Genomic DNA, 237,955 nt, shown 5'->3' with positions numbered 1-237,955 from the left:
TCTGTGAACCAGCTATATACTACTCTGTAAGGACCTGGTCCTCACCAGTGATAGTAAATAGCCGACTCAGTGTGAGCTGGCTATTTCCTATCACCGGTAAGGACCTTTTTGCCCCCTAGTGGTCAGGTCCTGAACTGAAATAGTATATAGCCAGTTCACAGTGAGTTGGCTAAATACTATACTCCATAAGGACCTGGTCCTCCCCAGTGATAGGAGATAGCCGACTGTAGAGGAGCTGTCTGTTTCCCACCATTTGTAGGGACCTCTTCTTCTGCTTCGTTGATCTGGTTATTGAACTCTGTTAGGATTTAGTTGTTTCTCAATGACTTGGCTAAATCCCCTTGTCTATTAGGACTTGGTCATTAACTATGACCAGTAACACATCTACAGGGATACAGTGTTATAGTATACAAAAAAATTATATAGGTGACTATTGTAGAATAAGCCTCTTTTATGTTTATTTCTGAAAAATCTTTACAATAAAAAAAACTCTCATGTGACTTCTGAGCACTTGTATCTTCAGAAATGTCGTTCCTGTGATATTCATGGTAAAACGCTTTGCAGAAACATCTGGTCATGTGATCTCTGTACTTTCCTTGTATGGATTATACTTACCTGCTCAGTGGCACCTGCGTCGCTGCGGATTTCTGTATGGCCACTGCTACATCTCCATGTCGTTCGGATCAAAAGATCCAGTGACGGGGGAGCAGCCAATAGCAGGCCGCAACGGTGACCAGACCCAAGGGGGCTCGTTCCAGTCGTGGCCTGCTATTGCCTGCTCTCCCCGTTGCCAGATATTTTGATTCGAGTGACGGGGAGATGCAGAGGCGGCCATGCAGGGATCGGGAGCGACGCGGGTGCCCTGAGCACGTATAATCCATACAAGGGGCCCGAGATATTTTCGATATCAGATAACCCCTTTAACATTATTTGTTTAAAAAACAAATTAGAAATGTCCTATATTCTCAAAAGGACCTTTTCCATCTATGTTGTACTAGGGAGGAATCATACTGCTGAGGTCCTTTTCAAGGATAGGATTTAGCCGACTCGCATTGAAGTGACTATTTCCCGTACCCCAAAAGGACCTTTTCCATCTATGTTGTACTAGGGAGGAATCATACTGCTGAGGTCCTTTTCAAGGATAGGATTTAGGCTGAGTTCACACGAGCGTGACAGATTAGGTCCGGATGCGTTCAGGGTGCGTTCAGTTAAACTCGCACCATTTTGCAAGCAAGTTCAGTCAGTTTTGGCTGCAATTGCGTTTAGTTGTTCAGTTTTTTCCGCGCGGGTGCAATGCGTTTTGATGCGTTTTTCACACGCGTGATAAAAAACTGAAGGTTTACAAACAACATCTCCTAGCAACCATCAGTGAAAAACGCATTGCATCCGCACTTGCTTGCAGATGCAATGCGTTATTAACGCAGCCCCATTCACTTCTATGGGGCCAGGGCTGCGTGAAAAACGCAGAATATAGAACAAGCTGCGATTTTAAAGCATTGCAGAAGTGATGCATGAAAAAAAACGCTCATGTGCACAGCCCCATTGAAATGAATGGGTCAGGATTCAGTGCAGGTGCAATGCGTTCACCTACTGCATTGCACCCGCGCGGAAATCTCGCCCGTGTGAACGCAGCCTTAGCCGACTCGCATTGAAGTGACTATTTCCCGTACCCCAAAAGGACCTTTTCCCCTCTATTATGGAGGAATCATACTGCCGAGGTCCTTTTCAGGGATGGGATCCATCAAAGCAAAATGGGCGCGCCGAACGGTGAGGAGACGGAGCCTCTAGGTGCTGCAGCAACGCCCCAATAGCACCTAGAGGCTCATTTGCATATTTTTAAAGTTAGTTTTTTGGGCAAACGGCAGAATGTAGGCAGATAAAAGTTACACAGTTATGTACTGCCAACATTAGCATATCGCTGATGTCAGCCAGCTACATAACAAATTTTGTGATGATGGAAACCCTTTAACAAGGCTTCATCTTCCTCACTAAAGGGAAATCTACGCCGTATTGTTTGGGAATAAATAATTTCCTATCTGGCGTCTTCCATTCCCTTTTTATCATATCATGCATATTTTTAAGGACTGGGAAGACTCGTTTTTTCTTATGTTCATGTCCACTAAACATTTTGTCCTGGACGGACCTATGGACTTTCTCGTCTGAGAGGTCAATGGTCACCCTAATGGCTTTAATCAATTCTCTCAATTAAAATCTGTATCAGATCCAGAGGAATCAACAGAGTCCAAACTTCCTTGGTCTGAATCTGAGGAGCTAGAATACCACATTTTTTGTTCCCTACGTTTAGAGGTAGACGGACCCGGGCTGTTTGGAAAAAGCTGAGCGAATCTCCTCTCTAATTACATCCCTTAACTCTTCCCTGATATATGGAACCAAATCTTTGGCCATATTTGCAGTACATGTTTCTGGTAATTTTACCAAACACACTACACATTTCCTAATTTTAGGGGTGGATTTTGTTTTCTGCACACCATCCTTATCACTCTGCACGCATATAGGAGAGGCTTGACAGAAACACAAGAGGTTAGCATAAGTATACAGCATCCCCCAAGTGAAAATAACCCACAGCAGCAGGACTCATGGCGGACTCCATCTGGCCTGATCCCAATTCCAACAAACTGTCAGACCTCTGCCATGTTTGCCCCCCTTTTTATTTCTCCTCACCTGCAGACCTCAGATCAGAGGGCGACTTCCGCCTTGATCTACGTTAGTCACAGAACCAGAAGTACCGCTGGAACGCATGCGACTTCCTGTGACGTCATAGTCATGCACCGAAGATTCGGGATGCCATGAGGAGCGCTGAAAAGACAGGAGGAACTAAGTGTCTGGTTGGCACATGGACCTCCACCCCGGCGCGCAGAGGAGGTAAGGTGCAGGATCCCTTACGTACAGACTTCCAGCACCCCAAAGCCCAACTAGGGAATAGGTGCTGCCTGCATCCCTCATGTGCCTAGGCATAATGACAGTAAAATCGCCACCTCTACCTTCCGGCACAAAAGTGGACCCACAGCAAGTGCCGTGAGGATTAACCCGTCTACCACCTGGAGGGACAGGAAGACAGTGAGGAGCCGGAGGAGGGTCATTTATTCTTCCTGTCCCTACCTGGTTGGAGGCGGGTCATCTCTCATGGTATGCCGTCATGAAGGATGAAAGGGAAAATAGAACATGTCCTATTCTTGTCTGCAATTGCAGACAAGATTAGTCATTTTCTATTATAGTATGGGCGATGTACAGTCCGCAGATTGCGGAACACACATTGCTGTGTCCTGCGGATCCGTAAACCACTTACGAACATGTGAATGGACCCTTAGCCGACTCACACTGAAGTGACTATTTCCCATAGCCCAAAAGGACCTTTTCCCTTTATTATGGAGGATTCATACTGCTGAGGTCCTTTTCAGGGATAGGATTTAGCGACCCTGCCTGGCATACTGTGCAGGAGCGACAGTGTAAACGTCTCCTGTGTCTCTCCCAGTATTGATTTTGGTGGAATTTGGTTATTGATTTGTGTCTGCTGTTTCCATGTGTTTTTGTCTGTCCTGGCTCATTTGGTTTCCACTTTGTTTTGGCTGATCTGTCACTAGTCCGTTATTTTGACCCCACTGTACCTTCCCCGTATAGGGGAATTAAGGAGTGACTGTGGACTAGGAGAGATCGTGCAAACAGTTAGGACCATTGTTAGGGTAGGTGAGCATCAGAAGTGTCCTTTCTGTGACACATGATTGAAGCATTGTACAATGCAGGGAGTCCCCATTCTAGCAGTAGATGGTGCTCCCTAGTAGCAAAGGTCACCAAGGCTGTGTAATGTGTGTGTCTGCTACATCATACATAGGCCCTGATTTATCAGAACTTCACTCCAGAATTCTGGCATCAAAAAGTGCAAAATATGGCTTTTGTAACTTTTTTTTGCTATTAATTGCGCCAAATTTAGCATTTTTACACAACTCATGCCAGTTTTGCAATATGGATGGAAAAGTGGGTGTGGTTAGCTATGTTAATGATTATTACTCCAGATTTATCATTGAGATTTTTTAAAAGTCGCACTCTCAATCCAGGAGGGAAAAATAGGAAAACGGGAGGAGCTTCTCTAGAAGACGTGTTGGGTGTAAGAACGAGCCACGTTTATCAGACCGCCTGTGACGTGTGATGAATGCGGAATAAAGTTCTCCAACCCAGACTCAAGCAAAACGGACTTCAAATACTCTCCTCATGATCAATTCCCCCAGAGTGTGCCATCGGAGACACATGCAAACAGTTTACCAAAGTATATAGTTATTTAAAAAAAAGACAATTATTTGAAATGTTTACATATTTTATTCATCTAAAAACATTATTTAACCACAAATTATGGTTATCCCTATAAAAAAAATATGCAGGATTAAAAATGGTAAACTAAACAGCATTGTAGGGCACGTCACACTCTTTCAAACAGGCCTTTTTTTTTTTATCTGGTGAGATGCTCCCATATTGAGACACATGTCGCCCGTTCCATGCACTGGGGACCGGAATAACCAATGTAATCTCGCCCATGTCAGCGATTTGTAATCTTCTACAGAGGAGTTGCAATATTCTAACACTTCTGGTCCCCCATGTACCCCCAGACTACACCCACACTGTTACCAGCACCCCACTGGTCCCCCAAGTACCCCCAGACTACATCCACACTGTTACCAGCACCCCACTGGTCCCCCATGTACCCCCAGACTACACCCACACTGTTACCAGCACCCCACTGGTCCCCCATGTACCCCCAGACTACACCCACACTGTTACCAGCAGCCCACTGGTCCCCCATGTACCCCCAGACTACACCCACACTGGTCCCCCATGTACCCCCAGACTACACCCACACTGTTACCAGCACCCCACTGGTCCCCCATGTACCCCCAGACTACACCCACACTGTTACCAGCACCCCACTGGTCCCCCATGTACCCCCAGACTACACCCACACTGTTACCAGCAGCCCACTGGTCCCCCATGTACCCCCACACTGTTACAAGCACCCCACAAGCTTTACATATACCTTTTGTAAGGGACAAAAATAAAATAAAAATCTCAAGCATGCCACCATCCTCTGTGTCCCTCCAGCACACCGTGCCAGTGCTAAACCATGTTACCCCAGTGCACCCACAGAATCCTAACCAGTAGCATCAACACAGCTGCCCCCCCATACAGATATACCCCCCCTCAGCATCAACGCAGCTGCCCCCCATACAGATATACCCCCCCCTCAACGCAGCTGCCCCCCCATACAAGATATACCCCCCCTCAACGCAGCTGCCCCCCCATACAAGATATACCCCCCCTCAGCATCAACGCAGCTGCCCCCCCATACAAGATATACCCCCCTCAGCATCAACGCAGCTGCCCCCCATACAGATATACCCCCCCTCAGCATCAACGCAGCTGCCCCCCATACAGATATACCCCCCCCAGCATCAACGCAGCTGCCCCCCCATACAAGATATACCCCCCCCAGCATCAACGCAGCTGCCCCCCCATACAAGATATACCCCCCTCAGCATCAACGCAGCTGCCCCCCATACAGATATACCCCCCCTCAGCATCAACGCAGCTGCCCCCCCATACAGATATACCCCCCTCAGCATCAACGCAGCTGCCCCCCCATACAAGATATACCCCCCTCAGCATCAACGCAGCTGCCCCCCCATACAAGATATACCCCCCTCAGCATCAACGCAGCTGCCCCCCATACAAGATATACCCCCCTCAGCATCAACGCAGCTGCCCCCATACAGATATACCCCCCCTAAGCATCAACGCAGCTGCCCACCATACAGATATACCCCCCCTCAACGCAGCTGCCCCCCCATACAAGATATACCCCCCTCAGCATCAACGCAGCTGCCCCCCCATACAGATATACCCCCCTCAGCATCAATGCAGCTGCCCCCCCATACAGATATACCCCCCCCTCAGCATCAACGCAGCTGCCCCCCATACAGATATACCCCCCTCAGCATCAACGCAGCTGCCCCCCCATACAGATATACCCCCCCTCAACGCAGCTGCCCCCCCATACAAGATATACCCCCCCCTCAGCATCAACGCAGCTGCCCCCCCCATACAGATATACCCCCCTCAGCATCAATGCAGCTGCCCCCCATACAGCTATACCCCCCCTCAGCATCAACGCAGCTGTCCCCCCATACAAGATACCCCCCCCCCTCAGCATCAACGCAGCTGCCCCCCCCATACAGATATACCCCCCCCCCTCAGCATCAACGCAGCTGCCCCCCCATACAGATATACCCCCCTCAGCATCAACGCAGTTGTCCCCCCATACAGATATACCCCCCCCTCAGCATCAACGCAGTTGTCCCCCCATACAGATATACCCCCCTCAGCATCAACGCAGTTGTCCCCCCATACAGATATACCCCACCCCCTCAGCATCAACGCAGTTGTCCCCCTATACAGATATACCCCCCCCTCAGCATCAACGCAGTTGTCCCCCCATACAGATATACCCCCCCCTCAGCATCAACGCAGCTGCCCCCCCATACAGATATACCCCCCCCAGCATCAATGCAGCTGCCCCCCCCATACAGATATACCCCCCCAGCATCAACGCAGCTGCCCCCCCCCCATACAGATATACCCCCCCCCCTCAGCATCAACGCAGCTGTCCCCTCATACAAGATATACCCCCCTCCATACAATCCCTCACTGCACATCACCAACAGTTTCAATACAAAATCAGTTACTCCATCAGTAGGCTCCGCGGACTTCTACATCGCTGCAGGCGTTTTTTAGTTCACTCCCCCCACTGCTGACCTGAGCGAGCTCCATGATGCATGTAAAAAAGAGCGCGGCTCTCCTATTTCCGATGCACGTGATCTAGGAGAGCCACGTGATCTTGTGACGTCAGAAGGTCCTTCCCGAATATAGTATTTAGCCATTACCATTGGAGGAGGTGAGTTAATTTTTATTTTATTTTTTTAACCCTCATTGGCACTGCCCACTGCGCCACCAATGTTCATTATATTGAGGGGGGGGGGGGCGCACTGCGCCCCTAATGTTTTTTATATTGAGGGGGGCACACTGCACCACCAATGTTTATTATACTGGGGTGTTGGGGGGGTGCGCACTGCGCCACCAATGTTTATTATATTGAGGGGGGCGCACTACGCCACCAATGTTTATTATATTGGGGGCTCACACTGCGCCACCAATGTTTATCAAACTGGGGTGTGGGGGGGGGGGGGGCGCACTGCGCCACCAATGTTTATTATATTGACCTTCTACTATGCATTCTGTATTCAGAATGCTATTATTTTACCTTAGAACCATGTTATAAGGGAAAATAATACAGTGAATAGACTTTCATCCTAGCAACCATGAGTGAAAATCGCACCGCATCCGCACTTGCTTGCGATTTTCACGCAGCCCCATTCACTTCTATGGGGCCTGCGTTGCGTGAAAAACGCACAACATAGAACATGCTGCGATTTTCACGCAACGCACAAGTGATGTGTGAAAATCACCGCTCATGTGCACAGCCCCATAGAAGTGAATGGGTCCGGATTTAGTGCGGGTGCATTCCGGTATTCTGAATGCCAGATCCGGCACTGATACATTCCTATGGGAAAAAATGCTGGATCCGGCATTCAGGCAAATCTTCAGGTTTTTTTCGCCGGAGATATAACCGTAGCATGCTGCAGTTTTCTCTTTTGCCTGATCAGTCAAAATGACTGAACTGAAGACGTCCTGATGCATCCTGAACGGATTTCTCTCCATACAGAATGCATGGGGATATGCCTGATCAGTTCTTTTCCGGTTTAGAGCCCCTGTGACGGAACTCTATGCCGAAAAAGAAAACCGCTAGTGTGAAAGTACCCTAAGATATTAAGTTTAAATCCCCCCTTTCCCAATTTTACATATAAAATATATAAAGAATAAATAAACATATTACATAGCGCTGTCCAAACTATTAAATTATTAAAAAATATCTCCTATGCGGTGAGCATTCGCCATTTTTTAGTCACCTTGTCACCCCAAAAAATAGGATAGGACTGCTCTATTATGGGCCGAACATTTCATAATATGCAAAATGCACGCAGCTTTTTTTGGTGCTTTTTTTTTGCACGGTATTGAGTATCGCAATACTTTATGGTGACGAAAGCGAATCAAAATTTTGGTATCAAAACAACCCTATGCCGATCTGATCGGAGTAGCGTTGTCACGATACCAAAATTTTGATTCGGTTTCGATTTGGCGACTAAAAATTAGATTTGGCTCCTAAATTTTTCAGTTCAGGAGCCAATGGCTACCAGGTATTTTTTTTAGTCTGGAGCACTGAGCTCGCGTGCAGAAAAAGTGGTGCAGAGCTGGAAAATTGTTAAAAAAAGATCTAAATAAATGACCAAAAAAAAAAAGCGCACAGACCAAATCGCTTCTGTAAAAAAAGGATGGGGGGGGGCCGAAGCGTCGTTCCAGCCAATCGCAGCGCTGGCAGGGGATGCCAAACACTGGTGTCCCCTGCCTCACCTTGGAGGAGACCGGTGCTGACCAGTTCATCACTGTTAACCCCCCCCCCCCCCCCGGAGCTTCATTCTGCTTCCGGTGCTGCGACGTGCCGGTCTTCATTGACCAGCCAATTGCAGCGCTTGGAGCTTCATGAGGGTGATGCAGCACCATGCTGCCTTTATCCGGCATGGATAGCCATGGTGTCCCAACTCCCTTGCGATTCCCTCCCAGCACTTGGCGGACCTTGTGCCGTGCATGCACGTCGCTGGCCCTTAAGTCATGTCCAGCTGTGACGTACATGAACGGCCCGGGTCCTTAAAGGGAACCTGTCATCTGGATTTTGGGTATAGAGTTGAGGACATGGGTTGCTAGATGGCCGCTAGCACATCCGCAATACCCAGTCCCCATAGCTCTGTGTGCTTTTATTGTGTAAAAAAAACGATTTGATACATACGCAAATTAACATAAAAGAGTCATATCTTACTTGTGTGACCAGAGAAGAGTCATATTTTCAAGCTCTGACTCATCTCAGGTTAATTTGCATATGTATCAAATCGGGTTTTATACACAATAAAAGCACACAGAGCTATGGGGACGGTTGTGACTAAATACTATACTCCGTAAGGACCTGGTCCTTACCAGTGATAGTAAATAGCCGACTCAGTGTGAGCTGGCTATTTCCTATCACCGGGAAGGACCTTTTTGCCCCCTAGTGGTCAGGTCCTGAACTGAAATAGTATTTAGCCAGTTCATAGTGAGATGGCTAAATACTGTACTCCATAAGGACCTGGTCCTCATCAGTGATAGGAAATAGCCAGCTCCCACTGAGTCGGCTATTTACTATCACTGGTAAGGACCAGGTTTTCCCCCTAGTGGTCAGGTCCTGAACTGAAATAGTATTTAGCCAGTTCACAGTGAGTTGGCTAAATACTATACTTCGTAAGGACCTGGTCCCTGATCTGGTTATTGAACTGTGTTAGGATTTAGTTGATTTTTTTATGACTTGGTGAAATCCCCTTGTCTATTATGACCTGGCCATTAACTATGTCCAGTAACACATCTTCTACATGGATACAGTGTTATAGTATACAATGAAGTTATATAGGTGACTATAGTAGAATGAGCCTCTTTTATGTTTATTTTTATATTTGAAAAATCTTTAAAATAACCAATGTGACTTTGGAGTACTTGAATTGGTAGAAATGTCCGGTCTTATGATATTCATGGTAAAGCGCTTTCCAGAAACATCTGCCCATGCGATCTCTGTTGGCTATTTCCTATCACAGTTAAGGACTAGGCCCTTAAGGAGTATAGTATTTAGCCAACTCTCTGTGAACCAGCTATATACTACTCTGTAAGGACCTGGTCCTCACCAGTGATAGTAAATAGCCGACTCAGTGTGAGCTGGCTATTTCCTATCACCGGTAAGGACCTTTTTGCCCCCTAGTGGTCAGGTCCTGAACTGAAATAGTATATAGCCAGTTCACAGTGAGTTGGCTAAATACTATACTCCATAAGGACCTGGTCCTCCCCAGTGATAGGAGATAGCCGACTGTAGAGGAGCTGTCTGTTTCCCACCATTTGTAGGGACCTCTTCTTCTGCTTCGTTGATCTGGTTATTGAACTCTGTTAGGATTTAGTTGTTTCTCAATGACTTGGCTAAATCCCCTTGTCTATTAGGACTTGGTCATTAACTATGACCAGTAACACATCTACATGGATACAGTGTTATAGTATACAAAAAAATTATATAGGTGACTATTGTAGAATAAGCCTCTTTTATGTTTATTTCTATTTCTGAAAAATCTTTACAATAAAAAAAAACTCTCATGTGACTTCTGAGCACTTGTATCTTCAGAAATGTCGTTCCTGTGATATTCATGGTAAAACGCTTTGCAGAAACATCTGGTCATGTGATCTCTGTACTTTCCTTGTATGGATTATACTTACCTGCTCAGTGGCACCCGCGTCGCTGCGGATTTCTGTATGGCCACTGCTACATCTCCATGTCGTTCGGATCAAAAGATCCAGTGACGGGGGAGCAGCCAATAGCAGGCCGCAACGGTGACCAGACCCAAGGGGGCTCGTTCCAGTCGTGGCCTGCTATTGCCTGCTCTCCCCGTTGCCAGATATTTTGATTCGAGTGACGGGGAGATGCAGAGGCGGCCATGCAGGGATCGGGAGCGACGCGGGTGCCCTGAGCACGTATAATCCATACAAGGGGCCCGAGATATTTTCGATATCAGATAACCCCTTTAACATTATTTGTTTAAAAAACAAATTAGAAATGTCCTATATTCTCAAAAGGACCTTTTCCATCTATGTTGTACTAGGGAGGAATCATACTGCTGAGGTCCTTTTCAAGGATAGGATTTAGCCGACTCGCATTGAAGTGACTATTTCCCGTACCCCAAAAGGACCTTTTCCATCTATGTTGTACTAGGGAGGAATCATACTGCTGAGGTCCTTTTCAAGGATAGGATTTAGGCTGAGTTCACACGAGCGCGACCGATTAGGTCCGGATGCATTCAGTGTCAAGGAACCATGAACCAGACGTACAACAAGAGATAAGTGAAAAATAAGAAGGCTTTATTGAAAATCAAGCCGTAAGCAAAAGTCCAAACGGATGGCTAAACCGAAGCAGGGTCTTGCGTAGACAGAGGTCAGGAACCAGAAGGGTAGTCAGACGAAGCCAGGATCAGGAACCAACGGGGTAGTCAGACGAAGCCAGGATCAGGAACCAACGGGGTAGTCAGACGAAGCCAGGATCAGGAACCAACGGGGTAGTCAGACGAGGCCAGGATCAGGAACCAGACGCAGCAGCAGTCTTAGAAGCATGTGAACACAGGAGGACCAAGCAAGGAACTGAAGCCACAGACCTCCTATATATATGAGCTAGGCATCCAGCTCCTCCCAGTGGGAAGGAGAAGCCGCAGGGTGGGAGGCTACAAGAAACCCAGAAACCAAGATGGCCGCCAGCACATGTCAAACGAAGGAGAACAGTGAGAAGGTAAGACCATGACAGTACCTCCCCCTCAAGGGCCCCTCCTCCGCGGAGTAAGGAACGGTTTCTGAGGGAAGCGTGTGTGGAAGGCTCGGAGCAAAGCAGGAGCATGGACATCTGCGGAGGGAACCCAGGAACGCTCCTCTGGACCATAACCACGCCAATGGACCAAAAACTGCAACCGACCGCGGACCAGGCGCGAGTCCAGGATATTGCTCACCTCATATTCCTCACGATTGCCCACTTGGACCGGACGGGGCCGAGGAACCGAGGAAGTGAAACGATTACACACCAATGGCTTCAACAGGGAGACATGAAACACGTTGGAGATCCGCATGCTAGGAGGAAGCGCAAGGGCATAGGCTACCGGGTTTACCCTGCGAAGCACTCGGAAGGGACCAACAAAGCGAGGCGCCAGCTTGGGAGTGGGCACTCGAAGGTTGAGGTTGCGGGTGGACAACCATACACGGTCTCCGACCTGGTAGGAAGGATTGGCGCTCGTCTGCGATCAGCCTGGAGTCTCTGGCGCTGCGCAGAGACCTCAAGGGACCTCTGGATCTGTACCCAAGAAGCACGTAGGACGGAAAGGTGATCCTCCACAGCCGGAATATCCTGGGGAGAGAATACCTCCGGTAACACGGCAGGTTGGAACCCATAATTGGCCATGAAGGGAGACGTCCCAGAGGAAGAGTTCACTGCCGTGTTCCTGGCAAACTCAGCCCAAGGCAGGAGGTCAACCCAATTGTCTTGGTGATCGGAGACATAGCAACGAAGGAATTGCTCCAAGGCCTGATTGGATCGTTCTGCGGCCCCATTGAACTGAGGGTGGTAGGCCGAGGAGAAAGAGAGATGAATCCCCAACTGGGAGCAAAAGGCGCGCCAGAACCTGGACACAAACTGACTCCCCTGATCCGACACAATCTCCTTGGGCAAACCGTGCAACCGGAAGACCTCCCTGGCGAAAATCGTGGCCAACTCTTGTGCAGAGGGTAACTTCTTGAGAGGAACACAGTGGCACATTTTGGAAAACCGATCCACAATCATGAGAATGACCGTATGGCCTCGGGATGCAGGGAGGTCCACAATGAAATCCATCCCCAGGTGTGACCATGGGCGCTCCCCGGTGGCTATGGGTTGCAACAGGCCCAACGGAAGGTGCCGAGGGGACTTACTCTGGGCACAAACGGAGCATGCCGCTACATATGCGGCGATGTCGGAACGTAGAGAAGGCCACCAGAACAGACGTGAAACAGCCCAGGACAGCTGATTCTTTCCAGGATGCCTCGCGGCCTTGGAGTTATGGTAGGTTCGCAACTCCTCAGGCACAAAACACCTGCCGTTGGGTCTCCCAGAGGGAGCACCAGATTGAGCCGCCAAAATCTGCTCACCCAGGGGAGAGGTCAGGCTGGTGCGAATGGCGGCCAGGATCTGATTCGGAGGTATGACCGAAGTCGGAATCGACTCCTCCCCGGACAGCTCGGAGTACTGCCGTGATAAGGCATCCGCTCTGATGTTCTTGGAACCGGGTAGGTAGGAGACCACGTAATTAAAACGTGACAAGAACAGAGCCCATCTGGCCTGACGTGGTGTCAATCTCTTGGCCTCAGAAAGGTAGGTCAGATTCTTGTGGTCCGTCAGGATGAGAACCGGAACCACCGAACCCTCAAGCAAGTGCCTCCATTCTTTAAGGGCCTGCACGATGGCCAATAACTCCCTGTCACCAATCAGATAGTTGCACTCCGCGGAAGACAGTTTCCGGGAGTAAAACCCACAAGGAAGCAGAGGACCCTCTGGTGTTCTACGCTGAGACAGGAGGGCGCCTACTCCCGTCTCAGACGCGTCCACCTCGAGGACAAAGGGCAACCCAGGGTTGGGATGCGACAGAATCGGAGCCGACACAAAGGCGGACTTTAGAGCCTCAAACGCTCGGATGGCCTTGAGCGGCCAGACCTGGAAATTACTGCCCTTCCTGGTCAGATCCGTGAGCGGCTTGGCTAGCATAGAAAAGTCCCTGATGAACTTCCGATAATAATTGGCGAAGCCCAAAAAGCGCTGCAGGGCACGGAGACCACTGGGCTGGGGCCACTGTAAGACAGCCAAAACCTTCTCAGGATCCATGGAGAACCCCTCAGCGGAAATGATGTAACCTAAGAAGGTTACCTGGGATCGGTGAAATTCGCATTTCTCAAGCTTACCGAACAGCCTGTTCTCTCGTAACCGTTGCAACACTCGTCTGACATCCATAATGTGGGCCTCCATGGATTCAGAATATACCAAGATGTCATCCAAATAGACCACCACACACTGCTGCAACAGGTCACGGAAAACATTGTTGATGAATTCCTGGAAGACTGCGGGCGCATTGCACAACCCAAAGGGCATAACCAAGGATTCATAATGACCGGTCCTGGTGTTAAACGCAGTCTTCCACTCATCGCCCGCCTTGATCCTTACCAGGTTATATGCCGCCCTCAGGTCGAGTTTGGTAAAGACCGTGGCCCCTTTGAGGCGATCGAACAGCTCGGAAATCAAGGGTATCGGGTAAGCGTTCTTGATCGTGATGCGATTGAGACCCCTGTAATCGATGCAAGGCCTCAACTCACCGCCCTTCTTTTTCACAAAGAAAAATCCAGCCCCTGCCGGGGACGAGGATTTGCGAATGTGTCCGCGTGAAAGTGCCTCCCTCACGTACTCCTCCATGGCCTCATTCTCCGCTACCGACAGTGGATAGACTTTGCCACGAGGAGGAACGGCACCAGATTGTAACTCTATGGCACAATCGTATGGGCGGTGCGGAGGTAGGGCAACCGCGCGCACCTTATCGAATACATCCCGGTACTCTTCGTATTCAGGAGGCAACAGAGAGTCCGAGGAAGTACACAGCAACTTGACAGGCCCATGGATGCAACTAGCCCCACACTGCGGTGACCACGAGAGGATCTCGGCCGATCTCCAATCGAAAGTCGGATTATGCTTCTGGAGCCAGGGGTACCCCAAGACCACCGAGTAGTGTGGAGACGAAATCACCTGGAAACAGACCGACTCTCTGTGAACGGCACCAATGGCTATCCCCACTGGAAGGGTCTCATGAGTCACGTGTGGCGGCAGAAGGGGTCTGCCGTCTATCGCCTCAAGAGCCAGTGGGGAACCTCAAGGCTGCAGAGGAATGGAATTGGCGGCAGCGAACACACTATCAATGAACAAACCACCAGCACCAGAGTCCACCAACGCCTGGGTCGTCACCGAGCCCCCGACCCAGGAGAGGACAACAGTGATCAGTGGTTTGTCAACACGGGAAACCGGGGACGAGGAGACTCCACCCAAGATCTGCCCCCGACAGGATCTCAGGTGCGAGCGTTTCCCGGACGGTTCGGACATGCCAACCGAAAATGCCCACCGAGACCACAGTACATGCATCGGCCCTCGCGTCTCCGGAGTACCCTCTCCCCCTCGGACAGGCGAGCAAACCCCAGCTGCATGGGTTCACCCCCAGACAAGTCATCCCCAGGAGGCGTGGGAGGAGAGGGAGGCACGGGTGGGACAGCAAACGTAGGCGCCAATCTGTTAGAAGACCTCCGCAGGCTCTCCTTAAAGGAAGGTCTCTCCCTGAGTCTGGTGTCAATCAAAATCAGGAAAGAAATAAGAGACTCGAGCTCCACTGGTAGGTCCTTAGCTGCAACCTCATCCTTCAAGGCATCCGAGAGACCATGAGAGAAAGCAGCGACCAGAGCCTCATTATTCCAGCCCACCTCTGCTGCCAGGGTACGAAACTCAATGGCGTATTCAGCTACGGATCGTGAACCCTGTCTGATGGACATAAGGAGCTTCGCAGCAGAGGCAGCACGAGCCGGCACATCGAATACCTTCCGAAGAGAAGCAACAAAACCGGAAAACTCGGCAACCACCGGATTGTTGTTCTCCCATAAAGGGCTGGCCCAGGCCAAGGCCTTGTCCGAGAGCAGCGAGATCAAGAAGCCCACCTTTGATCTCTCAGTAGGAAAGGCATGTGGCAGCAACTCGAAATAAATGCCCATCTGGTTAAGGAAACCTCTGCACTGAGTTGGCTCTCCCCCAAAGCGCTGTGGAAGGGGGGCAGAACCGGTCATACCCCGAGACACCGCAGGCGCAGCAACAGGTGTCGGGGTAGACTCTGGCGCAACAACCGGAGCGGCAGTAGGAGCGGCCCCAGGAGCGACAACCGACCCATCGGCAACGGAAGCGAAATGAGCCGTGCGTTCAAGCAGGGTTTGCAACGCCACAGCGAACCGACCCAACAGGTGATCCTGCTGATCAAGTCTGGCAACCAGCGTAGGTAGCGAGGATGGCCCTGTACCGTCAGAATTCATGGCTTGGTCCTAATGTCAAGGAACCATGAACCAGACGTACAACAAGAGATAAGTGAAAAATAAGAAGGCTTTATTGAAAATCAAGCCGTAAGCAAAAAGTCCAAACGGATGGCTAAACCGAAGCAGGGTCTTGCGTAGATAGAGGTCAGGAACCAGAAGGGTAGTCAGACGAAGCCAGGATCAGGAACCAACGGGGTAGTCAGACGAAGCCAGGATCAGGAACCAACAGGGTAGTCAGACGAAGCCAGGATCAGGAACCAACGGGGTAGTCAGACGAGGCCAGGATCAGGAACCAGACGCAGCAGCAGTCTTAGAAGCATGTGAACACAGGTGGACCAAGCAAGGAACTGAAGCCACAGACCTCCTATATATATGAGCTAGGCATCCAGCTCCTCCCAGTGGGAAGGAGAAGCCGCAGGGTGGGAGGCTACAAGAAACCCAGAAACCAAGATGGCCGCCAGCACATGTCAAACGAAGGAGAACAGTGAGAAGGTAAGACCATGACAGTTCAGTTAAACTCGCACCATTTTGCAAGCAAGTTCAGTCAGTTTTGGCTGCAATTGCGTTTAGTTGTTCAGTTTTTTCCGCGCTGGTGCAATGCGTTTTGATGCGTTTTTCACGCGCGTGATAAAAAACTGAAGGTTTACAAACAACATCTCCTAGCAACCATCAGTGAAAAACGCATTGCATCCGCACTTGCTTGCAGATGCAATGCGTTATTAACGCAGCCCCATTCACTTCTATGGGGCCAGGGCTGCGTGAAAAACGCAGAATATAGAACAAGCTGCGATTTTAAAGCATTGCAGAAGTGATGCATGAAAAAAAATGCTCATGTGCACAGCCCCATTGAAATGAATGGGTCAGGATTCAGTGCAGGTGCAATGCGTTCACCTACTGCATTGCACCCGCGCGGAAATCTCGCCCGTGTGAACGCAGCCTTAGCCGACTCGCATTGAAGTGACTATTTCCCGTACCCCAAAAGGACCTTTTCCCCTCTATTATGGAGGAATCATACTGCCGAGGTCCTTTTCAGGGATGGGATCCATCAAAGCAAAATGGGCGCGCCGAACGGTGAGGAGACGGAGCCTCTAGGTGCTGCAGCAACGCCCCAATAGCACCTAGAGGCTCATTTGCATATTTTTAAAGTTAGTTTTTTGGGCAAACGGCAGAATGTAGGCAGATAAAAGTTACACAGTTATGTACTGCCGACATTAGCATATCGCTGATGTCAGCCAGCTACATAACAAATTTTGTGATGATGGAAACCCTTTAACAAGGCTTCATCTTCCTCACTAAAGGGAAAGCTACGCCGTATTGTTTGGGAATAAATAATTTCCTATCTGGCGTCTTCCATTCCCTTTTTATCATATCATGCATATTTTTAAGGACTGGGAAGACTGGTTTTTTCTTATGTTCAAGTCCACTAAACATTTTGTCCTGGACGGACCTATGGACTTTCTCGTCTGAGAGGTCAATGGTCACCCTAATGGCTTTAATCAATTCTCTCAATTAAAATCTGTATCAGATCCAGAGGAATCAACAGAGTCCAAACTTCCTTGGTCTGAATCTGAGGAGCTAGAATACCACATTTTTTGTTCCGTACGTTTAGAGGTAGACGGACCCGGGCTGTTTGGATAAAGCTGAGTGAATCTCCTCTCTAATTACATCCCTTAACTCTTCCCTGATATATGGAACCAAATCTTTGGCCATATTTGCAGTACATGTTTCTGGTAATTTTACCAAACACACTACACATTTCCTAATTTTAGGGGTGGATTTTGTTTTCTGCACACCATCCTTATCACTCTGCACGCATATAGGAGAGGCTTGACAGAAACACAAGAGGTTAGCATAAGTATACAGCATCCCCCAAGTGAAAATAACCCACAGCAGCAGGACTCATGGCGGACTCCATCTGGCCTGATCCCAATTCCAACAAACTGTCAGACCTCTGCCATGTTTGCCCCCCTTTTTATTTCTCCTCACCTGCAGACCTCAGATCAGAGGGCGACTTCCGCCTTGATCTACGTTAGTCACAGAACCAGAAGTACCGCTGGAACGCATGCGACTTCCTGTGACGTCATAGTCATGCACCGAAGATTCGGGATGCCATGAGGAGCGCTGAAAAGACAGGAGGAACTAAGTGTCTGGTTGGCACATGGACCTCCACCCCGGCGCGCAGAGGAGGTAAGGTGCAGGATCCCTTACGTACAGACTTCCAGCACCCCAAAGCCCAACTAGGGAACAGGTGCTGCCTGCATCCCTCATGTGCCTAGGCATAATGACAGTAAAATCGCCACCTCTACCTTCCGGCACAAAAGTGGACCCACAGCAAGTGCCGTGAGGATTAACCCGTCTACCACCTGGAGGGACAGGAAGACAGTGAGGAGCCGGAGGAGGGTCATTTATTCTTCCTGTCCCTACCTGGTTGGAGGCGGGTCATCTCTCATGGTATGCCGTCATGAAGGATGAAAGGGAAAATAGAACATGTCCTATCCTTGTCTGCAATTGCAGACAAGATTAGTCATTTTCTATTATAGTATGGGCGATGTACAGTCCGCAGATTGCGGAACACACATTGCTGTGTCCTGCGGATCCGTAAACCACTTACGAACATGTGAATGGACCCTTAGCCGACTCACACTGAAGTGACTATTTCCCATAGCCCAAAAGGACCTTTTCCCTTTATTATGGAGGATTCATACTGCTGAGGTCCTTTTCAGGGATAGGATTTAGCGACCCTGCCTGGCATACTGTGCAGGAGCGACAGTGTAAACGTCTCCTGTGTCTCTCCCAGTATTGATTTTGGTGGAATTTGGTTATTGATTTGTGTCTGCTGTTTCCATGTGTTTTTGTCTGTCCTGGCTCATTTGGTTTCCACTTTGTTTTGGCTGATCTGTCACTAGTCCGTTATTTTGACCCCACTGTACCTTCCCCGTATAGGGGAATTAAGGAGTGACTGTGGACTAGGAGAGATCGTGCAAACAGTTAGGACCATTGTTAGGGTAGGTGAGCATCAGAATTGTCCTTTCTGTGACACATGATTGAAGCATTGTACAATGCAGGGAGTCCCCATTCTAGCAGTAGATGGTGCTCCCTAGTAGCAAAGGTCACCAAGGCTGTGTAATGTGTGTGTCTGCTACATCATACATAGGCCCTCCAGAATTCTGGCATCAAAAAGTGCAAAATATGGCTTTTTTGCTATTAATTGCGCCAAATTTAGCATTTTTACACAACTCATGCCAGTTTTGCAATATGGATGTAAAAGTGGGTGTGGTTAGCTATGTTAATGATTATTACTCCAGATTTATCATTGAGATTTTTTAAAAGTCGCACTCTCAATCCAGGAGGGAAAAATAGGAAAACGGGAGGAGCTTCTCTAGAAGACGTGTTGGGTGTAAGAACGAGCCACGTTTATCAGACCGCCTGTGACGTGTGATGAATGCGGAATAAAGTTCTCCAACCCAGACTCAAGCAAAACGGACTTCAAATACTCTCCTCATGATCAATTCCCCCAGAGTGTGCCATCGGAGACACATGCAAACAGTTTACCAAAGTATATAGTTATTTTAAAAAAAGACAATTATTTGAAATGTTTACATATTTTATTCATCTAAAAACATTATTTAACCACAAATTATGGTTATCCCTATAAAAAAAATATGCAGGATTAAAAATGGTAAACTGAACAGCATTGTAGGGCACGTCACACTCTTTCAAACAGGCCTTTTTTTTTTTATCTGGTGAGATGCTCCCATATTGAGACACATGTCGCCCGTTCCATGCACTGGGGACCGGAATAACCAATGTAATCTCGCCCATGTCAGCGATTTGTAATCTTCTACAGAGGAGTTGCAATATTCTAACACTTCTGGTCCCCCATGTACCCCCAGACTACACCCACACTGTTACCAGCACCCCACTGGTCCCCCAAGTACCCCCAGACTACATCCACACTGTTACCAGCACCCCACTGGTCCCCCATGTACCCCCAGACTACACCCACACTGTTACCAGCACCCCACTGGTCCCCCATGTACCCCCAGACTACACCCACACTGTTACCAGCAGCCCACTGGTCCCCCATGTACCCCCAGACTACACCCACACTGGTCCCCCATGTACCCCCAGACTACACCCACACTGTTACCAGCACCCCACTGGTCCCCCATGTACCCCCAGACTACACCCACACTGTTACCAGCACCCCACTGGTCCCCCATGTACCCCCAGACTACACCCACACTGTTACCAGCAGCCCACTGGTCCCCCATGTACCCCCACACTGTTACAAGCACCCCACAAGCTTTACATATACCTTTTGTAAGGGACAAAAAAATAAATAAATAAAAAATCTCAAGCATGCCACCATCCTCTGTGTCCCTCCAGCACACCGTGCCAGTGCTAAACCATGTTACCCCAGTGCACCCACAGAATCCTAACCAGTAGTACACCATTATAAACATGCCTAAACTGTACTCCCCAAATCCTGACCTAGCCCACCTCTAACCCAGTTAAAGGGGTCCTCTCACTTCTGCACATAGCATTCATCATGTAGATCAGGCCTGCTCAACCTGAGGCCTACATCCTACAGCTTTCAGCCTACAGAAGGGCATGGTGGGAGTTGTAGTTTTACAACAGCTAAAGGGCCGCAGATTGAGCATCCCTGATGTAGATAAAGTTAATACAAGCCACCTTCTAATGTGCTATGATTCTCCACATTGCCTCCATTGCTGGCTAGATTCATTTTTCAGCGGAACAGAAATAAATAGCGGTGGTGTGTACAGGGGCCTAAGAGGTGAGCGTGCAGGAAACCGTTACTGGTCTAAATAACATGAGGTAATGATAGCGAAGTGAGAAAGTCCGGTCCAATATGGCGGATGCTCCCTGTACTTTACCACTTGGCTTTAATAGCCTGCATTCGCTACATGCATCTCACACACACATCAGCGTGTGTGAGGTGCGTGTGGTATTAGAAGCGTAGGGGGCAGTGTGAGCTGCGTGTGGGGCAGTGTGAGCTGCGTGTGGTATTAGAAGCGTAGGGGGCAGTGTGAGCTGCGTGTGGTATTAGAAGCGTGTGGGGCAGTGTGAGGTGTGTGGTATTAGAAGCGTGTGGGGCAGTGTGAGCTGCATGTGGTATTAGAAGCGTGTGGGGCAGTGTGAGGTGTGTGGTATTAGAAGCGTGTGGGGCAGTGTGAGGTGCGTGTGGTAATAGAAGCGTGTGGGGCAGTGTGAGCTGCGTGTGGTAATAGAAGCGTGTGGGGCAGTGTGAGCTGCGTGTGGTATTAGAAGCGTGTTGGGCAGTGTGAGCTGCGTGTGGTATTAGAAGCAAGTGGGGCAGTGTGAGCTGCGTGTGGGGCAGTGTGAGCTGCGTGTGGGGCAGTGTGAGGTGCGTGTGGGGCAGTGTGAGGTGTGTGTGGTATTAGAAGCGTGTGGGGCAGTGTGAGGTGCGTGTGGTAATAGAAGCGCGTGGGGCAGTGTGAGCTGCGTGTGGTAATAGAAGCGTGTGGGGCAGTGTGAGCTGCGTGTGGTAATAGAAGCGTGTGGGGCAGTGTGAGCTGCGTGTGGTATTAGAAGCGTAGGGGGCAGTGTGAGCTGCGTGTGGTAATAGAAGCGTGTGGGGCAGTGTGAGCTGCGTGTGGTAATAGAAGCGTGTGGGGCAGTGTGAGCTGTGTGTGGTAATAGAAGCAAGTGGGGCAGTGTGAGCTGCGTGTGGTAATAGAAGCGTGTGGGGCAGTGTGAGCTGCGTGTGGTAATAGAAGCGTGTGGGGCAGTGTGAGCTGCGTGTGGTATTAGAAGCGTGTGGGGCAGTGTGAGCTGCGTGTGGGGCAGTGTGAGGTGCGTGTGGTAATAGAAGCGTGTGGGGCAGTGTGAGCTGCGTGTGGTAATAGAAGCGTGTGGGGCAGTGTGAGCTGCGTGTGGTAATAGAAGCGTGTGGTAGGTAGGGGGGGGGGGGGGGGGGGTCTGCCCCCTACTGCCTGGCAGCATCTGATCTCTTACATGGGGCTATGATATGCACAATTAACCCCTCAGGTGTGGCACCTGAGGGGTTAATTGTGCTGATCACAGCCCCCTGTAAGAGGTCGGGTGCTGCCAGGCAGCAGGGGGCAGTCATGTACACAGTCCTTAGTATATTCTAACTTGAAGCATCCCCATCACCATGGGAACACCTCTGTGTTAGAATATACTGTCGGATCTGAGTTATCATGATCTAACTCAAATCCGATGTTAAATTCTAACATAGAGGCGTTCCCATGGTGACGGGGACGCTTCAAGTTAAAATATACCTTGTCTTTACAGTGAAAGTCAATGGGGGGCGGATCCGTTTGCAAATGCACCATATTGTGTCAACGTCAAACGGATCTGTCCCCATTGACTTGCATCGCAAGTCAGGACAGATCCGTTTGGGTCCGCACAGCCAGGCGGACACAAAAAACGACTTTTTCCTTCATGTCCGTGGATCCTCCAAAAATCAAGGAAGACCCACGGAAGAAAAAATGGACACGAATCACGGACCAACGGAACCCGTTTTTGCGGATCACAAAAAAAAAAAACGGTCGTGTGCATGAGGCCTAATACCGCCGGTAATTACCCGATGAGCAAGCAAAAGGCAGATTGTGCTAATTACAGTCTGCCGCTGGCAAATAACTGTACAGCATGGAGACAAGCGATGGTATAACGATGGCTGCATGTAAGAGCGGCGTCCTCCTCAGCAGCCGAGTCCTTCCTTAGCGCCTGGAAAATCTGCCTCTGTAATACAGACTTTACACACACTACCAACAACATACAATCCCACACACTGCTGTCCCCCTTCACATACAACCAGATACCCCCTCCCTCAGCATCCACGCAGCTGCCCCCCCATACAGATATACCCCCCCTCAGCATCAACGCAGCTGCCCCCCCATACAGATATACCCCCCCTCAGCATCAACGCAGCTGCCCCCCCATACAAGATACCCCCTCCCTCAGCATCCACGCAGCTGCCCCCCCATACAGATATACCCCCCTCAGCATCAACGCAGCTGCCCCCCCATACAAGATACCCCCTCCCTCAGCATCCACGCAGCTGCCCCCCCATACAAGATACCCCCTCCCTCAGCATCCACGCAGCTGCCCCCCCATACAAGATACACCCCCCCCTCAGCATCAACGCAGCTGCCCCCCCCCAAACAAGATATACCCCCCCTCAGCATCAACGCAGCTGCCCCCCCCATACAAGATACCCCCTCCCTCAGCATCCACGCAGCTGCCCCCCCATACAAGATACCCCCTCCCTCAGCATCCACGCAGCTGCCCCCCCATACAAGATACCCCCTCCCTCAGCATCCACGCAGCTGCCCCCATACAAGATATACCCCCCTAAGCATCAACGCAGCTGCCCCCCATACAAGATATACCCCCCTCAGCATCAACGCAGTTGCCCCCCCATACAAGATATACCCCCCCCAGCATCAACGCAGCTGCCCCCCATACAAGATATACCCCCCTCAGCATCAACGCAGCTGCCCCCCCATACAAGATATACCCCCCTCAGCATCAATGCAGCTGCCCCCATACAAGATATACCCCCCTCAGCATCAACGCAGCTGCCCCCCATACAAGATATACCCCCCTCAGCATCAACGCAGCTGCCCCATACAGATATACCCCCCCTAAGCATCAACGCAGCTGCCCCCCATACAGATATACCCCCCTCAATGCAGCTGCCCCCCCATACAAGATATACCCCCCTCAGCATCAACGCAACTGCCCCCCCATACAGATATACCCCCCTCAGCATCAATGCAGCTGCCCCCCCATACAGATATACCCCCCCCCTCAGCATCAACGCAGCTGCCCCCCATACAGATATACCCCCCTCAGCATCAACGCAGCTGCCCCCCCATACAGATATACCCCCCTCAACGCAGCTGCCCCCCCATACAAGATATACCCCCCCTCAGCATCAACGCAGCTGCCCCCCCATACAGATATACCCCCCTCAGCATCAATGCAGCTGCCCCCCATACAGCTATACCCCCCCTCAGCATCCACGCAGCTGCCCCCCCATACAGATATACCCCCCCTCAGCATCAACGCAGCTGCCCCCCCATACAGATATACCCCCCCTCAGCATCAACGCAGCTGCCCCCCCCCATACAAGATACCCCCTCCCTCAGCATCCACGCAGCTGCCCCCCCATACAGATATACCCCCCTCAGCATCAACGCAGCTGCCCCCCCCATACAAGATACCCCCTCCCTCAGCATCCACGCAGCTGCCCCCCCATACAAGATACCCCCTCCCTCAGCATCCACGCAGCTGCCCCCCCCATACAAGATACACCCCCCCTCAGCATCAACGCAGCTGCCCCCCCCAAACAAGATATACCCCCCCTCAGCATCAACGCAGCTGCCCCCCCCATACAAGATACCCCCTCCCTCAGCATCCACGCAGCTGCCCCCCCATACAAGATACCCCCTCCCTCAGCATCCACGCAGCTGCCCCCCCATACAAGATACCCCCTCCCTCAGCATCCACGCAGCTGCCCCCATACAAGATATACCCCCCCTAAGCATCAACGCAGCTGCCCCCCATACAAGATATACCCCCCTCAGCATCAACGCAGCTGCCCCCCCATACAAGATATACCCCCCCAGCATCAACGCAGCTGCCCCCCCATACAAGATATACCCCCCTCAGCATCAACGCAGCTGCCCCCCCATACAAGATATACCCCCCTCAGCATCAATGCAGCTGCCCCCATACAAGATATACCCCCCTCAGCATCAACGCAGCTGCCCCCCATACAAGATATACCCCCCTCAGCATCAACGCAGCTGCCCCCATACAGATATACCCCCCTAAGCATCAACGCAGCTGCCCCCCATACAGATATACCCCCCCTCAACGCAGCTGCCCCCCCATACAAGATATACCCCCCTCAGCATCAACGCAGCTGCCCCCCCATACAGATATACCCCCCTCAGCATCAATGCAGCTGCCCCCCCATACAGATATACCCCCCCCTCAGCATCAACGCAGCTGCCCCCCATACAGATATACCCCCCTCAGCATCAACGCAGCTGCCCCCCCATACAGATATACCCCCCCTCAACGCAGCTGCCCCCCCATACAAGATATACCCCCCCTCAGCATCAACGCAGCTGCCCCCCCATACAGATATACCCCCCTCAGCATCAATGCAGCTGCCCCCCATACAGCTATACCCCCCTCAGCATCAACGCAGCTGCCCCCCATACAAGATATACCCCCCCTCAGCATCAACGCAGCTGCCCCCCCATACAGATATACCCCCCTCAGCATCAACGCAGCTGCCCCCCATACAGATATACCCCCCCTCAACGCAGCTGCCCCCCCATACAAGATATACCCCCCCTCAACGCAGCTGCCCCCCCATACAAGATATACCCCCCCTCAGCATCAACGCAGCTGCCCCCCATACAAGATATACCCCCCTCAGCATCAATGCAGCTGCCCCCCCATACAGATATACCCCCCTCAGCATCAACGCAGCTGCCCCCCATACAGATATACCCCCCCTCAACGCAGCTTCCCCCCCATACAAGATATACCCCCCTCAGCATCAACGCAGCTGCCCCCCATACAAGATATACCCCCCCTCAGCATCATCGCAGCTGCCCCCCCATACAAGATATACCCCCCTCAGCATCAACGCAGCTGCCCCCCATACAGATATGCCCCCCTCAACGCAGCTGACCCCCCATACAAGATATACCCCGCCTCAGCGTCAACGCAGCTGACCCCCCATACAAGATATACCCCCCTCAGCATCAACGCAGCTGTCCCCCCCCATACAGATATACCCCCCCTCAGCATCAACGCAGCAGCCCCCCCATACAGATATACCCCCCTCAGCATCAACGCAGCTGCCCCCCCATACAGATATACCCCCCCTCAGCATCAACGCAGCTGCCCCCCATACAGATATACCCCCCCCTCAGCATCAACGCAGCTGCCCCCCCATACAAGATATACCCCCCAGCATCAACGCAGCTGCCCCCCCATACAAGATATACCCCCCTCAGCATCAACGCAGCTGCCCCCCATACAGATATACCCCCCTCAGCATCAACGCAGCTGCCCCCCCATACAGATATACCCCCCTCAGCATCAACGCAGCTGCCCCCCCATACAAGATATACCCCCCTCAGCATCAACGCAGCTGCCCCCCCATACAAGATATACCCCCCTCAGCATCAACGCAGCTGCCCCCCATACAAGATATACCCCCCTCAGCATCAACGCAGCTGCCCCCATACAGATATACCCCCCCTAAGCATCAACGCAGCTGCCCCCATACAGATATACCCCTCTCAACGCAGCTGCCCCCCCATACAAGATATACCCCCCCTCAGCATCAACGCAGCTGCCCCCCCATACAGATATACCCCCCTCAGCATCAATGCAGCTGCCCCCCCGTACAGATATACCCCCCCTCAGCATCAACGCAGCTGCCCCCCATACAGATATACCCCCCTCAGCATCAACGCAGCTGCCCCCCCATACAGATATACCCCCCCTCAACGCAGCTGCCCCCCCATACAAGATATACCCCCCCCCTCAGCATCAACGCAGCTGCCCCCCCATACAGATATACCCCCCTCAGCATCAATGCAGCTGCCCCCCATACAGCTATACCCCCCCTCAGCATCAACGCAGCTGTCCCCCCATACAAGATACCCCCCCCTCAGCATCAACGCAGCTGCCCCCCCCCCCATACAGATATAACCCCCCTCAGCATCAACGCAGCTGCCCCCCCATACAGATATACCCCCCCCTCAGCATCAACGCAGTTGTCCCCCCATACAGATATACCCCCCTCAGCATCAACGCAGTTGTCCCCCCATACAGATATACCCCCCCTCAGCATCAACGCAGTTGTCCCCCCATACAGATATACCCCACCCCCTCAGCATCAACGCAGTTGTCCCCCCATACAGATATACCCCCCCCCTCAGCATCAACGCAGTTGTCCCCCCATACAGATATACCCCCCCTCAGCATCAACGCAGCTGCCCCCCCATACAGATATACCCCCCCCAGCATCAACGCAGCTGCCCCCCCATACAGATATATCCCCCCCCAGCATCAACGCAGCTGCCCCCCCCCCATACAGATATACCCCCCCCCCCTCAGCATCAACGCAGCTGTCCCCTCATACAAGATATACCCCCCTCCATACAATCCCTCACTGCACATCACCAACAGTTTCAATACAAAATCAGTTACTCCATCAGTAGGCTCCGCGGACTTCTACATCGCTGCAGGCGTTTTTTAGTTCACTCCCCCCATTGCTGACCCGAGCGAGCTCCATGATGCATGTAAAAAAGAGCGCGGCTCTCCTATTTCCGATCCACGTGATCTAGGAGAGCCACGTGATGTTGTGACGTCAGAAGGTCCTTCCCGAATATAGTATTTAGCCATTACCATTGGAGGAGGTGAGTTAATTTTTATTTTATTTTTTTAACCCTCATTGGCACTGCCCACTGCGCCACCAATGTTCATTATATTGAGGGGGGGGGGGCGCACTGCGCCCCTAATGTTTATTATATTGAGGGGGGCACACTGCACCACCAATGTTTATTATACTGGGGTGTTGGGGGGGGGGTGCACACTGCGCCACCAATGTTTATTATACTGGGGTGTTGGGGGGGGTGCGCACTGCGCCACCAATGTTTATTATATTGAGGGGGGCGCACTACGCCACCAATGTTTATTATATTGGGGGCTCACACTGCGCCACCAATGTTTATCAAACTGGGGTGTGGGGGGGGGGGGGGCGCACTGCGCCACCAATGTTTATTATATTGACCTTCTACTATGCATTCTGTATTCAGAATGCTATTATTTTACCTTAGAACCATGTTATAAGGGAAAATAATACAGTGAATAGACTTTCATCCTAGCAACCATGAGTGAAAATCGCACCGCATCCGCACTTGCTTGCGATTTTCACGCAGCCCCATTCACTTCTATGGGGCCTGCGTTGCGTGAAAAACGCACAACATAGAACATGCTGCGATTTTCACGCAACGCACAAGTGATGTGTGAAAATCACCGCTCATGTGCACAGCCCCATAGAAGTGAATGGGTCCGGATTTAGTGCGCGTGCATTCCGGTATTCTGAATGCCAGATCCGGCACTGATACATTCCTATGGGAAAAAATGCTGGATCCGGCATTCAGGCAAATCTTCAGGTTTTTTTCGCCGGAGATATAACCGTAGCATGCTGCAGTTTTCTCTTTTGCCTGATCAGTCAAAATGACTGAACTGAAGACGTCCTGATGCATTCTGAACGGATTTCTCTCCATACAGAATGCATGGGGATATGCCTGATCAGTTATTTTCCGGTTTAGAGCCCCTGTGACGGAACTCTATGCCGAAAAAGAAAACCGCTAGTGTGAAAGTACCCTAAAATATTAAGTTTAAATCCCCCCTTTCCCAATTTTACATATAAAATATATAAAGAATAAATAAACATATTACATAGCGCTGTCCAAACTATTAAATTATTAAAAAAATATCTCCTATGCGGTGAGCATTTGCCATTTTTTAGTCACCTTGTCACCCCAAAAAATAGGATAGGACTGCTCTATTATGGGCCGAACATTTCATAATATGCAAAATGCACGCAGCTTTTTTTGGTGCTTTTTTTTTGCACGGTATTGAGTATCGCAATACTTTATGGTGACGAAAGCGAATCAAAATTTTGGTATCAAAACAACCCTATGCCGATCTGATCGGAGTAGCGTTGTCACGATACCAAAATTTTCGGTTTCGATTTGGCGACTAAAAATTAGATTTGGCTCCTAAATTTTTCAGTTCAGGAGCCAATGGCTACCAGGTATTTTTTTTAGTCTGGAGCACTGAGCTCGCGTGCAGAAAAAGTGGTGCAGAGCTGGAAAATTGTTAAAAAAAGATCTAAATAAATGACCAAAAAAAAAAAAGCGCACAGACCAAATCGCTTCTGTAAAAAAAGGATGGGGGGGGGGCCGAAGCGTCGTTCCAGCCAATCGCAGCACTGGCAGGGGATGCCAAACACTGGTGTCCCCTGCCTCACCTTGGAGGAGACCGGTGCTGACCAGTTCATCACTGTTAACCCCCCCCCACCCGAGCTTCATTCTGCTTCCGGTGCTGCGACGTGCCGGTCTTCATTGACCAGCCAATTGCAGCGCTTGGAGCTTCATGAGGGTGATGCAGCACCATGCTGCCTTTATCCGGCATGGATAGCCATGGTGTCCCAACTCCCTTGCGATTCCCTCCCAGCACTTGGCGGACCTTGTGCCGTGCATGCACGTCGCTGGCCCTTAAGTCATGTCCAGCTGTGACGTACATGAACGGCCCGGGTCCTTAACCCCTTAAGGACACAGGGCGTACAGGTACGCCCTTGTGCCCTGGTACTTAAGGACACAGGGCGTACATGTACGCCCTGTGCATTTTCGATCACTGCCGTGCGGCTGGCAGTGATCGGAACCCGGTGCCTGCTCAAATCATTGAGCAGGCACCTAGGCTAAATGCGCGGGCGGGTCCCGTGACCCCCCCATGTCGGCGATCGCGGCAAACCGCAGGTCAATTCAGACCTGCGGTTTGCTGCGATTTCTGCAGTTTCTGATCCCCGCGGTCCCTGACCGCAGGGATCAGAAACTTTAGGATTAAAAATTGTTTCCTGTATCCCTCCCCCTGCACCCCTGAGTTATTCGAGCACGGTGGGAGGTGCAGGGGTAGGGTTGCGGGCGGTGCGGGCGGTGCGGGAGGCGGGCGGTGCGGTAGGCGGGATCGCGATCCCCCGCCCGCCTCCCATTGCGTAATCGTTGGCGTCTAGTGGGTATACCAGGGTGCCAGCACATTGCTGGCACCCTGGTATAAACGGCTGACATCGGTGATGCGATGTCAGCCGTTTAACCCTTTCCATACAGCGGTCCGTACGGACCGCTGTATGGAAAAGGTTAACAGTAAGAGGGAGCTCCCTCCCTCTCCCATCGGGGGGCTGCTGTGCCTTTGCAGTCCCCCGAATGGAGAGGGAGAGAGCTCCCAGGCAGCCCCCCAAGCCCCGTCCTTACCCTTCCCCGTCTGCGCAGTTCTGGCCACTACTGACAGGCGTCCTGCTGTCCATGGTGCTGAACAGATCTGTGCTGAAAGGCATAGATCTGTTCAGACAAAGTGTAAAATACAGTATAGTACTATATATTGTACTGTACTGTATTATGTAGACATCAGACCCACTGGATCTTCAAGAACCAAGTGGGTCTGGGTCAAAAAAAAAGTGAAAAAAGTGAAAAATGAAGTAAAAATCAAAAAACACATTTATCACTGATTAAAAATGAAAAAAATAAAATTCCCTACACATGTTTGGTATCGCCGCGTCCGTAACGACCTGATCTATAAAACGGTAATGTTACTTTACCCGAACGGTGAACGCCATAAAAATAAAAAATTAAAAACTATGATGAAATTGGAATTTTGCCCACCTTACTTCCCAAAAAAGGTAATAAAAGTGATCAAAAAAGTCGCATCTATGCCAAAATTGTAACAATCAAACCGTTATCTCATCCCGCAAAAATCATACCCTACCCAAGATAATCGCCCAAAAACTGAAAAAGTTATGGCTCTTACACTATGGAAACACTAAAACATGATTTCTTTTGTTTCAAAAATGAAATCATTGTGTAAAACTTACATAAATAAAAAAAAGTATACATATTAGGTATCGCCACGTCCGTATTCACCGGCTCTATAAAAATATCACATGACCTAACCCCTCAGATGACCACCGTAAAAAAAAAAAAAAAAAAAACGGTGTAAAAAAAGCCATTTTTTGTCATCTTCCGTCACAAAAAGTGTAATAGCAAGCAATCAAAAAGTCATGTGCACCCCAAAATAGTTTCAATCAAACCGTCATCTCATCCCACAAAAAATGAGACCCTACTTAAGATAATCGCCCAAAAATTTAAAAAACTATGGCTCTTAGACTATGGAGACACTAAAACATTTTTTTTGTTTTAAAAATGAAATTATTGTGTAAAACGTACATAAATAAAAAAAAATTGTATACATATTGGGTATCACCACGTCCGTGACAACCTGCTCTATAAAATTACCACATGATCTAACCTGTCAGATGAATGGTGTAAATAACAAAAAAAAAAAAACGGTGCCAAAAAAGCAATTTCTTGTTACCTTGCCGCACAAAAAGTGTAATATAGAGCAACCAAAAATCATATGTACCCTAAACTTGTACCAACAAAACTGCCACCCTATCCCGTAGTTTCTAAAATGGGGTCACTTTTTTGGAGTTTCTACTCTAGGGGTGCATCAGGGGGGCTTCAAATGGGACATGGTGTCAAAAAAACCAGTCCAGCAAAATCTGCCTTCCAAAAACCGTATGGCATTCCTTTCCTTCTGCGCCCTGCCGTGTGCCCGTACAGCAGTTTACGACCACATATGGGGTGTTTCTGTAAACTACAGAATCAGGGCCAGAAATAATGAGTTTTGTTTGGCTGTTAACCCTTGCTTTGTAACTGGAAAAAAAATATTAAAATGGAAAATCTGCCCAAAAAGTGAAATTTTGAAATTGTATCTCTATTTTCTATTAAATCTTGTGCAACACCTAAAGGGTTAACAAAGTTTGTAAAATCAGTTTTGAATACCTTGAGGGGTGTAGTTTCTTAGATGGGGTCACTTTTATGGAGTTTCTACTCTAGGGGTGCATCAGGGGGCTTCAAATGGGACATGGTGTCAAAAAAACTGTCCAGCAAAACACATGCCTTCCAAAAACCAAACGGCGCACCTTTCACTCTACGCCCCGCTGTGTGGCCGTACAGTAGTTTACGGCCACATATGGCGTGTTTCTGTAAACGGCAGAGTCAGGGCAATAAAGATACAGTCTTGTTTGGCTGTTAACCCTTGCTTTGTTAGTGGAAAAAATGGGTTAAAATGGAAAATTAGGCAAAAAAATGAAATTCTCAAATTTCATCCCCATTTGCCAATAACTCTTGTGCAACACCTAAAGGGTTAACAAAGTTTGTAAAATCAGTTTTGAATACCTTGAGGGGTGTAGTTTCTTAGATGGGGTCACTTTTATGGAGTTTCTACTCTAGGGGTGCATCAGGGGGCTTCAAATGGGACATGGTGTCAAAAAACCAGTCCAGCAAAATCTGGCTTCCAAAAACCATACGGCGCACCTTTCACTCTACGCCCCGCTGTGTGGCCGTACAGTAGTTTACGGCCACATATGGGGTGTTTCTGTAAACGGCAGAGTCAGGGCAATAAAGATACAGTCTTGTTTGACTGTTAACCCTTGCTTTGTTAGTGGAAAAAATGGGTTAAAATGGAAAATTAGGCAATAAAATGAAATTCTCAAATTTCATCCCCATTTGCCAATAACTCTTGTGCAACACCTAAAGGGTTAACAAAGTTTGTAAAATCAGTTTTGAATACCTTGAGGGGTGTAGTTTATAGAATGGGGTCATTTTTGGGTGGTTTCTATTATGTAAGCCTCGCAAAGTGACTTCAGACCTGAACTCGTCCCTAAAAATTGGGTTTTTGTAAATTTCTGAAAAATTTCAAGATTTGCTTCTAAACTTCTAAGCCTTGTAACATCCCCAAAAAATAAAATATCATTCCCAAAATAATTCAAACATGAAGTAGACATATGGGGAATGTTAAGTCATCACAATTTTTGGGGGTATTACTATGTATTACAGAAGTAGAGAAACTGAAACTTTGAAATTTGCAAATTTTTCACAATTTTTGGTAAATTTGACTTTTTTTAATGCAAAAAAAAATATTTTTTTAACTTTATTTTACCAGTGTCATGAAGTACAATATGTGACGAAAAAACAATCTCAGAATGGCCTGGATAAGTCAAAGCGTTTTAAAGTTATCAGCACTTAAAGTGACACTGGTCAGATTTTCAAAAAATGGCCTGGTCCTAAGGTGTAAAAAGGCTGTGTCCCTAAGGCAGGGGTGTACAACCTTTTTTGGTCTGGGGGCCGCATTGTCACATCGCTGTATTTCAAGGGGCCGCAAATAAAAAAATGTTGATCGGCGCTTATCCCACACAAGCCAGTGCAAAGTGACTGGGGAGAAGTGATCGCTGCCACAGTCGTGCTGCAGATAATCAGACATCTTTCATCCTGATAAAATATGCAAATCAGCCGACAAATGAGCAATTCCTTGTTTATCGACTGATCAGCTGCACGATCACACCGGCCAGATATAAGATATGGGCGCTCCTATGAACACTTGTTCCCAGTAATTGTCCCAAATATCGTGCTGTAGCATAACCCCTGAAACTGAAGAGTTATACTTACTTGCTCCCCGCCTCTCTGGGTCTTCGAATTGCCTCCGCTGTTTACAACTGGCAGTGTATGGACATGGTCATACACCACTCCAGACAATGACTGGCTTAGGCGGTGATGTGGCCACAAGCAGCGTGTCACTGCTGAAGCCAGTCATTGACTGGAACCGTGCAAGTGACCATGGCCATGCACTGACAGGTGTAAACAGAGCAGGAACCGGAAGATGGAGCAGGTAATTATGAATTTTCTATTTCAGAGGCCATGCTCCAGGCCTCATTTTTACCAGAAAAGTGGCGACATTTCCTATTTATAAATCAGCGGTTTCCTTCACTGCAGAGGACGGAGCTAACTGGTTATTATCATCTCCTGCCAATCCAGTTATAGGTGTCCTGCAGTAACCAGTAAGCACATTACCTTGCTAGTGGGGAAGGCGCCTATTGGTTAACGCTTGAATGACCAGGCCCGAAAAGGCCTTAATGACCAGACACTTTTTTGTGATTTAGCGCGCGTGGTGGTTCAAATGGTTGTAACTATCTTATTTGTTGGACTACCAAGATAATTTTTGCAACAATTTTTATTTAGGGGAAACTGTACAAAACGTTTTTAAAAAGTATATATTTTTTCAAACTATGGCTCCTTATTCTTTAATCATGCAAACTGACACCAAAATAAATTATTATAATTAGATCTCTATTTTGTGTATTTTGCTATATAATATGAGACGTTTCACGTGAATGGGACGGTAATGATGACAGTTTTGATTGGTGTGGGTGTCTTTTCTTTTATGTATGATTTTTTTTTAACTTAATATATTTCTGCTACATAATATGTCCCCCAAGAGGTCATAAAAAGACCTTGGGGGACACTGTCACTTTTTTAAATTTTGCACTTTTTCATAAAAAGAGGGTGGTGGGACAGTGAACACTCTCTTTTATTAAGCACTTTTTCCTTTTTTTTTTTTTTTTTTTTACTTTCTTTAAAATATATTTTTACCACATAATTTGTCCCCAAGAGGTCACTGAAAGACCTTTGGGAGACAATAAGTGACTTTTTTTTGTACTATTTCCACTGTAACTGGATCATCCAAAGGAGCCCCAGTTAAAGGCAAACCAGCCTGCTGCGGAGGCTTTGTACCAGGGCAGCTCTCCTCTGTTCCCGAGACACCCAGAGATCACGTGATCGCTGGGTCTACACTGCAGAGTGCTCATAGAGGAGAAGGCAGAAGCGCTAATAAAGCGATTCTGTCTTCTCCTCGGCTTCCCCGCTCTCACTAATAGCTGGGGACCCTTTCTGATCCTGCTACAGTGCAGGAGCAAAACCTGTGATCCATCTGCTGTGCGGCGCTCTGTGCAGAAACACAGCTGATTGCAGGATCAGCTGTGTTTCTGCCCAGCAGGGCGGGGGCCGCAAACCATGGCTCTGGGGGCCGCAGGTTGTGCACCCCTGGTCTACAACATCTGGATTAGGCCTCATGCACACGACAGTATTTTTTCACGGTCTGCAAAAACGGGGTCCGTAGGTCCGTGATCCGTGACCGTTTTTTCGTACGTGGGTCTTCCTTGATTTTTGGAGGATCCACGGACATGAAAAAAAAAGTCGTTTTGGTGTCCGCCTGGCCGTGCGGAGCCAAACGGATCCGTCCTGAATTACAATGCAAGTCAATGGGGACGGATCCGTTTGACGTTGACACAATATGGTGCCATTTCAAACGGATCCGTCCCCATTGACTTTCAATGTAAAGTCGGGAGTTCTTTTATACCATCGGATTGGAGTTTGGAGCAGACCCCCCCCCCCTGTTTTTAACTCATTGGTGGCCAGTGCGGCCGCCCCCCCCCCTCCCTCCCCTGTAGTTAACTCATTGGTGTCCAGTGGGCCCCCCTCCCTCCCCTGTAATTAACTCATTGGTGTCCAGTGGGCCCCCCTCCCTCCCCTGTAGTTAACTCATTGGTGTCCAGTGGGCCCCCCTTCCTCCCCTGTAGTTAACTCATTGGTGTCCAGTGGGTCCCCCCTTCCTCCCCTGTAGTTAACTCATTGGTGTCCAGTGGGCCCCCCCCTCCCTCCCCTGTAGTTAACTCATTGGTGTCCAGTGGGCCCCCCTCCCTCCCCTGTAGTTAACTCATTGGTGTCCAGTGGGCCCCCCTCTCTCCCCTGTAGTTAACTCATTGGTGTCTAGTGGGCCCCCCTCCCTCCGCTGTAGATAACTCGTTGGTGGCCAGTGGGCCCTCTCCCCTCCCTCCCCCTCCTAATTAAAATCGCCCCCCCTATCAATGGTGGCAGTGGAGAGTACCAATCGGAGTCCCAGTGTAATTGCTGGGGCTCCGATCGGTAACCATGGCAACCGGGGCACTACTGCAGTCCCGGTTGCCATGGTTGCTTAGCAATTTGTAGAAGCTTCATACTTACCAGCGAGCTGCGATGTCTGTGACCGGCCGGGAGCTCCTCCTACTGGTAAGGCCCCATGCACACGGCCGTGAAACACGGCCGTGTGCATGGGGCCTAAGTGAAAGGTCTGTGCGGCGCATTGCCTATAGCACAGACCTGTCACTTACCAGTAGGAGGAGCTCCCGGCCGGTCACAGACATCGCTGCTCGCAGGTAAGTATGAAGCTTCTACAAATTGCTAAGTAACCATGGCAACCGGGACTGCAGTAGCGTCCTGGTTGCCATGGTTACCGATCGGAGCCCCAGCGATTACACTGGGACTCCGATCGGTACTCTCCACTGCCACCAATGAAAGGGGGGGGTGATTTTAATTAGGAGGGGGAGGGAGGGGAGAGGGCCCACTGGCCACCAATGAATTATCTACAGCGGAGGGAGGTGGGGCCCACTGGCCACCAATGAGTTAACTACAGGGGAGGGAGGGGGGTCCCACTGAACACCAATGAGTTAACTACAGGGGAGGGAGGGGGGTCCCACTGGACACCAATGAGTTAACTACAGGGGAGGGAGGGGGGGCCCACTGGACACCAATGAGTTAACTACAGGGGAGGGAGGGGGGCCCACTGGACACCAATGAGTTAACTCCAGGGGAGGGAGGGGGGGGGGGGGGCGGCTGCACTGGCCACCAATGAGTTAAAAACAGGGGGGGGGGGTCTGCTCCCTGCTGCCTGGCAGCACCTGCCAGGCAGCAGGGGGCAGTCATGTACACAGTTTTTCAGTATATTCTAACCTGAAGCGTCCCCATCACCATGGGAATGCCTCTGTGTTAGAATATACTGTCGGATCTGAGTTTTCACGAAGTGAAAACTCACCTCTGAAAAAGCTTTTATGCAGACGGATCTTCGGATCCGTCTGTATGAAAGTAACCTACGGCCACGGATCACGGACACGGATGCCAATCTTGTGTGCATCCGTGTTCTTTCACGGACCCATTGACTTGAATGGGTCCTTGAACCGTTGTCCGTCAAAAAAATAGGAAAAAACGGAAAAAGGCACTACGGCCACGGATGCACACAACGGTCGTGTGCATGAGGCCTAAGTCAGTGTGCAATTTAAGGTAGAAATACACAATCATTTTCTGGGGTTTTAAAAACACACTTTTTTGCCAAAAAACTGTATTTTCCTGATCTGCAAGTGTTAAATTCAAGTTTAATATATACAGCTTTCATATTCTGTTACCAAAAAAACACTTTTGGGCAATCTACAACATCTGGATTAGTCAGTGTGCAATTTAAGCTAGAAATACCCCCATCATTTTCTGGGGTTTTAAAGGGCTTCTGTCACCCCACTAAACAGTTTTTTTTTGTTTTTTTTTGTGTACTTATAATCCCTATACTGCGATTTAGCCATACATAATGTGATTAATCATTTTGGTTCAGTAGATTTAGCTAAAAACGTACTTTTATAATAAGTAAATTACCTGTCTACCAGCAAGTAGGGCGGCTACTTGCTTGTAGCAGCCGCATCCTCCTATCATAATGATGCCCCCTCTGCATGTTGATTGACAGGGCCAGCGAACGGGAACGTTTTCTGCTGGCCCTGCCTGTTTGCATTCAAAATCTGGCGCCTGCGCCGTGGCCGTACCAGTCTTCAATCGGCGCAGGCATACTGAGAGACGGACGCTCGCCTGGCCACTCCATCCTCAATGAGCCTGCATCGGGTGTAGATGTGACGTCATCGGCGCAGGCGCATTGAGGATGGAACGGCCGAGCGAGCGGCCGCCTCTCAGTGCGCCTGCGCCGATTGATGACAGATACGGCCGCGGCGCAGGCGCCAGATTTTTAATGCAAACAGGCAGGGCCAGCAGAGAACGATCCCGTAAATATGATCTGTTATATGGCTGGCCTGCTCCTCTGCTGGTTCTTTTTGTCGGTTGGATCCAGCAGAGGAGCAGGCTACACAGTGAGTACACCAACACTACATACTAGCCCCAGATCACCCCCCTGAACCCCAATTAACCCTTTGATCACCCCTGTCAATCACTAGTGAAAGGAAAAAAGTGATCAGTGTAAACTGATTTTTTTATTTTTTGTCGCAAGTTAGTGGAATATGAGACTTTGTAAGGAAAAAAGAGAAAAAAAAACATCATTTTCGTTAACTTGTGACAAAAAAAAAAAATTCGGGGAACTCGCAGTGCCCCTCACGGAATACCTTGGGGTGTCTTCTTTCCAAAATGGGGTCACTTGTGGCGTAGTTATACTGCCCTGGCAATTTAGGGGCCCAAATGTGTGAGAAGTACCTTACAATCAAAATGTGTAAAAAATGGCCTGCGAAACCCGAAAGGAATTTGGGCACCTTTGCGCATCTAGGCTGCAAAAAAGTGTCACACATGTGGTATCGCCGTACTCAGGAGAAGTTGGGGAATGTGTTTTGGGTTGTCATTTTACATATACCCATGCTGGGTGAGATAAATATCTTGGTCACATGCCAACTTTGTATAAAAAAATTGGAAAAGTTGTCTTTTCAAACTTCTTCTCACACATCTGGGCCCCTAGAATGCCAGGGCAGTATAACTACCCCACAAGTGACCCCATTTTGGAAAGAAGACACCCCAAGGTATTTTGTGATGGGCATAGTAAGTTCATGGAAGTTTTTATTTTTTGTCACAAGTTAGCGGAATATGAGACTTTGTAAGAAAAAGAAAAAGAAAAATCATCATTTTCCGCTAACTTGTGACAAAAAATAAAAAATTCTAGGAACTCGCCATGCCCCTCACGGAATACCTTGGGGTGTCTTCTTTCCAAAATGGGGTCACTTGTGGCGTAGTTATACTGCCCTGGCATTCTAGGGGCCCAAATGCGTGGTAAGTAGTTTGCAATCAAAATGTGTAAAAAATGGCCGGTTAAATCCTAAAGGTGCTCTTTGGAATGTGTGCCCCTTTGCCCACCTAGGCTGCAGAAAAGTGTCACACATCTGGTATCGCCGTACTCAGGAGAAGTTGGGGATCGTGTTTTGGGGTGTCATTTTACATATACCCATGCTGGGTGAGAGAAATATCTTGGCAAAAGACAACTTTTCCCATTTTTTTTATACAAAGTTGGCATTTGACCAATATATTTCTCTCACCCAGCATGGGTATATGTAAAATGACACCCCAAAACACATTCCCCAACTTCTCCTGAGTACGGTGATACCAGATGTGTAACACTTTTTTGCAGCCTAGGTGGGCAAAGGGGCACACATTCCAAAGTGCACCTTTCGGGTTTCGCAGGCCATTTTTTACACATTTTGATTGCAAGGTACTTCTCACACATTTGGGCCCCTAAATTGCCAGGGCAGTATAACTACGCCACAAGTGACCCCATTTTGGAAAGAAGACACCCCAAGGTATCCAATGAGGGGCCTGGCAAGTTCATAGAATTATTATTTTTTTGCATAAGTTAGCGGAAATTTATATTTTTTTTTTTTCACAAAGTCTCACTTTCCGCTAACTTAGGACAAAAATTAAAATCTTTCATGGACTCAATATGCCCCTCAGCAAATACCTTGGGGTGTCTTCTTTCCAAAATGGGGTCAGTTGTGGGGTGTTTTTACTGCCCTGGCATTTGAGGGTCTCCGCAATCATTACATGTATGGCCAGCATTAGGAGTTTCTGCTATTCTCCTTATATTGAGCATACAGGTAATGAGTTTTTTTTTCCGTTCAGCCTCTGGGCTGAAAGAAAAAAATGAACGGCACAGATTTCTTCATTCGCATCGATCAATGTGGATGTAAAAATCTCTGCCAAAAAAAAAAAATGGAGGGGAAAGGCGTCTGCCAGGACATAGGAGCTCCGCCCTACATCCATACCCACTTAGCTCGTATGCCCTGGCAAACCAGATTTCTTCATTCACATCAATCGATGTGGATGAATAAATCATTGCCTGGATTTTTATTTATTTTTTTATATATACAAAGTGTTTGCCAAAGCATAGGAACGCCGCCTCCTCCTCAGCTCGTGTGCCTTGGCAAACGTATCTGTTACTGCAGAATAGAAATCTCGTCTTGCAGCGCCGCATACACCGACTTGCGTGTAATCTGACAGCAGCGCAATGCTTCTGTCAGAATGCACATCAGTGCTGCAGCTAATCGATCGGTTGGTCCATCTGGAAGGTAAAAAAAAAAAAAAAAGAAAGAAAAAACCAGGCCGCAACGCAATAATTTTATTAACTTTGGAACAGAATATATAAACTTTAACTTTTTTAACTGAACATTAACCTTTTTGCTTACTGGTGTTTTTTTGTTTGTTTTTTTACCTTTATAGAACAAACCTCTCCTTCCCCATGGGTCAATGTGCAAAGCGCAAATCGCCCAAAGATGTGGCGAAGTGCGTTATGCACTTTGTCCCATGTGAAAGGAGACGTTTGCAGCAGCTATGTGAGTGAATGGGCCCTAATAGCCCTGTGTGCCTGTCCTGGTGAGATGATCCCTATGCTAATAGTGTACCTGTGAGTGGTACTTCTGGAAACACTCTCCAAAGCATAGGTCAGGGTGGTCAGGACAGAAATAGCGGGTGTCACGCCTTATTCCACTCCTGCTACAGACACGACATCTTTTTCGGGGTGACGGTTGGGTTGAGGTACCAGGAACGACATTTGGGAAATGTCGCTCGTGTAGACAGCTAACTACACTGGTGGATGGGGCCACGGAACCTCATGGGTACAGGAGGTTCTCGATGATCTCTTCCTGAAATTTGAGGAAGGATCCAGTTCTCCCAGCCTTACTGTAGAGAACAAAACTATTATACAGAGCCAATTGAATTAAATATACAGACACCTTCTTATACCAGCGTCTGGTTCTGCGGGAAACTAAATACGGAGACATCTGGTCATTGAAGTCCACCCCTCCCATGTGAAGGTTATAGTCGTGGACTGAGAGGGGCTTTTCAATGACACGGGTTGCTCGCTCAATTTGTATTGTCGTGTCTGCGTGAATGGAGGAGAGCATGTAAACGTCACGCTTGTCTCTCCATTTCACCGCGAGCAGTTCTTCTTTACACAGTGCGGCCCTCTGCCCCCTTGCAAGACGGGTGGTAACGAGCCGTTGGGGGAAGCCCGCGCGAGTAGTTCGCGCGGTACCACAGGCGCCAATCCGTTATAGAAACAAATGCCTAAAGAGGGCCACACTTGTGTAAAAATTGTCCACATAAAGATGGTACCCCTTGCCGAATAAGGGTGACACCAAGTCCCAAACTGTCTTCCCACTGCTCCCCAGGTAGTCAGGGCAACCGACCGGCTCCAGGGTCTGATCTTTTCCCTCATAGATCCGAAATTTGTGGGTATAGCCTGTGGCCCTTTCACAGAGCTTATACAATTTGACCCCATACCGGGCGCGCTTGCTTTGGATGTATTGTTTGAAGCCAAGGCGCCCGGTAAAATGTATCAGGGACTCGTCTACGCAGATGTTTTGCTCTGGGGTATACAAATCTGCAAATTTCAGGTTGAAATGGTCTATGAGGGGCCGAATTTTGTGGAGCCGGTCAAAAGCAGGGTGGCCTCTGGGACGGGAGGCGGTGTTGTCACTAAAGTGCAGGAAACGCAGGATGGCCTCAAAACGTGCCCTGGACATAGCAGCAGAGAACATGGGCATGTGATGAATCGGGTTCGTGGACCAATATGACCACAATTCATGCTTTTTTGTCAGGCCCATGTTGAGGAGGAGGCCCAGAAAAGTTTTAATTTCGGAAACTTGGACTGGTTTCCACCGGAAAGGCTGGGCATAAAAGCTTCCCGGGTTAGCGGTGATAAATTGTGTGGCATACCTGTTTGTTTCGGCCACAACTATGTCTAAGAGCTCCGCAGTCAAGAACAGCTAAAAAAATCCCAGGGCCGAACCGATCTGAGCTGTCTCAACCCGAACTCCAGACTGGGCAGTGAAAGGGAAAACTACAGGTGCGGCTGAAGTTGGGGACTGCCAATCAGGGTTTGCCAGCACCTCAGGGATTCTAGGGGCTCTACGGGCACGTCTTTGCGGTGGCTGTGACGGGGTCACTACTGCACGTGTCACCGTACCAGCTTCAACCCCCCTTCTGGTGCTCGCTACTTCACCAGGTTGTACGGCAGTGCTGGTACTAGGTCCAGGGAGGGCTGGGCTGCTGGTGTATGCCTCACCACGTAATCCGACAGCACCAGCCCCACTCTGCTGCTCTTGAAGCGGATCCTGCGCAACCTGTGGTCTAGCGTCATGGGGCCGGGTACGCCTGGTGGTATCAGGGACCTCAGCCTCCTCGTCCGAACTTTGGGTCAGAGAGCCACTGCTTTCTACAGGTTCGTATTCTGACCCACTGGATTCATCAGATGAGGGTTCCCACTCCTCATCCGACTGGGTCAGAAGCCTGTAGGCCTCTTCAGAGGAATACCCCCTGTTTGACATTTTGGGCAACTAAATTTAGGGGTATTCCCTGAGACTACCCAAGAAAAAAAAAGCAAGTCTGTCTTACAAAGGGGAGGCTAGCGAAGTACCGGAGGCCGCTGCGGTTGATAAAAAATATCAAAACAGATTTTTTTATCGCCGCAGTGCGTGTAAAGTGATTGTGCAGTGATCAAAAAATTTTTTGGGGGGGTCACTGCGGTGGGGCGGGCGTGGGTGAACGCACATGAGGGCGACCGATCAGGCCTGATCGGGCAAACACTGCGTTTTGGGTGGAGGGCGAACTAAAGTGACACTAATACAATTATAGATCTGACCGTGATCAGTTTTGATCACTTCCAGATACTATAAAAGTACAAATGCTGATTAGCGATACGCTAATCAGCGAATAACGGACTGCGGTGCGGTGGGCTGGGCGCTAACTGATCGCTAACTACCTTACCAAGGGGCCTAAACTATATCTAAAACCTAACGGTCAATACCAGTGAAAAAAAAAAGTGACAGTTTACACTGGGTGATCAAAAGTGACCAAGGGGTGATCAAAGGGTTAATTGGGGTTCAGGGGGGTGATCTGGGGCTAAAGTGTGCTGTTTGGTGTACTCACTGTGTAGCCTGCTCCTCTGCTGGATCCAACCGACGAAAAGAACCAGCAGAGTAGCAGGCAGCCATATAACAGATCTAGGGCTGCAGCTAACGATTATTTGAATAATCGATTAGTTGCCGATTAATTTCTACGATTAATCGATTAATCGGGAAAAACGACAAAATTACAAAACAGAGAGGTTTATATGATCTTACTTGAAAAATGATGCTCAAAGGCCATATTAAAACAAATTGTGGACGACACTATTATGGGGGATCTGTGGACGACACTATTATGGGGGATCTGTGGATGGCGTAGTTATGGAGAGGGGGATCTGTGGACGGCGTAGTTATGGAGAGGGGGATCTGTGGACGGCGCAGTTATGGAGAGGGGGATCTGTGGACGGCGTAGTTATGGAGAGGGGGATCTGTGGACGGCGTAGTTATGTAGAGGGAGATCTGTGGGTGGCGCTGTTATGGAGAGGGGGAACTGTGGGTGGCGCTGTTATGGAGAGGGGGATCTGTGGGTGGCGCTGTTATGGAGAGGGGGATATGTGCACTGTTATGGGCATAACAGTGCACAGATCCCTTTCCTCATAACAGTGCACAGATCCCCCTTCCCATAGCAGTGCTATACACAGACAACGAATCCAGTCGACAACGAATCCAGTTATCGAATATAATCGATTACATCGATTAATCGTTGCATTAATCGTTTACAAATATGATCTGTTATCTGGCTCTCTGATTGGATTTTTTGAAAATCATCAGCTTGCCAGCCGCGATCATTGGCTGGCAAGCTGATGACGAAATGGTCCTCTACGAAATGCCGGCCCGAACTGCACATTCGCGGGCCGCATAGCGCGTCATCTCGCGTCTCACGCGTATATGCGTCGTTGTGCGCAGCGCTGCCGCCTCCGGACCACACATCTGCGTTAGGCGGTCCGGAGGCGGTTAAAGGGGTTTCAGCTAGCGGGTTTGAAGTGGTTAAAAACACACTTTTTTGCCAAAAAAACAGTATTTTCCTGATCTGCAAGTGTTAAATTCAAGTTTAATATATACAGAGCTTATATTATTTCATTATTAAAACACCCTTTTTGGGGCAAAATACACAATATTTCAGGCCTTGCAGCATAAGCACGTTTGGATTTCCTGGGTTATATACTGCTGCCATATTGAGTTATTAAACAAACACCCGTTTGGGTAAAAAAACGTTTATTTGGCAGTCTTTGTTGCATATGTCATTGTGAGATACACCCTTAATACATTTGGATTAGATTCAGAGATTTGAAATACCGCCATTTGGTGCACCAATATTTAATTCAGGCCTACACTGGTTCAGGCCGTGTGAGATACACCCTCTACATACAGGGGGTTTGATTCAGGCATTTGAAATACAGCCATTTGAAATACAGCCATTTTGGGTAAAGAAATCTTTAATTCAGGCCTACACTGGTTCAGGCCATGTGAGATACACCCGCTACATACAGGGGTTTGATTCAGGTATTTGAAATGCAGCCATTTTGGGCAAAGAAATCTTTAATTCAGGCCTACACTGGTTCAGGCCGTGTGAGATACACCCTTTGCATACTGTCATTCTATTCTACTATTAATTAAACACCCATTTAGGGCAATATCCTAAATTCGAAAAATATGAGGAGAGCGTCAAATAAGGGACGTGGCCCAGGTCGTTGGTGCTGCTGGTGGAGCTCCTGTTGCAGGGAGATGATGTGGTCGATCTATGCCAGCTACACGCACAAGTGAAACCCCTTCCTCAGGTGCGAGTAGGCGACAAAACCTGCAGCGGTATTTGGTCGGGCCTAATGCTGCTCTACGAATGGTGAGGCCTGAACAATTGCAGGTGATAGTAGATTGGGTTACTGACAGTGGATCCAGTTCCTTCACATTGTCTCCCAGCCAGTCTTCTGCTGAAAGATCACAGTTGGCACCTGCAGCCGATGTCCATCAGTCTTTCACCTCACCCCCTTGCAAATCAGCCAAGCAGTCTGAGCCCCAAGTCATGCAGCAGTCTCTTCTGCTTTTTGAAGACTGTTAGCAGGGTTTCCCAGGGCCATCCACCTAGCCCTGCCCCAGAAGTGGAAGAGATTGAGTGCATCGATGCCAAACCACTTATCTTTCAAGATGAGTACATGGGAGGACCAACGCAGCACATCTCGGATGATGACGAAACACAGGTGCCAACTGCTGGGGCTTTCGAAAGTGTGCAGACCGACAATTAAGGCAGGGGTGAAGACTGGGTGGAAGATGATGTGGAGGACGATGAGGTCCTCTACCCCACATGGAATCAAGGTCATGTGAGTGACCTTTGTTGTTCGGAGGAAGAGACGGTGGTCGTACAGAGCCACCAGCACAGCAGAAGAGGGAGCAGGTGCAAAAGCGGGGTGGCCGTCCTCTAGACAGTACACCTGCTACTGCCCACCCCAGCAAAGGACCGAGCACACCAAAGCCAGCTCCAAGGAGTTCCCTGGCGTGGCAGTTCTTCAGACAATGTGCTGACGACAAGAAACGAGTGGTTTGCATGCTGTGCAATCAGACCCTGAAGCAAGGCATAAATGTTCTCAACCTGAGCACAATCTGCATGAACAGGCATTTAAGTGCAAAGCACGAGCTGCAGTGGAGTAGACACCTCAAAAACCAAGAAAGGTCTCTGGCTCCTCCTGCTTCCTCTTCTGCTGCAGTCTCGGCCTCTTTATCCACCTCTGACAGTGCCACCTGCCACCCCGCAAACAGAGGATCTGCCAGCAACACCAACACCTGGGTCACCAAGCATCTCCACAATGTTCCAAGGAAGCGTTCAGCTCTCCATCTCCCAAACGCTGAAGATGAAGAGGAAGTACCCCCCTACCCACCCGCGATCCCTAGCCCTGAATGCCAGCATTTCTAAATTACTGGCCTTTGAAATGCTGTCATTCCGTCTGGTGGAGACGGATAGTTTTGAAGGCCTTATGGCGGTGGTTGTCCCACAGCACGTCGTGCCCAGCTGCTACTACTTTTCAAGGAGAGCCATCCCTTCCCTGCACTACCAAGTAGGGGACAAAATCAGGTGTGTACTGCGCAACGCCATCTGTGGCAAGGTGCACCTGACTACGGATATGTGGACCAGTAAGCACGGTCAGGGCCGTTATATCTCCATAACAGCACACTGGGTAAATGCAGTGGCGGCTGGGCCTGAGGCGGATCGCAGTTTGGCACATGTCCTTCCACCACCGAGGATTGCAGGGCGCTTCAGTTTGCCTCCTGTTGCTTCCTCCTCCTACTCTGCTTCCTCATCCTCTACCAGCTCCTCATCTGGTCAGCGTAACACCTTCACCACCAACTTTAGCACAGCCAGGGGTAAACCACAGCAGGCAGTTTTAAAACTTATCTATTTGGGGGACAAACCCCACACCACGCAGGAGCTGTGGACGGGCCTTGAAAAATAGACCGGTGAGTGGTTTGTGCCAGTCAGCCTCAAGCCCGGCATGGTGGTGTGCGATAATGGGCAAAATCTCATAGCAGCTCTAGGACTAGCCGATTTGACGCACATCCCTTGCCTGGCGCATCTGCTGAATTTGGTGGTGCAGAGATTCCTTAAAAATTACCCAGATATGTCAGAGCTTCTGCATAAAGTGCGGGCCATCTGTGCTTGCTTTCGGCGTTCTCACCCTGCTGCTGCTCGCCTGTCAGCGCTGAAGCGTACCTTTGGCCTTCCCGCTCACCGCCTCATATGTGACGTGCCCACAAGGTAGAACTCCACCTTGCACATGCTGGTCAGACTGTGCGAGCAACAGCATGCGATAGTTGAGTTTCAGCTGCAGCACGCACAGGTGAGTCGCTTGGCGGAACAACACCACTTCACCACCAATAACTGGGCCTCCATGCAAAACCTGTGTTCCTTGTTGCACTGTTTCGAGTACTCCACCAACATGGCCAGTGCCGATAACACCGTTCTCAGCGTTACTATCCCACTTCTATCCCTCCTTGAAAAAATGCTCCTGGCGATGATGGAGTAGGATGTGGCACAGAAGGAGGAAGTGGGATCATTTCGTAGGGTTTCCAGCCAGTCATTCCCAAGTGGCTCCGAGGGTGGGTTCCTGCACCCACAAACCCAAGGTACATAATTGTCCAGCCAGGTGTCACCGCCAGATCTCTGAGAAGCTCTGACAGATGTTCTTCAGTACCTCTTGCTTTAGGTTCTTTTGTTTTGGTTTCATTTTGTCATCTTGTTTCCTTCTGTCAGCTGTCATCTAGTTGCACTGATTGCATCCCTTTATATCCCCTCCCATACTGCATCACTTTGCGGTTTATACAACTTCCTGGATTGTGCTCACTGCTAGATGCAACTGCTGGTTCCTCAGTTAAGTCTTTTCCTTTATTTGTGACCCTGACTCCCTCCGTATTAAGTGCAGGGAGCCGGTGATCGTGTCCCCTCATTATTGTAGGGTTTTCAGGTGTCACTCAGTCTAGGTACGAGGGCATGCAATTTTCTATCATTAAGAGCTTTGCATGGGCTGAGCAGTCAGGGAGAGCTCTAGGGCTTTTATAAGGCTCACCCATATGTTCCTTAGTTTGGGATCAAGTCAGTTGGATCTTTATTTGTGACTTCTAGTTTTCTGCAACACCATCCGTGACACCAGGGCACAGTTCTGGAGGATGAGGAGGTGGAGGATATGGAAGAGGAGGAACCATGTTCACAGCAGGGTGGCACCTAGACCAGCTCATGGCCATCACTGGTGCGTTGATGGGGGGGATACAGAGGACACAGACGATACACCTCCCACATAAAACAGCTTTTCATTGCCTGTGGGCAGCCTGGCACACATGAGCGATTACATGCTGCAGTGTCTCCGCAATGACTGCTGAGTTGCCCACGTTCTAACTTGTACTGATTACTGGACGGCCACGCTGCTGGATCCCCGTTAAAAGGACAACGTACCGTACTTAATTCCCTCACTGGAGCGTGATCGTAAGTTGTGCGAGTACAAGCGCACGCTGGTAGACGCTCTGCTGGTGGCATTTCCACCTGACAGCGGGGGCACAGTGGAAGCACGAGGCCAAGGCAGAGGACGAGGAAGAGGTCGCCAACGCAGCTGCGGTACCGCCAGCACCTCAGAAGGCAGAGTTAGTATGGCCAAAATGTGGAAAAGCTTAGTTAGCACGCCACAACAACCAGCACCACCAGCTGATATGGAACGTCTTAGCAGGAGGCAGCATTTCACCAACATGGTGGAGCAGTATGTGTGCACACGCCTACACGTACTGAATGACGGGTCTGCCCCCTTCATCTTCTGGGTCTCCAAATTGGGCACATGGCCTGAGCTTGCCCTTTACGCCTTGGAGGTGCCCTGCAGCCAGTGTATTGTCTGAACGTGTGTTTAGCATGACTGGAGGGGGTTATCACAGGTTATATTTCCCAATGTTTTGGGGAGGTCCATATGTCGTAGGGGGGTTGAGGAGGCAGTGGATGTGGCGGTGTAGGTGAAAGCGGCAGTGGAGGAAGTAGCCTACACTGCTGCTTTCACCTACACCGCCACATCCACTGCCTCCTCAACCCCCTACTACATATGGGCCTCGTCCTCCTAGGTCAAGATTATTATTATTTTTTAACCTATTTTAGGTTATTTAAAGTCATCTCCCTATCCACATTTGTTTGCAGAGCACTTGCCATGCTCTTAACCATATTTTAATGCCATTTGCAGCCCTCTAGCCCTTTCTATGACATTTTTACAGCCATTTTAGTGCTCAAAATTTCGGGGTCAAGTTCGGGTCCCGAACTCAAACTTTTTTCGGAAGTTCGGCCGAACCTGTCAAACCCGAACATCCAGGTGTCTGCTCAACTCTACTCATAACACATTGTGATACCACAGAAAAGCTTAGAGTGTCAAACTCAGCTCTGCTGAACATGGATAATTTTAACCTATTGCTCGCCAGTTGCTAGTCTTTGTAACCCTGTGAGAAGTCTTGATTCCAGTACCAGTCACTGTGTCTGTCTATTCATTTGTAGGAAAGCCTCAGCTGAAGTCCATTGACATTATAATCTGCGACATTAGTGACGTCCCCTCCCTCAATGACATGTGTAAGAAGGCCTCCGTTGTTCTCGACTGTGTGGGTCCAGTAAGTATCATACGGCTGTACGACGCCAGTCACTGCCACCATTGTCTTCTATCTGCTATCTCTCATGCCAAATCCTTTTCTGCTCTGATGACATGGTGCTACCAAAAGCTGAAAATATGATGCCGCCTGTAACGGACCGTTTCAGCAGACAAGGGGTTAAAATCCGTTTAGGCGATATGCCCCTTTCTGAGAGACAGGCACAGCTACTGCAGAACACCAACCTCCCGAACTGGATACAAAATAGCACTCCAAACTGGAACCTCGCAAATAGCTGTCAGCAGACGAACAGGAAAAGCATTCAGTCAGCTTACACTCCTGGCAATCAGTCTCCAACAGCATATAGGGAATCCCCCCAATAACGAGACAAGGCTCTGTGTTGAGGGTCAAGCAGTGCTCTGATGTGCTGGCACAACCAGCCTGGTTTTTATTACAGTTTTGCAAATACAGAACAGATACAAAACATCCCCACAATGCATCATGGTTTCCTCCTCTCTGCCTGGGAGACAACCGAGGGCAATCCAATTATCTCTTAGGACAAAGGGGAGATCACCAATACACACGTGGAGACAACAGGACAGACATCACCATTTAAACACACAATGTGACAATAGGACAATAGAAACACACCCACACAAAATCCTCCCCTCTGCCGATGATGATTATTTGAACACAAGGGCAACCCCCTTTTGAACCCCAAAACATGCAATAGCCCCATAACTAATATATCCTCGGAACCGGGGGATCTGGGTGAGCCACATGTCCAAAATTCACCCACATCCGTTCAGTAGTTTGGAAGATACAGTTACACTGAAAATATACAAGTTATACCGAAAATAGTCACTAATAAATGTGTCCCCTGTTTCGTAGTTTCAAACTACTGAATGATGTCTCTGTGCACCAAATACAGGCAAGATAGCACCGTGTTGAAAAGTCAGAACAGTGTCTGTGAGCTAAAATGGCCGCTATCTATTGTTCTCACCATGTGCTTCATCCAAGCAAGTAAGGCAAAGGACGCAATCCAGGGACAGAGGGCTCCGTCCCAAGTGCCTTAAGACCCAATAACTTAAGGGACCATAATCCCAGGGCAGGAGGCTGGTAAACAGCCCCCTCCAAAACACAGTGGCGAGGTTGGTTTCGCCACACCGCCTAAGGCTACTTTCACACTAGCGGCAGGGGACTCCGGCAGGCTGTTCCGGCTGCAGTGCACTGCAAAAGGCAGTACTTTAAGCCCGGCTGCCTCTCACCGTGCGGTGCTGCGCCGCCACTGGATTATAGTCAATGGGGACGGAGCAGCAATCCAGGCGCACAAGTGAACTAGCGGCAGGACGGATGCCTGCCGCTAATGTGAAAGTACCCTAAGTCTACTTTCACACTAGTGATTTTGCTGGATCCGGCAGGGTTCAGCAAAAACGCTTCCGTTACTGATCCGGTCGTATTATCTTTAATGGGGTTGTCGGGTACAGAGTTGAACCCGGAAATACCCTTATTTTCACCCAGGCAGCCCCCCTGAGGCTAGCATCGGAGCATCTCATGCTCCAATGCGCTCCCTTGCCCTGCGCGATTTAGCTCTTTTGTTTTCAATAACACACTGCCGGGCTAAAGCCCGCCCATCAGTCACCAGGCTTCCTGGCAGCCCCATGGAGAGCGTACATCACCGGATCTCCTAAAAAATGCCTTTGCTCTGTGAGATTTAGCGCAGGGCAAAGGAGAGCATCGGAGCATGAACTGCTCCGATGCTCAAGTCAGGGGGGCTGCCGGGGGGGGGGGGGGGGGAAATGGAGGTATGTCCGGGTTCAGCTCTGAACCCGGACATCCCCTTTAACATTGCCAAGACGGATCCATCATGAACTCCATTAAAAGTCAATGGAGGACAGATTTGTTTTCTATTGTGTCAGAGAAAACGGATCTGTCACCATTGACTTGTATTGTGGGTCATGACGGATCCGTCTTGCTCCGCATCCCATGACAGAAAGAAAGCCACAGCTTGCTGCAGTTTGCTCTCCGGTTGGAAACGAAACCAAACGGAATGAAATGCATTTTGTAGCATTCCGTTCTTTTCAGTTACATTTTGTCCTTATTGACAATGAATGGGGACAAACTGAAGCGTTTTACTCCGGTATTGAGACCCTATGACGGGTCTCAATACCGGAAAATAGAAACGCTAGTGTGAAAGTAGCCTAATAAAAATCTGTGAGGTTTTTAACAAGGACTCCTATTGTATGCCCATATGTTAAAGGGATTCTGTCACCAAGTTTTTAGCTATAGAGCTGCGGACATGCACGGCTATATTGCCGCTAGCATGTCCGCAATATTTCTGTCCTATAGGGCTGTGTGCTTTTAAATTCTTAAAAAAAAATGATTTTATAGATATGTAAATTAGTCTTGTATGTGTCCAAGGGGCTGTACTAGCCTTCCTGGTGCCCAGCCACGCCCACCGTTTGAAGGAGCCCAGCACCGCCTATGTCCTCCGAATCTCCTCCTTTCATCAACTATAGATTGCCGTAATCCCGCCACGCGCGAGCTCGCGCATGCGCAGTTCTTTCCCTGAGGCTGATGCCAGCACAGTGAAGGAACACTATACCGGCACTGCGCATGCGCGAGCTCGCGCATCGCGAGATTACGGCAATCTTTAGTTGATGAAAGGAGGAAATTCGGAGGACATAGGATGTGCTGGGCTCCTTCACAGGCGGGCGTGGCTGAACTCCAGGAAGGTTAGTACAGCCCCTTGGACACATACAAGACTAATTTACATATCTATAAAATCATTTTTTAAAGAAATTAAAAGCACACAGCCCTATAGGACAGATATATTGCGGATATGCTAGCGGCAATCTAGCCGTGCATGTCCGCAGCTCTATAGCCCAAAACTTGGTGTCAGAATCCCTTTAAGCCAGTAAGCCAGCAGGGCATCCATGAGCAGCCCCCCCCATTTGGGTCTAAGGTGTGTTGTACCACTTCAGCCATATTACCAGCCAATGGCATCTTCCAATCCCAGGGGCATCACCCAATATCAGAGGGCAGAGTCCATCAAAAATGCCATGCTGCAGCACTATTTTTACCGATAAGTGACTGAAACCTGATGGACCTCATAATATAGTGGGGTCCATTGGGTGGTATGGCTGTCCTCCATGTAATATATCCTGCGTTTACATTATTTTGTTTTTTTCTGTTCCTGAGATGGTACAGAAAAACAGTAATATGGCCGACGATAATGCCACTAAAAAATTCAGTCCGACAGCTAAAGTCTATTGTGATCTGCCCTTTTGTGTAGAGAATATAGAAGTCCTGGGCAATGTAGCAGCATCGTAAAAGTGTAATTCACCTCTTCTCTTACCCACCACAGAAGTGACATCATTTGATAATAGATTGGTGGAGCTCTAATCAGCAGAGAATGACTCTACCGGGCAAAGTTCTCTGCATATCAGGTATGCAGTGTGCAACAGGGCGTTATCCACAAAAGTCATTTCTGATAGCAGGACGATTTGTGCTTGGGACACGTCCAAAAACCTTCTTTAAAAAAAAAATCTATTTTACGCAGTCTAATTGTATTAGTCACATTTACTACTAAATGTGCACCTGTTTTGGAGGCTTTTGCGCCTCAATCGACTATTTTTAGATTAATTCAAGAGTTATCTATTTTTTGCAACTTTTTATTGATCTATTTATGTAGGTGCGCCTTTTTTACGCATCAATTAGGCACAAAAACAGTCTAATTTTTTACTCCACGACTGGCTTATTTTCATTCAACAGTTTTGAGGGGTAAATTGCTAATTTTTTTTGCATTAAAATTCGTACTCAAGGAGACGGTGCAACTTTTCTCAGCAGCTACCGTATTTTTCATGCGCAAATAAAATATACCAACCTAAGTGAATATGAACCTTACTGAATAAGAACCACCAGAGGTCAGACTAAGCGCTCATACCCCTTGCCAATATTGTGGCCTGCAAACACCCATTGACTTCAATGGGTCGACAATCCGCAAGATAAGGCGCGGTGTGGAGGCACGGATCGAAAGCTCATGGAAGCACTACGAAACATGTTCTATTTTTTGCGGTGCGGAACGTTTTGTTGTGGGATACCACTCAGAAAACGTAGTCTTCAGGAAGAATACGGTTTATTGCAGCTAGCTGGGAGCATTAACAGCTTCAATCGCTCAAAGGAAAAGGGGGAGAGTCCCACACTCATCTTATACACATAACCATCTCAACCCAAACTCTCTCTTCCACCCTATTGGATATATGCATGCATGGTGTGCTTTCTCCATGTTCATCCTAGCCAACATCTGCTACCCATTACCAAAACATTCTTCATCCTGTCTAATCTATAGCCCCTCACCCAAGTGAGTGCTACCCCACCTTTGGAATGTGTACCCACACATAAGATCTGGGAATGTAGTGTCTGGCATAATCAGGCGGCATTATACTAAATATTTTTAATTTTCTTCTTTAGTATCTTGCGGATCTCAGACCCATTCAAGTGAATGGGTCTGCATCTGCAAATGGTGTGCACTTGGTCGGTACCTGTCAATAAATGTGCCCGATTGTGTAAATGTGAGCTGCAGGAGGGACGTCCAAGTAGGTGAGAAGTGAGTGTCGTTATCTGAGCCGGTCCCTTAGCCCTCGTCTGCGTTGCTTCTAGATCCTCGTCCCTTATGTTATAAAGGACGTATTGTTCACAGTGTGATGTACATTTCCACTTATGAAAAAGAAAATAATAATTGCAGTGAAGACGCCTGACTTTCCTCTTTCATTTTACATCTTTATTGCTGATAAAAAGACGCGGGAAGCTGTCCAGAATCCATGGATTATGTTCTGTAGATTTCTTAGACATGATGAAGGATCTGGCTTCTGAATGTATGTTTTCTGTTTTTTTAGTACAAATTTTACGGTGAACCTGTGGTAAAGGCCTGCGTTGAGAATGGAGCGCACTTTGTTGATATCAGTGGAGAACCCCAGGTAAGATTTACCAGTCTCTTCATACACTCCTATGGGCTTGTGTGCTTTAGGTTATCATTATTCAGCTTTCTATAGTATTCTTTATATTTTGCGTCTAACGAAAGATTCACCTTTTACTTTATCTACCTCTTACATGTTCCACCAAAAAGCAAAAAAATAAACAAACAAAAAAAAACTTCAGGCAGACTAATGCCCCTGAAAGTGGGTCACATTTACAGCAAATGCATGTGGTTTTGCTGCAGCTTTTATGCAGCTGTATTTTTTGCCAGCGAGACATGTGGAATAAATGTAAAAACTGCAACAGCACTGAAAACCATGACAAAAGCTCATATAATTTCTGATAGACGGACAGGTAATTTTGGCGCGAATTATCGTCTGTATTGCAGCCAATAATCCCTGTCCAACCACAGGATTAATGATCCAAATTTATTGCATCATTGATCCCTGGCATGCTATTAGGTTCAATTAGGGCAGGACAGAGGGATTTGTGCAGTGTCCCAGGGGGTCAGTAGTATGTGCTGGGCTTTGTAGTGCAGATTGACCACTAACCTGGGATCCACTGTCGTCTTCAATTGGGGCAGATACTGGAACAGGCAGGTATTTAACAGTTCGTGACGCCAGTGTCAATTAAACGGTGACACGCCGTGTATGGTATTGTAAAGGAATGAAGCAAGCACAGGATAGCCAACAAAAACTGGAACTTTTACTGAATATCAGTCAGGATAATACATGGACACAGGTACAGCACAGTTCCATGAAAGACGGTTGGTTTCTTATAGCAATACAGGTGGTTCTTGGGAGTTACAGAATGGCCGGTCTTAGCAATGTTTAATACAGAGTGTTGATTGCAGGAGATGCAGTACAGGCGGCTTGCACACTATTCCTGACTGGTCCCGCTACACGTGACTTTCCCTCCAAGGTCTAATGCCCTTTATCTGGCGTACCCTTGAAGCTGTCCTTATCTAGTACCTCCTCTGTTATCTTGAGTACCTCTTGCTTTATCTGATCGGCCTCTGTGGTAATCTGTGTCTTGCTGGTGTCTGGCTTATGCTGCTTCAGCTAAACGGATGATGACTCAGGACGGGAACCTTTTCCTTGGATCCGGAACCCGGTTACAGGGCCTTTACTACCCTCTCCTAGCCGGCAGGCTTCAGGCCTGCTATGCTCTCACAGGCCCATAGCCTGGCTTTCGCTCAGACACAGGATCATTTCTGACCTCTGCTCCCACTGTCTGTACACTCAGCTGTTACTTCCTGACTGGGCCTTATATAACCTAGGGTTCCCCAGCTCCCTCTAGTGACTCAGAGCTGGAATGACACCCTAGCCGGCCTGCATACGCACATTTCACAGTAACAGGAAAATACATAGCAGTACATTGACAAGATATTCTATACCAACCTCCCCATAAGTACAGGGGAAACGACAACACCCAAGTGACCCTTCTGTAGTGACGGGGTATTACTCTCCCGTACACTACATACCCCGCTGCTTTAAGCTGAGTACGCCCTCGTACTCCATCAGGGCCCGCCCAACTGGAATCATGACCTGAAATAGAGAAAGACACATGCATGCATACATATATGTCCATTACACTCTTATCAGACCCAATTGGAAATGGTGAAGTCTGGTGACAAGGGGCGTCGTTCTCTTTTTCACAGGATAGTGAGTGGAACGGGGGCGCTGACCTGGCACAGCGGATGTTCAAAGAACCAGGATAGTCCATGACAATAAATAAGTCCATAATAAATTAACCTCTCAGAGGCTTGCACATAGGAAGTCCATCTCTGGGCACATAGACGTGAATAAAAACCGGTTACTTAAATACTGTCAGCAGCACAGATATAAAATGACAATACAGGACTCTGACAATACCAGGGCCATGTTATCCTGGCAAGTCCTGCTTACCCTTTAAAATAGTGCTGACATAAAAATGTCTTTTCAACCTGAAATGGGGGTAAAAAGGGATAAAATGGTGCAACATTTTAAGGCACAACTGGGATTGTAGCAGCAAACCGGATGTCCCAAACAAAAACAAAGGCAGCTGGAAGCATTGATACACAGTGGCACATTATGTAACTAGGATGCCACCGGCCGTGGGGAACTGGCAGCGAGCTTCACCAGCTCTGCCAACTGGAGGGACAAACGGCCATTGAGGAGATGGACAAGAGGGCAGAATTACTCACAGACGAGTATCATGCTCTTCCTCGGATGACGAGTCAACATAGGGAACCTGCAGCAATTCTTCTGGCAAGGCCGGCCACATTTGAAACCCGTCTCCCCTGACAATTTTTAGAGGGGGAGGTTTGTCTTTCACGGCCTCCATCTCGGCCTCCGTCCTCGGAAATGGAAACCACCGCACGCCTCCTGCACAGCCGAGGTCCGCCACCCAATACACCCTCTTTCGTAGGGCCTCTAGTTCTGCTTTGGTACAGGTGGTCGGATCTACCGGAGGTCCAGGGGGTCCGGCCGCTGGGGTAACAATGGCAGCTGCTGTTTGGCGCCGGGCCTCAGCACATTCCTCGGCTCTCCGGCAGCTGTCCTGCCGCTCCTTCTCTTCCTCTCGTCTCACTGCATCCGGAGGGGGATACCGCTCCTCCAGCCCCTGCAGCACGATAGGCTCCCAGAAAACGTCTGGACTGAGGTAGGCCTGACTTTGAAGATGGGTGGTTCGGCCCTTTTCCACGTGCGCTCTCTCTGCCTCAACTGGCTCTGACCTCTCTTTTCCAGAGTCCCAGTTCTCAGCCGGCGCCTTCGGGCGAGTCACTGCGGTGGCGTAGGGGCCCCTTAGACTTTCGGCTGGGGTGTATTCTACGATCTCCCCTATGGTCAGATTGTGGAGATGCTCCGGGAGGTAGTGCCGCTTTACCGATCGCCGGTTGACATAGAAGTCCCGGCCAGTCCCCAACTCCTGGATAAACCCATAGCCTTTGTCCTTATCAAAGGACACCACGATCCCGCGGCGCCTTTCTAGCTGGGGCTTACCCGGAAAGGAGTCTCCCTGTATGGACTTAGCCATCTCTTCAAACCGCTTCTTCCGGTTGGTGTTTTTTTCCGCCACCGCGGCTCTCAACTCCTCCATAATAGCCGGCCATTCTGCATGCCGGCGACGGATCGGTGGGGACTCGGGTCGGGTGATGCTTAGGTCCATGGCCTGGGCCCAGGGGGTGGCCGTCCAGGCTAGAGGATCCCACGGCCCCAACTCCGGAAAGTCCGGTGGAGTGGCGCCCCACTCGCACGTGGTCTCATCCTCGCTCTCTGCAGCACACGCCATCTCTTCTCTTCCTGGTTGCTGCATCGACTCTGACTCCTCCCACGCACCGGGCCAGTCTATCCCCATCTGAGCCCCGCCTCCCAGGCGTAACTCTTCAAAGGAGTTAGCCGCTTCGCCACTCCTCAAGGTGGGCGGCGCTCCAGGGCAATCGTCCCCTCCTTCTTCTTGGAAGGTTTCGGCGCCAAATATTCGCGCCTCTGCACATCCGGATGGCGCAGTAAAAAGCCTCATGGCGCCGGCGGCCATTTTAAGTGTCCGGATGCCGCAATTCAATGACAGCAAGCAGGATAATGAAAAGTCCAGTAAATCACAGTCCACAAATACGATTTTCTCTCTGGGGGTAGCGCAACACAGTACAGCGTCTCTGATTCCTCCCAGGCACAATTTCAATCCACCGGCTTGGAAAAAAAGGGTGCAGTCCTCGCAATACGGTGGTGGAATAGTTAAAGCAGACAGTTCACACTTCTCTGCACTGTCGAAGTATGCGGATCCTGTTCGTGACGCCAAAAAGAGCGATGCAGTGTCCCAGGGGGTCAGTAGTATGTGCTGGGCTTTGTAGTGCAGATTGACCACTAACCTGGGATCCACTGTCGTCTTCAATTGGGGCAGATACTGGAACAGGCAGGTATTTAACAGTTCGTGACGCCAGTGTCAATTAAACGGTGACACGCCGTGTATGGTATTGTAAAGGAATGAAGCAAGCACAGGATAGCCAATAAAAACTGGAACTTTTACTGAATATCAGTCAGGATAATACATGGACACAGGTACAGCACAGTTCCATGAAAGACGGTTGGTTTCTTATAGCAATACAGGTGGTTCTTGGGAGTTACAGAATGGCCGGTCTTAGCAATGTTTAATACAGAGTGTTGATTGCAGGAGATGCAGTACAGGCGGCTTGCACACTATTCCTGACTGGTCCCGCTACACGTGACTTTCCCTCCAAGGTCTAATGCCCTTTATCTGGCGTACCCTTGAAGCTGTCCTTATCTAGTACCTCCTCTGTTATCTTGAGTACCTCTTGCTTTATCTGATCGGTCTCTGTGGTAATCTGTGTCTTGCTGGTGTCTGGCTTATGCTGCTTCAGCTAAACGGATGATGACTCAGGAGGGGAACCTTTTCCTTGGATCCGGAACCCGGTTACAGGGCCTTTACTACCCTCTCCTAGCCGGCAGGCTTCAGGCCTGCTATGCTCTCACAGGCCCATAGCCTGGCTTTCGCTCAGACACAGGATCATTTCTGACCTCTGCTCCCACTGTCTGTACACTCAGCTGTTACTTCCTGACTGGGCCTTATATAACCTAGGGTTCCCCAGCTCCCTCTAGTGACTCAGAGCTGGAATGACACCCTAGCCGGCCTGCATACGCACATTTCACAGTAACAGGAAAATACATAGCAGTACATTGACAAGATATTCTATACCAACCTCCCCATAAGTACAGGGGAAACGACAACACCCAAGTGACCCTTCTGTAGTGACGGGGTATTACTCTCCCGTACACTACATTTGCGGCTTTAATTCCAATGGTAAAATGCACCCACAGCCATCTAAACAACAATTACAGGTTGCCAACAAGTCACAATGAGGCAGGTTACACAGGAGCAAACTACTGAACATTCAGGGTACAGCCACCCGGTCAGGTTTCCTGATGCCGTTTTTGGAAGCCAGAATCACGAGTGGATCATAAAACGAGAGAAAGTATAAAGAACAGATACAATAGGAGACAATTATCAAGACTTGCGTTCTCCTACACCAGTCTTGATCTCCTGTGCGCTGGAATAAGATGCACCTAATTTAGAGGCACATGCTTCTTAATAAATTAGCTCATCTGTAGCACCCTGTGCACCAGAAACCCAAATCTAAGCTAGCCAGAGTAAATCCGGCTAAGTCACACCTTTTTTATAGCCATTAGAAAAGTGTTGAGAATCTCAGACTAGGGATACACGGCAACATGTGTTGCAGTACAAAAAAAGGTACAGCTACACGGCAACATTTGTTGCACGTGACATTTCATGTAATGTATTTCAATGGTGTTGCAATGCAACATGCAGCTACTGTGATGCGACTGCTGGAAAAAAAATTCGGCCTTGGATGGATTTTTTGCCACTGTCACATTGCAGAATGTCGCACAACTTTCCTAAGGCACAACACATGTCTCCATGTAGCCGCTTATGTCTCCTTTGACAGACTCCATTTTTGGGGTTAAAAGTCCAAACAGCTTATATTTGCCATCCAACACAAGACAGTGGCATGCAAGTTCATTAGGTACTGTTTACACCACCCCATGTGCGTGAAATGCAAAAATCAAATCACCTTGTCACCTGAGCACTAACTATACATTAGGTTACGTCATCTATAAACTTCAAATCCAAGCACAGTTGGGTCAGGCATTCCACAGCCACCACAGGTCTTCCAGCTTCCAGGTATTGACATTAAATGAGGCTTTCAGCCCTGTCCATATCAGGCTAGACTTTCTCATTCTGTCACCAAACTGATGGGGACCGAAAACAGACAGGAATTTTTTTTTACTTAGCCACAGGTTGCCATTGGAGTTGTCGACTCCTAGGCCTTCATTCCAAAAACTCGTGTGTGTTAAGACACCATTATACTGCATATGGTATGGTGTTCATCCCAGACATTACATTTTTAATGTATTTATGTTATAAAGCTGTCATAAATGCACTGATTAAGAAAATGAAAATACAAAAATATTATTTTATTATACATTTATTCCCAAATACCTTTTTTTAGTTATAATTGCTTGTTTTGTCTGGGGAGCAATCATCAGAGGAAATAAAATGGCTGCCGTCCAATAAGTACACAAAAAACCTGTCCTAATCACACCTCAGGATAAATTACTTCAGAACATTGAGCTAAAGACCTGCCTCATCCTCCTCTCCTACTTGTCAGGGATTGTGACCCTGAATACAGTTTAATAAGATCTACAGCTGAATCTCTGTAGGAATGGTTTCATGAGGAGACGTGAAGTACAGAGAAGATGGATAGGACAGACTGTGGTAATGTGGGGCTGTGGTAATGGAGACTGCATACAAGTACTGCTTCTCATTATCCATATCCCCATCCTCCTCTCCGTACTTCATGTCTCTTCATGAACTCCATTCCTACAAAGATTCAGCTGAAGATCATATTAAACTGTATTCAATATCATAATCCCTGATAGGCAGAGTGGAGGATAAGGCAGATCTTTAGCTCAGTTTTCTGAAGTAACTTGTCCTCCTGTGTGATTAGGACAGGTTTTGTGTGTACTAATAGGACGACAGCCATTTTTCCCCCCCTGATTATTGCTCCCTGGGCAAAACAAGCCATTATAACTAATGAAAGGTATTTGGGAATATACACTACTCACAAAAAGTTAGGGATATTTGGCTTGTGGGTGAAATTTCAGGAAGAACCTAAAATGCACTCTAACCTTTGCAGGTGAACCTAATGTGACCGTCTCTAAACTTTTGAATGCACATCTCCAACTAGGGTTGGACAATATCAAAAATATTCCCACGATAAGTGGTTAAGGCTGCCGGGCAGCCTGTATTTGTGGGAGGGGCTGAGGCCGCGCCCCCTTTGCCTTCATAAGCCTCAGTGGGAGGAACAGTCGGGACGTGCAGCCAGGTACCTGGAGCTTCCGGTCACGTCTGGTTCCTGCACGTCCCCCCTCAACTAAGCCGCGTTCCGGGTAAGTATGGCGTTCGGCTTCACCTCGTTCAGTCGCCCAGGTAAGCATGTGTCCGACACCAGGCGTCTGGTCCGGTTCCGGTAACAGTGCGGGGGGCGGCTCACGGTGGGGCAGGGCTACGGCACACGAGGACGGGCACACACGCCGGGGGTTGGGCCCGAGGCTCCGCTCACCTCCGGTGTCACGCCGGGCTGCGCAGACTGTGCTCGATAGGCGGGGGTTCCGGGGGCGGCCGCGGGTGCCGGTTGCTAGGTACGCCGGCGGCCCCGCCCCCTGGTTACGGTCTCCCTGTTTTCTCAACCCCGCCGCCGGCCGGGGGGTTGGTGGCTCTCCAGCAGAGGCGCATGTCAGCCAGTGTGGGCGTGGCATACCTTGGCTGTTCTGGGCGGCTGTCATCTGCCGGCCCTGCTCCCCCTGTGCTCCACAAGATGTTGTATTATAGGTACTGGCCATGGCTGCTACTCACCTGTAAAAATCAGCAGGGGTCACCATTAGGCCGGAGGTTGGCCGTACGCGCATAGACAGTCGCACCCAAGGTTCCACTGCCTTCCCACAGCTAAGCTGGTGGGGGCGCTGTTCTCTCAGTTCTGCACATGTTGCCTGCCATGTTGTGCCTATAGGGTACTCCTGCTCCTAGGGAGCCGCAGTACCTTGGTTTTAAAAAAAAAAAAAAAAAAAAAATTATACATTTACCTTGTTGTCATATTGCAGTGTGTTTCTTCTGGCCGTTTATCGGACGCTCCTTTTCCATGCAAGGATTTCTTACTTACAGTAGGTGGGTGGTACGTCCTATTTTTAATACGGGTATGGTATGCATCACGGGTTGGGCCGCGGGCTTTTTTTCTCGTCTTATATGGTGTCCGCCACACCATGGCACGTTGTCATACCCGTCTCTCTTCCTTGTTGCTCGTCTGCTTGAAACGTTCAGGCACCACTCTGTCATCCACCCCGGTGACACGGGATTCTGCCGGAACGTCCAGGTTGTCCCTGTCTATTGTGGTTCGTTGCTTGAAGCGTTCAGGCTTTGTGGTGTCCGCCACGCCGGTGGCATGTATTCCTGCCTGGTACCCCAGGTGGGTGCCTTGTTCATTTGTACGTCTGCTTGAAGCGTTCAGGCTTTGGTGCGTCCGCCGCTCCAGTGGCGGGTGGTCCGGCCTGGTACTCCAGGTTTTGTCATGTCCGTCATTGTGGTACGTCTGCTTGAAGCGTTCAGGCAATGTAATGTCCGCCACTTCGTGGCATGGTGTCCGGCCTGGGTCCCCAGGGTGTCTTGTCAGCTCATGTGGTACGTCCGCTTGAAGCGTTCAAGCATTACGTCGGACACTCCGGTGTCAGGTGGTCCTGCCTGGAACGTCCAGGTTACCAGTGTCGGCTCCTGTTGTACGTCTGCTTGAAACGTTCAGGCCAAATGTGTCTGCCACACCGGTGGCGGGGGGTCCTGCCTGGAACGTCCAGGTTGTCAGTGTCATCTCTTGTTGCACGTCTGCTCGAAACGTTCAGGCAAGCATGTCCACCACCCCGGTGGCACGTGGTCCTACCTGGTACGTCCAGGTTTGTCTTACTCGTCTATTGTTGCACGTCTGTCTGAAGCGTTCAGGCAATGTCAAGTCAGCCGCCCCGGTGGCATGGTGTCCTGTCCTCGTACGTCCAGGGGGCCTGGTGCACCGATCTTGCCACACGTCCGCCCATAGCGGCATGCATGACCCAGCAGCACGCCCGGGGGAGCACGTCATCCTGTGTGTTGGCTCTTCTGTCCCCATCGTTGTTGCCTAGTACATGTAGGCCATGTTTTTCATGTACCCTTGGGGGGCAGGGGTACGGCCGGTCACATCCAGGTGGGTGTTTTTTCCCGGTACATTTGGTTATTCATATTTGTTCTTGTTTTATATGGCAGCACATAGGGGTATCGGTGCCTTCGGTTTCATATACAAGGCCTCCACCTCGGTCGGTGGTACGGGCCTCCGGTACGGTATCAGTATCATTTTTCATCAAAAACCATAAGCCAGGTGAGTATCAATACAGGTTCGTCAGGCCAGCCATAGTCTAGGGGCGGTCATTCGGGTACAGGCCAACGGCGGGAGGGGCCATCGGGATGTCCAAGACACACCTGACATCTGCACAAGTAACAAAGGTTTTGTCCCCAGGTGTTATCCAGGGCTTAGAGTATTGCAGCGTGGTCAACATGTCCCAGGCCTCAGACATCGACGATGCCTCGTCCATCTCCGGGTCCGTGGTTTCCGGTCTGGCTGGTCATGGATCCCTGAGAAGCTGGACAATTCCAAAATTGGTGGCCGAGTTGCATAGAAGGGGCATCAGTCACCCTGCCTCAGCCAGAAAAGCCGAACTGTATAGGCTGCTGGTATCTAGCCCAGGTCCTTCCAGCGGGCAGTTGCCAGTGCCTTCCGTCCAGGCATCATTGGCACAGCTGAATGACACTATGGGGAGTTTGGCTGCCTCGGTAGCGGACATCCAGCACCGAGTCATGGAGCTGGAGTCCAGGGCCTCCGCCCCTTCGCAGGCAGTGTCGCCCGTGGCGGCGGTGTCAGGGCCATTAGCAGGTTCCCCAGGTATGTCATCTACTCCACCGGCCATTGTCCCAGCTCATTTTGTGGCGGAGAATATCAGGAGGGATATACTGGCAGGCAAAGAGGTCAACCTGGCATCTATCCTTATAGCGTCCCATGATGCTAGCGAGCACAAAACCATCGATTGCGGGGAGGTGTCAGTGGTGATGAAGTCCAAAGATGCCCGACTGAATCGCAAACTGTCCATTCCCGAGTTTGTACTCGCTTTCAGTTTATTTAGGGACGTCATTTGCTCGGCTCAGCCCAATAGGAGGGAGGAGCTGGACGCCTATCTATATCAGGTCACCGATTTGGGCCACAAGTATGGGGGCTCGGCGTTCTATGATTACCATCGGTCCTTCGCAGCGAAAGCTGCAGCCTCCCTAGCACAGTTTCAGTTTTTGACCAATTGGGCTGTGCTAGACATGGAGCTGTTCTGCAGGCATTTTGCAGGGCTCCGAGCCCCCACTTGTGGTTCATGCCAGTCTATTTTTCACGCTACGGAGTGGTGCCCCAACGAGGCAGCCTCCCTTCCTGATAGAGCCATTCCGGGTCCATCAGGGGTCCCCAGGGGTCCGGCCCTCATGGACAAGTTTGGCAGGCCAATTGTGTTTCTAGGCAAAAGCCAGTTATGCAATAATTTTAACTTCGGCCATTGCATGTTCAGTGGGTGCAGGGCCCTCCACGTGTGCACAGTCTGCTTTCGTGCACATCCGAGGTCAGCCTGTCCTAAAAAATCATCTAAACTGGCATGACTGACCGACATCAACGTGGACCTCCTGGGAGCACTCCTAGAAGGGCATGAGGATCAACGGTTTGTGGTACATCTACTTACCGGTCTGTCAGAAGGGTTCCATACGGGGTTGGTGGCCCTTCCACATGCCAATTGGGAGTGCGAAAATCTCCTCTCTACCAGACAGGATCCAGAGGCGGTGCAAGCAGCGATTGCCTTGGAGCTGGAGAAAGGGTTCCTAATCGGTCCTTTTGATTCTATTCCCTGGGAAGTATGGAGGGTTAACCCTATTGGAGTGGTGGTAAAGAAGGACTCGAATAAAAGAAGACTGATCTATGATCTCTCGGCTCCTCATTCGTCGCACATACCCAGTATTAATTCCCTGATACCATCGGAAGAGTTCAGTATGAAGTACTCCTCTATCGATGAGGCCATTCTATTGATTCTTAGGGCAGGCAGGGGGGCCTGGTTATCCAAAACAGATATTGCGGACGCCTTCAAGCTGCTCCCGATCCATCCACAGCTATGGCAGTACTACGGCATTAAGTGGGAAGGCAGGTACTACTTTGCCAATCGCCTAACGTTTGGCTCAAAAAGCAGCCCATGGCTGTTTGACCGTCTGGCCCAGGCCCTGCACTGGATCCTGGTCAGACATGGGCAGGCGCCCATGTGCATCCATTACCTGGACGACTTCCTGCTGGTGGAACATCCTGCCCGGCAGCCCTCCAGCTTGTCCTCCCTACTGGAGTTATTTGCGGCCCTCCAGGTTCCGGTCGCAGCAGGGAAGACGGTAGGTCCTTCGAAGTTGATCACCTTCCTGGGGGTCATCCTGGACTCAGAGAAGTTTGAAGCAAGGCTCCCCGAGGAGAAGTTGCAGCAGATACGATTGGCCATCCTGGAGGCGTCCAAGGCCGGCTTCCTGACCAAGACGAATCTCCAATCGTTGCTGGGCCGGCTGAACTTTGCCATGAGAGTTATGCCCCAGGGACGTACCTTTATTTCCCGGCTCTTGCTGCTCCTACCATCAGCCCCAGAACAAGACAGCGTCATTCGGCTGGACCAACAGGCCATGGCGGACCTGTCCATGTGGAGTTCATTCATGTCTTCATGGAATGGGATACGGTTGTTCATTCCCCCCCGGGATTCGTCCTCCCCCACGATTTATTCAGACGCAGCTGCATCCAAGGGCTTTGCAGCTATATTTGGCAACCATTGGCTGGCCGGTGCCTGGCCTTCTCAGATCTCAGGGGACAGGGAGGCTCTTCGGTCATCCCCCCTGTTGGAGTTATATCCTTTGGTGGCAGCGGCCCATGTATGGGGCCACGACTGGTCAGATTCTAGGGTGTTGTTTATTACTGATAGTCAGGACCTGGTTGACATCATCCGGGTGGGCAGAGCTAGATCCCCAAAGATCATGGCCCTCATGCGCAAGTTGGTGTGGCTGTCCATGACGCACAACTTTTGCTTTGAATGCTCCCACATTCAGGGTTCCATGAATACGGCTGCAGATGCACTTTCCCGTTTTAACGCCAATGTCTTTTTTCAGGTTATGCCACAAGCAGACGCAACTGGGGCGGACATTCCAGCCTACAGCGACCTGGTATGGGTTTAACGTCTTTGATCAGGACAGCCAAAGATCTATTGCACCAGAGCCTTTCTGAGAACACAGTCAGGAATTATCGTACAGGCTGGAACCTCTACAAGGTTTTTGCCAAGAATCATCCTCAAGGCAACGTGGATGACGTATCATTCATGATGGCGTTTATTGCACATTGTCATACTAACCTCAGCCTCGCGCACAATACCATCCGCCTTTACTTGGCAGGGGTGCAACATCAGTTCACCTTGGACAACCCTGCCCGGGTATCTTTTTTCACATCACAGGCCATCAAGGCCACGCTCAGGGGCATCGAGAAAGCCGGTGCAAGTAGGCCAGTGGTCCGTCAACCCCTGTCCGGCGACTTGTTTAGGCAGTTGTCCTTGGCGCTGGATGGTAATCCTTTTGGGCCCTTGGTTAGCACCATCATCAAAGCTGCCCTGTACCTGGGGTTTTACGGATTCCTCCGGCCGGGGGAATTCACCTCTACCAGCCGGAACAGCCGGCATCTTCAGAAACAGCACTTGACCTGGCATCACGACCATTTCATACTGAGCATCCTGGCCACCAAGACCGCCCAGACAGGACCTCCTACTCTGGTCAGGTTACCCCTCGCACAACGTCTGGTGCCCGGTCAAGGCGCTGCAATTATTGTCGTCAGGGCTGCAGGCGGCAGCGCCAGATAGTCCTTTACTTCCCTTTAAGGGGGGTCCATTGTCCACCTCTCAGTTCATGTCCCATGTCCGCGCCTTGGTTGCAGGGTTGGGTCAGGACCCCAAGTCCATATCGGGACATTCCTTTCGTATTGGGGCGGCCTCAGCCGCTTCTAGGCTCAAAGTTCCTCCGCATGTCATCAGAAGTATGGGGCGGTGGAGGTCGTCTTGTTTCTCCAGATATGTACCTAATCCCCAATCCGAGATTCGGGAGGCGTTCTGTTCTCTAGCCCTGTAAAGCTACAATAAAGTATTTGACAGTATGTTATGTCTCCTTTTTGGCCCCTTTTAGGCCTACCCTCGCTCCGGGCTCCCGGCATTAACCAGCCCTCGGTAAGCCCTGAGTGGTTCATTCAAGGGCCGTCGCCCTGACCACAAGTGGTTAAGGCTGCCGGGCAGCCTGTATTTGTGGGAGGGGCTGAGGCCGCGCCCCCTTTGCCTTCATAAGCCTCAGTGGGAGGAACAGTCGGGACGTGCAGCCAGGTACCCCTCCCTCCCTTCCCTTTTATCAGTAGGTCCATTGGGGTAGGCCCCCTTTTAGGCCTACCCTCGCTCCGGGCTCCCGGCATTAACCAGCCCTCGGTAAGCCCTGAGTGGTTCATTCAAGGGCCGTCGCCCTGACCACAATGATATTAAGAAATTTATCGCGATAACGATATATATCGCGATAAATGCCCATTTAGAAGAAAAAAACACTTGGGGCCACAAGGAGACATTACACTGTATGGGGGCAGCCACAAGGAGACGTTACACTGTATGGGGGCAGCCACAAGGAGACGTTACACTGTATGGGGGCAGCCACAAGGAGACGTTACACTGTATGGGGGCAGCCACAGGGAGACGTTACACTGTATGGGGGCAGCCACAGGGAGACGTTACACTGTATGGGGGCAGCCACAAGGAGACGTTACACTGTATGGGGGCAGCCACAAGGAGACGTTACACTGTATGGGGGCAGCCACAAGGAGACGTTACACTGTATGGGGGCAGCCACAAGGAGACGTTATACTGTATGGGGACAGCCAGACAGCCACAAGGAGACGTTATACTGTATGGGGACAGCCACAAGGAGACGTTATACTGTATGGGGGCCACAAGGAGACGTTATACTGTATGGGGACAGCCAGGCAGCCACAAGGAGACGTTATTTATGTCATTTTTCACCATTTTGGGTATCTGTAACTAGTCAATTGACTTCTAGTAACAACAAAAACATTACAGGGTTAATTCTGTACCAGAACGAGTGGTTTAAACTTTATAGTAGGGATGTCCCGATACCATTTCTTTTAGACCGAGTACGAGTACCGATACTTTTATTTAAGTACTCACCAATACCAATTACTGATACCAATTATAACAATTAAAAAAATAACACATTTATTTTGTGACCACTGGTCAGTGGTCACAAAATAAATGTGTTATTAGTTATTAAATGTGATATTAGTCCAAAAAACAGCCCCCGGCCTCTGATCAGCCCCCCCCCGGCCTCTGATCAGCCCCCCCCGGCCTCTGATCAGCCCCCCCGGCCTCTCATGTGCCCCCCAGCCTCTCCCTCTTATCAGCCCCCTCTGGTAACTCAACCCCCCGCCCCCTTAGTATTAATCATTGGTGGCAGTGGCCACAGGGTCCCCCTCCCCCCCATCATTGGTGGCAGTGGGCAGTTCCGATTCCCCAACCCCCCAGCCTCTGATCAGCCCCCAGCCTCTGATCAGCCCCCCAGCCTCTCATGTGCCCCCAGCCTCTCATGTGCCCCCCAGCCTCTGATCAGCCCCCCCAGCCTCTCATGTGCCCCCCAGCCTCTCCCTCTTATCATCCCCCTCTGGTAACTCAACCCCCCCCCCCTTAGTATTAATCATTGGTGGCAGTGGCTACAGGGTCCCCCCCCCCATCATTGGTAGCAGTGGGCAGTTCCGATCGGAGTCCTAGCAGTGTAATGCTGGGGCTCTGATCGGTTACCATGGCAGCCAGGACGCTACTGAAGTCCTGGCTGCCAGGGTATGTTAGTGAGCAGCATTATACTCACGTGCGCCGTGGCCGCCGGGCACTCCTTCTTCTGTCTGTACTGCGCCGCACAGACCTATGAGAAGGAGTGCCCGGCGGCCACGGCGCATGTGAGTATAATGCTGCTCACTAACATACCATGGCAGCCAGGACTTCAGTAGCGTCCTGGCTGCCATGGTAACCAATACATTTCCTAGTTCAATTAGAATTTGGTATTAAAACAGTCCTCCTCATCATGCTGTTCACATTTTGACATCATTAAACCAAGACGACACCTAACAGTCAACAGTACCTCGTCATTGCGAGGCTTCAAGCAGGATATTGTCAGACGGAATTGGCCACTGAGCTTTGAGAGTCACAGAGTGTCATCAGCAGGTTGCAACAGAGATGCAGAGAAACTGGAAGAGTCTCAGAAAGGCACAGAAGTGGATGTCCTTTGGCCACATCCCACACTGATGACTGCTTCATTGTGAACAATGCCCTGCGGAACCGGATGATGAATGCCATACAACTCCAGACTAGGGCTGAAACAATTACTCGATTGAATCGAGTAATGTGACACAAAAAAATCCCAGATGCGAATTTTTTTAATCGAGGATTCGTTTGTATCATGTGACCACGGAGTGTGAGTGAAGCGCTTGCTGTTACTCACTCTCCCTGGTCCGCACCGCGCTGCAATAGAATTTGACGTGCACACTATGACCTGACGCTGTGTGACGGCAGGTCCCAGTGCAGAGTGGGAAGAAGAAGAGGATGGAAGATTTCTGGAGTGCTAGGAGGGGGAGATGGTGGCACTTGAGGGGGGGGGGGGGACAACCTGGGGGACAGTTGATGGCATTGAGGGGGCAGCTGATGGCACTGAGGGGGCAGTTGATGACACTTGGGGGTAGCCTGATGGCACTGGGGGAAGCTTGATGTCACTGGGGGGAGCCTGATGGCATGGGGGTAGCTGATGGCACAGGGGGCTGATGAAGTTTTGTAAAGGAAAACGTTCTTTTTAAATAGTTTTTTGTTATTAGAGTACCCGATTAATTGTTGGATTACAAAAATAGTCGATAGCTGCAGCCCTACACATTTAGGCTAGGTTCAGACCTGAGCGTTTCACAGCGCGTTCCTACGCGCTGTAAAACGCTGAACAGGCAAGAACCAATGATTCCCTATGGGAATGGTTCTCATCTGAGCATTTTACAGCGCGTACGATCGCACTGTAAAACGCCCGACGCCCCAAGAAGTACATGAGCTTCTTTGGGGCGTCTTGTCGCGCGTTCCCGTACATAGACTTCCAGGAACGCGCGACAATGGGCGTTCGCTTGTCTCTGTACCGGCGTTTGCAATCGCGCATACAGAGTGCAACATCCCGAACGCTCAGGTCTGCACCCAGCGTTAAGGCAGGTAAGAGGCACCCAAGTGTCACGTCAGACCATGCAAAACAGTTTACATCTGCATGGTCTGTGTGCTAGGCAACCTGCCAGGGTACCTAACCACACCACCAGGCAGAGACGTCATTATCTTGCATGGGCCAGGGAGCATCTACTCTGGACGAAGGAACAGTGGACCTTAATGCTGTTCACCGATGAAAGTCAATTCACGCTGAGCAGAAATGATAACTGCTAACGATGTTGGAGACATCACGGAGAGAGCTTTGCATTAGCCTTTGTTGAGGGTCGTGTTACAGTGCGGGCAGGTGTGTCTAGTCAATACAGAACTGTCCTACACTTTGTGAATGGTACAGTGACAAGCCCATACTACTTGATCATTAATCCAGTAATTGTGCCTCTGCATGAACAACACAGGGCTAATTTCATGCACCAGCTCATCGAGGTCGCATCATTAGGGAACGGCTGCTGGAGACTGGGCTACCTCAAATAGAGGGGCCTGCACTTTCTCCAGACCTGAATCCCATTGAAAACCTATGGGATCAGCTGAGTCGCCGTGTAGAGGTTTGTAACTCTGTACCCCAGAACCTCAATGACCTGAGGACCTCCCTTCAAGAACAGTGGGATGCCTCAGCAGACAATAAGTCGACTTGTGAACAGCATGATACATCATTGTCAAGCTGTAATTGATGGCCAAGGCCACATGATAAGTTATTTAATACTTATTGAGCCATTGACATTTTTTGTGGGGGTGATATAATATCACTGTAGCGTGAACTTTTTTTTCTTCTTTTTAAACTCTTTTTTTTTTTTATTGGTTTTCAAGTTACATCAGAATAACAACCTGTATACAATACAGTAACAGATCTGGATAATATCTTGGGGGATTTGAGATGGTGTGAAGGTCACATTTAAATCAGTTTCCCATGCTTTAAGAAAGGAAAGACCATCTGCGGAGTTAGTGGGAGAGTTAAGCCTCCTGCACACGAACGTGTACGCCCCGCGGCCATGCTGCGGCCCGCAAGTGCACGAACACCAACCGTGGGGCAGCCACAGCGGATTGCGGACCATTCACTTTAATGGGTCCGTGATCCGCCCGTTCCACAAAAAGATAGGACATGTTCTATCTTTTTTGCGGAACGGAGGTACAGGACGAAACCCCACAGAAGCACTCCGTAGTGCTTCCTGGGGTGTACGTTCCATGCATCCGTTCCGCACCATTACGCATCTCTGGATTTGCGGACCCATTGAAGTGAATGGGTTCGCATCTGTGATGCGGAATGCCCACGGAATGGCACCCGTGTATTGCGGATCTGCAAAATGCGGTCCGCAATAAGGCAACGGAATGCAGGAGGCCTTAATCATATGTGTATATACAAGTGATATAACCTTCCTAGGTTGTCATTGTTGGGATATTAGCATTTCAAACCACGTTAGAGGTCTGGTATAATTAGGGGTAATTATGATTCCTCGTAAGAGCTGCAGAACTCTATAGGACATTAGAATAGACAAAGGAAGTACCTCGAGTCTAGCATGAACTTTTTATGTTTTTGATAAATTTCACCTGAAAGCCAAATATCCCTAACTTTTTGTAATTAGTGTATTGATAATAACTTTTAAGTATTTTCATTTTATTAATTTCCGGAGAACCCCTTTAATCTCCCCCGGTGAGCCCTGTATCCTATTATATTATGGATGCCTGCACCACTAGGGGGAGCTCTGCACATATGAGTTTGTGCAGTTAGTAGAGAATCTAATAAGAGCCGTATGAATCTTTCCAGTGAGCTCCCCCTATTGGTGGCTGCAGGAAATTAATTTGACTGTTGGAAAGCAGTAAAAGCTGCTCAGTGTCGGGTCAGGTGTATTTCTCAACCTATATGTGCGATGTACATGGCAAGTGCAGTATCAACACAGCATTATTCTGACCGTGGCATTTTGCTTGTAGAAGTATTGTATTGTAGTCTGATTTTCCTGTTTAATTATCCTTTTCTGTCTTCTCCACAGTTTCTTGAGTCAATGTACATGAAGTATGACAGGCAGGCAGCAGACAATGGGGTGTATGTTGTTGGAAGCAGTGGATTTGACTCCATTCCTGCTGATCTAGGGGTTTTATTCACCAGAAACAGCATACAAGGTATTAATAATGTGTTACATTGTGGTTTCATAAATTTACAGGGACTCAATATTTATAGCTTTTTTAGGACTTTGGACTTTTTTTCTTTATCTCAGTAGTCAGCATAAATAGATAAGTAACCCACTGTCCGTTTACTGCTGCTATAAGGGGAATTTTACCTGCAAGTTAATTCTCATTGTAATAATATGTGGAGAATGACAACCCTGTTGTTCTCTTGATTGGCGCAGATAAAGATGCCCACAGAACAGAAGAACCTTGCATTGATTAGTATAATGTGACAGCCACACTACTGGGATAGCAGAGGGGAGGTGTTGTGCCCTAATTCAGTCTCTTCTTCATGGTCCGGCGAGTGTTAAGTGAGACTCTCTGTTTTGTCGGTGACAAATCCTGGGGTGACACTATAGTCTACTTCACTGATTAAGAGCAAAACTCTTAAAATATAGGAACAAAGTAAGAAAAGGGAAAGGAAGAAAGGTGAAGGGGAGGGTAAAGAGTAAAAGGAAAGGAAGGTAACAATGGTTAAGAAAAAAGATGACAAAGAAAAGGTGGGGAAGCAGAGACGGAGGGTATAACTCCCCTAGACAAGACACACGCAGATTAAAAGGAGATTGGGAGGGTGGACTGGACAGGTTCCTCCAGGCTTCGTCAACTGTGGGGAATAAGGGACATATTAAATCTAACATCCAAACAAAAAATATGGTTGTGAGCAATGAGGATGCAGAAGTGGGGGCGACATTGCCATCTCCAACAGACACGTCACAATTCCCCACATTGGCAGACATTATGTCAGCGGTGAATAAGTCAAACAGTGTGGTGAAGATGATAACGAAGCAAATAGGGGAATTAAAATCTAATCAGAGATGATTGTAAGAAAGTCTGTGAGAGCGTACATTTGGTAGAACAAAGGATTAGTGAGTTAGAACATCAAGCTCTTGGAATGGTAAAAGATTTCAAGAGCTTGAAAGTAGAGAATGAAAAATTTGGTAAAAAAAATAGAGACCTGGAAGACAGGGATAGGAGATCAAATATAAGATTTATAGGAATTCCTGAAAAAATGGAAGGTGAAATTGTACACAATATATCCAAAATTGGATTACTGAGGTGGTGGGTGGGGAAAACTTGTCTAAATTGTTCATAATGGAGAGGGCACTTAGGATACCAATGAGGAACCTAACGGGTAATTTTAATAGCTTACAATAATAGCAAAAATTACCAGTTTAAGGATAAAAGAGATTGTCATGCGTAAAATAAGATCTTCAGGATCAGTAGAAATTTATGGATCAAAAGTCTCAAAATACCTGGACTACTCGGCCTCTACTCAAAAAGAGAGAGAGACATTTACTGAGGTTAAACGAAGACTCTGCCAGGGGGAGATAACTTATTCCCTCCTATACCATGCAAAGCTGAGAGTAGTGTATAAGGATAGGGTTAGCTTATTTATCTCTATTCAATAAGTGGATGGAAGCTACGGGTTTAGGAGGAATTACGTGTATGTTAAGTAAAGTTATTGGGAAAAGATAACACCATTTTAGTGATATGGGGGAAGGTGTCAAATTCGACACTACATTGTACATGCCACAATCAATGTCCGGTACATCCCAGGCTGATGTCCTTATGCAGTACAACCTGTGATGTATCAGCAACATGCAAAGCGCCAGCCATTCAACCGCGCCCCCCATGTATTCGTCCTATAAGATGAATTATAATTTTCACTCACTTTATAGGGCGAAAAATGCGGTACCTGCAATTTTCAAGGGAATTAAGAAAAAGAAACCTATGGTGTTACACTCGCATGAATTGATGAATTTAATTTTAGGGTGGCGGGGCAATTACAGACTGGTTTCAACTTTATATAAAAAATTAAGAGTAGTTAGAAATAATGGGGAGAGATGTAAAAGTAATTTGCGGAACAGAACGGGTGGCCCATTGTAGAATGCCTATTCTTGACCGCAAAACGGACAAGAGTAGGATATGCTATATTTTTTTTGTGGGGCCATGGAATGGAGCAAAGGATGCGGACAGCACACGGAGTGTGCATTGAAGTGAATGGGTCCTCACCCATGAGGCCTAAGAATGCATGGGAAAGGGATATAGGCTCCCTATCGGAGGAAAAGTGGAGGAGTCTTTGGAAAGCGAGTAATTATTTGCGTAATCCTTCATACAGAGTTACGCAATTTATGCTTTTATATTGTTTATATGCAACCCCTAGTTGGATTCAAAGTGTCATGGCACGGTGTGGGTAGTAAACTCCACACTGAACACAGGAGGGAAGGGAAATGGTACTAGGCCTGGAAACTAGGAAGGTCACCACCTAGTGAATCCCTAGACCGAGCCCTGACTACTATCAGTATGAACAGACCTCGGTGGTAGGAATGTTCATACGCCGGAACCTAGAGCCCTATCTGACCCTAAAGTGCCCTGGAAATAGTGTCAGGACAAAAGATTACCTGTTCCTTTCCAGCTAAAGGAACAGGAGACTTCCTCAGGCCTAATACCAAAAGATAGGGGAATGCAACAAACTAGAAAATAGGAAAAGACACTGAACTCTGAAGTATGCGGATGAGCAGAAACTCAGTGGAGAACCAAACACCAGCACTTCCAAAACCAGAAAGGAGCTATCAACCGCATAGCGTGACGGGTGAGACCGGACTAAATAGAGATGTTGGAATGACCACTTAAGTTACACCTGAGATAAGCGGTGTGGTCATCACCAGCAACAACACAGAAACAAGTGAAACCAAATAGGCTGTGAGATCACATCACGTGCAGCCAGTCTCTTAGATCTTCTGACCCCTGTCACGGGAGTGACCGTGACACAAAGATTTTCACCCGGTACGTTAAACCTATGCCCAAGATGTGAAAACCCAAAAGCGGATATAATCCACATGTGGTGGCGATGTCCCAAAATACAACCCTTTTGGCAGTATCTTATTGAATTAATTGGTGATATTATTTGCTTTAAGCTACCTTTGTTGATTTCTATCTGTACTTTGGGCGAAATTCCTTACAATCTAACAAAAGATAATGTATGCTATATAAATACTTCTTTCTGGCCCGCCTATTGGTGGCCAGAAGATGGATGAGAACTGAAGTACCTACTGTATATTAGTGGATAAGTACCTTGAATTTACATAGATCCATTGAGAAAGCAAGCTATATGAAAGTAAACAAAATTCATATTCATTAGTTGATTATGGAGTAAATGGAAGACCTTCATAGATAAATAGTGGAATTGGAGGGGAGGTTTTGTCCGGTTAAATGTTGAAATTTGAGAACATAGTGATCTATTGTTTTTCACTCCCTACCTTCCCAAAGGCATGGCGAGGGCTTGTTTTTAGCGGGACAAGTTGTACTTTCTTTAATGTTACCATTTAATATTGCGTACAACGTAATGGGAAGCTGGAAAAAAATTGGGGTGAAATTTGACAAGATACGCAATTGCACCATAGTTTTATGGGTTTCATTTTTACGGTGTTCCCTGTGCATTGCCATATGCTGACTCCCATAACTTTTTCTATTTCCAACTATGGAGCTATTTGAGAGCTAATTTTTTTCAGGCGATCTGTAGATTTTATTTTACCGTGTACATTGCTTTCATGGTCAGTGGAATGTGGATGATTGCAAAGAAATATAAGGATTTTTTTTCTAATTCTCAGGAACCCTGACAGCTGTAGAAAGTATTATGGCTTTCAAGTCTGGACCAGAGGTTAGTTTAATTGTTTTCTTTATAATCCTATAGATGGCGTAAACATACACAGGCCGTCTAGACATGCAACAAACTTATTACAGTGGCTCTGGCTGGATGAGAAATTTGGTGCAGGGATAGACGCTTGTGTATAACTTTATACCAACTATTTCTAGGTTTGTTTAGTTTCAGACAGAATTTAATACCAGAATTGCTCATGCCCCTTTCCCCCAAATACACACACCTTTTCGAGTACTCTGTCTGGGCTAGCCGCAAATAATTTCTCTAAACCTAGAGGTCCAAATTGTGCCACATTTACACCCGACTCTAAGAGCCCTCACATTGGTAAATATGGGCCCTTGTGCAACAAACAGTAAAAGTAAAACGGGGAAATCAGTAGAAATTGGCATTCCCAGTCAACCGAACATTTGACCCTGCATCAAAACTATTGCAGACGGTCCACTCCTTGACAGATTCCCAGAGGGAGGTATATTTTCTAATCATTAATTCCAGATCATTTTTTCCATTGTTGGTAGAGTAGTAGTATAGTGTGCCGTCCTGAGAGCAAACCTGTTGCAGCTAATGGGGCTCATACCCTAGTTCCTAAGAGGTGGTAAATTTATTAAGATGTGTAGGCATCTTAATAAAATTGCACCAGAAACTGAAATCTACTTCAGCTAAGGGCTCCCATAGATTTAGTTATAGTTTGCATCAGATTTCTGCTATGTTTTTGTAAATGTGCCACTTTGTTAGGCACCCCCTTTTTTGTTTTAAAGAGCAGAGAGCATCTAGAAACGTGATAAGTTGTAAAATGATTGTGCAAAAAATTTAGACTTTGTACAACAGAAAACTGGCATACAAGTTTTGTAAATAACCCCCAACGTACTTTGTAAGTGATGGTTTTATGATACCCTGTAAAAGTTGTAAAATTGGCAGCGAATGTGATTATCATAGCTAAACTCTTATCAAACTGATATGATTTGGCTTAAATTAGGTTTTTTGAGGTCAGGAGATCAGAGATTAGGCTTCACATGTCAGATGTCAGAACTCGAGAGGGACAGTCTGTAATTAGACTGATTTTTAACCGCAAGTATCTCAAGAACTGCTAAAATGACCAAAAAATTCTTTTCAGCCAAAAGCGAGTAAAATTGATTCATAAAAAAATTGTCCCGAAGGTGTCCATGACCTTTAAAGGGGTTATCCCACAAATTGACCAAAAATTATGCATGCCATTATTTTAAGTATATCAATGCAAGAAATGCTGCTAGTGTAATTTTCACGCTTACCCACTTTTCTGCAGCTGTTTATTTCTTTACTTTCTGTGGGTGGGCAGCAGCGCTTCACATGTGACAGTCAAGCACCTGCATCTCCCAAGAGTGCAGTGCATTCAGCTCTTGTTACCCCCTGCTCCTGTCTCCTTCCCCTGCATAGAACATAGGGGGTCATTTACTATCAGATATATGCCAATATTAGGCGTATTTCTGGCGCAGATTGCGGCACAAAGGTTATTTGCACTGTAATCTGCACTTTTCCCTGCTTACGCCAGGTCTAATAAAAGGGTGTGTGGCAGGAAAGGGATAGGCCGGCAGGTCCGTATTATTCATAATTTTCTACGCCTGTTTTAGGTGTAGAAAATGGTCTAAATTTAAGCCAGCAAGGAAGCTGTCTTATATTTAGAACTGGCGATGGATACGCCAAAGTTCTGTAGAGGCTTGTGTCTAATGACCTCCATATTCCCTACACACAACTTCAGTGATTCCACTAATAATTAGCACTATGCTATGCAGTGCCCTCCCTCAGTTTTCTCTTCCACTGTCTAGAAATAGATATAGCAGCATTCTTCTATGAATTTAGAAGCAGGGCTGAGTAAATGAAAGGTGTCTGGGCCGCTTCACTATGAGAATCCTACACCAGCACCGAGTAGAAAAGGAGCAGGGAAGCTACTGAGCATGTCTAGTCCACCAGTGAATGCAGGAGAAACAGCAGAGGGCACTAGCAGAGAGGAAAATGTAATGTACATGCTTACTATCTTTATTGCATGTATATTGCAATACTTCATATTAAAGGGACACTGACAGGCCAAATCAGCTTTTTTAGTTATATATATGACATTGCAGGTCTTATAAAGTCTATTAAAAGCATCTAAGTATCCCCCCTGTCCACCTTATAAATACCAACAACTAAAGTTTTATAACCTGCTTGTCTCGTCACCAATCTGCCCAAGGGGCGGCGTTTAATCTCAAATTGCACCCAGCCAGCCGCTCCCAACTGCTGTTCTGAAGCCCCGCCCAGCTCATCAATATTCACTTCGCTTGGCGGCGGCTACAACTCTTCCCCAGTCAAGATCCTGCGAGATGTAAGTGAGCAGCACTCTGAAGCTCTGCTCTGAACAGTGCCCGGCGCATGCGCATGAAGCAGAGGCTGCAGCGGCCTCGAAGACGCAGGCTGGGTCTGTACGCAGGCGCGATGTAACCCCGGCCGGGCGCAAGCGCAGAAGATTAGACGAGGACGATGCCCAGAAGATTCAATTGGCCATGCGCAGGATCTTGACTGGGGAGAGTTGTAGCCGCCGCCCAGCGAAGTGAATATTGATGAGCTGGGCGGGGCTTCAGAACGGCAGTTGGGAGCGGCTGGCTGGGCACATTTGAGATTAAACGCCGCCCCTTGGGCAGATTGGTGACGAGACAAGCAGGTTATAAAACTTTAGTTTTCGGTATTTATAAGGTGGACAGGGGGGATACTTAGATGCTTTTAATAGACTTTATAAGACCTTTAATGTCATATATATAACTAAATATGCTGATTTGGCCTTTAAATCACCTATTCCGTGCATAGTGATCCATTTTGTGGGATAACCCATTTAACTAGCTGTGCTACGGCAGCCAATCACTGCCTAATTGTGCAATAAAATTGCGTGGCTGTGCTGCATATCAGTTTTCGTGTGTGCCTATATTATATAGATAACTATTCTAAAGTGAAGTTCCATCAGTTGGGCCCATGGTTTAGCAAAGGAAGGCTAGGGCTCCATGATTCACCCCACCACGTATATGTTGTCATTCTTGGTGTGTTATATAGGGTGCTCGTATTCATGAAGGCACCTGGCAGTCTGCTGTTCATGGAGCCGCAGATCAGGGAAATGTGGAGAATCTAAGGAAGCAATTAGCACTCAAGCCACTTCCTGTTATTGGTAAAAAGCTAAAAAGAAGGTAAGACACATATTTATGTAAAGCTTTATTTAGTGCATAATTGTAGTACCGTGTGCATTTCTTTGTTATGCAGCTAAGTCTCCTGTGTGAGTATGAAGCTCGTTTTCTTCATTTCATGAAAGGAGGGCCAGATAAGGCATCATGCACTCTTGGTCTGTAAAAACCTGTGCGGTCAAAATGATGTCTACTGCTTGAAAAATTCCTTAGGGAGTGTAGTTTCCAAAATGGGATTACTTATAAGGGTTTTCCACTGTAGGGGCACCTCAGGTTCTCTTCAAATACGACATATCACCCAAAAACAATTTCCGCAAAATATGTGCCCATACAGCAATTTTACAACCACTTATGGTGTGTTTCCATATTAAGGAGAAAATGGGTAACAAATTGAGGGTGATTTTCTTCTGTTGCTCCTTGTGAAAATGAAAATTTTGGGTCTGAAATGACAGCCAGGTGTTTCTAAATTCTATGAAATGCCTGTTGGTTCAAAGTGCTCACTACACCCCTTGAAAAATTCTTTGTGGGGTGTAGTTTAAAAAATGGGGTCACTTAAAAGGGGTTTTCACTGTGGGGATACCACTCGGTCTCTTCAAATGCATCATGGCCCCAAAAAAACATTGCAGCTAAATCTGCCCTTCAAAAACCATATGGCGCTCCTTCCCTTCTGAGCCCTGCAGTGTGCCTGCAGTTTATGACCACATATGGGGGGAGTTTCTGTAAACTGCAGAATCAGGGTAAGGATACTTTCACACAAAAGCATTGCAAAGTATAGTACAGCCATCAGCCCCACTGGATCTTCAAGATCCAAGTGGGAATTGATAAAAAAAAAAAAAAGTGAAAATAATAAAAGTAAAAATAAATAAATAAAAATGAAAAAAAAAATACACATATTAGGTATCACTGCGTCCGTAACGACTGTCTTTATAAATATATCACATGATCGACCCCGTTCGATAAACACCATAAAAAATAAAAATAAAAACTGTCAAATCAAGCCAATTTGTCACCTTACACCACAAAAAGTGCAACACTGAGCGATCAAAAATGCGTATGTCCCACAAAATGGTACCAATAAAACCGTCACCTCATCCCGTAAAAAATGAGACCCTACATAAAAAAATTGCTAAAAAAATTAAAAAACTATAGCTCTTAGAAAATGGAGACACTAAAACATCATTTTATAATTTAAAATATGCTATTATTGTGTTAAAGTGAAATAAAAAAGTGTACATATTAGGTATTGCCACGTCCGTAACAACATGCTCGATAAAATTATTACATGACCTAACCCCTCAGGTGAACACCGTAAAAAAAATTACATAAAAACAGTGCCAAAAATCCATTTTTTTTCACCTTACATCACAAAAAGTGCAACACCAAGCAATCAAAAAGGCATATGCCCCCCAAAATAGTACCAATCAAACCATCACCTCATCCCTCAAGAAATGATACCCTAATTAAGACAATCACCCAAAAAATGAAAAAGCTATGGCTCTCAGACTATGGAGACACTAAAACATCTTTTTTTGTTGTTTCAAAAATGTGATTATTGTGTAAAACTAAAGTAGACATATTGGGTATCGCCACGTCCGTAACGATCTGCTCTATAAAACTGTCACATGACCTAACCCCTCAGATGAATGCTGTAAAAATAAATAAATAAAAACTGTTCCAAAACAGCCAATATTTTGGTCATAAAGTGTAATAATGAATGATCAAAAAAATCATATGTACCCAAAAATGGTACCAATAAAAACCTTAACTTTTTTTGCAAAAAACTAGCCCCTGCACAAGACGGAAAAAAAAATGGCGTTCAGAAAATGGACACACAATAACATAATTTATTTTTCAAAAATGCTTTATTATTTAAAACTGAAACAAACAAAGAAAGTAGACATATTTGATATCACTGCGTCCGTAACAACCTGCTCTATAAAAATAGCACATGATCTACCCTGTCATTTTGTAAAATATAAAAAATAACAAAACGGTGCCAAAACAGCCATTTAAAAAAAAAAATGTAATATAGAGCAATTAAAAATCATATGTACCCCAAAATAGTACCAATAAATCTGGCACCTTATCCCCTAGTTTCCAAAATAGGGTCACTATTTGGGAGTTTCTTCTGTAGGGGTGCATCAGGGCGCATTTAAATGGGACAAGGCATCTAAAAACCAGTCCAGCAAAATCTGCCTTCTAAAAAACATGCAGAGCTCCTTTTTTTCTGCGCCCTGCCGTGCGCCCTTACATCAGTTTACGACCACATGTGGGGTGTTTCTGTAAACCGCAGAATCAGGGTAATAAAAATTGAGTTTTATTTGGCTGTTAACCCTCAATGTGTTAAAGAGGACCTTTCACCTGGAAAAACACTGTGAACTAAGTATCCTGACATATACAGCGGCGCCCAGGGATCTCACTGCACTTACTATTATTCCTGGGCGCCGCTCCGTTCTCACGTTATGTCCTCCGGTATCTTTGCTCAGTAAGTTATAGTAGGCGGAGACTGCCCTTGTTCTGCTGGGCGTCTCCTCCTGCTAGGCTGTAGCGCTGGATAATCGCAGCGCACAGCTCACAGCCTGGGAGAAAAAAACCTCCCAGGCTGTGAGCTGTGCGCTGCAGTTGGCCAGCGCTACAGCCTAGGAGGAGGAGACGCCCAGCAGAACAAGGGCAGTCTCCGCCTACTATAACTTATTGAGCGAAGATATCGGAGGACATAACTGGAGAATGGAGCGGCGCCCAGGGATAATAGTAAGTGCAGTGAGATCCCTGGGCGCCGCTGTATATGTCAGGATACTTAGTTCATAATGTTTTTCCTGGTGAAAGGTCCGCTTTAATGAAAAAAAATTAATAAAATTATCGTAGAGACGGGCTGCACCTCAATGGGGAAGGGGCAGCTGTGTTGGGGAAGAAGATGGCTAGAAGGTTGGAGGAGTGTTTAAACTAGGGACTGGGGGGAGGGTAATTATGTTATAGAATGGGAAGATAGTGCAGATAGAGACCGGGGGCAAGGTCGTGGGACTGGGGGAGGAATGTAAGGAGGGACTAGAACAGTTCAGAAAGAAAGGTGTAGAGTAAAAAATATACATAAACCTCTCAAATGTATGTATACTAATGCCAGAAGCCTGACTAATAAAACTGGTGAACTGGAATTAGTGATGTGTGAGGAGAACTATGACATAGTGGGAATAACTGAGACATGGCTGGATGATAGCTATGACTGGGCAGTTAATGTACAGGGTTACAGCCTGTTTAGAAAGGATCGTCAAAACCGGAGAGGGGGAGGGGTCTGCCTTTATGTAAAGTCCTGTCTAAAGCCCACACTCCAGGAAGATATAAGTGAGGGACATGAACATGTGGAGTCACTGTGGGTAGAGATACATGGCGCTAAAAACAATAATAAATTACTAATAGGAGTTTTTACTATAAACCACCTAATATACCATAGTCCACAGAAAATCTACTAATAAACGTGATAGATGAGGCGGCAAATCATAATGAGGTGGTTATTATGGGGGACTTCAACTACCCAGATATAGACTGGGAAACTGAAACTTGTATATCTCATAAAGGAAACAGGTTCTTGGCAATAACCAAAGACAATTACCTCTCCCAACTGGTTCAGGACCCGACTAGAGGGACTGCCATACTGGACTTAGTATTAACCAATAGGCCTGACAGAATAATAGACGTGCAGGTTGGGGGACACCTGGGAAATAGTGACCACAAAGTAATAACCTTCCAATTATCATTCAAAAGAGCGTTTCTACAGGGAGGAACAAAAATACCAAACTTCAAAAAAGCTAAATTTAGCTAACTAAGAGAGGCCATAGGCCTAACTAAATGGGATAAAGTCCTCACAAATAAAAATACAGCCACAAAATGGGATATCTTTAAAAGCATCCTAAAATCTCATTGTGAGAGGTACATACCGTATGGGAATAAAAGGTTAAGGAACAAAAAGAAACCAATGTGGATAAACAGAACTGTAAAGAAAGCAATAAATGACAAAAAGAAAGCATATAAAACACTAAAACAGGAAGGTAGCACGGAAGCACTGAAAAACTATAAGGAAAAAAATAGAACATGTAAAAAACAAATAAAAGAGGCCAAACTAGAGACCGAGAGATTAATTGCCAAAGAGAGTAAAACTAACCCTAAAATGTTCTTCAATTATATAAATGTTAAAAAGTATAAATCTGAAGGTGTCGGCCCGTTAAAGAGTAATGAGGGGGGAGTCGCAGAGAGCGACGAGGAGAAAGCAAAGCTGTTAAATATTTTTTTCTCCAATGTATTCACTGAGGAAAATAAACTGTCAGATGACATGCCGAATGTTGAAATAAATTCAGTGCAATATCGACTTAAAAAGATTAAAATAGACAAATCTCCAGGACCAGATGGCATACACCCCCGTATCCTAAGGGAATTAAGTAATGTCATAGCCAGACCCTTATTTCTGATATTTGCAGATTCTATGTTGACAGGGAATGTCCCACAGGATTGGCGCATGGCAAATGTGGTGCCAATATTCAAAAAGGGTCCAAAAACAGAGCCTGGAAACTATAGGCCGGTAAGTTTAACATCTGTTGTAGGTAAACTGTTTGAAGGTTTTCTGAGAGATGCTATGTTAGAGCATCTTAACGGAAATAAGCAAATAACTCCATATCAGCACGGCTTCGTGAGGGATCGATCATGTCAAACAAATGTAATCAGTTTCTATGAGGAGGTTCTAGACTTGACAGTGGCGAATCAATGGATGTCGTGTATCTGGACTTCTCCAAAGCATTTGACACTGTACCGCATAAAAGGTTAGTATATAAAATGAGAATGCTCGGACTGGGAGAAAACGTCTGTAAGTGGGTAAGTAACTGGCTCAATGATAGAAAACAGAGGGTGGTTATTAATGGTACATACTCAGATTGGGTCACTGTCACTAGTGGAGTACCTCAGGGGTCAGTATTGGGCCCTATTCTCTTCAATATATTTATTAATGATCTTGTAGAAGGCTTGCATAGTAAAATATCAATTTTCGCAGATGACACTAAACCGTGTAAAGTAATTAACACGGAAGAGGACAGTATACTACTACAGAGCGATCTGGATAGATTGGAGGCTTGGGCAGATAAGTGGCAGGTGAGGTTTAACACTGACAAATGTAAAGTTATGCACATGGGAAGGAATAATGCAAGTCACCCGTACTATTAAATGGTAAAACACTTGGTAACACTGACATGGAAAAAGATCTAGGAATTTTAATAAACAGCAAACTAAGCTGCAAAAACCAGTGTCAGGCAGCTGCTGCCAAGGCCAATAAGATAATGGGTTGCATCAAAAGGGGCATAGATGCCTGTGATGAGAACATAGTCCTACCACTTTACAAATCATTAGTCAGACCACACATGGAGTACTGTGTACAGTTCTGGGCTCCAGTGAACAAAGCAGACATAGCAGAGCTGGAGAGGGTCCAGAGGAGGGCAACTAAAGTAATAACTGGAATGGGGCAACTACAGTACCCTCTGCCTGCGGAGGTGGTGATGGTGAGTACAATAAAGGAATTCAAGAGGGGCCTGGATGTATTTCTGGAGCGTAATAATATTACAGGCTATAGCTACTAGAGAGAGATCGTTGATCCAGGGATTTATTCTGATTGCCTGATTGGAGTCGGGAAGGAATTTTTATTCCCCTAAAGTGAGGAAAATTGGCTTCTACCTCACAGGTTTTTTTTGCCTTCCTCTGGATCAACTTGCAGGATGACAGGCCGAACTGGATGGACAAATGTCTTTTTTCGGCCTTATGTACTATGTTACTAAAATGGAAAATCTGCCCAAAAAGTGAAATTTTGAAATTTCATTTCCATTTTCTTTATATTCTTGTGGAACACCTAAGGGGTTAACAAAGTTTGTCAGATCTGTTTTGAGTAACTTGAGGGGTGTAGTTTCTACAATGGGGTCATTTATGGGGGTATCCACTATGTAAGCCCCACAAAGTGACTTTAGACCTGAGCTGGTCCTTAAAAAGTGGGTTTTGGAAATTTTCTTAAAAATTTTACGAATTGCTTCTAAACTTCTAAGCCTTCTAATGTCCTAAAAAAAAATAATTGCAAATTTTTCAAAATTTTTGGTAAATTTGGGATTTTTTCATAAATAAAGGTGAAATATATTGACTCAAATTTATGACTGTCATGAAGTAGAATGTGTCACGAGAAAACAATCTCAGAATGGCTTGGATAAATAAGTGTTCCAAAGCTATTACAACAACGTGACACATGTCATATTCGTAAAATTTGGTCATGAAAGGGTTAAGGACCAGGCTATTTTTTAGCAAATCTGATGTGTGTCACTTTAAAATGCTTTTACTTATCCAGGCCATTCTGAGTATTGTTTTCTCATCACACATTGAACTTCATGACTGGTAAACGAGTAAAAATATTTCATTTTTATTTATAAAAATGTATAAAATGCCAAATTTTCAAAAAAATTTGAAGAATTTGTAAATTTCCAAATTTGTATTTCTCTACTTTTAAAATAAATAGCAGTACCTCCAAAAATGGTTATTACTTTGCATTTCCCCTATGTCTACTTCATGTTTGGATCATTTTGAAAATTACATTTTATTTTTTGGGGACGTTAAGAGGCTTAGAAGTTTGGAAGCAAATTTAAAACTTTTTAAGAAAATTTCCAAAACCCAATTTTTTAGGGACCAGTTCATTTATGAGGTCACTTTGTGGGGCTCACATATTAGAAACCACCCATAAATCACCGCATTTTAGTGTTGAATCTATTTTTATTAAATAGAAAAAGAACACAACAATCATACATAGCAACCAAGACATTGTATGAAAAATATATCTCCATTTCCAATTCCAAGACCATGCGAGACAAAAAAATAAATAAGGTGCATAGATGGATTCAGAGACCACCATAGTTCTCTGGGTCGCAACAATGAGGACCCGAGAATATAATTGCCATCAAATAAATGCTAAAGGAGAGATTTCAGCAATACTTGGTACATAAAGTGTGACATGAAGAACCTTGACTGCTAAAAGGGAAGGCAATAGGAACTTAGGACAAATCCTGAGTTACTCAATAATGGCAGGTTAAACAAAGGGCTACTAACATGTAACTCTTAAGTTAAACAGACTAAATTGTTAACCTAGTAGAGACAGGAGGACAGACAAGAACAAAATACGACAACACAAAAGACTAGGAAGGGAGGGGGGGTGGAGAGTGGGGTAGGGGGAGTAGGGGAAAGGACATGACAGCATATCAAGTAGACCAGGTACAGTCACCTGTGACCAACCAGGTTTGAAAACGAGAAGAGCTCCTAAATTGTTTCCAGGGTTCCCAGGTTAGTGTAAATGTTTGGACTTGATTAAAGGCCTCAGCTTCCATTTCTTCCATCCTGAGTAAGGCATCCAGGGCACGTATCCACGTAATTCTCTGCAAACTGTCCGAAGATCTCCACTGACGTGGTATGATCTTCCTCATAGAAAGGACAAATGTTTTAAGTACTCCCTTTTTGACATGTTTGATCCTGCCCGGAAATATAGAAAGCAAGGCAATCAAAGGGGAAGGAGATATAGTAGACCGGTAAAGTGCATTATACAGAGCAAAAACGTCTTGCAAAAAAGGGGCGACCCCAGGGCAGTCCCACCAGATGTGCAGCATGGAACCAACCTCTGTATGGCAACGCCAACAGGTGTTGGGAACCGATGGATAGAAATGGTGCAACTTAACCGGAGTCCTATACCAACGAGTAAGAATCTTATAATTCAACTCCTGTAAGCGACAAGACATGGATGATTTATGCGTAAATAAGAGGGAGTGATTCCATTGCTCAGAGGACAGGGAGAACGTCAATTCACTCTCCCAACCAGAGGCAAACCCAACACTTCTCATCTGTTCAACGAGTGATAAGTCCCCATCCCCTCCGGCACCCAGCAGGCCATATATCAAAGAGATACCATGATCTGGGCCTGTATTGGCAACACAGAGCTTTTCAAAATTTGTCAGAGGGGCAGACAACTGCGATCGGGGAGCCAGAGAGCCCAAGAAGCTACGAAGTTGAAAGTAGTGGAACCAGTGACCCGGGGAATTTAGGAATATGTGTGATAGATCCTCGAGAGGTAAGAGCCCCGAGCTGTTAAAGATGTCCCTAATTAGGATCCGGGGAGGGGGGACTGTGCGGAAGGATGAAAGATTCCTGATCTGTGAGGGGAGGCCAGGGTGAGCCCCAATGTGTGTCAAAGGGCCCGGTGCTGAAATTAACTTGATTTTGGAGGCAAATTTACCCCATAGTTTAGTCAGGATCTGGAGTAGGGGAGAGCAAAGAGTATGTAGAAGGCTATTTTGTGTTGCTGTAGGGAGCCAAAATATCCCAGGTACCATATGAGGTTCAAGGGTGTGTTCTATGTCTACCCACAGTTTCAGAGATCGTTTGTGTACAAGGTCTAGAATACAATTAGAGATGGAGGCTCTAAAATATGCCTGGAAGTCGGGTAGGCCAGCTCCCCCCATACTCTTAGCTCTGGATAAAACTCTGTAACTCACCCTGGCCTTAGTGCCATTCCAAATAAACCTAGAAGCCAATGACCGCAGTTGGGCAAAAAAACTATTTGGTATAATACACGGGGCAGTCTGAAACAGGTAGAGGAATTTGGGTAAGATGTCCATCTTTAGGGCATTAATTCTACCAAACCAAGAAATCTGCAGGGGGGACCATTTCTGGAGAGAAGCCTCTACCTTCCTAAATAAAGGTTTGTAGTTCAGTTTAAAGAGGAGATTAGGGTTTGCAGGAAGGTTAATGCCTAAATGGCGAATCGAGTCAGAAGCTACTTTAAACGAGAAGCCTTCTTTAACATGGGAAATTTCCCTGCGTGACAACGAAATATTCAAGATTTCGGATTTCTGGATATTAACTTTAAAGTTACTAAGTCTCCCAAATCTCTCAAATTCCCGCAGGACCGAAGGAAGGCCTATTCTGGGGTCCGACAGGTAGAGAAGTAGGTCATCGGCAAAACTCTCACCCCCTTTATAGCTTGATTATTGCGCAGCGCATTAGCTAAGGATTCCATGGTCAGGATATATAGGAAGGGGGATAAGAGGCAACCCTGGCGTGTACCATTCTTAATAGCAAAAGGTGTGGATAAAAGGCCATTGGCCCGTACCTGAGCTGAGGGAGAAGAATAGAGAGCCAAAATACGCTTAATCATTTTAGAACCGAGTCCTATACGCTCCAGGGTTAAGGCTAAGAATCCCCAATTGACCCTGTCAAAGGCCTTCTCTGCGTCCACTGAAAGTAAACACAGAGGAGACCCAGTATTTCTAGCTCTAGCTATGATGCCCAAGGTCTTCAAGGTACTATCACGAGCTTCCCTGCCTGGGACAAAACCCACCTGTTCCTGATGAATACCCTTCGGGATGTGGGGGTGTAACCGCAAGGCTAGTAATTTAGCGTACACTTTTAGGTCCACGTTCAAAAGATAAATAGGCCTATAATTGGAGCAATAAGAGGGATCTTTATCAGGTTTGGGTATAACCGTTATATGGGCCTGTAAAGTTTGGGGAGGGAAGGGGGTTCTTGCTGCTATGGAATTAAAGGAGTCAAGTAATAAGGGAGAAAGCTCCTCCATAAGAATCTTATAAAAGCGTGGGGTAAGGCCATTTCTGGGGCTGAAAAGTCATCTTCCAGCGCCAGAGAGTCCACGTTAGGGATCCGTTCAGGGCCGAATTGGTCTTGATAATCTTTAGTACCTTGTGTAAAGGAAGCAGACGTTGGGTCCCTCGCTGTGTTCAGGTCATAGAGAGAGCTATAATAGGTGCGGAATTCTGATGAGATTTCGGACGGAGCATAGACAATTCCCTTGTTGGAAGTGTTAAGTGAGGAAATCTGGGTCTGGGGTAGTCTAGGATGTAGAGCTCTAGCAAGCCACTTCCCACTTTTATCGCCATATTCAAAAAATCCAAATTTGACCTTATCACGTAGACATAAGGATCTTTGGTCTAGAATTTGAATTATTTGCTGGCGAAGAAGCGAGATATCAGCTTTCAACTGATCAGGGGGGTCAATTTATTTGAGGTCTCTTTCCCGTCGAGTTGTAAAAGTAGAGAGGCGAGTTTTGCGGATTTTTCACCATGGGATATGAAGATCCCCCTGAGCACACACTTAAGGGCTTCCCATTTAATCGGCGGGGGGAGGAATCTGTCTGGTGGTTAACTGCAAACTCAGAGATGGCCTTCCGAATGTCTGACATGCACAGCAGGTCATTAAGAAGATTATCATTCAATCTCCACGTGAAGGGCCGGGAGGGCGTCTGTTGAAACCTCAGCAGGCCATACACAGGCGCGTGATCAGACCAAAGGAAGCCATCTATTGAGCTGAGTGGATCCGCCTCTAGCAAAGACTGCGAAATAAATAAGTGGTCTAGTCTGGCGTAACTATTATGGGCCAAAGAATGAAAACTGAAATCTCTGACTCCCGGATGCAGTACCCTCCAGAGATCTACAAGGCGGAGGGAGGACAGGATTTCCCTAAAGGAACGCAGGGATGCCGGAGAAATAGCAGACCTATCAGACGAAGAATCCAGATCCGGGTCCATCACCATATTCAGATCACCACCCAGGATGATAGAGGAGCCATCTGCAAAGCGAGCCAGTTTCCTGAGAATCCTAGAGCCATACGGAATCTGCCCATTGGTTGGGAAAATAAACATTAGCAACTGTGTACACGCGTGGACCATCAGACAGTTTGAGGAATACATAGCGCCCCCTACTATCAATGTCTGTAGACAAGATCGTAGGCCGAAAAGATTTGTGGAAGGCTATAGATACACCTCCTGCTTTTTTGATGGGGTTAGGACTATGAAACCAAGTCGTGTAGTACCCATGGTCACACCTGGGAACCGAGGCAAGCTTAAAGTGGGTCTCCTGAATAATAAACATGACCCGCTTCCGATGAAAGCCATACAGAATTTGACTAAGTTTTTCTGGTTTATTTAGGCCCCTGGCATTATACGTACAAAAAGAGAGAGGGGACATCTCACCAACCTCTAAGAGGAAACTGGATAGGATTAAGTAGGGAAGGGAACACGGGGATCCAAACAAAAGGAAGGAGACAAGGACTCACAAGCAACACGCAGTTAAAACAACAAAGAAAAGAAAAAATCCTCCTATAAGAAAGAGCCAAAAACTATGGCTCCGAGGTAGACTAGCAAGTGACTATAGTCACGTTCGACACCAGGTGTCGATACCCCTAACGAGGGGAGGAGAGGTCAAGAGCAGGGCAGCAGCCCCACTGACCCCCGACATGTAAATAGGAATATCAAAAATATACAACATATAGCATAAAACAATAGAACATGAATACTATACACTGAACTAGCGTATTAGAATAATATGTGAAGTCCCGCGAAAGCCGATCAGGCTCAAATAGGCGGTCTGGAATGGCGTCTAGGGTGCCTCTGCGGTTTCGGAATCGCCTCTTGCCATTCTTCGCGATCACTGATGGGCGGTACCATGAGGGGTCTGGGCCCGTCAGGCAGCTCCACCGCGGGGAGATCCAGTGTAGCCAGAAATCTGGGGAGGTCTTCAATAGATTTGAACGTAGCAGATTTCCCATTTCTCCTGGCCGAGAGCTATACAGGATCTCATTGTCCCTGAGTGTGGATAAAAGCGGTTTCAGGGCCTTCCTAAGTTGTAAGGTGCGGCGTGCTAGGTCTGGGAGGATCTGGATGGTATTCGGGCCCAGTTCAGGGCCAGCCGCAGCCCGGGCAGCTTTGAGGATGGACTCCTTCTCCTTGTAAAAGTGAATACGGCAAATAATGTCCCTTGGACGTTTCAGGTCCATTGATTTCGGGCCAAGTGCTCGGTGTATCCGATCTATCTCAATGATCGTGTCCGGATCAATTTTCAATATTGCAGCAAAATGGCGTTGTGCCCAGGTAGGCAAATCCTCTACAGATTCAGGGACCCCTCTTATTCGAAGGTTGTTTCTCCGATTGTGGTTTTCAATATCGTCCATGTGAGTTAGAATGTCCTGCATTTGAGCAGCGTGCTCATTAATGACTGCGCGGTGACAATCCAGGGTATTAAAGATCTGCTCCTGTTTGTTCTCCACCCTCTGCCCCACATGCCTGATATCCTGGTGCAAGGCCGCAATATCTTGTTTGTGGGATGCTTCCATCCTGCTGAGCAGAGAATCTACCTCAGCGGTAGTGGGAAGGGATTTTAAGTGAAGCTTCCAGTCCCAGTCATCCTCATGGGGGAGGGTAGTGGGCGATCTGCTGGAGGCAGCCGACAGGGCAGGGGAGCTGCGGTGGGAGAGCTGTGGGCCTGAATAGGCCTCTGAATCCCTGGAGGCTGGCGATGAAGGGACGGACCCCAAGGTAGGACTCACCGCTGCCGCCGCTGCTGCATAAGAAACCGGAGGTCCTCCGGTGAGATGATCCCCCTGGTTCCTGGAGATGAGGGCCGCGGTCTTCCCTCTAGTCAGAGGGGTGGAGGCGCTCGATTCCCGCGCCTGCTCCGCCATCTTGGAGGTAGTGGCGCCGGAGCTCAGGTTTTCAGGCTGGCTGGTCGGGCAAAGGAACTTCGTAATGTCCCCCGATTCTCGCAATGCGGGTGCAGGGGTGCCAGCTGTGCCCCTTTTGCGACCCATGAAAGATCTGCAGGCTTCTGGATGCTATATGAAGCTGTAAATGCCGGTGGTGCTCAGGAGCTCAGACAGTGTTCTGCTCACTCCGCCATCGGCAAGCTCCCCCCCAAATCACCGCATTTTAGAAACTACACCCCTCAAGCTATTCAAAACTGATTTGGCTAACTTTGTTAACCCTTTAGGTGCCCCACAAGAATTAAAGGAAAATGGGAATGAAATTTCAAAATTTCACTTTTTTTTTAGCAGATTTTAAATTTTAATCTATTTTTTTTCTGCAACACATCAAGGGTTAACAACCAAACAAAACTCAAAATATTTTACCCTGAATCTGAAGCTTACAGAAACACCCCATATGTGCTCAAAAACTGATGTATGGGCGTACAGCAGGCTTCAGAGTGGAAGGTGCACCATAATGCTTTTGGAGAGCACCCCCACATTTTGTTCCCCATTTCTCCCGAATACGGCAACACCCCATATGTGCTCAAAAAAATATGTATGGGCGCACAGCAGGGCTCAAGAGTCAAACAGCAAAATATGGATTTTGCTGACCTAAATTGGCAGACATTGATTTTAGGTGCCATGTCGCTTTAAAAAAAATCCTGAGGTCCCCAGAAATAAAAAAAAATGCCAAGATGTGACCCCATTTTGGAAAGAGCACCCAGTACGGACATTTTAAGTGGTGAAATTGGTACTTTTGACCTAACAGGTGTTTCACAGAAATGAATTTGTAGTGGTTGGTGAAAAGTGGATCTGTAAGCTATGCAGACTAAATCAGAGATATAAGGTGGTAAAACTGCAGGGTTCTTTATGGATCAAATTAAATTAATACTCCATGGAGTTGCCCACAAAATTGAGAATTTAGCAATGATAATCGCTGCTAGTCTGGGGCACCTTCTAGAGGGTCCCTCATCAGCGGATGATGATCTTGAGGGGGTAGAGGAAAGTGGCATCCTCTTCTCCCTCAGTGGCAGACTCAGTATCGTAGGCAAGCATGGCGTATGCCTCTTCAGCTGAGTATACTTGTTGGGACGGACGGGCCATTTTTATTTTATTGGGGTGTGATGTATGAAATTGTTATTTATTGTGAGGGGTGTGTATGTTGTGTTTTCACCCGTGAATTGGCTTGTAATAAACTTGAAACTCAATTTAGAAGAAAAATAAAAATGGAAAAAAAAAAGTATTTTCTGCACACAAAAAACTTGCAGTGCAAACTGAGCAGACGCGATCAGTAATGGACACTACTGATCAGTACTCAGTTGTTGCAAAATGCATGTACACAGATGGTGCATTAATGCAAAATTCTAAACTGACACTAACTGAAATGTGTATATATATATATATATATATATATATATATATATATACTTATATATCTAACTAACTAACACTAACTGCAGGTCTTTTTTCACACAAAATGCGTGTGTGCAAAATCTGTAGTATAAAAATTCACTACAGTGGTCTTCAAAATGCACGCACGCAGATGGTGCGTTCGTGCAAAATTTATATATATATATATATATATATATACACATATATAAAACTAACTGCAGGTTTTTTTCCCCACAAAAAATAAAAAACTCGAAAATGTGCAGATGTAAATGAGCACACTACTAATCGATGCTCTGCAGCACACACAGATCATGCGTGTGTGCAAAATATGTAGCATAAAAATTCACTACAGTGGTCTATATATTTATATAAAGACCTAACTACAATTTCTTCTTCTTGAACCCAAAAAAAAGGAAAAAATTGGCAATAAAATCAACACAGATGTGAAAAAAAATGCAAAAAGAACAATCTGCAGGTGCTGATCAGGCAGGTATGCACTGAATAGTACTTGGGGGTCACAGCTCGCATGCAGAAAGAGCTGGAAAATTGTAAAAATAAAAATGATCCAAAAAAGCGGGAAGGGACAGGGACGGAGGGTGGTTTAGGGATCTGGAACAGCTGCAAATGAAAAAAAAAAAATCAGTGCAGCAATTCCAGATGTTCTGCTTCTTTTCTTCTTTCAGCAGGAAAAGTAAAAATTGCAGTGGTGGTGCACCACAAGTCCCAGCAAGCCACAAGCAGCACAGAAAAACACAGAACCTCTCTGCATGCAGTCACCAGCTAGAATGGCTGCATGCAGGGAGGTTCTGCCCTTTCCTGTGTAGCTATAGCGCTGCCATTGGCTGGAGCATTGTTCCAACCAATTGCAGCGCTGGCAGGGGACGACAAACACTAGTGTCCCCTGCCTCACCTCAGAGGAGACCGGTGCTGACCAGTTCAGCACTGGTAACTCCCCCCCTCCCCCCCAACCCCCACCGCAGCTTCATACTGCTTCCGGCGCTGCAATGTGCCGGTCTTCATTGACCGGCCTATCGCAGCGCTAGGAGCTGCAGGGGGGTGGTGCATGGATGCCTGTTGGTAAGAGCAGCCATGGCACCCTGATTACCCCGTGATTCCCTCCCAGCACCCGGCGGACCTTGTGCCGTACATGCACGTCGCTGGTCCTTAAGTCACGTCCAGCTGTGACGTACATGTACGTCAAGGGTCCTTAAGGGGTTAAGGATGTGACAGGTGAAGATCTAAACCAGTTATCCATCCACAGACAGCTGTTTCAGAGTGTTGGCCCTCATTAGTGTGGAGTAGGTCTCTGGCTAACCGCGACCAATCTAAACAAAAATCACAGAAAAAAACTGATAAAAACATCCTGCACGACTGATAAATAAATATGCAGATGTCTATTTCTGCACAATAGATGCAAGCATTATATATGGACTAAGCCCTCATTCTGATATAATAAAATCGGAGACTCTTACCAATATATTTTGATCAAAACACATCTGTGCCCACCTACCCTCGCCAAGGTGGTCTGTCAGGCAGGTCCTAATCTAAACCTACCTATGTCATTGGGCATCTATGCGCAGGAAAGCAGACTCTGCTTACAGAGTACATTCTTAATACAGAATGCTAAGTAAATTAGGGATGATAGGGTTAAAAAATAAAAATAAATAATTAAACTCACCTCATCCACTAGTCTGCACAGCCCGGCTTGTCTTCTTTCTTCTTCTTCTTTTTCTTTGAGGACCTGGAAGAAGAAGGACCTTTGGTGACGTCACTGTGCTCATCACATGGTCCGTCACATGGTCCATCGCCATGGTGATGGACCATGTGATGAGTGTGGTGACGTCACCGAAGGTCCTTTTCCTCCCAGGTCCTCAAAGAAGAAGAAAGAAGATAAGCCGGGCTGCGCGAACAAGTGGATGAGGTGAGTTTAATAATTTTTTTGTATTTTTTAACCCCACCATCCCTAATTTACTTAGCATTCTGTATTAAGAATGCTATTACTTTCCCTTATAACCATGTTATAAGGGAAAATAATAAAGATCGGGTCCCCATCCCGATCGTCTCATAGCAACCATGCATGAAAATCGCACCACATCTGCACTTGCTTGCGGATGCTTGCAATTTTCACCCAACCCCATTTACTTGTATGGTGCCTGGGTTGCGTGAAAAACGCACAATATAGAGCTTGCTGCGATTTTCACACAACGCACAAGTGATGGTCCAGATTTAGTGCGGTTGCAATGCATTCACCTCAAGCATTGCACCCGGGTGGGGAAAGAGGCCTAAGTGTATTACATTCAGTAATACAATTACAGCCAATGCATTACAATACAAAAGTATTGTAATGCATTGTAAAGGGGGTCAGACCCCAAATTTGAAGTCCCAGAGTGGGACAAAAAATTGAAATTAAAAAAGATGTAAAAAAATAAAGTTTTACAAAAAGAGTTAAAAGTTTCAAGTACAAACCGGATTCCAAAAAAGTTGGGACACTAAACAAATTGTGAATAAAAACTGAATGCAATGATGTGGAGATGGCAAATGTCAATATTTTATTTGTAATAGAACGTAGATGACAAATCAAAAGTTTAATCCGAGTCAATATCGTTTTAAAGGAAAAATATGTTGATTAAAATTTTCACGGTGTCAACAAATCCCCAAAAAGTTGGGACAAGTAGCAATAAGAGGCTGGAAAAAGTAAATTTGAGCATAACGAAGAGCTGGAAGACCAATTAACACTAATTAGGTCAATTGGCAACATGATTGGTTATAAAAAGAGCTTCTCAGAGTGGCAGTGTCTCTCTGAAGCCAAGATGGGTAGAGGATCACCAATTCCGAAAAAAAGAGGGTCAGTCAGGAGAAGACAGGAGTGTCTCCCTGATTACTGCTCAGTGAACAAGATCAATAAACTAAGGGGGCAGTAACTATTAAAATATTGTTTTTATTAATTCATAGGAGTTAAAAAAGACGGCCCCTACAGACAGACAACAAGTAAGACTGATACATAAATAGACTGGTATATGGATGGAAACCAGTATTTTACATATGATGTGAGACAGAGGTGGACACGACCATAGGTAGCAGGTTAGGCACAGCAATGTCGGATGACAATGACTAGCCCTAGTCAGTCCCTGCTTGGCCTAGTCCACCCTATAACATATATCCTCAGGACGGGGTCCAAAAATGCCCCGCAAGGGGTGGCCCAGACAGGAGCTCTTAACCTATGTAGGTAGCCCTATCAGGCCCTAGTGCATTTGGAAGGGAAAAAATGTCCAGAGGAGCAAAAAACACCAATATATATCACAAAGTGTAACCCCGCCACAGAAAATGACCACCGAAGTGGTTAAAGTGAGAGGAATACTTAAGTGTCCCGACGCGTTTCTTCAAAAAGATTTGCCCCAGGATTCATCAGGGGACACGGGGCAGTAGCTATAGTCAGTTAGTAGCTGAGTCTAAGAATAATATCAAAAACAGAGAATAATAAGTCAAGTGTAACATCATAGATATGCCTGCAGCCCATATGGTGCCACGGAGGGTAGTTACTTACTTATTGTGTGGCAGCGGTCAGGCGTGTAGCTTATTTCCCACCAGAAGGCTGAGACCCAGGGTGGTGGTGTCTTCAGTGGTGGAGTGACCGGCATCTGTTGTGGCGATAAACGCCCCTTTTAAAGGGCTGTGGGGCCATGTGTGTTCCTCAAACGGGCCCCCGGCGCCTTCATGTGACGTCACGGTAGACGCGCCTGTCACGCAGTCACGTGACCAGAAACGTCGCGTTTGCGCATGCGCAGCGACTATTTCTTGCGTCTCACAGGCCGAGGTGGAACGCACCGATGTGCTTCCGCATCACGTGACCGCGATAGTCCGCCCACGTCACTGAGATGTCTTGACGTCGCGGGGGTCACGTGATGGGAGCGCAGTGAAGCCAGGAAGTCCTAGGTAAATGAGTGTCCTGTCAGGCTACAATACCATAAGACCTTTAAGATAATATGCATATCCACTCCTATAGTATGCATATATTCAGAGTCAGATTAGTCTCCCTACTTTAGAGAAAGAATAGAATCCGAGGGACTAATTAACCCAATCATTATTAGATGGGAGAAGTGACACTAAGAAGGGAACGGGGGGGGGGAGCAGAACCACGCTCTTTAGTCTAGTTAGATCATAACCCCACCGTCCCTCATATTTTAAGGGGGACGTGGTAGTGCCTATCCATTGTTCCCCTATTTAGACCTGGTGTACAGGGTTTAAATGGCCAGGATTAACTGGTATCAGGAGTACGATAGGAACTATTGGTATTTAGAGGAAACATGTGAAGTTGATTTGTTCATTTAGGCCCTGAGGGGTGACTGTGTTCAAGGTGAAGGTCCACCAACACTCCCTCTGTAAGATGAGCCTGTTCCAGTCTCCCCCTCGTGTGGGTTTATGCACCCGTTCGATGGCCATGAACGTAATGGCCGAGGTGCGTCCGTCATGTGCCATCTGTACGTGGCGTGCTATGGGGGTGTCCTTGTTATTACGAATGTCCCCTAGATGTTCTCCCATGCGCTTGCGTAGTTCTCTGAACGTTTTTCCTATGTATAGGAGTCCGCATACGCATGTTACCAGGTAGATCACGTCCGCCGTGCGGCAGTTCATGAAATCCTTCACCTGATAGACCGTGTTGTTCGGTTCTCCAGTGAAGAACTTGCCTTGTGAGAGGCTACCACAGAAGCTGCAATGTCCACATCTGTGGCATCCTATCACGGGTGCATTCAACCATGTCCGTGGCTTAGTCGTCGGGGCAAGGTGGCTGTGTACTAGCCTGTCTCGCAAATTATTGCCTCTTCGGAACGTTAGTGAGACACTAGGGCCCAGGACATCTGTGAGGTCAGGGTCCATTAGGAGTGTCTTCCAATGTCGTGACAGGATCCTCCTAACTTGGGAGGCTGCGGCATCAAATGTTCCTATCAACCGGACAGTACCTTGAGGTTCGCTCTCCTTGCTGGTTACGGGGTGGAGAAGTTCTGTCCGTGTCCGTAATTTGGTCTTTTCATACGCCAGGCGAAGGGTCCTATCAGGGTACCCCCTCTCCTGGAATCTTGTTCTAAGGTCCCTCGCCTGGCGTCTGAAATCCCCGGGCTCTGAACAGTTGCGTTTCAACCTGAGGTACTGTCCGGTCGGGATTCCTCTCTTGAGGGGCACAGGGTGGCAGCTGTCCCACCTGAGGAGAGAGTTGGTAGATGTGGGTTTACGGTAGATGGAGGTGCTAAGGCCACCTCTCCCATCCCTGCAAATCACCACATCTAGGAAGGGGAGGCGATCCTCCATGATCACCGAGGTAAACCTCAGGTTGAAATCGTTAATGTTCAACTCGGAGATGAACCTTTCAAAGTCGCTCTCCGGTCCGCTCCACAACACGAAAATATCGTCGATGTAGCGGGACCAGAGAGCGACCATGTCCGAGAACCATCGTGCCGGTTCGGCAAATACCACGACTCCTCCCACCAGCCCAGGAGCAGATTTGCGTACGATGGGGCACAAGAGCTACCCATCGCGGTGCCCCTGAGCTGGTGGTACACAGATCCATCAAACAGAAAAAAGTTGCTCACCAATATGAACCTCAATAGTTCGAGAGTGAAGGAATTGTGCTCCACAAATTGTTGACCCCGGGTTTTTAGAAAATGGCTGCTTGCCTCCAAGCCGCGCTCGTGGGGGATGGAGGAGTACAGGGCCTCCACATCCACAGAGGCCAGAAACCAGTGTGGCTCAATACATATGTCCTCAAGTTTTCCTAGTAGATCCCCCGTGTCCCTGATGTAGGACGGCAGGGATGACACAAAGGGGCGTAGCACCCTGTCCACGTAGATGCCACAGTTTTGGGACAGACTCCCTACCCCAGAGACGATTGGACGTCCCCTAATGGGGGTTGTCTCCTTGTGGACTTTTGGCAGACAATAAAATGTGGCCGTGACCGGGTGGAGTGGATATAAGAATTCATATTCCTCTCCACTGATGAGGGAGGCTTTTTTAGCTCTATCCAGGATGTGTCTCACAGTCCCCTGTAGTGCAGCCGTGGGGTTGCTGGGGAGTATCTCCTATCCCATCTCATCCTCCAGGACTGCGAGACACATACTCCGATAGGCCGGTCTGTTCATTACTACAATGTTGCCCCCTTTGTCTGAGGGCTTTATGATGATGTCTTTATCCCTTTCAAGATCAGCAATCGCCATCCTCTCTTCCCTACTGCAGTTGAATTTTTGTGGGATGTGATGTATAGTGGACAGATCAGTAGTGACCTGTCGCAGGACGACATCAACACATGATACCTCACCCATCGGGGGCATTCGGGTGTTTTTCTTTTTGAGGGCTGTAAATGGACCTAGCCCTTCGGCGTTCGGTGGGGCTTGGTCTAGGTTGTAAAGGAGGTGTACATCCTACAGGATGTCCAAGGGAACACTCAGTTCTCGGCTCTCTCTCTTGTCCCTGAGCTTGTGGAACTTATGCCACTTTAATTTCCGTGCAAAGAGGTGGAGGTCCCTTGTCCACCTAAACGCATCAAACTTGTTGGTAGGGACAAATGATAGTCCGCGTCCCAACAGTTTCAGTTCTACTTGAGAGAGAGTACGAGAAGAGAGGTTAATTATCCGTTTGTCGTTGGGGTGAGGAGCTACAGTCACCGGTATAACATCTATGACAGAATCTTCCGATTCCTCAGGGGGTAGTAGTGTGCCCCCTGATCTAAAAAAGGGGAGTCTGATGCTGGTGTCTGGAGATTTTGGGGGGGGTTTGTGCGTTCTGTCTTGGGCGATAATTACGTCCCCTAGACCTGTTCGACCCCCGTCCTCGCCCCCGATTCCTAGGGAGTCCCTCTCTTTCCCCGTCGGATACCTCAGTGTCCGTGGAGGAGATATCTGTGTTCTGCGTGATTGGTGGATTGGTCAGAAATTGATAAGCCCTATTATCCCGGAAGTCCTGGGAATCTCTATTGAATTGCTTGTGTTTGCGGTCTTTGAGTTGGTATTGAAACCTCTCCACCGCGTTTTGAAGCTGGACCTCCTTGGTTGCGAACTCTGGTTCAGACTGAAATTTCTTGGCGATCTCAATCTGTTCGTTGAGATTATTTTCTACTCTACCCAAGACCTGCTTCTCCTCATCTAGGAGAAGCTGCATAAGTCTCAGGGAACTCGATGTTGCTTCTCTCTCCCAGCTCTTCAGGAATTCCGGATTCCTGATACGGTGTGCCGGGGACAGAGTGATATGCAGACCCCTGGGCACTATTCCCTGTTTAATATAGTGCTCCAGGCCCTGTACCTCCCACCAAGAGCTGATTTGTTCCCTATAAAGACGGGTAAGTTCGGAAAAAGCGCCATTCAGAGTAGGTGTGTATTTTTTCTGAACAAAGGTTTGCTCAGAGAAAACCACGCTAGCCTCTGATACCCATATATTCTTATCTAAACCTGTACTCAGGAATCCTGACATTCCCCTGTAGTATAATTACGAAAAAAAGAGGGTCAGTCAGGAGAAGACAGGAGTGTCTCCCTGATTACTGCTCAGTGAACAAGATCAATAAACTAAGGGGGCAGTAACTATTAAAATATTGTTTTTATTAATTCATAGGAGTTAAAAAAGACGGCCCCTACAGACAGACAACAAGTAAGACTGATACATAAATAGACTGGTATATGGATGGAAACCAGTATTTTACATATGGTGTGAGACAGAGGTGGACACGACCATAGGTAGCAGGTTAGGCACAGCAATGTCGGATGACAATGACTAGCCCTAGTCAGTCCCTGCTTGGCCTAGTCCACCCTATAACATATATCCTCAGGACGGGGTCCAAAAATGCCCCGCAAGGGGTGGCCCAGACAGGAGCTCTTAACCTATGTAGGTAGCCCTATCAGGCCCTAGTGCATTTGGAAGGGAAAAAATGTCCAGAGGAGCAAAAAACACCAATATATATCACAAAGTGTAACCCCGCCACAGAAAATGACCACCGAAGTGGTTAAAGTGAGAGGAATACTTAAGTGTCCCGACGCGTTTCTTCAAAAAGATTTGCCCCAGGATTCATCAGGGGACACGGGGCAGTAGCTATAGTCAGTTAGTAGCTGAGTCTAAGAATAATATCAAAAACAGAGAATAATAAGTCAAGTGTAACATCATAGATATGCCTGCAGCCCATATGGTGCCACGGAGGGTAGTTACTTACTTATTGTGTGGCAGCGGTCAGGCGTGTAGCTTATTTCCCACCAGAAGGCTGAGACCCAGGGTGGTGGTGTCTTCAGTGGTGGAGTGACCGGCATCTGTTGTGGCGATAAACGCCCCTTTTAAAGGGCTGTGGGGCCATGTGTGTTCCTCAAACGGGCCCCCGGCGCCTTCATGTGACGTCACGGTAGACGCGCCTGTCACGCAGTCACGTGACCAGAAACGTCGCGTTTGCGCATGCGCAGCGACTATTTCTTGCGTCTCACAGGCCGAGGTGGAACGCACCGATGTGCTTCCGCATCACGTGACCGCGATAGTCCACCCACGTCACTGAGATGTCTTGACGTCGCGGGGGTCACGTGATGGGAGCGCAGTGAAGCCAGGAAGTCCTAGGTAAATGAGTGTCCTGTCAGGCTACAATACCATAAGACCTTTAAGATAATATGCATATCCACTCCTATAGTATGCATATATTCAGAGTCAGATTAGTCTCCCTACTTTAGAGAAAGAATAGAATCCGAGGGACTAATTAACCCAATCATTATTAGATGGGAGAAGTGACACTAAGAAGGGAACGGGGGGGGGGGGGGGGGGGAGCAGAACCACGCTCTTTAGTCTAGTTAGATCATAACCCTACCGTCCCTCATATTTTAAGGGGGACGTGGTAGTGCCTATCCATTGTTCCCCTATTTAGACCTGGTGTACAGGGTTTAAATGGCCAGGATTAACTGGTATCAGGAGTACGATAGGAACTATTGGTATTTAGAGGAAACATGTGAAGTTGATTTGTTCATTTAGGCCCTGAGGGGTGACTGTGTTCAAGGTGAAGGTCCACCAACACTCCCTCTGTAAGATGAGCCTGTTCCAGTCTACCCCTCGTGTGGGTTTATGCACCCGTTCCATGGCCATGAACGTAATGGCCGAGGTGCGTCCGTCATGTGCCATCTGTACGTGGCGTGCTATGGGGGTGTCCTTGTTATTACGAATGTCCCCTAGATGTTCTCCCATGCGCTTGCGTAGTTCTCTGAACGTTTTTCCTATGTATCGGAGTCCGCATACGCATGTTACCAGGTAGATCACGCCCTGTGGTAGCCTCTCACAAGGCAAGTCCTTCACTGGAGAACCGAACAACACGGTCTATCAGGTGAAGGATTTCATGAACTGCCGCACGGCGGGCGTGACCCTGCATTTTTCAACAAGATAATGCCAGACCACATTCTGCATCAATCACAACATCATGGCTGTTTAGGAGAAGGATCCGGGTACTGAAATGGCCAGTCTGCAGTCCAGATCTTTCACCTATAGAGAACATTTGGCGCATCATAAAGAGGAAGGTGCAGGTACGATTGAACAGTTAGAGGCCTATATTAGACAAGAATGGGAGAGCATTCCTATTTCTAAACTTGAGAAACTGGTCTCCTCGGTCCCCAGACGTCTGTTGAGTGTTGTAAGAAGAAGGGGAGATGTCCCAACTTTTTGGGGATTTGTTGACACCATGAAATTCTGATTTGACATATTTCTCCCTTAAAATGGTACATTTTCTCAGTTTAAACTTTTGTTCTGTGATTTATGTTCTATTCTGAAAAAAATATTAGAAGTTGGCACCTCCACATCATTGCATTCAGTTGTATAGTGTCCCAACTTTTTGAGGATCCGGTTTGTAAAAAAAATAAGTGTCCTTTTTCCAAAATAAAGAAAAAAAAAAAAAATTTTTTAAAATAGGGAAAAAGAGAAAAGTAGACATATTAGGTAGTCTACAGTTTTCTGACCAGGATCTGGATCTGAATTCTTTTGTATTTCCATGTAATGAAAATTTTTACATTGTTAGTGAGTTATTCAATAAATGCATCTGTATAGCGCCACCTGCCATTCGTTTTTTTCTTATTTCTTTGACCTGCTCACTGAGCTGGCCGCACATGCTCAGTTTCATCTTTCAACTGCCTCCTGAGTGGATAGGGAGAGCATGCACATGCCCCCTTAGCTACAGCAGAAAAGACACTCCCTTTGAGCTGCCAGCTTGATATCAATCTAGCAGAGCATTGAATGGGGAGATTATCTGGCTGGTTGTAGCTTTGGTATGTACTATATGATGTAAAAAATGAAAATCAGACATTTTCCACTATGCACATCCAGCTGCACTTACAGGTTCCTGGTTTTCTCTCTGCCCGTGCTGCACTGTGATCCGACATTGCACAGCCTCAGGTTATAGCGTGCGCTACGTCCTGAGGCTGTTCACAGTCAGGACAGTGCCAAGTGGGCCCCAAGAAGACCAGGGAGTGGCGAGTACTGCAAGCGGTAGCAGTGCTGCACTCACTGCTCCCTGTGCCTCCTGCATACTAATGAATGCTTCCATAATAGTTAATAGATAGCCCCTCAGTCTTCTAAGCTAAATAACCCTAATTTTGATCATCTTTATGGGTACTATTAGTCCCCCACCCATTCCAGATATTACTTTAGTTGTCCTTTTCTGAACCCTCTCTAGCTTAGCTATATGGTCAGTTGTGACCATGGCATCTAAGGCAGCTTTTACTCGAGAGTCCTGCACTCCTGGGGCCCTAACAGCCGCCAATCTCAACATAGTTTGTTGTGCTATATTCAAGCCCTCTAAAGGATTTGGCGCTACCACAATAATTGCATTTATGGAACCCTGCCACAGAAGGGGCCCCATAGAAACATAATGAAACTCCCATAGGCTGCAGTGGTAATTCTTAAAGAGCTTTCTGGGAGTTTTATACTATCCAGAGGATAGGTCATCAGTATCCAGGGGTGGACTGGGGACTTAAAGTGGCCCTGGAAGAAATCATCTAAAAATGGCCCCAATGTTGTAGGTGATTCTAAATTGACAGAAGGTCAGGCAACACAATTAGATGGGGCCAATACATGTTAACAAGGTCAATAATAACACAGTGCAGCACAAAATACCTCCCCAGAAGCTGTCACTTTGTGGTGGTCATCAAAAGCTGACACATTCTGTCCTTGGGCTACAGCACCAAGCCAGCCCTACCTTCAGTATGCTGCCTGGACTTCCTCTAATAATGACCCTGTGGGGATACACAGTTCTTGAATCAAATAGCAGTATTTATTCATACATTGGTGTATAACAAAATGCAGATAAGGTGTATCACAAAACGCAGATGGCTTGGTGTTTGTTCACACACAAGGAAAGTCCATAAACAATAAAAGTCACCTTTTCTCCTGCGTGTTAATTCACACCACGTTAGCCGTTCAGCCTCATAAAGTCCATAGGCGGCTCAAACCTCAAATCCCAGCACAACCCTCCGTTCACAGCACAGAGACTCCTGAGCTCCACTGTCAGAGGAAGGTAAATCCTCACACCTGGCAGTGCTGGCTGGCTATGCCTGGCAAAACCCGGCCTGGAACATGGGGAGTAGTCACCCACCCAGCACTTTGACTACTCCCAGTAAAAGCTGTCCTGGATCAGCTATAAATGCCATGCTAAATCTTTAGTTGTCCATTAGCAATAGTTGCTGCTGAAACATAAAATACTAGCAATTACTTCACCCAGGCCAGGAACCTCGGTGACACATACTTTCCATCCACGATAATTCCAGGCACCTACTTTCTTCCCAACAAATAGTAGAGGAGAAACTCGAGTTCCCACTTGATAGCCAGGCACTCTCTCTCCACTATACAGGGAGTGCAGAATTATTAGGCAAATTAATATTTTGACCACATCATCCTCTTTATGCATGTTGTCTTACTCCAAGCTGTATAGGCTCGAAAGCCTACTACCAATTAAGCATATTAGGTGATGTGCATCTCTGTAATGAGAAGGGGTGTGGTCTAATAACATCAACACCCTATATCAGGTGTGCATAATTATTAGGCAACTTCCTTTCCTTTGGCAAAATGGGTCAAAAGAAGGACTTGACAGGCTCAGAAAAGTCAAAAATAGTGAGATATCTTGCAGAGGGATGCAGCACTCTTAAAATTGCAAAGCTTCTGAAGCGTGATCATCGAACAATCAAGCGTTTCATTCAAAATAGACAACAGGGTCGCAAGAAACGTGTGGAAAAACCAAGGCGCAAAATAACTGCCCATGAACTGAGAAAAGTCAAGCGTGCAGCTGCCAACATGCCACTTGCCACCAGTTTGGCCATATTTCAGAGCTGCAACATCACTGGAGTGCCCAAAAGCACAAGGTGTGCAATACTCAGAGACATGGCCAAGGTAAGAAAGGCTGAAAGACGACCACCACTAAACAAGACACACAAGCTGAAACGTCAAGACTGGGCCAAGAAATATCTCAAGACTGATTTTTCTAAGGTTTTATGGACTGATGAAATGAGAGTGAGTCTTGATGGGCCAGATGGATGGGCCCGTGGCTGGATTGGTAAAGGGCAGAGAGCTCCGGTCCGACTCAGACGCCAGCAAGGTGGAGGTGGAGTACTGGTTTGGGCTGGTATTATCAAAGATGAGCTTGTGGGGCCTTTTCGGGTTGAGGATGGAGTCAAGCTCAACTCCCAGTCCTACTGCCAGTTTCTGGAAGACACCTTCTTCAAGCAGTGGTACAGGAAGAAGTCTGTATCCTTCAAGAAAAACATGATTTTCATGCAGGACAATGCTCCATCACACACGTCCAAGTACTCCACAGCGTGGCTGGCAAGAAAGGGTATAAAAGAAGAAAATCTAATGACATGGCCTCCTTGTTCACCTGATCTGAACCCCATTGAGAACCTGTGGTCCATCATCAAATGTGAGATTTACAAGGAGGGAAAACAGTACACCTCTCTGAACAGTGTCTGGGAGGCTGTGGTTGCTGCTGCACGCAATGTTGATGGTGAACAGATCAAAACACTGACAGAATCCATGGATGGCAGGCTTTTGAGTGTCCTTGCAAAGAAAGGTGGCTATATTGGTCACTGATTTGTTTTGTTTTTGAATGTCAGAAACGTATATTTGTGAATGTTGAGATGTTATATTGGTTTCACTGGTAAAAATAAATAATTGAAATGGGTATATATTTGTTTTTTGTTGAGTTGCCTAATAATTATGCACAGTAATAGTCACCTGCACACACAGATATCCCCCTAAAATAGCTAAAACTAAAAACAAACTAAAAACTACTTCCAAAAATATTCAGCTTTAATATTAAGGAGTTTTTTGGGTTCATTGAGAACAGGGTTGTTGTTCAATAATAAAATTAATCCTCAAAAATACAACTTGCCTAATAATTCTGCACTCCCTGTACTATACCTGGGGTGAGCTTGCGGCTTAAAAAGACAATGGGATGCTGCTCCCCTTTGACTTCTTGAGAGAGTACAGCACCAAGGCCTACTTCGGAGGCATCTGTCTGTACCACAAACTCCCTGTTAAAGTCGGGCGTCACCAAAACCGGTGACCCGCACAGGGCTGACTTCAAATTGGAAAAAGCCTCTTCCACCCGCTCATCCCAGCGAAACTTTGCCAGTCGGTACTGTGGATGACAATATTGTCCAGGTAAGCTGAAATGTACCGACGATGTGGTCGCAGCACAATGTCTATTAGCCTTTGGAAAGTGGCGGGGGCGCCATGCAGACCAAAGGGTAATACCTTATACTGGTACAGCCCCTCCGGTGTGATGAATGCCGTTTTCTCTTTGGCAGCCTCCGTTAAGGGTACCTGCCAGTATCCTTTTGTGAGGTCCAAAACAGAAAAAATACCGGGCTTGTCCTAACCTCTCAATCAGCTTGTCAACCTGGTGCCACGGATGGTGTAACAGAAAACAAGAAGTTACAAATAAGGATCTGACTGGCTTGATCCGAAACTAAGGAACAAAAGGGAGACCCCTATTTAAGCCCTGAAACTCCCTGTCTTCTCAGCCCATGCAAAGATCTCTGACAGTAAAAGACAAATTAATGAACAGACTTATCTGTAGAAGCATAAGTTGTAGCATCCAGCATGTACACACTCCAGGAAGTTGTATAACCTAGCTAGTATCTTACTGTCCACTGTCGGTACCAGAACAAAAACCGGACCCGAGCCTGCCGATTATACACCCGACTTTGAGCTGACTGAGCTGCCTCCATATGTTCCTTTACCAGCGGCAACACGGTTTCCATACATTCCTGCATCTGGGTGACGTATTCAACACTTTTTATATGGTGTGGGTTGTTGCTTCCACTCCTCTTTGGCTACATCCAACAGACCACATGGATGTCTGCCATATAGTAGTTCAAAGAGCGAGAACCCAGTAGAGGCCTGGGGCACTTCTCGCACTGCGAACATAAGATAGGGCAGAAGGAGGTCCCAGTCCTTTCCATCCTTAGCTACTACTCGTTTTAACATAGTTTTTAACGTTTGATTAAACCTTTCTACTAGGCCGTCAGTTTGTGGGTGATAGACGGATGTCCATATCTGTTTGATATTCAGCAACTTACAGAGCTCCCGCATGACCTTGGCCATAAAAGGAGTCCCATGATCAGTCAGAAACTCTTTGGGTATCCCCACTTGGGATAACATCTCCATTAACTCGTTTGCTATGAGTTTGGCCGATGTATGTCGCAGTTGCACCGCCTCGGGGTACCGAGTGGCGTAGTCCAGGACGACCAAGATGTGTTGGTGCCCCCTAGCAGACTTCGGTACTGGGTCTACAAGATCCATAGAGATTCTCTCAAATGGTACCTCTATAATTGGGAGGGGCACTAAGGGACTGCGGAACAGGTGCTGGGGGCTAGTGGTTTGGTAGGTCGGGCAAGACAAAAGTCATTCACCTCTCTAAAGACACTGGGCCAGTAAAACTGTTTTAGTATCTGGTCCTGTGTCTTCTGCAGTCCCAGATGACCCCCGAGAACATGTTGGTGGGCTAACTCTAACACGAGTTTTCGATAGGCCCTGGACACCACCAACTGTTCAGCAGGTTCACCCCGCAGCTGGTTTACCCAATATAGCATATTCTGGTGGAGCACAAAACGGGGAAACATCGACTCAGCCCCAGGTTGTTGGGGCATACCATCAAGTATTACCACATTCGCCCAGGCCCGAGATAGGGTTGGGTCTCGGCGTTGGGCTGTACCGAAATTCTCCCCGGAGATGTTGAGGTCTGCCAACCCTGGACCCAGTAGCAACTCCTCCATGTCTCCCACTATTACCCTACGCAGGGTTGTCTCACCCTCTTTCACCGAAGTGGCGGTCACTCCTACTGCCGGCCCTTTGACTTCAGGTTCCCAGGGTTCTGGCTGTCCCCCTGAACTAGGCCAATTTCCTGCGCTTATTCCCGTCTCAGGGATATCCTTAACTTTCACAACCGGCCGTAGGGCAGGGAAACCTGGAAAGTCTCTCCCTATTATGAGTTCATAGTGGAGATTTGTGGCGACTGCCACTTCGTGGGTCCACCTGCCGGCCACCGTGGTTAGAGACACCAGCGCGATTGGGTAGTCTTTCGAGTCTCTATGAATGCACATCACCCCAACTTTCCAGCCTGTATACTCAGCGGACCGCACCAGTGTAGCCCTTACCAGGGTCACCAAGCTCCCTGGGTCCAGCAGCTCCTCTGCTTGAGTGTCTCCCACTTCCACCCTGCACAAGTGGTCTAGAGCCTCCGGGGTATCTGTGGCACACAGTTTCCTAGCATATAGCGATTGTCGGTAACCACAATTAGTGTCCATGGGCTCAACCCGATGAGGACACTCAGCCCTGGTGTGGCCAGGTTCCTGACACTGCCAGCAGATTAACTGGGTCCGGCCCATAGGGGGAACCTCCTGGGGGGGTTTCATTGGCTCATACCGGTGTGCCTGGGTTGGGAGTTTGCCTGCCCTCCTCCTAAAAGAACACCCCATGAGATTCTTGGTGGCCTAATAGCGTTCCACCAGGTCCACCATTTCCAGGAGATACCTGGCCGATCCAGTGCTGGAGAGGGGATGGCGGTGCCCTCCAGAATATGTCAGCCAATAGTCTATCCAGCATAGCCGTGGGACTCAGCACAACAGGCTGTAGCCACTTTTTCAAAAGGTGGAGCTAGTCATAATACTGGGGTCTCACGGGCTCAGCTCAGTTAAACCCCCACTGATGTACCCGCTGGGTCCAGACAAACACATTTACCCCCATTCTTGCCAAAATCTCACCCTTTACCTTCAGGTAGTCGGCCGTTTGATCGTCTAGCAAGTCGAAATACACATATGGGACTCTGATGCCAGAAAAGGAGCAACTACCTCAGCCCACTGGTCTCGGGGCAGCTTTTCCCTGGTGGCCACTTTCTCGTACATCGCCAGGTAGGTTTCGATGTCGTCTGCCGGTGTCATCTTAGGGATCGCTGCACGGACTGCTTTCCGGGCATTGTGGACACTTGGGGTTGCTCCTGCTGTCTGCGAAGCCATCACGTGTTGTAGCAGCAACTGGTTGGTCTCTTGCTGCTGCAAATTAGCCTTCATGAGGGCCTTCACAACAGCATCCATTTTGTCATGGGGCATGTGTTGAAATACAGCTGGTTTGATGTATGACATACAACTGTGTCCAAAAATGCAAACTCAAAAATATGTCGGCGTTCACGCCAGCCTCACTGCGCTTGCCCGTATCCTCCACCAATTGTGGGCATTCGCTCTGACAGTTAGGACTAGCGGATACAGTATAGAGGCAAAGTACACAGTTCTTGAATCAAACAGCTGTGTTTATTCACACATTGGTGTATAACAAAATGCTGAATAAGGTGTATCACAAACCGCAGGTGGCTTGGTGTTCACACACAAGGAAAGTCCATAAACAATAAAAGTCACCTTTTCTCCTGGGTGTTAATTCACACCCTGTTAGCCGTGCAGCCTCATCAAGTCCATAGGTGGCCTTTTTGCCTTTAGAGGGGCCTGAGTCCTCCAGCCCTGCTGAAATCCCAGCACAGCCCTCAGTTCACAGTACACAAACTGCTGAGCTCCACTGTCAGAGGGAGGTAAATCCACACACCTGGCAGTGCTGGCTGGTTTTTATGCCTGGCAAAACCCGGCCTGGAACATGGGGAGTAGTCACCCACCCAGCACTTTGATTACTCCCAGTAAAAGCCATCCCGGATCAGCTATAATTGCCATGCTAAATCTTTTGGTGTGAATTAGCAATAGTTGCTGCTGACACATAAAATACTGACTCTTACTTCACCGAGGCCAGTGACCTCGATGACACATACCTTCCATCCACAATGATTCCAGGTACCTTCTTACAACCACTATAGTTCCCCTCTAGTATGTACCCGGCCAGCAACAGGGAAGAGGGCACGGGTGGCCCCTATGGACATCGGTCCACTTGGAAAATTCCCTGTAGGGTCTATGGCCAGTCTGCCCCAGTCAGTATCTGATCGGTGGGGGTTCAACACCTATATTTAGGAAGCCGAGGGTAGATAGGATTTGGAAACTGCGGGTAGAACCAGTGGCATATCTATCACGAGGCAAACAAGGCATTTGCCTAGGGCGGCACTTGCCAATGGGGCGGCAAAATGCCTTGTTTGCCCCTTGTCCCATCAGTCTCATCTGCCTCCGGTATACTCAGAAGATCCAATGGTATAGTCTAACCCCCAGGCGTTCCCATGGTGACGGGGACGCTTGCCTGGGGGTTAGAATATACCATCGGATCTGAGTTTTCACGCTCTCAGTGAGAGCGTGAAAACACAAATCCGATGGTATATTCTAACCCCAGGCGTTCCCATGGTGACAGGGACGCTTGCCTGGGGGTTAGAATATACAGGGCCCCGCCGCTCACAGGAAAACATTTTAAAACGATTCAGTAACCTAAACTTTATTCATTGGTGATGTCTTTACTGTATAACTTACTCTGTCTTTCAGCTCCGGTAACAGCAGGCAGTACGGGTGGGCGGCGCTCACTCACTGACATCACGCTCCTGCTAGCCTAGTGGGAGGAGCAGGCACGTGACGTCAGTGAGTGAGCGCCGCCCACCTGCACTGCCTGCTGTTACCGAAGCTGAAAGACAGAGTAAGGTATACAGTAAAGACATCACCAATGAATAAAGTTTAGGTTACTGATTTGTTTTTAAATGTTTTCCTGTGAGCGTCGGGGGGAGGGGGGGGGGATCTGTGGATGGCACCGTTTAGGGGAGGGGGGGGGATCTGTGGATGGCACTGTTTAGGGGAGGGGGGGAATCTGTGGATGGCACCGTGCACCGTTTAGGGGAGGGGGGGGAATCTGTGGATGGCACCGTTTAGGGGAGGGGGGGTCTGTGGATGGCGCCGTTTAGGGGAGGGGGATCCGTGGATGGAACCGTTTAGGGGAGGGGGATCCATGGATGGCACCGTTTAGGGGAGGGGGATCCGTGGATGGCACCGTTTAGGGGAGGGGGGGGGATCTGTGGATGGCACTGTTTAGGGGAGGGGGGGAATCTGTGGATGGCACCGTTTAAGGGAGGGGGGGGAATCTGTGGATGGCACCGTTTAAGGGAGGGGGGGGGAATCTGTGGATGGCACCGTTTAAGGGAGGGGGGGGAATCTGTGGATGGCACCGTTTAGGGGAGGGGGGGATCTGTGGATGGCACCGTTTAGGGGAGGGGGGGATCTGTGGATGGCACCGTTTAGGGGAGGGGGGGAATCTGTGGATGGCACCGTTTAGGGGAGGGGGGGGTCTGTGGATGGCGCCGTTTAGGGGAGGGGGGGGGTCTGTGGATGGCACCGTTTAGGGGAGGGGGGGATCTGTGGATGGCACCGTTTAGGGGAGGGGGGGGGAATCTGTGGATGGCACTGTTTAGGGAATGGGGATCTGTGGATGGCACTATTTAGGGGGGAGATCTGTGGATGGCACTATTTAGGCTCCATTCACACGTCCGCAAAATGGATCCGCATCCTTTCCGCAATTTTGCGGAAAGGGTGCAGACCCATTCATTCTCTATGGGGACAGAATGTGCTGTCCGCATCCACATTTGCGGATCCGCACTTCCGCATCCGTGCTTCCGTTTCTGCAAAAAAATAGAACATGTCCTATTCTTGTCCGCGATTGCGGACAAGAACAGGCATATTCTATTATGTCGGCAATGTGCGGAACGCACATTGCCGCTTTCCGTGTTTTGCGGATCCGTGTCTCTGTGTATCCGCAAAACACATTGCGGACGTGTGAATGGAGCCTTAGGGGAGGGGGATCCGTGGATGGCACTGTTTAGGGGAGGGGGATCCGTGGATGGCACTGTTTAGGGGAGGGGGATCCGTGGATGGCACCGTTTAGGGGAGGGGGATCCGTGGATGGCACCGTTTAGGGGAGGGGGATCCGTGGATGGCACCGTTTAGGGGGAAGGATCTGTGGATGGCACTCTTTAGGGGGGATCTGTGGATGGCACAGAGGAAGGGGTGGGGTTTAGAGAGAAAGGGATTTGGCCTTGACAGGAAGGGGTGGGTCACATTTATATTAGGGAGGTGCCCAAGTTTAGTCTCGCCTAGGGCAGCACAAAACCAAGATACACCACTGGGTAGAACATCCTTCATACTTACCTTGATCGCTCTAATTCTGTAATATTAAGATCGGAGACAGGTTGTAGTTTCATACCAACGGCTCAGTTTTTGTTTTCTACACTGTAAGCTAAAAGTTTCTCATATTGACAAGTGGTGTGAAGTGTAGCAATTACCTCACCTATTTCTGGAGAAGTTTTCTCCTTCCAGCGTCTGACCACAGTACATTTTGCAATAACCAAGATATGTCCTAAAAGAGGCCCTATATCCAGGGGGAAGAAGTTTTTATTCAAAAAGAACAGTGCCAAGCCAGGAGATGGGTCTATCTATTTGTGACAGCTGACGGTAGTGAAAATACTTCCGACCAATAACGTGTAATAACAGGACAACCACAATATGTGAAACAGAGTACATCTCTGTCCACAAAGGTGGTTGGAATATGTTACATTGTTAATTCTATTGGATTACACGGTTATTCAGATCCATGTGCAGGTTTGAAAACTGTAGAATATGTTTCTTGGGAAAAGCCCTTTAAGGCCCCTTTTACACGAGCAAAAATTCTGCGCGGGTGCAATGCGTGAGTTGAACACATTGCACCTGCACTAAATCCGGACCCATTCACTTCAATGGGGCTGTGCAGATGAGCGATGATTTTCACGCATCACTTGTGCGTTGCGTGAAAATCACAGTATGTTCTATATTCTGCATTTTTCACGCAACGTAGGCCCCATAGAAATTAATAGGGCTGCGTTAAAATTGCAAACATCCACAACCAAGTTCGGATGCGGTGCGATTTTCACAGATGTTTGCTAGGAGATGCTATTTTGATCAAAACACATCTAAGCCCGCCTACCGAACGCCAAGGTGGTCTCAGGTCAGGCGGGTCCTACGCTAAACCTACCTAAGCCGTTGGGCTTCTATGTTCAGGAGCGCAGACGCCGCACATATGGTGTGCTGCTCCTAGTCACCTCCATGTGCATCAAGCAGCCAATGGGAGGAGGAGCAAGCACAGCCATATGTACCACCTAATTAAGGCGCTGTATTGGATAGAGGAGGGGGCAAAAGTGCAGAGGAATGCTACTCCCAAGATAATAGGTGCGCATTCACACTTGAAGGTGCCACTCCCTCAAGCAAATACTACATAGACAAATAAAATTCCACAGAAAAAACTAAGATAAAAACATCCTGCACGATATGATATACAAACGTGCGGATGTCCCTGGCCATATTATTGAAGAAAACCACAGAAATAAGATAATAATGCACTTAGTAAAGTAGATGCAAGCACTATATATGGACAAAGTCCTCACTCTGATATGATCATATCTGAGACACTTAGTCAATATATTTTGATCAAAACACATCTAAGCCCACCTACCGAACGCCAAGGTGGTCTCAGGTCAGGCGGGTCCTAGGCTAAACCTACCTAAGCCATTGGGCTTCTATGTTCAGGAGCGCAGACGCCGCACATATGGTGTGCTGCTCCTAGTCACCTCCATGTGCATCAAGCATAGATCGCCGCTAGCATGTCCGCAATATACCTGTTCTATAAAGCGGTTTCCTTTTATTGTGTTTAAAAAATGATTTTATAGCTATGTAAATGAGCCTGGTAAGGTGCCTAAGGGGCTGTACTAACCTCCTTGGTGCCAACCCACGCCCCCTTGTGAAGGAGCCCAGCAGCGCCTGCGTCCTCTGAATCGCCTCCTTTCTTCACAGTTAGATTGCCGTAATTTCGCGATGCGTGAGTTCGCGCATGCGCAGTTCATTTCCTGAGGCTGATGCCAGCACAGGGAAGGAACACTATACCGTCACTGCGCATACGCGAGCTCGCTCATCGCGAGATTACGGCAATCTAACTGTGAAGAAAGGAGGAGATTCGGAAGACGCAGGCGGTGCTGGACTCCTTCACAGGGACTGTGGCTGGGCACCAAGAAGGTTAGTACAGCCCCTTGGGCACCTTAACAGGCTCATTTACATATCTATAAAATCATTTTTTAAACACCACTTTATGGGACAGGTATATTGCGGACATGCTAGCGGCTTTCTAGCCATGCATGTCCACAGCTTTATAAGCTAAAACGAGGTGACAGAATCCCTACACAACACCGAACCCAAACCCGAAATTCGGTGAAGAAGTTCGGGTCTGGGTACCACATTAAGTTTTTTATCACATGCGTGCAAAACGCATTGAACCCGCTCGATAAAAACTGAACAACGCAATCGCAGTCAAAACTGACCGAAATTGTGTGCGCACTCGCGTCGGTTTCCCGAAATGCATCCGGAGCGAATCCGGGACGCCCGTCTGAAAAAGCCCTAAGGGGTTAAATAACCAACTGTCTTCTGAAAAACAAAGCCCATAATATACAGGTGAAACTCGAAAAATTTGAATGTCGTGCAAAGTTAATTTATTTCAGTAATGCAACTTAAAGGGCTTCTGTCACCCCCCCCCCCCTCATTTAGCAATTTTCAGTATCGAACATTAGCTTTTACCTGTCTCTGTGCTGTAATTTCTTTAAAAATTTTACTTTTTATAATATGCTAATTACTCCACTACCAGCAAGTTGAGCGGTTAATTGCTGATAGCCGCCGCATCCTCGGACTATAAACACGCCCCCTCCTCCACTTGATAGACAGGGCCAGCGAGCGCTCTCCTCCTCCCGATGGCCCTCTCTGCCCATGAAATCCCGCGCCTGTGCCGTACCAGTCCTCATTCGGCGCAGGTGCTCTGAGAGAAGGACGCTCGCTTGCCAGCCCCTTCCTCAGTGCGCCTGCGCCGATAACATCACACTACACCGGAAGAGAAGACTGACGGCATCAGCGATAATCGGTAGTCTTCTCTTCCGGGTGTAGTGTGACGTAATCGGCGCAGGCGCACTGAGGAAGGAGCTGGCAAGCGCGCGTCCTTCACTCAGGACACCTGCGCCGATCGAGGAACGTTGCGGCGCAGGCACGGGAATTCAGCAGCAGACGGGGCCAACGGGAGGAGGAGAGCACTCGCTGGCCCTGTCTATTAAGAGGAGATGGGGCGTGTCTAGAAGCGGCAGATGCGGCGGCTACCAGCAAGTACATGCCCAACTTGCTGGTAGTGAAGAAATTTGCATATGATAAAAGTATGATTTTTACAAAAAATAAGCCACAGACAAAGATGGACATGTATGATTGCACTCAGCTGACATTAGCAAATAGCTAATGTCGGCTAATGAAAATTGCACAATGGGGGGTGACAGAAGCCCTTTAAAAAAGGTAAAACTAATATATGAGATAGACTCATTAAATGCAAAGCAAGAGATTTCAAGCCTTTATTTGTTATAATTTGGATGATTTTGGCTTACCACTTATGAAACCCCAAAGTCAAAATCTCAGATACTGTTTGCTCAGGGGGTATGGATTAATTAGCTAACTAGCGTGTTACACTTTGAGCCTAGAATATTGAACCTTTTCACAAAATTCTAATTTTAAGTTGCAGTAATGTAACTCCTTTTAAGTTGCATTACTGAAATAAATAAACTTTTGCACGAAATTCGAATTTTTCGAGTTTCACCTGTATAGGGGGAAATATACGCCCAGATTGCAGTTATTTCTGATCTCAGACCTTAGGCTGTCTGTGCAGGTATGACATATATGTATGTCACACGTCACTAAGGGGTTAAAGGTGAAAATGGTTCAAAACTTATTCTCTTTGGTTGAAATGTACATGCATGCTCAGCCAAGCTGTGTGTGTATGGGTCTGGGGTGGGTGAAGAGAACTAATAATTGGACCAACAGCTTTATGTTTTATTTTGTTCCACTGTATTTTATGTCTAATAATTGTGATGTTTTATTAACCCTTTCTTTTTACTCCCTGCCTTTCTGGGGCTATAACTTTTTTATTTTTCCGTTCACATAGCCTTTTGAGAGCTTGTTTTTTTTTATGAGACATCTTGAACTTTCTAATTCCACCAGTTAATATTACTTGTGGTCAGGACCTGACGAGTGGAAGATGCCCAACCACCACCCCCCTACCTGATTGGCCTGAGGTGTGCCTTGGCCACACTAGGTCGGTATGCCTGAAAAAGGGGGCATACCCTGAATGTGATGGTTGAATGACTGAATGAAGAATGGGAATGGGTGGGCAGGGGACGTCCGAATGCAGACGTGCTGCCTGGGAGAGCCGGACTGCTTAAGACAGGTACTGGCCCCTCCCACAAATCCAGGCTAGCCTGCGGCCAGCCTTAACACTTGTGGTCAGGACCTGACGAGTGGAAGATGCCCAACCACCACCCCCCTACCTGATTGGCCTGAGGTGTGCCTTGGCCTCACTAGGTCGGTATGCCTGAAAAAGGGGGCAAAACCCACCAGTGAGGGAAGGATTGGCCTGACGTGCTACTCTGCCAACGTACTGAATGCTTGGACCAGCTCCGCTTGTGGCTCCGGGATATACCGCACAAAGCACCCCGAGCGCCAGCGCCCCAAGTGTTTGATGATATGCGCAGGAACTCCATGCTTGGACGCTGCGGATGCCGCACCGATGCGGAAAGAATGCCCCGAGAATTGAGCCGGATTCAATCCTACACTGGTCAACAGGATGCGAATATGTTTGATGAACTGGCTGGACGTCAGTGGACCAACCGGAAATGGAAGTAATGGGTCGGTGGGGCTGTGAAGACTAAGGGCCAGCAAGAGGTTGTCCAAGACTGTCACTGGACACCATGCGTTTGTGGTCTGAAAGAACTTAACTACATGGCCGGGACCTACCTGCCTTGTTTTGTTGTGAGGCAACTGCAAATGAAAGTTACTGCCCATCCTGACTAAGTCTCCCTTGCGGAGAGCCACCGCCCCTTGTCTGGCCTGTGTCACTTCACCTGGTCTTAAAAACCCGTAAAACGCCAAGTACATTGCTGCCTTGATCACCAGGCTGGGAAGGACTCCGAATGGTGACAGTGTGAGGACTTCCGACAGGCTACGAAACGTGTCCCCCGAAATCGGTTGACGGACCGACTTGACCGTGACCTGGCTTTTCTGAATGCCTCTGAGGATGGCCTTGATCGGGTGAGCAGAAAATATAGAGGGTCTGTCTGGCTCTTGAAGTGCCAAAAAATGCTGCACCCCAGCCAAATATAGCCTAATGGTGTTGTAGGATAAAGCCAATACCGAGTGACAATAAGACACGAAAGCCACCATATACTTGACCTGACCAGTGTCACCCCTAGGATATAGCAACTGGAAGTCTAAGAAAACCACCCACGCTCGGCGGTATGACCTCAATGTACTGATCGACAAAGACTTTGTAATGAGTGAACTGGCGACCACCATCAGCGAGTTTAGTCCAAGACCAGCAGCCGCCAGTCCGGTACCGGGGTGCCCACTGAGTCTGCTTCTGGGTTCTGTAAGAAAAAGCGTGAAAAATCAAAACGAGATAAAGCATCAGCTGCAATATTGCTCACCCCGTCCAAAAACAGGGCATGAAAATGAAACCCCTGTTCCAGGGCTATCCAGGTCAACCTACGCATGAAAGACATGATGAGTAACGATTTAGATCTACCCTTGTTAATGATCTCTGCAGTCGCCATGTTGTCAGTGTGGAAAACCACCGTGTGACCCGACCACCTATGCCCCCAAACTATAGCAGCTGCTACTATAGGATAGATCTCGAACAATGCCGACGTCTGAGAAAACCCCGGCATCTGTAGTACATGCGTGGGCCATGAGCCGGCGAACCAATGTGAGCCAAATATGGCCGCAAAACCTATCGAGGCAGCTGCGTCTGAAAATACGTGTGGAGAATCAGACGTGGCCCTTGGAATAAACATGGAAATGCCATTCCACCCGCTGAGAAATCTGTCCCACATGAACAGATCTGCTCGGGCGTTGGCATTAAGATGCACTGATGCGTCCAAATCACTGGTCTGTTGGAGTAGGACTAGCAATCTAGAAATAAATGATCTACCCTGAGGAATGATCCTCATGGCAAAGTTTAACATACCCAACAGAGACTGCAATTCTCTCTTGGTGCAAACCTGAGACGTGAGCAAGGAACGGACACCTGACTTGATCCTGTCGAGTTTGTCTTGTGGCAGACTGGCCGACATGTCGCGTGAATCCAGGGAGATCCCCAAGAATGTGACAACCTGCGCAGGCCCTTCTGTTTTGTGGGCAGCAACCGGAATGTTTAACTCCTTGAAAACTTGCAAGAGAATCTGCAAGTCAACAGGCGCCCGTGAGGGTTCTTCTATCAACAGAAAATCATCCAGGTAGTGAATGACATTCTGGCAAGCCCGTACTTCCAACAAAATCCATTCCAGAGCCTGCGCTAACTTATCAAACAGACTGAGGCTGCTCTTGGAACCAAACGTCAACTTGGTGGCGAAATAGTAAGCATCTCTCCATTTGATGCCATGCCACTGCCAGAGAGATGGGCTAATGGGCAGCAGTTTGAACGCATCAGAGACATCTGCTTTGGACAGCCAAGCATCCCTGCCTGTCTGTAGAATGACCTGGATAGCCTGGTCCACGGAAGTGTACTTCAATGAAAATTCCTCAGACGGAATCAATGAGTTGAGACTAGGGACGTGGGAAGAATGTGGAGCAGACAAGTCATAAATCAAACGAAATTTATTGGAGTATTTCCCCTGTACCACCCCCACCGGGCTCACCCTCCATGTGCAAAAAGGAGAGGACTGGAAAGGACCAATTATAAAGCCCTTCTCCAGCTCACTTGCCAACAGCAGATCCACCAGATCAGGATGTCTAGAAGCCGACTGCAGGTTGGGGCATTCATGAGTCTGCTGTGGCAAGGCGATGAGCCCAGTGTGGAACCCCCGTGAAAATCCTTCCACCAGAAAAGCGCGGAACGACTGAACCGGATGAAGCCGCAGCAGCTGGTCTAGTACCTCGACATTCACCCGGCTCAGTCATGCCGGCTTCACGGTGCAGACCGTGACCGGATGTGCCCTAAAACATGTGGCACAGATATGCAGGAGCCTGCACTGGCTGAAATTGCAGACAGCATAGTTAAAGTTGTTGCAGAGCTGGGCTTTTCCCAAGTAATGAATGGGTCTCCCCAGCTTGTCAAACTGGGTTGACTGCTGGCTGGGACCCGGGTTGATCCCACCTCTGGAGGTACTGGGGGCAGCTGTAAGGTCAGCCAATGGGCACCAGGCGGTAGTATGAGCAGGAGACTGACATGTGGCGCACACCGGGGACTTCAAACTGGCGAAGTGCCTACAAAATAACTCCATGTCAATATTGCTCCAGTCCGTGACTACCTGGAACTGGGCCCAAATGGCTGCAGCTTTGGCCGAGAAGGACCTATGATAATCGTAGAACGCTGTGCCCCCGTACTTGTGCGCCAAATCTACCACCCTGTAGAGGTAAATGTCCAACTCTTCTCTCCTGTTGGGGCTGGCAGAACACAAAACGTCTCTGAATAGGCTGAAAGCCAGGACGAACTCAGCCAGGGTCAGCTTGCGACTGAGCCTGGGGTCTTTGGCCTTGAGTACCACTGACAACTCGCTACAGCCGAAGGACTTGTTTTCTGTTACGTCGTGGGACGTAATTAACAAGGATGCCAAGTTGACATCCTTGCCCTCTAGGATGTCCTTTTTTATACTGGGCCTGACGAAATACACCGGCGCCACTGAAGGCACTCCCCCGCCCTGTGACAGGTTGGCTGTTGAAAGTAGAGTAGGCACGGTACCTGTGACCACAGCCGGAGGTGCCGCGCCACCAGCTGGCCCAACTGCTGGGGGGGGGGTCGCGACGCTGTTCCATTACTTCCATCCGGGCTTGTAAATCCTGGATGGAACTAGTGAGTGTGTTTAACACCGAGTGGATCTGTACCAATGAATTGGTGATGGTGGTATTGTCGCCGGAAGCCGCCGGCCTGGCCTGTGGTGTAGCGGGAAAGAGAAGTCTAAACAATTCCGCCTTTCTGGCTGTAGCCGCAAACGGAGTCCCTCTCCTGAGTAATTCAGCCGTCAACCTAGGCACAGTCCAAGCCCTGAGGGATGGAGTGCTGCCGTGTTCGGACCCTCTTGGAGACGGAGGCAAGGACACAAACTCTTCAATATCTGAAGGCTGAGACATGACGACTAAAACAACACAACAACAAAACAACGGAGAAAGGGAAAAAAAAAAAAAAAAAAAAAAAACAACCTGTTAACCCTACGACCTGCTGCCCATAAGCCGACAGACAAGGTGACAGAATCTAAACCCCCCCCCCCAGCAGCGTGAAACGTTTTAACGAGAAGCCGACGAGGCTGACATATGAGACGAGCCCGAGTTTGTCTGAATCTGTGACGTGGCAGATTCATTAAAAACGAACACTGCGGGCTAACGAACCTACAGACGTGGTAGGTGATGTATGTAAGTATAGGATTTGTGGAAAACAGACCGTATGACGTATGACACTATTCTACGAGATGATGCGAGGTGTCTCTGACTGTCGTGCGAGAGTGTGGCTGTACTAGCGAATGTACCTATGCTAGTGGTGTATGCACGAAGTTTGGTGGAAAAAGGTTCCCACCCCTTTTTTTATTTTTTTATTTTTAATTAAACAATCCACCTATTTATTTATTTTTATTTTTTTCTTTCTTTATTTAACAACCCACTTTTTTTTTTTTTTTTTTTTTTTCGTCAAACTGGCTGATGTGCAAACTATGTGTCTAAGGTATGTATGTAGTGTATGTGAAGAGTGTCAAACATGTGCACCACCAGCAACCTTGTAAGTAATCAACCCAGTAATGGCACCAGGACCCAGCTACCAGAGTTTTAACCTGCTGAGCCCAGATGACTCGCAGCCCCTGTATGAACTTAAATGCAGGTTATGTTGAAAAGGCAGTGAGCTCCAACCATGTGACAATGCTGCCCCCTGGTGCCAAAACTTGAATTGCATGTGCCTGAACGTAGTGAGGAGAAGCGATCCTCCGGCACACTTCCCCCTCTCTTCACACCCTCCTACCCTCCCCCACGTTGCCACACTGCCCAAACAAACCAGTTATCCTGGACAACGATCTTTAACAGCTGCAGACTGAAGGGAAAGGTACACCCGGCTTCTCTGAGGACCCACTCGTGCAGGACGCTTGCTGATGACGTCACACCCGGAAGTAGCAGACGTCCGAATGCAGACGTGCTGCCTGGGAGAGCCGGACTGCTTAAGACAGGTACTGGCCCCTCCCACAAATCCAGGCTAGCCTGCGGCCAGCCTTAACACATACGATGTAGTGGGGAGCTGGGATAAAATGCCAAATGAGGTGAAATTGGAAAAAAAACTGTTTTATGGGTTTTGTTTTTACAGTTCGCCCGGTATAGGCTCCGGTGTCTGCAGCTTCCTCTGTTGTACTGGGCGGAGTTTTTGTATTAGGGTTGTCCCTTGCTGCAGCGCTGGCCAATCGCAGCGCACAGCTCATAGCCTGGGAGTCCAGTACAACAGAGGGAGCTGCAGAGACCAGAGCCTATACCGGGCGAACGGAGGGGCGCCCAGACATACTAGTAAGTATACTCTGCCCACTGATATAGTTAGTTTTTAGTTTTTAAACTAGTGAAAGGTCCTCTTTAAAGCCTCATGCACACATCCGTGAAACACGTACCGTGTGATACCGGCCTGGATTTCTTCTGAGTGCAGGAGCGCACGGCGTCATTAGTTACTATAACGCCATGCGCTTCCTGCTGCCACCGCAGTACAGTAATACACTGGTATAGATCATACCAGTGTAATACTGTACTCCGGCGGCAGCAGGAAGCGCACGGCGTCATAGCAACCAATGACGACGTGCGCTCCTGCACTCAGAAGAAATCCAGGCCGGTATCACACAGTCCGTGTTTCACGGCCGTGTGCATGAGGCTTAAGGCTCATTGCATACATTTAACCCCTCACCTGCCGTTGTCAAATGTGAGCAAGACATCTGAGCAGTGCAACTGCTTTCATGCCCGTAACAGTGTTCTCCAGCTGAGATCAGGGAAGCTATTACATTCAAATAAACCCCTTTCCCCAAATGAAAATAAACATTAAAAAAACATTTTAGGCATTGCCTATACGCCCATACTATTAAAATGTATCAATATTCATCCCGTATGGCAGATGGCATAACGGAAAAAAAATCAAAATGGCCAATTCGCTATTTTTTTCACTTCACTTCTCTTACAAAAATGAATTAAAAGTGATAAAAAAAAGTCACACACACTTGAGAATGGGATCACTGAAAAGTACAGCTTGCCCTCAAAAATTAGCCCTCATCCAGCTCTGTACACATATCTACAAAAATGTTACAGGGGTCAGAATATGGCGATGAAAAGAAAAAAAAGTTTTTTGTTTTTTTCCTGTATTAACACTCAAGAAAAGCTATACAAATGTGGTATCGTTGTAATCATACTGACATGGAGAATGAAGGTAGCAGGTCAGGTTTACCGCATAGGGAATGCTGTCAAAAAACAAAACAAATTTAAAAAAAACATAAAACTGTGGCATAATTGCGTTGTTTTTTTTATTTATTCACACCCCCCCCCCCCAATTTGGATATTTTTTTCTAGCTCCCCACTACATCATATGCAATATTAAATAGTGCCAGTAGAAAGTACAACTTGTTCCACAAAAAATAAGCCCTCATAAGGCTATGTGAATGGAAAAATAAAAAGTTATGGCTCTGGGAAGGTGGGGAGTGAAAAACAAAAATGGAAGATTGCAAGGTCCTGTAAGGGTTAATGTCCCGCCAAGTTCGGCACTGGTCGGCATTGGGCTTAAAGTGGTTGTCCAGTCTGGTCAGTTATAAACAGCCTAAATAATGTATAGAGAATCAGACACTTTAGTTGAAGACATTCTGCCGTCCATGTACTGTAGTTGTGGAACCAGTTTACAGAACACAATAATGTAGTCATAAGAAAATACATCATTATCATATCTGAGATACTTCTAATGTCAGTCTTCACTGAAGGGGATTTGTATGATTGGTATTTTGTCAGTACAGAAAACGGACCCATAAGGTTTTGTATAACAGTATCCATAATAAATGACAAACAAAGTGTCTACTCATCGGATTCTTGTAAAATTAAAAATGATTTACATTTGGTTCTGGCATTTACAAAATAGAAAAGTGTTGCAGAAAAATTATATCTATAAAATTAGCCTTCACATTGCTGGGAGTCACTGTAGTTGTGTGTATGTGTTTAATACAAAGGTACAATTTAAAGTTGTACGCCTTTATTATTTAATAACATAACGTTTTTGGAGCCACTGCTCCCATAACCCATGTTGTTCCTGTATTATTCCCCCTAGAAATGTATGAATGCATTAACAGGGCGCTGCCAATCCTCTTTTAAAGAGTTGTGTCCACACAAAGTCTGACTCCGTCAGCACTCATTGAACAGTAGGTACACACAACTGCCACACCTAGTTTGGAAATTTAGTTGTAAATTTCTACGAGGAATAACAGAAGAAAGGCACAGTGTAAAGTTGTAAGGCTGTAAAGAGAAGTGCCCCTGGATTGTTATTTTATGAAGAGTATAAGTATTTGCTAAAATAGTCATGTCAGGAGAGGTGACTTATATCTTTAAACACTAAAGAGATATCTGTGTTCATCCAATCTGACAACAGTCCTCCATGTTGGACTAAGTCAGTTTGATTCATCTACTTTTGGATGTAAAAAATATGCGAAGGTGCATTTATTTATTATATTTTTTACCAATTAAATATTTTTATATTCATTTATACATTTTAATTCATGTTATTGTGCATAACGAGAGTAAGGAAGCAAATAACACCAAATCCCTCATGCAAATGACTAAGGATGTAATTTCAGCAGCTTTTCTGAAAAAAACGCATCGACTCTAAAAAAAACGCATGGAAACCGCATCATTACCGCATATGCGTTTTTTTCAAAAATAGCAAGATTTCGATGTATTATACTTATGGAAGAAATGTGGGAGCTATATCTCTGATTGAATTTACTTTATCATTAAAATATTCAATTTTATCATTGAAGTATAGTACATTGTAATAATCCAGACCAGATTTTGTCACTATGGTACCTGGATTGTGATCCAGGACTGATCTTTGGGACATCTGGAACCAATTAACAAAGATGGTATAAAAAGGTGGTTTAGGGGGAGCCAGGTCACCACTGAGGAAGAAGTCAGCACCCCTTGGGACTTCGAAACGCGTCTGGGAGGAACCTGGACCCCACATTACCACCATTTTTGGCGTACGCAAGGAGATCTACAGCTACACCTCCCTTACCAATAACCTCCTAAGTGATCAACTCGTCCTACATCAAGTTCGAAAACTCCTCAGAGTGAGACACTCTGATTTACAAGCAAGGAGAAATCGAATATTTGGGACGCTGAGGAAACGGTGACTGAACAAACCGTATTGAGAAGTGGAGGTAAGGGATTTAAATAGCTTGAAAAAAGGTGGGACGCCACCTAGAGCTAACAACTTCTGAACTCTAATCCGATAAGTTCCATGAACTGTGATATATGCATATTCGGAATAACTTCTACTATTAAATGCGAAAATCCTGCGACTGCACTACATTAATGATAATCGGTGATTATTTTATACCGAATGAATGGTGACATTCGATCAATTTCTCATTGAAAACTATTGAGCAATAACACATTCAGTGCTCTAGTGCTGAGAATTTAACTCTCTGGACCCATTCAATCAGATTACAGACAAGTACCCATTTGCTGTCTGATGTGTGTTTATATATACACTATAAGTGATTTTTATATTGTCAATTGTGACTTTTTATTATTATGGTATTTAATTTCTGTACAAATTACGTACTTTGTATGACATTTTAAGTATTTTATTGCATCAATAAAGCGACTTGTTTTGAGCAAAATTCCCAGATATTGAGTGCCATATCTCCAATATTATTTGAAATTCTTTACTTTCTGGTGTTTGGAGTTCACACCTAGATATTGAGCACCTCTCCATCCTACGGAGTAGTAGAGCCACTCCATTTTTGTAAAAAATTTTAACTCTTTATAACTCCAATTGGAGTAGAGCTCACTAGGTCCACTGGGATGGATATCTGGAATCATGCTGAAAGCAAGAGATTAAATGTAGAGGCGTTTAACTTTGAGGTTTCTGAGGCAAGTGTGACCATTTGTAACCAATCAACCATTGATTTATTCAGGGAAGCTGAAACTCTGCTGTTAAAACAACTAAGGCAGAGATGGGAAATCAAATCCCTACAACAATATATCAATTGTGATATTATCCCAAGGGGACTGAGTCTGAGTAAGATACCAGTTCAGGACCTATGGGACCCTGAATTTGAAATCGAATGGAACACATTGCTGAAAGAACAGTCTAAAATGTTGATATTGTTAATTATAAAAAGGAGGACTGTGATGTTGGAAAATATAATGAGTCAATTGAATCTAGTAAAAGATAAGATAGATAAATTGTCCAGGGATGATGAATACGAGTTGTGGCAACAAAGGTTAATAAAAAGTCTTGATAAAACAGAACAAGAAATTATAAGTAGGAAATCCAAAAAAATAATGAAAAATTATTCAGATAACAGACAAGAGCCAAATAGACATATGATAACACAAAATAGTAATAAGGATACAACAAGGGAGAGACAAGAAAAAGACGACCGGAGTAATAAATACACTATCCCGGTTAGTAACAAATTTGATTTACTGACAGAGGAACATTTTTTAGATGTGACCCCTTCACATTACAGGGTACGCACACGAGAGAGGTCACAACATTCCCCAGTACGGAATCACCAACAAAATTCACCAGGGACACATCATTACAATCTACGACACAGACTGACAGATCAGAGGCACAATTATGGAGAAAGAGCACAGAATTACATAAGACAAAGGACACCAACTCACCAAGAAATACAGAACAGGGTGAGACACAAATCACCAGGCCAACAAGAAATTCAGAACACAAGACACAGATCCCCAATACGGGAACAGAGAGACACACATTGGGAGGGAAAAAGAAGAAGATACGACGGGGAAAGGGCAAGAGGGGCACGAAAACACAGATAGAAGATATAACACAAAACCTAGTGGTAAATTTAAGTAATACAACACTAACAGAAACACAGATGCGTTTATTAAATAAGGGACTTAAGTTCGCACCCACGCAGAAACTAAATCATTTCGATGCCTACATTGGCGTCGAAAAATTCGTTAGAAAGTTATGTCTTAAAAAATACCACCTTAAAAACCCCATGGAGAGACCAGTGACGGTTACACAAGAATATACCCACACAGATTTAAAAAATAAATCTAAGAAGTATCCTATACAGGAATTAAGTCAGGAAATCATTGCTTTTCGTCAATCAGTTGAATATGATCTAAGAAAGATCAAAAATAATAATAGGGGATGTAACATTTCGAATCAGGAAATAAAAGCCATAAAGGAATTACAAATGAAAGAAAAAATAGTGATTAGATCAGCAGATAAGGGAGGGGCCATTGTTATTTGGGGTGAGGAAGATTACAATAAGGAATGTCTTAAACAATTGGAGGATGAGAGTACATATATGAGAGTAAAAGTCGATCCGACTAAAGTCTATCAAGAGGAGTTGAAACAACTGTGTGAAAGAGGATTCTCCCAAAATGTAATAAATAGACAAGAATATGAATTTATATGTGATACACAGGCAAGAATGCCAATTTTTTACTGTCTGCCGAAGTTACACAAGAACCCAACACAACCACCCGGCTGACCCATAATTTCCGGGATTGGTTCAATCACAAGTAATTTGTCAAAATATATTGACACTCACCTCCAGCCGACAGTAAAGAATATGAAAACTTACATCCGAGATACGACACAAGTTATAGACATTCTAGAAAAGTTAAAATTTGACCCCAAGTGGACAATGTGCACATTAGATGTACGGTCATTATACACAATTATTGACTACCAACAAGGGACGATAGCTATGAAGGATCAATTATTAATGGAAGGTAGACTCAAAAAAGAACAGATAAGCTTCCTAGAAGAAAGTGTTAACTTCATCTTGTCTCACAATTATTTTTGTTTTGGCTCAAATTTTTATGTGCAAAAGTGCGGTACCGCCATGGGCACCAGGTTCGCCCCCAGTTATGCGAACCTCTTCATGGCAGACTGGGAGGAGAGGTCTGTCTTACCACGACTGGGGACGGACCTGGTGCTATGGTATAGGTATATTGACGACATTATTTTAGTATGGAACGGGGACACTAGTTCGCTAGCCTCCTTCATAGATGGATTAAACAGGAATGACAGAAATATACACCTTTCATCCAAGATATACGATGGAAACATCGAATTCTTGGACTTAAATATCCAAATTGAAGGTGAGAAAGTAATCTGTAATACCTTTCTGAAGGAGGTTGCAAAAAATAGTATGATCCCCTATACCAGCGGACATCTACCTAGATGGCTGCTAAATATACCATATGGACAGTTCCGACGCATAAAACGTAATTGCACTAAAGAGGAGCAATTTGAAGAGGAAGCATGCAAAATGAAGGAACAATTTGTAACTAGAGAATACCCAGAGATTTTAGTAGATTCATCTCTAAGTAAGGTGAGAGAATTAGATAGAAAATCCTTCTTCAATCCAACTAAAGTGAGAAAGAAAAATAAAGATGAGGGGACTATGAGAATGGTCTTACCCTTTAATGCCCAATACCGAAAAATACAACCAGTGGCGTACATACCAGGGTCGCAGGGGTCGCAGTTGCGATCGGGCCCGGCACTCCAGGGGGCCCGGCCGCCTGTGGACTCCCCCCCAGGCCGCTGGCAGGGCTCCCGCTGTACTCAGATGTAATGGAGCGCTCTGGTGGGGCCCGGCATGAAGTACAGTGGCAATTTCGGGCCCCATCAGAGCGCTCCATGCCACCATTACATGTATAATATGGGGGGTGGGGGGGCCGGAGGGTCAAGTAAGGGGGGGGGGGCACGCACTCACACACACACGGCCGGCAGTTCCGTTTCTATAGTGAAGCAGGGAAACCTCTCTGCTCCCTGCTTCACTGATCTTCAGAGCTCAGGATCTCCCCCTGCTGGCCCCAGATCGCGCTGCTTCCTGTCACTGTGGGAGGAGACCTAAAAGCCCGGCAAGCTGCCTACTCTCATCAGGGAAGAAGGTAAGTATGTAAGAATTTTTTTTTCTAATGCTGCAGACTGGGGGCAAGGGGGCAAAGGGGCAGAGGGGCAGGGGGCAGAGGGGCAGAGGGGGGGGGGATTGATGGGAACAACTAGAGTGAGGGGGCACAAAAGTTGGCATCTCTACTGAGGGGCACCTAATCTGCCATAACTAATTTGAGGGGGCACCTAATGTGGCATAACTACTGTGAGGGGGCACATATAAAGGCATAACTATGAGGGGGCACATATGAAGGCATAACTACTGTGACGGGGCATGTAAGGCTACTTTCACACTAGCGTTCGGGCGGATCCGTTCTGAACGGATCCGATCATATTAATGCAGACGGAGGCTCCGTTCAGTACGGATCCGTCTGCATTAATAACTTAGAAAAAATTCTAAGTGTGAAAGCAGCCTGAGCGGATCCGTTCAGACTTTCAATGTAAAGTCAATGGGGGACGGATCCGCTTGAAGATTGAGCCATATGGTGTCATCTTCAAGCGGATCCGTTCCCATTGACTTACATTGTAAGTCTGAACGGATCCGCTCGCCTCCGCACGGCCAGGCGGACAGCTGAACGCTGCAAGCAGCGTTCAGCTGTCCGCCTGTCCGTGCGGAGGCGAGCGGAGCGGAGGCTGAACGCCGCCAGACTGATGCAGTCTGAGCGGATCCGCTCCATTCAGACTGCATCAGGGCTGGAGGGAGGCGTTCGGGTCCGCTCGTGAGCCCCTTCAAACGGAGCTCACGAGCGGACCGACGAACGCTAGTGTGAAAGGAGCCTAATCTGGCATAACCAATGTGAGGGGCACATATGTGAGCATATCTAATGTGAGGGGCACATAATCTGGCATAACCACTCTGAGGAGACACATATCTGGGCAAATTTACTTTGAGGGGGCACATAACCGGGCATAAATACTGTGAAGGGGCACATAATCTGGCATTATTACTGTGAGAGGACACGTAATCTGGCATAACCACTCTGAGGGGGCACATATGTGGGCATATTTACTTTGAGGGGGCACATAACTGGGCATAAATACTGTGAGGGGCACATAATCTGGCATTACTACTGTAAGGGGCATATAATCTGGCGTTACTAGGTGAGGGGCACATAGTCTGGCATTAATACTGTGAGGGGGCACATAATCTGGCATTACTACTGTAAGGGGACACATATTTGGCATAACTACTATGAGGGGGCACATATCTGGGCATAATTACTGTGACGGGAACAAAGGTGGGCATAACTACTGTGAGGGGCCACAAGGTGGGCATTAGTACCGTGTGGTTGCACTTAAGGGAAATGTCCTAGATTACCCTGCTACACATTGGCATGGCTCAGTCTTACAGGCCAGCTGGTGATTTCACAGGGGCAGTCACCATCCCTTCCTTATGTGATTATTCTTTTTTTCTCACCACAGGGACCTTGTTCTGGATCCAGCGGACATCACGCCGACGCCAGCGACACCCTGGATGAGGTAGGACCAGATTTTATTAGGACTGGGTGAGTGTAGCCATGCATTGGGCTTAGGGCTCTTTAACCACTTCAACCCCGCTAGGTGAAACCCCCTTCATGACCAGGCCACTTTTTACACTTCGGCACTACACTCCTTTCACCGTTTATCGCTCGGTCATGCAACTTACCACCCAAATGAATTTTACCTCCTTTTCTTCTCACTAATGGAGCTTTCATTTGGTGGTATTTTATTGCTGCTGACATTTTTACTTTTTTTGTTATTAATCAAAATGTAACGATTTTTTTGCAAAAAAATGACATTTTTCACTTTCAGCTGTGAAATTTTGCAAAAAAACCGACATCCATATATAAATTTTTCGCTAAATTTATAGTTCTACATGTCTTTGATAAAAAAAAAATGTTTGGGCAAAAAAAAAAAATGGTTTGGGTAAAAGTTATAGCATTTACAAACTATGGTACAAAAATGTGAATTTCCGCTTTTTGAAACTGCTCTGATTTTCTGAGCACCTGTCAAGTTTCCTGAGGTTCTACAATGCCCAAACAGTAGAAAAACCCCACAAATGACCCCATTTCGGAAAGTAGACACCCTAAGGTATTCGCTGATGGGCATAGTGAGTTCATAGAACTTTTTATTTTTTGTCACAAGTTAGTGGAAAATGATGATGATTTTTTATTTTTATTTTTTTCTTACAAAGTCTCATATTCCACTAACTTGCGACAAAAAATAAAAATTTCTAGGAACTCACCATGCCCCTCACAGAATACCTTGGGGTGTCTTCTTTCCAAAATGGGGTCACTTGTGGGGTAGTTATACTGCCCTGGCAATTTAGGGGCCCAAATGTGTGAGAAGAACTTTGCAATCAAAATGTGTAAGAAATGACCGGTGAAATCCGAAAGGTGCACTTTGGAATATGCGCCCCTTTGCCCACCTTGGCAGCAAAAAAGTGTCACACATGTGGTATCGCCGTACTCAGGAGAAGTTGGGGAATGTGTTTTGGGGTGTCATTTTACATATACCCATGCTGGGTGAGAGAAATATCTTGGGAAAAGACAACTTTTCCCATTTTTTTATACAAAGTTGGCATTTGACCAAGATATTTTTCTCACCCAGCATGGGTATATGTAAAATGACACCCCAAAACACATTCCCCAACTTCTCCTGAGTACGGCGATACCAGATGTGTCACACTTTTTTGCTGCCAAGGTGGGCAAAGGGGCACATATTCCAAAGTGCACCTTTCGGATTTTGCAGGCCATTTTTTACACATTTTGATTGCAAGGTACTTCTCACACATTTGGGCCCCTAAATTGCCAGGGCAGTATAACTACGCCACAAGTGACCCCATTTTGGAAAGAAGACACCCTAAGGTATTCCGTGAGGGGCACTGCGAGTTCCTAGAATTTTTTATTTTTTGTCACAAGTTAGCGGAAAATGATGATTTTTTTTTTTCTCTTTTTTCCTTACAAAGTCTCATATTCCACTAACTTGCGACAAAAAATAAAAAATTCTAGGAACTCGCCATGCCCCTCACGGAATACCTTGGGGTGTCTTCTTTCCAAAATGGGGTCACTTGTGGCGTAGTTATACTGCCCTGGCAATTTAGGGGCCCAAATGTGTGAGAAGAACTTTGCAATCAAAATCTGTAAAAAATGACCGGTGAAATCCGAAAGGTGCACTTTGGAATATGTGCCCCTTTGCCCACCTTGGCATCAAAAAAGTGTCACACATGTGGTATCGCCGTACTCAGGAGAAGTTGGGGAATGTGTTTTGGGGTGTCATTTTACATATAACCATGCTGGGTGAGAGAAATATCTTGGGAAAAGACAACTTTTCCCATTTTTTTATACAAAGTTGGCATTTGACCAAGATATTTTTCTCACCCAGCATGGGTATATGTAAAATGACACCCCAAAACACATTGCCCAACTTCTCCTGAGTACGGCGATACCAGATGTGTCACACTTTTTTGCTGCCAAGGTGGGCAAAGGGGCACATATTCCAAAGTGCACCTTTCGGATTTTGCAGGGCATTTTTTACACATTTTGATTGCAAAGTTCTTCTCACACATTTGGGCCCCTAAATTGCCAGGGCAGTATAACTACCCCACAAGTGACCCCATTTTGGAAAGAAGACACCCCAAGGTATTCCGTGAGGGGCATGGCGAGTTCCTAGAATTTTTTATTTTTTGTCGCAAGTTAGTGGAATATGAGACTTTGTAAGGAAAAAAGAAAAAAAAAGAAAAATCATCATTTTCCGCTAAATTGTGACAAAAAATAAAAAATTCTAGGAACTCGCCGTGCCCCCCACGGAATACCTTGGGGTGTCTTCTTTCCAAAATGGGGTCACTTGTGGCGTAGTTATACTGCCCTGGCAATTTAGGGGCCCAAATGTGTAAGAAGTACCTTGCAATCAAAATGTGTAAAAAATGGCCTGCGAAATCCGAAAGGTGCCCCTTTGCCCACCTTGGCTGCAAAAAAGTGTCACACATCTAGTATCGCCGTACTCAGGAGAAGTTGGGCAATGTGTTTTTGGGGGTCATTTTACATATACCCATGCTGGGTGAGAGAAATATCTTGGCAAAAGACAACTTTTCCCATTTTTTTATACAAAGTTGGCATTTGACCAAGATATTTATCTCACCCAGCATGGGTATATGTAAAATGACACCCCAAAACACATTCCCCAACTTCTCCTGAGAACGGCGATACCACATGTGTGACACTATTTTGCAGCCTAGATGCGCAAAGGGGCCCAAATTCCTTTTAGGAGGGCATTTTTAGACATTTGGATCCCAGACTTCTTCTCACGCTTTCGGGCCCCTAAAAAGCCAGGGCAGTATAAATACCCCACATGTGACCCCACTTTGGAAAGAAGACACCCCAAGGTATTCAATGAGGGGCATGGCGAGTTCCTAGAATTTTTTTTTTTTTTGCATAAGTTAGCGGATATTGATTTTTTTTTGTTTTTTTTCTCACAAAGTCTCACTTTCCGCTAACTTAGGACAAAAATTTCAATCTTTCATGGACTCAATATGCCCCTCACGGAATACCTTGGGGTGTCTTCTTTCCGAAATGGGGTCACATGCGGGGTATTTATACTGCCCTGGCTTTTTAGGGGCCCTAAAGCGTGAGAAGTCTGGAATATAAATGTCTAAAAATGTTTACGCATTTGGATTCCGTGAGGGGTATGGTGCGTCCATGTGAGATTTTATTTTTTGACACAAGTTAGTGGAATATGAGACTTTGTAAGAAAAAACAAAAACAAAAACAAACAAAAAATGTCCGCTAACTTGTGCCAAAAAAATGGCTGAATGGAGCCTTACCAGGGGGGGAGTGATCAATGACAGGGGGGTGATCAATGACAGGGGGGTGATCACCCATATAGACTCCCTGATCACCCCCCTGTCATTGATCACCCCCCCTGTAAGGCTCCATTCAGACATCCGCATGATTTTTTACGGATCCATGGATACATGGATCGGATCCACAGAACGCATGCGGACGTCTGAATGGAGCCTTACAGGGGGGTGATCAATGACAGGGGGTGATCAGGGTAATCAGGGTGATCACCCCCCTGTCACTGATCACCCCCCCTGTAAGGCTCCATTCAGACATCCGCATGATTTTTTACGGATCCATGGATACATGGATCGGATCCACAGAACGCATGCGGACGTCTGAATGGAGCCTTACAGGGGGGTTATCAATGACAGGGGGTGATCAATGACAGGGGGGTGATCAATGACAGGGGGTGATCAGGGAGTGTATATGGGTGATCACCCGCCTGTCATTGATCACCCCCCTGTAAGGCTCCATTCAGACGTCCGCATGATTTTTACGGATCCATGGATACATGGATCGGATCCGTAAAAATCATGCGGACGTCTGAATGGAGCCTGACAGGGGGGTGATCAATGACAGGGGGGTGATCAATGACAGGGGGTGATCAGGGAGTGTATATAGGTGATCACCCGCCTGTCATTGATCACCCCCCTGTAAGGCTCCATTCAGACGTCCGCATGATTTTTACGGATCCATGGATACATGGATCGGATCCGTAAAAATCATGCGGACGTCTGAATGGAGCCTGACAGGGGGGTGATCAATGACAGGGGGGTGATCAATGACAGGGGGTGATCAGGGAGTGTATATAGGTGATCACCCGCCTGTCATTGATCACCCCCCTGTAAGGCTCCATTCAGACGTCCGCATGATTTTTACGGATCCATGGATACATGGATCGGATCCGTAAAAATCATGCGGACGTCTGAATGGAGCCTGACAGGGGGGTGATCAATGACAGGGGGGTGATCAATGACAGGGGGTGATCAGGGAGTGTATATGGGTGATCACCCGCCTGTCATTGATCACCCCCCTGTAAGGCTCCATTCAGACGTCCGCATGATTTTTACGGATCCATGGATACATGGATCGGATCCGTAAAAATCATGCGGACGTCTGAATGGAGCCTGACAGGGGGGTGATCAATGACAGGGGGGTGATCAATGACAGGGGGTGATCAGGGAGTGTATATGGGTGATCACCCGCCTGTCATTGATCACCCCCCTGTAAGGCTCCATTCAGACGTCCGCATGATTTTTACGGATCCATGGATACATGGATCGGATCCGTAAAAATCATGCGGACGTCTGAATGGAGCCTGATAGGGGGGTGATCAATGACAGGGGGTGATCAGGGAGTGTATATGGGTGATCACCCGCCTGTCATTGATCACCCCCCTGTAAGGCTCCATTCAGATGTCCGCATGATTTTTACGGATCCATGGATACATGGATCGGATCCGTAAAAATCATGCGGACGTCTGAACGGAGCCTGACAGGGGGGTGATCAATGACAGGGCGGTGATCAATGACAGGGGGGTGATCAGGGAGTTTATATGGGGTGATCAGGGGTTTATAAGGGGTTAATAAGTGACGGGGGGGTGTAGTGTAGTGTAGTGTGGTGTTTGGTGGGACTGTACTGACCTACCTGTGTCCTCTGGTGGTCGATCCTAACAAAAGGGACCACCAGAGGACCAGGTAGGAGGTATATTAGACGCTGTTATGAAAACAGCGTCTAATATACCTGTTAGGGGTTAAAAAATTCGGATCTCCAGCCTGCCAGCGAGCGATCGCCGCTGGCAGGCTGGAGATCCACTCGCTTACCTTCCGTTCCTGTGAGCGCGCGCGCCTGTGCGCGCGCGTTCACAGGAAATTTCGGCTCTCGCGGGAGGACGCGTATATGCGTCCACCCAGAAGAGCAGGACCGCCGGCAGGACGCAATCCTGCGTACGGCGGTCCTGAGGAGGTTAACACAAGCGGATCCCGTGCGAGGAATCCGCTGCGTAAATGAGAGCCAAGCCCCGTTCCGGACAGCAGAGACACAGAGCATTAACATGACTGATTATGCTCCGTGCCTCTCTGTGATCTCTTTACTACAAAATCACAGAGACATAAAGTTGTCACCGTGATTTTGTAGTAAAAAGATCACAGTCAATCATGTCACTGCTCCGTGTCCCTGCTGTCTAGAATGGGGCTTGGCACTCAGTCACGCCGCGGATTAGCCGCACGGAAAGAGCCCTTAGTAAAAAAATCTGCCGGTTCTTTGAAAAAATGTTTGTACTGTGGCCCATAACACTATAGTTACACCACTGGTAGGGGAGGTAGTGGGGGGGGGGCTAGGAGGCAGGTTGGGGGGGGGGGGGGGCGACGGGGAGGGGGCCCCATAGATCAGTTTCGCACCGGGGCCCCATGGATTGTGTGTACGCCACTGAATACAACATATAATTAAAAAACATTGGCATTTTCTTAAAGAAGATAGATTGATAGGCTCATTGATCCCGATCACACCACACATTGTGTACAGTAAGGCCCCCAATTTAGGATTAAAGGTAGCCCCTACAATAAAAAAGAAGAAAACCAACAAACCCACGATACAGACAATGTTGGATATCAAAGGCTTCTATAGATGCGGCACTTGTATCAACTGCCGATCGACTAAGTTCCCACGAAAGACACAGGAAATAATATCCCCGACTAACCAACTCAGACATAAAATAAAAGAATACCTCACTTGTAATACTACTAGTGTTATTTACATAATAAGTTGTCCATGCAACAAAATCTATGTGGGAAGAACAAAAAGAACTTTAAAAAAAAGGATTGCAGAACATCTCAATAACATCAGGAAAGGCCACATGGACCACCCACTGTCAAAACATTTTAAAGAACATCACGGTCAACAAACAGATCTATGTTTTGCAGCGATAGAGAAAGTGGAAGTGGATTGGAGAGGAGGTAACCATGTGGAGAAAATGTCCAGAATAGAATCAAGATGGATTTTTGAACTGGACACCCTTATACCACATGGATTAAATGCAGAGTTAGAAATCTTTGGCTTCTTGTAGCAGATTAAAACCTGGGGTGGTTGCCTTCCACCGACACATGGTCAGATGGTATATTAATTACGTACATCGGACCGTGTCTTGGTGGACGGCACCCACCTCCCATTCAGCCACAATCTCGTGTTCATCCAATCTGACAACAGTCCTCCATGTTGGACTAAGTCAGTTTGATTCATCTACTTTTGGATGTAAAAAATATGCGAAGGTGCATTTATTTATTATATTTTTTACCAATTAAATATTTTTATATTCATTTATACATTTTAATTCATGTTATTGTGCATAACGAGAGTAAGGAAGCAAATAACACCAAATCCCTCATGCAAATGACTAAGGATGTAATTTCAGCAGCTTTTCTGAAAAAAACGCATCGACTCTAAAAAAAACGCATGGAAACCGCATCATTACCGCATATGCGTTTTTTTCAAAAATAGCAAGATTTCGATGTATTATACTTATGGAAGAAATGTGGGAGCTATATCTCTGATTGAATTTACTTTATCATTAAAATATTCAATTTTATCATTGAAGTATAGTACATTGTAATAATCCAGACCAGATTTTGTCACTATGGTACCTGGATTGTGATCCAGGACTGATCTTTGGGACATCTGGAACCAATTAACAAAGATGGTATAAAAAGGTGGTTTAGGGGGAGCCAGGTCACCACTGAGGAAGAAGTCAGCACCCCTTGGGACTTCGAAACGCGTCTGGGAGGAACCTGGACCCCACATTACCACCATTTTTGGCGTACGCAAGGAGATCTACAGCTACACCTCCCTTACCAATAACCTCCTAAGTTATCAACTCGTCCTACATCAAGTTCGAAAACTCCTCAGAGTGAGACACTCTGATTTACAAGCAAGGAGAAATCGAATATTTGGGACGCTGAGGAAACGGTGACTGAACAAACCGTATTGAGAAGTGGAGGTAAGGGATTTAAATAGCTTGAAAAAAGGTGGGACGCCACCTAGAGCTAACAACTTCTGAACTCTAATCCGATAAGTTCCATGAACTGTGATATATGCATATTCGGAATAACTTCTACTATTAAATGCGAAAATCCTGCGACTGCACTACATTAATGATAATTGGTGATTATTTTATACCGAATGAATGGTGACATTCGATCAATTTCTCATTGAAAACTATTGAGCAATAACACATTCAGTGCTCTAGTGCTGAGAATTTAACTCTCTGGACCCATTCAATCAGATTACAGACAAGTACCCATTTGCTGTCTGATGTGTGTTTATATATACACTATAAGTGATTTTTATATTGTCAATTGTGACTTTTTATTATTATGTTATTTAATTTCTGTACAAATTACGTACTTTGTATGACATTTTAAGTATTTTATTGCATCAATAAAGCGACTTGTTTTGAGCAAAATTCCCAGATATTGAGTGCCATATCTCCAATATTATTTGAAATTCTTTACTTTCTGGTGTTTGGAGTTCACACCTAGATATTGAGCACCTCTCCATCCTACGGAGTAGTAGAGCCACTCCATTTTTGTAAAAGATATCTGAATTTCACTGATTTCTCTTTTGCAGGGGTGCAGTATTTTACAGTAATGAGATACAGCAGTATGCCGTTCCTTTTCCTGGGGCAGATCCGGCTGTTGTCGAGAGAACCCAACGTTAACTCCATGAGAAACTGCAGGAGACTCCTGTGAGTTTAAAGTGTGGCAGTGTTGTCTGTATTCATGCAAAAGGTTGGACCAATTTCTATAAAGTTGATGCTCTAAGTATGTTTTTGCAACCACACTGGGTCACATATCAGTCCCCTAGTCTCCAACCTAGGACCAGCCCTACAAATGCTAAATTAAGAATTAGTATAATTAAAGAGGTTCTACAGTTTGTTTTACCGACACCCGGGACCCCTGCCGATCAGCTGTTTGAGAAGGCAGTGGCGCTCCAGCAGCGCCGCGGCCTTCTCACTGTTTACTGCTGGCCCAGTGACATCACGACTAGTATCACTGGCCTGGGTGTGGCTAAGCTTTTCACTTGAATAGAGCTTACCCCGTCCAGTCCAGTTGATACAAGTCGTGACGTCATTGGGCCTGCGGTAAACAGTGAGAAGGCCACGGCGCTGCAGGAGCGCTTCTGCTTTCTCAAACAGCTGATCGGCAGGGGTCCCGGGTGGCGGACCCCCGCCGGTCAGATGCTGATGATCTATCCATAGGATGTAACAAACTGTAGAACCCCTTTAATTGCTGGTGCTATGTAACCACTCTCTCACAGCTCCACTTGTGCAAAATTATTGAAAGGGTATGTATGTTCTGCCTTCGGACTAGAGCAAAGCAAAATTGCAGGTAAAACAAATCATCCTCAGGCAACACAAAGTAGGATGTGAATAGCTAAAAAGAAAGGGAGGGTAAATTTTGCAGAATGGCACAAGAGACACTTGACTTTCTCTGCCCCAGAGGTGGAAACTGAATGGTTAGATCAGGCCCTACCTGGAAAAGGAGAGGACCCCTTCTAATACCATTTCTAATAGAGTTTGGTTGGTTACTTGTCCTCCCAATAATGTAGATTCTATCCACAGAAAATTTGACAGACAAAGACAGCAGGTAGACATTTAAAGAATAGATCATGTAAAAAATAGATATTTGGTATCACTGAGGTAAAGCCATTTAGAAAAAAAATAAAAATATTTGGAAATTCTAAACAGCACCTTCACGATTTCACAGGGCATTTTTTACACATTTGGATTTCAAACTACTTCTCACGCATTAGGGCCCCTAAAATGCCAAGGCAGTATAACTACCCCACAAGTGACCCCATTTTGGAAAGAAGACACCCTAAGGCAGTGATGGCGAACCTTTTACAGACCAAGTGCCCAAACTGCAACATAAACCCACTTATTTATCCCAAAGTGCCAACACTGCAATTTACCTTGAATACTACAGTCCAATATAGAATATCTTCCATGTACTTTATCATTTATCTACAATATCCTGCCTACATTCAGTGTGCTGCCTGTGCTGTTCATGGTGCGCCCTGCGCTAATGACTGACAGGAGAAGTATAAGGCATATCGGTACAACATAGATGTTTTCCAGGGTGCGGGTGCCCACATAGAGGGCTCTGAGTGCCGCCTCTGGCACCCGTGCCATAGGTTCGCCATCACTGCCCTAAGGTATTCGCTGATGGGCTTTTTGAAGCAGCTCTGACTTTCTGAGCACCTGTCATGTTTCCTGAGGTTCTACAATGCCCAGACAGTAGAAAACCCCCACAAATGACCCCATTTCAGAAAGTAGACACCCTAAGGTATTCGCTGATGGGCATAGTGAGTTCATAGAAGGTTTTTATTTTTTGTCACAAGTTAGCGGAAAATGATGATTTATTATTATTATTATTATTATTATTTTTTCTTATAAAGTCTCATATTCCACTAACTTATGACAAAAAATAAAAACTTCCATGAACTCACTATGCCCATCACGAAATACCTTGGGGTGTCTTCTTTCCAAAATAGGGTCACTTATGGGGTAGTTATACTGTTCTGGCATTTTAGGGGCCCTAAGGCGTGAGAAGAAGTTTGGAAATTCTTGGCTGCAAAAAAGTGCCACACATGTGGTATCGCCGTTTTCAGGAGAAGTTGGGCAATGTGTTTTGGGGTGTCTTTTTACATATACCCATACTGGGTGAGAGAAATATCTCTCTAAAAGTCAACCTTTCAATGTTTTTTATACAAATTTTTCATTTTAGAGAGATATTTCTCTCACCCAGCATGGGTATATGTAAAAAGACACCCCAAAACACATTGCCCAACTTCTCCTGAAAACGGCGATACCACATGTGTGACACTTTTTTGCAGCCAAGATGCGCAAAGGGGCCCAATTTCCAATGAGTACTTTCAGGATTTCACAGGGCATTTTTACGAATTTAGATTCCAAACTATTTCTCACACATTAGGGCCCCTAAAATGCCAGGGCAGTATAACTACCCCACAAGTGACCCCATTTTAAAAAGAACACACCCTAAGGTATTCGCTGATGGGCATAGTGAGTTCATAAAAGTTTATATTTTTGGTCACAAGTTAGCGGAAAATTATGATTTTTATTTTTTAATTTTTTTTCTTATAAAGTCTCATATTCCACTAACTTGTGACAAAAATTAAAAACTTCCATGAACTCACTATGCCCATCACGAAATACCTTGGTGTCCTCTTTCCAAAATGGGGTCACTTGTGGGGTATTTATACTGCTTTGGCATTTTAGGGGCCCTAATGCTTGAGAAGTAGTTTGAAATGCAAATGTGTAAAAAATGCCCTGTGAAATCCTAAAGATGCTCTTTCGAATTTGGGCCCCTTTGCCCACCTAGGCTGCAAAAAAGTGTCACACATGTGGTATTGCCGTACTCAGAAGAAGTAGGGCAACATGTTTTGGGGTGTATTTTTACATATACCCATGCTGGGTGAGAGAAATATCTCCTCTAAAAGTCAACTTTTCCCATTTTCTTTATACAAAGTTGTCATTTGACACAGATATTTATTTCACCCAGCATGGGTATATGTAAAAAGACACCCCAAAACACATTGCCCAACTTCTCCTGAGTACAGCGATACCACATGTGTGACACTTTTTTGCAGCCTAGGGGTGCAAAGGGGCACAAATTCCTTTTAGGAGGGCATTTTTAGACATTTGGATTCCAGACTTCTTCTCACGCTTTAGGGCCCCTAAAATGCCAGGGCAGTATAAATACCCCACATGTGACCCTATTTTGGAAAGAAGACATCCCAAGGTATTTTGTGATGGGCATAGTGAGTTCATGGAAGTTTTTATTTTTTGTCACAAGTTAGTGGAATATGAGACTTGGTGGGGTCATTTGTGGGGTGTTTGTACTGCCCTGGCATTTGAGGGTCTCCGCAATCATTACATGTATGGCCAGCATTAGGAGTTTCTGCTATTCTCCTTAGGTCTCATGAACACAACCGTTTGTTTATTTTTCGGCCCGCAAAAACAGGTTCTGTGGTCCGTGTCCGTTTTTCCTTCCGTGAGTCTTCCTTTTCTCCATTTTTGGAGGATCCACGGACATGAAGGAAAAAGTCGTTTACAATGCAAGTCAATGGGGACGGATCCGTTTGACGTTGACACAATATGGTGCAATTGCAAACGGATCCTTCCCCATTGACTTTCAATGTAAAGTCAGGAGTCCCTATTATACCATCGGATCTGAGTTTTCTCCAATCCGATGGTATATTTTAACTTGAAGCGTCCCCATCACCATGGGAATGCCTCTGTGTTAGAATATGCCATCGGATTAGAGTTACATCATGAAAACTCATATCCGACAGTATATTCTAACACAGAGGCGTTCCCATGGTGATGGGGTGATGGGGACGCTTCAAGTTAGAATATACTACGAACTATGTACCTGCTGCCTGGTAGCACCCGATCTCTTACAGGGGGGTGTGATCCCCACAATTAACCCCTCAGGTGCCGCACCTGAAGGGGTTAATTGTGCATATCTTAGCCCCCTGTAAGAGATCAGCATATCTTAGCCCCTCCCTCCCCAGTTTTAATTTCATTGGTGGCCAGTGTGCGCCCCCCCTGGCTCCCCCTCCCTCCCACTATTGTATTATGCGCCCCCCCCCCCCACTATTGTATTGTGCGGCTCCCCCCTCGCTCTATTGTATTATCATTGGTGGCCAGTGTGCGGCCCCCCCTCCCTTCCTCTATTGTATTATCATTTGTGGCCCGTGTGCGGCCCCCCTCTCTCTATTGTATTAATATCATTGGTGGCCAGTGTGCGGCCTCCCCTCTCCCCCCCCCCCCAATTATTGGTGACAGTGGAGCGTTCCGATCGGAGTCCCAGTTTAATCGCTGGGGCTCCGATCGGTAACCAAGGACGCTACTGCAGTCCTGGTTGCCATGGTTACTTAGCAATATTAGAAGCATCATGCTTACCTGCTGCGCTATCTATGACCGGCCAGGAGCTCCTCCTACTGGTAAGTGTCAGGTCTGTGCGGTGCATTGCTTAATGATCTGTCACTTACCAGTAGGAGGAGCTCCCGGCCGGTCACAGACAGCACAGCAGGTAAGTATGATGCTTCTAATATTGCTAAGTAACCATGGCAACCAGGACTACAGTAGCGTCCTGGTTGCCATGGTTACCGATCGGAGCCCCAGCGATTAAACTGGGACTCCGATCGGAACTCTCCGCTGCCACCAATGATCAGGGGGGTGAGAGGGGGGGCCACCAATGATATTAATACAATAGAGGGAGGGAGGGAGGTGGGTCGGGGGGGGCGCAAACTGGCACCAATGATAATACAATAGAGGGAGGGAGGGAGGGCCCGCGGGGGCCGCACTGGCCACCAATGATATTAACACAATAGAGGGAGGGGGGGCCGTGGGGGTCCGGACTGGCCACCAATGAAATTAAAACTGGGGAGGGAGGGAGGTATGCCCCCTGCTGCCTGGCAGCCCCTGATCTCTTACAGGGGGCTATGATACGCACAATTAACCCCTTCAGGTGCGGCACCTGAGGGGTTAATTGTGCGGATCACAGCCCCTTGTAAGAGATCGGGTGCTGCCAGGCAGCAGGGGGCAGTCATGTACACAGTTCATAGTATATTCTAACTTGAAGCGTCCCCATCACTATGGGAACGCCTCTGTGTTAGAATATACTGTCGGATCTGAGTTTTCACGAAGTGAAAACTCAGCTCTGAAAAAGCTTTTATGCAGACGGATCTTCGGATCCGTCTGTATGAAAGTAGCCTACGGATCACGGACACGGATGCCAATCTTGTGTGCATCCGTGTCTTTTCACGGACCCATTGACTTGAATGGGTCCGTGAACCGTTGTCCGTAAAAAAAAATGACCGGTGTCACAGGGGACACCGGTCATTTTTTGCCTACATCTGGGCTTCCATTCCTGGAGGGTCTTGATTGAGAGACGCCGAATCTGAAAATCTCTATCATGAGATATTGCTGATGGAGGATTGGTCTCCACTCCCCCTGACGAACCAGTCGGAAAATATTTGGACTGGGGAAACGTAGCATTGGGATTTGTATGTTTGTATCTGTTTTTCTAGAGTGTCTTATATGCCTAGCCTTTTGGCAATTAGGATAGGGTGATAAAGGGAGAGCCAGTATAGGCACGAGGACAGGGAGCCTCTACCATTAAGGGGTGTCCCTGGGCTGAGTCTATGTAGGGTCATGAAGGGACATTTATAGGATAGGATTATTGTTTCTACTATTGGATATCACATTTGTGAGCTGCATTATTGCCATCACGACCTACAGACCACCTCAATCATCATTAGTGCGAAATAATCATCGTAACGCTTCCTTTACCAGCACCAGATCTCCGTCTAGTTATGGAGCACTACACCCTTTGACGACTGAGCTAACCATCCTATCCCATCTGCCCTGGTATTTCAGCAATCGTGAGTAACCATCTGATTCAATCTGTTCCGGTATTTCAGCAAATCGTAAGTTACCAAGTAACCTTGGCTGTGGTTCAACAATATGTGAATATTCACGATATACAGACTCAGTATTTTCAGCTAACCGTGAACAATTATTGAATTTGTATCATATTTCAGCTAACTGTGAACAATCACAGAATGTATATTTTATTTCAGCTAACCGTGAACAATCACGGAATGTGTACCATGTGAACCTATGCAATAGGATTAATAGTGAACTACAATATATTGGTTTCCTTAACGATTTTTTCTGGTCCTCAACTGTGCTTTACACTCAGAGTACCTTGTGCAGGGGTAATCAAAATCCCCAGGATTGCTTACCAGTCGTGTATCTTTACCTTGATATAGGTGTAACTGTACCCATTCCTTTTTGCCATTATAGGACATTGTTTGTCGACTCTTCTTGTATGTGTAGTCCGGCTGTAGGCCAGATTTTAATAGAATATCATTAAAAGGTATATTTTAATTGGGAAGGTGTTCCAGTATATATATTCAATTATTCTTCCCTTAGATTTATTTACTGCCAAGCAGGTTTGTGATGTGCTTGCATAGGACAGGTCATATTTTTTTGACGGACAGGATACACGGATCACGGCTGCTGATGAACAACGGTGCATCTTCCGAGTTTTCAAGTGACCCATTGAAAGTCAATGTGTCTGCAGAAAATCACGGAAAACGGAACAACGGCCACGGGTGCACACAACGGGTAATGAGATTTTTTTTTTTCCGTTCAGCCTTTGGGCTGAAAGAAAAACTAAACGGCACAGATTTCTTCATTCGCATCAATCAATGTGGATGAAAAAATCTCTGCCCAAAAAAAAAAAAAAAAGGAGGGGAAAGGCGTCTGCCAGGACATAGGAGCTCCGCCCCACATCCATACCCACTTAGCTCGTATTCTCCATTCATATCAATCGATGTGGATGAATAAATCATTGCCGGGTTTTTTTTTGTTTTGTTTTTATATACAAAGTGTTTGCCAAAGCATATGAACACCACCGCCCCCTCAGCTCATAAGCATCGGCAAACATATCTTTTTTACTGCAGAGGAGAAATCTCTTCTTGCAGCGCCGCATACACCGACTTTTGTGTAATCTGACAGCAGCGCAATACTTCTGTCAGAATGCACATCAGTGCTGCAGCTGGTCGATCGGTTGGTCCACCTAGAAGGTAAAAAAAAAAAAAAAAGTAAAAAGAAAAAAACAGGCGGCAACGCAATTAATTTATTAACATGAACTTTATAATAACTTTTGAACAGAACATTAACTTTTATGAACTTTGGAAACAAAACATTAACTTTTTTGCTTACCGGTGATGTTTTTTTTGTTTTTTTACCTTTATAGGACAAACCTCTCCTTCCCCATGGGACTAGTGCAAAGCGCAAATCGCCCAGAGATGTGGCGAAGTACATTATGCACTTTGTCCCAGGTGAAAGGAGAGGTTTGCAGCAGCTCTGTGTGAATGGGCCCTAATTGCCCTGTGTGCCTGTCCTGTGAGATGCAATCCCTATGCTAAGTGTACCTTTGTGTGGTACTTCCGGAAACACTCCGCTATGCATAGGGCAGGGTGGTTAGGGCAGTCAGGACAGAAATAGCGGGTGTCGCGCCTTATTCCACTCCTGCTACAGACACAACATTTTTTTCGGGGTGGCGGTTGGTTTGAGGTACCGGCAACGACACTGGGGAAATGTCGCTCGTGTAGACGGCTCACTACACTGGTGGTTGGGGCCACGGAACCTCCTGGATACAGGAGGTTCTCGATGATCTCTTCCCGAAATTTGAGGAAGGGTCTTGTTCTCCCAGCCTTACTGTAGAGAACAAAACTATTGTACATAGCCAATTGAATTAAATATACAGACACCTTCTTATAGCAGCGTCTGGTGCGGCGGGACACTAAATAAGGAGCCAACATCTGGTCATTGAAGTCCACCCCTCCCATGAGTTCGGAAACTTGGACGGGTTTCCACTGGAAAGACTGGGCATAAAAGCTTCCTGGGTTGGCGGCTATAAATTGAGTGGCATACCGATTTGTTTCTGCCACAACTAAGTCCAAGAGCTCTGCAGTCAAGAACAGCTAAAAAAAAACAGTGCCGATCCGATCTGAGCTGTCTCAACCAGAACTCCAGACTGGGTGGTGGTATCAGGGACCTCAACCTCATAGTCCGATATTTGGGTCACACTGCCACTGCTTTCTACAGGTTTGCATTCTGACCCGCTGGATTCGTCAGATGAGGGTTCCTATTCCTCATCCGACTGGGTCAGAAGCCTGTAGGCCTCTTCAGAAGAATACCCCTTATTTGCCATTTGGTCAACTAAATTTAAATATAATGTGTTAACTGGCTTGTGATTCGTTTTTTTAAAAATCACCAGCCTGCCAGCGATGATCATTGGCTGGCAGGCTGGTGACGAACTCCTCCTGCGACTTTTGCCGGCCCGCAATGTGTATGCGCGGGCCGGCTATGCGCGTCATCTCGCATCTCGCGAGATGACGCGCCCGAGCGTCAAGGAGGAATGAATCGACCACCTCCGGACCGCAATCCTGCGTTAGGCGGTCCGGAGCCGGTTAATGGGGCCCCACTTCCCGTGCAACCCTTGCTCCTCTGGCTTGTCATGATAGCTCTCTCACATCAGGCCCGGCAGTCTCTCTGTCCATTTCCTACACGTACATACTGTATGTCATGTCACTGTATATAATGTCATTGTATAACACTGTTGAGGAGGCCCTGACAATAAAATCTTTAACTCCTCCTCCCGGACAGGCCCCTACTGAATTTGTGCCCTGTAGCAGCTGCTTCTCCTATAGCTAAGCTCATGGCTGCAAATGTATTAAATCAGAGACTTCATAGATACAAATATCTACTTATTGGTACCACGTACTCTGCAACATGGACACTGTGAAATTGAAATGTTAAATGTACAATATGTATGTGTGTAAAATAGTATATAGAAGTAGTAGGCAGACACGCTGTTTGGCCAAAAATATGTTGACATACTGGACATCTTCCCAAATTACTGTGTTTCATGGAATTGGTTTCTATGGTGGAAAAGCTGCACCCGGTCTCTATAGTGATGCAGTCTGCTGGACGAATCTGGGTTTAACAGATGCCCCCCCCCCAAAAAAAAATGCTACTACTGGAATGCACAGGGTCTATTGTAAAATTTGGTGGCAGATTAAGCGCGTGGACCTGTTTCTTAGGCTATGGGCTAGGCCCCTTATTTCCAGTGAATGGTAATGTTAGGCAATTTTTTCTTCCAACTTAGCGGCGACAGTCTGGAGAAGACCCTTTCTGGTTCCAGCATGACTGTGCCCCTGTGTACAAAATGAGGTCCATAAAGAACACCAGTGACCTGTAGAGAGACCTAGCTTCAACCACACTTAAAGGGGTTATCTGGTAAAAGATACTGATGAAGAATCCTTAGGATAGGTCATCAATATTAGACCTGTGGAGTTATGACACCCAGTGCCATAAGCTCGCGCATGCTCCGGCAATACACATGTCAGCACCTGGAATCGGCCTTACAGGACGCACTGCACACGCGCCAGCCGGCAATGAGGAGTGAATAAATTAGCATTTGGGCGGTGCTGGGCTCCAGGAGAAGGGGCGCGTCTGGGCTCCAACGGCCGGAGGGACGGCTCCTTGGGCTCCTCACTCAGGTAATTACCATATTAATAAAAATCGATTTTCTAGACAAAGGACAACACTTAGGGTAGTAATACTAGTATATTTTAATACAAAACGAGCAGACTGATGTGATGATGTTAAAAGCTCTGTCACTAAAATCCAGGTGACACAATCCCTTTAAGTATTAGCATAGTTAAAGGGGTTGTGTCACTTCAGTAAGTGGCACTTATCATGTAGAAAAAGTTAATATAAGGCACTTACTAATGTATTGTGATTCTCCATATTACCTCCTTTGCTGGCTGGATTCATTTTTCCATCACAATATACACTGCTCGTTTCCATGGTTACAGACCACTCTGCAATCCAGCAGTGGTGGTTGTGCTTGCACAATATGGAAAAATGAATCCAGCCAGCAAAGGAGGCAATGTGGGTAATAACAATACATTAATAAGTGCCTTGTATTAACTTTCTCTACATGATAAATGCAACTTACTGAAGTGAGACAACCCTTTTAATACACTTTATCTCTATGGAGTCTCCAATCCTGGTTTCAATTAGTTATGGCCAGTTCGCAGTGTTCGCCAACGAACACATGCGATCTGCCATCTTTATTCCCAAGCCCGGCGATGCAGAGGTAAGTCCTTACCTGTGCCTGCACCGCAAGACACTTTGAAACACATGTGGAGAACAGCCTTCATCGGAATTCTGCAATTTGCGGACCGCACGTTGCCGGCACTATAATAGAAAATGCCTAATGTTGTCCGCAATTGCAGACAAGAATAGGACATGTTCTATTTTTTTGCGGAAACGGAAGCAGGGATGCTTTTGCGGACGTGTGAATAGAGTGTAATAATGTGCACTAGTACAAAAATGCCCCTGTTCTATGTGCCGGTACAAACAACCCCAATTAGTGCCCCCAATTGAACTAATGTCTCCATAGTGCCCCCATAATGTGTGCCAGTATAAAATACGGTATTATTATATAATACGGTAGTATTCGGGTTACATTGCCGTGTAGGCACTTTGTGAGAAGTAAGTGGGTTTTGGGTTGCAGTTTGGGCACTCAGCCTCTAAAAGGTTCACCATCACTGACCTAGCTTTCTGCTGCCTGATGTGAAAATTGAAACAGCGCCTTCTTCCTCCCTATACCAAATTCTCAACCTAATCCCTTCCCTCCTAACATTACATATATCACTACAAAACATACAGGGTAATGCCTCATTCACATGCCAGTGTTCTGTCAGTGATTTCTATCAGTGATTTTAAGCCAAAACCAGGTGTGGCTCTAAACACAAAACAGGTGCAGATCTTTCCCTTACACTTTATCTCTATGGAGTCTCCAATCCTGGTTTCAATTAGTTATGGCCAGTTCGCAGTGTTCGCCAACGAACACATGCGATCTGCCATCTTTATTTCCAAGCCCGGCGATGCAGAGGTAAGTCCTTACCTGTGCCTGCACCGCAAGACACTTTGAAACACATGTGGAGAACAGCCTTCATCGGAATTCTGCAATTTGCGGACCGCACGTTGCCGGCACTATAATAGAAAATGCCTAATGTTGTCCGCAATTGCAGACAAGAATAGGACATGTTCTATTTTTTTGCGGAAACGGAAGCACGGATGCGGACCCATTTTGCGGACGTGTGAATAGAGTGTAATAATGTGCACTAGTACAAAAATGCCCCTGTTCTATGTGCCGGTACAAACAACCCCAATTAGTGCCCCCAATTGAACTAATGTCTCCATAGTGCCCCCATAATGTGTGCCAGTATAAAATTCCCCCTTATAATGCCCCCATAGTGCTCCTCTCCCTCCTTCGCCATAATGTGCCAGTATAAAATACCCCTATGTAGTGCCCCTAGTAGATGCCCCAAAGTGCTCCTCTCCCCCTTCAGTGTCCCCTATAATGTGTCAGTATAAAATACCCCTATATAGTGCCCCATAGTGCTCCTCTTTCCCCCTTCCCATAGTACCCCCCATAATGTGTCCCAGTATAAAATGCCCCTATAAAGAGCCCCCAGTAGATGTCCTCATAGTGTCCCCCATAATTTGCCATCATAAAATACCACTTCTTAGTGCCCCCACAGTGCTCCTCTCCCACTTTCCCCATAGTGCCCCCCATAATGTGCCAGTATGAAATACCCCTTCTTAGTGCCTTCAGTTGAAGCCCCCATAGTGCTTCTATCCTCCCTTCCCCATAGTGCTCCCCATAATGTGCCAGTAAAAAATATCCCCTCTTAGTGCCCCTAGATGCCCCCATAGTGCTCCTCTCCTGCATAGTGGCAAATTAAAAAAATAAAATAAACACATACTGTATACCTCCATGCGGCTGTCAGCAATGTGATACAGGCCTCTTCTGATGCCCGGCTCAGGTGGCGCCATGATAATGACAGTTAAAGCAAAATGTTGTCATCAGCCTGCCAGCCAATGATCGTCACTGGCAGGCTGATGATTTTAAAAAAACTGAATCGGAAGCCATCTAACACATTATACAGTTGCAAGAAAAAGTATGTGAACCCTTTGGAATGATATGGATTTCTGCACAAATTGGTCATAAAATGTGATCTGATCTTTATCTAAGTCACAACAATAGACAATCACAGTCTGCTTAAAGGGGTTGTCCCACTTTGCTGTTTCAATCTTACCAGCAGTAAATGTCCTGATAACTTCCTGGTTCTCAGGCAGTTGAGTGAAGGCCACGCCTCCTCATGACTCACCCTCAGAGCTCAGTCCGTGCTCGTTCATGTGGATGAGTCATCCACATGGAGCCTGCAGAGTAATGTAAAGCCCATCCCCCTGCTGGGGAATCACTCAGTGACCACTGACCAATGCTAGTGAACTAATGGAGTAACTTGTGGCTGTCCTGCATTCTAATACACTTTTACTCATAAAACCTGTGTTACAAACCCATTCTGTGCAGCAAAAACAATAAATCACTACAGCCCAAATGCATGTTAGCTAGTAGCCATATGATCTGTGCTAGATATAGATAGATATATTCACTGACTTATTACCCAGCTTTCCCGGTGTACAATATTATCACTGACTTATTACCCAGCTTTCCCGGTATCAGATATTATCACTGACTTATTACCCAGCTTTCCCGGTATCAGATATTATCACTGACTTATTACCCAGCTTTCCCGGTATCAGATATTATCACTGACTTATTACCCAGCTTTCCCGGTGTACAATAATATTGTACACCGGGAAAGCTGGGTAATAAGTCAGTGATAATATTGTACACCGGGAAAGCTGGGTAATAAGTCTGTAATAATATTGTACACCGGGAAAGCTGGGTAATAAGTCAGAAGTCAGTGATAATATCTGATACCGGGAAAGCTGGGTAATAAGTCAGTGATAATATTGTACACCGGGAAAGCTGGGTAATAAGTCTGTAATAATATTGTACAACGGGAAAGCTGGGTAATAAGTCAGAAGTCAGTGATAATATCTGATACCGGGAAAGCTGGGTAATAAGTCAGTGATAATATCTGATACCGGGAAAGCTGGGTAATAAGTCTTATAGACTTATTACCCAGCTTTCCCGGTGTCTGATATTATCACTGACCTATTACCCAGCTTATATGGAACTCGGCCACATATCAGTGTATTACCCTATCTCTTCAGCATTCTTTATATGCCATATATTGATAATCCCCACCTCACCAATCACTAAGAATGTACCAGCGCATACATAGCTCTGCTACATATGCATTTTATGTCAGTCCTACACCTGTAATATCTCTCCACCATTCTTTATATGCCATATATTGATAAACCCCACCTCACCAATCACTGAGAATGTACCAGCGCATACCTAGCTCTGCTACATATGCATTTTATGTCAGTCCTACACCTGTAATATCTCTCCACCATTCTTTATATGCCATATATTGATAAACCCCACCTCACCAATCACTGAGAATGTACCAGCGCATACCTAGCTCTGCTACATATGCATTTTATGTCAGTCCTACACCTGTAATATCTCTCCACCATTCTTTATATGCCATATATTGATAATCCCCACCTCACCAATCACTAAGAATGTACCAGCGCATACCTAGCCCTGCTACATATGCATTTTATGTCAGTCCTACACCTATAATATCTAAAATACATATAGTTCCCCCCAGTCTCCATAAAATACATATAGTTGCCCCCAGTGTCCGTACATATAATATAGTTGCCCCCAGTCTGCATAAAATTCATATAGTTGCCCCTAGTGTCCATACATATAATATAGTTGCCCCCAATGTCCAAATATATAATATAGTTGCCCCCAGTGTCCATAGATATAATATAGTTGCACCCAGTCTGCATAAAATTCATATAGTTGCCCCCAGTGTCCATAGATATAATATAGTTGCCCCCAATGTCCATTCATATAATATAGTTGCCCCCAGTGTCCATAGATATAATATAGTTGCCCCCAGCATCCATTCATATAATATAGTTGCCCCCAGTGTCCATACATAGCATACAGTTACCCCCAGTGTCCATACATAGCATACAGTTGCCCCCAGTGTCCATACATAGCATACAGTTGCCCCCAGTGTCCATAAAATACATAGAGTTGCCCCCAGTGTCCATAAATACATAGTTGCCCCCAGTGTCCATACATAGCATACAGTTGCCCCCAGTGTCCATACATAGCATACAGTTGCCCCCAGTGTCCATACATAGCATACAGTTGCCCCCAGTGTCCATACATAGCATACAGTTGCCCCCAGGTGTCCATACATAGCATAGAGTTGCCCCCAGGTGTCCATACATAGCATAGAGTTGCCCCCAGGTGTCCATACATAGCATAGAGTTGCCCCCAGGTGTCCATACATAGCATAGAGTTGCCCCCAGGTGTCCATACATAGCATAGAGTTGCCCCCCTTTATTGCCCAGTATTCAAAATTCGTTGGTGGATTAGTGGGCCAGTAGATATTATACTTACCTTTTAGGAAATAGTATCCCGTTCCTCTGACGTCCGTCCGCTCACTCCGCTAACTCGCCCGAACTGTTCGGATGCCCGCGCATGCGCAGCTCTATCTCAGACGCGCTGGATATACTGCGCATGCGCGGACGTGCGCGTTCTCGTAATACTGAAGAGGCTGGCCGATGAATGTCTTCGGCTGTGGTGCGCAGGCGCGGCACATGGATGCGGCCGGCGAGATGAGGCCGTATCCATGGGAGACAATAGTAAACAAAGGGTTCTCATAGAACCTTTTTTAGGACGAATGGTAACTTTTTGAAAATTACATATATAGGAGGATATATTCAGTGGGGGGAAATGAATTAGTTAAAACCTATTTAATGAAGTGGGACAACCCCTTTAAACTAATAACACACAAAGAATTAAATGTTACCATGTTTTTATTGAACACACCATGTAAACATTCACAGTGCAGGTGGAAAAAGTATGTGAACCCTTGGATTTAATAACTGGTTGAACCTCCTTTGGCAGCAATAACTTCAACTAAAACGTTTCCTGTAGTTGCAGATGAGTCGCGCACAACGGTCAGGAGTAATTCTTGACCATTCCTCTTTACAGAACTGTTTCAGTTCAGCAATATTCTTGGGATGTCTGGTGTGAATCGTTTTCTTGAGGTCATGCCACAGCATCTCAGTCGGGTTGAGGTCAGGACTCTGACTGGGCCACTCCAGAAGGCGTTTTTTTTCTTCTGTTTAAGCCATTCTGTTGTTGATTTACTTCTATGCTTTGGGTTGTTGTCCTGTTGCAACGCCCATCTTCTGTTGGGCTTCAGTTGGTGGACAGATGGCCTTAAGTTCTCCAGCAAAATGTCTTGATAAACTTGGGAATTCATTTTTCCTTCGATGATAGCAATCTGTCCTGGCCCTGACACAGCAAAGCAGCCCCAAACCATGATGCCCCCACCACCATACTTCACAGTTGGGATGAGGTTTTGATGTTGGTGGGCTGTGCCTCTTTTTCTCCACACATAGTGTTGTGTGTTTCTTCCAAACAACTCAACTTTGGTTATATCTGTCCACATTTCATATTTTGCCAGTACTGCTGTGGAACATCCAGGTGCTCTTGTGCAAACTTTAAACGTGCAGCAATGTTTTTTTTGGACAGCAGTGGCTTCCTCTGTGGTATCCTCCCATTAAATCCATTCTTGTTTAGTGTTTTACATATCGTAGATTCGCTAACAGGGATGTTATCATGTGCCAGAGACTTTTGTAAGTCTTTAGCTGACACCCTAGGATTCTTCTTCACCTCATTGAGCAGTCTGCGCTGTGCTCTTGCAGTCACCTTTACAGGTAGGCCACTTCTAGGGAGAGTAGCAGCAGTGCTGAACTTTCTCCATTTATAGGCCAGAAATGTAGATGATAGACACGCGGCACTCACCAGGGTCGATGCTTCATTGGTACTTTATTTGCCGTTCAGCAGGGTAACTTGGAGTGCACTGGCTGGGGAGCGGACAGGTCCAGGTGTGTTTAGGCGGTGACGGCCGTTTCGCGCAGGTCGCGCTTCCTCGGACCGCTGCTCACGTATAGGCGCACGGACGTGCTTTTTAAGGGCTGACCCAGGTCATCACCATGACGACCGTGGACGCTCCCCAGGTGCGCACTGTGAATCAAACAGAAAGGGATCATTACATTGTTATACAAACTTGCTGCAAGGCGCTGCAGCATGATACTTTGTAACACCATTGTGTCAAAAGGAGGGGACAAATTACACTAGCACAGAGGAGGGAACACTGAATACACAAATCGAGGAGACATACACTAAAACTGCGTTGTGAAAGCTAATTCCACATCGCTGTATAGTGTAAGGGGGGATGGAGCACAAAATAAAAGAGATTGGGAATAGATGTCTGAAAAAGCTGATGGTCAGATTCTAGTGGGTATGCAGGATATTTGCAAATTATTGAATACATTGCTGCCTGGACTGTGGAAAATAGAACTTTAAAGGAAGACAGCCATGTCGTTTTTGTCGTTTAGACCGTGTGGTCCCATGGCTCCCGTTTTGATGATCCATCTAGCCTCCCGCTGCAACAGAAGGCGGTGGCGGTCCCCACCCCTTGGGATGGGGCCCACCGCCTCTATCCCAGCAAAGGAGAGGCTCGACGGATCACCATTGTGGGTTGAGCGTACATGGTCAACAAGGCGTGGAGAACCATGTCCCGTCCTGATGGAGCCAAGATGTTCCCGTATACGCTCAAACAGGGGCCTAATGGTTTTGCCAATATAGAACCTGCCACAGGTACATGATACGACATAAACGACATGGGTGGTGCGACATGTAATGAAGTCATTGACTCTGTGTATGACGCCCCCCAGAGACAGGGATTTCCCCTGTGAGTTGTAGGCGCAGAAAGAACACATCCCACATTTAAAGTTGCCTTGAGGTCTCCTGCTTTGGAGCCAATTGGGCTGTTGGATCCGTCCTAGTGTACTGTGGACTAACCTATCTCTTAAGGTGTGACATTTTCTAAAGGCGATTAATGGTCGCTGGGAAGCTATATCCCCCATGCCTGGGTCACCCTTCAATAGATCCCAGTTATTGAATACCGCTCGTTTTACAATATCTGCCGCTGGGCTAAACTTGAAGATAAAAGTGAATCTATCTTCGTTGTCTTTGTGAACCTGATCACTAAGTAGACTATGTCTAGGGCGGAGGGCTGCTCGATACATCGCATCGGTGACGTCTCTCTTTGAATATCCCCTCTCAAGCAGCCTGTCTTTAAGTTGATGGGCCTGCCTGAAGTAATCCTTCTCTGTGCTATTTATCCTGCAGAGGCGTATAAACTGCCCATACGGGACAGCCTCCTTAACTGCAGGGGGATGGAAACTGGTCTGGTGGAGCAGCGAATTGGTGGCTGTGGGCTTGCGGAAGCCCGTGGTTTGTAAAATACCATCTACCACGGAGACCTTGACGTCCAGGAATTCTAGACTGTCGCCTCCGAAGTTGAGGGTGAATTTCATATTCATCTGATTGATCTCGTTAATATATTCCACAAACTGTGCACACTGAATTTCGCTGCCCGACCAGACCAGGAACAGGTCGTCCACGTACCGCAGGTAGAGGTGGATATATCTGAGGAATGGGTTCTGTATGGAGAAGACGTAGGTCTCTTCGAATACCGCCAGATACAGGTTGGCGAAGGTGCACGACACCGGAGTGCCCATCGCTGTACCTAGTATCTGGCGGTACCACTGACTTCCAAATTGGAAGACGTTATTGGATAATATCAGGTCGAGGGAATCCTGAATAATCTCCATTTATAGACAATTTGTCTTACCGTGGACTGATGAACAGCAAGGCTTTTGGAGATACTTTTATAACCCTTTCCATCTTTATGCAAGTCAACAATTCTTAATCGTAGGTCTTCTGAGAGCTCTTTTGTGTAAGGCATCATTCACATCAGGCAATGCTTCTTATGAAAAGCAAACCCAGGACTGGTGTGTTTTTTATAGGGCAGGGCAGCTGTAACCAACACCTCTAATCTCATCTCATTGATTGGACTCCAGTTGGCTGACACCTCACTCCAATTAGCTCTTGGAGATGTTATTAGTCTAGGGGTTCACATACTTTTTCCACCTGCACTTTGAATGTTTACATGGTGTGTTCAATGAAAACATGGTAACATGTAATTCTTTGTGTGTTATTAGTTTAAGCAGACTGTGATTGTCTATTGTTGTGACTTAGATGAAGATCAGATCACATTTTATGACCAATTTGTGCTGAAAACCATATCATTCCAAAGGGTTCACATACTTTTTCTAGCAACTGTATTTATAAAAATAATGTGTTAAATGTCTTCTCTGCTCCTCTGCTGGTCCTTTTCGTCGGTTGGTTCCAGCAGAGGAGCAGACATAACAGTGAGTACACACCAAACACTACACTTAGCCCCAGATCACCCCCATCACCCCAATTAACTCCTTGATCGCCCCTGTCAAACACCTAGTGAAAGGGAAAAAAGTGATCAGTGTAAACTGTCACTTTTTTTCCACTGGTATTGACTGATAGTTTTAGGATAGTTTAGGCACCTTGGTTAGGTAGTTAGCGTTCAGTTAGCGCCCAGCCCACTGCACCGCAATCACTTATTCGCTGATTAGCGTATCGCTAATCAGCATTTGTACTGTTATAGTATCTGTAAGTGATCAGAACTGATCACAGTCAGATCTATAATAGTATTATTGTCACCTTAGCTCGCCCTCCACCTAAAACGCAGTGTTTGCCCGATCAGGCCTGATCGGCCGCCCACACGTGCGTTCACCCACGCCCGCCCCACCGCAGTGACAAAAAATATATATTTTTTGATCACTGCACAATCACTTTACATAAAAAAAAATCTGTTTTGATATTTTTTATCAACCGCAGCGGCCTCCAGTACTTCGCTAGCCTCCCATTTGTAAGACAGGCTTGCTTTTTTTTCTTGGGTAGTCTAAGGGAATACCCCCTAAATTTTGTAGTCCAAATGGCAAATAAGGGGTATTCTTCTGAAGAGGCCTACAGGCTTCTGACCCAGTCGGATGAGGAATGGGAACCCTCATCTAACGAATCCAGCGGGTCAGAATATGAACCTGTAGAAAGCAGTGGCATTCTGACCCAAAGTTCGGACGATGAGGTTGAGGTCCCTGACACCACCAGGCGTACCCGACCCTGTGTTGCTAGACCACAGGTTGCGCAGGATCCGCTTCAAGGGCAGCAGAGTTGGGCTGGTGCTGTCGTATTACGTGGTGAGGCATACACCAGCAGCGCAGCCCATCCTGGACCTAGTACCAGCACTGCGGTAGAACATGGTGAAGTGGCGAGCACCAGAAGGGCAGTTGAAGCTGGTACAGTGGCATGTGCAGTAGTTCCCCCGTCGCAGCCACCGCACAGACAGGCCCGTAGAGCCCCTAGAGTCCCTGAGGTGTTGGCAAACCCTGATTGGCAGCCCACAACTTCAGCCGCACCAGTAGTTCCCCCTTTCACTGCCCAGTCTGGAGTTCGGGTTGAGACAGCTCAGATCGGTTCGGCACAGTTTTTTTTTTTTTAGCTGTTCTTGACTGCTTTGCTGTTGGACTAAGTTGTGGCAGAAACAAATCGATATGTCACTCAATTTATAGCCGCCAACCCGGGAAGCTTTTATGCCCAGTCTTTCCAGTGGAAACCTGTCCAAGTTGCCAAAATTAAACCTTTTCTAGGCCTTCTCCTCAACATGGGCCTGACAAAAAAGCATGAATTGCGGTCATATTGGTCCATGAACCCAATTAATCACATGCCCATGTTCTCTGCTGCCATGTCCAGGACACGATTTGAGACCATCCTGCGTTTCCTGCACTTTAGCGACAACAGCACCTCCCGTCCCAGAGGCCCCCCAGCTTTTGACCGGCTCCACAAAATTCGGCCCCTCATAGACCACTTTAACACCAAATTTGCAGATTTGCATACCCCTGAGCAAAACATCTGCGAGTCCCTTATACATTTTACCGGGCGCCTTGGCTTCAAACAATACATCCCAAGCAAGCGCGCCCGGTATGGGGTCAAATTGTATAAGCTCTGTGAAAGGGCCACAGGCTATACCCACAAATTTCGGATCCATGAGGGTAAAGATCAGACCCTGGAGCCGGTCGGTTGCCCTGGGGAGCAGTGGGAAGACAGTCTGGGACTTGGTGTCACCCTTATTTGGCAAGGGGTACCATCTTTATGTGGACAATTTGTACACAAGGTAGCCCCTCTTCAGGCATTTGTTCCTAAAACAGATTGGCTGCTGTGGCACCGCGCGACCTAGTCGCCGGGGCTTCCCCCAATGGCTCGTTACCACCTGTCTTGCAAGGGGGAAGAGGGCTGCCTTGTGTAACCAAGAACTGCTCGCGGTGAAATGGAGAGACAAGCGTGACGTTTACATGCTCTCCTCCAATCACGCAGACACGACAATCCAAATTGAACGAGCAACCAGTGTCATTGAAAAGCCCCTCTGTGTCCACGACTATAATTTGCTCATGGGAGGAGTTGACTTCAATGACCAGATGTTGGCTCCCTATTTACTTTCCTGCAGAACCAGATGCTGGTATAAGAAGGTGTCTGTATATTTGATTCAATTGGCTGTATATAATAGTTTTGTTCTCTACAGTAAGGCTGGGAGAACAAGACCCTTCCTCAAATTTCGGGAAGAGATCATCGAGAACCTCCTGTATCCAGGAGGTTCCGTGGCCCCAACCACCAGTGTAGTGAGCCGTCTACACGAGCGACATTTCCCCAGTGTCGTTGCCGGTACCTCAAACCAACCGCCACCCCGAAAAAAGTTGTGTCTGTAGCAGGAGTGGAATAAGGCGTGACACCCGCTATTTCTGTCCTGACTGCCCTGACCACCCTGCCCTATGCATAGGGGAGTGTTTCCGGAAGTACCACACACAGGTACACTTAGCATAGGGATTGCATCTCACAGGACAGGCACACAGGGCAATTAGGGCCCATTCACACAAACACACACAGAGCTGCTGCAAACCTCTCCTTTCACCTGGGACAAAGTGCATAATGTACTTCGCCACATCTCTGGGCAACTTTGCACATTGTCCCATGAGGGAGGAGAGGTTTGTCCTATAAAGGTAAAAAAAAAAATCACCGGTAAGCAAAAAAGTTAATGTTCTGTTCCAAAAGTTCAATAAAGTTTATAAAAGTTAATGTTCTGTTCAAATGTTATATAAAGTTAATAAATTTATTGCGTTGCGGCCTGTTTATTTTTATTTTTTTTTGTTTTTTACCTTCTAGGTGGACCAACCGATGAACCAGCTGCAGCACTGATGTGCATTCTGACAGAAGCATTGCACTGCTGTCAGATTACACAAATATCGGTGTATGCGGAGCTGCAAGACGAGATTTCTCCTTTGCAGTAAAAAATATATGTTTGCCGAGGCTTATGAGCTGAGGAGCGATGTTCATATGCTTTGGCAAACACTTTGTATATAAAATAAATATATAAATTCCGGCAATGATTTATTCATCCACATCAATTGATGTCAATGGAGAAATCGGGTTTGCCAGGGCAGACGCCTTTCCCCTCCTTTTTTTTTTTGGGCAGAGATTTTTTCATCCACATTGATCGATGCGAATAAAGAAATCTGTACCGTTCATTTTTTCTTTCAGCCCAGAGGCTGAACGAAAAAAATCTCATTACCCGTATGCTCAATATAAGGAGAATAGCAGAAACTCCTAATGCTGGCCATACATGTAATGATTGCGGAGACCCTCAAATGCCAGGGCAGTACAAACACCCCAGAAAATGACCCCATTTTTGAAAGAAGACACCCCAAGGTATTTGCTGAGGGGTATATTGAGTCCATGAAAGATTGAACTTTTTGTCCCAAGTTAGTGGGAAAAAATAAATAAATATCAATTTCCGCTAACTTGTGGCAAAGACAAAAATCTATGAACTCGCCATGCCCCTCATGGAATACCTTGGGGTGTCTTCTTTCCAAAATGGGGTCACATGTGGGGTATTTATACTGCCCTGGTATTTTAGAGGCCTTAAAGCGTGAGAAGAAGTCTGGAATCCAAATGTCTAAAATGCCCTCCTAAAAGGAATTTGGGCCCCTTTGCGCACCTAGGCTGCAAAACAGTGTCACACATGTGGTATCGCCGTACTCAGGAGAAGTTGGGCAATGTGTTTTAGGGTGTCTTTTTACATATACCCATGCTGGGTGATAAAAAATGTCTCTCTAAAATGACAACTTAGTATAAAGAAAATGGGAAAAGTTGACTTTTAGAGAGATATTTCTCTCACCCAGCATGGGTATATGTAAAAATACACCCCAAAACACATTGCCCTACTTCTTCTGAGTACGGCGATACCACATGTGTGACACTTTTTTGCAGCCTAGGTGGGCAAAGTGGCCCAAATTCTAAAGATCACCTTTAGGATTTCACTGGGCATTTTTTACACATTTGGATTTCAAACTATTTCTCACGCATTAGGGCCCCTAAAATGCCAGGGCAGTATAAATACCCCACAAGTGACCCCATTTTGGAAAGAAGACACCCCAAGGTATTTCATGATGGGCATAGTGAGTTCATGTAAATTTTTATTTTTTGTCACAAGTTAGGCCTCTTTCACACTTGCATTGTCCGGATCCGGCGTGTACTCCACTTGCCGGAGGTACACGCCAGATCCGGAAAAACGCAAGTGTACTGAAAGCATTTGAAGACGGATCCGTCTTCAAAATGCTTTCAGTGTTACTATGGCAGCCATGCGATCACGTCATCCATGCGCCTGGGGCGCCCTGACGTCACTCTGGAGCGCCCCAGGAGCCACACGGACGGTAAGTATGCTGCTCCCCTGCTCCCCACTACACTTTACCATGGCTGCCAGGACTTTAGCATTCCGGCAGCCATGGTAACCATTGAGAAAAAGCTAAACGTCGTATCCGGCAATGCGCCGAAACGACGTTTAGCTTAAGGCCAGATCCGGATCAATGCCTTTCAATGGGCATTAATTCCGGATCCGCCCTTGCGGCAAGTATTCAGGATTTTTGTCCGGAGCAAAAAGCGCAGCATGCTGCGGTATTTTCTCCGGCCAAAAAACGTTCCGTTCCGGAACTGAAGACATCCTGATGCATCCTGAACGGATTTCACTCCATTCAGAATGCATTAGGATAATCCTGATCAGGATTCTTCCGGCATAGAGCCCCGACGATGGAACTCTATGCCGGAAGACAAGAACGCAAGTGTGAAAGAGCCCTAAGTGGAATATGAGACTTTGTAAGAATTTTTTTTTTTATTAAAATCATTTTCCGCTAACTTGTGCCCCCCAAAAAAAATTCTAGGAACTCGCCATGCCCCTCACGGAATACCTTGGGGTGTCTTCTTTCCAAAATGGGGTCACTTGTGGGGTATTTATACTGTACTCAGGAGAAGTTGGGCAATGTGTTTTGGTGTGTGTTTTTACATATACTCATGCTGGGTGAAAGAAATATCTCTCTAAAATGACAACTTTATATAAAAAAATGTGAAAAGTTGACCTTTAGAGAGATATATTTCTCTGACCCAGCATGGGTATATCTAAAAATACACCCCAAAACACATTGCCCTACTGCTTCTGAGTACGGCGATACATGTGTGACACTTTTTTGCAGCCTAGGTGGGCAAAGGGGCCAAAATTCTAAAGAGCACCTTTAGGATTTCACAGGGCATTCTTTACACATTTGGATTTCAAACTACTTCTCACGCATTAGGGCCCCTAAAATGCCAGGGCAGTATAAATACCCCACAAGTGACCCCATTTTGGAAAGAAGTGATGGGCATAGTGAGTTCATGGAAGTTTTTATTTTTTGTCACAAGTTAGTGGAATATGAAACTTTGTAAGAAAGAAAAATCATCATTTTCCGCTAACTTGTTACATGAAATAAAAACTTCTATGAATTCTGAACTCGCTATGCCCATCAGCGAATACCTTAGGGTGTCTACTTTCTGAAATGTGGTTATTTGTGGGGTGTTTCTACTGTCTGGGCATTGTAGAACCTCAGGAAACATGACAGGTGCTCAGAAAGTCAGAGCTGCTTCAAAATGCGGAAATTCACATTTTTGTACCATAGTTTGTAAACACTATAACTTTTGCACAAACCAATAAATATACACTTATTGCATTTTTTTTATCAAAGACATGTAGAACAATAAATTTAGCGGAAAATTTATATAGATGTAGTTTTATTTGAAAAATTTTACAACTGAAAGTGAAAAATGTAATTTTTTGCAAACAAATCAGTAAATTTCGATTTAATAAAAAAAAAGTAAAAATGTCAGCAGCAATGAAATACCACCAAATGAAAGCTCTATTAGTGAGAAGAAAAGGAGGTAAAATTCATTTGGGTTGTAAGTAAAATTCATTTGGGTTGACCGAGCAATAAACAGTGAAAGTAGTGTAGTGCAGAATTGTAAAAAGTGGTCTGGTCATTAAGCGGGTTTAAGCTAGGGGAGCTGAGGTGGTTACAAAATTAGCTGTGCGTCCTTGTCAGTTCTAGTTACATCACTGTTTGCAGCGATGATGGAATACTTCTTGTTTTCCTCCTAGGTGCAGTATGCTGCTTATATAGCAGTGGGTGGTATCGCATCTGTTATCCGGTTGATGTTTGCAGGACCTGTGTTTTTGCTATTTTCCAAAACCAGCTTTGGTCAGAATCTTCTGGTTAAAGTAAGTATGGTTTTGTTTTCGGTTTTCAATGTAAATTGCTTGTTCCTGTTAAAGGGACTCTCTACCATTGCAAAGATTTATTCTCAGTCCATAGGATAGGGGATAAGTGTCTGATCAGTGGGGGTTGCCACCTCTACTCATCTCTATATTAAGACCGGTGTTCTGCTAGATCTCTGTACCTTGCGAAAAGTCTATACCAGAAGTGATGCTGCCGCACTGGAATCAGCTGGAGGAGGGTGTGCGCTGCGTAAGCGCACATCCACCGGCTTACCAAAGAATCATTGCAGCGCCGCGATAGAAGTACTTCATGCACTGCGCGTGCGCACTTAGGGGTATAAAGATTTAGCAAAATGTTGCATCAGATCTCCCTACCCCTGAGTGCGCAAGCGACTGGTGACCTCGGTATCCAGCTCTCAGCTCTGCGGTAAGGATGAACTGCAACTGATGATTTGTGGGTGCCTGCGCTCACCCTCCTCCAGCTGATTCCTGTGCGGCCGTGTCACTTCCTGTATAGACTTTTCGCAAGGTATAGAGATCTGGCAGAACACCGGCAACTAAAACTCTGGCCTTAATAAATTACCTCGTATTCTCTATCCTGTCCATATTGTATAATATAAGTGTTTGTAATGGAACTTCCCATTTAAAGAGGACCTGTCACCTCTGCTGAGTCCTGACATGCCTGTTTTAATAGCTACATGCATTCTCTATGTAAAAACAATTCTGGAGCATCTATTCTTATGTGCCATTCCTTTATTATTTCTACTAGAAGTTAAGAATGAATTGCAATCTGCCGTAAGGGTACAGAGGAGGGAACCAGTTGGGGGGGTCCCTGCACTGTCTGACAATAGCAGCACTGACTGGATAGAGTTAGACTGTGAAGGTACACCACCCCAACTGGTTAACACACCTCTGTAACCTTACTGCAGACTGCTAGAAATGTATTCATAACTTCTAGTAGAAGTAATAAATGAATGGCACAGCATAGAGCCATAAGAATAGATGCCCTAGAATTGTTATTACATGGGGAATGTATGCAGCTATTAAAACAGGCATGTAAGGAGTGGTGACAGGTCCTCTATAAGCCCTTCAACCACAATAACATATCTGTATGTCGTTGCGGCTGAGGGAATGTATCAAGCGGGCTGGTTTGCTGAGCCTGCTCCATACATGGCGGGTGCCAGCTGTATAATATAGCAGGCACCTGGCTTTAATGACTGGGATTGGCAATGATGTCGAAACCAGTCATTTTGACACCTCAGATGCTGCGGTCAATAGCGATCACAGCATCTGTGACGTTAGACAGAGTGAGGGACGCCATCTGCCTTCCAATTGGAGCCCCCGCAGTGAAATTGCAGGACTTCGATCAGTTACCATGAAAGCCTGGTGCCTGCTGAAGGCCTGTCATTTTAAACCGCCTGTAAAGCCGAGCATGAAGTATGGCTCATCAGGCAAAGCATCAGAATCCCATAGACCTTAATAGTTCTTTATTATGGTCTATGAGACAAGTGATCACACAACCTATCCTGCAAAAAGTAAGCCTTCATATGGCTGTATAAACAGAAATTTTAATAAGTTATGGCTATTGGAATGTGGAGAGGAAAAAACGGAAAAGCCAAAAATGAAAATGGGCCTGGTCCTTAAGGTGTTAAGGAATGTCTTTAGGGAGAACAATAATGGTTGAACCTTTTGATCGCCTATCATACCTTTTACATTTTTCCCATGTGACCTTACATAGAAAGAATTATTTTGTAAAAAATGGAATGGACACTACTAAGTAAACTGAACATTTGCTGTTAGAGACCTTAGTATTTATTACATCAGAAAACAGGCATATTCAGAAGCGCTGTATAAACCTCATGACAGTTAAATACTTAAATATTTTAATAGGAAAAATGCCTACACTGCATACTTACCATTTATTAAGTTGTCATCAGTAACACTTGTATCATTTTCATCTGTAGTTTTTACTCATGTACAATCCAATAGTAAAAAAAAAAAGTTGTGGCCTGGTCCATTAGACACCATATTACAGATATTACAGAGATATTGTTCCATGCAAGGCTTGCATAATACAGTGCTATATAGAGCAATGTCTGCTGGCACATGGGGTGCCTACAGCTCCAAGGTACCTTGCCCACTACCTGAGCCCATATAGTAAGAGCCTACAGGATTCACAGATGTATGGAAGACTTTTATTTGAAGAAAAAGTGCAGTAAAAGTCTGAGTAAACTCCAGACATTAATTGATCTCATTGATTTCTGTCTTTCTTAACAGTACCCCAAGTTCTTTTCTTGCGGTTATGTCTCTAAAGAAGGACCAACACAGCAACAGGTAATGTACCATTCAGTGATTTATTTTTTCTGTAGGAAAATGCATGACCATGAATACAGACTTTATAGATTCTGCTGATGGGGAGAATTCGAGGACGTAGGTCACAACTAGGGCTGAGCGAATCGACTTCGGATGAAACATTTGCATAAAACTTTGTTTCAGTACTGTATGAAGCGAGCTTGGAACTGAACCAATTTCTGAAATTATTATGCTAAGTCTCGCAAAACTTTGCAAAGTAATAACTTTGGCTCATCGGAGCCAATACATTCTAATACTGTACGGAGATCTGACTACTTTTTGATATTTTCCAGTCATTCATACTTTTTTAAATCCATTCCAGTCATTCAGTGGTAAGCCCAAACAACCCCTCTAAAGAATGAGATAATATGTTAACACATACCGTAGTGGGCTAATCATATTTTGCAGGTATCTATGTTGAGACAAGTACTTTTGGAAAGCTAGACCCGTATACAATATTCAAAAAACAAATGATGAGGCAGCACTCCAAACTAGGTGAAGGGTTAGATCCGTTTATTCCCCAGTAGAAACGTTTTAGCCCAGCTCAATGAGGCCTTTGTCAAGACCCGTGTTACAGTTATACACAGACACTGCCCCTTTACCCTCATCCCTCAGTCTCTTCTCTTTTTTTTATCAGGATTCATGCTGCGGACTGCAAATAGCGGGTCTGCGATCCATAAGATACGCTCTGTTCTATTTGGTTGCGGTACAGAGGCTTTGACCGAAATCCCACAGAAGCTCCTTGTAGTGCTTCCACTCCGTGCCTCCGCTCCGTATCTTGCAGATTGCAGACCCATTCAGGTCAGTGGGCCCGGATCAGTGATATGGATTGCACACAGTCGTATATAGTGCCTGTATATTGCAGAACCGCTGTTTTCGGTCCACTCGTGTGCTTGAGCCCCCAGTCATATTTGTGCTAGTCATTTCTATATATATTGCTTACAGTGGCATAGCTAGAAGTCATTGGGCTCACAGTTAATTTTTGAACAACCCCCTCTTCCCGTGCAACCCTCACTCCTGCGACTAGTCGAGATAGCTCTCTCAGACCAGACCAAGCTGCTGCTGGGTCAGTTTCCTACGTTGATATATTCTGTATATCATGTCACTGTATCATGAATCACGTCACACCTGTCGGTGTGGAATTATGATGAAGAATGGAGCTCTATTGTGGCCAAGGGTATAAGATGTGCAGCACGGATGGCACCTACCTTGAAATAGTTAATCAGCCCCAGCCTTTTTCGTGATCACCCTATTGCTAAACTGGCATGGCTACGCCATAGAGGTAGTTTTAGGTGTGGCCATAACAGGTGTATTTGTTGAAATGTTTTTCAACAGCGAATCCTAAACGATATGGTATCAATGTATAAATTATAACATGAATCCTGCTGTATACTTGATGACATGTACTGAATGTTTTGTGCAATATGTGGGGTGTACCACCAATTAAATAAATTCTAGGATATGCAAACATATTTCTGATATCCCACATTTTAAAACTAGAAATGTATCAGCGGCCAAGTTACAGTTTGCAACTGCCTACAAAGGAGATGTTTCAATGCATTCAGTTCAAGGGGTGGAGAGGGTTATTGCTCCGATCAGAGATGGCGACTACAAAAAGACACTGCTCAGCAGGGACACATTTTGGATGTTCCAGCTGGGCAGTTGTCACTCCACCGTCTTGAACAGAAAGCATGACCTTACTCTACAATATGCTTAATGGGTTTCTGTTTTTATCTGTGTTTATGTTTTGTGTTTTTTTTTTTTTCATTATGGAAAGTCCATTATGGAAACATATGACGCTCCGAGCCTGATTGGAGGAGTGTTGGTATTTTAGTTTGTGCTATATTCATTCTCAGTATCATAAGTAATGATCTGGATGTGCTGATCCAAAATGCGTAGAGGAGTTTTTATCACTTGAAAAATAGTTTGGATGTTGTTAGGGCACTTCGCCTCTATCTTCGTTTGACTGAGCCCTTTAGCCGGTCGGACTCCCTCTTTGTGATCCCTGAGGGTTCTCACGAGGGCCTGCAACCTTCCAAGGGCACCATATCCAGTTGGATTAGGTCAGACTCAGCAATTAAGAAATCCTATGTTGCCAAGGGTCGTGTTCCTCCCTTTCATTTGACCGCTCATTCCACTAGGGCGGTCGGGGCTTCTTGGGCGGTTAGACATTAGGCCTCAGCTTCCCAGGTCTGCAAGGCCGCCATGTGGGCCTCTGTTCATACGTTTTCCAAATTTTATCACATCCACTCCTTGGCTTCTGCTGATGCCAGTTTGGGTCGCAGGGTTCTGCAAGCAGCCGTGAGTTAGTTGCGTTGCATGGCTGTTTTATTGCTGCCCTCCCTTGTGGACTGCTTTAGGACGTCCCATGGTGCTGTGTCCCCCAATGCATTCAAGAAAAAAATGGATTTTTGTACTCGCCATCCTTTTCTCGTAGGATGCATTGGGGGACAAAAATCCCACTCTTTTGGCTAAGTTTTTCTGTTGGTCACGTTTTACTTCTAGTGTCAGCCTCCTAGTGGCAGCTGGGCATATACCCATGGTGCTGTGTCCCCCAATGCATCCTACAAGAAAAGGTTTTTACAGTGAGTACAAAAATCCAGTTATTTCATATAATGAACGCTGTAATGGAAAAAAAAATCTAAATGGCTGATTTGCCAGTTGTTCATCACTTCCCCCCCCAATTTTTTTATAAAAAGTGATCCAGCATACACACTCCAAAATGGTATCATACAGGACTGAAGATCTCAGTACAAAAAATTAACCCTCAGAAAGCGTAAGGCCGCTTTCACACGGGCGAGAATTCTGCACGGGTGCAATGCGTGAGGTATACGCATTGCACCGGCACTGAATTCGGACCCATCCACTTCAGTGGGGCTTTTCAGATGAGCTGTATTTTTCACGCATCACTTGTGCGTTACTTGAAAATCGCAGCATGCTCTATAGTCTGCGTTTTTCACGCAACGCAGGCCCCATAGAAATGAATGGGGATGTGTGAAAATCGCAAGCATCCGCAAGCAAGTGCGGATGCGGTGTGATTTTCACGCATGGTTGCTAGGAGATGATAGGGATGAAAGCAACCCCGGACCCCATTAAAGGGCTTCTGTCACCCCACAAAAGTCATATTTTTTTTTGGGGCTAGTTACATTCCTTATAGCACGATATAGGAGAATATAATGTTGTCACTTACTTTCATGCGGCCGTTTCTTGAGAAAACGAAGTTTTATAATATGCAAATCCGGTCTCTACCAGCAAGTAGGGTGCCTGCGCCGATGACATCACCGAAAGAGAAGACGTCATCGGCACAGGCGCACTGAGGGAGTTCTGAGGAGACGAGCCTCCTCATCTCAGAGCGCCTGCGCCGAATGAACAGAGGCGCGCGATTTTTGAAATACTGACAGGGCCGTCCGGAGGAGGAGATTACAGCTGGCCCTGTCAATCAACACGACGAGGGGGCGGTTTTCTGCTGCGGCTACCAGCAAGTAGACGTCCTACTTGCTGGTAGAGACCGGATTTGCATATTATAAAACTTCGTTTTCTCAAGAAACGGCCGCATGAAAGTAAGTGACAACATTATATTCTCCTATATCGCGCTATAAGGAATGTAACTAGCCAAAAAAAATGACTTTTGTGGGGTGACAGAAGCCCTTTAAAGTGTATTCCCTGTATTATTTTCCCTTTATAACATGGTTATAAGGGAAAATAATAGCATTCTTAACACAGAATGCTTAGTAAACTGTAGATTGAGGTGTTAAAAAAACTGTTCCAATTGTTTGCACAGCCTTCTTCTTTCAGGACCAGCAAAAGGACCTTTGGTGACGTAATCGCACTCACCACCAAAGGTCCTTTTGCAGGTCCTGAAAGAAGAATCAAGAAGAAGATGCTGGCTGCGCAAACAATTGTAACAGGTAAGTTATTTATTTTATTTTTTAACACCTCAATCTACAGTTTACTAAGCATTCTGTATTAAGAATGCTATTATGTTCCCTTATAACCATGTTATAAGGGAAAATATTAAAATCAACAGAATACCTAACCCAAACCTGAACTTCAGTGAAGAAGTTCGGGTTCGGGTCTGGGTACCACAGTCAGTTTTTTTTATCATGCGCGTGCAAAATGCAGTGCACCCGCGCATTAAAAACTGAACATCGGAACATAATCGCAGTCAAAACCGCATAATCGCAGTATTCTTTCCAAAATGTGGTCACTTGTGGGGTAGTTATACTGCCCTGGCATTTTAGGGGCCCAGACGCGTGAGAAGTAGTTTGAAATCAAAATGTGTAAAAAAAAATGGCCTGTGAAATCAGAAAGGTGCTCTTTGGAATGTGGGCCCCTTTGCCCACCTAGGCTGCAAAAAAGTGTCACACATGTGGTATCGCCGTACTCAGGAGAAGTTGGGGAATGTGTTTTGGGGTGTCATTTTACATATACCCATGCTGGGTGAGATGAATATCTCAGCAAACGTCAACTTTTCCCATTTTTTTTATACAAAGTTGGCATTTGACCAAGATATTTATCTCACCAAGCATGGGTATATGTAAAATGACACCCCAAAACACATTCCCCAACTTCTCCTGAGTTTGGCGATACCACATGTGTGACACTTTTTTGCAGCCTAGATGCGCAAAGGTGCCCAAATTCCTTTTAGGAGGGCATCTTTAGACATTTGGATCCCAGACTTCTTCTCACGCTTTAAGGCCCCTAAAAAGCCAGGGCAGTATAAATACCCCACATGTGACCCCATTTTGGAAAGAAGACACCCCAAGGTATTCAATGAGGGGCCTGGCGAATTCATAGAATTTTTTTTTTGGGGCATATGTTAGCGGAAATTGATTTATTTTATTTTTTCTCACAAAGTCTCACTTTTTCGCTAACTTGGGACAAAAATTTCAATCTTTCATGGACTTAATATGCCCCTCAGCGAATACCTTGGGGTGTCTTCTTTCCAAAATGGTGTTATTTGTGGGGTGTTTGTACTGCCCTGGCATTTGAGGGTCTCCACAATCATTACATGTATGGCCAGCATTAGGAGTTTCTGCTATTCTCCTTATATTGAGCATACAGGTAATGAGATTTTTTTTTTCCGTTCAGCCTCTGGACTGAAAGAAAAAAATGAACGGCACAGATTTCTTCATTCGCATCGATCAATGTGGATGAAAAAATCACTGCCAAAAAAAAAAGGAGGGGAAAGGCGTCTGCCAGGACATAGGATCTCCGCCCAACATCCATACCCACTTAGCTCGTATGCCCTGGCAAACCCGATTTCTCCATTCACATCAATCTATGTGGATGAATAAATCATTGCAGGGATTTCTTTTTTTTAATATATATACAAAGTGTTTGCCAAAGCATATGAACACCGCCGCCTCCTCAGCTCATATGCCTCGGCAAACGTATCTTTTACTGCAGAGGAGAAATCTCTTCTTGCAGCGCCGCATACACCGACTTTTGTGTAATCTGACAGCAGCGCAATGCTTCTGTCAGAATGCACATCAGTGCTGCAGCTATTCGATCGGTTGGTCCACCTGGAAGGTAATAAGAAACAAAACAAAAAAGAAAAAAACAGGCCGCAACGCAATAAATTTTATTAACTTTATAATAACTTTAGAACAGAACATAAATGTAAAAACACAAAATGCAATCGCACACTGCAACCAGCACTCTGCCCTGCCTTTATGCTGGATGTTGAATAAGGCATTGGTGTACATTTTGGCCAAAGCGTAATAAGCCACTCACCGCGTCAAGGTTGCCTTCATGAGTGGTCCCTAACACTAGTTCCTACCTTTTATGGGCCATGACAGCCACATAAAGTCCAGGGAGCGCAGGTACAGCATGCATGCCAAGCACACTCTGCTTTTAACCCCGTCCGGTGCCATTACAGCTTTCATCGGATCCAGGGATGCAAGTACTCACATGCATGCTGAGCCCACTTTATACTTCTCCTGGAGCCTAATGGCTGTCATGGCCCATAAAAGGTAGGAACTAGTGTTAGGGACCACTCATGAAGGCAACCTTGACGCGGTGAGTGGCTTATTACGCTTTGGCCAAAATGTACACCAATGCCTTATTCAACATCCAGCATAAAGGCAGGGCAGAGTGCTGGTTGCAGTGTGCGATTGCATTTTGTGTTTTTACATTTATATCTCTATTTCGCCACAGCAATCTGCACCTGCTAGGGGTTGTGCGGGCTGAAATTTTCCATATTTTTCTCTTAGAACAGAACATATAAACTTTATTTAACTTTTGAAACTGAACGTTAACTTTATTGCTTACTTCCCCATGGGACAATTTGCAAAGCGCAAATCGCCCAAAGATGTGGCGAAGTGCGTTATGCACTTTGTCCCAGGTGAAAGGAGAGGTTTGCAGCAGCTGTGTGTGAATGAGCCCTAATAGCCCTGTGTGCCTGTCCTGTGAGATGTGATCCCTACGCTAAGTGTACCTGTGTGTGGTACTTCCGGAAACACTCTCCAAAGCATAGGGCAGGGTGGTCAGGGCAGTCAGGACAGAAATAGCGGGTGTCACGCCTTATTCCACTCCTGCTACAGACACAACATCTTTTTCGGGGTGACGGTAGGGTTGAGGTACCGGCAACGACGCTGGGGAAATGTCGCTCGTGTAGACGGCTAACTACACTGGTGGATGGGGCCACGGAACCTCCTGGATACAGGAGGTTCTCGATGATCTCTTCCTGAAATTTGAGGAAGGATCCTGTTCTCCTAGCCTTACTGTAGAGAACAAAACTATTATATGCAGCCAATTGAATTAAATATACAGACACCTTCTTATACCAGCGTCTGGTGCGTCGGGAAACTAAATACGGAGACAACATCTGGTCATTGAAGTCAACCCCTCCCATGAGCAAATTATAGTCGTGGACACAGAGGGGCTTTTCAATGACACTGGTTGCTCGCTCAATTTGGATTGTCATGTCTGCGTGAATAGAGGAGAGCATGTATCGTCACGCTTGTCTCTCCATTTCACCGCAATCAATTCTTGGTTACACAAGGCAGCCCTCTCCCCCCTTGCAAGACGGGTGGTAACGAGCCGTTGGGGGAAGCCCGCGCGACTAGTTTGCGCGGTGCCACAGCAGCCAATCTGTTCTAGGAACAAATGCCTAAAGAGGGCCACACTTGTGTAGAAATTGTCCACATAAAGATGGTACCCCTTGCCAAATAAGGGTGACACCAAGTCCCAGACTGTCTTCCCACTGCTCCCCAGGTAGTCAGGGCAACCGACCGGCTCCAGGGTCTGATCTTTTCCCTCATAGATCCAAAATTTGTGGGTATAGCCTGTGGCCATTTCACAGAGCTTATACAATTTGACCCCATACCGGGCGCTCTTGCTTGGGATGTATTGTTTGAAGCCAAGGCGCCCGGTAAAATCTATAAGGGACTCGTCTACGCAGATGTTTTGCTCAGGGGTATACAAATCTGCAAATTTCTGGTTGAAGTGGTCTATTAGGGGCCGAATTTTGTGGAGCCGGTCAAAAGCTGGGTGGCCTCTGGGGTGGGAGGTGGTGTTATCGCTAAAGTGCAGGAAACGCAGGATGGCCTCAAATTGTGCCCTGGACATAGCAGCAGAGAACATGGGCATGTGATGAATTGGGTTCGTGGACCAATATGACTACAATTCATGCTTTTTGGGTAGACCCATGTTGAGGAGAAGGCCCAGAAATTTTTTTAATTCGGAAACTTGGACTGGGCATAAAAGCTTCCCGGGTTGGCGGCTATAAATTGAGTGGCATACCGGTTTGTTTCTGCCACAACTAAGTCCAAGAGCTCCGCAGTCAAGAACCGCTCAAAAAATCCCAGGGCCGAACCGATCTGAGCTGTCTCAACCCGAACTCCAGACTGGGCGGTGAAAGGGGGAACTAATGGTGCGGCTGAAGTTGGGGACTGCCAATCAGGATTTGCCAGCACCTCAGGGATTCTAGGGGGTCTACAGGCCTGTCTGTGCGGTGGCTGCGACGGGGTAACTACTGCACGTGCCACCGTACCAGCTTCAACTGCCCTTCTGGTGCTGGCCACTTCACCATGTTGTATGGCAGTGCTGGTACTAGGTCCAGGGAGGGCTGTGCTGCTGGTGTATGCCTCACCACGTAATCCAACAGCGCCAGCCCCACTCTGCTGCCCTTGAAGCGGATCCTGCGCAACCTGTGGTCTAGCGACACAGGGCCGGGTACGCCTGGTGGTATCAGGGACCTCAACCTCCTCATCCGAACTTTGGGTCAGACTGCCACTGCTTTCTACAGGTTCATATTCTGACCCGCTAGATTCATCAGATGAGGGTTCCCATTCCTCATCTGACTGGGTCAGAAGCCTGTAGGCCTCTTCAGAAGAATACCCCCTGTTTGACATTTGGGCTACTAAATTTAGGGGTATTCCCTGAGACTACCCAAGAAAAAAAGCAAGCCTGTCTTACAAATGGGAGGCTAGCGAAGTACCGGAGGCCGCTGCGGTTGATAAAAAATATCAAAATTGATTTTTTTTATCGCCGCATTGCTTGTAAAGTGATTGTGCAGTGATCAAAAATAAATAAATTTTTGGTCACTGCAGCGGGGCGGGCGTGGGTGAACGCACGTGTGGGCGACCAATCAGGCCTGATCGGGCAAACACTGCGTTTTGGGTGGAGGGCGAGCTAAGGTGACACTAATACTATTATAGATCTGACTGTGATCAGTTTTGATCACTTACAGATACTATAAAAGTACAAAAGATGATTAGCGATACGCTAATCAGCGAATAAGTGACTGCGGTGCGGTGGGCTGTGCGCTAAACGATCGCTAAACTACCTAACCAAGGGGCCTAAACTATCCCTAAAACCTAACAGTCAATACCAGTGAAAAAAAAAAAAAGTGACAGTTTACACCGATCACTTTTTTCCTTTCACTAGGTGATTGACAGGGGCGATCAAGGGGTTAATTGGGGTGCTGGGGGTGATCTGGGGCTAAGTTAAGTTTTTGGTGCTACTCACTGTGATGCCTGCTCTTCTGCTGAGACCAACCGACGAAAAGGACCAGCAGAGGAGAAGGGAAGCCATTAAAAACACATCATATTTACAAATATAATGTGTTAGATGGCTTCTGATTTGAGATTTTAAAAATCGCCAGCCTGCCAGCAACGATCATTGGCTGGCTGGCAGGCTGGTGACGTGACTCCCCCTCTAACTTTTGCCGGCCTGCGCTGGGCATGCGCGGGCCAGCTAAGCGCATCATCTCGCCTCTCGCGAGATGACGCGTATATGCGTGACTGTGCCTGGAGCTGCCGCCTCTGGACCGCGATACTGAGTTAGGCGGTCCAGAGGCGGTTAAATGGTGATGTTAGAAAGTGCAATTTGTCCCACAAAAAAGAAGCCCTCGTATGGCTCTTAGAGGGTATAGCCCACCTGGGCGTAGCCAACCTTTTTTTATATCTAGTGTCACCTCCTAGAGAGGGTTTTTCTTTTCCATTACATTATACACTTTCCATGGTTACGACCACCCTGTAATCCAGCACCGTTAGCCGTGCTTGCACACTATAAGAAAACGTGCGGGCCTCTCTGGTGGCTGGGACCGTGGGAGTGTGCATAGAGCGGTAATTTTTCCTATAGTGTTCAAGCATGGCCACTGCTGCTGGATTACAGGGTGGTCATAACTAGAGTTGAGCGAACACCTGGATGTTCGGGTTCGAGAAGTTCGGCCGAACATCCCGGAAATGTTCGGGTTCGGGATCCGAACCCGATCCGAACTTCGTCCCGAACCCGAACCCCATTGAAGTCAATGGGGACCCGAACTTTTCGGCACTAAAAAGGCTGTAAAACAGCCCAGGAAAGAGCTAGAGGGCTGCAAAAGGCAGCAACATGTAGGTAAATCCCCTGCAAACAAATGTGGATAGGGAAATGAATTAAAATAAAAATTAAATAAATAAAAATTAACCAAAATCAATTGGAGAGAGGTTCCATAGCAGAGAATCTGGCTTCCCGTCACCCACCACTGGAACAGTCCATTCTCAGATATTTAGGCCCCGGCACCCAGGCAGAGGAGAGAGGTCCCGTAACAGAGAATCTGTCTTCATGTCAGCAGAGAATTAGTCTGCATGTCATAGCAGAGAATGAGGCTTCACGTCAGCCACCACTGCAACAGTCCATTGGCATATATTTAGGCCCAGCACCCAGGCAGAGGAGGGAGGTCCCGTAACAGAGAATCTGTCTTCATGTCAGCAGAGAATTAGTCTGCATGTCATAGCAGAGAATGAGGCTTCACGTCAGCCACCACTGCAACAGTCCATTGGCATATATTTAGGCCCAGCACACACACAGGCAGAGGAGAGAGGTCCCGTAACAGAGAATCTGGCTTCATGTCAGCAGAGAATCAGTCTGCATGTCATAGCAGAGAATGAGGCTTCACGTCAGCCACCACTGCAACAGTCCATTGGCATATATTTAGGCCCAGCACACACACAGGCAGAGGAGAGAGGTCCCGTAACAGAGAATCTGGCTTCATGTCAGCAGAGAATCAGTCTGCATGTCATAGCAGAGAATGAGGCTTCACGTCAGCCACCACTGCAACAGTCCATTGGCATATATTTAGGCCCAGCACACACACAGGCAGAGGAGAGAGGTCCCGTAACAGAGAATCTGGCTTCATGTCAGCAGAGAATCAGTCTGCATGTCATAGCAGAGAATGAGGCTTCACGTCAGCCACCACTGCAACAGTCCATTGGCATATATTTAGGCCCAGCACACACACAGGCAGAGGAGAGAGGTCCCGTAACAGAGAATCTGTCTTCATGTCAGCAGAGAATTAGTCTGCATGTCATAGCAGAGAATGAGGCTTCACGTCAGCCACCACTGCAACAGTCCATTGGCATATATTTAGGCCCAGCACCCAGGCAGAGGAGGGAGGTCCCGTAACAGAGAATCTGTCTTCATGTCAGCAGAGAATTAGTCTGCATGTCATAGCAGAGAATGAGGCTTCACGTCAGCCACCACTGCAACAGTCCATTGGCATATATTTAGGCCCAGCACACACACAGGCAGAGGAGAGAGGTCCCGTAACAGAGAATCTGGCTTCATGTCAGCAGAGAATCAGTCTGCATGTCATAGCAGAGAATGAGGCTTCACGTCAGCCACCACTGCAACAGTCCATTGGCATATATTTAGGCCCAGCACACACACAGGCAGAGGAGAGAGGTCCCGTAACAGAGAATCTGGCTTCATGTCAGCAGAGAATCAGTCTGCATGTCATAGCAGAGAATGAGGCTTCACGTCAGCCACCACTGCAACAGTCCATTGGCATATATTTAGGCCCAGCACACACACAGGCAGAGGAGAGAGGTCCTGTAACAGAGGATCTGGCTTCATGTCAGCAGAGAATCAGTCTGCATGTCATAGCAGAGAATCAGGCTTCACGTCAGCCACCACTGCAACAGTCCATTGTCATAAATTTAGGCCCAGCACCCAGGCAGAGGAGAGAGGTCCCGTAACAGACAATCTGGCTTCATGTCAGCAGAGAATTAGTCTGCATGTCATAGCAGAGAATGAGGCTTCACGTCAGCCACCACTGCAACAGTCCATTGGCATATATTTAGGCCTAGCACACAGGCAGAGGAGAGAGGTCCCGTAACAGACAATCTGGCTTCATGTCAGCAGAGAATCAGTCTGCATGTCATAGCAGAGAATGAGGCTTCACGTCACCCACCACTGCAACAGTCCATTGGCATATATTTAGGCCTAGCACACAGGCAGAGCAGAGAGGTCCCGTAACAGACGATCTGGCTTCATGTCAGCAGAGAATCAGTCTGCATGTCATAGCAGAGAATGAGGCTTCACGTCACCCACCACTGCAACAGTCCATTGGCATATATTTAGGCCTAGCACACAGGCAGAGCAGAGAGGTCCCGTAACAGACAATCTGGCTTCATGACAGCAGAGAATCAGTCTGCATGTCATAGCAGAGAATGAGGCTTCACGTCACCCACCACTGCAACAGTCCATTGGCATATATTTAGGCCTAGCACACAGGCAGAGCAGAGAGGTCCCATAACAGACAATCTGGCTTCATGTCAGCAGAGAATCAGTCTGCATGTCATAGCAGAGAATGAGGCTTCACGTCACCCACCACTGCAACAGTCCATTGGCATATATTTAGGCCTAGCACACAGGCAGAGCAGAGAGGTCCCGTAACAGACAATCTGGCTTCATGACAGCAGAGAATCAGTCTGCATGTCATAGCAGAGAATGAGGCTTCACGTCACCCACCACTGCAACAGTCCATTGGCATATATTTAGGCCTAGCACACAGGCAGAGCAGAGAGGTCCCGTAACAGACAATCTGGCTTCATGTCAGCAGAGAATCAGTCTGCATGTCATAGCAGAGAATGAGGCTTCACGTCACCCACCACTGCAACAGTCCATTGGCATATATTTAGGCCTAGCACACAGGCAGAGCAGAGAGGTCCCGTAACAGACAATCTGGCTTCATGACAGCAGAGAATCAGTCTGCATGTCATAGCAGAGAATGAGGCTTCACGTCACCCACCACTGCAACAGTCCATTGGCATATATTTAGGCCTAGCACACAGGCAGAGCAGAGAGGTCCCGTAACAGACAATCTGGCTTCATGTCAGCAGAGAATCAGTCTGCATGTCATAGCAGAGAATGAGGCTTCACGTCACCCACCACTGCAACAGTCCATTGGCATATATTTAGGCCTAGCACACAGGCAGAGCAGAGAGGTCCCGTAACAGACAATCTGGCTTCATGACAGCAGAGAATCAGTCTGCATGTCATAGCAGAGAATGAGGCTTCACGTCATCCACCACTGCAACAGTCCATTGGCATATATTTAGGCCTAGCACACAGGCAGAGCAGAGAGGTCCCGTAACAGACAATCTGGCTTCATGTCAGCAGAGAATCAGTCTGCATGTCATAGCAGAGAATGAGGCTTCACGTCACCCACCACTGCAACAGTCCATTGGCATATATTTAGGCCTAGCACACAGGCAGAGCAGAGAGGTCCCGTAACAGACGATCTGGCTTCATGTCAGCAGAGAATCAGTCTGCATGTCATAGCAGAGAATGAGGCTTCACGTCACCCACCACTGCAACAGTCCATTGGCATATATTTAGGCCTAGCACACAGGCAGAGCAGAGAGGTCCCGTAACAGACGATCTGGCTTCATGTCAGCAGAGAATCAGTCTGCATGTCATAGCAGAGAATGAGGCTTCACGTCACCCACCACTGCAACAGTCCATTGGCATATATTTAGGCCTAGCACACAGGCAGAGCAGAGAGGTCCCGTAACAGACAATCTGGCTTCATGTCAGCAGAGAATCAGTCTGCATGTCATAGCAGAGAATCAGGCTTCACGTCAGCCACCACTGCAACAGTCCATTGTCATAAATTTAGGCCCAGCACCCAGGCAGAGGAGAGAGGTCCCGTAACAGACAATCTGGCTTCATGTCAGCAGAGAATTAGTCTGCATGTCATAGCAGAGAATCAGGCTTCATGTCAGCCACCACTGCAACAGTCCATTGGCATATATTTAGGCCTAGCACACAGGCAGAGGAGAGGTTCATTCAACTTTGGGTAGCCTCGCAATATAATGGTAAAATGAAAATAAAAATAGGATTGAATGAGGAAGTGCCCTGGAGTCCAATAATATATGGTTATGGGGAGGTAGTTAATGTCTAATCTGGACAAGGGACGGACAGGTCCTGTGGGATCCATGCCTGGTTCATTTTTATGAACGTCAGCTTGTCCACATTGGCTGTAGACAGGCGGCTGCGTTTGTCTGTAATGACGCCCCCTGCCGTGCTGAATACACGTTCAGACAAAACGCTGGCTGCCGGGCAGGCCAGCACCTCCAAGGCATAAAAGGCTAGCTCTGGCCACGTGGACAATTTAGAGACCCAGAAGTTGAATGGGGCCGAACCATCAGTCAGTACGTGGAGGGGTGTGCACACGTACTGTTCCACCATGTTAGTGAAATGTTGCCTCCTGCTAACACGTTGCGTATCAGGTGGTGGTGCAGTTAGCTGTGGCGTGTTGACAAAAGTTTTCCACATCTCTGCCATGCTAACCCTGCCCTCAGAGGAGCTGGCCGTGACACAGCTGCCTTGGCGACCTCTTGCTCCTCCTCTGCCTTGGCCTTGGGCTTCCACTTGTTCCCCTGTGACATTTGGGAATGCTCTCAGTAGCGCGTCTACCAACGTGCGCTTGTACTCGCGCATCTTCCTATCACGCTCCAGTGCAGGAAGTAAGGTGGGCACATTGTCTTTGTAGCGTGGATCCAGCAGGGTGGCAACCCAGTAGTCCGCACAGGTTAAAATGTGGGCAACTCTGCTGTCGTTGCGCAGGCACTGCAGCATGTAGTCGCTCATGTGTGCCAGGCTGCCCAGGGGTAAGGACAAGCTGTCCTCTGTGGGAGGCGTATCGTCATCGTCCTGCCTTTCCCCCCAGCCACGCACCAGTGATGGACCCGAGCTGCGTTGGGTGCCACCCCGCTGTGACCATGCTTCATCCTCATCCTCCTCCACCTCCTCCTCATCCTCGTCCTCCTCGTCCTCCAGTAGTGGGCCCTGGCTGGCCACATTTGTACCTGGCCTCTGCTGTTGCCAAAAACCTCCCTCTGAGTCACTTCGAAGAGACTGGCCTGAAAGTGCTAAAAATGACCCCTCTTCCTCCTCCTCCTCCTCCTCCTCCTGGGCCACCTCCTCTTCCATCATCGCCCTAAGTGTTTTCTCAAGGAGACATAGAAGTGGTATTGTAACGCTGATAACGGTGTCATCGCCACTGGCCATGTTGGTGGAGTACTCGAAACAGCGCAACAGGGCACACAGGTCTCGCATGGAGGCCCAGTCATTGGTGGTGAAGTGGTGCTGTTCTGTAGTGCGACTGACCCGTGCGTGCTGCAGCTGAAACTCCACTATGGCCTGCTGCTGCTCGCACAGTCTGTCCAGCATGTGCAAGGTGGAGTTCCACCTGGTGGGCACGTCGCATATGAGGCGGTGAGCGGGAAGGCTGAAGTTACGCTGTAGCGCAGACAGGCGAGCAGCAGCAGGATGTGAACGCCGGAAGCGCGAACAGACGGCCCGCACTTTATGCAGCAGCTCTGACATGTCGGGGTAGTTGTGAATGAACTTCTGCACCACCAAATTCAGCACATGCGCCAAGCAAGGGATGTGCGTCAAATTGGCTAGTCCCAGAGCTGCAACGAGATTTCGCCCATTATCACACACCACCAGGCCGGGCTTGAGGCTCACCGGCAGCAACCACTCGTCGGTCTGTTGTTCAATACCCCGCCACAACTCCTGTGCGGTGTGGGGCCTGTCCCCCAAACATATGAGTTTCAGAATGGCCTGCTGACGTTTACCCCGGGCTGTGCTGAAGTTGGTGGTGAAGGTGTGTGGCTGACTGGATGAGCAGGTGGAAGAAGAGGAGGAGGAAGCCGAGAAGGAGGAGGTGGCAACAGGAGGCAAAGAATGTTGCCCTGCGATCCTTGGCGGCGGAAGGACGTGCGCCAAACAGCTCTCCGCCTGGGGCCCAGCTGCCACTACATTTACCCAGTGTGCAGTTAGGGAGATATAGCGTCCCTGGCCGTGCTTACTGGTCCACGTATCTGTGGTTAGGTGGACCTTGCTACAGATGGCGTTGCGCAGTGCACACTTGATTTTATCGGATACTTGGTTGTGCAGGGAAGGCACGGCTCTCTTGGAGAAGTAGTGCCGGCTGGGAACAACATACTGTGGGACAGCAAGCGACATGAGCTGTTTGAAGCTGTCTGTGTCCACCAGCCTAAATGACAGCATTTCATAGGCCAGTAGTTTAGAAATGCTGGCATTCAGGGCCAGGGATCGAGGGTGGCTAGGTGGGAATTTACGCTTTCTATCAAATGTTTGTGAGATGGAGAGCTGAACGCTGGCGTGTGACATGGTTGAGACGCTTGGTGACGGAGGTGGTGGTGGTGGTGTTGGTGGTACATCCCCTGTTTGCTGGGCGGCAGGTGCCAACGTTCCTCCAGAGGCGGAGGAAGAGGCCGAGGCGGCAGCAGCAGAATAGGCCGAGGCGGCAGCAGCAGAAGAGGTAGCAGGGGGAGCCTGAGTGACTTCCTTGGTTTTAAGGTGTTTACTCCACTGCAGTTCATGCTTTGCATGCAGGTGCCTGGTCATGCAGGTTGTGCTCAGGTTCAGAACGTTAATGCCTCGCTTCAGGCTCTGATGGCACAGCGTGCAAACCACTCGGGTCTTGTCGTCAGCACATTGTTTGAAGAAGTGCCATGCCAGGGAACTCCTTGAAGCTGCCTTTGGGGTGCTCGGTCCCAGATGGCGGCGGTCAGTAGCAGGCGGAGTCTCTTGGCGGCGGGTGTTCTGCTTTTGCCCACTGCTCCCTCTTTTGCTACGCTGTTGGCTCGGTCTCACCACTGCCTCTTCCTCCGAACTGTGAAAGTCAGTGGCACGACCTTCATTCCTTGTGGGGTCTAGGACCTCATCGTCCCCTGCATCGTCTTCCACCCAGTCTTGATCCCTGACCTCCTGTTCAGTCTGCACACTGCAGAAAGACGCAGCAGTTGGCACCTGTGTTTCGTCATCATCAGAGACATGCTGAGGTGGTATTCCCATGTCCTCATCATCAGGAAACATAAGTGGTTGTGCGTCAGTGCATTCTATGTCTTTCACCGCTGGGGAAGGGCTAGGTGGATGCCCTTGGGAAACCCTGCCAGCGGAGTCTTCAAACAGCATAAGAGACTGCTGCATAACTTGAGGCTGAGACAGTTTCCCTGGTATGCATGGGGGTGATGTGACAGACTGATGGGGTTGGTTTTCAGGCGCCATCTGTGCGCTTTCTGCAGAAGACTGGGTGGGAGATAATGTGAACGTGCTGGATCCACTGTCGGCCACCCAATTGACTAATGCCTGTACCTGCTCAGGCCTTACCATCCTTAGAACGGCATTGGGCCCCACCATATATCGCTGTAAATTCTGGCGGCTACTGGGACCTGAGGTAGTTGGTACACTAGGACGTGTGGATGTGGCAGAACGGCCACGTCCTCTCCCAGCACCAGAGGGTCCACTAACACCACCACGACCATGTCCACGTCCGCGTCCCTTACTAGATGTTTTTCTCATTGTTATGGTTCACCACAACAACAAATATATTATTTGGCACAATGTATTGTATTCAAATTCAGCGGGATATAAATTTGAGGCCTAGTATTTAGGCGCTGGGTGACCGGTATGAATTTAGTGACAGAATTAGACTTGTAGACTTGGAAATACACAGTAGCGGGTGTGTGTGAAGTTATTCTGAATGACCCAATGTGCACCTTGAATATTATATACCCTTTTAGGGATAGATTTCAAATAGCTCTGATATAGCAGAAACCACTAAATTATGAAATTGTTAAATTGGGAATTGTATTTAAACCCAGAACAAAAAATGTGCTTTGACGGACACTAAATAACTTTCCCAGCCACAACAGGACAGCGTTAACGAGAGATTTAGCAGGATATAAATTTGAGGCCTAGTATTTAGGCGCTGGGTGACAGGTATGGGTTTAGTGACAGAATTAGACTTAGAAATACACAGTAGCGGGTGTGTGTGAAGTTATTCTGAATGACCCAATGTGCACCTTGAATATTATATACCCTTTTAGGGATAGATTTCAAATAGCTCTGATATAGCAGAAACCACTAAATTATGAAATTGCTAAATTGGGAATTGTATTTCAACCCAGAACAAAAAATGTGCTTTGACGGACACTAAATAACTTTCCCAGCCACAACAGGACAGCGTTAACGAGAGATTTAGCAGGATATAAATTTGAGGCCTAGTATTTAGGCGCTGGGTGACAGGTATGGGTTTAGTGACAGAATTAGACTTGGAAATACACAGTAGCGGGTGTGTGTGAAGTTATTCTGAATGACCCAATGTGCACCTTGAATATTATATACCCTTTTAGGGATAGATTTCAAATAGCTCTGATATAGCAGAAACCACTAAATTATGAAATTGTTAAATTGGGAATTGTATTTCAACCCAGAACAAAAAATGTGCTTTGACGGACACTAAATAACTTTCCCAGCCACAACAGGACAGCGTTAACGAGAGATTTAGCAGGATATAAATTTGAGGCCTAGTATTTAGGCGCTGGGTGACAGGTATGGGTTTAGTGACAGAATTAGACTTAGAAATACACAGTAGCGGGTGTGTGTGAAGTTATTCTGAATGACCCAATGTGCACCTTGAATATTATATACCCTTTTAGGGATAGATTTCAAATAGCTCTGATATAGCAGAAACCACTAAATTATGAAATTGCTAAATTGGGAATTGTATTTCAACCCAGAACAAAAAATGTGCTTTGACGGACACTAAATAACTTTCCCAGCCACAACAGGACAGCGTTAACGAGAGATTTAGCAGGATATAAATTTGAGGCCTAGTATTTAGGCGCTGGGTGACAGGTATGGGTTTAGTGACAGAATTAGACTTGGAAATACACAGTAGCGGGTGTGTGTGAAGTTATTCTGAATGACCCAATGTGCACCTTGAATATTATATACCCTTTTAGGGATAGATTTCAAATAGCTCTGATATAGCAGAAACCACTAAATTATGAAATTGTTAAATTGGGAATTGTATTTAAACCCAGAACAAAAAATGTGCTTTGACGGACACTAAATAACTTTCCCAGCCACAACAGGACAGCGTTAACGAGAGATATAGCAGGATATAAATTTGAGGCCTAGTATTTAGGCGCTGGGTGACAGGTATGGGTTTAGTGACAGAATTAGACTTAGAAATACACAGTAGCGGGTGTGTGTGAAGTTATTCTGAATGACCCAATGTGCACCTTGAATATTATATACCCTTTTAGGGATAGATTTCAAATAGCTCTGATATAGCAGAAACCACTAAATTATGAAATTGCTAAATTGGGAATTGTATTTCAACCCAGAACAAAAAATGTGCTTTGACGGACACTAAATAACTTTCCCAGCCACAACAGGACAGCGTTAACGAGAGATTTAGCAGGATATAAATTTGAGGCCTAGTATTTAGGCGCTGGGTGACAGGTATGGGTTTAGTGACAGAATTAGACTTAGAAATACACAGTAGCGGGTGTGTGTGAAGTTATTCTGAATGACCCAATGTGCACCTTGAATATTATATACCCTTTTAGGGATAGATTTCAAATAGCTCTGATATAGCAGAAACCACTAAATTATGAAATTGCTAAATTGGGAATTGTATTTCAACCCAGAACAAAAAATGTGCTTTGACGGACACTAAATAACTTTCCCAGCCACAACAGGACAGCGTTAACGAGAGATTTAGCAGGATATAAATTTGAGGCCTAGTATTTAGGCGCTGGGTGACAGGTATGGGTTTAGTGACAGAATTAGACTTGGAAATGCACAGTAGCGGGTGTGTGAAGTTATTCTGAATGTCCCTATGTGCACCTTCAATATGATCTACCCTTTTAGGGATAGATTTCAAATAGCTCTGATATAGCAGAAACCACTAAATTATGAAATTGCTAAATTGGGAATTGTATTTCAACCCAGAACAAGAAATGTGCTTGAACGGACACTAAATAACTCGCCCAGCTACAGCACTAAGGACAGATTTAGCTGGATATAAATTTGAGGCCTAGTATTTAGGCGCTGGGTGACAGGTATGGGTTTAGTGACAGAATTAGACTTGGAAATACACAGTAGCGGGTGTGTGTGAAGTTATTCTGAATGACCCAATGTGCACCTTGAATATTATATACCCTTTTAGGGATAGATTTCAAATAGCTCTGATATAGCAGAAACCACTAAATTATGAAATTGCTAAATTGGGAATTGTATTTCAACCCAGAACAAGAAATGTGCTTGAACGGACACTAAATAACTCGCCCAGCTACAGCACTAAGGACAGATTTAGCTGGATATAAATTTGAGGCCTAGTATTTAGGCGCTGGGTGACAGGTATGGGTTTAGTGACAGAATTAGACTTGGAAATGCACAGTAGCGGGTGTGTGAAGTTATTCTGAATGTCCCTATGTGCACCTTCAATATGATCTACCCTTTTAGGGATAGATTTCAAATAGCTCTGATATAGCAGAAACCACTAAATTATGAAATTGCTAAATTGGGAATTGTATTTCAACCCAGAACAAGAAATGTGCTTGAACGGACACTAAATAACTCGCCCAGCTACAGCACTAACGACAGATTTAGCTGGATATGAATTTGAGGCCTAGTATTTAGGCGCTGGGTGACAGGTATGGGTTTAGTGACAGAATTAGACTTGGAAATGCACAGTAGCGGGTGTGTGAAGTTATTCTGAATGACCCTATGTGCACCTTGAATATTATATACCCTTTTAGGGATAGATTTCAAATAGCTCTGATACAGCAGAAACCACTAAATTTTTAAATTGCTAAATTGGGAATTGTATTTCAACCCAGAACAAAAAATGTGCTTTGACGGACACTAAATAACTTTCCCAGCCACAACAGGACAGCGGTAACGAGAGATTTAGCGGGATATAAATTTGAGGCCTAGTATTTAGGCGCTGGGTGACCGGTATGGATTTAGTGACAGAATTAGACTGGGATATGGCCAAAAAATAACCACACTATTGCTGGTTAAATGCACTTGGTGATGGGCGCAGCTTGCCCCTGATGTAGTATATGGCCAAAAAATGAACAGACTATTGCTGGTTAAATGCACTTGGTGTCACAGCTTGACCAACCACACTACTGAGGGTTAAATGCACTTGGTGACGGGCGCAGCTTGCCCCTGATGTAGTATATGGCCAAAAAATGAACAGACTATTGCTGGTTAAATGCACTTGGTGACGGGCGCAGCTTGCCCCTGATTTAGTATATGGCCAAAAAATGAACAGACTATTGCTGGTTAAATGCACTTGGTGTGATAGCTTGACCAACCACACTACTGAGGGTTAAATGCACTTGGTGACGGGCGCAGCTTGCCCCTGATGTAGTATATGGCCAAAAAATAAACAGACTATTGCTGGTTAAATGCACTTGGTGTGACAGCTTCACCCTGATGTAGGCTTTAGCCAAAAAACAAACGCACCATTGAGGGTTAAATGCACTTGGTGACAGGCGCAGCTTGCCCCTGATGTAGTATATGGCCAAAAAATAAACAGACTATTGCTGGTTAAATGCACTTGGTGTGACAGCTTCACCCTGATGTAGGCTTTAGCCAAAAAACAACCACACCATTGAGGGTTAAATGCACTTGGTCGCAGCTTGTGCTGGCGCACCACAAGACACAAAATGGCCGCCGATCACCCCAGAAAAATGTGACTGACAAACGGTCTGGGCAGCCTAAAAACAGTGAGCAATTGAGGATCAGCAGCTCAATGATCCACAGCTGCAGATCGATCAGTTAATCAAGTCCTTTGGAGGAGTTAATCTGCCTAATCTCGCCCTACTGTCGCAGCCGCAACCTCTCCCTACGCTAATCAGAGCAGAGTGACGGGCGGCGCTATGTGACTCCAGCTTAAATAGAGGCTGGGTCACATGGTGCTCTGGCCAATCACAGCCATGCCAATAGTAGGCATGGCTGTGATGGCCTCTTGGGGCAAGTAGTATGACGCTTGTTGATTGGCTGCTTTGCAGCCTTTCAAAAAGCGCCAAGAAAGCGTCACAAAAGCGCGAAGAAAGCGACGAACACCGAACCCGAACCCGGACTTTTACGAAAATGTCCGGGTTCGGGTCCGTGTCACGGACACCCCAAAATTCGGTACGAACCCGAACTATACAGTTCGAGTTCGCTCATCCCTAGTCATAACCATCGAAACGAGCAGTGTATAATGTGATGGAAAAATGAATCCAGTTACATTAGTAAGTGCCTTGTATTGACTTTCTCTACATGATAAATGCAATTTGCTGAAATGAGACAAACCCTTTAACCGTTGTAATCTGTAGTGTAATGTTATCTTTACAAGTGGAGCAGATTGTCCTCAGATTGGAATTAAGCCTGTATTAGGCTACTTTCACACTAGTGTTCGATCGGATCCGTTCTGAACGGATCCGCTCATATTAATGCAGACGGTCGCTCCGTTCAGAACGGATCCGTCTGCATTATATTGGCAAAAAATGGCTAAGTGTGAAATTAGCCTGAGCGGATCCGTCCAGACTTTTACATTGAAAGTCAATGGGGGACGGATCCGTTTGAAGATTGAGCCATATTGTGGCATCTTCAAACAGATCCGTCCCTATTGACTTACATTGTAAGTCTGGACAGATCCGCACAACCAGGCGGACACCCGAACGCTGCTTGCAGCGTTCAGGTGTCCGCTTGCTGACCGGAGCGGAGGCTGAACGCCGCCAGACTGATGCAGTCTGAGCGGATCCGCATCCATTCAGACTGCATCAGGGCTTAGCCTTAGACGTTGCACGGCTCAAACTAAAGATTGTAATATCATTCGCAAATGAGCGATCTTTGCACTGTGTGATAGTTTCCAGCTAACGCAAAATCGCTCAATACTTGATGATCGTCACCCACTCGTTAGAAGATCAAACTGTAGGTGTGGTGTAGTGTAGCAAGTTTATAATGGTCGATTTACCGATTACTACTCTGTGTAACCTGTGCATTTTAGAATGCTAACGAGTCGCTAGCTAGTCGATCATGAGTCGTCATCGGTACAAAATCTACTTTCTAGTACAGCCCTTAGCTTCTGCTCAAAAGGTGTTCCAGACTTTTATATCACTAAAATAATGTAAGCTATCAGCAGATAAGTGTTCTTTTTTCTTAAAATTAATCATTTTAATAGAACTTGTTCCACAATATGTTTTACAGAGGTTGCGTATGTGACTACTCCAATTACTATGGTTCAAGTTGGGCTGACTCTTTTAAAGGAGCCAGAATCTCTTCCAGAAAGGTATGTGCAATCCTGCAGCAGTTGAATACAGATGTGTAGTTTATTTCATACTAGAATATAGGGGAGATTTATCAACACCGACGTGTGATATCCCCTGTGCTACTGGAGGATTCCGTTCACTGCCGCTAAATGTGATTAGTTTATGGCAAGGTGCAGACTGTTTCAAAAATTAGCCAAATCCTTCTGCAATCCGTGAGCCTAAATGGAAAAGTAGAGTTCAGTCAGTCTTCATTTACGGCAGAAAACTTACATAAATTAATATAAATATATTCAGCCTTCTCGGAAAGTGGTGAGGGCTGTTATAAGGTGTTCGGCGGCTTTCTGTTAACTTATGTAACAGTTTTTTATTTTATTTGTATCATTGGCTTTCTCACTTCCATCCTGTCTTCTGAATCACCAACACTTATTATGGGTGATTTTAATATCCCCATTGATAATCCTTCCTTCTTTAACCTCCTCTCTTGGCCTATCACAACTTACCTCCTCTGCCACGCACGAACAGGGCAATAAACTTGATCTAGTCTTCTTCCGTCACTGTCATTCTTCTCATGATAATCCTACTTTTCACACTTAAAGAAATCTACACACCATTAACTGCCAACAACTCATTGACACCCTACAGTTAGCTCTTACCCAATTCTCTTCCTTCTCCTGTCCAGACTTGGCTGCCAATCATTACAACCATACCCTCAAAACCACCCTAGATGAAGAAGCTCCAATATCAGTCCGACCCTCCCGACACAGAACACGGCAACCCTGGAACACACCTGAAACACGTTTTCTCCAGCGGTGCTCCAAATGTGCAGTACGCTTATGGAGAAAATCCTGAATATCAGCAGACTTTTTCCATTATAAATGTATCCCTTAACATTGCCAAACTGAAATACTTCACCTCTTTAATCTCCTCACTCTCAAATAACCAAGAACACTTTTCACTCCCTTTTAAGCCCTAAAGTTCAAGAACCCGTCACTGAGCTCTGCTCTGATGACATGGCCATATATTTCAGAGATAAGATTGGCAATATCCACAAGGAAATTATCTCCCAGTCCCCACCCAATTTTAATCTTCTTCCTTCCCACACTTCCACATGCTCTCTCTCCTCTTTTGACCCTATAGCAGATGAAGAATTTTCCAGGCTTTTTTCTTCTTCTTGACCCACCACCTGCAGTAGTGATTATATTCCCTCACACCTTCTTCAGTCCCTCTCCCCAGCTATCATCACTCACCTTACTACAATATTCAACCTCTCTCTCTATTCTGGTATCTTTCTGTCCTCTTTCAAACATTCTGTTATAACCCCACTACTAAAAAAAATTATCTCTTGACCCGACCTGTGCTGCTAACTACCGACGTGTTTCTAACCTCCCCTTCATCTCTAAACTGCTGGAACGTCTCATTTCTTCTTGCTTAATTAGCTATCTCTCTGCTAACTCTCTTCTTGACCCCTTACAATCTGACTCGCCCTCTTCACTGTACAGAACCTGCCCTAAAAGAAATGGCTATTTTTCATTACTGATTCTTCTGGATCTCTCTGCAGCGTTTTACCACAAACTCCTTCTCACCATGTTCCACTCAATTGGCCTTAAAGGGGTTGTCCGGATTCAGAGCTGAACCCGGACATACCCAGATTTTCACCCAGGCAGCCCCCCTGACTTGAGCATCAGAGCAGTTTATGCTCCGATGCTCTCCCTTGCCCTGCGCAGGATCCCGCAGGGCAAGGGCTCTTTTATTTACTATAACAAACTGTCAAGCTAAAGCCTGCCCCTCAGAGCTGGTGACGTCACCGAACACACAGCTGTGCAGAAGTGTTTTATTGAAAACAAAAGAGCCTGTGACCTGCGCGATTTAGTGCAGGGCAAGGGAGTGCATCGGAGCATGAGATGCTAGCCTCAGGGGGGCTGTCTGGGTGAAAAAATAAGGGTATGTCCGGGTTCCACTCTGAACCCGGACAACCCCTTTAAAGTTCTACATAATTCATACCTCTCACTTCCGCCTTCATGACTTTTCTCGAGCTGCACCTATTCTCTGGAATGCTCTGCCACAGAATATCAGGTTAATTCCCACCTTCCCTACCTTCAAACGTGCCTTGAAAACAGATTTTTTCAGGCAAGCCTATCATGACTGTCTCCCAAGTAACTCCCCCCCCCACCCCAACTCCTCAGACCTGAATTCGATGTTCAGATCGGCCAACACCACTACTTTCAGTACAAAAATTGCTCAATTACTGCATATCACAATTAACTACCTTTTGTGTCACCCCTTTTTTCTCATATATTGTAAGCGTTGTCTCATGACTTGTAAAGCGTTGGAGAATATGGTGGCGCTATATAAATGGTTTTGGAAATTTTCAGAAAAATTTCAAGATTTGCTTCTAAACTTATAAGCCTTCTAACGTCCCCAAAAAATAAAATGGCATTCACAAAATGATCCAAACATGAAGTAGACATATGGGGAATGTAAAGTAATAACAATTTTAGGAGGTATCACTATCTGTTTTAAAAGCAGAAAAATAGAAATTTAGAAAGTTGCGAATTTTTCCAAATTTTGGGTAAATTTGGTATTTTTTTATAAATAAAAACTGGAAAATTCTGGAAACCAGGCTACCAGATTTTCTGGCAGATGATCGCTAATGAGCGTTCCTGTGAAGGATCTAAGGCCTCTTGCACACAACCGTATGGCTTTTTCTGTATTTAGCGTTCCGCAAAAAACAGATCTGCATAAAATACAGACGACGTCCGTGTGCATTCCGTTTTTTTCGGAACGGAACAGCCGGCCCCTGATAGAACATTACTATCCTTGTCCGTTATGCAGACATGTTCTGTCTTTGAATGGATCTGAAATACGGAAATGAAAGGCATACGGAGTACCTTCAGTTTTTTTGCGGATCAATTTAAATAAATGGTTCCGTATACGGAAAGCAAAAAAACGAAACGTAAACGTGTGCAAGAGGTCAAACTGCCTCCAGATGTCCAATGAACGAGCAACGAGTGCACTTCTTTTTCAACTCTGTGGTGGCATCAGTCATCTTCTTCAGAGTGGTTTGCTGAGGTAGCAGCATCTCAACCAGGGCGAGGAAGAGACTTGACAAGCTGATTAGAAAGGCCAGCTCCGTCCTAGAACTAGTGCAGGTGGTAGGTGAGAGAAGGATACTATCCAAGCTGATCATCCCATGCTTGAGACGGTGATAGCATTGGGCAGTACCATCAGTGACCGACTGTTTCACCCCAAGTGTGAGAAGGAGCGCTATCTGAAGTCAGTCCTCCCTGCTTGCTGTTAAGCTGTACAGATGACCCAAGTGGAGCCATACTGGACTCATCACTTACAGGTTCCTGTGGATGTGATTCCATCCAGAGATGGAATTCTATAAGCTGTGCTGTCCCTTATTTTTTTATCAGTACCCTGCACTGTAATGCCTTTATTTTGGAGTGTTTGTATTCTCTTTGCTGCTGTAACACTGTGAATTTCCCCATGGTGGGACTATTAAAGGATTATCTGTATAGAAAGCCACTATCGTCTAATTTTAGTCACGGTGGGGTTTAAAAAGGGCAAACACAGGGTCTTACTTAGCAGTGGCTTACCCAGAGGTTTTTATCTTTGGGCATCTGTTTGCCTTTGAAGGAAAATCCCAATTTTAAAAAGACAAATTATTACTACTTTTTTCCAAATCCACAGTATACTGCTGCAGTTCATCTTCTAGTGCAAAAACTAAATTTCCCTATATGATAAGGAGCTGTGGAATATGTCAGCGCTATGCAAGTGAGCAAAATAATTAACTAAACATATGATGTGCAATCTCTTGACACATATCACTGATGCAGGTCATTGTAATTACAACAGTTATGACTGACAGGCAAAAAAAGCTAAAGATTACCATGTATCATAAATATAAAAATTCCCAAGTATCCTTTGTGAGGAGAGCAGAAACATGCAGAACAAGATCAGACCTGGAATCGCACAGGGGCAGACATGTGCCAATCCGTCAGACTCCATATGTGGACCAACTAGCTCACCAAGAGACAAGTGACTCTGGCCCTGATGCTTCCTAATGTCATATGCTGATGGTCTAAGCACCCTGATAAGGATGGTTCAGTGCTGGAACCTCCTACTATTGCTCTAATAAACCCTATTATTAAATGTGCACCCATATGTAGCAGAGGCTATCAAGCAGGACAGCATACACCTACGTAATCACAGTTGTAGAATGTGTAAATCAATCCCTACGTCCTGACATGTTTGCCAAGTTGTCCTGGTTCATCAAGGAACCATCACAACTACAGCCTGGTACTGCCTAGCGGAAGTGTTGTTTGTATATTGATGGGCTTTTTTCTGTTTTCTGCCTGTCAGTGATAACTGTACAGTCTCTTCAGAATGCAAAGGGGAGCAGTGGTTTTTCTGACCGACCTCACCACTTTCTACCGATTGAGTATAATGCACTGGCGCTGTTTTGTAGTTAGAGTTGTTGTGTTTTTATGAGTCCTTTTCTTCATCCATGTAAGGGCAAGTTCAGATCACCGTTATGAATTCCATTAGAACATGGTCGACAGGATTTTCTAATTCCGTCCTGCAGAATGTATACCAGACAGATCCATTATGCTTTCCGTTATTTTCCTTTATAACCACGTATAACGGAAAGCAATAACGAAATTCATGACAGTGATGTGAACTAGAGTTGTTGCGATACCAAATTTTTGATTCGGTTTCGATACCATGAAAAAGTATTGCGATACTTGATACCATTCGATACCACGCGAAAAAAATAATCCAAAAAAGCCACATGCAATCCGCATTTTAAAAAATGGCGAATCGCGCAGTTTTTTTTTTTATGTTCCGGCATTCACCACCTAGATTTTTTTTTATATTTTAATAGTTTGGACTTTTCTGACGTGGCGATGTAATATGTTTATTATTTATATATTTTATATGGGAAATTGGGAAAAGGGGGTGATTTATACTTCATATTTTGGTGGGGGTTTTTTTTACTTTTTTTTTTTTTTTTTTACAAATGATTTCCCCCCTTAGGGGCTAGAACCTGGGATCTTTCATCCCTTGTAGTATTCAGCCTGATAGATCTCTATCAGGGTGAATAGGACTTAACACTGTCCCTGCTGCTCTGTGCTTTGTGCACACAGCATCAGGGATGTTACCATGGCAACCAGGGATTCTGTAGCGTCCTGGCTGCCATGGTAACTGATCGGAGCCCCAGGCTTACACAGCTGGGGCTCCGATCAGAAGCTGCCACTGCACCACCAATGAGGGGGAGGGGAGAGGTCCCTGTGGCCACTGCCACCAATGATTTTAATACTGGGGGGTTGAGAGGGGCCGGCGCACTGTGCCACCAATGATTTTAATGGGATGGGGGGTTGAGGGGGGGCACACTGCACCACCAATGATAATTACCCCTTTATACAGGAGGCGGGTACTGGCAGATCAGCGGCAGTTAACCCCTTAGGTGCCGCACCTGAGGGGTTAACTGCCGCCGATCGCAGCTCCCTGTCAGGGGCAGGGTGCCGGCAATGTGATTCTGCTGCCAGCACCCGCCTCCTGTATTATGTGTTAAAGACTGACTACTGTATATGAGTCCAGACTAAGTATCAGGCTACACAGAACGGCGCCCAGTGATGTCCCAGCACTCACCATTAGTCCTGGGCACCGCTCCGTTCTCCCGCAGTGCCCCATTACTGTCTCCTCTCCTGCTCCACATGCTGCTGATTACTATAGGAGTGATGGGAGGAGACATCAGCTTCACTAGTGGGCGTTCCTTCTCCCTGGCTGTAACGCTGTCCAATCGCAGCGCAGGGAGAAGGAACACCCACTAGTAAAGCTGATGTTTCCTCCCATCGCTCCGATAGTAATCAGCAGCATGTGGAGCAGGAGAGGAGACAGTAATGGGGCACTGCAGGCGAACGGAGCGGCGCCCAGGACTAATGGTGAGTGCTGAGACATTGCTGGGTGCCGCTCTGTGTGGGAATAATCCTATCATTGGTGGCGCAGTGCGCCCGCCCCTCCTCCGCCCCTCTATTCTCATTGGTGATGCAGTGCGCCCGCCCCTCCTCCGCCCCTCTCTTCTCATTGGTGGCAGCAGCACAGGGGGACTGCTTCCTTCTCCCCCGTGCTGCTGAGAGAACATGAGCGCGCCGATAGCAGGGCGCTCATGTTCAGAGATACTAGACTGCGCAGAAGCGCAGCCCAGTATCGAAAAAACTGAAATCCCGGTATCGTATCGATACCGGGACAAAAGTATCGATTGGGTATCGAAATTTCGATACCCGCAACAACCATAATGTGAACCCGCCCTCAGATATATTTTATAGAATGCCTTTGTTTTTAATGCAGTTGGAAATAAGAGTCTGAACTACCAGCGATTTACAAATATTTAAATCCTTCATAACACCCTCCTTTGTTACGTAGACTTTGAACCTTATGGCAAATAAAAATGTATATCAATAGATAACAAAAAGTCCATGCGGTGACACGGATTGTAAGTCCAGTATTGATAGTATGCACATAGATGATAAAAAGGGTGCATCAGTGGTCACACTTGGATTTGTTAATATAATATTCAGCCATCCGGGTGTATTGTATTTTTGTGGACAACAGTCCACTGTTGCGATGGTATCTTTGTGTTGATATTGTCAACAAAATTACAATACACCCGGATGGCTGAATATTATATTAACAAATCCAAGTGTGACCACTGATGCACCCTTTTTATCGTCTATGTGCATACTATCAATACTGGACTAAGTTTTTTATTGTATGTTTTTTACCATTTGTTTTTACCATTTGTTTTGTACTACAGATTTTATATAACTATCCTTTATAAATAAATGTGATATATGTATGAAATGCAGATGGTAGTGCCTGCTAATCAATTATATTAGTACACTACGAAGTGATTAGGTGAACCACTCATAGCAGAGCACCATTGCCATAGTGATGAGAGGTGAGCCACTGTATACCAAAGTGTATCTATTTATTTATGTTGTTCTGCTCATCTAATGGAGCAAAACAACAAAAATAACGGAAGTGCTGGATCGGGCACGTAAGGCTGGGTTTTTGTCATATGATCAACATACACAACAGATGCCATACTGTGACATCTTTTTTAGGACTCTGCAGGATGGGAAAGTGTAGTGTACCACATGTTTTTCCTTCCTGCAAAGTCCAGCAAAAAACATGTAGGCTAACGTATCTTTGTGTGTGTACATTAAATATATGGCAAACATGTCATGTGAACCCATCCTAACAGAAGCTGAACAGACCCTGCTTACTATGATGGGTTTCGTTCAGTTTCCATTTATGAGCCTGTCTTTTTACCAGACCCAAAAAGTGCTGCATACAAGGCTTTTTTGTCTGGTCTTTAGACAGAATCTGTAACAGAAGCTCTAAACGCAGCCTCCACAACGCAGATATCAGCTAGTGTAGGCCAATATATGATGTATTTGAATTACTGTAAATTTCGTACTTCTCCTCGGGTAAAAATACTTCTCAAAAATGGTCTGAGGGGTATTTTTACTCTTCTGGAAAAAATGTAGTGTGACCTCTGGTGCCAGATCTGGCGCATCCAGACATGGAGGCCCAATTCAGATTCTTGCTATGGGGCCCACTGATTTTTTTTCGTATGCCCCTGGTGATAATCCATATTTTGATCCCTTGGTCAGAATGCACCATGTACGGGCACTCAAAATTTACTTTGCCTTATCTGTCGATAATTATGTATGTGCCAAAAGCAGTTTTCACTTCGGTTCCGAACAGACTTAGGGTTCTTTCACACTTGCGGCAGGACGGATCCGACAGGCTATTCACCCTGTCGGATCTGTCCTTCCGCTATTTCGCCGGACCGCTGCGCCGTCCCTATTGACTATAATGGGGACGGGGGGAGCTCTGGTGCAGTACGGCAGTTTGCGGTCAGAGGCCGCCGGACTAAAAAGTCGGACATGCAGGACTTTTAGTCCGGCGGCCTTTGACCACGAATTAGCGTGCTGCGCCAGGAGCGGCGGCATGGCGAAATAGCGGAAGGACGGATCCGACAGGGTGAACAGCCTGTCGGATACGTCCTGCCGCAAGTGTGAAAGTAAGTACCCTTATAGAGTGTCTGTAGACCATTACTGCTTAGTTTTGGTCTTTTTTTCATCTGTTTAAACATTTTTGTCTTCCAGTGGAGGAGTGTACACACCAGGAGCAGCATTCTCCAAAACCAAGTTGATTGACCGCCTCAACAAAGCTGGCATTCGTTTTACTGTGCTTAGTAAGACAGATACTTAAGTAATACTTTGCACTATCGCTAACCGCATGACTAATTGATATAGTACAACACTTAGGAACCAATTACCGTATTTTTCGCCCTATAGGACACACATTTTTCCGCCCAAAGTGGGGCGAAAATGTCAATGCGTCTTATGAGGAGAATACAAATGAGTGTTTCCATTATGGAAGCGCTCATTTGTACAGTAGGACCGGGGAGCAGTGAATGCCATTGTCCCTGTGCTAGCTCTGTACTCACTGCTGCATAGTCTTCGTCTTCTGGTGCCACATGCTGTGCTGTGACCTGCACAGAGTGTGAGTACGTAGGTGTGCTCTGTGACCTAACACTCTGTCACGTTGGGTCACAACACAGTGCGGCAGGAAGAGCTCAGGATCTCAGAAGCGGCTGCTGGAATTAGAGGTGAGTTGATTTATTTTTTTGTATGATTTGAAGTCTGAATAACATAGGGATCTGATCTGAGATCTGATTGGGGGTCTTATTAAGATGGGGGTCTGATCTGAGATCTGATTGGGGGTCTGAGCTGAGGTCTGTTTAGGGGTCTTATCAACATTTACGGTCTGATCTGAAGTCTGATTGGGGGTCTTATTAAAATTGGGGCTGTGATCTGAGGTGTGAGTAACATTGGGGGTCTAATTGGGGCTCTGAGCTGAGGTCTGATTAACATTGGGGTTCTGGTTGGATTTCTGATGAAAATAATTTTTTTCTTATTTTCCTCCTCTAAAAAAAGTGTATTATATGGCGAAAAATACGGAAATACATTCATCTCTTTATTATTCACTTGAAAAATATTTGTGCTAATAAAAAATACTGTAAAATGTTAACATGTTTTTCATTAGCAAATAATGCAATAAAATCGATATTGACAGTCTAAATACTGTAGTTATGGATGGTTCAGCCTTTATGTCCTCTTATTTCAATACTTTGGGTTTGGCATACTGTACATTGTATGCTTTCGCTTGTGAGAAGTACTCCATCTGCATGGAGTTTGTATGTTTTCCCTGTGTTTGCATGTTTGCATGGGTTTCCTCTGGGTACTCCGGTTTTCTCCCACACTCCAAAGACATAAAGACATAATGATAGGGAACTTAAAGGAGTTATCCGAGAGTATAAACTGCCCCCCCCCCCCCCATATGCCAGGCCCCCCAAACTGAATATACTTACCTGGCTCTCCGCTCCCTGAGCTGCTACTGGTCCCCGTACCGCCGCTGCAGCTTCTCCCCATGCGCGGATGAAAACATCCAGTGTTGGAGGGGTAGCCAATGGCAGACGGGAACTGGGACGAGCCTCCCTAGCATCGCGGGTGACTCTAGGGAGGCTCTTCACCGTCCCCGTCTGCCATTGGATGCTAACCTCCCCCCCCCCTTCCCCAACACCAGATGTTTTCATCAACGCAAGAGGAGAAGGTGCAGTGGCAGTGCGGGGACCAGGAGCGGCGCGGGAGCCAGGTAAGTGTGGGGGGCCCGGCATATGGGGGGACAGTTTTTACTCTCGGATAACACCTTTAAGTCTGTATAGGGGACAGCGTGATGCTAATGTCTGTAAAGAGCTGCTGATGTGTTAGCGCTATATAACATTTATTTGTATATATTCAATACCTTTTTACATTGCCACCCACAGTGCCTCATCACATTAGCAGCCACAGCGACCCCAGGCTATGCCAGTCACAGTGCCTCATCACATTGCAAGCCACAGTGTTTAATTTTAGATCCCCCTGACTATGCCAGCCACAGGCCACTATCATTATTAAGCCTCATTCACACGACAGTGATTTCCATCAGTGATTGTGATCCCAAACCAGGTGTGGCTCTAAAGACAGAACAGGTGCATATCTTTCCCTTATACCTTATCTCTGTGGAGGCTCCAGACCTGATTTTGGCTCACAATCATTGATGGAAATCACTGACATGTGAATGAGGCATTATTGTTATTGAAAACAGGTTCCAAGAGTCTAGCTTTTCAAAGTTTCAAAGGGCCCAAGCGCTCCCCTCCAGGCTTCCTCCCCTCTTACTAACGTCACAGGGATGCTTCTACAACTGTTGCGCAGGCACACTCGGCTGTGCATCTGTCATCTGCGAAAAAATTAGGCATTAGGGAAAGCCTTGATGCCTAAGCTTACCCTATCAGTAGCAGTAGTAGGAATCTGATGTTACTGGGATGGATCTGGCCTTGATTCTAGGTGACCCTGACTCCGTCCGTATTAAGTGCAGGGAGCCGGTGGTCGTGACGCTTGCACACTTTGACTCTGCTGTGTGTGACAATGTGTGTGTTAGTTGCACACTGACCAGTCACACTTTACAGAAATATATGTGTAAGATGTAACAGTGAGCACATTGTACAAATATTATGTACACAGAGCACAGTACATGCTGTGTCCTCACAACTGCACTGCCAGGACCTGTCATTTAGTAAGAGTCCCTGCTTCTTAGGCCAGCATTTGGACTATTAGATATGTACAGAACATATACTATTCTGCCACAGATGTACGTTAGAGATTATCCCCTGATTGGTTGTGAGTGATAGCCCCTGTACAAGCAATGGTAGATAGCTGAACTCACTAATATCTCCAGATATAGGCACCAGTTGCATGTGATGATCCAGTGAGGAGAATACAATGGTGAAGCTTTGATCATTTATTGATTTGCCTTGAAAACAAATGCAGGGAAATGAGGGTATGCTAGAGGATATTAGAGGTCAAAAAGAATAGCTCTCACCATCTTGAAGGTCTGCGACAAAGAGGAAGTACGAAGGACATTACAGAGGATGTGATGTCACAAAAGAGGGAGGAGAGCAATGCAATGGAAATTTACATAACACACTATAAATGGTATTATAAGAATAACCACAGGGTGGCAGCGTTACACAACATAGTAAATGATAATATAATGCAAACACAACAATTCTAGAATACAAGAATAAAGGCTGGAACAGCACATATACACACACTCTGTATGGTGTGTGCATGTGTGCCTATGTGCCATCTATATCTGCTAGATCCAGACTTTTACACTTTATGCTCAGGGCGAGGTCCGATTCAACCAACAAGGATGAAGGTCACTTAAATATTACAGGATTAACATTTGCCAGAAGCAGCATCTTGTGTTTTTTTCTTCACTATGGCTGCCACATTATCCTTCACTTGCGGATACAAGATTCTAGTTGTTGCCAGAAGTCTTTGAACATTTGTGACTACTTCTTTGTAAAAAGCCATAAAAGATCCTCAACTCTGTGATTGTGGACCCATTTAAGTGAATGGGTCCGCATCTGTGATGGGGAGTGCAAATGAGCCGGTGCCTGTGTATTGCGGACCCGCCGTATGCGGGCCGCAATATGGCCATGGGCACACAACGTTCGTATGCAAGAGGCCTAATACAAAGTCCACAGAAGAGCAGTTCTCAACAACTTGCAGCCATTGTTAAAGTATCTTTCCCTCATGTTTGACAAATGTGATGAAGTGTTACCTTAGTTTTATTCAGGTATGTACATTGTAACCACAGTGCACAGTAGAAAACTAGATTGAGCCTTCAAGGCCCCCCAAACAACCACCCAAAATTAGAAAATAAAAATAATGAGATAGAAAAATGAATCCAGCCAGCAAAGGAGACAATATGGACAATCACAGTACATTACTAATTGCCTTGTATTAATTGTGTCTACATGATAAATGCCATTTGCTAAAGAGTGACAACCCTTTTTATACCACATTCACTTCAATACACCCAGAGCACTGTGAAAGAGCTGGAAGCTGCTACAGGGGAGGTATGTACCTCCCCTGTATGTGTGCAGCTGTATTGTGCAGTACCAGACCACTGACACTACAGAAAGTGCTACCCAGCTTTCCCAGGTACCTCAATGTTATGTTTGCTTATATAGGCAGGATGGATATCTCGCAATCTGTCTAGGCAAATCTGACATTCATCAATATTGGAGACCTGCATTACAAGTCTTTTGGGGCTGTACACACTGATCATATAATGTTGCCCTTACATTGTGCAAGTAACACATCTTTCCCAGGACCCTAAAATACAAATCTGCCCAGCTGTGGTACCATTTAGGAGCAAGGTGTGGGCTTTATCTTGGTAGATTTATTATTCCGCAGTCTGTTACAGCTCCACCTGGTTGCTACCCAGCTTTCCCACGACTCTGAAAGGCAGATCTGCCTTGCTGTTACACTATTTAGGAGCAAGGAGTGGCCTTCATCTTGGTAGATTTAGTATTCTGCAGTTTATTACAGCCTCACCTGTGTGACTATTTAGGAGTGAGAAGGGGATTTTCTCTTGGTAGAGTTAGCATTCGGCAGTCTATTACAGTAAAAAGAGAAAAGGGTCCAGCTCGATTAAAATGTTACCTTTAATTTTCTTTTTTTTTTTTTTAAATATGTTTTATTAATTTATAATGCAAAAATTCGTATCCATATTACAATTATAATATTATAAAATCCTTTAGTCCGTAAATTTGTGATTTGCAACATGATTAAGAATAATTTCATGCAAGTATCCATACTTATGAAGACAAAAAAAAGTAAAAATGGAGATCTCGCTTGCTGGGGGAAAGGCGGGATACGTCCGTCATCCACAGCCTAATAAGGCAAAACAAACGCACAGAGCATCCCACTTGACATATTGTTATCTATACAAGGGAAAAAAGGTCAGGGGCCGACTTAACCGTAGCTCACATATGTCCACACTAGTGTCTCGCATATAAAGGGACTCAACTCGAGTATCACTCGGTGATCACCGGCATTTAGGGAAGATGTAAACATGAGCACTACCTAAAACCGGCTCTGTCCCGCTAAGAGAACACCTCTTGGTACCCATACAACCTGTGTCATATCACTGCCTGCAGTCGAGCCACATGTCTGTCAGAGAGAGCCGCGTCCTAGGGCACACCCATTCGCCGGGCTGCCCAATATCCCGGGCCCCGGGTCCCCACCCATAACCGGCACGGTGTCATGGTTCAATTAAACATTTTGGTTCGTTTAAAAAATTTTAACCGTTGTTTAATGCCGGAAGGTCCTGTCATCCCCCAGCATTCCTAGAGATACTCCAGTTACCAAATGCAACTTCACCTCCTTTACTATTTATAATTCATATAGAAAAGACCGGACCAATAGGATCATTCCCAACCCACCCCACCCAGCCCCCCCCCCCCCACCTTGCAGGAGAAAGAAAAAAAAAAAAAAGAGAAAATAAAATAACCCAGATTAATTATTTAAGCTTGTCCCAGTCTGCCCACAGTTTGCCCCACTTTAGATAGGATCCTCTTTGTTTATACAAAATCCTCTCATAACTTTTCACTTTCTCAACCAAGCTTAACCAATGGTTGCAGTCTGGAGCAGAAGAGGAAAACCATAATCTGGAAATGAGAAGCCTGGCCAAAAACATTACTTTAATCAATAGTTGGCGTTTTATAGGCTGGTAATTAACCTCTGATAAATCTCCCAGGACCCATATCCTGGGGGACAGAGGGATAGCAATATTAAGTTTACGGGCCAAGTTAATTTGGACCGATCTCCAATAGCTGCTCACCATTGGGCAGTCCCAAAACAGATGTAAATGATCTGCCTCGGAATCGCCACAGCGTGGGCAGTCAGAGGAGACTCTAAGTCCTCTCCTATATAACCACAAAGGTGTCACATATATTTTGTGCAAAATATTAAATTGTACAACAGTGTGATTAAAGTTGTGTGAAACAAATTTTAAGCTTTCCCCTATATTCTCCCAATCTGGGGGACCCATCTCTAGAAGTACAGAAGACCAGGATCTTTGTCCTGGAGAAAGAACACCCCAAAAAAATCCTTTCATTAAGTGTCTATAACAATGTGATATTTTAATTCTCGTGACAGCTTTTTTACAGAGTAAATCATGTAAAAATTGGGGAGTATCTATAGAAAGAAGGTGACTATTCAAAGTACTAGAAAGTGCTGACCTCAATTGAAAGTATGCATACCAAGCCACCTCACCCAGGTTTGTTCTTTGCCTTAGCTCCGTCGGGGACAGGATTTGTCCGCCGCTAACCACCTGGTATAAGTACTGAACATTCTTAGTCCTCCAATACTGGCAACAACCCAAATCCCCTAACTCCAAGAGCTTTGAGTTATGCCATAATGGAGTACAGATAAGTGATGCCTTGACTCCACACCAGCTCCTTATAACCAGCCACGTCTTTATAGCCATTCTGCAAAAGAGTGTATACCCAATCTGTGGGTTTGATAAGTAATCAGACTCCAGTACAGTAAAAAAATCCGAAAAACCTGAGTCTTTCACCACTCTGTTGCAGAAATGGCTACTTTCCCAATCATTAAAAAAGCAAAGTTGAGAGGCCACAAAATAGCCCTTAAAATAAGGGAGGTTAAGACCTCCCTGATTATAGGGCATGGAAAAATAGAGTGCCTTCAGTCTCACGCGCTTCCTCCCCCATAATAGATCATTAAGCATCCGCTCTATCAATCTAAAATACTTTTTCCGTGATCCATACAGGCGAGTTGCGAAGGACATAAAGAACCTGGGGCAACACTACCATTTTTATTAGAGAGATTCTATCCGCTCTTGCGGGCAAGATTTTTGCCATATCTTAATTTTGGCCCTCAGCTTTTTCAACAGGGGAATCAAATTGAGTTGTAGGTATTCTTGAGGTTTGACAGAAACTGAAATCCCCAGGTATTTTATTGAATCAGAGATTGTTAGCTGATTGTCCCAGTCGCCTCGCAACTCATCTATAGGGAGGAGAACAGTCTTCTCCCAGTTAATCTGCAAACCAGACGGAGCAGAAAAAGAGCCCACCAAATCCATTATTCGAGGAAGAGTGGTTTCTGTTTGATGGACAAAAACCAAGATATCGTCTGCATAGAGGGATACACGATCATGCTTCCCCATTACACCGAAGCCAGACACCTGCGAGTCTTGCCTAATACTAACTGCTAAGGGTTCAATATAAATATTAAACAAGAGGGGGGAAAGAGGGCATCCTTGGCGAGTGCCTCTTCCTAGGGAAAAACTCTCAGTGATCGTGTCATTAATCCTAATCCTGGCAACTGGAGAGCCATATAATAACTGCACCATCGACATAAATCTCGGACCAAAACCCATTTTTTTCATCACCTCCCAGAGAAAAATCCACTCCACCCTGTCGAAGGCTTTAGTAGCATCCAACGACAGGATGGAGCGGGAGCCGCACCCCGGAGACTGAATATTCATAAATAACCTATGCAAATTATGATGGGTGCCTCTCTTTGGCATAAAGCCATTTTGATCTGGGTGGATAATGGTGGATATAACCCGCGAAAGCCTCCTAGCCAAAACTTTTGATAGTAGCTTAGCTCAGTATTTAGTAAAGAAATTGGTCTATAGGAACTCATTTCTATCGGGTCTTTATCCTTTTTGGGAATTAGAACAATAAGAGCTTCCATCATAGAACAAGGTAGACCCCCTCCCTGTGTTGCTTGGGAAAAAACCTCTAGTAGCTGGGGAAGAATCACATCGCTGTATTTACGATAAACCTCGTATGGAAGGCCATCCATCCCTGGCGACGAGTTCCCCGAGATGGACCCCAAGGCCTCCTGGAGCTCCGAAAGAGACAACTCCTCTTCCAGATACTCTATTTGGGCTTCACTTAAAGTAGAAAGTGGAATCCTCTCCAAGAACTGCGCCGCCAGATCGGATGACAAGCCAAGAGAGGAACTATATATGTGAGAGAAATATTTTAAAAAAGCATCCCTAATTCCTTCTGGGTCTGTTGTAATTTCCCCCTCTGTGTTGCGAATCGAGACAATAGATTGAGTTTTCTTATCTTGTTGTGTAATTATCCTGGCTAAAAGCTTACCAGGGCGTCCGGACTCCGAAAAATATTTTAAGCCCTTAAAGAATACTCTATGGTTTGCTTTCTCTATTATATATTTCTCCAAAAAACAACTGGCCTTCTGCATCTCTTCCCTGTTATACTCGGAAGGTTGGCTGGTAAATCGTGCAGTTGTGTCTGCAGCAGCTTTGACCAGTTCCTCCTCTTTTTTCTTAAATGTTCTCTTTGCTGCAGCAATCTCACTTATAAACACCCCCCTCAGATATGCTTTCAGGGCGTCCCATACTATATTGATGTCAGGAGGGGAAGTTCACCTCCCAAAAGGAGGATATCAATAGTTTAATAGGCTCAGGGTTATCCATAATAGTAAGCCAGTATGGATTTAGCTTAAAGGGGTTGTCCCACTTTGCTGTTTCAATCTTACCAGCAGTAAATGTCCTGATAACTTCCTGGTTCTCAGGCAGTTGAGTGAAGGCCACGCCTCCTCATGACTCACCCTCAGAGCTCAGTCCGTGCTCGTTCATGTGGATGAGTCATCCACATGGAGCCTGCAGAGTATGTAAAGCCCCTCCCCCTGCTGGGGAATCACTCAGTGACCACTGACCAATGCTAGTGAACTAATGTAGTAACTTGTGGCTGTCCTGCATTCTAATACACTTACACATAAAACCTGTGTTACAAACCCATTCTGTGCAGCAAAAACAATAAATCACTACAGCCCAAATGCATGTTAGCTAGTAGCCATATGATCTGTGCTAGATATAGATAGATATATTCACTGACTTATTACCCAGCTTTCCCGATGTCTGATATTATCACTGACTTAGTACCCAGCTTTCCCGGTATCAGATATTATCACTGACTTATTACCCAGCTTTCCCGGAGTACAATATTATCACTGACTTATTACCCAGCTTTCCCGGTGTACAATAATATTACAGACTTATTACCCAGCTTTCCCGGTGTACAATATTATCACTGACTTATTACCCAGCTTTCCCGGTGAACAATATTATCACTGACTTATTACCCAGCTTTCCCGGTATCAGATATTATCACTGACTTATTACCCAGCTTTCCCGGTATCAGATATTATCACTGACTTATTACCCAGCTTTCCCGGTATCAGATATTATCACTGACTTATTACCCAGCTTTCCCGGTGAACAATATTATCACTGACTTATTACCCAGCTTTCCCGGTATCAGATATTATCACTGACTTATTACCCAGCTTTCCCGGTATCAGATATTATCACTGACTTATTACCCAGCTTTCCCGGTGAACAATATTATCACTGACTTATTACCCAGCTTTCCCGGTGAACAATATTATCACTGACTTATTACCCAGCTTTCCCGGTAAAGCTGGGTAATAAGTCAATGATAATATCTGATACCGGGAAAGCTGGGTAATAAGTCAGTGATAATATTGTTCACCGGGAAAGCTGGGTAATAAGTCAGTGATAATATTGTTCACCGGGAAAGCTGGGTAATAAGTCAGTGATAATATCTGATACCGGGAAAGCTGGGTAATAAGTCAGTGATAATATTGTTCACCGGGAAAGCTGGGTAATAAGTCAGTGATAATATTGTACACCGGGAAAGCTGGGTAATAAGTCAGTGATAATATTGTACACCGGGAAAGCTGGGTAATAAGTCAGTGATAATATCTGATACCGGGAAAGCTGGGTAATAAGTCAGTGATAATATCTGATACCGGGAAAGCTGGGTAATAAGTCAGTGATAATATCTGATACCGGGAAAGCTGGGTAATAAGTCTTATAGACTTATTACCCAGCTTTCCCGGTGTCTGATATTATCACTGACCTATTACCCAGCTTATATGGGGGGGGGCATCTGTGGAGGGCACTTATGGGGTGGGGGCATCTGTGGAGGACACTTATGGGGTGGGGGGGCATCTGTGGAGGGCACTTATGGGGTGGGGGCATCTGTGGAGTGCACTTATGGGGTGGGGGGGGCATCTGTGGAGGGCACTTATGGGGTGGGGGGGGCATCTGTGGAGGTCACTTATGGGGTGGGGGCATCTGTGGAGTGCATTTATGGGGTGGGGGCATCTGTGGATGGCACTTATGGGGTGGGGGGGCATCTGTGGAGGGCACTTATGGGGTGGGGGGGGGGGGCATCTGTGGATTGCTGCCTGGACTCCTTCTGGGCGCCGGAGCACACGGCGTCCTCGGTTGCTATGACGCCGTGCGCTCCCTCATGCTGCCGGAAAACAGTAATACACTGCTATGATCTATAAGATGTATCACTGTATTCCGGCAGCATGAGGGAGCGCACGGCGTCATAGCAACCGAGGACGCCGTGTGCTCCGGCGCCCAGAAGGAGTCGGCCCGTGACTAATAGGGCCCAGGGGAGCATATCAATCACTAACCTCTGCCACCGTGATCTTCCAGGGCCCTCCTCCCTCCTCTAGAATCTGCAGGACAGCAGCGTAGCAGGCAGACAGTCTCTCTCCCCGGCACTATCTCCAGCATGCAGGACACGCCTCCCCAGCTTGTAAAACAGCCATGCGTGCGCGTTCTCGAGCGCCCGGCTGGGGAGAAGGTAGGACATTGTGCGCAGGCGCGGCACATACAAGCCCCGCAAGTATCTGGCCGTATCCATGGGATACAGGTAGACAACAGAGGCGCAGATGAAGGCATTTTTCAGGAGAACTGTGCAAGTTAGGAAATGGAAGTTATTTAGAAGATTATTCAAGGACACTTGGGGAAACTGATTAACAGCAATTAATGAAATGGGACAACCCCTTTAAATCCTAGCCCCCTGTTATCCTTGTTCTCCCCAATGCAAACCTCAACCAGTACGGGCGAGTGGTCCGAAACTGTTCTTACCCCATATTGTATCTTCCGGATATTACGCAAGTTGCTCTCATTAGTAAATGCTAAATCAATCCTAGACATTGCTCTACCACCCCGGCTAACACAAGAGTATACTCTCTTTTTAATTTTCAGTGCAGATAAAAGCCAGTTACACTCCAGTCTACATGTTTCGGATCAGGGACAATAGCGATCCTTCTCATGACATACACATACTGAGGAGGAGGTTGGATATATAGCGCCTCCACCTAGAAGCAGGTAGACACACTAACTACAAGCTCCTCCTTTAAATTAAATTGACAACACATGCTAAAAGGCATGATAAATTAAAACAAAAGAACACACACAGATCATGGATCAAAAATGCAATAATGTAACATCAAGTCGTGTTTCCGATTAAGTCCACTTGGTACGGTGTGGACCCCATTTTGAAGATCCAGAACGACTCACGATTCAAAAGCTTCTTTTTATAATTGCCACCCTTTGATGGTGGAGTAACCCTTTCCAAGCCTTGCACAATTAAACCCTCTGTATCGCCACCATGCACCGCTGAAAAATGCAGGCTGACTGCAGACACATTTCTGGCATGTGAATGAGGAATGCCAGAGATGTGCCTGCACAGTCTAACCTTAAGGCAACCAATGTACTGGAGGGAACAGAGAGTGCATGAGATACAATACACCACATGAGTGGTGTTACAGTTGATGTATTGTTTGATGGAAAAACTTTGATTCATGGCATAGGAAAATACTTCCTTGCCAGGTCGCATATGAGAGCAACACGTCTGGTCTGGTCCGTGCTCGGTGTGACAGGGTTTGAGCACGCCTACATTTTTTCTCTCTGCCTACCTGTGCTTGTGAACCCAGGTGCTGCTCCCCTGTATTCAGCTTTTTGTTACCAGTGCATTGCTGTATATTTTTCAAGCCAAAAATATGTTACACTCCTCACTACGTGAAATTGATAACTGCGATTATCAAAAACAGATGCCATATTTAACATGGACGATAAATCCCCTCAAGATTCCTTGGATCTCAAAATCCATATGGCTTCTCTGGAAAAGCTTCTGGTGAAGGAAATGAGAACTTGGTGGGACCTCACTACCTTAAAGAAATATATGGATCGCTCCATGATACTCTGATGCCTTCGTTACCAAATGGCAGGATATTCTATCCGACTGCTCCCTGAAATAGATGAGCCTGATTACCTCACATGAAGAGGATACACTCGCAACACTTCGTGAGGAAATTAAAGCTACACAGGAAGTTATCAATCCTCTCTCTTCTACATCTATGTTCATGGACTCTAAATTGCAACAAAATCTATGCAAACTTGAGGATAGTCTCATCTCCGTGAAACAAGCTAAATTCAACCGGGATCTCCAGGACTACAAAAAGCAGTCTGGGTCTGACCAAAAATTTCGCATTCCACGCTCTATCATGAAAAAACATCATCGCTCCCAAAGAGGGAGAAATCAGTCTACGAGCGTAGTTTTCAGCTCCACCGACCCGGAATCTTCCGACTCTGTTTCGGAGCCCACACCATCTGGAGCCCCAGATTTTGAATCAGATGATACGTCCGGTGCTGCTGGCAACATTCTTTCTACTAAGAAATCAAAAAACGGCGTGCAGGAAGTAAACACTCTAAAGGGAGGCCGATATCCCTCACGCAACAGGAGAATGAGATGAATATCCAGGTCTTCAATCTTTCCGCAAAGGTTTTTTCACAGTCACAACTAGATGTTCTATCCAGGGGCCTTTCATTTTCCCCGTCTTGTCAGGCGGATATTTACCGCACCATTATAGATTTAAACAGATTTGCACAGGGTTTGACTGTGAAAAAACATTTAGCGGACTGCCAGAATTCCACCCAGCCCTCTCCAACGAGTCTACCTTGCCTGTGTGTGATGCTGGTGTAGATGGTTATGATGAGTTATGTCATTCATCTGTGTCCTCTTTTTCTTTCCAGAATTGTCTAACTTATCTTTTTTACAGCAATCCCGTACTATTCCTGACTTTGATCCGGGCAGTGATTTTGCACACAAGTTCACTACTCATAATCCTGGGTTTTATCCCATCCATTCACGCAATCCTGCCCTGGACCATTATCCCATTATCAGGAATTAGTTATACAGGATTTATTTGCTCTACAAGGGGACGTGCAATCGCCTAGGGCAACTGCTTTCAACAACCTGTCATATACAGAGCGACAAGCCTTGTCCGAACTCGAGTCAATGCCCGACATTTCTATTAAATCGGCTGATAAGGGGGGAGCAGTGGTCATCCTGGATAAAGCTATCTATAAATTACTAAATGTATTAATGTTAGAAGACAACTCTGTTTATGAGGAGCTTCCAGGTGATCCCACCCCCTCTTTTCAGCAACAAATACAATGCCTCTTGGAGAAGGGTTTGGATAGTGGTTATTTGAATCAACGTCAAAGGGATTTTATTTTTGTCCAATTTCCAGTGATCCCCATTTTCCACTCCCTTCCCAAGATACACAAGGGAGGTTTTCCTCCTTCCATGCGTCCTATTGTGTCGGGCATTGGCTTGTTTTCGGAACACCTCTCAGCCTGGGTTGACTCTCTGCTTCAGCCTCTGGTGCAGGAAATACCAGGTTTCCTGCAAGATACATGGAGTGTTCTACAGGCTTTCTATAGCCTGAAGTGGGAGTGACTTACGTGACGTTTTGCATGGATCACTGTAGACGTGACTTCCCTCTACACAGTTATTCCACATGATTTGGCCATTAAAGCAATAAGTTGGTTTCTTGCTGTGTATTCAGATTTTTCAATTCCTTTCCAGGGCTATGTGTGCGATGTGATTTTTTTTTTTCTATTAAAACACAATTTTTTTAAGTTCAATGACAGGTTTTTCCTGCAATTATCGAGAGTTTCCATGGGAGCTAAATTCTCCCCTTCCCTGGCCAACGTGTATATGGCCTGGTGGAAACAGGCATTTTTATTCTCCCCGACCAATCTGTCACGGAAGGTGTACAGAAAACTAGAAGACACAAAATGAAGATCCGACTGACTGGATCCAAAACTAAGGAACCAAAGGGAGAGCCTTGCAACAGACCTGGCTCTCTCCCTAACTGCTCAGCCTATGCAAAAATCTCAATGGTAGATGATCGCATATCCTCGTTCCTCGACTGTATAACACCTGAACACCCTATAATAGTGAGGGGACACGACCACCGGCTCCCTACACTTGATACGGAGGGAGTCAGGGTCACCTGGGATCCAGCAAACAGGAAAACACAAATGAATGAACAAAACTTATCTGTAGAAGACTCAGTAGTAGCATCCAGCATGCACACTTTCCAGGAAGTTGTATAAACCGCAAAGTGATGCAGTATGGGAAGGGATTTAAAGGGATGCAATCAGTGCAACTACATGACAGCTGAGAGAGGCTAACGAGATGAGAAAACGAAAGCAAAACAAAAGGAACCTCAAGGAGGAGGCTCTGAAGAACATCTGTCAGAGCTTCTCAGATGTCTGGTGGTGACAAACGGCCATACCACTCCAGCGAGGGTGCCCAAGGATTGTGTCACCACCAGACATCTGAGAAGCTCTGACAGACATTCTTCAGAACCTCCTCCTTGAGGTTCCTTTTGTTTTGCTTTCGTTTTCTCATCTCGTTAGCCTCTCTCAGCTGTCATGTAGTTGCACTGATTGCATCCCTTTAAATCCCTTCCCATACTGCATCACTTTGCGGTTTATACAACTTCCTGGAAAGTGTGCATGCTGGATGCTACTACTGAGTCTTCTACAGATAAGTTTTGTTCATTCATTTGTGTTTTCCTGTTTGCTGGATCCCAGGTGACCCTGACTCCCTCCGTATCAAGTGTAGGGAGCCGGTGGTCGTGTCCCCTCACTATTATAGGGTGTTCAGGTGTTATACAGTCGAGGAACGAGGATATGCGATCATCTACCATTGAGATTTTTTGCATAGGCTGAGCAGTTAGGGAGAGAGACAGGTCTGTTGCAGGGCTCTCCCTTTGGTGCCTTAGTTTAGTGGATCCAGTCAGTCGGATCTTCATTTTGTGTCTTCTAGTTTTCTGTACACCTTCCGTGACACCGTTACATCGACGACATGCTGTTTATATGGTCGGGCGATGTGGCGGCCATGCCACTCTTTGCAGAGTTTTTAAATTGCAACATGTGCAATTTGAAATTTACCGTGCATTTTCATGCTACCTATATTTCCTTTCTGGATTTGTCTCGGGAGAGCGACACGCGCACTAATTCAATTAATACCTGCACCTTTCTCAAAGAAACTGCGGGCAACACAATTCTCCATGCGGCGTCTTGCCATCTTCCTCATGTTGCTAAAAATATTCCCAAGGGTGAGTTTATTCGCATTAGACGAAACTGCACTCAGGATGCAACATGCCGCATGGAGATGCGCTCAGCGGCCTTTCGCCTTTCCATGAGACAATGTTCCCAGCACGGTTTAGCACATGCCCAGAAGGAGGCCCTGTCCAAACCCAGACAAACATTACTATTTACTCACCATAAGCGCACACGTCGCTCTGATAACTCAAATCAGTCACGGCATTCCCGTTTGCCTGTTTTTGTCACTGCCTATAGTACACAATACTCGCAGATCTGTAACATAGTAAGAAACCTGTATTGTCAACAGATGACCAATGGCGCAGTGTCTTGAAAGGTGGCATCTTGTGCTCAGCCCGTAGAGCGCCCACGCTGGGCAACAGACTCTGCCCCTCTCTCTATTCTGAGGATGTACGAGCCTCTCCAGTGTGGCTGCGGTTTCTTGGCAGCTATAAATGTGGGCATAAAATTTGTATGTGTTGCTCTCATATGCGACCTGGCAAGGAAGTATTTTCCTATGCCATGAATCAAAGTTTTTCCATCAAACAATACATCAACTGTAACACCACTCATGTGGTGTATTGTATCTCATGCACTCTCTGTTCCCTCCAGTACATTGGTTGCACCACTAATGGCCTTAAGGTTAGACTGTGCAGGCACATCTCTGGCATTCCTCATTCACATGCCAGAAATGTGTCTGCACTCAGCCTGCATTTTTCAGCAGTGCATGGTGGCGATACAGAGGGTTTAATTGTGCAAGGCTTGTAAAGGGTTACTCCACCATCAAGGGGTGGTAATTATAAAAATATGCTTTTGAATCGTGAGTCGTTCTGGATCTTCAAAATAGGGTCCACCGTACCAAGTGGACTTAATCGGAAACACGACTTACTGTTACATTATTGAATTTTTGATCCATGATCTGTGTGTGTTCTTTTGTTTTAATTTCTCATGCCTTTTAGCATGTGTTGTCAATTTCATTTAAAGGAGGAGCTTGTAGTTAGTGTGTCCACCTGCTTCTAGGTGGAGGCGCTATATATCCAACCTCCTCAGTATGTGTATGTCATGAGGAAGGATCGCTATTGTCCCTGATCCGAAACATGTAGACTGGAGTGTAACTGGCTTTTATCTGCACTGAAAAATAAAGGTAACATTTTAATCGAGCTGGACCCTTTTTTCTTTTTACTTAAGTAACGCCATGGTTCCTGGTCTGGTCCGTGCTCGGTGTGACAGGGTTTGAGCACGCCTACATTTGCTCTCTCTCTGCCTACCCGCAGTCTATTACAGTTCCGCATGGTGGTAACCCAGCCTTCCTTATATAACCCCAACATATTCTGCAGAGCTTCAAAGGCATTTCCCAGGACACTGGATGACAAATCTGTCTATCTATGCTACAGTATGGAGGATTTGTCACTGAGATTGTTACTTAGCTTTTTCAGGCTCCTGACTAGCAAATCCAGCTCTGTATTCTACAATACTGGGGATTTACTAACTCATAAATAGGCGGATCTGGCATTCTACAATGTGGAAAAGCTGGGTAACTATATTTATGGGTTGGTTATATAAAATGCACACACTGCTGCCCTGATAAGCTCTTTGCATGTATCATACATGGTACAAAGGCAACATGATCTGTTGTCACCAATGCAGATGCATAGTGTTGTCAGCTTTTCCAAAACCCTGAATAGCAATTTGGAATTCAGCAGTCTGAGAAAGCTGGGTAACACAGAAATGTATACATACACTGATGAGCAAAAGGGTAATAATGTTTTGAACTTTTGACTTTCAGGCCCCATATCTCATCATCCACTACACCAGGGATCAGCAACCTTCGGCACTCCAGCTGCTGTGAAACTACAACTCCCAGCATGCATACTTAATCTGCTATTTTTGTAACTCCCATAGATGTGAAAGGTGGATTCCAGGAGTTGTAGTTTCAGAACAGCTGGAGTGCAGGAGGTTGCTAATCCCTGCACTACAGCTTCGAACATGAGACTACCATCATTTTGGCTATCTCATACATAAATTCAACTAGCAACTACTGTATTTAGCATATGATTAGGTATGCAGATTCTTGTTGCGGAACAATCTTTTTCTTGTATACTACAAAATACAACCTCTTCTCACATTCCCTAAGGCCTGTTTCACACGGGCGTCATGTTTTTGGCCAAGATAAGATGCAGGTGCGTCGCTGGAAAATGCTAGATTTTTCCACGCGAGTGCAAAACATTGCTCGCGCATGAGAAAAATCGGCATGTTTGGTACAGTTCGGGTTTGGGATCGGTGTTATGTAGATTGTATTATTTTCCCTTATAACAGAATGTTATACAATAGTACAATAGGGCTGGAGGGGTAAAAAATAAATAAAAATTTAACTCAATCCTATTCACGCAGCCCCATTCACTTCTATGGGGCCTGCGTTGCGTGTAAAATGCACAAAGAGGAGCATGCTGCGATCTCCACGCAACGCACAAGTGATGCATGAAAATCACCGCTCATGTGCACAGCCCCTATATAAGTGAATGGGTCCGGATTTCAGTACGGGTGCAATACGTTCACCTCACGCATTGCACCCGCACGAAAATCTCGCCCGTGTGAAAGGGGCCTAATAGTTCAGTGTGTTATTAGGTTGATTCCCAAGCGAAAGGTCACTGGCTACAATCCAGGAGCAGCCATGAAGAATATTTTCCAAGAAAAGAGAAACGGCATCATCCAGCTCATCGATAGCGGTATCTCAGCCAAGAAAATTGCCGAACTGCATCATGTGAGTGCCATGATAGTTGGAAGAATATCAAATAACGTTAGTCCATCCATTCCAAAGCCAAGAGTGAAGAAATTGGCTCATCACAAGGTCTATCAGTTCTGGCGCGACAAACACGGCAGTGGAGGTGGCTCGTATGCTTCGTAATAGGGAGATCACAGACGTCCATGCAAGCACTGTGCTTTGCGCATCTTCAGATTTTAGATTCTATGTTTACCATTTTATTTTATATATGGAATATATGGTGTTAATATATTTTTTATATGAATAAATATTATTTTACCATCAAATATTTATTTTGATATGATCAATACTACATCAGTCAATAGAGTGCCATCCATTTCTATGTTATAACACATTGTCACTTATCAGGCGGTGGGTACATCTGGGATAGAGCACCTTTATCAGTGATCCTGAATTGGTGAGCCACTGATTTGAATTGGATTCAGTGGTAAAATTGAGTTAAAAAAAATGCAATTTTATTTCTGAAAAATTACCAAATTTATCAAAAATTTAGAAAATTTCCAATTTTCAATCTCTCTACTTAAATAATAGATAGTAATACCTCCAAAAATAGTTATTACTTTACATTCCTCATATGTCTACTTCATCTTTGGATCATTTGGTGAATGCCATTTTATTTTTTGGGTACATTAGAAGGCTTAGAAGTTTAGAAGCAAATCTTGAAATTTTTCAGACAATTTCCAAAACCTACTTTTTAAGGACCAGTTCAGGTCTGAAGTCACTTTGTAAGGCTTACATAATAGAAACCACCCAAAAATGACCCCATTTTAGAGACGACACCCCTCAAGGTATTCAAAACTGATTTTACAAACTTTGTTAATCCTTTAGGTGTTGCATAAGAATTAATGGAAAATGGAGATGAAATTTCGGAATTTCACTTATATTGGTAGATTTTCCATTTGAATCCATTTTTTCACGCTAACAAAGCAAGGGTTAACAGCCAAAAAAACCTCAATATTTATTGCCCTGATTCTGTAGTGTTTAGAAACACCCCATATGTGGTCGTAAACTGCTGTATGGCCACACGTCAGGCAGGGCCGGCACTACCATAGAGGCAAGGGGGGAAATTGCCCCCGGGCCCCCGACTCCTTAGGGGCCCCCAGCGCCGGCCCAGCCGCAACTACTACTGCCGCTGCTTGTCTCTTTAAGAGATTCGAGACTGGAGCAGCGGCATGCACAGCACAGGCAAGGCAGGCGCGTCTAGCATCTGGCTGACGTAAGTTGCCACAGGCTCCGCCCCCCCGCCCAGAGCAGAGAACTTGGATTGAAGGGGCAAGCAAACTAAGCAACCGCCATTGACAGCCAGCCACAGCCCAGTCTGACTCTGCCAGCAGCGCCAGGGAAGGCCCACAGTCAGAAGGCAGCCAGCCCCCAGCCAAGTTCCAAACTTCCACTGAAGTTCCAACTTCTTCCAAGAATCCAAGTCCAGTGAGTCTACAGAAGTCAGTCATCACAGACCAGTTACAGTTACTGTCTCTGTCTGGTAGGTTCATTGGTTATATTGTTTTGTTGTTAATTAAACTGGATGAGATCCATGATCCATCCATCCATTCACAGTTTCCCACTCACTGACTTAGTCCCAGGCACCATCTCACCCGTCTGGGCCGTCCCAGTGTACTACTAGCCCGCCCTGCGGCCCTGGTTCTGTTTGGAGTCAGTTGGACTGGAGAAATGTGCATTGGGGGGGGGCAGTAACTGCCCCCGCCCCCCCCAATGCACATTTCTCCAGTCCAACTGTCCAAACAGAACCAGGGCGGGCGGGGATAGCATACTGGCACTGAGACGGGTGGGATGGATCCGACCCAGTTTAATCAACCAACTTACCAGTAACTGGCCCCCTCACACCCCCCAAATGCACATTTCTCCAGTCCAACTGTCCAAACAGAACCAGGGCGGGCGGGGATAGCATACTGGCACTGGGACGGGTGGGATGGATCCGACCCAGTTTAATCAACCAACTTACCAGTAACTGGCCCCCTCACACACCCCAAATGCACATTTCTCCAGTCCAACTGTCCAAACAGAACCAGGGCGGGCTAGTATACTGGCACTGGGATGGGTGAGATGGTACCTGGGATGGATCCGATCCAGTTTAATCAACCAACCTACCAGTAACTGGTTAGTTGATTAAACTTGATCGGGATCCATCCCAGTCTGGTAGGTTGGTTGATTAAACTGGATCGGATCCATCCCAGGTACCATCTCACCCATCCCAGTATACTAGCCCGCCCTGGTTCTGTTTGGACAGTTGGACTGCATTTGGGGGGGGGGGGCAGTTACTGTTAGGTTGGTTGTTTAAACTGGATCGGATCCATCCCAGGCACCATCTCACCTGTGCCAGTGTACTAGCCCGCCCTGGTTCTGTTTGGAGTCAGTTGGACTGGAGAAATGTGCATTTGGGGGGATTTTTACTTGTACATGTTGCTTTGCCACTTGCAATTGTTTACAATACGGGACGTTAAAATCAGCAAGTGTCATGTGGGGGGGGGGGGCCTTATTGTTTTTCGCCCCAGTGCCTCATTTCACCTAGAACCGGCCCTGACATCAGTGCGCAGAAGGAAAGGAACGCCATATGGTTTTTGGAAGGCAGATTTTGCTGGACTGTTTTTTTTACACCATGTCTCATTTGAAGCCCCCCTGATGGACCCCTAGAGTAGAAACTCCAAAAAGTGACCCCATTTTGGAAACTATGGGATAAGGTGGCACTTTTGTTGGTACTATTTTAAGGTACATATGATTTTTGGTTGCTCTATATTACACTTTTTGTGAGGCAAGGTAACAAATAATAGCTGACATATGGTATTTTATACAGCAGATTGTTATGGACGCGACAATACCAAATATGACTACTTTATTTGGTTGTTTGTTTCAGTTTTACATAATAAAGCATTTAAAAAAATATATTTTTTTATGTCTCCACATTCTTTTTTTTTGGGGGGGGGCCGATTGTCTTAGATAGGGTATCATTTTTGATGGATGAGATGACGGTTTGATTGGCACTATTTTGGGGTGCATATGACTTTTTGATCTCTTGCTATTATACTTTTTGTGATGTAAGGTGACAAAAAATGGCTTTTTTAACACCCTTTTTATTTTTTACGGTGTTCATCTGAGGGGTTAGGTCATGTGATATTTTTATACAGCAGGTTATTACGGACGCGCGATACCTAATATGTATACTTTTTTTATTTATTTAAGTTTCACACAATAACAGCGTTTTTGAAACAAAGAAAAAAATTATGTTTTAGTGTCTCCATATTCTGAGAGCCATAGTTTTTTTTATTTTTTGGGCGATATGTCTTAGGCATGGTATCATTTTTGCGTGATGAGATAACGGTTTGATTGGCACTATTTTATGGTGCATATGACTGTTTGATCGCTTGCTATTGCACTTTTTGTACCGTAAGGTGACAAAAAATGGCTTTTTTAACCACCTCCGGACCGCCTAACGCACGGATGCGTCCGGAAGGTGGTTGATTTACTCCTCCTGGAGGCATCCGTGCGTCATCTTGCGATAGCCGAGATTTCCTGTGAACGCGCGCACACAGGAACTGAAGGTAAGCGAGTGGATCTCCAGCCTGCCAGCGGTGCTCGTTCGCTGGCAGACTGGAGATGTGATTTTTTTAACCCCTAACAGATATATTAGACGCTGTAAGGCTCCATTCAGACGTCCGTATGATTTTTACGGATACATGGATCGGATCCGCAAAACGCATACGGACGTCTGAATGGAGCCTTACAGGGGGGTGATCACCCATATACACTCCCTGATCACCCCCTGTCATTGATCACCCCCCTGTCATTGATCACCCCCCTGTAAGGCTCTATTCAGATGTCCGTATGATTTTTATGGATCCACGGATACATGGATCGGATCCGCAAAACACATACGGACGTCTGAATGGAGCCTTACAGGGGGGTGATCAATGACAGGGGGGTGATCAATGACAAGGGGGTGATCAGGGAGTCTATATGGGTGATCACCCCCCTGTCATTGATCACCGCCCCGTAAGGCTCCATTCAGACATTTTTTTGGCCCAAGTTAGCGGAAATAGTTTTTTTTTTTTCTTACAAAGTCTCATATTCCACTAACTTGTGTCAAAAAATAAAATCTCACATGAACTCACCATACCCCTCACGGGATCCAAATGCTTAAAATTTTTTAGACATTTATATTCCAGACTTCTTCTCACGCTTTAGGGCCCCTAAAATGCCAGGGCAGTATAAATACCCCCCATGTGACCCCATTTCGGAAAGAAGACACCCCAAGGTATTCCATGAGGGGCATATTGAGTCCATGAAAGATTTACATTTTTGTCCCAAGTTAGCGGAAAGGGAGACTTTGTGAGAAAAAACAAAAGAAAATCAATTCCGCTAACTTGTGCCCCGAATTTTTTTTCCGATGAACTCGCAATGCCCCTCATTAAATACCTTGGGGTGCCTTCTTTCCAAAATGGGGTCACATGTGGGGTATTTATACTGCCCTGGATTTTTAGGGGCCCTAAAGCGAGAGAAGAAGTCTGGGATCCAAATGTCTAAAAATGCCCTCCTAAAAGGAATTTGGGCCCCTTTACGCATCTAGGCTGCAAAAAAGTGTCACACATGTGGTATCGCCATACTCAGAAGAAGTTGGGGAATGTGTTTTGGGGTGTCATTTTACATATACCCATGCTGGGTGAGATAAATATCTTGGTCAAATGCCAACTTTGTATACAAAAATGGGAAAAGTTGTCTTTTGCCAAGATATTTCTCTCGCCCAGCATGGGTATATGTAAAATGACACTCCAAAACACATTCCCCAACTTCTCCTGAGTACGGCGATACCACATGTGAGACACTTTTCTGCCGCCTAGGTGGGCAAAGGGGCACACATTCCAAAGAGCACCTTTAGGATTTTACAGGTCATTTTTTACACATTTTGATTTCAAACTACTTACCACACATTAGGGCACCTAGAATGCCAGGGCAGTATATCTACCCCACAAGTGACCCCATTTTGGAAAGAAGGCACCCCAAGGTATTCCGTGAGGGGCATGGCGAGTTCCTAGTATTTTTTTTTTTGTCACAAGTTAGCGGAAAATGATGATTTTATTTTTTGATATTTTTTTTCGAACAAAGTCTCATATTCCACTAACTTGTGACAAAAAATTAAAGTTCTAGGAACTCGCCATGCCCCTCATGGAATACCTTGGGGTGTCTTCTTTCCAAAATGGGGTCACTTGTGGCATAGTTATACTGCCCTGGCAATTTAGGGGCCCATATGTGTGCGAAGTAGTTTGAAATCAAAATCTGTAAAAAATGGCTGGTGAAATCCTAAAGGTGCTCTTTGGAATGTGTGCCCCTTTGCTCACCTAGGCTGCAGAAAAGTGTCACACATCTGGTATCGCCGTACTCAGGAGAAGTTGGGCAATGTGTTTTGGGGTGTCATTTTACATATACCCATGCTGGGTGAGATAAATATCTTGGTCAAATGCCAACTTTGTATAAAAAAAATTGGAAATGTTGTCTTTTGCCAAGATATTTCTCCCACCCAGCATGGGTATATGTAAAATGGCACCCCAAAACACATTCCCCAACTTCTCCTGAGTACGGCGATACCACATGTGTGACACTTTTTTGCAGCCTAGGTGGGCAAAGGGGCCCACATTCCAAAGTGCACCTTTCAGATTTCACCGGTCATTTTTTACAGATTTTGATTGCAAACTTCTTCTCACGCATCTGGGCCCCTAGAATGCCAGGGCAGTATAACTACCCCACAAGTGACCCCATTCTGGAAAGAAGACACCCCAAGGTATTTTATGATGGGCATAGTGAGTTCATGGAAGTTTTTATTTTTTGTCACAAGTTAGTGGAATATGAGACTTTGTAAGAAAAAAAATTATAATAAATCATCATTTTCCGCTAACTTGTGACAAAATAAAAAGTTCTATGAACTCACTATGCCCATCAGTGAATACCTTAGGGTGTCTACTTTCCGAAATGGGGTCATTTGTGGGGTGTTTGTACTGTCTGGCCATTGTAGAACCTCAGGAAACATGACAGGTGCTCAGATAGTCAGAGCTGCTTCAAAAAGTGGAAATTCACATTTTTGTACCATAGTTTGTAAACGCTATAACTTTTACCCAAACCATTATTTTTTTGACCCAAACATTTTTTTTTTTTTATCAAAGACATGTAGAACAATAAATTTAGCGAAAAATTTATATATGGATGTCATTTTTTTGGCAAAATTTTACAACTGAAAGTGAAAAATGTCATTTTTTTTGCCCAAAAAATCGTTAAATTTCGATTAATAACAAAAAAAGTTAAAATGTCAGCAGCAATGAAATACCACCAAATGAAAGCTCTATTAGTGAGAAGAAAAGGAAGTAAAATTCATTTGGGTGGTAAGTTGCATGACCGAGCAATAAACGGTGAAAATAGTGTAGTGCAGAAGTGTAAAAAGTGGCCTGGTCATTAAGGGGGTTTCAGCTAGCGGGGTTGAAGTGGTTTTAATTTTTTTATATTTTTTATGGTGTTCACCTTAGGGGCTAGGTCATGTGACATTTTATACAGCAGGTTGTTATGGACGTGGAAATACCTAATATGTCTACTTTTTTTTATTTATTTAAGTTTTACACAATAATATCATTTTTGAAACAAAAAAATTATGTTTTAGTGTCTCCATAGTTTGAGAGCCCCATTTTTTTTTATTTTTTTTTTGGGCGATTGTCTAGGGTATAAGTTTTTGTGGGATGAGGTGATGGTTAGATTCATACTATTTTGGGGGGCATACGCCTTTTTGATCATTTGGTGTTGCACTTTTAGTGATGTAAGGTGACAAAAAAATGCACAGTTTTTATTTATATTTTTTGACGATGTTCATTTGAGGGGTTAGGTCATGTGATATTTTTAAATAGCCGGTCGATACAGACGCTTTTTTTTACTTCAAACTTTAATTTTTTGGGGGTAAAACTTTTTTTTTTTTTACTTTTTTGATACTTTATTTTTTGTCCCACTCTGGGACTTCAACTTTTGGGGGTCTAATCCCCTTTACTTCTGTATTGTGATGCATTGACTGTAAGTGTATTACAGACTGTAATACACTTACAGCCTGTTCGCCTGTGAGATCCAGGGGGCTGGATCTCACAGGCTCTCCTGGAAGGCAGCCATAATGCCTAAGGAAGACATTGAGCTGCCTTCCCTGCGATCGGGTTCCCGTCACAGCAGCGCGGGGACCCGATGGCTGCTCTCTCCCTCTACACATCACACGTGCCGCAGTCAGCGCTGACCGCGGCACATCAAGGGTTGATGCGCTAGCATCGGTGATTTCATCGATAATGGCGCATTCAGCAGGGTCCGGCTATCAGTGACTGCCGGACCCCTGCCGCAAATCGGGCGGGAGCATCTCCTACACCCGCCCGATCACAGCGCCGTACATGAACGGCGGAGGTCCTTAGCTGGTTAAGATGCAATTGCAGCAACTTAGATTCAACTGTCATGTATCCATAAACACCATACTGCCACTTTCTGAAATCACAGAACTTGCCGAGAAACCAACAGAATGTGGTCTGAGACACTTACAGGGCAGGGTGCTCCCCAAAAAACTCCACACAAGTGGCTATATTAACTTTAACCCCTGAGATTTTCCATTTTTGCATTTTCGTTTTTCACTCCCCGCATTTTTAAGTCCCAGCTTTTTTATTTTTATTTTCACATAGCCTTATGGGAGCTTATTTTTGGCGGGACAAGTTGTACTTTCTAATGGCACCATTTACGCTTGCATACCATGCAGTAAGAAGCGTAAAAAAATTCCAAATGGGGTAGAATTGGGAAAAAACGCTATTCTGATAAAGATTTTTAATGTTATTTTTTACACTGTACACTATACTGTAAAATTTACCTGTTATCTTCATTCTCCAGGTCAGTACGGTTACAATGATACCACACTTGTATAATTTTTCTTGCATTTTAATACTGAAATAAAATGTAAAACCTTTGAGGAAAAAAATTAATCATTTATAACCATATTCTGACCCCTGTAACAACAGTATTTTGTAGTTATGTGTACGGGGCTGTGTGAGGGCTCATTTTTTGTGGAACGATTTGTTCTTTTCAGTGATACCAATTTGAAGTATGTGCGACTTTATGATCATGATATAAAAAAAAAATTATTAGGTAGTTGAAGTGACAAAAAATGGCAAATTGGCAGTTTATTTTTTCCCGTTACGCCATTTGCCATACGACAATAATATTATTATATTTTAATTATATGGGCATTTTCGCACGCGGCGATGCCCATGATGGTTTTTTTTTTATTGGTTAAGTATTTTATTTTAAGAAAAGGGGGGTGATTTGAACTTTTTTTATTTATTTTTTATATTTGTAAAACCTTTTTTTTTACTTTTTTAAGTCACCTTGGGTGACAATAACCTACAATCATTAGATTGCCCATTGTGTTCATTGATGGCTAAATAGCCATCATTGAACACTTCATTTCCACCATACCAATACAATGCTTTATTAGGGGACACTCTATATCTGGCAACACATGGACAAGCCGGGTGGAATGGGTTAAGAATAATTTAATCGAATTAAAACTGATATAAACAAATAGCATTAGATCAATAAACTCGACGATTTTTTTTTTTTTTTTTTTCTCTCCTCCCCCCCTGTTAGATGGTTAGGATCCTTTCACTGAATGTGAGGGGGCTCCGTGAGAGGGTTAAAAGATATGCTATCCTTGAGTGGATGAAGAGGTTTCTGCCAGCTATCATCTGCCTCCAGGAGACACATTTGGATAAGGGGTCAATAAGATGGTTGGAGAGGTGATGGGTGGTGGCGGGATATCACTCTGTATACACCACTTACTCCAGAGGGGTTTCAATTTTGATACATAATAAGATTAAGTTTGAATCTCTGGCTTGTGAGATTGACGATCAGATCAACATTGTTCTGTAGAAGGGATTAAAACTGTAATCGCAAATATATATATTCCACCACCATATAAATCAGATGTTTTGTATCAATTGTATAGATTTATGTTGAATAAACAGGAATGTATATTGATTGCGTTAGGGGATTATAATGCGGTTATGGATCCACTCAGGGATAGGACGCCTAGCAGAGGGGGAGGAGCACAAAATGCAGATTTCTGTAAAGTAGCCCATGAATTCAATTGGGTAGATGTTTGGAGGGTTCAACACCCGGATGAAATTAGATATTCTTGCTACTCAAAAACACACCAAACTTGGTCGAGAATTGATATGACTTTTGGAAATAAAAATCTAATGTCCCTAAATAGGATCACGACAAAGTATATACCTATGGCCTTGTCAGACCATAATGCAATGACAGTCGATTTAGATCTGAATAAGGACAATACTCCATCGCTGTTTAAGTTCAACTCCCATTGGCTATCATTGATTTCAGATAAAGAGAGCGTAACCGAGGAATTAAAAAAAAATAATATGGAAAATAACGGGTCTGCCAGTAGACTTGTGGTTTGGGACACCTTCAAGGCATTCTTGAGGGGAGTACTGTTCAAAAAGGTAAACCAGTGGAAAAAAAGAAACAGAGAGAATGGGAAGGCATTGGAGAAAAAATTGCAAGAGGCAGGTACAGCATGTATGAGATATCCTACTGTACCAAATAAGAGAGTTTGGGAGGAAGAACAGGAAAAGATGAAGATTTATCAATTAGAGAAAAGCAGGAAAGAACTGCTCTTTCAAGGCATCCAACTAGCCTCAGAGGGTGAAAAGGTCGGTAAAATACTAGCAAATATAGTGAGAAATCAAAAAGGGAAATCATGGATAGGTGCAATTAAAGAAAAAACGGGTAAATTAACCACCACACCCGAAGGTATTAAAAAAGTGTTCTGGGAATACTTTATAGAGCTATATAAGTCTAGGGTACAATATTCAAAACAAGAGCTAGATTTATACCTAGATAAGATCGCCTTTAATAGGATATCTAAGTCCCAAAAATAATATTTGGAAAAAGAAATAACGGTAGCAGAAATAAATCTAGCTCTATGGAAGGTCAAACCCGAGAAAGCACCAGGTGGGGATGGGCTTCCTTTTGAAATATATAAAACCTTCTCCCAGGTTCTAACACCAGAATTAAAGACAACACTGGACGAGGCTCGAAAGTTAGGCGACCTACCGAACTCTATGAAGGAAGCAATTATTACGCTAATCCCAAAAAAAGGAAAAGAACAAACGGATCCCAGCTCATACAGGCCAATATCCCTGTTGAACACAGATGTTAAAATTCTGGCAAAAGTTTTAGCGGATAGGCTCTCAAGGGTTATCAAAGTAATAATAAATAAAGATCAGACAGGATTTATACCGGGCAGAACAATATACTCTAATATAAGAAGGACGTTCCTTAATATCGAAGCCAATAGATTGGACACAGGGGAGAAAGCGATACTTTCACTGGATGCCCAAAAGGCATTTGACTGTATCGAATGGGACTATTTATGGGCAGTGTTAAGGAGATTTGGTATAGGGGAGGAATTCTTAGGGTGGATTCAGTTAATATATCTAAACCCTAGGGCTAGAGTGGCGGTGGATGGGAGCTTGTCCCTGCCTTTTGCCCTATTCCGCGGCACAAGGCAGGGATGCCCTCTCTCTCCACTGCTATTTGCTATGGCTATTGAACCTCTGGCCAATATAATAAGAAATGATAGGGAGATTAAAGGTTTCCAATATGCGGGTGGAGAAGAAAAACTGTTAATGTATGCGGATGATATTTTACTTTTTTTTGCAAAACACTGGAGACCAGTTTAATAGAGTGATAGAGATAATAGATAATTTTGGGGTTTTTTCGGGTCTAAAGATAAATTGGGGGAAGTCACATATGTTAGTATTAGGAGATAGACAATTACAAGGAGACACACGGGTGCATGTTCTTAAAAAACATGAAAACTTTAAATATCTCGGCATACAAATCTCCGGAAATATAGAAGAATATGAAAAATTAAATGTCCTCCCCCTAATAAAAGAATTAAGAACTAAAATACATATATGGAAAAAACTGCCAATGTCAATCCAAGGTAGGGTAAACCTAATAAAAATGGTCTTTCTCCCAAAAATACTTTATATATTGCAAAATGCTCCAGTGATAATATCGCAGACTACTTTTAAATTACTAGACAGACTAATGGGGGACCTCATTTGGAAAGGCGCGATTCCTCGGATAAAGAAGGAAGTCCTCCAGCTCCCAGTACAGGAGGGAGGTTTAGCGGTTCCTAACTTGTTTCTTTACTATTTAATAATTCAATATGGGAATATAAAGGGTAGTTTAGATAGTCAAGTGGGTAGGCAAGAACTAAATAGATGGGGTTGGAAAGAGGGAGGTAACCACTTAGAGGTGTTGGAGTCAGTTTTTTTGGGGAAGAAAAATTCTGATAATAGAATATTAAATTTAATAGAATATGTATGGGGGGAAATTAAGAAGACACTGGAGATCAAAGGGTTTTTGCAATATACACCAATGTGGAAAAATCTAAATTTAAAAGAATTAGAAACAATAAGGGACTATATAGATTGGGAAAAAAGAGGAATGAAATATCTAGACCAGATCTTCGAGGAAGATAAGCTGAAAGATTTCAATACAATGATATTGGAATTTGGGATCCCCTATATTGATACCTATAAATACCTCCAACTCAGGAATGCACTGCGGACAACGGTACAGGAGGACAGGTATAGAAGGGAAAAATCAGACAGGCTGGATAAGTTTACTATAGTAGGGGAAGGAGCAGGAACAACAGCAAGGAGATATAGGCTTTTGATGGAAAGAAAGAGAAAAAAAAATCACAATGCTTGCGGTGGGAAAATGGGAGAAAGATTTAGGCTCCCTTACAGAAGAAAATTGGAGAGATGCCCTTAGAAACTACGCTACAATCTCGGATAGGGGCTCACACAAGATCTCACAATTTTTTATAGTGCACAGATTACTTCGATCTCCTTGGAGGTTGAAAAGAATGGGAGTAAAAGCAACAGATAAGTGCCCAAAATGTTGGGAGGAGAGAGCAGATTTAATACACTGTTTCTGGAGATGTCCCAAGCTCCATAGATATTGGACAGAAATAATGGAAACTGTATTCGTGCTCCTGAAAGTTCAGCTGCCCAACGATCCAATAATTTGTATCCTAGGGGCAACTGAACATCTGAAGTTAAATAAAAAAATACGACTGGTTTTGAATAAAGTACTATTTCAGGCCAGATTGCTTATACTCAGGAAATGGATAAAAGTAGATGTACCGACGGTGGGACAGTGGAGAAAAATGATAGACAATGTAATTAAAGAAGAACGTGCGATGGAGAATTACAAAAAAATCTCGACCAGGTGTGGAAAAACTGGCTACTTTAGTGTTCTAGGAATTCTATTTTTTTTTTTTTTTTTTTTTTTTTTTTTTTTTCTTTCACGTCCCCATGAGGAGGGAGGGGGGGAGGAGTGCGGGAAATGGGAAAAGGAAGGGAAAGGAAAAGCAATTGTTGTAGCTATTAATTGTGAACTGTTGATCGGTGTGTATTTGACTTTTATGGAATTGTTTCTGTGTGAAATTTAAATAAAGAATAATTAAAAAAAAAAAAAAAAAACTCGACGATTTAAAATGGTATACAATACAATTGCACTCAATACATAAATGCATAAAAATGGATAATATGTGGCGTATAGTCCAAATGGATTCAGAGTAGTAGGTTTGCATATGACATGTGGGTGATGATGCCAACAGACATGTGTGAGACCAAATCAAAGTGTGATCACTGTACACCTGTTGGAACAGATCCTCTGTATCGCAGTAGCCAGTGCTGGTTCACCTGTAGTGTACAGCATTGTACTCCAAGCCAGTTTCAAACCATGGCACCCCCCAGGGTTCTGTACTCTTGCAATACGTGGATGATTTGTTATTGTGCAGTGTGTCAGAGGAGGCCAATGTAACAGATGGTTTATCTTTGTTGAATTGGTTGTCTGAATGTGGACACAAGGTGTCACGCAAGAAAATGCAATGGTATAAAAAGCAAGTTGAATACTTGGGCTTTGTTCTCACAAATGGAGAAAGGAGAATCAGCACAGAAAGAGTCCAGTCTGTTGCGGGTGTGGTCACCCGCACACCAAGAAAGAAATGTTATCTTTCCTTGGTATGATAAACTACTGCAAACAATGGATTCCTGATTGCTCCTGCTATGACAATGTAATGAGACAAGCCACTCTGGCAGACATGCCAGATCTCATCAGGTGGTCTGAGGAAATGTTTAATGCATTTGATTATTTGAAATGTTCTTTAAGTCTGGGTTTGGGCCTCCCTGACTACAAGCTCACATTCCACATATATGCTCAACAAAATTGTAAAATCATTGCGGGTGTGCTGACATAATATCACGGCGGCAAGTTAAGTCCTTGTGCCTTTTTCTCAAAGGTGTTTCCGGAATCAGTCCAAGGAATGCTGGCCTGTCTGAGATCTCTTGCAGCTTTGTTGAGCTAGCAACGCCACTCACAATGGGACATGAGACTATCCTGTACACCACACATGATGTAGTAGGCCTTCTCAAAGGCATACACACACAGCACATGTCCGCACAAAGACTATCTGGATATGAGATTCTACTCCTCAGCAATCCCTCCCTCCAAATCAAATACGCAACACACAACTGAGGTCCAGCACCTATCTTGAATGCCCTATTAGGACTTAAAGGACCTGAGGATCACTTGACAGAGGCACATGATTGTATACATGTCATACAACTTTTAGAAGCCATAAGATTGCCCTCACAGATTGCAATTTGTCGGAATATTTATGCTGTCTCCGATTGACAGTCTATATGATTTATGTGAATAAATTAAAATCGGTAATAAAGGAGATTCTAACTTATTATCATAAATATCAAGCTAAAACAAGCTCGTGATCTGCGTTGAATTGAAGACAAAACCCAGTTACAGACAAAATATATATGTAATTTATTAATACAATTTATAGTGCAAAATAATATATATAATAAAATTGGCGGTAATAAAATTCACTCAATGATATGCAAAATAGTGGTAAAGACAAAAATAATTGAGAACATATATCTATATATACACAATTATGCCTTCTTATAATAATACCCCTCACTTATATTAAAAGTCAATTTAATACTTGATTTCTCTCAGCCGACAAATGTCCGATTAAACCCAAATCTGGTTTATCTTTTATCTATATAAATATATATATATTATCAACCATACTGGTCTAGAACTGAATTCAGTTCCTTGGAGATAATACCGTGTTTTCACTAGTATATTTTTAATCTCCCTGTATTGGATTAATTTTCAGGATGATGCTGCAGGTACACCCCCAATCTTATTCCAAAACAGATACTATACACAAAGTATGGTTAATTGAATATATCTATAGATATGTATTATATTAATTAATTATCCTATAAAATATAGGTAAGGTTATACTATACCCAAAATGTCAGCTAGCAGAAATCAGTTTCAATGGTTCTAAGATGGCTGCCTCCAATGACTGGCAAGATGGTCAAGATGATGTTCAGAGAGAGAGTCAGATCGATCCCTTCTGTCAGCCCATACCATCTTTTTATCCTATCTTAGAAAGGGCTTGGCCAAGTTTTATCATTAACTAGTGACCTCACTTTATAATTAATAGAACCATCCTCTAGGGAAAAATATACCCTAGATCTTTGTTACCCTAACACTAGATGGCACTAGTATTCCATACAAAAAAATCGAAGCATTCATTTATTTCTCTTATTTATATAATAGCACTAACATGTAATCTAAGGTTTCAGACAAACCTTGAGAAGATCTTAAAGAGACAATGAGTTTTATACTTGGTCAACTAACTTGTGTATCCTTAAGTCTTTTGACCAGACTTGATTAAATCAAAATAAATATGGCTATCTCAATTCATTGTTCTTGGATGAGACAGGGTTTGTTCATGATTACCTGTGTCCACATTTTCCCATTCCAGGAAAGAAATAATTAATTTGTGTGTTCCACTGAGACAGATTCTAAACATGACAGAGGAGTTTATACCTCATTTCTAATCTTACAATTGAATATATCTATGAGGACTATACTCTTATATATATACTATATATTCAGCACACCTATTAAAATTGATTATATAAAATCAATCTACTCCTATATTGATTAATATAAAAATCACAAAGAAAGATTAGAGTCTTTCTATTTACTAAAATCATCAGAATTCAAATACATTGTCTTATCTAGGCCATCACATTTCATTAGACCTTGGGATATCTCCTTCTCACAAAACAGACTTAGGTAAACACTTTGGTATATATCGTAAACCTTAGGTTAGCAATTTCAGAGTAAAAAAAAATCCTGAATTCACTCTGCCTTAAAATAAGACAAAATGGTTGTCCCTTAGGCTCATGTCCATTCACTTATATAGGCCTTATAATTATGGACTTTATTCATACTCAATAGTTCTGACAAATTGTCCACTGCAGGGCGCATACTGGTGGTAAAGATCATGTGTCCCAAGTCAATGCCCTGGCCACATTGCAAATGGTGAATTTAGTACCTCCTTCACTTGAGTTAACTCAGATGCTTGTGGATCTCCAGTCCTCAGGTACTGACGATGAAATAGCCGATTGGTGTTATCCAATCTTGCAGAAGAATTCTAGGACAAAAAGGAGGTAATAGCGGGGACAGACAGTCCTGATCTCGAAAAAGGACAAAGAGAGGTACTAACGGGAGCAGACTGCTCTGACCTCCACCAGGATGCACTCCCTCAATTCTGGAAGATGGCACAGATGGTCCACTTGGACTGTGGGATTACTGATGATCCTAATGACTCTGCCGGAGGATAACAATGCTGAAGTTGCTATAACTCAGAAAGGTGGAATCACTACCTTCTGGTACAATTCCTCCAGTACTCACATTGCAACTTACTCCTGTTTATGCAGCATAATGAAGTGCAGTCCTTCCACAAGATGTGGTAACCACTATAAGAATGGATGGGCTTATATCTGTATTACTGACCCTTATTGGGGTAATAGATGCGCATACTGGGGGTCAGTAGGATGGAATACATGAGAAGACTGGGGGTATAAACCACAGAATGCGTTTCTGTAGATGGACCGCGCTGCTCCAGGACAAAGCTGAAAAATCCTCCCTTCCAGATCTCACAGAACTTTCATGGACATGGGTAAGCGGGCAGTTCACTCAGATTCACCTTTTCTTTGGGAACCTTATGAGAAATCAAGGTTGCCACAAATAGTGAAGTACAATCACAAAAGTTCCAACTGCAAGGCTTTATTGTACTTACAAGATGGATATGGTAATAGGCAGTATGTACAAATCATTCACCTGACCCGGGTTTCGCTTTAGAAAGCTTTGTCAAGGGTAGCTCCTCCGCCTACTAGGGGCGGTCTTTATATACCCGCCGGTGGTAGGTTTCCACAGCTCCTTAAAATCATCATAGCCCTTATGGCTCAATGCAAAAATTAGAACTCAATAGGGTACGTAAAATACATTCATAAAATACATATCACAAAAACTCCCTCAGGTCACCACATTAGTGGTTAACATACAGACATATCTGAACTGATCGCATAACATTCTCATAATTATTGCCAACATTCTCATAGTTAACATACAGACCTATCTGGACTGATCGCATCTGATCGCATAACATTCTCATACCTAACACTACCTGCCCACCCCATAAAGCAAAGTATCTAACCAATACTAAAAAGCACACTTCCTGGAGGCTATCCCTTCATTCATGGCTAACTGTACATGCCACCCCCTACATAATTAATTACAACCATTAGTCGATTACACATAGGTCCGCCCTCCTTCATTCATTGGTATCCTACTTGTCATACCTCACGTGGTCCATTCCCACAAATACGGATATCGAGAATCACACGACTCTTCCCAGCCAGTAATAATTTTACACATCATAGGTCCGCCCTTCAGTAGTAGTTTACACATTGTAGGACCGCCCTCCTTCATTCATGGATGGCCAACTTGTCTAATCCCACGGGGTCCTCTCCCACCAATGGTGAAGTACACCTCCTGGGACCACCTCCCTTCATCCATGAATGACTGAACACGTCACGATCCACATGATTTCCTCCAGTCAAGTGTGGTCACTCCCACAATACTGACACAGGTCTTTACATGGCCCCAATGGAAACTACAGCTCATTCTTTCAGGTGAGACAGGGTTTCAAATCAAATTCTACATTCATCCCTTTTGGTTGGAGTGAATCCATCTTGTAGATCCACATTCAACCTCCCTCCTATTGATCCGCTCGATGGAATTCCCTCCCCACCAGTTTGGTTTAACTAGCTCAACCCCTGAGAATGACAGGCCACTAGGCTCTTTCTGGTGTTTGATTTTAAAAGTCCCATTCTGATGTTTCGAACATGTTCCTGAATTCTCACTTTCAGTTTTCTCATGGTCCGGCCTACATACTGGAGGCCACAGGGGCACTCTAGCATGTAGACCACCCCTACACTTTCACAGGTGATGAATCCTTTTATTTTATACTCTTGACCCTTCTGATTGGAATGTACAGTTTGAGTATCTATTTTTTCTCTTTTCTCTCTTCCTATTGCAGCACGGCAGACAAAACCCACACCAGGTAAATTTATTCCCTCTCCTAGCACCCTCAGAATGTGAGGAGCTATGCACCAACTTAGTCCGTAGACTTGGTACTTTTCTAAAAATCACATTTGGATGGTCCGGGATGTCCTTCCCTAGTACTGGGTCATTTTTTAGGGTTGACCAATTCTTTCTTATTGCAAAAAGCAGGTAACAAGTAGGGCACACCAGACACTTAATGCCACACAAAGAGTTAATTTGCACGTTATTTATTAGATGTAATACATATGATGAATTAATATTAATAATTAAAATGCATTAAAATACACAAAAATCTAAAAACTTGAAGATAATTTAAAAAATTAAAACAAATAAAGTCCATAAATATATCCAGTGATGAATAAATGAAACGTTGTAAATATAGTAGTCTTTTTTGAGAGTTATTATAAACTCGCTATTTGTGACCGGAATCAGTCAGTACGAATCCCTAAGAGGATTAAATCCTTGGATAGTAGTAACGGTACCGCTAACTTTTTTTCACAAGTTTTTTACTGCCTATTTGCAAAATGGCCCGAATTGGTGTACTCACTATTTCAGTTGGTATCAGGCTTCTTAACCTCACTCGTGGCGTCCCACGTGCAGTGAGGATACTGTAGGCAGAAGTAAATGCGGTTTAACTTGTTGCGGTAAAATGTTAAAGTTGTTTCGGGATCCTCGGTGGTCAGATGTTAGCTGCGCTGTTTTCAAGGTGCGCTGTTTATGAGATGGTCTGGTCACTCTAATCTTCGGTGCAGTGACAGTCCAGATTTGCAGAGTTATACCAGATTACCAATCTCAACAGCAAGTATCCAGCTTTCCTGAGTGTCAGCATAAAAGAACACCGATCCCTTTCTTCAAGCGCTTTTTATCCTCGGGTGCCGTATTTGTTTCTCATGGGATTAGTTTACCATACGCGTTTCAGAGCTTATTCCAGCTCCTTCTTCAGTGGTTGAGTTTCCCATGGGAATGAACTATCTTTATATACCTGAACAGGTGTGGTTTAGAAACAATTAATTACGGCTTGTGTATCGGAAGTGACGTATACTCCTTGTTAACCTTCATAATGACTCAATCATGTTTTTTATTTTTTATTTATGTTAAAAACATTTATTTATTTCGTTAAGAATGAATTAAATATATACCGTTTCATATGTTAACCTTACATAGTGATAAAACTGGAACTTTAGTTACAAATATATTGAGGATATAGATCGTAACTGTGTTTCATTCTATCTCTGAGTGTTGGCTTATTAACTGTTTCAGGGTTATATGTTGGTTGAACACTCAGGGCTAGAAACACATATGTATGATTCTATTGCTTCTCTGCCTCTATTATATAAACGGACGGCAGAGGCTAAGAGTACATACAATAATATGATATACTATTATTATATAGACAGACACTTTTAACTATTTTTTAACTGAGTCATTATGAAACTTTTAACTGAGTCATTATGAAGGTTAACAAGGAGTATACGTCACTTCCGATACACAAGCCGTAATTAATTGTTTCTAAACCACACCTGTTCAGGTATATAAAGATAGTTCATTCCCATGGGAAACTCAACCACTGAAGAAGGAGCTGGAATAAGCTCTGAAACGCGTATGGTAAACTAATCCCATGAGAAACAAATACGGCACCCGAGGATAAAAAGCGCTTGAAGAAAGGGATCGGTGTTCTTTTATGCTGACACTCAGGAAAGCTGGATACTTGCTGTTGAGATTGGTAATCTGGTATAACTCTGCAAATCTGGACTGTCACTGCACCGAAGATTAGAGTGACCAGACCATCTCATAAACAGCGCACCTTGAAAACAGCGCAGCTAACATCTGACCACCGAGGATCCCGAAACAACTTTAACATTTTACCGCAACAAGTTAAACCGCATTTACTTCTGCCTACAGTATCCTCACTGCACGTGGGACGCCACGAGTGAGGTTAAGAAGCCTGATACCAACTGAAATAGTGAGTACACCAATTCGGGCCATTTTGCAAATAGGCAGTAAAAAACTTGTGAAAAAAAGTTAGCGGTACCGTTACTACTATCCAAGGATTTAATCCTCTTAGGGATTCGTACTGACTGATTCCGGTCACAAATAGCGAGTTTATAATAACTCTCAAAAAAGACTACTATATTTACAACGTTTCATTTATTCATCACTGGATATATTTATGGACTTTATTTGTTTTAATTTTTTAAATTATCTTCAAGTTTTTAGATTTTTGTGTATTTTAATGCATTTTAATTATTAATATTAATTCATCATATGTATTACATCTAATAAATAACGTGCAAATTAACTCTTTGTGTGGCATTAAGTGTCTGGTGTGCCCTACTTGTTACCTGCTTTTTTTAATTACTTAGAGGATTGGGTGAATCCTCCTGCAGGTGCACCCATACCATTCTGGAGCAGCGGGTGAGCCCTCTCTAAGATTTCAAATTTTAACCCTACGTTCCACCCACTGAGAGTGAGCTCCCCTCTGTCTCCAAGAATGGACATTTGGAGCCACATGGAGAACAAGCGTTTGAAAGCAGAAACTTTCTCCTTTGATAATGAGGAAGGTTCAATCAATTTGCTTAATGAGAAATCAGTAGCAAATATCTTTAAAGAATTGGAAACTCTATTACAAAAACAGTTAAAACAACGCTGGGAAATTAGAGCCCTTAGGCAATATATTGTACAAGGGACAATACCAACTGGATTGCTATTGACCAAAATCCCAGCATATGACTTATATAGTATCGATTTTGATACAGAATGGAAGAATTTCTTACAGACACAGTCCATTGCATTAATGGAAATGGTCATAAAAAGAAGGTCTCAGATTTTGGAACAATTAACAATCCAGATAGAAGAATTGAAAATTACCATGATAAACTTGCCTAAAAACGATGAATATAAATTATGGCAAGAAAGAGTTTGCAAAAATATCGATAAAGTTGAATATGAGATAATCTCCAAAAAAAGTAAGAAAATTCGGAACGCAGGAAAGGACCAAAATAAACCAACACAAAAAAAGAATGGGAGTCAATATACAAAATCAACTATAGAACCAGAGACTACCCATAATATTGATCAGGCGGAATTTAATATACCAACCTCCAATAGATATGAAGTTTTTACAGAGAATCATTTTTTAGATCAGACTCCCCCCCATCACAAAGTGAGATCACGACAGAAAACACCAAGGCGGTCACCACCGCCATACTCACCTCAGTTATACCCAACACGAGGAGAGTCCCCAGTGCATCGATACAATCTGAGACACAGGGACTTGAACCAGAACCAAAATCAATATTATCACAAGACTCATCAACATTACAAAGCCCCACAAACAAGAGCACGATACGAGGAACCCCAGAATACACAGAGACAACAACACAAATCACTAAGACACGAAAAAGGAAATTACGTAGAGGACACAAACAGAAGAAATCACAAACACAATTACAATTAAAAGAGTCAGATGCTATTGTAAATTTGAGCACATCGACACTCACCCCTGCACAAATCCATTTACTAAATAAAGGTCTTAAATTTGCGCCTTCAAATCAACTGAACAAATTTGATACGCTGATAGGTATTGAAAAATACATTAGGAAATTATGTTTAAAGAAATATTTTATTAAAAACCCCATAGTAAATGGACTAAATCCAATAGAAGGAAGAAAATACGTACATACAGACGTAAAAAGCAAATCGGTAAAATACCCACGTCAAGAAACCAGTCAAGAAATGATTGCATTTAGACAAGCAGTGGAATTTGATATTAGAAAAATAAATGTAAATAGTAATAGAAACAATAATTTATCAAAAGCAGAAATGCAAGCTATTAAACAATTGCAAAAAGATCATAAAATAATAATACGCCCAGCAGATAAAGGTGGAGCGATAGTAGTGTGGGATGTAGATAAGTATAACCAGGAGTGTGTTAGACAACTATCAGACACAATTACGTACAAACGCTTACGTACTGATCCCACCATAGAGTTCCAGAAAAAATTGATAAATTTATGTGAAGAAGGCCAAAAATTGGGAATCTTATCCCAACAAGAATTCCATTACATTACTAACAACCAATGTAGACTGCCAGTCTTTTACTGTATTCCGAAATTACATAAGGACCCTATCAATCCACCAGGACGGCCAATAATTTCCGGTATAGGCTCACTTACAGCAAACCTTTCTCACTACATAGATAAACTGTTACAGCCAGCAGTTAAAACAATTAAGTCGTATATAAAAGACACAACATCCATAATACAAATGATAGAAAAATTGCAGTACAATCCTGAATGGACTATAGGGACATTAGATGTACAATCTTTGTACACAGTAATAAACCACAAACAAGGTATAGATGCTATGGGAGAACAATTACAGGAATTTAACCAGTTACCCATAGAACAAATTCAATATTTACAATTGGCAACACAATATATTTTAGACCATAACTATTTTTGGTTCAATTCAGATATGTATCTACAGATCTGTGGTACTGCAATGGGCACCAGGTTTGCCCCCAGCTATGCCAATTTGTTTATGGCTAATTGGGAAAGTAAGACCATTGATCCCAAGCTGGGGTCAAACCTGGTGCTATGGAAGAGGTACATCGATGATGTCCTATTTATATGGAAAGGAAATCAAGAATCATTAGACAAGTTTCTGGAAGAGATTAATAAAAATGACTGTAACTTACGGTTTGCGGGTAAAACCAGCCAAACTATGGTTGAGTTCTTAGATCTAGAAATTAAAGTGGAAGGGAAAAGATTAGTCTGTAATACATATCGTAAACCAACGTCCAAAAATAGCTACATCCTATACAATAGTTGCCACTTACCCCAGTGGCTCCTAAATATACCTACGGGACAATTTAGAAGGATTAGGAGAAATTGCTCAAAATTAGCAGATTTCGAAAAAGAAGCTATTCCATTGAAAAATCAATTTTTAGACAAACAATATCCGATAGAAATTTTAGAAACGGCCATAGATACAGTAAGACAAATGGATCGTAAGACTTTTTTTGAGACAAAAACAAAAAAGGAACAGGAAGAAAATAATATGAGAATCATTTTACCTTTTAACACTCACTATAAAAAAGTGAGACACATAATTAACAAGCACTGGCACTTTATACACAAAGACAAAATAATAGGACATTTGATTCCGTCATTTCCACAAATTTGTTTCACTAAAGCACCAAATTTAGCGTTAATGGTAGCACCCACCATTCCGAAAAATAACAAGAATAAAATAGACACATCCATACAAAAATGGACAAACACTACTGGTTTTTTTCGGTGCGGCAAGTGTATGGGCTGTAAACATACCACATTTCCGAAAAAAACCCTTAAAATAAAATCCACAACCAACACTTTTGAACACACAATTAAAGACTTCCTCACATGTAACTCTAATAGTGTTACTTACATTATACAATGTCCCTGTAAAAAACAGTATGTAGGTAGGACCAAAAGACAACTTAAAGTCCGAATAGCCGAACATATTTCCAATATAAAGAAAGGCTACGAGAAACATACTCTGTCAAACCACTTTAAAGTCTCACATAATCAAAATCCGAAAGGATTGACTTTTTCCGCCCTTGAAAAAGTGGAAACTGATTGGAGGGGTGGTAACCATATTAAGAAAATGTCAAGGATCGAGTCAAGATATATATTTGACTTCAATACCTTACTACCGGCTGGTTTAAATGCAGAGATAGAAATCTACGGGTTTTTATGATTTTTGGTGTGGGGAGGCCTCTCACCGGGAAGAGCTCGTGAACCATTATGGTTGTCCGGGCTCTCCCCTGGTGGGAAGTCTCCCCTCCCCATTCCCATCTAAGTCCCTGTCACTCCACTCCGAATTTCATTGCTATATGGAGACATCTCTATTATCACTACTATATGAAGAAATTTTATTGCACATATTTCCTATCACTATATGGTGAAATTTTATAGTCTTATTGTTATATGATTAATTTTATATATGACTGTTCGCAATAGCCGATATATATACATATATATCTTTATATTTTATATATATATTTTTATAATTATTCTAAATTTGCACGATTAATATGGAATAATGTACAAATAGTTAAAAGTGTCTGTCTATATAATAATAGTATATCATATTATTGTATGTACTCTTAGCCTCTGCCGTCCGTTTATATAATAGAGGCAGAGAAGCAATAGAATCATACATATGTGTTTCTAGCCCTGAGTGTTCAACCAACATATAACCCTGAAACAGTTAATAAGCCAACACTCAGAGATAGAATGAAACACAGTTACGATCTATATCCTCAATATATTTGTAACTAAAGTTCCAGTTTTATCACTATGTAAGGTTAACATATGAAACGGTATATATTTAATTCATTCTTAACGAAATAAATAAATGTTTTTAACATAAATAAAAAATAAAAAACAGATTGAGTCATTATGAAGGTTAACAAGGAGTATACGTCACTTCCGATACACAAGCCGTAATTAATTGTTTCTAAACCACACCTGTTCAGGTATATAAAGATAGTTCATTCCCATGGGAAACTCAACCACTGAAGAAGGAGCTGGAATAAGCTCTGAAACGCGTATGGTAAACTAATCCCATGAGAAACAAATACGGCACCCGAGGATAAAAAGCGCTTGAAGAAAGGGATCGGTGTTCTTTTATGCTGACACTCAGGAAAGCTGGATACTTGCTGTTGAGATTGGTAATCTGGTATAACTCTGCAAATCTGGACTGTCACTGCACCGAAGATTAGAGTGACCAGACCATCTCAT

The 237,955-nt window shown here is 45.7% G+C and overlaps 1 pseudogene; it reads left to right on the top strand.

Moving 5' to 3' along the window:
• The first annotated feature begins 17,972 nt into the window (after positions 1 to 17,972).
• LOC122935435 lies at positions 17,973 to 196,681 on the top strand (annotated as a pseudogene).
• The last annotated feature ends 41,274 nt before the right edge of the window (positions 196,682 to 237,955 follow it).

This window comes from Bufo gargarizans, chromosome 4 (assembly GCF_014858855.1).
Source record: "Bufo gargarizans isolate SCDJY-AF-19 chromosome 4, ASM1485885v1, whole genome shotgun sequence".
NCBI classification, from domain to species: Eukaryota; Metazoa; Chordata; class Amphibia; order Anura; family Bufonidae; genus Bufo; species Bufo gargarizans.
This window is presented reverse-complemented; position numbering and strand designations above follow the sequence as displayed.